The sequence below is a fragment of the Muscardinus avellanarius genome, assembly GCF_963383645.1.
Source record: "Muscardinus avellanarius genome assembly, chromosome: 2".
Lineage (NCBI taxonomy): Eukaryota > Metazoa > Chordata > Mammalia > Rodentia > Gliridae > Muscardinus > Muscardinus avellanarius.
In genome coordinates this window covers 125,878,191-126,107,845 of record NC_137787.1, presented here as the reverse complement: position 1 = coordinate 126,107,845, position 229,655 = coordinate 125,878,191, and the positions used below count along the sequence as shown (strand labels likewise).

The window sequence follows — 229,655 nt, the reverse complement described above, 5'->3', positions numbered from 1 at the left end:
CCAAGTGGCCAAGCTTATCACGCCCTCTAGGGACTCAGAAACCAAAAAATAAATAAGCCAGCCTCACGGCTGAGGGTGTGGCAGCAGCGTCATATTGCCAGTGGCAGCGGCGAGTTCACCACACCTGCTACTGCTCCAGATCAGCGCACTCAACAACCGTAAGTGAAATTGCAGCCCCTAAAGGAGAAATCCCAGCACTGCACCCCCAGGGACTTGTGCAGCTTTGATAATCTCCCTGGGTCTTAGATTTTGCATTCCAACTTAGTGAAGGAGTAATGGTGGCAGAGATACCACACCCTAGTCGCAGCTCCCCATGGGAAAACACCCAGCCCGGCACACCCACGGCCTCGCGCAGCCTCGATTAACTCCTTGGGTCTGAGACTTTGCGATACAACCCAGTATAGGAGTAGTGGTAGCTGAGATTACCACAGACTTGACATTAAGAGCACTTTAAGTGAAGTCATAATGACTCAGAGAAGAACCCAGAGAAGGCACAAACTTCTGAAATTATGGGAAAGAGGAATAACAATGGAGCAATGAATGCCCACAACCCCACAACATCAGAACCTGATAACACAGAAATTCAGAGATCTCCAGAAGATCAAATTGGGAATATAACTATATAAACAACACAGGACCTTCTAAAAGAATTTAGAGAGAGTTGAAAAGAAATAAAGGATGCAATCACTGAAGTAAAGGCATCAATTCAAAGTATAAACAATCGATTAGACGACATGGAGAATAGAATCTCGCTCCTAGAAGATGATCACTCCAAAAACGAAAGCATAATTTATAATTCAGAAAAAATAATCTGACAGCAGGAATTTGACACTGAAGAAATATGGGTCCATTTTAAGAGAGCTAACCTAAGAATAATCGGAATAGAGGAGGGAAAAGAAGGTGAAACCAAAGGGATCAATAATCTCTTCAAAGAAATAATAGAAAATTTTCCAAACATAGAGCAAGAGGTCGATACACAGGTCCAGGAAACTTATAGAATTCCCTTTAGACAGGATCAGAGAAGAGGTTCCCCACGTCACATAACTGTCAAAATGACCAATGTGGAAGCCAAGCAGAGAATCTTAAAGGCAACAAAAACAAAGGGCCAAGTGACATTCAGAGGCAAATCAATTAGAATCACACAAGACTACCCTAACCAAGTCATGAAAGCCAGAAGGCCTTGGAGTAACATATTCCAAACAATGAAAGAAAACAATTTCCAGCCAAAAATTTCCTACCCAACAAAACTATCTATCAAATTAGATGGGGAAATAAGAAGTTTCCATGACAAACAGAAACTGAAGGAATTTATGTCTTCAAATCCAGTGCTAGAGAAAATACACAAGGAGATTAACTACAAAGAAGAAACTGGTAATACACACCAGAACCAGAAAAAACAAAATATTCCATCCAGCAAAGAAAGCAAAGAAAACTAAACAGTATTTCAAACAGAAATAAAATCTTAACATGTTAGGAATTAAAAATTATCTCTCTATAATCACACTGAATGTAAACGGCCTCAACTCCCCAATAAAAAGACATAAAGTGGCAAAATGGATTAAGAACAAGAATCCATCCATCTGCTGCTTACAAGAAACACACCTTACAAGTAAAGATAGGAACAAACTCAAGGTAAAGGGCCAGAGAAAGGTAATCCATGCTAACGGAATTCAAAGGCAAGCAGGAGTAGCAACTATGATATCAGACAAGTTAGACTTTAAACCCAAACTTATCAGGAGACAAAGAAATCTTATTTTACTGGTAAAAGGAATAATCCAGCAAGAGGAAATAACAATAATCAACATCTATGCCTCAAACATAGGTGTAGCCACTTTCATAAAACAAACTCTTTGTGACATGAAGTCACACATAAATCCCAATACAATAATACTGGGAGACTTCAACACACCTCTCACAACATTAGAATGATCTTCTAGACAAAAGGTCAGTAAAGATGCCTCAGAACTAAAGAACACCATTAATCAAATGGACCTGTTGGACACATATAGAATATTTTACCCAACTACAGCAGAGTTTACATTTTTTTCAGCTGCTCATGGAACTTTCTCCAAAATAGATCACATCCTGGGACACAAAATGAGCACTAGAAAATTTAAAAAATGTTACATACTTCCCTGTGTCATTTCAGACCATAATGGAATGAAACTAGAAATCAACTATAAGAAGACCCAGAGAAACAACATAAACATGTGGAGACTGAATACGACACTTCTGAATGAAGAATGGATCATAGAAAAGGTAAGAGGTGAAATCAGGAAATTTCTAGAAACAAATGAAAAATAAAGATAAAACATATCAAAACCTCTGGGGCACTTTAAAGGTAGTATTAAGAGGAAAATTTATAGCACTGAGTGCTCACATAAGAAAAACAGAAAATCTTCAAAGAAATAACCTAACAACATACCTCAAAGCCCTTGAAAAGCAGGAACAATCTAACTCCAATGCCAGTAGGAGACAAGAAATGATTAAAATTAGAGTAGAAATTAATGAAGTAGAGAATAAAAATACAATATACAATACAGAAAACCAACAAAACCAAAAGCTGGTTTGTTGAAAAAATTAACAAGACAGATAAACCACAAGCCAACCTAACTAAAACAAAACAAAACGAAAACAAAAACAAAGAATCAACCCAAATTATGAAGATCAGAGATGAAAAAGGAGACATTACTACAGACAGTGTAGAAATCCAGAAGATTGTCAGAAACTACTTTGAAAAACTATACTCCAACAAAATGGAAAATCTGGAAGAAATTGACAACTTTCTAGATAAATACAACCTTCCTAAACTGAGTCAGGAAGATATAAAACATTTAAACCAACCAATAACAATCAAAGGGATTAAAACAGCAATAAAGAGCTTACCATCCAAGAAAAGCCCAGGACCAGATGGTATTCCAAGTGAATTCTATAAAATCTTTATAGAAGAGCTAATCCTGATACTCCTCATACTATTCATGAAATAGAAAAAAGTGGGACTCTCCCAAATACATTCTATGAAGCCAACATCACACTAATACCCAAACCGAATAAAGACATTTCAAGGAAGGAAAACTACAGGCCTGTATCTCTGATTAACTTGAATGCAAAACTATTAGACAAACTACTAGCAACACACATTCAAAACCACATCAAGAAAATCACACACCATGACCAGGTAGGGTTCATCCCAGGGATGCAAGGCTGGTTCAACATACAAAAATCAATCCATGTAATTCATCATATAAACAGAATCAAAGACAAAAATCACATGATCACTTCAATAGATGCTGAAAAAGCATTTGATAAAATCCAACATCCGTTTATGATAAAAAAAAAAAACCACTGCAGAGAATTGGAATAGAAGGAACATACCTCAACAACAAAAAGGCAATCTACAATAAGCGCACAGCCAACATCATATTAAGAGGGGAAAAACTTCAAGAATTCCACATAAAAGCAGGAACAAGACAAGGATGTCCATTATCACCACTTCTCTTTAATATAGTACTACAGACTCTACCCAGAGCAATAAGGCAAGAAAAGGGAAATCAAAGAAGTACAAATAGGAAAAGAAGAACTCAAACGTTCAGAATTTGCAGATGACATGATACTATCTTTAGAAAACCCAACCACACTCAACCAAAAGCCTTATAGAACTGATCAACAAATTCAGCAAAGTGTCTGGAATCAATCTTAAAAAATAAGCTTTCCTGTACACCAACCATAAATCCACTTAAAAAGAAATTCAGAAAATATTTCCACTCAGGATCTCCCACAAAAAAATAAAATACTTAGGAATAAACTTAACCAAAAAGGTAAAAGATCTCTACAAAGAAAATTATAAAACACTGAAAAAAGAAATCGAAGATCTTAGAAGATGAAAAGATCTTCCATGTTCATGGATTGGCAGAATAAATACCATTAAAATGGCCATCCTTCCAAAAGTGATCTACAGATTCAATGCAATCCCCATTAAACTACCATTTACAACTATCATTCCTCACAGACATAGAAAAATCAGTCCTTAAATTTATTTGGAATAACAAAAAGCTCAGAATAGCCAAAGTAGTTCTCAGCAACAAAAACCATGCAGGAGAAATCACAATACCTGACTTTAAACTATACTACAAAGCCATTGTAATAAAAACAGCATGGTACTGGCAGAAAAACAGATACATAGACCAATGGAGCAGAAAAGAAGACCCAGAAACAAGCTCACACACTTTCAGCCAATTGATTTTTGACAAAGGGGCCAAAAACATACACTGGAAAAAAGACAGCCTCTTCAACAAATGGTGTTGGCAAAACTGGTTAACCATATGCAGAAAATTGGAAATTAATCCCACTTTCTCACCCCGCACAAGAGTCAATTCAAGATGGATCAAAGACTTGGAAATCAAACCAGAGACCTTGAAGCTCCTTGAAGAGGGTATAGGTCCAACACTGCAACACATAGGCACAGATAAACACTTTTTCAACAAGACCCCAAAGGCACAACAAATTAAAAGGCAAATCAACACGTGGGATTGCATGAAACTGAAGAGCTTCATGTTCAGCAAAGGCAACTGTCAAGAGCCTCAATCAAGAGCCAACAGAATGGGAGAAGATTTTTGCCACCTACATCTGTGATAGAGGACTAATATCTAGAATATACAGAGAACTCAAAAAACTCAACATTAAGAAAACAAAGCATCCAATAACAAAATGGGCAAGCGAACTAAATAGACACTTCACGAAAGAAAAAATTCCAATGGCCAATAAATGCATGAAAAAATGCTCAATATCATTGGCAATCAGAGATGCAAATCAAAACTACCCTGAGATTTCACCTAACTCCAACTAGAATGGCAATCACTCAAAACAAACAACAACAGATGCTGGCGAGGATGTGGAGAAGTAGGAACTCTAAAACATTGTTGGTGGGATTGCAAATTAGTGCAACCACTTTGGAAAACAGTATGGAGAATCCTCAGAACAATGGGAACAAATCTACCATTTGATCCAGCAATACCACTTCTGGGTATCTACCCAAAAGAAAGTAAACCAAACTACCAAACTAATGCATGTGTATATATGTTTATAGCTGCACAATTCACCATAGCGAAACTATGGAACCAGCCAAGATGTCCATCAACAGATGAATGGATTACAAAACTGTGGGGTATGTACACAATGGAATTTTATTTAGCCATTTAAAAAAACCTCAATTACATCATTTTCAGGGAAATGGATGGAACTGGAGGACATTATGCTAAGTGAGATTAGTCAGTCACAAAAAATAAGAAATAAGATGCTTTCCCTCATATGTGAAAGCTAAGGAGAAATGGGTCATAGGAGGAACTCTAGATGAAAAAAGGAAATCCTACAGAGGAGCAAACAAGACAACCTAAATGAGGGGATGGGAGGGGGGAAGAAGGAAATTCTCTAAAACACACAATATACTTAAACATATTGAAGTCAACTACTAAGCTAAGCAAGGGAAGGAGGGATGGGGAGGGAATGGGGTGGGAATTGGGTAGGAGTTAAATTGGTAATGTGTACATGTATGTCCATACAAGTTTTTTACCCCAATATGATGTATAAATATAATACACCAATAAAAAACAAAAAAAATGCAGAATTCTGAGTACAGTTTCTACTAAATGTGTATTGTATATGCATTATCTTAAAGTCAAAAAATTGTAACTCAAATTATTATAACTTGGGGATGTATTCTTTTTTTGAATATTGACTTATACTAGAAAAAACCTCCAATGAACAAATGCTTTTCTGTAATTGAGATCTGAGATCCCCTGATAGAAATTATTACCATGTGAGTGCTTAAATACATGCCAGCAATATAGTGAACTCAGTTAATTTCCTAAGCTGTGACATAACAGATACTATCAGTATACTATTCACTTCAATGGGAAAATTAATCTAAAGAATCCTTCAAAATCCCATGCTCACCCCTCCCCATTTCCAGCAGCTGCATTCATCCACTCTGCCTTCTAAACTGCTGAGCCATGGCTCCCTCGGCTCCTTCCCCTCATCCTTAAACATGTGGCTTTAACAACTCTCCCACCTGCCCCATCAGTCTCAGCCTACCGAATGCTGGGATTACAGGTGTGCACCACCATGCCCAGCTTTATAATAAGATTTTTTATCCCATCTGAAACCACGGGCATCTTTTAATACTCTTTCATAGGAAAGCCCTCCTGTTCTAAGATCTGAGAGCCACTCACTCACCTGTTTTCCGGCTGGAAATGATCCCTGCTCTGCTCTCTCTTGCACCCTTTCAGCATGCTTTACACCTTTTGCCATTTTCTATCCTGCACTGCATTTGACTTTTCATTTCAAATGTACAGGGGGAAAATACAATAAATGCTCATTACCCAGGCTCAACAAATGTTAACACTTGTCATATTTCCCTAATCTGTTCCTATACCTTGAATAATGTTTCTGGAAAAATTGGGGGAAGGAGTGGCTTTTATCTGCATGGCAAATTAATTACTGTATTAGAGACCACAGTGTTGGAGGTGCAGCTAAGTGGTAGAGGGCTTGCCTTGAATGTATGAGGCGTTGGGTTCAATCCCCAATATCATGTACATACAATCATAGTACCTATAGATTATTCCCTTTCCTTTCATATAAGTATTTTCTCCTCAACTACTGGAAGCATTGCATATTGAAAATGTTTGGGTATAACTATACATTTTACCAAGTCCCCATATCTGTAATCTTAGCATCTGTAACTGATTAAAGAACACAGTAGGCAGCCATTTAACAAATGCCTGGGAGGACTTCTGGGAAGACGGTGACTGAGAAAAGCAGCATTACGAGTCCTGCTAAAACTCAATCTGTATTGCCACAAAATCAGTGCTTTCATAGCCAGAAAACACTAGCAAGAGAGAAATAAAAAGTGTAAACACAAGGAACAGAGAAAAAAAGACTAGAAAAACCAGAGACCAGAAAAGAAATAAAGCCTGCAATGTGGCGACAGAGCCACGCCGGCTCCATCTTCCCTCACAGCACCAGGCTCCAGAGAGGAAAGGTAAACAAGGAGCTGAAGTGAGCAGCTGCGGATCATTCAGGTCTAATTCAGCAGTTCTTTCGGCGCAAAAAATAGCTAAAACTCCCAGTGGCCAAGCTCATTACGCCTTCCAGGGACTCAGAACGGAGCTCGAAACCAGAAAAGAAATACACCAGCCTCACAGCCGAGGGCGTGGCAGTGGCGTCATATTGCCAGAAGTGATAGTGCGTTCACAGCGCCTTGGTGCACAATAACCATGAGTGAAACTATGGCCCCTAAAGGAGAATCCCTGTACTGGACTCCCAGGGATTTGCACAGCTTTGATAATCTCCTTGGGTCTGAGATTTTGCAATCCAACCCAGTGAAGGAGTAGCGGTGTCAGAGATACCACACCCTAGTCGCAGCTCCCCGTGGAAAAACGCCCAGCCTGGCACCCCCAGTCTTGCGCAGCCTTGATGAACGCCCTGGTTCTGAGACTTTGCGATACAACCCAGTAAAGGAGTAGTGGCGGCTGAGATTACCACAGACTTGAGATACAGAGCACTCTAAGTGAAGTCGTAGTGACCCAGAGAAGGCACAAACTTCTGAAATCATGGGAAAGAGGAACAATAGAGTAATGAATGCCCACAACCCCAGATTATCAGAACCTGATAACACAGAAACTCAGAGATCTACAGAAGATCAAATCAGGAATATAACTGTAGAAATAATACCGGACCTTCAAAAAGAATTTAGAGAGAGTTGAAAAGAAATAAAGGATGCAATCACTGAAGTAAAGGCATCAATTCAAAGTATAAACAATTGATTAGACCACATGGAGAAGAGAATCTCGCTCCTAGAAGATGATCACTCCAAAAACAAATGCATAATTTATAACTTAGAAAAAAAAATCAGAGAGCAGGAATCTGACATTGAAGAAATATGGGCCCATTTTAAGAGAGCTAACCTAAGAATAATCGGAATAGAGGAGGGAAAAGAAGGTGAAACCAAAGGGATCAATAATCTCTTCAAAGAAATAATAGCAGAAAATTTTCCAAACACAGAGCAAGAAGTTGATACACAGGTCCAGGAAACTTATAGAACTCCCTTTAGACAGGATCAGAGAAGAGGTTCCCCACGTCACATAACTGTCAAAATGACCAATGTGGAAGCCAAGTAGAGAATCTTAAAGGCAACAAAAACAAAAGGCCAAGTGACTTTCAGAGGCAAATCAATTAGAATCACACGAGACTACCCTAACCAAGTCATGAAAGCCAGAAGGCCTTGGAGTAACATATTCCAAACTCTGAAAGAAAACAATTTCCAGCCAAAAATTTCCTACCCAGCAAAACTATCTATCAAATTAGATGGGGAAATAAGAAGTTTCCATGACAAGCAGAAACTGAAGGAATTTGTCTTCAAAACCAGTGCTAAATACTCAAAGAGATTAACTACAAAGAAGAAATAGGTAATACACACCAGAACCAGAGAAACAAGATTTTCCATCCAGCAGACAACTAAGATTGGTTATCTTTCGAGATTCATTTTTTATTTTAGTCTTTTACCTATTTCTAAATTGTATTGTTTGCTTTTATTGTTGTTAATTTTTAGGATTTCTATTTGGAATACTAATATACCTTCAGATATAGAATTTGGAAATATTTTATCCCATTCTATCAGTAACTTTTAACTGTTTACATTGTTTTTGGATGTACAATATTTTTTACTTTTTAGGAAGTTTGTTTATTCTTTTGTTGCCTGTGCCTTTGAAATCATATCCAAGAAATCACTGCCAATTTCAGTGTTCTGAAGTTTTATGACCCAGGTTTTCTTCTAAAAGTTTATAGTCTTAAGATTTACATTTAGGTCTTTTATCTATTTTGAGTTATTATTTGTATATGGTGTTAGGTAAGGGTCCAATTTTATTTTTTATGTAATTATTATTTCTCCACAATATTTAGTGAAAAGATTATTATTTCCTTCACCAAATGTTCTTGGAAACCTTGTAAAAAATAACTTGACCATATATGGAAGAATTTATTTCTAGGCTTATTTTACTCCACTGGTTTATATATCTGCCTTTATAGCAGTACTACACTGTTTCAATTATTGTAGCTTTATAAGATTTGAAATCAGAAAATGTACATCTTCTAGCTTTGTTCTTTTTCCAGATTGTTTTGGGTATTTATTTATTTATTTATTTAATTTTTGGTGGTACTGGGGTTCCTGGAAGCCCTTCTACCTCTGGGCTACACTCCCAGACCTATTTTATATTTTTATTTAGAAACAGGGTCTCCTAAGCCAGCATGCGTGGCTGGCTTCGAACCTGCGTGATCCTCCTGTCTCCGCCTCCCAAGTGCGGGGATTACAAGCGTGCGCCACCACGCCCAGCTTGTTTTGGGTATTTAGAGTTCATATTTCATGTTAGGATAGATTTTTTTCTGAAAAATAAATAAATAAATGTATGATAGTTTCACCTTAAAAAAATGATAAATATCCTCTGGTAAGAAAGAAAGCAAAAAGAAATATGGAAATGTTATCTCTAAGTGATCAAAAGCTTGATATCAGACAAATGAACCTGTTATGTGAGATTATTATTGTTAATTTTGGATAAATTGCTATAATATCAGATGTCAACCACTAAGCCAAGCATGGAAAGGAGGGATGGGGAGGGAATTGGGTGGGGATTGGGTAGGGGCTAACTGGGTGATGTGTGCATGTATGTCTACACAAGTTTTTATCCCAGTATGATATGAATATTTTTAAAAAAACAATAAATGTCTGATAAATTAATGAGTAATTTTGTTACCATTTCATCCAAAGACAAAAATTCTTCCAAAATACCCATGTAATAAAAAGACCCTTAAAAGCCCAAACAGACGCAAACATCATTTTGTTGTATGAACTGGTTCAAAAAAGAGACAAATTTATCTCTGTAATTCTTTATTAAAAATACTGCTGTACACATAGAGACTGAAAACAGGATTAAAGATGAATAACACATCGGGATCATGACATTAGAACTTAACATACTGGTGCTTTTTAGGGAAGTTGTTGAAGTCCAAATCACAGAACCAAGGTGAAAAGCAAAATACAAGGATACCCTCAAAAATATTTACATGAAATAAGTACACTAACAAGAATTTAAAATAGGTACAAAAATTGAAATGACCAACGTTACATGATTTCAAGGGTTGTCCTTTCTGTGCTTTTATCTGTCATAACAGGAAGGTATGGGAAGTTTATATCCTTAATTTGACTATTCTCAGATATTAAAATCTTCCTATGGATTAAAGACTAACTTTTAGACAACCTCTTAAGTGGAATTATACTATGGAAAAGAGGGCTCCCCAAAAAACACCTAAGCAGAACTGAGACTTCTTTTTAAAACTATTCCCAATGAAAAATAAATATAAAACAAAGCTAAAAAAGATGAATTACCTGACACGAACTGCTTTCTGGCTGACAATATTTACTCATGAAAACATATCAGCTGTCTACCTTTTCTATTCAGACCGAGTCCTGAGGTTACCAGGGGCTGAAGCAAACACTGTTGGGTTTGTGATGTGACCTTACCTTGCAGAGGGAAGTTTGCTGGTCTATACACAATGAGAGTCGAGCCCTATTTACCCCTGCCATTCCTTAGCTTTCACAAAACATTGGTCCACAAATAAAAATTTTCAAAAGTTCCCAGACCCCAAAACTAAAATAGATGATCCCCTTTCATTTTCAAAGAAAACAATATTGGAAAAAATCTCCAGCCCGCTTATAAATTAAGCATTTCATATTTCTTCTAGAATACAAGTAGTTCTTTTTTTTGTACAAAAGAATTACAATATGATTTGTCAAAAAACATATAAAAAGACAGCTGCTCTTTCTCAAATACATGAGCTAATGATAAAAGACTTTTGTGTGTTAACGTCTCCAAGTTCCTGTTCCTTTTACGTAAAAAAGAACATGGTGGTGGCAAATGTTAATTATCCTTTGAATATTGAACATTATGTTCTTCTAAAATCCATCCAGATCAAATGCAATAATTGATTTTCTTATCAACTCAACAACTGATGCTACCCACCGTGGACTCAAAACACATTTCTTAAAACGTGTAAAATGTGTCTCTGGTCTTCAAAGCTTTTGGGTGAAGAGAGGTGCTTTTTCTTGATGCAAATCTCAAGGCAGAGAAAAATCATTTTAAAGCTTATAAAAAGTGGACAGAGAAATATTAAAAACTTCTCTGAAACATACAAATATGTATAATTATTAAAATTGAAGACAGTAACATCAGTTGCAAGTGCTTGGGGAGTCTGTCCTGACCTTCTGAGTTTCCACATTTTCTTCATAGTTGTGTGGTGAGCACCCAGTGCTAGTAAAACCTTCAGTGCTGGGAAAGGAGATATAGTCTTCATTACTGTTTTTTAATTTTTTTAAGAAAAAAAATTCCTATGTATTTGGCAGTCTTCAGTATCAAAGTGTAGGTATTTCATTAACTAGAAATTCCATGAATACCCAAGTTTGGCGACAACTGCATGTCCAAATAGTAAGAAAGTTGCGAGGAGGAAAATTCCAAACTTTTGAGATGGATTTATTCAGGAAGATCCCACAGAGTGAGTTATTATCAAAAGTACTATTACTTTGGGCTAAGCAGTGACTGCAAAGGCACAGCAGATCGTTATCCCTCCAAACTCAGGCTGTAAAACTTCAGAAAGCTCTTTATGCCAGACCACTGCTGCGTTAAGTTCATCTTCTGAACAGTGTCTCTGTGTCTGTATCCAGTGTAAAGTACCATTATAAAGCTGTGGTTCAAAGAACAGAACTTTATACAAAAAAGCAAACTGGAAATAACCTAAAGTAATATATTCCTGAACTTTAGGCCTTTAACACAATTTCTTCATTTTTTTTCTATTAAAAAATTGCATAAATGTAAATCCGACTAGCAGGCAAATGCCTTTTTTTAAAAAAAGGCTCTGGGTGAATTTGGAGCAAAGAGCTAGACATGCTCCTTCAGTTACTATTCATTTGATCCTTATTCAAAAAAGATTTAAATCACCTAATAGGGGACTTCATATAAAAAAATTCACTGATATTTCTCTTTGTGTGTCCTTAAAACAAATCTCTCAATTTGAACTAACTAGTGGGTCGCATACAGAGATTGCATACAACATTCTCACAAGTATTATGCACAAGGCTGCACTTCTATGCCATTATTTACCTGGTCCATTATGTCATTCAGGGCAACCCATCCCCCAAAGAGCAGATTCTGCAACCCTCAATGGCAAAAATGCTGCTGGGTATTGTTTCCCAAAAATGTCCTTGCAAATAGTTTCCCTTAATAAGTATACAATGTGGCAAAGTTCAAAGATCAGAAAAAAGTCTTTAAAAAATTAAAATTAGTGCATACACAAGTGGAAAACAAAAGCAGGAGCATCATTCACCTGATGGTGCTCCTAGATCTGAAACGAGTTCTTCACAGACAGAGCCTCCAATGGCAGCCAGAGCTCTTGGATAAGCGAAACATTCTTCCTTTCAAGTAACAGTGCACCTGACCCAAGGGCAAGCAGCTTTGCTCATCTCCTGTTTGCTTCCCCCACATGAGAGGAGATGACGGTAACAGTTCAGCTGTAGTGCAATTTGCTGTTGGTTAAGATCTTCAGCCATGTCCTGTGTGTGTTTTTAGCAAATACTACAACTGACTATTTGCAGCTGCAATTAGTTCTTGGAAAGTATTTTCAAAGCAGCGCTTTAAGTCACTGTAAGTCACCACCAGCACGCTCTTCTCATCTCTGGAAATGAGGCTTATTTTTTCTGGCACACCAGCATCTAGCTGAAAAGAAATGGATATGCAAAACATAAAGTTCATATATGTGTAAGATAATCTATTTAAGCACAACATTGCAACCGTGATAACTAAAATATCTTTAAAAGTTATGGTACATTCCCTTTCAGATATCCATAAATATTTTACATCATTAGCCATTAGACACAATTTTCAATTTAGATGTGTTTCAAATATAGCCCAATATGTCTACCTATCCCTTATACAAATGTTTGCATTAGTATATGCCCCTAAGTTGATACACCATATCATAGTTATTCCCCCAATATCTCTTTTTTTGTGTGGGTCTGGGGATGGAACCCAGGGGCATTTGACCTCCAAGCTACATCCCCTACCCTATTTTTTATTCTTTATTTTGAAACAGGGTCTCACTAAGTTGCAGAAGGCCTCACTAAGTAGCTGAGGCTGGGTGTGAACCATGATCTTCTGGTCTCAGCCTCCTGAATGCTGGGATTACAAGCGTGAGCCACCACACCCAGCTTCCCCCAATATCTTTCAATTCTTTGTATCATAAATTACAGTGCAGTGAACATGTTCATCTACTTAATTTTTTTTTCTGTAGGAAGTATTAAGGTTTTTTCCTTAGGAAAAATACTTAAGTACAAATAACATATGATCTTTATTCACTTATCTACAGAGATTTGTTAGTAATATTTTTGTGAGGTCTTTTTTCTGTGTGGTACTGGGGATTAAACTCATAATCCAGGGGCAGTCTATCTTCAGGCTATACCCCTAACCCTATTGCTATTATTTTGAAACAGGGTCTCAACAGGTTGTTGAGTCTCAGTACTTGCTGAGGTTGTCCTTGAGCCTTTGATCCTCCTGTCTCAGTCTCCCAAGGTTTGAAATTACAAGTATGCACTACCACGTCCAGCAAATAACCAGCCCTGCGATGGTTTCCATTTTACTTTTGTTAGTTGTCAAAGCATATTTTCTTTCCTTATCTCATTGAGTCAGTTCACTGAAGGCTCAAACTCCCAAAACATTGTACTAATTTGTCACCATTTCCACCTAAAATAAGTTTATGCAGAGTCTTAGATTTTAATAATCAATGTAGCCAACCTTCCTTTTTAATTTATTATACTCTTCCCAACTCAGAAAATTATTACATTTCAGACAAGTAATTTTATTTATCACCAGCTATTTTTATGATATGAAAGATCTGTCTTGAGATTTTCAATTACTCTAATATTCACTAAATGATCTTCCTTTGAGGTAACTAACTGCCCCTGATTTCCTTCATACTTGGGTCCTGCTGGTCAGTGTTTACACTAGTTGTATATATCATTCCTAATTATTGCTGCTTTGTAAGGACACTATGTTCCAAAACTTGGTAGAATGATATCCTATACATTGCTTTCAAGAAAATGTGTTCCCTTTAGAAGAAATAAGAGGAAAATGAATATGTGAATCGTAACGAGTTAGTTCAATGGCATAAGTAGTTTTTTGTTGTTGACAATGCTCTAAAAATTGAAAAGAAATTTCAAACAAGGCAAAGCAGTACTTAAAACAACACATTTCCCTTACGAGTTTACTGCTCCATGCATTAACAGTTCTAAACCATGTGCTGCTGGTATCAGGAGTTTTCTTCTCTACTATTTATAGTTAAGGGACAGTTTAGGCCAACAGTCTGTTGGTATCTTCTGTTTTAGGTTTGCGGTAGACACATAGAGCCTGTCATATATATTCTTTGCTTTCTTTCTATTCCAACCCTTTAAAACTATAATAGTTTTCTTAGCTTCTAGGATATAAAAAGACAGCAGTGGGAGGAATCTGCCTGCTAGCCATCACTTGCCAGCCTCTTGTTTACACACAAGCCTACACACAGATTAAGACTCACTTCTAAAGATCAGTTCTGAATTATGCACTTCCAAATAATTAATAAAAAATATGTTCTTCCTTTCCTCTGTAAATCTCACCTCTCCCAGCACTTTCAAAAAACATAAAGTCTACTTCTTAAATACATTTATATCATCTCCCTTTAATTCATTCAGCCACCTAACTCACCATGTACAACAGCAGGGCCTACTAATATCATCTGTTTTGTGCATTTACTATTACAATACCTGTAGTTAGCAATAAATGAATTGGTAATACCTAATACCAGTCACGATGACTTAGAATATTTAAAAGCAAGTTTATTTTTCAGTTTTCCATTCACTCTTTTATTTGGTGCCACAAAATTACATGTAAATAAAAATACACTACAAAAGGGATACAGCCATTCTGTGATAGTTTATTACGATAAAAATATGCACAATAAAAAATCCTGAAACTATTCATGTAGGTGTAAAAAATCTTCCCTAGACTAAAAAATGCCGTAAAAATATGACTACTCTATGTTAAGGTCCCGATTTCTTAAATCTCTTGATATTTGCATAAGATGCAACTTACAAACTGTAGGTAGCATATTATGGTCTTAAAAATCCAGATATGAATTACCTTGTTAAGACAAGAAATGATATGACTGAGGTCAATCCAGGGAGCACCCGCTTCTGTCACCTGATGAAAAAGATGATCTCTAAAGAGTTTCAACAGGTAACGATCTCCAGTTTCTGACCAAGTAGGATCCTTTTGAAACCTGGGGGAAATTAATATTTTATCTCAGTAACTCATGCTGTCTGCCATATGGCCACAGGTTTATTTTTCAGACTCAAAACTAGTTTAATTATTTTACACAATAAATAAAAAATTAATGAATTTTGTGTAGTTTTAAAAAAACTCACTGAACATGAAAGTCTATAAATTTGTTTTTCATTCTAAATTCCCAGGAGCAATCATCCATTATACATTATTTTCCCTCCTTATTTCAGTACCTACCATTAGATAAAATAAGTAAAAAAAAAAAAAAAAAAAAAAAAAAAGATTTTAGATATCTTTAGACTGAAGCCATAAGAGAATATTCTTTTATCCCTTCCATCTTATATGTTACAAAGACATGGTCAGATATATTTTCCACCTTACCCAAGAGCGTAAATTAAAAACATGTTCAGAAAAGAACAACAGAAACAGATTCTGGTTTCCTACCATTTCAGCTGAAGGCAAACTCCAAAGAACGAGAGAAACCAGATGAACTGCTCGTTTTCAGTGACCTTAGGAACTTACAGTGGAAATAGATGTTATTCAAATAATCAAAGAAAGCAGTAACTGCAGATTGGTATAATGCTTTTTAAAAGAAGGGGATAGGACACAGATCAGAAACATGAATTCATCAGAAACATGAATTCATCTGGAAGGGTGAGGAAGATTTTCCAGAGGAAGCATTCTCCTTAGTCAGAAAGAGAGGTATTTGTAAAAGACAACATGAAGCAGAAAAGAAACTTACAAAGGCTGTGTTTGGATGGGGTTAGGAAAGGAAAGAGAAAAATGTGAATACAAGGGTGGGAAGGCTACAGAGAAGGCAGAGACAAGGAATGAATGAGAGAAAGATGAGGAGTGGAGGAGGACATCTGAAGCAAAGATGAGAAATAGGTAGGGGCCAAATTGTGTAGTCTTAAGTCACGTTAAAACACTAGGATCTGGGCTGGGGTTATAACTCAGTGGTGGAGCACTTGCCTAGTATACATGAGGCCCAGAGCTACATCGCCAGGATCACAACACAAACAAATAAATGACAACAACAACAAAAAACCTGGGTACTACTTATTCTGAGAGCAAGGGGGGACTAACTAACACAGTCATATTATGTTTTACAAAACAGAATATGGTATTATGGGTTAAGTGGTATGACAGCAGACCTGACAGAAGTGAACCCTAGTGTTACAAGGGGCGTGGGAAAGAGGAAGCCCATAAGAAATAAGCCACATGGGAGAGGCTCAGGAACTGCTGCCATCAGGGATTGCTATAGGTGCAGATATGGACTGAGGCTGAAATCTGCAGCACTGAGGAAAGCTCTAGCAACAGCAAATAAAGCACCCATCTCCCAACCCTACTCCTATCTCTGCCTGGCAGAAATCTGGAGGTTTAGTTTCTAGAAGGGACATATCAGAAAAGCTTCAGCCCCAGGATGCCAGCAAAGCAGTGGCTGAGGAGATGAGGAAAATTCTAATATCTGAATGATGGAAATTTCAGAAAAAGAAAAGGAATTACTAAATAGTGAAGATCATTTTCCAGACCTGTAGAAGAATGTCCAAGATTAAAAGAGGAATCTAAGCTGGTTTTGGTGGTGCATGCCTGTAATCCCAGTACTTGGGAAGCTGAGACAGAGGACTGCAAGTTGAAAGCCAAAGCCAGCCTCTGCAACTTAGTGAGACCTTGTTTCAAAATAGGGTATAGCCTAAAGGTAGAAGGCCTCTGGGTCCCATCTCCAGTACGACCAAAAAAGAAAAGAAAAAGAAAAAAGTAAAATGGTGTATCCATTGATTCATCATTTTGAGTTTAAAACACACGCCATGCACATCATTACTGACAAAGAAAATGATTCTAAAAGCTTTGAAGAAGGAAAAGATTTGGAAAGAAAATGGCTTTGAATTTGTCTGGCAGTTAAGGCCAATTGAACAATGCTTTCAAATTCCTTTTTTTTTTCCCCCCAGTACTAGGGATGAAACCCAGGGGCATTCTACCTCCAAGCTACACCCCCAGTCCTATTTTCAATTCTTTATTTTTATTTTGAAACAGGGCCTCACTAAGTAGCTGAGGCTGTCTGCAACCCACGATTCTCTGTCTCAACCTCCAAATGCTGTGTGCGCCACCACACCTGGCTCACAATGCTTTCAAATTCCAAACAAAACTATTATTACTATTATCTAACATAATTACCCAAGAGAAATAAAAAGTATAGAAACCAGAAAGGAAGAAATGGTTTAACTATTATTATTTGCAGGTGTTAAGACTGTATACTTGAGAAACTCAAGAGAATCTACTGGGAAATTACCCGAACATGGTATCAAGTTACAAAATTACAGAAATCAACTAATTTTCATTAACTGATGAAACAATAACAACCAAAAACAAGAAGTAAGAAGACGAAACAAGAGGGGAGGGGAAACCAGACAATAAACCAATAATCCATGCCTCTAATTTCAGTACTTAGGAAGCTGAGACAGGATCAGGAGGTTTAATGCCAGCCGCAGCAACTTAGCCAGACCTTGTTTCAAAATACAAAATAAAAAGGGATGGGGGTAGAGCTGGAAGGGAGAATCCCCTGGATTGAATCCCCAACATTAACACACACCCCGCCAAACAAAATCCTCCATATGTTATAATTATTTGAAGAACTTTAAAGCTCCTGAATATGATGAAAATACGCACCAACAAACAGAATGGCATATCATGGTCTTGGTTAAGAAAGCTCAACATCTAAAACCACAGAAGCTTCTCTTCCCTATAAAAACACCATCAGATTTACTGATTTTTTTTTAAGCTGGGTAAACTGATTCTAAAACTCATACAAAAAAATTAAAAGGTTTTTAGGAAGGCCGGTGCCAGGGCCAGTGAGGACGGGATCGGAGCCTGCCGTGAGGCAAGGCCAGAGCTGGGGCCTCCGAGACCGTGATTGGAGCTTGCCGAGCGGTTAGGCTGGTGGAGGGGCCGGCGGCCGACATCGGAGCCTTCTGTGAGGCAAGGCTGCTACTGAGGCCTCCGAGGCCGGGATCAGAGCCTGCCAAGGGGTTAGGCCGGTCCTGGGGCCAGCAAGGCTGGGATCGGAACCTGCCGTGAGGCAAGGCCGGTGCTGGGGCCTCTGAGGCCAGGAGAAGAGTCTGCCGAGGGGTTAGGCTGGTGCCAGGGTCAGCGAGACTGGGACGGAGCCTGCCTTGAGGCTAGGCCGGTGCTGGGGCCACCGAGACTGGGATCAGAGCCAGCCGAGGGGTTAGGCCAGTGTGGGGGCCAGCGAGGCCAGAATTGGGGCCTCCCATGAGGCAAGCCGCTGCTTAAGCCAGCAAGGTCTGGATCAGTCCACCGGGTAGCCAGGCCACTACTGGGGCTGTCAAGAGTGGGATCGGTACTTGCAACGCGGCATGCACAAAAAAATATCGCAGAAAATAAAAACCAGATGCTTCCCCTAATCAACAATAACTAGGAGGAAAGGAGCAACAGGAAGAGGTCGAGTTATAGAAATGGCCCTATAGCGAAGCAATTAAGGTGACCAATCAGAGGGTATGGAATATGAGAAGATGGAGCCTCTTTAATATAACATAAACAGGAGGTACATAAACAAATGTATCAAAGTTAATCACCAAACAAGCATGGGATCAAGGGAGAGGGAGGGAATGGGATGGGGGCTGGATGAGGGCTAATTGGATGATGTGTGCTTGTATATCCTCTCAAGTCTTGTATTCCAATGTGATATATGATTACAATGCACCAATAAAAATAAATTAAAAACAAAAACAAAAAAATAAATAAAAGGTTTTAGGAAAACAATATACAATGGAATAAAGAGGAAGCCAGGCGTGGTGGTGCTCACTTGTAATCCCAGCATTCCGGAGGCTGAGACCAGAGGATACGGTTCGCGGACAGCCTCAGCTACATAGTAAGGCCCTTCACAACTCAGTGAGACCCTGTTTCAAAATAAAGAATAAAAAATTGGGCAGGGGTTGTAGCTTGGAGGTCAAATGCCTCTGGGTTCCAGCCCCAGTCCTGAAAAAAAAAAAAAAAAAGAAAAAAAAAAAAGAAAACATTATTAGATATAAAAACTTCTATCATTAAAATGGTGTGAAGGAGGTGTTGCTTCAAACTGGAAAAAGCTAGACTATTTAAAAAATAGCGTTAGGTTTAGTAGGTGGTTGTCTGGGGTGAAAGCTGGACTTATATCATATATCCTATATAATTTCTAAATATACAAAAATTTCCATATGAAAAAAAGAAACCACAAACATTCCAGAAAAAAACCATAAAGCAATTCATTTATAATCTCAGAGTGAAAAATACCTATGACTCCAAACCCAAAAGCATTAAAAAAGTTTGATAAATTTAGATTATGTACATACATGTCTGAATTTTAAAAAATGAAGTTAAAAAAAGACTAGTTTTAAAAAAAAGCGTGAATCTCTCTAGCTCCTACATATCACTATAAAATTTTTACTTTCCACCAGAAAATAAAAATGAGCAAAGGTTAAAACTGCCCCCAAATTCAATTCTTCACCTAAATTCAATTTCTCATCTATCAGGTTGATAAAACTCTAATAAAAGTCTGAAAAGGAATTGTAGAGGAATGTCCACTAACTACATGAAACTTTTCTGCAACCACTCTGAAATTATGACACATCCACCAACCAGCACTGCATAAGCAAAACACTAAGAGCAGCACAAATATCCTGCAGCAGGGATGAGGGAAGAAATGAGAGTCGACCCGCAGATGGATGTCCGGTGGCCATGTGCAGAGGAAACAGCAGTGGCTAAGAGCACAGACCCTGGAGCCACATGGTCTAGCTCTGAACCTGAGTCTTGGCTCTTCTACTAAATATGAGACCTCTGTTAACTCATCAATGCCTCAATTTCTTGTTAAATTGGAGCAACAACAGTATCTCCATCACAAGGTTGTCACAAAGAGTAAATTAAGTCAGATTTGTAAACTACGTAGAATAGGGCTTAACATATCCTAGACATATCTAAACAGAAATGTTTCCAGAATATATTATTATGAGAAAAAGTAATAAGTAATACACAGAACAGTAAGTGTAATTTATAGTTTTTATACACTTAAAAGTGATAGTATTTGAGCAGGTGCATGCTTGTAATTCCAGTACTTAAGAGGCTCTCAGCAAATAAAAAATAAAATAGGGCTGCAGGTAGTTTGGGGATAGAAGGCACCTGGGTTCAATCCCCAGTAACACACACACACATACACACACAGCATAGCAGTGCATGCTTGTCATCCCAGCTACCTGGGAAGCTGAGGCAGAATGATCACAAGTTCAAGGTAAGCCTGGAAACTCAAATTAAAAAGGGCTGGCATAAAATGCCTAGCATGCACAAGGTCTGTGTTTAATCCTCAGTATGGCAAAAAACAAAAAGGGTCTGGGTATGATGATACAATAATATTTGCAACTCTGGAAATATATAGGGCAACTGGGAAGACTGGGGATATCAGGTATGAAAAGAGAGTGTATTTTTTACCACAAACTTCTATTTTTATAAAGTTGTTCATATACAGCCTATTCAAAAAATTTAAATGTAAATAATTTTTCTTAGGGCAACCCTGATTTTTATATTCAGTCACACTATAAATAACATGTGAAAACAAAAAAAAAAAATAAGACATTTTTGAACTTGCAAGTACTTAAAAAAAAAAACCCACCTTTCAACAAAAAACTAAGGGAGGGCATCCTCCGTTAAATCAAAAGAATAAATCAAGAAATAAGGTGTCTGCCACAAAGGGAGAGGCAAGGAGCTCTCAGAGGGCAATTCTGGACCCACAGTGCGCCTATGAACAGGCACAGAGCACAACTAGCCCAGGTGGAAACTGAAGCCGGGAATACTCAGAAAATTGCTGGGGGGAGGGGGTGATGAAGAAACTTGGCAGGTTACCTATATTTGAAAGATGTTTTACAACTCTGGCCAATTTTGTAATGACTTGATGATAAATAATTCTTGTTTGCTTAGTTTTCTCTTTCTTTCTTTGGAGGAAAGGGGTTACTGGAAATAAATTCAGGGGTATTCTACCTCTGAGCTACACCCCAGACCCCCACCCGTTTTTTGTGATACTGGGGGTGGAACTCCAGGGCCCTATTTTTTATTCTTTATTTTGAAACAGGGTCTCATTGAGTTGCAAAGGGCGTAAGTAGCTGAGGCTGTCTGCAAACCACAATCCTCCTATCTCAGCCTCCCCAAAGCTGGGATTACAAGTGTGCACCACCATGCCTGGCTCTTTTGTTGTTTTGAAACAGTCTCGGTAGGTTGCTGTGAGTATGTGTGATCCTCCTATCTCAGCCTCTCAGGTACCACACCTGGCCCTTTGCTTATTTTTCTATGTAGGATAATAATCAACTTCAGGAAGCCATAAACTGAAAAAAATGTACAAAAGAAAAAAAATAAAATTATGCTTCACTAAGTGGTACAGTTATGAATGCTATTTACCTACTCATAACAATGCCAATACTAAATACAGATTTAACTTAAAATGTATGGGGTAAGTGGCACAAGAAGTGTGTGTGTGTGTGTGTGTGTGTGTGTGTGTGTGTGTGTGTGTAGTGGGAAAAGTATGAGTCATTAGCTGATTTAAATATTGAAAAAAACCTCAGAAAATAGCAGTGGTAGCATACATTTTGAAGTGCAGAGATAAATACCAGAAGAAACAGCCTAAAGAGTTTTAAAAATGATTCAACATATAGTGAATCCTCTTTGCTTAAAAAAAAAAATTAGAAAAAATTCTAATTAGGTCTTTTGACTTTGAAAAAAAGGCAAGTGAATTTCATATGTAGAAAAAAAAAATCTCACAAGCAATGATACCTACCTAACACTTACCTCAACTAATGGATGAGACAATCCTACAATGTAACTCCCAGCAGTCACAGATGCTGTGATTCTGCTCTCCCTATCTCTGAAAATTACACAGGGCAAGCAGGGACAATACTGATGATGATGTAACTAATTTTAACGTACAAACAAGCAGAACTAAATGACAGTGTGAAATGGTGATATCTTTCCAATGCTAAAAATATGACAGCTATAAGGATCCAATAACTATAGATTTCTAAAGTTCCTAAATTGATCAAGGCAAACCGATTTGATTGGACTTTCAAAAAGGAGACATATTTTTAATCACAAAATATTCTTTTATGTGCATGCCACAAGAAAGGTTTCTAACACCTTGTATTTTCTGTGTTTAAGTGCATAAAATTTACAAGGACAACCATATGTAGGCTTTGGTTAGAAAATATCATCCAATGGCTAACAAAATCTTAAGTTATCTCACGAGAAAATTTTTTCCTCAAATAAAACCAATAAAAAGAAGGTATACTCATTCTCATTATACAAAATAGTGCCTTTGATTGAAAATATGTTATAAAATATTGTAAATCCTTACTCCGGCCTCTCATTGATTGTTCCCAATTTTGCTAGAAGCCTAAACAGTCTTCCATTTTGAACTTCCTATAAAACATTTTAAAAAGAGAAAGAATATTAATGTTCTAGCTATCTGAATATAAGAAACCATGTTAACAAAAACTAGTATGCTACACTTATATTACCATTAAAAAAATAATCCTAACATCTGCACCTTTTAATTATACTTTTAAATACACCCTGCTCATCATACAATGTGGTACTCAAGAAAGACATACAGCTGACCATTTTTAGTAATTTTTAAAAGTAACTCACATGAGAAATCAAGATTTTTATCACACGACTGTAGCAAAGCAATGAATGAAGAGAAAACATCAGAAATTATATTATTAAAGTCTAGAAAAAAATGCAACCATAGCCATCTACACAGAAGGTGTTGAGTGTGCACGCTCTTTACCTTTGCAAGGTCTTCTTCAATGACATCATTTCTCATCTGAGCAGCATCCAGTTGAGTATAAAATCGAGCACCAATCATGGGCATGATGTCATTAACACTTCTCATTCTATTTTGGTCAGTCAACAAATACCTAACCAGAATAAAGAGGAATCACCTGAATGCCCAAAATGCAATTTAAAAAGCAGCAGAACCTACAAGCATATGGCTATTGCTGTCACCATCATCTAATGCACACAATTGGGAAATATATTTTTCATGCAAGTCAAGTTCATTTTTAAAGTTTATTTATTATTTCTCTTTTCTAGAAAATCTTAAGACCCAATGGAGAAACATGTCTCTTCTCTACACTTTCACTATTGTGGGAAGTGAGATAAAGTAGATGATGGTCCCACTTACCCATTTCATTCTCAAACCCTTCTTTACAATTTAGCTAGATCAAAGATTATTAGAAACTTTTAAGAAGGCTGAAAGACCGAGTGGTTGTGGGGTTGGGAGCTTTTCCTGTTGCTCTTCAGAGATAATTTGTTGTTGTTTTAACAGTGGGGGTCTTGCTATGTTGGTCACTGGTCTTGAACTGATGGGATCCGGTGTTCTTGCTGCCTTAGCCTTCCAAGTACCTAGGACTACATGCTTGTGCCAAAGGTAATTCTGAAACTAAAACTGGGTCTTTAATTTTGTAAGCTGAATGTACTCCCTGCTTTTTAGAATGTCATCTTCCAGCTCTATTTACCAACTGTGAACATGTATTCATTTCTGAGAAATCTTTATGTACTAGTGCATATCAGACAAGACCAGTTCAATTTCTTCTATCATTTTAACTAAGGCAGAAAGTATTAAATATCTCAAGAGCTACCTGTTAGAACCCAATGATTCTCAGTCACCTGTTCCTACTTATTTTCTAGGTAAGCCCTTCTCTGATCTTCATAAAGACCCCACTTTTACTCTTCTGCTCTCATACTAGCTTACTGTCTTCATAGGACCTATCACTATCTGAAACTATCTTTTTTTTTGGTGGTACTGGGGGTGGAACCCAGGCGCTTTCTACCTCCGGGTCATACTCCCAGACCTTTTTTTTTGTTGTTGTTTTTAATTTGAAAACAGGGTCTCACTAAGTTGTTGAGAGCCTAAGTAGCTGAGGCTGGCTTCGAACCTGTGCGATCCTCCTGTCTCAGCCTCCCAAGAGCGGGGATTACAAGCGTGCGCCACCACACCCGGCAATCTGAAACTATCTTACTTGCTTATATGTTTGTCAGCTCTTTCTCCTCATGAGGGTGCAAGATTTCAGAAAATGAAAATTTTTATTATATTGTTTAAAGTATCTTCAACATCTGACATATAGTAGAGTTCTTTTATTGAATAAATAAATGATTATACTCAAGGAAATAACTGGTACCTTACCTATTTATCTGTAATTACTGACATGACTGTATTTGGGTAATCATAGTAAAAGTTATTACAAGCTATGTGATCTTGACAAGTTATTTTACCTCTCTATACCTCAAATTTGTTGTCTCCATAAATGGGGGTACCATGGTGCCTAATTTATAGTTTTGGGGAGGATTAAGTAAATTAACTCTTCTCAAGCAGTTAAAAAAGTGCCTGATACATGGTATATTACTCTGTAAATTTAATTCATGATTATTTTTGAGCTATGACATTTTGTTTATTCATTTTTAATTTAAAATTTTCAAGCATTTTAAAGTAGAAAGAATATAATGAATCCCCATGTATCATCACCCAGTTCCAATAATTATGAACATATAGCCAATCTGTTAGATTTATATCCTCTACTCCCACTTTTTAAAGAGGAACAATCTAGAAATTATAACCTGAAATCATTTGAGATACCCTAGGCTTTATAAACTGAGGCTGGGAATCAATGCTATAATCATTTATGGAATAAATATTTTCATTAAAATATAAATCATCTTATTTGATTATTAGTAGGATCCAGGCAACCATTGGCTTCCAGTGCTCTGTTACAAGTAGGACACCTATGCCAATATAACAATTAACATAGGAGCAGCCCCATCCTCCATCCCCCAGTTCCATACCCCAGGGCTGGTCCAAAAAGAAACTGGATCATCCAGGGCTACACAGAAAGATCAGAAGGGACAGCTGGAAGCTAAAAGAGACTGTTGATTAGGATCAATAAGTTCTAATTGCTTCTAGAACATAATAGGAAAAATTTCAAGTGTCTTCCTAGCATCTCTTCTCTAAAATAACTCATAATTATAATAAAGATCATGGTTGCTCACCCTCTGGAATCACTCAATATTAGATGTATCTGAAACAGGAAGAAGTCCTAGGGTGATAGTAACCTACAGTGGGTTTCTCAAGACAAATTATTTCAAGCCTATACTCGAGGATTCTCTGGAGTTTTACGATATTGCAGCATAAGCACGGGACCCTCTACACACCTGTTTGTTTGTTTTTTTTTAATCTGGAAACAGGGTCTCTTAAGCCAGCAAGGCTGGCTTCGAACCAGCGTGATCCTCCTGTCTCCGCCTCCCAATCCCGGAGATTACAAGTGTGCGCCACCACACCTGCTACACACTTGCTTTTTGATGGATGATTGAGCCAGGGATTACATTCACACATTTTAGAGCAGAATTGGCCAAGATTACTTTTTGAGATGATGGATATGTTCTGTCTGTGTTGTCCAATATATTAGTCAGGAGTTACATGTGGTTGCTGAACTGTTGAGATATATCTAGTATAACCAAAGAACTGAATTTTAAAATTATTTTTAGTTTAAAAGGGCACATGTAGCTAGAGGATAAAAGTATAGCTTTAGAAGGTACCCTCTGACCAAACATTTATAACATCAATAACTAATTTAAACTATTGGCTTAGATTATCTCAAGAAATATATACTTAGTGATAAAGAAGTTATCTGTATTTTGCTTGTATGAATATAAGATAAGCAATATCCAAACTTAAATAAAGGTCTGCCAATCTCAAATGATCATTATATACATTTTATCACATATAAAAACTTACAAGATCAGATTCTTCAGGTCAGAGGAATAGTTGATTGTCACCAATTCCATGGCTTTCTGTAAATTCTCTCGCTGAATTCCTGCCAAAGAGTTGCAAGCCAAAGCCAACACAACTTTTCCTAATGATATCAGATCTGCTTGCTGACAAAGAATAAACAGAACTTTTAATTTTTATTTCATAGGTATGTGTTTAATACATAATACTATCGCCTAAATGGGAAAAAATCATTTTAAATAAACTTCAGAATTTAGGGCAGGACTCTAAAATATTTGTGCTCATCAGAATCACCTGGGAGCTTATTAAAAGAATAATTTCTGAGACCTTCCTTCAGAGATTTGCATTTTGTGAACAGGCCTGACATTTTTAAAGCATCTAGGCAATTCTAATGACATTTTTAAAGTTCTACGGCTAAATTTTAAGAAACATTAAGTAATTCACATGCCAGCTACAGACTTCTGCTTTTAAAAGTTGTTTAAAATTCTTTTATTTAAATAGAGCTGATACTCTTCCCTATTACAACAAATTTGCTTTACTATATCCACTGCAATTTAACATACATACTCATCTCATTTTCCATGAATCCCAGAATGTGGTGTGAATGTGAAAATTGGAAGGAAAGTTATTCCACTAAAAATATAAGTATCAACCTGATTTTAGGTCGTGTTCATGCTTGAGAACATAAAAAATGCTACAAACCTCAATGACAACCCATCTGTCTTTTTCTCCAAACAAGACTATTTTTATTTATACTACAACAAACTGTTGAGTTCCGAAACTACCCCTTTGCTATTTCTATTTTTATTTTTTTTACAGTACTGGGAAATGAACACAGGGGCATTCTACCTTTGAGCTACACCCCCAGCCCTCTATTTTTTTAATTCTTAATTTTGAAACTGGGTCTCACTAAGTTGTGGAAACCCTCACTAAGGAGCTGAGGCTGGCTGTGAACTTGAGATCCTCCTGTCTCAGCCTCCCAAGTACTGGAATTACAAGAGTATGTCACCATACCTGGATCCTTTTCTACTTTTAAAAAAGTACTTTACTATTCTGAGGCTTGCTTTCTAAAAGAATTTTTAAAAGACAGCTGACCAAACTGTGGTGAGCTCCTTATCATTATTAGAACACTATTCTGTTCACCTCCTGTAGCCCTGCTTGGTAGGCAACCATCTACAATCATGAACCTGGGAGAACAGAGTAGCTCCAAGTTAACCTCAAGAAATTTGAAGCAATTACTACCAAAGACTTCTGCAAATCTCAAAACCTGAGATTCTCATTTGAATTACTAGATAGGTGTTCATTTACTGAGTGCTGGTTATTATAAAGAGCTTTCAAATCTAGTTATACTTTAAAATCACCAGAGGAAGTTAACAAGAAAACACAGCCAACCAACCAACACCTACTGGCCACCTTTTTATTCCAGTTTTGGAGTTAACACCCTGGGGTAAAGATCTTTTCAAAGCTTCCACAAGAGATTCTGATATGCAGCCAGGGTTAAGAACCAAGTTAATGGAATGCCTGTTAACTGGCATATTTAAAAAATCAAGTACTTTAAGTCAATCACTAATTAAATTTTAGCACTAGATAATTATCTTTAACATTCCACCTAAATAATAAGGAATAAGAGGAAACCAAACTCCATTACTAAAATAGCATTTTAAGAGTTCAAACTTAAAAATGTATACAAAACCAGTATTTGTGGATCTGACACTCTGAATATAAGATCAGTAAACATGATTAGATAAACTACTTTGAATCCACCAGCAGAAAAGATGCCCAGGACTCCAATGCAAGGAAGAAGCCAGCAGACAGGCTAGGAAGGAGCACTTTTAACTGCCGAGACAGGCCTGCTCTCAAGCAAGGCCTGCTGTGAACACCAAGGATGACTTTCTCCAACACATTTAAGACTAGCTAACTTTCCAAGTTACAATAACAAAACTATAGAAATCTTAGCCAAGAGAAACTGAGAGTGCTGTCAGTGCTAACTATAAATTTCTATAGGTATTTTAAGCCTGTGTACTCAAAGCAATAAAAGTGGTTGTATCAAGTATTTGAGCATCATGTACAAACACACAGCCTCCCAATCTTATAAACAGTACAAATTTTCAGTTTGGTCTCAACCTTGAACTGATGTTGTATAAAGCCTCCCTCCTAGAACATTCCATTATTCTCCACCACAACACAGGAAAGTAAAGGACCAAGACAGCTGAAAAACTAGGTGGGTTTAAAACAAAGTAAGGACATCTACTTTGAGTACATTCTACCACCTCTCTAAAGCTGACTTAAGGTGAAAACATTCACTTTGAGAACTAAAGTATGCTTACATATAACATAATCCAGATTAGAATGTTTTTGTGTGTGTGGGTCTGAGGATGGAACCAAGGGGCATTCAACCTCTGGGCTACACCCCCTGCCCTGATTTTTATTCTTTATTTTGAAACCAGTTCTCACTGAGTTGCAGAGGCCCTCACTAAGTAGCTGAGGCTGTCCACGAACCGCGATCCTCCGGTCTCAGCCTCCCGAATGCCGGGATTACAAGCGTGCGCCACCATGCCTAGCTTCAGATTAGAATTTTTTCAATAAAGTTTTACTTAAGAGAGTTTACACATCATAAAAACTCAATAACTCTTCTTTTCCTATTTCCCAACTAAATTATTTTCTATTTGTTTTGCTTCTTACCTCCATCTGGTTTTTCCCCCCGATTTGTTGAATTCAAGTTTCCCCCCAACTCATTTTTACTTTCTTCCTGATTCTTGATTTCTTTCTCTGATTCTATGGCTCTACCTATCTCTATTTTACTGAAAGTCAGTCTCTATTCACGTGTCTGAAACAGACTATGAAAAATAGACTACAAGAAATAATGCACTCCTTTCTCATGTACCCTTTTCCCTGTAAACTCATACTCCCCCCCTTTTGGGACTAACTTTAATTCTCTCCTATACCTTACTAAATAAACTACATGAACACTCTTCCACATACATATAAAAAAAATGGGGGAGGAGGAGGAGGAAGGGGGAAAGGGAGAAGAAGAAAAGAAGAAAAAAAGAAGGGAGAGAAGAAAATCTGATAAATCTTTTACTGCTGAAAAATAAAGAGAAGTAACAACTGTTTGAAAGTTGAATGAGTTTATGAATGAAGACAGTTCCTGACTTATAAATCAGCTAACTGTCCTAAATTCATACTTAAAAGCTACTTTTTTGGAACTCAGGGACTTTTTTTTATAAGAGTACTATTTTACAAGATAAAGCTAAAATATTGTACAATTGCAACCAAAAAGTAGAAAATACTATTATTGTGACACAAAAATTATCAAGCTAGTCTTATTTTATATTAATATTTTTTGTGGGGGTGCTGCTGGGGACTGAACCCTTGTGCACGCTGGACACATGCTCTACTCCTGAGCTAGGTCCCCAACCCATTTTACTAAATTTAGAAAGGATTCTTTCAAAAAAGAATGAGGGAATAATATTAAAGCATGTGCTTTGTTTTGTTCTTTTTTAATATACAGAGAGAATTCTAGATTTTTATAATAGAAGATGATATAATCTCTAAATAATTTCTAACATCTCTTCTAACACTTAATATTATTTTCATGGATACTATGAAGATTACTAGCAATTTAATAGTCAATAATCTGTCCTTTTCTGAAGCACAAAGATTATATGAAGAAAAATTAATCAGGTAAATTACTTTAGCACTAAGCATATGACAGAAAAAGAAAAGCAATAAAAAATAACAGACCTAGAAAAGAAGAAAAGAGCAAATACCCACAAGCAGAATATAGCTCTGTGTGTGCTGGTGGTGGTGGTAGTGGTGGGTGGTGGTGGAGGGACAGGGATCAGTGGGGCTCTTTCCACTGCCCACTAGATGCTGCTGTCAACCAGAGCAGCCTTCGCCATGGAAGGTAGGCAAGGGGAGGGGAAGGTGGGTAAAGGGCACACAATTTGAGCGCAAGGAGTGCCTGTGGGTTCTGGGACACACTGCCTGTGGTTCAATAGCAAACAGGATTTATGCAAAAATCTGAACAGTAAACACTAACTTAGACTGTATTTATCATTTTGTCATTCTTTCCTTTTTGTTCTAAAATTGTGTCTTATACTAAAGTGAACTAAAAAAATCTTTTAAAATTCTGAATACAAGTTGAAGAAAAGAGCAATGGGAAAGTAAAGTGTTTCTTCATGTGATTAAAAGATTCTGCTTTATACCAAACCTCTTTGTTAGTAAGTGACCAAAAAACCCAAAAACACTTTGTACACACAACAGAACTACAGTTGTCTCAAAATGAAAGCTGTATATCCTAATGTCAAGCCCTGCAATACAAACTGGATGACATAAAATATTCACTTTAAATTGGCACAATCTTACTCACCTGGTACTGAGCCATTAATGCCAATGGATTATTGTTTTGGCTGTTATCAAATGTTAAAACATCAAAAACTCCAACACAATTTACTCGCAACCTTTAAGGACAGGAGAATTTAAAGAAAATAATTAAAATAAGCTTAACAAATGGATATTTACTATTTCCTCTCATATTAGGAAGAACTTCAGGATATTATTTACTCTAATGTCCATCTGAACCTCCAAACATAATCTCCAAAACTCATTATAGAAGTAAGAAGATCAAGGTTTGGGAATACCAAGCAGGGGTGGGAGGTGTGTGTGTTACTGGGGATTGAACGCAAGAACGTTCTATTCCTAAGTTATCTACTTTATTTTGAAACAGGGTCTCGCTAAGTTGCTGAGGCTGGCTTTGTACAATTTTTTACTAATTTCAAGTCTCCTTTTTAATCACTCAAGCTGTTTATTAGTTATTCATGAACAACACTAGTTAGCTTCCTAACCCTAGCTAAAGATGTACCTGGCATTGTCCCAAGTACTTTATGTATTATTAACCCATTCAAATTTCTTAATGAACTTATGAGACAGGTACCTTAAAAATAAGAAAAATTAAGTTAATAATACTACCTGTCTAACAAAGTTGTTGAAACACAGAAAAGTTAATTTATTCAAGATCTGATAGTAATTAACAGAGCCAGGAGATGGACCCAAGGAACCTAGTACCAGATCTTCAGTTCTTTATGTTATACTGCCCCAAATTACCACAACTCCAAACTCAGGTGAAGTAAGGGTCTGTGTTACTTCTCTCTAGCAGTTATTCTCAAAGCATGGGACTCAATCAACAGCAACAGATCACAGAGGAATTTGTTTAAATGCAAACTCTAGCCAAGCATGGTGGTGCACACCTATCATCTCAGTGACTCAGGAGGCTGAGACAGGAAGATTGTGAAATTCAAGGCCAGCCCGGGGAACTTAATAAAACCTTGTTTCAAAAAAAAAAAAAAAAAAAAAAAGCCTGAGGATGTAGCTTATACATATATAGCAAATTAATAGGTCTGACAAAAAAATTAACAAATGAAAAATTCTGGGGTTAGAGCCCAACATTTATGGTTAAGCGCTCCAGGTGGCTCTGATCATTTGTGAACCTTGGTTATACATTCAAAAAGTTGTATTGATTCATACTTCTCTACTCCCAACCTTAACCCTTTATATCTTCCTGACCTACCCTCCCTCCCTTCCTTCCTTCCTTCTTTCCTCCCTTCCTTTCTTTCTGCAGTACCGGGGATGGAATTCAGGGGCATTCTACATCCAAGCTATACCCCCAACCCTATTTTTTATTCTTTATTTTGAAACAGAGTCTCATTGAGTTGCAAAGGGATTCACTAAGCAGTAGCTGAGGCTGGCTGGGAACCCGGATCCTCCTGTCTCAGCCTCCCAAATGCTGGGATTAACAAGCATGCGCCACCACGCCCAGCTCTACCTTCCTGATTCTTATATTTTTGTTTAACAATAATTTCATTAAAAATCCAATGTTACATGTACTCAAAAGTCACAGAAGTTCTTCTGGATGAAATATATAAAAGTAGAATTAAGACAAATTATCATACTGTATTTACTATTAGATGGTCAGTAAGGAAAGCAAAACTAAAATGCTAGTACCTTGTTTTGCCAGTTATCAGAATCTTTGTTGGGTCCATAACTCGACATGCCAAACCTGCTGTATGAATGGTGCGCAATGCAGAACTCAGTTGGACAATGTATGCCCAAATAAGAGATTCTGGCAATAATCCAGCATGCTGTCTGGGTAGTGGTCCATCGTGTTGACCTATAAAGCAAATACATTAAAAAATGACAACTTTAACTTAGGCAACCAACTAAAAACACTGAAATATATTAATCCAAAATTAATAAAGACAATTCATATATTCATGTACAACATGTTAATATATGTGTATGCATGATTTGAGTTTAGTATATTACTAAGAACAGATAAGGCCAAATGTTCTTATAACCAAGATTATACCTTATACATTGTCAGATGGAGATTTCACACCAAAGTGCTCTTTTCTGTGACCACATAATGAACAAACAAAAATTACTTAAAGAATTATCATTAGCAAAAAAAAAAAAAAAATTACAAGTTCTGATTAAAACAGGAACTGCAGAGACTGTTACTTTAAATAAAATGTGTATATTCACAGCCTCTATTACTGTCCAGACTTGTGAGGGCTGTTCATTCTGTGCCTCTAGGGAAATCAAAGTCTCTATCATCACTTATGCTGAATGTTTATTCTCCTTATTCTGCTCAACCTCCTCTGCCACAGACAAGTCAGTCAGACAGAAAGACATCCAATTCACACACCAATGCCAAGAATGAATGTCACTTAAGTATAATCACCTATTGTGAAAAGAAATCACTTTTATCCTAATTGCTTTTGATATCTTCTGGGTCAGTGTTAATACTTAAATCAGAAGTAGAGGCATAAAAAAATCAATACAGATTCTGTAATTATTTCAGGGAATACAATGTTATATTTACATGATTGTAAACAAAACTTTGTGAATCAGATATAAAAGCAATATAGTGCTGGGAATGGTGGCACACGCTTGTAATCCCTGCACTTGGGAGGCAGAGACAGGAGGATCCCGCAGGTTCGAAGCCAGCAGCGCTGGCTTAAGAGACTCTGTTTCCAAATTTAAAAAGTATAAAAATAGGTCTGGGAGTGTAGCCCGGAGGTAGAAGAGCTTCCAAGAACCCGAGTACCACCAAAAAATAAAAAAATAAAATAAAAGCAATAAAGTTAAATAGTTCATTGTGGAGATAAAAACTATAACTTGGGATAAAAGTCTAATAATAAGTAGCACACATAAAATTTGGAAACTATTCTTCCTCCTTGGACTAAAGATATCACACACCAGGATAACGTTTAGATGAAGCAATGAGTGGCTCTAACAATGGCTGCCAGGACAAGCTTGAGTGCAGCTCAGTGGTAGAGTGCACACTTGGCACATCTGGAGGCTTGCGTTCAGCCCCTGCACCACCACAAAACACAACACAAAGGACTGAAATAAAACTACTTAGAAGCCAGTACAAAGGAAAAGAGTATTCATGGAAAACATCCAGTGTTTAGTGCCAGATCCAATTCTAGTTGTTTTACTTACTTCAACTAATTTTAAACCTCTTGTCAATCTCTGCATGAAACCATAGTAGTCTTATTTAGTATATTTTTAATTATGTAATTTTCTTTAGTTTGGCTAACATTATAAATTACAGAGTATAAGAAGAAAATGATAGAATTCTATGTATGAATAGTATGAACTGATTCCTGTGAAAATGTAAATATCAATATATCAAGTAATCACTTAATACCCCAAACAAAATAATTAAGATTAAAAACAAACTGGAAGCCAGCTGTGGTGGTAAATGCCTGTAGGCCCAGTACTTGGGAGGCTGAGAAAAGAGGATCACAGGTATAAGACCAGTCTCAGCAACTTATTAAGACCCTGTTTCAAAAAGGGCTGGAGAAGTAGCTCAGAGGAAGAAAGCTCTCGGGTTCAATCCCCATACCATAAAAACATAAACAAAACAAACACAAAGCAAAAAAACCACCACCACCACCACCACCACCACCACCAACAACAACAACAACAAAACAAAAACCCCCGAAGGACTGGTTCTCAATAGGGAATACTTAGCAATGACTGGAAATACTTTTGTTGTCACAATTGGGTAAGAGGGGCTTGCTACTGGCATTTAGTAGTTGTAGAAGCCACTGTGAGACATTTAGCAGTGTACAGGACAAACTCCACAAAAATAATTATGCAGTCTAAATGTCAATAGTGCTGAGGTTAAAAGCGCAGCTATAAATTAAAGCTAACAGTCATGTCACAGGTGTTATTACTAAAATAAACTTGAATAACAAGTGTTCTTTCTACAGAAAGTTATGTACCACTTCCTCTTCAACAAAATCATGCATGTGTCTACAGATGACATGGCAAAAGGAAAAAAGTGACCACACTATATGACCAGATTTTTAATGTGAAACAGCCATGTAACCACAACTTTCTTCTTTCAACTGTCAGAATGAAAAAAGCAAAGTCACAAGTAAACAGAAGTAATATATTTTTATCTACACCTGGAGTCTTTATTTAAAGGAGTCACAATCTGGAAGATACTGTAATGTAGATTCAAATCTTACCCATCTCCCCATTCATTTCTCTAAATTATATAGTCAAGATTATCTCAAAAAGAAAAAAAAAAAAGTAAAGGATCTGATGCTTCTTTCTTGGCCATAAATTAAGAAAATGAAACTTTTCCCAAATATATAAGTTAACAGGCATCTCAAAATGGATTTACTTTTTTCTCTAAAATCATTTACCTTTTAAATAATATTTGTTAGGATACAACTAAAATATTTTGGCTCTCTGAAAAATTTGAGTTATAAAACAATGAGTTTACTAAATGTGAGGAAAGAACAAAAGGAAGAAGATAAAAGATAAAAATACTACTATATATAATACCCTACTTAAGTCACCTGAAAAATCTATTTCCTAAATAACATGGTATCCTATATTTAAACAAATTTGTTTATTTAGAGACATAATTAATGAAGGATCATAAAGTCACATTGGACTATAAGAGAATGAATACATTATATTTATAGAATAAAACACAAAGGACAATACTTAAAAGATCCAGCTGGGCATGGTGGCGCACGCTTGTAATCCCAGTACTCGAGAGGTTGAGACAGGAGGATCCCAGGTTCGCAGCCAGCCTCAGCAACCTGCGAGGCCCTCTGCAACTTAGTAAGACCCTGGTTCAAAATAAAGAATAAAATAGGGCTGCGGGAGTAACTTGGAGGTAGAATGTCCTTGGGTTCAATCACTAATACCACACACACAAAAAGATCCAATATGACATAAAATGATAAAAATAAAAATACAAAGGATGCCAAAAAGACTGGAAAGAAATGTACCAAACATTTATAATGTTTGTGCTTTGGCTATAGTCATAAAGATAATTTTTCTTTTACTTTATGAATTTCACAAATCATCTTTATTCAGAAAGCATTATACTTTATTTACTTATTTTTTTTGGTGGTACTGGGGGTGGAACCCAGAGGCTTTCTATCTCCTATATTTTATATTTAATTTGGAAACAGGGTCTCATTAAGTTGCTGAGAGCCTCATTAAGTAGCTGGGGCTGGCTTCGAACCTGTGCAATCCTCCTGTCTCAGCCTCCCAAGCACAGGGATTACAAGCGTGCACCACCACGCCTGGCAGCATTATACTTTAAATAAAACATTTTTAAGAGGAAAAATACTTTAATACATTCCCAGTTAACTTCAAACCTCAGATATCTTGATTTTTTTTCACATGCCATCTTAACCTCAGTAAATACACAGAATATCTTATTTCCTACCATATTGCAGATCAACTCCATTTCTTTGAGATATTTCTTAAGACACAATAGGGTCCTTATAACAAATGCTTACAAGGATAAACTTATATGTGTTTTAAGGCAAACTACTCGTCCAGAGAGCAAAAGTATTTATCAAAATACAGCTTGTTTGCATCTTTTCTTACCCCACTTTCTCTTTGTGAAATAGGCATCAGCATTGGGATCATTAAAATGTCTGCTCATCATAGTTTCTCCTCCAGCATGGAAATCATATGCAAACACAAGAGCTTAAAATAAAACACAAACACTCATTACTGATATTTGGCTTCATATAATGAAGCTTATCAGCAATAAGACAATCACAGTACAATCTACTCACAAGGCTCAGCAAATGCTTTAGTGGTGAACACTTCACGCAGGGTTACAATATTTGAGTGTTGAATTTTTTTCCACATATCAACCAACACCATGCACTTTGTGTTAACAAGACGAAAACCTGAAGAATAAAAATGTTCTACAATGAACTAAATGACATCTCCCTGGCATTCCATCAGAAATGTGAAGAAAATGTTGTATTATACATTGCTTATAGGGTACTAATTGAAAAAATGTATTTACTGTCTTTTACATTTATATACTAAATAAATCAATATATTCAGGAAGGCTTGACTATATCGAGGTTTGCTTCAATAATACAATTATAAAAATAAGAATTTATTCATCTTTATTTATATATTTATTTATATCTTCCTTACCATGTATCCTCCGAAGGCAATATGGCAGATCATCTTTGCTATTTACTGCTTTGTAGCAAGATGTAATATATCCAAAATTACTTGATTTCTGTATCCGGTTGGGGGGTGGCAGTGGTTCTAGAGGAAACAGGCTATGGTAGCTGTCAACTTCTGTGGGGACTGCTAGAGTAATTCATAAGAAAACAACTATGAATTACAGACATTCCCAAGTTTCTCACAGCAATAAAGAAAAATACCAAGTCTATTATAAACCATTCATGTATTGTAACAAACTTATAGTGTTAGCATTTATGACACTTCTGTAAAACAAACTCTGGTATCAATATCAATAAAACCAGGCATTATAAAACAGATTAACAATTATGGTTCCTATACTAAAAATGCTTCCTATCTTTTTATATCACAATATACTTTTTTTTTCAAAGAAATCACTGTTAGAAACAATGAGCTGCCACTTAAGATATTAAAACTTTTTTTTTTTTATGGTACTGGGGTTCCTGGAAACCCTTCTACCTCTGGGCTACACTCCCAGACCTATTTTTTTTTATACTTTTTTATGTGGAAACAGGGTCTCTTAAGCCAGCGCCACTGGCTTTGAGCCTGCACGATCCTCCTGTCTCCGCCTCCCAAGCACGGGGATTACAAGCGTGTGCCACCACACCCAGCAGATATTAAATATTTTAATTTTGGTATTGAATAAAAATCAAGATAGTTTCTTTAAACATTTATTTTCTTCAAAATATATTTTGATACATGATTAAGCATTAAGAAATAAAAAACAACATTCAATTGGGAAGTATGTTCATACCTGTACATATGTGTACAGGACTTTGATTCTTCAATCTTATGCTCTTAATCCCTAGATGGCATTTTAGACTGAATCAATGTCACTGTCAGATCAAGGTTAAGTGGCATGTCCTAATAAAATGAAGGTAGTATCAGGGAAGTATATGCACACATGAATGCAGCTGGAGCCTTTACTTTGGTCCATTTGTTCTTTTTCATTTGAATGATCCATGCAGTTTCCACCAAGAAATCAAATGATGGGTAAATTCTGTTCCTAGCTATTTCATAAGAAGCACTTAACACAAGAAGTATTAAAGTGAATTCTAAAAATGTGATCAGCACCTACAATGTACTAGTGAACCCATATTAATGAAATATATGTTCTTATTCTCAAGAAACTTATTATAATAAAAGGCAAAGTACCTTTTAAAAAAGTTCAATTCACCATGGCACTGATCCAGTAGAATAGCTTGCTAGTTTCCAATGTGGGTTTTCTATTCAGATAAAGTGTGCTTCAGTGGAACACAAAGCATTATCTAAGGATATCTCTCAAGTGCCTGCTTTTATGGGATATATTTTACAACTCCGTAAACTAAAGATAACTGATAGCGCTACAAAATGATTCTGGTTTAGACATGAACACTGTCCTGTCCAAAGGAGGTTCCACTGACTTTCCTTGGCATTTCATAGGGACTGCACTGAGCCTCTAGGTCCCTTTAAGTACCATTCTATTTTATGTCCTCTTCAATTTCTTTTTTTCTCCCATTAATAGGGATTGAACCCAGAGGCATTCTACCTCTGAACTATGCCCCCAGCCCTATTTTTATTATTTTTTATTTTGTAATAGGCTCTCCATAGGTTGCAAAAGGACTAAGAAGCTGAGGGGCTGGATGTGGTGGCGCATGCTTGTAATCCCAGAATTCCGGAAGCTGAGACCGGAGGATCATGGTTTCTCCATGGTTACTTACTAAGTAGCCTCAGCTACTTAGTAAGGCCCTCTGCAACTCAGTGAGACCCGGTTTCAAAATAGAGTTAAAAAAAATAGGGCAGGGGGTGTAGCTCAGAGGTCAAATGCCTGGGTTCTATCTCCAGACCCGCAAAAAAAAAAAAAAAAAAAAAAAAAGCAGCAGCAGCAGCAGCAGCAGCAGCTAAGGGGCTGTAAATGTGTGATCCTTGCCTCAGGCTCCCAAGTACTGAGATTACCAGTATGTAACACCATGCCCAATTCAATTTCTCTCATCAATGTTCTATAGGTTTTATTATAGAGCTATTTCACCTCATTTGATTAAATTTATATCTAGTTTTTTGAGCTATTGTGAACATTTAAAAAAATTTATTTCTAGTTTAGATAATTCGCTTTTAGTGTATTTTAAAAGCTACTGATTTTTTTCATGTTGATTTTGTAGCCTGTAACTTTGTTAAACTTGTTTATTAGTTCTAATAGTTTTTTGGTGGTGTCTTTTGTGGTTTTTATATATAAGATCATTCTGTCTGAAAATAGTGATACTTCAACTTCCCTTTTTCTAATTTGGATGTTTTCTATTTCTTTCTCTTGTCTGACTGCTCTGGCTAGAACTTCCAATCTTCTTCCAGGTCTTAGAGAAAAAGCTTCGGCTTTTCCCCATTCAGTAATATTTAGCTGTTGAGTTATTTTATGGCATTTATTGTGTTACGATACATTCCTTCTATGACTAGTTTATGTAATTTTTTTTTTTTTTTTTTTTTTGCAGTATTGGGGATGGAACCCAGGGGCATTCTACCTCTGAGCCACATCCCCAGCCCTAGTTTTTTATTCTTCATTTTGAAACAGGATCTCACTGAGTTGCAAACTGCCTCACTAAGTAGTACCTGAGGCTGTCCTCAAACCGTGATCTTCCGGTCTCAGCCTCCCAAATGCTGGGATTAAAAGTATGTACCACCACACCCAGCTTATAATTTTTATAACAAAGAAATTTTAAGGACAAAATTATTCATTGTTGTTCTGGTTGTTTCCTGTTCAATTTAAGAAATGCACATAATTATCAATAAGGGGGTATGTAAGTAACTGTTAGGCATTAAAATAATTATTGTTAGGAACTTGAGAGGTAAAAGACAAGAAGAAAAATCAACATGGAAGATGATATCTGACAAAGCTCCATTTGACTTTTGGTCTGAAGCCCAATTCCATCTGAGTATTAAAATAACGAATGAAAATGGAAATTTTAGTGTCTTCTTCTCAAAGAACATGTATCATGATAGGCTAGATAAGAGATTGAATATATAATATTCACTGAAGAAAATCTATGGCAGGGTTTCTCAATCTTGAGACTACACATTGGGCTGGATGGTTATTGTGGGGCATTGTCTTGAGCATTATAAGATATTTAGCAGCACTTCTGGCTTCTATCCACTAGATGCCAGTAGCACCCTGCTTCAAGTGGTGATAACCAAAAATGTTTCGGAAATTGCCACACGTCCTTTGAGAGGGTAAAATCATTCCTGGTTGAGAGACCCACTGATCTTTGGGAATCAGATTACTACTTCAAAGTCAAGGAAGTATTAATCTGAGAGAAGTATGAAACATGAAAGAGAAAACAAAAAAAAAAAAGACAGCAAAAATGAAGATTAATGAGTCAAGATGAGATATAAAAGTTAAAAGTCAACACAATAACATTAAAGAAGTAACAAAAAGAATCATTATTAAACCATGTTTGAACACAAATATATTTCTATTGTGTAAATTGGAAACATCTTCTTTCGTTGTTGTGTACCTACGAGTGCCTTTGGGTAGTTTTTTTTTTTTTTTTTTTTTTTTTACTTAGTAGGAAACAATCTTTGTGTCCTATATAGAAAATCTTTCAGTAGAAAATGTTAAATCTATTTATTTATTTATTTTTAGTAAGAATTTAAAGTTTTGTTGAGGGTATTAAGTTTTGTTTTGTGGTACTGGGGATAAAACCCAGGGACATTCTAAGACCTCAAGGAGTTACACCCCCAGCCCTATTTTTTATTCTTTATTTTAAAACAGGGTCTCACTGAGTTGCAAAGGGCCTCACTAAATTGTAGCTGAGGTTGTTTGTGAACCGCAATACTCCTGTCTCAACCTCCCAAAGGTTGGGATTACTAGAATATGCCTTTAATGTGTTTTGAGAAATTGATTCAATTTTATCCTCTACATATAGAAAGACATTGTTTCCAATGCCTCCTTTCCCAATTATATACCACCTCTGCTTCACTAATAAATTGGCCCAATCCTGTGCCATTACTGTATCGTTTTAGCTATTATGGACTCTAAGCAAGCCTCCTACCCTTCAATACAGACATGGATTCTTCATTTAAATATTAACAATAATCCTATTCTTCAATTGCCAGGTAGTTTTGACCCTTTCCTCTTTTTTTTTTTTTTTTTGTGTGTGTGTGTGTGTGGGGGGGTACTGAGAATAGAACCCAGGGGCATTATCTGAAACACACCCCAGCCCTACGTTTTTATTCTTTATTTTTGAAACAGGGTCTCACTAAGTTGCTGAGGCTGGCCGCGAACCGTGATCCTCTGGTCTCAGCCTCCCGAATAATGGGATTACAAGCATGCCACCACTCCTGGCTGACCCTTTCCTCTGAAAAATTTTATCATATTCCAGGACAAGCTGTTATGCCTTAACTGAAATTACAACGGATTTCCGGATCAGTTTAGAAAAACTGAAACCTTCATCACCATGCTACAGCATTTTACTGCTTTTCTTATTAATTCTTCTTAATAAATCTCCCCCATTAAGATCTTATACATCTTCTGTTCCTTATTCCTAGGTACTGGTATTATAAAACCATTTTCTTTTACTTGAAGTTGTTGGGTAATGGTCTGTAGAAATGCAACTGACATATTAATCCTATATGCAGCTATCTTCCAAATCCTGATATTTCAAATAATGTCTATCGTTGAATGATTTGTACACAGCAAGTTTATTCTCTCCTTTCTAATCTTTATGCCTTCGATTCCTTTTTTTTTGGGGGGGTGATACTGGGGATGGGATCTAGGGGCATTCTACCATCGATCTACACCCCTAGCTCTATTTTTTATTATTTATCTTGAAACAGGGTCTCACTGAGTTTCAAAGGGTCTCACTAAGTAGCTGAGACTGGCCACAAACCTCAATCCTCCTGTCTCAACCTCCCAAATGCTGGATTTACAAACGTGAGCTACCATACCCGGCTTTTTATTTTGAAACAGTGTCCACTAAGTTGGAGACAGCCTCACCTAAGTAGCTGAGGCTGGCCGTGAATCTGCAATTCTCCTGTCTCAGCCTCCCAAGTACTAAGATTATAAGCCTGTGCTACCACACCGGCTTCCAATTCCTTCTTTTAATCAACTTTTACCAATTAGGGTCTCAACAGCAATGCTAAATAATTGGGAAATCTTCCACTTGAATACTTTGTTATGACAAGTAAGTTTCTTGCTCATTTATATTTAAAAGATCAATCTTAAAATCTAGTAGCCATACATTTTCCTTCCTTTTAATTCTCTAGCAATCAAGTTAATGCACACTAGACTTGCTGGATCCTTGATTATAATCAAGTGTTTCAAGATTATTTCTGTAGCAAATGTATTCCTACTATATTACTTAAAGAGTTTTGTTAAATTATGTCATACTGAATTTATACAGAGCAAGCTAGGAAAAGAGATTTTAACACTTTTTGAGAGACATGTTAGTAAAAAAAAACTTAGGTTTAAATCTTGACTTGCTCAGTCATATACTTGCTATCAGACCTACAGGCAAGTTACTTGTCAACTTCAATTTTCCTCAGATATAAAATGGAGATGATAATAGCATGCCACAGATGTTAGTGAGGAGCATAGCAAACCCTGTAAGAATTTAACTGACATTCTATAGTCTCAGAAATAATAATTACCTTCTCTCTGCTTAAGAATCTATACTTTTAAGTTGCAGGAGACAATGTTTTAGTGCAGTGAAGAAAATCACCACGAATTCTAAGTCCATTTTTTATAAACTAGAATACTGTAGTATGCGGAATTAACTAAAATAAACTAACCAATCAGGCCTCTTGAAACACTTCTTAAGAGCACATAAAAACATGTAGTACTACATAAAAATTTTATAATAGACTTTAAAAGAAATGATAAATTAATGTGCATTTTACCTGGCATATCTGCTTGATCAATTTGAGCCATTGTTATTAAATGCCTGTTGATCAGCTCCTAAGAAAAGGAAATAAGTATACTGATATCTAAGCAGTTTCTGAAATCTAGACTCCCTAGGATAACTAATTAACGTAATTAAGTACTAACTTTTCTCGTATGTGTACTTTTTAACATTAATACCATGAAATAACATTTCTAAATGCATTATAATATTTAAATTCAAGTCCTAGATAGACCTACCCATAATTAAGGTTGAGTTTAAGTAGCTGTGCTATATTCCAGAGCATATGACTAATTCAAAGGGGGTCTTTTTTTTTGGGGGGGGGGGTCTTTGGTGCACTTGCCAGGCAAGCACTTTGCCACTGAGCTACATCTCAGCCCTAGCAATGACCAATTTATGGACTGAAAATTCAAGATCTACTACTAAACTGGTCAAAATTCATTCTAAAATCATTATACTGGTTCAACTTAGCCGCTATGAAATAACAAAATATCGAACCCAGGGGCATTCTACCTTCAACCCTATATTTTATTCTTTATTTTCAAACAAGGTCTCACTAAGTTCTGGAGGGCCTCACTAAATAGCTGCGGCTGGCTGTAAGCCAGCAATCCTTCTGTCTCAGCCTCCCATGTACTGGGTTTACAAACCTGCACCATCATGCCCAGAAAAACAAAAATATTTCTAAGAATCTGAATGTAAAATGAAATAAAAAATATCAAATAATATTTAGCCGTAAAGCAAAAATATAACAAACAATAAGCTAGCTTTATTTATTTATTTATTTATTTATGCGGGTCTGGGGGTGAAACCCAGGGGCATTGACCTCTGAGCTACACCCCCTGCCCTATTTTTTTTTTTTTAATTCTTTATTTTGAAACCAGGTCTCACTGAGTTGCAGAGGGCCTCATTAAGTACCTGAGACTGTCCGCGAACCGCGGTCCTCTGGTCTCAGCCTCCCGTATGCTGGGATTACAAGCGTGCGCCACCATGCCCGGCTTAAGCTAGCTTATTTTATAAAACCTACTTTTAGAAAAATACTGGGCTCTTTTAAAATGAAGCTCATTTCTGTGCTTCTTAAATATTTATTCTCTTTATCTAGAAGCAAAAGTAGATTAATGGTTAGAAAGTATTTAAATTCTATACATACTAAAAAAAAGTCCTTATAATACAAAAGATGTGAAGTACAGAAAGCCCATTTAAATATCCTAGGCTTTATATCCTAAAACAATTATTTTAAATATTAAATGGATAAATTCTAAATTCTGTCTGCATTTGTACGGTGTATGTGATTAAGTAGTCTAATGAGATAAAGGAAATCTCCTAGCATCAATAGTGTGCAGGTGCACTTGCTGGCTCCAGGAACTAGGAATGCATACCTGCCGGAGCTCATCAGCCATGAAGAAGGAAGGTGCGTTTGCTTTCGGCTGCATATAAGCAACGTGAGGTGCAGTTGGAGGATAAATATGATAGTTTGGAAATACCTAAAACGGTAGGGAGGGGGAAATATAATCACCAGTTTTTCTGAATTGATAAGCTTTATTTTTTTTTACATGACTGACAAATTTTGATACATTTTAAATCTTTAAATAATAGTGAAATCATGATTTACAATTATTTCCCACCTCAGAGGACAGCTATTATCAGAATGTTTTCTAATGAAAAATAAAACATTTCTTCAGATATGGTAACATTTAAGCTCCAACGAGAAGGCAAAAGTAGTTCATTGGAAGAAATATATATCTACATATATAAATAGTTCACAGGCATTCTTTAAAAGCATTTGGAAGAGAGGAAGAAGGCAGGAGTTTAAAGGTATATGGATACAATGAGATGATTAACACTGCCATGATTCCCCTTCAGAAAATCTGTGGACATCCTAACCCAAATATTATCTAGACACCTGTAAAACAATTTAAACTTCCACAGTGCAGAGAGCTCACTTACTCTGGTCAGCAGTTTAAGTGAGCAGGAGGAAGTACCAAGACCTTCACCTTCCAAGAAAACCACAGCAGTCGCTAGCTCTGCTCTCACCTTCTCTGTCCTCCGTTTTCTGGCTGGACTCATTTCATCACTCTACTTTCTTCTTTGTCCTTGTACTTTTTTTTTCTGGTACTGGAGATGGGACTCAGGGGCATTCTACCTCTGAGCTACACCCCCAGTCCTATTTTTATTCTTTATTTTGAAACAGGGTCTCACCGAGTTGCAAAGGGCCTCACCAAGGAGCTGAGGCTGCCCACGAACCACAATCCTCCTGTCTCAGCCTCCCAAGTGCGGGGATTACAAGTGTGCGCCACCACACCTGGCTCTATCCTTGTACTCTTTTTTTTTTTTGGCAGTGCTGAGATTGAACCTAGGGGTTTTCTGCCACTGAGCTATATAATGAACCGCCACCCCTTAATTTTAAGACAGTGTCTCACTAGAATGCTGTCTCAAAATTGCAGTGGCCTCAAACTTGCAGTGCTCTTATCTCAACCTACCAAGTCTCTGGTATTGCAGGTTTGCAACTACCTCATTCAGCACCTTCTTTTTTTTTTGGGGGGGGGGGGTCTGGGGATGGAACCCAGGGGCATTTGACCTCCAAGCTACACCCCCTGCCCTATTTTTTATTCTTTATTTTGAAACAGGGTCTCACTAAGTTGCAGAGGGCCTCACTAAGTAGTAGCTGAGGCTATCTGCCAACCAAGATCCTCAGGTCTCAACCTCCCAAATGCTGGGATTACAAGGGTGCGCCACCACGCCCGGCTAGCACCCTCTTTATCACTTTTCAAATGAAACTTTGTCTCTCTTTAGAAAGTGAAAGCAGCAAATGTTCCATGTCACCCTCATATGATTACCCCACTCTGCATCTCAACTGGAAAGTGATTTTGCACTATCTGTGAGGTTTCCTTTAACCTGGATTCATAGGAAGAATACTACCTCCTTCTTTGTGCTTTGGTTTCCTTTTACCAGCACAATTTTCCTTCGCTACTTCAGGCTGCTAAAAGCATATTTTAAGAGTGGGTTGGAGGGGGGAAACATTATAAAATGCGCCATCCCTTATCTCTGTAAAAATAGCAGATAGTTTTGTGAAAAAAGGATGTCTGTAGAGATTAAACCACAGTTCTTCTTTTTACAAATATTATAAAATACAAAAAAGATAAATAACTGTAAAATACAGTAAGTTTCAAAAGGGTGAAACTGATGAAATCTTTACTTGGAAAGAACAAGGTAAGTATCTACCTCAGTTACCTGAGGTTCTGTTGGACAAACTGTTCTTTAATAAATTTTATAAGATTTCTCATTTTTAAAAAGTTTCAAAACTATTAGCTGTTTTTAAGCATTTCACATGATTTACAATTATTTCTATACATATTTTCACATTTATTTCCTTTTTTGGGGGTAGTACTGGGAGTGGAACTCAGGGGCTTTTCTACCTCTGGGTTATCCTCCCAGACCTATTTTATTCTTTCTTTGGAAACAGGGTCTCACTAAGTTGCTGAGAGACTCACTAAGTAGCTGAGGCTGGCTTCGAACCTGTGCAATCCTCCTGTCTCAGCCTCCCAAGCACTGGGATTACAAGCGTGCACAACCACACCCAGCTCACATTTATTTCTCATATAGTGGTTGGGTGTTACTATTCTCATTGTACAACAGTCTCAGAAGCATGAAGACTTGAGAGTGTCAAACTATGAAAGAACTAGGCCCTTAAAAATTAAAAGAAATCTGTTCTCTTTTCACTTAAGTCATGTTTTAGTAAAACTTAATTTACTGATCAAAATAACTTGCTAAGCCAGGCGTGGTGGCGCACGCTTGTAATCCCCGTGCTTGGGAGGCTGAGACAGGAGGATCACGCAGGTTCGAAGCCAGCCTATTTAGTGAGGCTTTCAGCAACTTAGTGAGACCCTGTTTCAAAAATAAAATATAAAATAGGGCTGGGAGTATAGCCCGGAGGTAGAAAGCCTCTGGGTCCCACCCCCAGTACCACAAAAAAAAATTAAAATAAAATAAAAATAACTTGCTAATTTGATGGGGGGAGAAATATGAGTACTAAAAGACAAATCTACTTTTCAAATAAGCCAATCATCTAGGATTGCTAAATGTCTATGATTTGAACCAATTTCCTCAATGGGTTTTGCCTTTCTTACTCACCAACATTTCAACTACTATTTTCTCTAGAGTAAAAAAAAAAAAAATAGTAATTTTTAAACATAGACAAAATAATGAAGCTAAAAGAGGGTCAGTTCATGAGGCAGGATGATGTTTCCTTCTTTTTCCTCCAATCTCTACCACTCTGGCTTTTCCTGCCCTCCTTTCTATATTTTCCTGGACTTGTTCCTTCTCCCTCTCTCTTGATTTCACTAATTCAATCTGAGAAGAAATGTTCCCTTCTGGCCATGTTTGTCCTCTCTTGATCTTTGTATTTTTGTTTTTCTGAGCCTCCCTCCCTCTGTCCATTTGTTTCACAGTTCTTCTCTCCATCACCAGTCCTTTGGTATCTCTTTCCTTGTCCAAACTCAGGACTCCCTTTGTTCTGAATATTCTCCCTTAGCAATAACCCATACTGCAGGCTTTTATTACTACATATGATTCCACTCTCCACATATATAGCTGTTCAATTACTCTGTCATCTGAGGAAAGTGTGTGTGTGTGTGTGTGTGTGTGTGTGTGTGTGTGTGTGTGTGTGTGTGTTTACTGAGGTTTAAATCCAGGGGCATTCTACATCCCCAGCCCTATTTTATTTTGCTAAATTGCTGAGGCTGGCAACAAACCTGTGACCATCCTGTCCAAGCCTCCCGAGTACTGGGATTACAGTGTGTGCCACCACTCCCAGCTTCAGTTTGCTTTCAATAACTACTGATGCCATCTACTTCCTTCAACTTCTTCCTAGAAAGAAAACTATCTACCTAACAAGTGCCTATACACAAAAGTTAGCAAACATCAACTTTAGTTAGCATGAATATCAGAAAATCCCATATGCGAAACAGCCCAGATGCAAATACTATAATAGAGCATGAATATAAACCAAATTCTGATTAAAACCATATTTGTCTAAAACAAGTTATTAGTAAGGCAAAAACATTAATTTGAGAAGAGTGAATGAGAAAATGAAATACCCTTTTAAATCACAATAAAAAGACCTAAGAGGGAGGTACACTTCCTTATTAGTAAGAAGGAATTTCCCTAAGAGTACCGACATCTCCTACTTGATGTAGACATACCATTCCAGTCAGAGGTGCTGGAGTTGTGTCCGTATAGAAGTAAGTTGTCCCACCAACGGTTTCCTTCTGGATCACCTGACCAGAAGATGGAGTCTGAGAAACAGGATTATTAACAGGTGTAGAGGCACTAGAAGGCACCATGTAACTTGCTGGATTTGGAGTGTGACTTCTTCTTCTGGGAGCAGGAGAAGTATGTGGAGTTATCTTGGGGGAATGAAGAGGAGAAGATCCAGCAGACAATGACATTCCTGAAAAAGATATTAAAAAGTTTCTTAGTGGAGCAGTAATTGGTTTTAAAGAGAAAAAAAATCTGGAAAGTAAGATACAAACATTCATTTGGAAGAAACATCATCTTCAGCAAATCTTAAGTCCAAAATAAATGACATAATTTTATCTTGTTTTTGTTTTAGGGAACACTGATTAAAGCAAATTCAAAGAAGTTTATTTACTCAAATGTAGTCATTTCCAAATAAATTAGCGCTTTATTACAGGAATAGTCTCCTTTATATCAGAGTTTACATCAGAAACTTCAATGGTAAGAATCACCAAAAAGTTAGTAAATTAATTTAATGGAAAAATGCAAGGAAGCAACAGAATGAACTCTTTATAAAATTATGCCTTTTATAAAAATTATTTCATTTTATACTAAGAATCATTTAAAGCTATTAACATAAATGCCACATTTCCCCCAAATATTATGGCATTAAATTTCAAATTATCTGGTAGATCAACTGAATATTTTTTCCCAGAAACAATTTTTTTGAAAATGAAAAAACTTGAAATAAATATATGGTAGCTTAAACACTCCATTTTAAAAATTTAAGCAATGTACTGTTTTGATGCCTTTTGTTCTTAATTCTAACTAGGCATACACTAAAACAACTGAAAATTGCTGCAGATGCATATTTTTTATTTCATTTATTTATTTATTTATTTATTTTATTTATTTTTACGGGTCTGGGGATGGAACCTAGGGGCATTTGACCTCCAAGCTACACCCCCCTGCCCTGATTTTTATTCTTTATTTTGAAACAGGGTCTCACTAAGTTGCGGAGAGCCTAAGTAGCTGAGGCTGTCTGTGAACTGTGATCCTCCGGTCTCAACCTCCCAAATGCTGGGATTACAAGCGTGGGCCACCACGCCTGGCGATGCATACTTTTAAAAATGAGGAAAATTGATATCCAAAGGGTCCACTGAAAGTTTTATTCAATCATAATCAACAAGAACCCATTACTAGCAGAGCGCCCTCTATTATGAATTTATCCTGGAGAAAGGGAAAGAACAAATGTCTTTACCCTTTAGGAGATTCCAAGCCAGCTGAGAAAAGAAGACCAAACCACATGTAAAAGACATTTAAAATGACTCACAAAAACACTATAATAGAAATTAATATACTATAAATTACATGCATAAATGCAGATGAAATAAAATTAATTAAAAGTAGGCAGAGTTTATAAAAAGTTTAATGGAGGTGATCAGTTCTGAGAAGAGAGTGGAAAGAATATCTAGAGCTACAATTACATTTCCTAAAATATCACACTTATCCAGGAACTGCTTTCTGGCTATTTGGGAAATGCCTAAAGAGCTTTACCACAGAAGTTACATACCACATCTCACATAAAGAAGTCAATGCCATGCTTTAAGAAAATATTCAAAAGAACAAAAATAAGCTTAAAATAAACAACACTTATCTGTCCTCCAAATCTGTCCTTTGTACTTTCTAAAGAGCCTCAACATAATTATTTCCTCTGATTTCCTGAGCAACTAAGTAGATAGGTAGGTGAGGTAGGTCAGGTTATAATTAACATGGCACAGACCAGAACTTAGGCATGGGGAAGTTATGCTATTTAACCATGCACATATGCACAAAGTTAATAGCAAAGCCAATACTAAAATCCAAATCTCTGAACTTCCAACCTAGTACTATCTACTGCTCTAATGACATTAAAATAGGCCAGGAATTCGCAAGTATGTGTTCCATATAAGTAAAAACCCCCCCCAAAACTTAAAAAAATTAAACCCCTCAAAAATACATATTTATGAAGTCATTACCATACTGAAATATAACCCTAATTTTTATTTTCAACTGTTTCAAAGCTATTTTTATCAATTTCTGTATTATAGTTAATTGCAGGCTTATCAATACAGCAAAATTGTAAAGATTAGACTGTTTAGTATACATACTAAGTTTTCTACTATAAAATGCATTTACATGATCTCCTAGAGCTAGCCTCTAAGTTATCTAAGACGAAACTGGCAAAGTCTTTTAATACAAGTAAATTTGCTTACTACCTTTACATTACGTAACAGCAACAAGTACGGCTATACTTCTTGAATATTTGTCGTGTGTCAGAAGCTAATCTAAAGTGTTCTACATGTTTCACTCTACTTCATCCTCCCGACCACCCTTTGAGATCTACCATATTCATTTCATAGAGGAAGAAAGTAACTTAAAGGCCAAAATAACTATTTTAAGGGAAACTATAGATTGGTAAACAAGAGTCTCAAGATTTAAACTCAGATCTATTTGATTCCAAGGTCTGTTTGCTCAGTCAAAATGCTCTAAAATTATTCATTCCTAAATCTTTTAAGGAAAAAGAGAAACCCGGTATGGTGGCACAAGCTTGTAATCCCAGTAGTTGGGAGGCTGAGACAAGAGAATTACAGGTTCATGGTCAGCCTCAGCTACTTAAGCCCTCTTCAACTTAGATCCTGTCTCAAAACTAAAGAATAAAAAGTAGGGCTGGGGTATGTGTAGCTTGGAGGTGGAATGCCCCTGGGTTAAATCCCCAGTACTGAAGAAGAGAAAGAAAAGAAAAGAAAAGAAAAGAAAAGAAAAGAAAAGAAAAGAAAAGAGAAAAGAAAAGAGGGAGGGAGAAAAAGAAATGGTATCCATAACTATGTTTAGTAGCTTTAGTGTGCCTACTGAAGCTATTCAGGAGGGGAAGGTGCAGCTTGGGTGGTGGGAAATATTCTGACCCCATATTAGGTACTTAATTCAAACAAGTAGAGTCTCTCTATATTTAAGGCTGAATATTCAGAAATAGTATCACAAGTACTCTATGGTCTAGTAAATAAGGATTTTTGTTTGTGTCAGGGTCTCAAGATGTTGTCCACACTAGTCTCAAACTCCGAGGCTCAAGTAATTTTCCCATCTCATCCTCTGGAGTAGCTGGGATAGTAGGCATGCATCAGCACACCTGGCTTTTTCTAAGGTAAAAATAAATAATAATAATAATAATAATAATAATAATAATAATAATACATGTATGATGTAATTTATACCATACTGCATCAAGATTTCCCTTACATTTTTCTAATTTTGTAAAGTTATTTTAATGCCAGGTGACAGCACTGAAATTGGACTTCACATACCTAAGCTGAGGCTGACTGGAGTTATTTAAATACATTCTGAGTAAAATACGTTCACGGATTAAACATCACTATCCAAAGGATAAAAGGATACTTATATTCTATAGGAAGCTAGAAATGAAATTAACCACTAAAGAATAAGCATACCACATCTTTCCACAAAAGGTATAGACTTTTTTCATCTCCATATTTAACAAATGTGTTAAAGAGCTGAGTAAAATGCCCACATAGTTGCTTGGAGAAAGGCATTTTGCACTTAGCATTATGATGACAATACCATAACAATATCCAGTATTAAGTGCTTACATATGACACTAAATTATAAGTAGGATGAAGTACAAACACACTATAGAAATAAGTAGTTTTAAAAGAGTACTGAATTAAAAATGAACAAATTCTACTTAAATCAACGGTAGATGATTCAAAATTAAGAATTCTTAATAAAAATTTACACTTTCCATTGCCTATTATTCAAAGTTTAGCTACAGAAATATTTTTGCTAAAAGGGTTTCAGAAATCTCTTCACTATAATAAAATTAAAGGTTTTCTGTTAATAATGATATACATCAAATATAAAAGACGTTCTTGCTTTCTCATTAGACATTTCATTTCTCTCTCATATAAATATTCTCTTTCCTTGCACGAAAGGGGAAGAGCTACGTGTGGTGATTACAACACCCTGACATCACCTGACACTCAATTAACAAAGCACAAATCAAATACAGTAACACACAAAAGACTTGCGTTAAAAATATTCTTGAAGAATAAAAATTTGTATTTAAAATATCCTGAGTTAGAAATATTTCACTTTTATATTTTATTTTTGTATGACTTTAGTTATTTACTGCTAGAATGACAGTTTGGTGACATTTAATAACTGCAGTATAATTTAAGTGAATATGTAAACTGAGATATTTAAGTCACACAAATTAACTGCTTTAGGACATTTAAAAATGTTTCTTAAGAGTATTCAAATCAAGCCAGGCCTGGTGGCACAGGCTTGTAATCACAGTACTTGGAAGGCTGAGAAAGGAAATCTCAGGTTCATGGCTAGCCTCAGTGATTTGTGAGGACAGCTGCAATTTAGTGAGACCCTGTTTCAAAATAAAGAAATAGAGTTGGGGGTGTAGCTCGGAAGTAGACTGCCCTTGGGTTCAATCCTTAGTACCATAAAAAGAAAAGTACTCAGATCAATTAAAAGTGAAGAGCAATATAAGAATATCCATTGGAGGTAGTAACCATGTAATTAAAATAAAGAAATAAGATATACAAAATTTCAGTTAATTTATGAGGCAAAAGTATCATTGTTTTTGGATGACCTAATTTTATTTCTAGAAATCCCAAAAGAAAGAACAAATACTTATAAATAATGACAAAATTCATTAAAGTAAATGATTACAAAATATATACAAATCAATACTTCCTGATACAGATATTACTTTTGTAAAATGACAAACTAAACAAAAAACCTCCTTCAACCCACTAATGTTATGAACATATAAAACTCTGATATAAAATATAATACTGCAGATTAAAAAATGTAGCTGAGATTTTTTTTGATTTTTTTGATTTTTTAAATTTTTGGTGGTACTGGGGTTCCTGGAAACCCTTCTACCCTCCGGGCTACACTCCCAGACCTATTTTTATACTTTTTTAAATTTTTTTTTTTTTTTTTTTTTTTTTTTTTTTTTTTGGTGGTACTGGGGTTCCTGGAAGCCCTTCTTCCTCTGGGCTACACTCCCAGACCTATTTTATATTTTTGAAACAGGGTCTCTTACGCCAGCGCGGCTGGCTTCGAACCTGCGCGATCCTCCTGTCTCCGCCTCCCAAGCGCGGGGATTACAAGCGTGCGCCACCACGCCCGGCCTTATACTTTTTTAAATTTGAAAACAGGGTCTCTTAAGCCAGCATGGCTGGCTCCAAACCCGCGTGATCCTCCTGTCTCCGCCTCCCAAGCACGAGGATTACAAGCGTGTGCCACCATACCCGGCTTGTAGCTGAGATTTAAAGAACACAGAATGCAAAATTTAAAGCCAAGAGATTTGAACAAAAAAAATCACAACCCAAGCCAGATACATTCTCTACAAGCTGAGGTTTTAATGCCCACAGGGGCATATGGAATGAAGTTTAAGTCTATAAAATGCAGAAAATTGGCCAGGCGTGGTGGAACATGGAGACAGGAGGATCATAAATTCACAGACAGTCTCAGCTACTTACTGAGGCCCTCTGCAGCTTAGTGAATTCTGCTTCCAAATAAAGAATTTAGAAAAGCCTGAGAGTGTAGCTTGAAGGTGGAATGCCCCTTAGGTTCAATCCCTAGTACCGGAAGAGGAGGAGGAGGAGGAGGAGGAGGAGGAAGAGGAGGAGGAGGAGGAGGAGGAGGAAGAGGAGGAGGAGGAGGAGGAGGAGGAATGCCCCTGGGTTCAATCCCTAGTATCATAGGAGGAGGAGGAAAGGAGGAGGAGGAGGAGGAGGAGGAGGAAGAAGAAGAAAAAAGTAGAGAATGAAACTAAAATCCCTGTGTAGTATGATAATCCTGGCAAAGCTGCACCACCTGTGAATGTAGGACCTGAAAATTTCTACCTATCAGCCACAAAACCAAAAAAACCTAAAGAACGAAGGTTGGAAGGTTGGGCTTGTTTGAGGAAATGAAAAAGCTAATTAATTACTCTGATCATTATACACTGTATCAAATTGTACTATACCTCATAAATATGAACAAATATTGAGCTAAAAATTAAATAAGTGAGAGAAATAGTAATGCATGCCTGTCTCATACAGATATGAAAAATTCTCATTAAACTTCATGTTCTAAGAGTCCCCAAAAGAAATTAACATAGAATTCTACTAGATCTAGCAAAACCCTATACACACCTGGATGAAACAACACTAACCTACTTTGGTGAATATTTTCACAAACCCAGAGCATATAGAAACCCTCCTCAGAAAATACTACTACTTAAAAAAACTCCAAAATAAGAATTGGCATATACAATGTACTTGAGAATTAACACCCTTTGCACAAGACACCTCAGATAACAGAACACTGCAAGACACTAAAAAAAAAAAAAAAAAAAAAAGACATTTAGTAATAAAATGATTAAGACAATGAAAGAAATGACAAACATCTCAAACAAATAACACATTTGTTCTTTTTTTTTTTTTTTTTTGGTGGTACTGGGGATGGAACCCAGAGGCTTTCTACCTCTGGGCTATACTCCCAGACCCTTTTTTTATATTTTATTTGGAAACAGGGTCTCACTAAGTTGCTGAGAGCCTCACTAAGTAGCTGAGGCTGTCTTCGAACCTGCGCGATCCTCCTGTCTCAGCCTCCCAAGTGCAGGGATTACAAGAGTGCGCCACCATGCCCGGTTCACATTTGTTCTTTAAACAGAGCAAGATATGCTTTTTAAGGGTGAAAAAATATGAGCATTAAAACTAAAGGAAAGAAAACCTCAACTGATGAGTTACATGGTGTTTTGATGCAATAAAAAGAAACTGTAAACCAGAAGAAGGAGCTGAGGACATTGTCTAGAAATAAAACTTGAAAAAATGTGAAAGAGTGATTAATCCAGGAGCAAAAGAAAAGCATGCTGGAGGAGAAATATTCGAAGAGAAAACACTGTGATTTTCAAGAATTAGTTCACCATAGAAATCCTCATTAACGAGTCATGAGCAAGGGAGTTCTGAGCAGGAAACAAAAATAACCTCCTCCTGACAAGTTATGTAAACTAGTGACATGCTAAAGACAAATAAAATAATCTTAACAGCTACCAGAAAAGAGACAAATTGTTTTTTAAAAAACATTATAAGAGCTGGGCATGGTGGTGCACGCTTGTAATCCCCGCATTTGGGAGGCAGAGACAGGAGGATTGCACAAGTTAGAAGCCAGCCTCGCTGGCTTAAGAGACCCTGTTTCCAAATAAAAATATAAAAATAGATCTGGGAGTGTAGCCCCAAGGTAGAAGGGTTTCCAGGAACCCCAGTACCACCAAAAATAAAAATAAAAGTAAAAAATAAAACCCCCACAAATTATAAAAGATTGCACCAGCAACAAGCAACAGAAGAGCATAGCTTGCTCTATAAGGAAAGAGGTAATGTTCATCTTGAAGTTTACACACAATCCATAAAAGAGGAGGAAAATACAGACATTTGTGAGGTTTGTCACTCATGTCTATTTGGCAGAAAATAGTCAACATTAATAAGAAAATTTCATCCCCAAAATGCATGAAATAGGAAAACTAGCCTGAGATAAAGTAGCAATATAACTAAAATCCTAGACATCTACAATAATGAAAATGGGCAGAAAGGCTCAAAGTCATTTAAAAAAATCTTGTACTGGGACTGGGGGTGTAGCTTAGAGGTATAGCACTTGCCTAGCATGTGTGAGGCACCCTGGGGTTCAATCCTCAGTACTCCCCCCCCCCAAATAGCCTCAGTATTGAGTATTGATATTTTTACTGCCTATATCTTCTAGTAAAGAATATGCAAATTAAACATGTAGGGTGACTATCACATAAAATAGAAACTAAGTATTCAACATCCAACAGTTACTTAATACCACATACAAAAATTACTTCAAAGTGCATCAAAAACCTAAAAATAAAGATAAAACTCTAAGAAAAAAAGCATATGTATAATCTTTTGTGACCTTCAGTTGAGAAGTGCTTTAAGATACATATGACACCTAAAGTACAAATAACCAAAAGAAAAATATTTAAATTGGGCTTCATTAAAACTTAAAACTTTGTAAAGAGAACTTTTACAAATTAAACTTAATAAAAACCTGAACAAACGATTTGAATAGACATTTCTCTAAAGAAGCCAAATAAATGATGATAAGCAGACGAAAAGAAACGCAGTATCATTAGCATTAAAGACATTAAAACCCAAACCACAATGTTATATACCATTTCATACCCACTAAGATGGCTATGATAAAAAACATGAATGATAGCAAACAGTGAGGAAATGGAGAAACTGGAACTCTTGTACACTGCTGGCAGAAACATAACACAGTACCATTACCTTGGAAATGATTCAGCAGTTCCTTAGACTGTTAAACAGAGTAACCTACCCTACAACCTGGAAATTCCACTACTGAGCCTATTATCCAACAGAAGTGAAAATATGTCTATACAAAAAATCGTACTTGTTCACCATTGTATTATTCACCATTGTCAAAAAGTAGAAGCAACACAAATGTCAATCAACTGAAAATAGGTAAATAAAATATATTGTCCACATATAGTGCAATACTGTTTACTCATAAAAGGAAAGAAAATAATTTATGCTACAATATGGATGGAACCAAAGTAAGTTGAGCACAAAAAAAGCCACATATTAGGGTGGTACTGGGGATTGAACCCAGGAGCATTGTACCACTGGACTTCATCTCCAGCCTTCTTTATTTTTATTTTGAGACAGTATCTTGCTAAGTTGCCACCGGTGTAGAAAGGCATTTTGCACTTGAACTTTCAATTCTCCTGCTTCAGTCTCCCTAATATGCTTTTAGAGGATAAATTTCATATGAGAATCATCTCAACAAAAATAATTAATATTCAAATAATTGCTGGGTAAAAGAGAGTGAAGCTAAAACTCCACTAACTCAATACACACACACACACACACACACACACACACACACACACACACATCCTTTTACATTAATTTGCAATAAAAAGCTAAAATATCTAAGTATAAACTTAATTAGAAATGAGTAGTTGAAGAAAAAAACTCTCCTTATAATTTTTCTCTTCTCAGACGCATAGAGAAAAATTTTTCATTAGGTATTTATTAAAAGAGTAATTTATGAATAAATACTGTCATACATTCTGACATCTTAAAGACAACATAGCAATGCTCATCAGCTAAAATGTTTTTATTTTCATGATAATTGTGAACAATTCAAACAAAAGTCAAACAAAAAGTGAAAGCTGTGACCTCCATAATAGTGAAAACTTCTGTCTACCTCACGTTGTTGTCTATTAAGAACCACTGAATAAATGCCTCATGAATGAATGTTAAGGTTATTTTCCATTCCAGGAAATAATAAAAACAATACTTTCTTTAATTACAGGTCAAAAAAGGGTGTTCTGTTAGAAACAAATGTATCTAAGATCCCAGACTGTAGACTTCCACAATTGAAAAAAATTCCTTTTTTTTTTTCAATTTAGGAACAAGACAAAAATGCCAACTATGACCATTTAAACATAACATCAGCTGGGCGTGGTGGCGCACACTTGTAATCCCAGCATTCAGGAGGCTGAGACCTGGAGGATCTCGGTTTGTGGACAGCCTCAGCTACTTAGTGAGGCCCTCTGCAACTCAGTGAGACCCAGTTTCAAAATAAAGAATAAAAAATAGGGTAGGGGGTGTAGCTTGGAGGTCAAATGCCTCGGGGCCAGCGAGACCAGAATCGGGGCCTCCCATGAGGCAAGGCCGCTGCTTGAACCAGCGAGGTCTGGATCAGTCCACCGGGTAGCCAGGCCACTACTGGGGCCGTCAAGAGTGGGATCAGTACTTGCAACGTGGCATGCACAGAGAAATATCGCAGAAAATAAAAATCAGATGCTTCCCCTAATTGGCAAAAACTAGGAGGAAAGGGCCAAAATGAAGAGGTCAAGCTATAGAAAGGGCCCTATAGTGAAGCAACTAAGGTGACCAATCAGAGGGTATTGAATAGGGGAGGATGGAGCCTCTTTTTGCAGGAGGTACATAAACAAATGTATCAAAGTTAATCACCAAATAAGCATGGGATCTAGGGAGAGGGAGGGAATGGGATGGGGGCTGGATGAGGGCTAATTGGATGATGTGTGCTTGTATATCCTCTCAAGTCTTGTACTCCAATGTGATATATGATTACAATGCACCAATTAAAAAAATAAAATAATTTAAAAAATAAATAAATAAACAAGTTGTAAGAATGGTGGCCTCAGATTTTCAGGCTAATGAACATAGGCTTGATTTGGTAGTCAGTTTGGAGAGTTTCTCGAAAGGGGCTTGATTGCCAATCAAGTATCAATCAAATATCAGAAATCTCCCATTCAATGACAGCCTCTCCCTGAAGTACTAGACACAGAGACAGCACCTAACAAAGGCCAACACAGTGACCACACATTTAAGGGGCAGAATAAGCGTTTTGAGGAATCCTAGTAATGCATTCTGAAATTATCATTAAAGAAATGACTTGATGCAGTAAGAGGAATCGAATTGCTTTATGATCGTCATAATTTGTAATCGGATTGAAAAATCATTTTAATAAAAATTTTGAGCATAAAAAAATAAACAAACATAACATCATACTAAAGGCCCTATCTTCAACAGAATGAATGATTTCAAGGAAAGAAAGAACACTATCACTTGGAGAAAATATAATTGTCCAAATACAAAAATCTACAATATGACAGAAATAATCGTTTTCCAAAGTACAAACATACAAAAGTTAACTACATATTTATAAACTAGAATGATTTATTAGAAAAAATTATTTTTAATGATACCAATTATACCAGCAAATACTATAAGCATCTAAGAATGAATCTAATAAAATACATGTAAGAACTGAACATAAAAAATTCTAAAATGTCATAGAAAAAATTAAGTTACTATATGAAAGACAACTTGGAACAAAGATATGGGAAGACAGAAACCCATATTCATAGACAAGAGGGCAATACTGTAAAGATGAGGATTCCTTTGAAAGTCTCTTAAGAGTCTACACAGTTTCCCCAAGAACACTATGCTGCTAGTTGTATCCATGTACATCCTAAGCTCTTTCTCTTGAAGTACATCACCAACAGCCCTCCTTGCCAACACAAATTCTCTAAACTATAACTTATTCTTATAAAATACCCTTTTACTCAATATATTCTTGATACCCATACTTGAAAATGATTCCCATCATTTTGTTCTTTTTGACCTTTTGCTGCAGATATCACATATAATTCAACTGCTTACTAATATGGAAGAACTGTGCCCTAATTCTCTCCCTATACTCACTGGCACAAATAATTGGCATATCAGCACAAAATAATTTTGTTGGAAAGAAATAGATATAAAGGTGAAATCTTCTTCTTTTCTGATGCCAATAACCAAGATGCTAAAAACATCATTGACTGTGATCATCAAGCTTTTAGAATGTCAGCTGTCATAGCCAGGAGTACTGAGTATACGGAAAAGTCCAGAGCAGAAGACAAGTAACTGGTCAAGCTATGAAGCAGCATAAATGTCAGCCATCTCAATTTGAAGGCAAATGTGAAAACACCCAGCATCCTAAAAGAAAAAGGGGAATTTGAAAGAATCTGGAGTAAAGGAGATTCTGATAGGGAAAGGTCTGGTTATTCTAATGTTACTCTTTCCAGTTCACTGCAGCCTGGATAAACCCAGAGTATGTTAAAACTTTACGAAAATTCCAACACCAAATTAAATTCTTTACAGTAAGTTATCATATCTGACCACAGTAAAAAGAATGGTTTAGAGACTGACAAAATATATCTTACCTTGAACAAACTTCAACTGAGGACAAATACAGGAAGCATTATCTTTTATCTTTTTAATAAGAAGGGCAATATTTAAGGGCTTTAACCAAAAGAACAATTATACTAATGGACTTATATAATCATACTCAAGATAAAAAAGCAAAGTTATTACTACAAATACACCTCCAAAAGTAAATAGCAAACACCACAGATACTGTGTTTACAATCCTAAATTGATAAAACCTGTCAGATTCCCAAGACACTCTATTTAACTACACTGCACCAAGGGCAGCAATCTATTGGAGAAAACTTCCTGCAGTCCATTACTCCATATATTAATATTATTCCATATATTAAAATGTTATGAAATAATATCACAGTTGCAGTCAACATTCCCTTGTGCTGATGAATGCCATAAAAATACAGTTACTCTACAAAGTAACCCTTAAAGCTCCTCCTCCCTAAATTAAGTAACAAAGATCCTTTATGTTAAAAAACCACCTCCATGTTAAAAAATTTGCTAGAGTAAAACTTCAGCTAAAACATTAAATAGAAAAGATTTAGTAATATTAGTCATGGTCATATTTTAGCATCTGGCATACTAAAATTATGGAGGTTAATCAAAGGTTTACTTATTTAAATATTCAAATTATATGAAAATCCCTCTCTTCTTAGTAAATATATTGGACTTTGAAAGCACTCCTAAAGATCATCAAGGCTATGACTTAATGTGTTCATCATAAAAACAGTTGCTTGCAATTTTAATAGCTTAAGAATTATCTGCAACCATTGTCAAAGAATGCTAGTTCTGGAGAGTACCCTAAAGAAATAACACTTAGAAGTATCCAGAAACATATTTGCATTTAAGATAGATGTATATCAGTACAAAGCATGTATATGTACGCTCCTTCTTAAAAGATAACACATAGCTGGGGATATAGAGCCATGGTAGGCCACTTGTCTGGCCTATGCCAAGGCTCAATCCCTAGCACCACAGCAATAAGTAAATAAAAAATAAAAAACAAAGAGAGAGAGAGGGACTTAAACAGTAATACCATAATTCAACTTTCTAAGAGATAAAACTGGCTTGTAAAGACTGACAAAAATTAAGGAAAACACTATCAATCAAATGAAGTTTATTAAAGTAGTAAGAATAGTTTTAAGGAAAAAAAGCTCATAAGTGATGCTGCATGATGCAGAACTCAAATCACCCCCCCTCCACAGTACAGTTATTTGAATCAGATAAAAAATATAGAAAAGTCACTCGAAGACTTAATAACTTTACCTAAAATAAAATGAATTTCTTCTAAGTGTATCTTTTGAGTAACCTTGAATATATATCTAAACAGATTAAAGTTGTTATTATCTTGAAATATTTAAGATTCCTAAATTTAGAAATCCTTAGTCAACATTTTCACTACTTAATAATCATCACTGAAAGACACACCCTTAAACTCATAAAGCTTAAACCTTTAAACCCTTAAAGCTTGAAATGTAGGTCTTTTGAATAGCTAGTGTAGAGCCCCCATAGAAGTAAATTTAACCTACACTTAAATTCCTAATGGTTATGTAAAATAATGCTATTACAGTACAATGAAAAACTGGTTAAATGTAAAAGAATTGTTAAATTTCAAAAACATATCCTAAAATATAAAAGTTAACGGAGGATGGTACGACGAACTTCAACATTTACCTACTAAAGTTTCTGGCACTCTACAATAAGCCTGAAAATTATAGCATCAATCTGAAAGGTCTAGGAACTAAAAAAAGAAGCAAGATACTATGAAGCTGAGTGTAACTGCTATAGACAAGAATGATTTAGAAGATCTTCAAATGTAAAACTCTGAATTAGAATTTAGCTTTGGTCACTTTTCTGTCCTAGGGAACAAACTAATAACAATAATCCTTCAAGATCTTGCCATCCAGTTAAAATTTCAAAAAGGCAGTATTTTATATTGATTAACTGGGAACATTTTGCCATTCCTTTTAAGTCATCAGATGGGGTAGGGAAAAATAAAGTTTAAAAGTGGAAACAAATGGAGGCAAAACTGGGACAAGCATTATACAGACACAGGTATGTTTTAACTATGGATCTAATCTCAGCATAGATTAACTTCATTATTCAATCAAATTCAGCCTTGCAAATAAACCTTAAAACTGAAAGTGTTCTTAAGAGTATAATGCTTAAGAAGGTCATTATAATCATGTCAACTAATAAATTCAAAATTGAACTATACATAAGCTTACCTGTCTAAAGCTCAACTTTTGAAACTGAGACATTTGATGACTATCTATCTACACTTCTAGGCCAAACAATAAAATATACTTAAAAGAACCTATTTAATATCGGCTAGGTAAAATTCCCATAATTGCTATATATTTTAAGTCATACCTTTTAAGAAACTAAGATAAATTACTACACTTATTCCATAGTCTGTTTTCACAAGTCTTTGAAAAGCTAACCCAAAGTATCCCTACATAAAGTATTATGGCCTACAAAACTAAGGTAGGAAAATTTTTTCTTTCTATAGCATTTTTTTCTTTTTTTCTTTCTTTTCTTTTTTTTTCTTTTTGGTGGTACTGGGGATGGAACCCTTCTACCTCTGGGCTACACTCCCAGACCTATTTTATATTTTATTTGGAAATAGGATCTCTTAAGCCAGCGCGGCTGGCTTCGAACCTGCACAATCCTCCTGTCTCCATCTCCGAAGCACGGGAATTACAAGCGTGTGCCACCATGCCCAGCTTTCTGTAACATTTTTAAACCTCTCATGTTGCAGATTAAAATTCATTTAATTAAACATTATAATTACTCTAGTTTCCTCAAAGATTTAATAAAAAAATACTATAAGGTTTTAAGATAAAAATTATTAGTACCTTATTAATACTTGGTAATTATTATCAAAAGCACATTAAAATATTAGTGATAAGCTGATATATAAATTAACACTGATCTAATAAAGTATTTATTAATCAAATTAAGTCCCACTTAATCCTAAAAGTTTCAAGCCACAAATGCATATTACCTTTAAAAATTAAATAACCCAAGTGCCGAAATGTTTTATCAGGGAGAAATGTTTATATCCCCATGTGAAAAAAGGGTAATTTGGATTTAAAAGTAAACTGCAAAAATCCTAAGCTGACCTCTCAGGACATATACATTCTTGCTGGCAACAAACAGCAGTAAAATTTCTGCACTTTAAGGAATTGTTCCATGATGTTTGGTGATAAATTGAAAACAGAGTCAATAGGAATATTGATATTAATTGCCAGAACTGATTCCTTTTACAAACCCTGTTTTCACAACAGCAACCCCTTATGCTTAGGGGAATTAAAAGTTGCTGAACTCAACAATCCCTTTGGTTAAACAAACAGACCCCTCATAGAGCTGTCCAACGCTGCCCAAACTATCCATCCTTTAGTCGAATCAGTCAGTTTCATGAATTGTAGGGTTTATCTTCAAGTCCAGTGCTGACTCAGAGGGTAGCTTGTTCCCTAGAGAAAACAACCAACAAAAATCAGAACAGCTACTGCTCATAAGCTCTTTCAACACCCAAGTGGAAAGAACAAACTTATTGGGTCCAAAAAAATAGTTCAACTTCCTTTCAACTACAGAAGTAGCCAATAAACCAATGGCATCTGCATGCCACAGGAGTTCTTGGTTAAATCTTTTACTCAGTTATAGCAAAAATGTTAAATAGCCAACAAAGTTTATAAGAAAAGCAACCACACAAATCATATGACTTCTTCATGAAAAATAAATATGCAAGGAATATAAGTGGCAAGTATTCCAAAGGCCAAAGATGGTGTTTGTTTTAATTTTTGTTTTGTTTTTTAATTTTCTTTTATCTTTGAAAAGCTGATTTCTAGAGTATGATGAGATAGGAGGAATTCAATGTCTCCACCCAGAAGCAGTTAACATATTTAGAATAGCTTTGTTTAATGTCATACATAATAAACTAGTAGAGCATTACATAATACTTAAATGCAAGGTTCTCATTCAGTAGGTAAGAGAAAATATTCTGAATTGAAAGCTAAAGAGTAATGTTGCTTCAAAATCTAAAAGTGACTTGCCTTTCTTAGCATGTCTAAACCAAAAATAGAAAAAAATATATATATCAGCATGCACAGCCTTTGAGCTTCAAAGTACACCATAACAAGGGAGCCTTTCCATTGCATGAGTTAGTGGTTTGTGTTTACATAATATGCTATTATAAGTAAAAGAGGAGGAAAAAAAACTTAAGAAGGGAACCGCAAAGCTTAAGCTAATTTCAAAACACTAAAATGCTATTTTGTTCTCTCACTAGAGGTTTTTATACATTACTGAAGACTGTCCAGACAGAATCACGGTAACCAATGTATTTTTTTATTTTTAAAAAAGTTATTTAAAAAATAAAAATTTATTAATGCTATTAATTAAAGCCTGAAAGTATACCCTAGTCAAAAAATTCCAAGTTCTAATATTAAAAAATTCTTGCTACACAGCTAATCAGTGCCTTGACACTCAGATATGTGGAGGACTATACAGTAGTGACCACACATTGAAAAGTATACTCATTTGAATATAGGCATCTGAAATTTTATTTCTTCTTAAAAAATGCCTTATTGACTCCTCATTTTCCCAGCCTTTCTCAACTGGGGATACAGGGGAAATATAACCTAAAACAGCTAAGACACTCATTGTAGGCAATGAATGACAGCTGGTACAAACCATCCTTGGGAGAATGACAAAACTCACTCATATAAATTTCTGTACACTGTGGCTCTGAGAAAAGCTGCAAGTCTCCCAGTTTCCTTAACCTATATAATGGTAAGTTCCCGTCTTCTGAAAAACAACCTTCTTTGCCAGGGGTTTAAAAACTTTATTAAGGTAGAACCCAAGGCTTACAGAATGATTCAGGGGTCTCTGCAGGTAACTGATTTGAATTCCTTTTTATCTACTCTTCGATTACTTATTTATTAAATCAATAAAATACAAATGCAGCTCCACAGAAAAGGAAACTGAGAAATATAAAGCTAATTCTTATTTTTCACCCACTAATTCAAGCTATTTATTCACAAATGTCACACAGCCTTGTTATTCTCATGGAATAATTTTATGAGTTAATACAATAAACCTAATGTGGGGAAACACAAACTGTATATGTATTATATCACTTTAGATTTGGAGATTATATATAGATTTCATGAGAGTGCTGCTGCATTAAAAAAAAATGTTTGAAAACTACTGCTTCAAGCTCTAATTAAGTTTTGGTATTGCTGGGTCAGAAGTTCCCAAGGGAAAGAAGTGGTAATTAAGTCTTACAGTTTGGTTGCCTATTCTTGGTGGGCATGTTCCAGCCCATCTTTCTGGTCTTTTCCCCACTAGTCTATTTTCCCCACATTCTCACAACCCCAAAACACGATATGTCAAATTCTTAAGAAGGTAATGGCAAACAAAATTGTTAAAGATTCTTAAGAGAATGTTATCAGGTACTTTAAAAACATAAACTTGGTCTTTATGTCATTTTCCGTTTTTCTGTCCATGTTATAGCCTAGCATTACCTTTTTATTTGCTTAGCAATTTTAATTTTAAAACAAAACACAGGTTTGAATATTTCAGAGATAGTTGCTCTCTATATGATATAAATTACTTCAAAAAATATTAATTTGAAAGATAAACTTTACATAATAAGAAGTGACTAAGAACCTAAGAGTTCTGTAAACAGAGCCATCCACATGAACTAATGATAAATGAACTAAATAATACTAGTTTAAATGGTAATGTAGACTCATCACCATTTTTTGTGTGTGTGTGGTACTGGGGTTCCTGGAAACCCTTCTACCTCCGGGATACACTCCCACGGGCTACACTCCCAGACCTATTTTTTAACATTTTTATGTGGAAACAGAGTCTCTTAAGCCAGCGAGGCTGGCTTCGAACCAGCGCGATCCTTCTGTCTCCGCCTCCCAACCACGGGGATTACAAGCGTGGGCCACCACGCCCGGCTCATCACCATTTTTAAAAGGCTCATAATTAGTCAATATGCACTGGGGTACCACAGTACACTTTGTTTAAAAAAACAAAAAACAGTTCTAGCTTGCAAATGACCTTTTACTACCCTTACTTCTCCAAGAGAACTCTGGTCTTCCCCACAATCAGCATTTGAAGGTTCCAGCAGAAAGAACCCTGCTCCTAGCCTACAGCTCAGTACCATGCCTACGTGGGATTGGTTCCCTCCTCCACATCTGTTCAATCTTTACCTAAATTAGACTAAATTATTCTTTTTAAGTTCATTGGATTAGAATTCTTCTCTATCATACTAAACGGGTTAAAACAAACAGAAAAATATTAACAAACTCCACAGCTTCTCAACTGTGTTTAATTAAGATGTCTAAAGAAATCCTACTCTTCCTTTTAAACCCATCTCAAATATTTTCTTTTCCATGAAACTTCCTTCCCTCTATATCCTTATTCAAACCAGATGAAATTCACCTTCCTTCAAATCTGACATTTTGTGCTTTTATTCTCTAGAAGCAAAGGGGTATATATCAGAATCTCCTCTGGATTTTTTTTTTTTTTAAATACAGATAAAGGTCAATGCTCCAAACCTCAAGTTTCTGATTCAGTAGGTCTTAGATGAGGACAAGTGATTCTGATCTGTAACTGTATGAAAGCTTCCTGAACCATGGCATGCAGCCAGGCAGTGAGCACAATTCTAAGAATTTAAGAAGACAGACCTGGGCCTGGTTCCCCACAGTTCACACTCTGCCATGAAGCTCACTTAAGTGTAGATTTCCACATGGGATCACAATAATGGACAAAATGATTAAATGCCTCCAGAAGCATCTAACTTTAGTAAAGGAAATAAATATACAAAACAGACAAAAATATAAAGTTTTATGAGATACTCAAAACATTATAAAAAGATAGATTAGAAGATATTAATAAGAACTGGAGAAATGGAATTGAGGAATAATCATTTGCTCTCAATCAATGAAAACTAGATGAGATTTTGAGAAACAGGAGAGTTTTCTATGTACATTAAGGCCCAAGAAAAGGCAGAGGGAAAAAAGGATGGCCATCTTCACTTGGGATTTGGGCCACAAGAACTTTTCATAATGTTATATAGAATGACTCATGGTCGATGACTACTTGGCCTCCAATTTAAAATGTTAACAGGTAATGGTCCAAAATTATGGAAAAAGCCAGGCGTGGTGGCGCATGCTTGTAATCCCAGCATTTGGGAGGCTAAGACGGAAGGATCGCGGTTCGTGGACAGCCTCAGCGACTTAGTGAGGGCCTCTGCAACTCAGTGAGACCCGGTTTCAAAATAAAGAATAAAAAATAGGGCAGGGGTTGTAGCTCGGAGGTTGAATGCCCCTGGGTTCCATCCCCAGAACCCCCCCCCCCACACACACACAAAGAATTATGGAAAAATACTCCATTATGGCAAGATATAAGGATTACTGTAAAATGTACACGCAAATCAGTTTTTCATGTAGATGCCCAATGAACCATCATGAATGATTCTGAACCAAGATTATTAGGCACCTTCAGTCCTCTAGCTACAAATGATTTATAAGAACAAAACCTCGTATAAAGGATTCCTTCTCCCAGTCCTCTAGATCATCCAACCAGAGACCCTGACTTAAATACTCCAGCAGTACCAACTACCAGCTTGAAGAAGTTAAAGTGGCCCTCACCCCAATACCCTAACATTCATATTTCTTTTTTTCTTTTCTTTTTTTTTTTTTTTTTTTTGGTGGTACTGGGGTTCCTGGAAGCCCACCTACCTCCGGGCTACACTCCCAGACCTATTTTTACATTTTTTTTTTTGAAACAGGGTCTTCTAAGCCAGTGCGTGTGGCTGGCTTCAAACCGGAGTGATCCTCCTGTCTCTGCCTCCCAAGAGCGGGGATTACAAACAAGCGTGCGCCACCACGCCCAGCCAAACCTTCCTATTTCTAAAAAAAGAAAAAGAGGAGGAGGAAGGAGAGGAGATGCATTTTATGACAGAGTAGGTCCAACATGAAGTAGACTGGAAGGGATAAGGTATATTTACTCAGAAAAGAAAGCCAATTGTATTTAATAGCATGGTAGTGCCATTTATCCTTGGGGGCTCTATTTAAAAACCCCCAGTGGAGCTGGGCGTGGTGGCACATGCTTGTAATCCCCGTGCTTGAGAGGCAGAGACAGGAGGATCGAGCAGGTTAAAAGCCAGCCTTACTGGCTTAAGATACCCTGTTTCCAAATAAAATATAAAATAGATCTGGGAGTGTGGCCCAGAGGTAGAAGGCCCCTGGGTTCCATCCCCAGTACCACCAAAAACAAACAAAAAACCCAAACAAAACAAAACAAAAACAACAACAACAACAACAACAAAAACCCAGTGGATACCAGAAACCAGGAACAGTACCAAACCCTAAAATTAATGCCTTTTCTATCATAGCTAAGTGCTCCTCATGCATTATGGCCATAAACTTTTGCAGTTTAAGGTGTAAGAGCAAAAACAGCATGAATTACTTTTTTCATCTTCAAAACTTCAGACAGAAGATTCTTTCTTAACATAGATTTTAGCAACCTCAATATATGATTATTTTTTCTTTCTTTATTGAGTCAGGTATGGTGGCACATACCTGGCCACCACCCAAGTACTATAATCCCAGTACATGGAGGCTGAGAAAGAAGGATCATAAGTTCAAGGCCAGCCTCAGCAACTTGGTAAACCTTGTTTAAAAAAAAAAAAAAAAAAAAAAAAAAAGGACAGAAAGACAGGGAGGGAGGGGGTTTGGGGGGTGTAGAGCTCAGAGGTCAAATTGAACCCCTGGGTTCAATCCCCAGTACCAAAACACAAAAGTGCAAGCATGCAACAGTGAGACAGTTGGTCTCATAACCAAGATAGCTAAATGAGTGATAACTGGCAGTCAGTATACAACGCGTGAATATGCTGGACAGGGTGTAATTCACATCCTGGTAGGATGGATGGAGAGAGATGAAGGGAGAGTTCATCACACCATCCAGAACAGTGGGCAATTTAAAATGTGTGAGTTATTTCTGAAATCTCCCATTTATTATTTTTAGACTGCAACTGATGACAGGTAACTAAAACTACAGAAAGGGAAACCTCAGGAAAGAGCAAACTGCTGCAAATTTTCAGTAATTTTAATTTGAAAAAGTCTTTACTAAGCTCTAGACATGGTCCTGGTCACAAGAGAGATTATATTCCAATAGGTATAAAGAGGACTCCTCACCCTACTTTAAATAAAAAGGAAATAGAGTAACATTATGTAAAATAATACTATGAAATTTCCTTTACATTAGTTGGAGGCCTTTCTTTAGCTAGGACTTAAAGAGAAGGAGCCAGTCATGCCATAGGAAGAATACATAAAAAATCACAAAAAAACATGAGCCCCAAGGAGCTCGATCTGGTGAAAGCCAGTGTGGCCAGAATTGCGCACACAAGGGACAGGGTGAGAGCTTGAGATTACAGAGGTAGGCAAGACACAGATCACATCGGCCATGGGGCTTGGGTCTTTTCCTAGTGAGAAAGCTATGACTTGATTCATCATGAATGATTCTGAACCAAGATTATTAGGCACCTTCAGTCCTCTAACTACAGATGATTTATAAGAACAAAACCTCATATAAAGGATTCCTTCTCCCAGTCCTCTAGATCATCCAACTAGAGACCCTGACTTAAAATTCAATGAGAAAGGAACTGCAGTGGCCTACCAGTTAGGCTGCTTGAATAGTGCACAAAAGTAGATGTTGTGTAGGACCCCAGTACCCCAACCACCTCGGCATTCGGAACTTTCCGCCCCAGTGCCCCTGTTTGCAGGTACTGGGACTTGCCGTTACTAGGACTTTACTTCCCTGTGTTCCAGGAACTAGCTCCCCATCAACCGTTGTTAGAAGACAAAAGTAACAATTCAGGGACTTTCCACTCACCAGAATAACAGGACCTTGGTTACCACAAACTGTCATTAAAGCTAAAAAATGATATCTCTGGCCAAACCACCCAATCCTGAGACAGGTTAAAAATAAGAACCAATGATAATAAAACACCTAATGGTAACCGCGCCTCTGTAATTAAAGTGTATAAAAACTGCCCACATCTGTTGCTAAGGGTCGATTCCTCAACTTGAGAGGCGACCCCAGCGCTGGACATAATAAAACCTCTTGCAAATTGCATCGACTTCTGCCTGTGAGTGATTACTGGGAGGGTGCGTGCTTCCTGGGGGCCGTCAGGTCCAACAGTTGGTGTAGACTAGAATGAGGCATTTAAAAATGTGGAGAGAAGTAAGGTTTAGCAATGCAGTATGAACACCAAATTGACAGGAATACTAATAAAGACTAGATATGGAAAATGAAGGTTGAGAAAGCAAACAAAACTAAAGTTTCCTGCTCAGGCATCATTCAGACAAAGAGGGATGACTAGTTTACTCAACTTCATAAAAGCTCAAATAAGGGGAAAAAAGGCCTTAACTCAGAATAAAATGTAGAAAAAAATTAGTGACTTCTAAAATGAACTGAGGTACCAAGGGAAGCTAGAATATAGTCTTCTAATGTAAATACGAGATTTTTCATGTGACTTAAGCTGGAAAAGTGAATTAATCATTTTAGGATTATTGCTACCTATACTTTTCTAATATATAGTAATTACAAAATCACATGCACATAGACAACAGTTCAATAATAATATCAAAGCTACCCAAAGATGAAATTTTTTTATTATGTATTTTTTTCCTTTTAAATTTTTTTACTGGTGCATTATATTCAAACATCATATTGGGGTAAAAAACTTGTGTGTACAAACATGTCCACATCACTGATTTAACCCCTACCCAATTCCCACCCCATTCCCTCCCCGTCCCTCCCTCCCTTGCTCGGCTTAGTGATTGACTTCGATATGTTTAAGTACATTGTGTGCTTTAGAGATTTTCCTCTTCCCCCCTCCTTTCAGTTGTCTTGTTTGCTCCTCTATAGGATTTTCTTTTTCAAGAGTTCTTCCTATGACCCATTTCTCCCTAACTCTCATATATTAGGGAAAGCATCTGATCAAACATGAAAAAAATTTAAAGCAAAATTTTTAAATTTATACTTAGGATTCCTTATGATTACTAGAAGTGGAACCCAGGGGCTTTTCTACCTCCAGGCTATACTTCCAGAATTTTGTGTGTGTGTGGTAATGGGGTTCCTGGAAGTCCTTCTACCTCCAGGCTACACTCCCAGACCTATTTTATACTTTTTTATATTTGGAAACAGGGTCTCTTAAGCCAGCGCGGCTGGCTTGGAACCTGCGCCATCCTCCTGTCTCCGCCTCCCAAGTGTGGGGATTACAAGCGTGTGCCACCATGCCCGGCGACCCAGACTATTTTATACTTTATTTGGCAACAGGGTCTCACTAAGTTGCTGAGAGGCTCACTAAGTACCTGAGGCTGGCTTCGAACCTTGTGCGATCCTCCTGTCTCAGCCTCCCAAGTGCTGGGATTACAAGTGTGTGCCACCATGTCTGGCTTAAGGCAATATATTAAAATTGTCTTTTAATTATGAGCATATTAAACAGAAAGTGGTGTGTAGGGGGAACCCCTGCTTTCCCTCATTTTGGCAAGACTATTTATTCTTCACTTCTCCAACCCTCCTAAAGTATTGGTTCTTAACCAGAATTAAGACATCATAATTACCTAAAAGACTTTCTTTCTTCCAGTACAGAACTGGAAGGAAAGAAAGAGGATGGATCTGGGTAAGAAAGTGAACCGGTAAATTTAGGATGGGTTCCTGTTAAGAATTTATTTTTTATTTGTCATCTTGGGTAATACTGGTGTCTTATGTATGCTATGCAAGCACCTTACCACTGAGCTACACCCTCAACCCCTAATATATTTTTTTGAGACAAGGTAATATATTATTTTGAGACAACTTTCAATGCTCCTGCCTCAGCCTTCCAAGTAGCTGGGATTACAGGCATGCACCATCATAAAGACTAAGAATGTACATTTTAAAACACCTTGAGAAATGCTGATTTATATCCTCAGTAAATCACTAAAAGATTAACATTGAGCCAACTTAATTTTTATAAAACTTTAATTATTACTCTTTTCTAATATTAATGGTTCAAGCCAAGAGATAAATCCATTACAGTCAGAAATATTTCAGAACATAAGTGAATTTAAGCAATAGAACTTTGTCTTACCATACACTCATAAGTTTAAATTATTCAAATGGCAAAACAAAAGAATTACTTAACATGTTTGTTTGTTTAGCGGGTCTGGGGATGAAACCCAGGGGCATTCGACCTCCAAGCTACAACCCCTGCCCTATTTTTTATTCTTTATTTTTTTGAAACTGGGTCTCACTGAGTTGCGGAGGGCCTTACTAAGTAGCTGAGGCTGTCTGCGAACCATGATCCTCTGGTCTCAGCCTCCCAAATGCTGGGATTACAAGTGTGCACCACCATGCCCAGCTAACATCATGTTTTAAACAGACCTTTCTTTGCGGGGAGGAGGGAAGTTCGTGCTCCCCATTCATTGATTTTAGTTTAAATATATTACTTTATGATAAATCCATGTCTAAATGTCTACTTAAAAGCTTCTCACGCCGGGTGTGGTGGCACATGCTTGTAATCCCCGCGCTTGGGAGGTGGAGACAGGAGGATCACGCAGGTTCAAAGCCAGCAGTGCTGGTTTAAGAGACCCTGTCTCCAAAAATAAAATAGGTCTAGGAGTGTAGCCCAGAGGTAGAAGGACTTCCAGGAACCCCAGTGCCACCAAAAAAAAAAAAAAAAAAAAAAAGCTTCCTGAAGCAATTTGCCCGTGAAGTAATAATCTTATTTCCTATGAATATAGACAGACACAAAATTATCCTTAGAAATTGTGTGAGAATAGACACCCTCAACAAAACTTAAATTTCTCAAACTTTTTCAACATTTAAAATGCTGAAGATAGTCGGGTGTGGTGGCACATGCTTATAATCCCCACGCTTGGGAGGTGGAGACAGGAGGATCGCGCTGGTTCGGAGCCAGTCTCGCTGGCTTAAGAGACCCTGTTTCCAAAATTAAAAAAAAAAAAAAAAAAAAAATCCTGTTTCCAAAAATAAAAAAGTATAAAATAGGTCTGTGAGTGTAGCCCGGAGGTATAAGGGCTTCCAGGAACCCAAAAAATAAATAAAATAAACTAAAATAAAATGTTGTTATTTATTTTACTGTCATTTAATGTAATAAACCTCACAATTTCTATTAAATTATTTTTCATGAGACAGTGTTTTTATATTGCAACTATTTTCTTTTTTGTAGAAAGAAAGATGGCAAACTCAGAGTTCTCTATTAGGGAAATGAAGCCGATTTCAGAAAGACTGTCAACCTGATGTCTGCCAGTGAAGCAATGAAAGCCTATTTTGGATCTACTTATTTTATGGCATCCTGAGATAGCTCAAAGACTTTCTCGAGGAGCAGATAAAATGTTCAAAGAACAAGATTAACTTGCAACATAAAAATAAATGCATACAAACCACACAACATATTTTTCCTCTAAAAGAAAGTCACAATTACAAAAATAAGAAGAGTGTGATTTCTAAAACATTAGGAAACATTGCACTTGAGTAAATCACAAAAATTTCTCCTCCTCTATTAAGAGATCAAACTTTGATCCTGCAAAAGGATCAAAATGCAAAATCAATTTTAAAATGATGTAAGAAGTAACCAGCAAGAATGACAAAATAGATTATAAATACACAAGAACCAAGTGTAATGGCACATGCCTATTTCATTATACTGCCAGCCCTTTTTATTATGAAACAAGGTCTCACTAAATTTCTGAGGCTGGCGATCCTCCTGTCTCAGCCTCCCAAGCACTGGGATTACAAGCTCCGCCACCGCACCTGGCTTCAAATTTCTAATCTTGAATTACCCAAAATCAAGATTCAATGTAGACTAAACTTCAGAAATCAAAAATCTCTGGTTTTTTGATTCCTGATTAACTCTTGTTATCCTTTAGTATCTATCTTACAACAAGCACTTCTTGGGAAATGAACTCTATAGATAAGGGGGAAAGAGTGACTAGAAATTATATAATGCGACTGCAAAAGGATCATAAGGGGCTCTTTTTCACTCTTTTGAGAAGTAAAAAAGAAGTAGGGTCCTTTTCACTCTTAATTAACTAATATCCGTGATACTTCAAATATAAAACCATGAATTCATTCAAAGTACAAATATTTTCTCTCTCCATTATGCAAAACAATGACAAGTTTCAACAAACTACATAAACCAAACTATGCTTACTTTTTCTTTTCTTTTTTTTTTTTTTTTTTTTTTTTTTTTTTTTTGCGGGTCTGGGAATGGAACCCAGGGGCATTCGACCTCTGAGTTACACCCCCTGCCCTATTTTTTTTTTTTCCTTTATTTTGAAACAGGGTCTCACTAAGTTGTGGAGGGCCTCACTAAGTAGCTGAGACTGTTGGCAAACTGCAATCTTCAGGTCTCAGCCTCCCGAATGCCGGGATTACAAGCGTGCGCCACCATGCCTGGCTCTTAACTTTTTTTAAAAAAGTAAAAAGCTTAACTGGGCGCGGTGGCACACTCCTGTAATCCCAGTACTTGTGAGGCCAAGACAGAAGATTGCAGGTTTGCGGCCAGCCCCAGCAACTTTAGTGAGGCATTTTACAACTTAGTGAGACCTTGTTTCAAAATAAAAATATAATAGGGCTGGAGGTACAATTAAAAGGTAGAACACCCTGGGTTCAATCCCTAGGGAACACACACACACAGAATTTTTTTGTGTGTGTGTGTGGTACTAGAGATGGAACCCAAGGGCAGTCTATCTCTGAGCTATACCTCCAGCCCTATTTTTTAGTAGGTTTTTTTGTGTGTGTTTGTTTGAAACAGGGTCTTACTGAGTTACAAAAGGCCACACTAAGTAGCTGAGGCTGTCCATGAACCACGATCTTCCAGTCTCTGCCTCCTGAATGCTGGAATAACAAGTGTGTGCCATCGCGCCCAGCCACAAAGACCTTTTAATAGATGCCATGTGGATCTGGTCTAAATAAATGTCGCTTGGGTTCCATCTCTTGTTTTTCCCCTCAGTAACTATAGAATTTCAACAACTGATTTATATAATCAAACTTCATTTTAGCTAAGATAGAAGATTATGGACTATAGTGGAAACACTCTGAGCATTCATGATATGATTTTGTTCCTTGCAGTTTCTCCACAAAATATATTTAACCTCATTGACCAAACTCAGACAAATACTTGAGTTCATACCAAAAATTTACCTGAGCTTTATCAACCACATATGCCTCAATAATATTTGATGGAATCAGACTGTACAATTCCTTTCCTTTCCAAGTCTGCACACAGTAGACTTCCTTCTGGCTCGACTTCAGCCTTGCCTCTATCAAAAGCATCATTTCTAGATGAGTAGTCATTAATTCAACAAATATCATTAGAATACTGACCATGTATGAAATATAGAGCCTAAATCTCTCAATATGTGAGTAAATAATTTTTAAAAACCACACAGTTGCCAGGCAGGGCGGCACATGCTTGTAATCCCAATACTTGGGAGGCTGAGACAGGAGGATCACAAGTTTGAAGACCGCCTCAGCAACTTAGTGAGGCTATCAGCAACTTGGTGATACCCCATTTCCAAATAAAAAATAAAATAGGTCTGAGGGTATTGCCCAGAGGTAGAAAAGCCCCTGGGTTCCATCCCCAGTAAAAATAAATAAATAAATAAATAAATACAAAAACACCACTGTTAGGGTTTTTAATTTTATTTTAGGAACTTTACCCACTGGCTTATATGGTAATTATATTGCTTTAGTCCCTATAATATTTTTTGAGGGGGCTGGTACTGGGGATTGAACCCTTCTACCTCCGGGCTATACTCCCAGACCTATTTTATATTTTATTTGGAAACAAGGTCTCTTAAGCCACCAAGGCTGGCTTCGAACCTGCGCAATCCTCCTGTCTCCGCCTCCCAAGCGAGGGGATTACAAGCGTGCACCACCACGCCCGGCTAGTCCCTATAATACTTGAAGAAACAGAACTGTAACCTGTTCATCCCTAAATTTAGCCAACTGACCCGAGGGGACCTTTCCTATCCTATTCAATGGTGGCAATCTTTTCACTAATAACACCTAGATTATTTAAACAAAAATAAAAAAAAATGGGGACAAATGTTAGATACTAAATTAACTTTTTTGGATCAAAAGAAACATTTTCTTTCTTAAGCAACAATGAATATGAGTAAAATAGTATTCTGCAGCCGCGTGTGGTGGCGCACACTTATAATCCCAGCATTCGGGAGGCTGAGACAGGAGGATGGTGGTTCGCGAACAGCCTCAGCTATTTAAGTGAGGTTCTTTGCAACTCAGTGAGACTGTTTCAAAATAAAGAATAAAAAATAGGGCTGGGGGTATAGCTGGGAGGTAGAATGCCCACAGGTTCCATCCCCAGTACTGCAAAAAAGAAAATAAATAAAATAGTATTCTTCATTATGTTATTTCATTTATAAACAAGAAATGTTCCAAGTTTTATAATCAGACAAATGTCTGATTATAAAGATTACATTCATAAAAATACTGAAATTAAATTAAAAATGCAATTTAGTTTTAGATTTCTTTTCAATGAATAAAACCACACATCAAACTAAAAACAAAAACTAGTTTGATTTCAAGAACATGTTGTGAGGACCGGGAATGTGCACAGCAGGTAGAGCACTTGTGCAGCATGGAGGTGGCCCTGGGTTTGCTCCCCAGCACTACAAGAGAAAGTAAAGAAGAAGGCACTGTGACTGACTCAATAAACACTTCACTCATTTCTCTTACACTAAAATCAATTTAGCCAATTTTTTGTAACAGGTATTTCTTTTCTTTTTGTAACAGGTATTTCTTTTCTTGCAACAGTTTTTAAATGTACATATTAAATGTAACATGTAAATAAAAGATAACTGATTACTCAAACCCACATGGTTTAAAATTCAAACTAAAATTCACAGTGCTTATGCTTACTTTCTATTCTTACTTTCCTATTCTAAAAGTTATTAGAAGATGTAATGTAATGATTATATTCTTGTCCCATTAACATTACCAAAGTAGAAGAAATCCCTGTTGCCCAGTTTATTCAATTTGTATTTGTGATCTTGATTGAGCTTCAGTAACCCCTGTAACAACGAATTCAACAATGATTTCAGTTATACAGAACAGAGACACAAACCATAAATGAAGCAAAACTAGCCTCAGTTGAAGGATCATTTAAAGCCCTTGTATCTTATTTACACACAACAATTTAAGCCCTTGATTTAAAGCCCTTTTCTTATTTAAAAAAAAGTGTTAAAAGATGTATTTATACTCTTAGCCCTTGGCAGATTAAGAGGAGAAGGAAGGGTTTTTAAGAAAAAAGAGGCAAAAACTGGTTAATGCCCTAAAGAGTTTGGGCAGCTGTTCTCAAGAGGGTCCAAGACAAGAAGCAACAAGTATCATCATCTGGGAACACATAAGAAGAGCTCCTCCACATCTACTAAATAAAAACTAGGGATGGAACTCAGAAAACAGGACTTTAATAAGCTCTGGGTGATCATGGACTCTCAGATTTGAGAACCACTGTTGTCGAGGTAATATTAAGAGCCTAACAAGCTGGGCATGGGGAAGCACACTTGTAATCCCAGTACTTAGGAGGCTGAGCCAGAAGGATCACCAATTTGAGGTCAGCCTCGGCTACTTAGTGAGACCCTATTTACACACAAACACACAAACACACACACACACACACACACACACACACACACACACACACACACACCAGAATCATTCCTCCTCCTCGCCCCCAAAAAAGCCACTCACTAAGAACTAAAAAATGGTTCAAATAAGCTTCTCTGAGTACAGCCATTACCATTACTTTGTTTCAGGCACTTTAACAGTCTGAGAGAGGCAAGAGAAAAGGCTTACCTTCAAGGAGTTATAATCTAACATCTTAGGGCAGAAGGCCAACAAAAAGGATAAAGAATCTAAGTAAGTATATAACTTTAAAACAAACTGCTTTTAAAACTCCTATCTAAAAAGTATTAATATTTAGTTCAGTACAATAAGGAGGCACGTGTTGTTGAGCATGCATCACCAAAAATATATATTTTGTTTGGAGCAAGACAGCACTGTAAATTTTGGCCATCTTTCTGTATGAAAATTTGTATAAGAAATATTAAAGTTAAGATAATTAAAAGTAGAAGCTTATGATATCCAAAAAATCAACTATGCAGAAAAGACAGCTGTATTTTGACACAAGCTAAGCCAGTTATTGTAGATACTTTGGTAATATTTCAAAAGTAGACACAGGAGGTAAAGATGGATTTTAAAAGATACAAAAGATATAAATGAGACAGTGCCTCAAAATACATATTCATGAGATAGCCAGGTCAAATGTTAAATTAACTTAAAGTAATGGAAGTTCGGAATTCAGAGAAACTTCACAGGAGAAACTTCCAGATTCCATCGATACAGCCTCCCCAAACTGCTGCTCCTCCGTGCTCGCCCGCTCGACGCCTGGAGGGTGCGAAGGCGCCCGGCGCGGCCTAGAGCCAGTGTGGGAAGACGCCGCCCAACCTGAACATCTGCCCTGAACTGTGCACAACCCCAAGAAACTGATTTTGCTATGTTTAGCCCCTACATTTTTCCTCAGGAGTTTATCCCACCGTACTTCACAAAAAGGGAACAACAGAATTATAGCCCATAGTTACTATAGTTTAGAAAGCAGTTGGTGACTAAAAATATATTGATATCCTATTAATCTTTATTATTTTATCAAATGTACATCACATCCCTCCCTTCACAAGATTATAGTTACAAGTTACTTACAGGAATACTGTTCTAAAATTTGATTAATCACATCTAAAATGAGAAGGTATTCATGAAGCAGTAAGAAAACATCTTATATCAGACACATCAGCATGTAAGAAATCCATGACTAAAGAATATAGAACGAAGCATTATCACCATAAACATTCAGTCCAGGTCTGGGTTTTTGCTAGCATTCATGGCTAAGATTTTTACATGCCCATATGTGTTAGAGGTTTGAAAAACTCCTCTCATTTTACCAAGACCACATGCCCTGCTCTAGGGTAAACTGTCCATCTGAAAGAGTGAGTCAAGCCAAGAATGAAGGAATAATTCAGGAAAAAAAGGAGCCACAATCCCATTCATACCTACAGAATTAGAGGACTGTTCCTAACTATACAAGTAACATAGAGCACAGTGACTTTTTCCTTCTTTTTTTTTAAACCATACTATCTCTCCACGAAGTGCTTACAATGCACTACGCATCACCAAGTCAAAAGGCTAGAGAAAAAATTATTCCTGGAGCTCTCTAACTATTTGAATAAAAGAGGGATGGGGAAAGGACTTTTTTTTTTTTTAATTTATCAGTACTGGGGAGTGAACCCAAGGGCATTCTACCTCCAAGCCATACTCCCAGCCCTCTTTTTTATTCTTCATTTTGAAACAGAGTCTCACTAAGTTACGGAGGGCTGCAATCCTCCTGTCTCAGCCTCCCAAGTACTGGGATTACAAGTGTGTGCCACCATGCCGGACTGGAAGGACTGACTTCTAACTCTTCACATTCAGCTTAGAATGACAAATGTTTTGGGGCACCAACATGCTCTTCCTGCCTTCTAGTACACTCAGAACCACTCACTACAAAACAAAGATTCACTAAGATTCTCAAATTGCTTAAAACAAAACTCCCTTCATCTCCACCTACAAAGCACAGGTGGACCAGTTGGTATTTTTTTGTTTACATACAGTATGTCAAAGAAGTCCAATACCATTTAAAACCCTTTTTAAGTCTAGTACAAAACTCATGTTCTTTTTCTCTTATTGCTATTTCTCATCATTATCTTCATTCTGTTTACTGTCCCCTATCATCTAGAAATTCACAAGTCATTCAACAATGGAATCTTAGATTTTAAAGACTTTTAAAATCATCTAATCCTATCTTCTTCTTATAAAAATAAAAAAGGATTAAACACAACCACCAAGTGGTACACAAACACAGCTACTTAGCTGAAGATCTGGTACAATGTTCTAAAGGCCATTGAGTCAGTCCAGAGCTGCAGGAGACTTTGCTGCAGATGTAGTTCACTGAGTCTGAAAACTGCAGTTAAAGGAACCCCTGCCCCCTTCCCACCCAGCCCCTACCTCCTAATCAAGGGACAAGACATCTGAGACAAAGCGATTTAAACAGGAAGCCCACAATGAGAACTCTCAAACCTGAGAGGAAAAATTAACCAGGGATTCCCCAACCAGCAGAATCTTAACTACTGGTAGCTATTTAAGCCTTACCTTACAGGTCTCCAAGCCAGCTGCCAGCAGCCACATCCCCCTCTGCGCCACAAACGTCTTGCCTCAGTTTCCTGAAATTCCCAACTGGGGTGGGAATATAGCCAGCTGGCATTCCCAACCTGGTTATGTTCCTACAGTTCTACTGTTAGCCACCTTCCCCGGGACATCACAGTCTGTATCTGTATGCATGTATACACAGAGTAGCCCCTTCTAGGATGAGCTCGGCATTACAGCACAATGAAAAACTCCTCTTCACAAAAACCTTGAGGCCCTGATCATAATAGTAAAATAATTTTTCAATTTTTATTAATGTGGGAAGAAATCCTCAAATTAGAGAACCCTTGAAAGGTTTGAGTGAGTCTGCTGAATACACCTGAAAAACAAAGTAGTTACAAAAAAATAGAAACATGCAATTTATCAATAATACTTATAGATCTTGTAGATACTTTAACACTGATTAAAAGAATGTTTTAAAACCTCAAAAACACAGTGACTCTCGTTTTGATGCTATTAATTTTTCAACAGGAACATGTTTGTTTCTCATTTGACTATTATTCACCTAAATACCTGTGAACATTTTCAGGTTTTGCAATTTTTTCAAAGATATTTACTGACTCATTAAAATTCACTATATTTAAGAAATAGGCATCAATAAAAAAAAGCTTTCCAAATTAAAATGGAAGTTTTACTAAATGAGTAGCATTTCTTAAGCACCATTTATGCCTAAATTTGTGCCAGATGAGAAATGGCACGGTCCTTTCTTCTTAGGATCTTGTAATTTGTAATATTCATTGAAAATATAGGTTGGTATATAAAAGAATTATAAGAGTTTAATACTAAACTATTTCAATTAATAATAAGGACAAAATAATTCAGAAAAATATGTTCAGGCTGAAATATCTAAATAAATTTGGGGTAGAATTACTTAAGTTTCACACCCAATCCATTTAGTGGTAGACTACTGAAAGTAATTACAAAGAAAATCTGTTTATGGAGTATCTGTTTGACATGTTGATGTTTAAGAACTACATAAATATTTTCTAATTTTTATTTTCAATATTTATACCAATTTAATACAAAACAACTTAAGGTAATACCTTATAGAGTTTTTGTATCTTGTGTGACAATATAAAGCCTAGGTACACAATGAAATTTAAATATGAGCTTAGATATTCTGCAAATTGGCAATTTCCTACTTTCCCAATGGTACACTCCTCAGTGTGATAACACAGCTAGGTAGACATATCTGTGTATTTAATTTTACCCACCCCACACTAGTGTTCCAGTCCTTAACACTTACAAAGTTCACAATTTGGGGGGGTATTGGGGATAGAATCCAGGGGCATTCTACTTCCAAGCTACACCCCCAGCCCTATTTTTTTATTCTTTATTTTAAAACAGGTTCTCACTAAGTTGTAGAGGGCCTAAGTAGCTCAGACTGGCCTTGAATCTGTGATCCTTCTGTCACAGCTTCCCAAGTACTGGGATTACAAGTGTGAGCCACCACGCCCAGCTAAAGTTCACAATTTTTGACCTATACAATTAGTTAGCCTAAACAGTATTTCCCCACTTTGCCCTACTCCCTTCTGTCTTTCAGTTTTACAAGCAGATCAGTTTTATGAAGACATACATAAATAGAACTAAAGAAGAAAATAACTCCCTCAAGTAGAGATTATTCTTATGTATTCAAAAAAAAAGAGAGAGAAACTGGTACTAATGGATGGAAGATAGACAAAACACAAGTTTATTTCAGCATAACACATCATTTTTGTGTTTATTCAAACTGTTAAAATATGTACTGGGTGATCTTGTGGTTTTTTTTATCACATTCAAGATGACCATTTGTCAGGATTAGTATCTCTAAATCGGCACTATTAACCCTAAAGTTTCTACACCTAGACTAATGACCAATGAATACTGGATTATCACCTAAGCCAACGACTATGCAACTGACATGGATTTAACGTCTATTTCCTTACCTATGATATGAAATGCCAGTTAGTGAATCACAGAATTTTATTATTTTTTAGCACAGAAGTTTAAAAACTAAGATCTTCCTATCTGAACCCTTCAACATTATAATAAATAATTTTAACAACTACATTTATCAAATATTTTAATATTTTTGAATAAGAATGATGAATATTGTGGTGAATTCATTTGAACCACCCCGCCATGCCACTCCTGATTGGCATGGGGCTGTGACTGTCTTCTGTATTACTATCTTTTTAATAAACTCCTTTTTAAAAAAAAAATGATGAATATTCATATCCCCTTTTCTCCCCTCCAAACCTTTCCCAAGATAAAAATAAAAATAAAATTATTAGCCACTAGTGCCCATCAATTTGGTACCATCACCTTCTAAAAACATTAATATTTTCTTTAGGTGTTTAAAAAAACTACAAGGGCTCAGGGTATGACTGAGTGGTAGAGAGCTTGCCTATAATGCATGAGGTCCTGGGTTCAATTCCCAGCTCTGCAAAATAAAAGGAAAAAAGGAGGGAAATCTACAATAAAATTGGCAGTAAAGGAACATAATTATTAATAATCCTATTTAACACTGTACTCCTCTTCCCAAATCAATCATATGAGGTTTGCCATAACAACTTATTATAAAACATACTGAATGGTTCCAAAATATGCACTATCTTCATCCAGAAGGAATATCTGAAAATGCTCGTCATGGAGGCTCTTTTTCTCATATATACATCAGTGGTAACATTTTCAAATTCAAGAACTTGTCTCTGCCCCTCCCAAATACCCACATACAATTAGGCAGAACAAGAGATGCTTACTTAGTTCCTGAGTCATGACTGCATGAAACCACCAAAGGATGTATCAGAACAACATCTAGAAATGTCTGCTGCTCCTGCTGCCACCACTCTTAAAATTACCTTCAAACATACTGCAGTTATCGCCAATTTGTTAAAACTGAGTAAATTATGGTACACCAAGATTTAGCTTACTAAATCGACTATCAAGTAAAAGTACTCAAGATGAAAAGAAATCATAATCTTATGATTAAGCTATTTTTGGCACAAAAGATTAAAGCAGAAACTATTATTTTACATGATTTGCACAATCATAATTTCATTTCTAAATATACAGGCAAAATACTTGCTATAAAAGCTAATAGAAAAATACATATTTAGATAATAATGCATTACTTAAAAGTATTCTTACTATAATTCAGTCAGGATTTTAATTTTGCTAAGGATGCTAAACCAGTGGTTCTTAATTTCTGGAAGGCTGTGAATCTCTGAGAAAATAACAAAAGTTGTGACCAGAAAAAAATTCTTATTTACAAATTTAAAAATATCATGCATATAACTAAAGGGGTTCTCAAAGATAATGAAGCCCAAATTAAATACTATGCTTTAAATAAAATATTTTCATAATTACCTACAATATTTAGAAATGCAGGTACTATTCATGTTAAATGTACATAAAACAACCAACTCCATGGATCCCTGATTTCTTAAATTAAAACTGAATAAAACGACTGTTTATATAATTTAATAAAAAACATGTCACATATTTTAACACTTTAAGTGCTTTCTAAATCTAATTAGCTATAAATCCAAATAATTTTGGTACAAAATTTACTTTTTGCATTAAAACATAAAAAACTCTTTTTAAGTGTTCAAAACAAATTTTAAAAAAGAACTTGATTTGTTCAATACCTATTTTGTACTCGGTATTATGCTTTTGTTCCTTTTAATTTGTAGAAACCCCAGATTTTAATAACTAGTTCAACTTTACTCAAATATTTTTACACTTCTGGTCAAAAGACATATTTAGATATGTATTTTTCCATATATAAGCAAAATAACATTACTGTAGTATTTACATAGATGCCAAAGTATTTAAATTTTCTTTTTCTGTTTTGTTATTTATAAAAATACTAATTTTATATACTTTCAAAGGCAATAGTTTTGGGGATAATCACAAAGAAATGATAACCGAATACTGTCAATGGGTTACTCTTATAGTAGACAAGACATATTAAAAACAAATTATCAGTAAAATAGGTAAATAAATTCTATAAACTTAGGCATCCTATAATCTAAAGTGGAAATGTCAAGAAATTTTCCAAGGCCTTACTTGAAAAATATATTTGTAGGTAAGAAATGATGGAAGACACTGAAGGGGCAAAATTGTTTTCTGAAAGGAAGGCAGACTTAAGTTTTTTTCTCTGCTCATCACCAGTGTTAAAGTCATTAATCAAAAGGGGGAAAAATGAAGTAGTAAATGCAAAACCATTTATCATTCTAGTATTTTTGGAAAGTATATTAACTTAGCTAATTGTCATTTGAAATAATAGTAATAAAGAACTGAAGAATAAGCCAGCATGGTGGCACATGCCTGTAATCCCAGTACTTGGGGAGGCTGAGACAGGAGGATCACAGGTTTGAGGACAGTTTCAGCAATGTAGTGAGAATCTTGGCAACCTAACAAGATCCTGCTTCAAAAATATTAATATAAAGGGCCGAGAGTGTAGCTCAGAAGTAAAATGCTCCTGAGTTCAATTTCCAATACTACACACAAAAAATTAAGAATATATTTAATGTGACATATTGATCTATTTCCAATGATTTGAAAGTGTGATTGTTTTTGCCATTAATACAGCACTTTAATCTTAGGGGCATGTAGAAGACCAAATAGATTCTCAGCAAACTTAGTTTTTATATTAATTAGTTCCACACTTACAATGTGATGCCCAATTAGGATCAATTAAAGACTTATATATAAACGAGTTAATACTGAAAAGCTTAAAAGAAAGTGTTAATGGGCTTTTTTGAAAACTAGATGTTCTCAAAATAAAAAATTATCTTTCATACTTTGACTCATTATTACAAAATGCTTTTGGGGAGTGTGAGGGTGTATCTCAGAGATAAGAGTATATGTTTAGCATGTGTGAGGCCCTGGGTTTGATCCTCAGCAAACACACACACACACACACACACACACACACACAGACAAGGTGCACACACACACACACACCTTTTTAAATTTAACGACAAGCTTGAAATAATCTGATCAAATATGTAAACAAAATATTTCTAAAAATAAAGCCCTTAATTAAGAAAGCTACTATTTTCTGATTGGCATATGGATTCATTATTGCAAGTGAAATAGATATGGGAAATTATAACACTACTCAGAAGTCTGGACAATGTCTCAAGAAATTTTAGATGTATAGCTGACATGTAGATTTTGTTCCTGTAAACAATGTGAATATACCTCAATGGGACAAAAATCATGTTATACTACTTACAAATAAAACTTTTAGGGTACCAGGGATATTAAAAAACCTGACACTGTTCTCTATGGAAGAAGAAAAAGGTTATAAATTTAACTGAAACTGAAAAGAACCATGATAGAAAAAAGAGTAAGGGGGAAAGTGGGAGGTGGGAATTAGAAAGGAGAGGTTAGAAATAAAAAATCAAAGTGAGGGGGTACTGATAAAATATTTGGCAATACAAGGTTTGGTATTCATCCTGGGTAACATAAGCTCTGAGTTATCAGGGTTACTGTATATGCTAAAACAGTGCTCTGTTCCATAGTGTTATCTTTATCCTCTCTCCTTTTCTTCGATTTTGATATCATTTTCAATAGCAAGACTTATCTTACCTTTTGGACTAAACCCTGGGAGACAGTGCTAGTTACAAGATGATCTAGATAAATCTTTTGGTTTTGTTTAGTGTGTATATTTCATTTTGTTTCTGTTTTTCAAAATGTCTAAGATCAAGTGATAATTTTCCAATAGAGGTTCTAGAAATATAATCTGTGTGTGCGGCTCAAACATTTTACCAGGTAACAACTTTCAATACTTACTATAAATTCAGTATTTTTTTTGCCTACCTTACTTTCTAAATCAAGGCAAACAGAAGTGGGAATGATCTTAAGACTTTTTGATATTTTTACAATAGAATAAATACTTATTCTGGAGTAGGTACAAAACATACAAGTTTTTAAGTTAGAGAGGTCTTCAAAGAACCATAGGTCTTTCAATGGGTCACAGTGAACTCTTACTCAGAACCCCTGAGTATAAGTGCATTTGCTCCAATTCTTTCTGCTACTAAAACATATCTGGAAAAAAATGATTGAGAAGTAGCTTTCCCTATTGTAATGATTCCTGATGTAGTACACTTCTTTCCTACTACTGTTTATATTATACCAAATTTTAAATTACTACTACAGCATTTATAATCAAACATCTGAAAAAGCAGTAAAATATATTTAGAATGATATGGAATTCTTTTTAGAAATTTTGTACAAAAAAGGGCTTTGAGTCATGTATACACATCAATATTTCCTCTATTGCTGATGCCTTTACAATATTAACTTTTTTAAAAAATAGAGAAATAACAAGGTCCAGACATGTTTTTTAAATAATTTTCTCCTTTACATTTTTAATTTTTGTGCTTTTAAAAATCCTTACACATAATTTCATTCATAATTAAGTTTTGCCTTAAAATTCTCCACTACATATTTTGTCTATGGTACCAAAAAATAGAACATAAAATTCAGAATGTGTTAAAAAATGAACCATTCAACAATGTAATTTCAATTTTGATAAATTAATAATAAGTGGTGTTTACAGATCTGATATCTGGAACTCACTGGAAATAGTTACTCAACTTACCTGGTGCTAATCCAGCAGTAGCAGGGCTTCCCAAGGATGGGTGAGAGAAAACTTGAGAGAAGGCAGACATATTTGACTGGGACAGGTTACTCAGCCTGGAGGTTGATCCTCCTTTAGGAATAAACTCGCTTGCAGTAGGATTTGGTGTCTATTTAAAAATCAAATATAGTAAGTTAACACACTTTAGGTCCCCAAAAGACATTGAACTTACTGGGCATTACTCCACAATGCTTTATTTGCTGAGTAAAAAGCTTTATGCAAAGGATTGACAGGTGTTTTAGGTTCTATATTTTGGTGTGATATATTTAAATTTCTTTTAAAAATTTGATCATCAAATTTGAGGATTTTAATCTGTCATCTGCAGAATTTTAACTTCAAGAACTTGTAAAAAAAAAAAAATAAGTTTGCCTTTATTGTCAAGCATGTATCATTACCAAACTATCTTAACTCATTTTAGAGAACTGGGAGGTTGAGACTACCTCAAAACTGAGCAACAAGTTTCAAACTTAGTATCTTTAAACCACTTCTATCAGGACAAAGGTCAAAACTGCCTTTCTTCCAAAAGTAATCACTTCCTTTTTTCTAAGTACACACATTTCCTCAATATGGTGCCAAGTATTTAAGTAATGGAGGAAAGACAAGAAAAACACTAAAAAAAATAAAATAAAAAAAGCAAACATACAAAAGGAATCAAGAAACCAGCAAAAGCAAATACAAAAGGAGATTCCAGTGCCTGCATAGTTTTAGGTGACCTGTTACATTAAAGCTATTCTTACTACATAAGATTACATAGAAAGAAATTTTAACAGTGATACTATTATATATCTTTTTACTTTTCTTTCTTTCTTTCTTTTTTTATTTGTGTGTGTGTGTGTGTGTGTGTGTGCGTGCGTGCGCGCACGCGCGCACGCGTGTGCGTGTGCTGGGAGTGAAACCCATGGGCATTCTATCTCTGAGCTATACCCAAAGCACTATTTCTTTTTATGTTGAAATAGGATCTCACTAACTTGCAGAGGCTGGTCTTGAACCTGTAATCGCCCTGTCTCATCCTCCCAAGTACTGAGATTACAAAAGTATGCACCACAACACCTGGCAAAGCATCTTTTACATTAGAGTAGTATGGTACTTCTGGCTTTACTGGAACATTATGAGACTGCATATAAAGTCTGGTTTTGTGCATGTTGAGTTTCTACAGAAGACAGAAGATGAATTTATTACTATACAACCTAAGAACAGTTTCCTTATTTGATATGAATGACATTTTAAATTACCAAGTTAAGAGTTCAACATACTAGATTTGGGAGATAATAAGGCAGCAGAGTTGCCTAATTATAAACTCTAAGCAAATGATATTAGCAGTTATGAATCAACTAAATTTTTAGACTGGTAAAATATAGAAGAAATGCTAAATCTAGGCTTAAGTAAAACACATAGAAATATAAAATAAACCTCTTTTGAATGTCATGTCTAATATGTGAAATTCCGAAAAAGAAAAAAAATCAGGCTTAAGCCAAAATATTATTTTCTATTTTTACAATTAATTAGTTAATTAATTTTACGGTACTGGGAATGGAAACCAGGGGCATTCTACCTCCAAGCTACACTTCCAGACCTATTTTTTTATTCTTTATTTTGAAACAGGGTTTCACCAAGTTGTAAAGGCCCTTACTAAGAAGCTGAGGCTGGCCGCAAACTGTGATCCTCCTGTCTCAGCCTCTTAAACGCTGGAAACACAAGCATGTAGCCACCATGGCCAGCTGCCAAAATATATTTTCCAAAAAGAAAATAAGTTTCTAATACATAAATATATTTTCAGAAACCTTTCAAACTCTTAAGTTTTCAAAAACGATATCATATTCTTTAAAGGGATGATCACAATTGATTTCTAGAACAGAAAATAAACCACTAGATTTTACTGATAAAGTGCTTTCCAGTTATAAGGCAACAAATGTCTACTAACACAAGTTAGACAAGTCAGAGCTAATGTAAATCAGTTAACCCTAAAGCTATCTTAGAAGAGTAAAGTTAAGATAAAACTTATCAGATATCTTAGTAAAAAGAGTCCAAAATGCCTATGAAAAATAGTGACTTCAAATTACAAGGTTGCTATTGAGACAACAAAACTGAACAAGAAAAGAAATATAAATATATTAACAGTTTTAGTATATTCCTGAGAAATAAGCATTACCTTGCCACATATATCCTGTAATAATGGTGAATAATAGTCTATCTGATTGAAGAGTGGAGTTTCTCCAACTTAAATCTACTTTAAATTATTTTGAAAGCCTTTTTTTTTTGGGGGGGGGGGTGGCCAGGAATGGACCCCAGGGGCATTCGACCTCTGAGCTACACTCCTTGCCCTATTTTTTAATTTTGAAACAGGGTCTAAGTAGCTGAGGCTGTCCACAAAGCACAATCCTCTGGTCTTAGCCTCTCGAATGCTGGGATTACAAATATGCCACCATGCCTGGCTTTTTTTTTTTGGGGGGGGGAGCCTATTTTTAAGGAACTCTCTGAGAAAAAGGGAAAGTGCACTGAACTTGACATACAAATTATATAAAATTTCATCATAAATTTTAATGGGCCTCAAAGTTTATTATAACAGAAGTTACTAAATATAACTATTAAATTTTAAATATTAAGCCACAACTTCTAGAGATTATACAGCCACAGAAACAAAAAATCTACCCAATAGGGAATTCAAATTAAGAAATAAAAAGTATACCTCCGAGCTACACCCCCAGCCCTATTTTTTATTCTTTATTTTGAAACAGGAGCTCACTTAGTTGAAAACTAAGTAGGCCTCACTAAGTAGCTGAGGCAGTCCAAGAACGGCAATCCTCCTGTCTCAGTCTCCCCCTCCAAAAAAAAAAAAAAAATACATTCTTAAAACTTCACTAACATTCCTAGTTTAAAGTATAAATAAGAGTTTGGTAAGCTATTAAGCTATAAAACTATTATCAAAGCAACATAAGCATATACCTTTAACATGTTAAAAATGATTTTCTTGAAAAATAAGCAAAAACTGGTAACTAAAACCCATTAATACATCAAAATGAAATACCTGCTCAGGAAAAAAAAAAATTCTTTTTAGGTTTGGAGGGAGATTACATATATAATCTTTCTAACTTCAATAACACATGTATGGAATAAATAAGTTGTCAAAGAACAAACTGAAGTTTATGATTCCTGCCCTATGATTTCAATAATTCCTTCCTGGGTTAAGGATGTAGCTCAGTGGTAGAGCACTTGATCAGCATCTGAAAGGTCCTAGGTTGGATCACTGTAAAATAAATAATCCTATACTACCTACATATGTCTCTCTATATTAAATTTTTATTTTTAATGAATTTTTATGTAAACACTAATTCATATTCATAATTTAAAAACCTAATTTGTATTCACAGCTTCAACAGTTTTAAATGCATTTTTAAAATATCAGTGTTTATTTCATTCAAATAACATTCTTTGTGAAAATTTATCAATAAAATTCACTTTAAGTTCCCATACACTTAAATGTGCCCTGCAATTTGGTGGTGGAGGGACACCAAGTGCTTCTTAAATAATGAGGTCTCCAAATTGACACAACCTCCCAACAAATGGATATGACCTGTCTATATCCTCTAGAAACAAAATACTTAAGAGTTCAAATGTATCATTATTATTATATCGTAAATAAGATATTTAAATTCAGACATCCCACATGATCCATCTGATACTTACCTATCCACAAATAACCAATAAAAGTTTTTTATAAAAATAAGTTAATCTTCTAATGACATTTTTAATTCATGATTAACATGATTTTATGCTTTTCTACCATATTGCCTCAGGTAAACTGTTATCTTTAAAGTAAAATTCAGCATTTATTTATTTATTTATTTACTTATTTTTGGTGGTACTGGGGTTCCTGGAAACACTTCTACCTCTGGGCTACAGTCCCAGACCTATTTATACTTTTTATTTGGAAACAGGGTCAGTTAAGCCAGCTCGGCTGGATTCGAACCTGCGTGATTCTCATCCAGCCTCCCAAGCGCAGGGATTATAAGCATGCACCACCACGCCTGGCTATTTATTAATTTATTTTTGTGGTACTGGGGGTGGAACCCAGGGGCTTTTTCTATCTCCAGGCTATCCTCCCAAACCTATTTTATACTTTATTTGGAAACAGGGTCTCACTAAGTTGCTGAGAGCTTCACTAAGTAGCTAAGGCTGGCTTCCAACCTGTTTGATCCTCCACTTTCAGCCTCCCAAGCACTGGGATTACAAGCATGCACCACCACTCCCGGCTCAGAAAATTCAGTATTTAATACTCTGGTAGACTCCACTAAAAACAGAACACTGCAGTAAGAAAACCATAAACTAGGAGACTGATTAGATAAGCACTGCAATAAGCTAAAAAATATAGCCATTAACTATTTTAATTAGGTAGAAAGATGCTTAAAAATAATGAAAACAGAACACTAGATATTGTGTAATACTTCAATGCAAATGGCGGGGGGGAAAGGTCTACAAGAAAAAAAATTGTGTAACTATAATGGGATGAATGACTGATAAATTAATAATATTCTTAAATATCATTTGGGTTTTATCATCACAAAGAAAACTCATGAGACCATTCAAATATCTTCCATAGTATGGCTCCCTATCATGAGCTCAGCTTAATTTACCTCTGAGTAAAACATGACATGACTTGGTTACTTTTTCTTAACAGCTTTATTTAGATATAAACTGACATATAGTAAACCAAACACTTTAAATATACATTTTGTTGACTCTTTAAAAGGCATATAATCATAAACCCATTATTCAAGACAATTTAGTGACTATATATCCATCAGGCTAAGTACTCACAGGTCTCTTATAAAACCTTTTTTCTATCATAACCCCATCTCTCTATACTCCAGTTTCCAGGCAACTACTGATCATCTTCCTGTCACTATCTGCTTTTCCAGAATTTTATATAAACAAATCATACATACATATGTGTATCACTTTTGTGACTAGCTTCTTTCAGTCAGCTTCAAGATCCATGTTGTTGCATCTATCAGATTTCATTTTTTCATGTAGATTGTCATTCAATAATATAGCTCTACAGCACTATTTATCATTTCATCCACTGAACATTTAGATTATTTCCAGTTTGAGGTAATTACAGATAAGGTGCCGTGAACAATCATGTACAAGTTGTTGTGTATATACATACTCATCATTCTTAAGCTCCTAGCAGTAGAGGACCTGGGTATATAGCATGTGTGTACACATAACCTTTCTTTTTGTACGAAACTGATAAACTTTTCCAGAGTAGTTGCACTATTCTAACACATCCTCCAGGTCAAAGTAGGAGACTACAATGCTCTATGCCCTCAGAAACACGTGCTTTGGTTAGTCTTTTCCTTTGTAGATATTTTAATAGGTGTGTAGTGGCATCTCATTTTGGTTTTAATTTGCATCTCCTAAATAACTTACTAATCATTCTTCTTTAATGAGGTTTGTATTTTTTATCATCTTTACTGAGTTCTTCTGTTTTCTAATATAGAATTTTGAGAGTTCTTTATGCATTTTAGGTACAAGTCCATCACATATATGGTTTACATATATTATCTTTCATGCTATGATTTGTCTTTCCATTCTCTTTGTTTTGTTTTGTTTTGGTAGTACTGGGGTTCCTGGAAGCCCCTATACCTCCAGGCTACACACCCAGACCTATTTTATACATTTTTTAAATTTGGAAACAGGGTCTCTTAAAGCGAGTGCGGCTGCTTCAAACCTGCACAGTCCTCCTGTCTCCACCTCCCAAGCGCGGGGATTACAAGCGTGCACCACCACGCCCGGCTCTTTCCATTCTCTTTGAAAGAACTTATAGGTCATGTTTTTGGCAGCCTATCTCAGAGATGCTTATCTACCCAAAGTCACACTCTTTTCTCCTCTACTTTCTGTATGTTTCACTTTTAAGTTTATGCTCCATTTTTAGTTCATTTTTTATGGAGTGTGATGAGTATAAATTATTTTATTTATTAAATGTACACATCCAATTACTCTAGCACCATTTGCTAAAAATATCATTCTCTGCTGAATAGATTTTGCTTCTTTATTGAAATCAATTGAAAGGGCTGTAGTGGTTTCTGTGGTTGCTTGGGGATTCAGGCAAGTAAGGAGCACGTTCAGGACAGCCTGGATAAATGCTCACTGATGGCTTAGTTGGAAGCACTTGTGGTGGTGGCTTCCAGTTTCTTTTGTGCATCTCTCAGACAGATGCACAAAAGAAACTGGAAGTCTGTTCAGACCATGCTCCAGAAAGATGAGGCAAAGAATATACCTTGTGGGACCAGGAAAGTAGTAGTGTGATGACCTATTTTGACAGAACTGATGTGGTGAACTTCCTGGTCCCAAATTTAGTGTATGATATAGTGAAGAACTATACCACCAACTACAAGGCCCTCATCTTAAGCACCACCAGAAGCTGAACCAGTTCTGCAGTGTGACAGTGCTTCAAGAGGTCTACACCAAGCTGTTCAATCAGTTGAATGAAAATTCAGCCTGGCTTTGCAACAGGACCTGCCCTCCACTGCCCCTGGATTTGTCATCCAAGTTGTTCTGGTGACAAAGCCCAATACACATGAGGCCATCTATAGAAACTATGAGTTAATGAACAAGGCTTTTTTTCTTCTTCAGTACTAAGGACTGAATTCAAGTGCATTCTACCTCTGAACTACACCCCCAGCCCTAATATATATATATATATATATATATATATATATATATATATATATATATATATATATATATATATGGATATGGATCTCACTAAGCTGCAGATGGCCTAAGTAGCTGAGGCTGTCTGTGAATCTATCATCCGCCTGTCTCAGCCTCCCAAGTACTGGGATTACAAGTGTGTGCCACCACACCCAGATGGAAAAGGTTTATTGCAGCCCAGAAACATAAGGTAGTAGAGAAAAAAGCTGAGAAAAGCAGAAGAAAGCCCTCACTGGGGCAAAAAAAAAAAAAAAAAAAAAAAAAAAAAAAAGGCAGCAAAAGTTACAGAAATCACCTATGAACAGAAGGCAATGAAGGAAACTTCAGAAACTGAAAATGCTGCATTTCTGGCCTGGGTGAAGGCTAAGGGTGATGTCAAGGGCTACATGCTCTGAAAATAGCTGAAGCAAATAAACTGAAGCGGACCCCAGAATATCTGCAGCAGGATGAAGCAGAAGGGCACTGCTTCCAACAGCAAGATTTACTTTGACAAAGACATCCCTAACATGTTCATGAACTCTGCTGGCAGTCTAGGTATGCAGTTTGAGGGGCAGGCCAACAAGCTGAGCTTCACCCTATAAGCTGAGCTAGTGGAGGTCACCACTCTACTACCCTCAGATTACAATGATAGAAATCTTTATCTTGATAAGATGAAACAGAATGCTCCTCCCTCCGCACTTCCTTCTCTGACTCTTCAGGTGACTGTGATGAAAATGAAATGGACTTAATCCAGTCTCTTCCCAGGGAATGGAGGGCAAGGGTTGACGATTTGGGGTTTTATTCAGGTAAGTAGGTTATATGACTTCTGATAAGATGTACAAAGTTTGACCTCTGACTTGCAGGCACCAATTTTGTCCCTTTGAAGCTGGCTCAATTAGGGATGCCGTCACTAAAAAGCAGGAGATGCTGTTGGCTCCAAGTGATTTGATTTACTGTATGGGAAAATGAAGTCCACCATTCACCAGGCAGACCAGTGAGTAACACTAGCAACTGAACAAACTCACCTGCACGTTTGCCAGTAGAGCTGTGGAAAAGCAGATGCAGAAAACATCAGGCTTCCTGGCACTTTTGTCAGTGCATGTATGGGTTGTTTTAGAAGTGAGCTTCTTTGACCCTTCCTAAGGAAGAACTGGTGCTAGGTTTTGTAAATTTTCTGTACACTACACTCCTTGGTGGGAATTTCTGACTACATTTCCATAGTCAAAGCTTGGTGACCACCACAGAATTCTTTTTGAAACTTTATTTTTAGCCACTGTAGAATGTGCTTGATGGATTATGTAGGCACCCCACCCACCCCCCAAAAAAAGCAAAAACAACTCCTAGGAAGGGATTCAAGGGCTTCTGATTGTGTTCTTGCTTACTGGTACACACTTACTGAACTACTTGCAAGGACCAGGAGAATATCATGCTGTTCATGTTTATCCCTTTGAATATTCTTTTTCAACTCCTACTATACCCCTCTTCCCTACATGAACACCAGAAATGATATTCTCTGACACCAATCAACATCACACTTTTCGTCCCCTGCCCAGGTTTCTGGTTTATCAAATGGGCCTAGAACTCAGTCCAGCTTGCTTCTAATTTAAAACCAGACTTGTCAGGAATTGGAGGAGCATTCAGCCTGCGGAGATAGAAAGTGGTAATTCCCTTTCCTTCAAATTGCCCCTTTCTGTTGTCATTTCTAGCCTAGAGAACTCTCAAACCATGGTTCTAGTCATACTTTGTGTAGGCAGCAAAATGTCCCTGGCCAGAATGGATTTTAATGCACTTAAGACTTCCTGCTTGTAGAAGGTGGCCTGACTCCCAGGGCCAGCTTAGGTGCCCATTATTGAAATACATCTTCCCATTTCAATGCTTGCAATCACTTGTTAGGAGCACCATGACACACCCAGAATCCTGTTCACATACATGCCTGTTTCTTCCACTCTGAGCCTCAGAAAACACCACTCCGCCACAGGTAGACTCAAGAGCAGGGTTTTCTCAGTGTCTGACTAGCATGCTTTCCTCAGGTTCTTCTTGAAAGTCTTTCCAAGACAAACATCATGTGATAGCCTGTCCCTTAACCAAAGAAGAGACTCATGAAGTCCTGCTACAATTGTTCCTACCATATCCTCTTTAAACAGAAAAATACAAGCCAGGTGTGGTGGCACACGCTTATAATCCCAGTACTTGAGAGACTGAGACAGGAGGGTCACAGGTTTGCACCCAGCCTCAGCACCTTGTGAGGCTTTCCACAACTTAGTGAGACCCTGTTTCAAAATAAAGAATAAAATAGGACTGAGGATGTAGCTCAGAGGTACAATGCCCCTGGGTTTAATCCTCAGTACCGCAAAAAAATAAAATAACACAAATGTCATCATAAATCCAATGATAGTGAATATAAGTCTGAGCAGTAAAATCATGAAAGTCAGCTATCTCCTTTATCTGGGATAACTCATCCAACCAGCTATGTGACTCTGTTTTTAAAGCTTATTGGAACATCTGATTTTTAAACATTTGAATTCTAAATATGTGATAACCTGCAGTTTTGTAGGCACTGAAGTTAATGGTTGCTATTTATAAGTGGAACTTCTATCAAAATAAGTGACTTTATAAATTCAGTTTTAATAGGCTTTTCCAAGAAACAATCACCTTGATAGAGTGTTTCTCACTCATTAAACTTTGCAAAAGCAATTAAAAAAATCAATTGTGTGTTAGTGAGTTAATTTCGGACACTCTCTAGGATGTCAAAATCACATTGTCTTGATTTCTATAACTATTCAGTAAGTCAGGTATAAAAGTTTTATATCTTTTTATATTATTGGTTTGGCTTAAAAATTCCTTGCAGACAGGCACAGTGGCACACATATATTTAGCCTCTCAGTACTTGAGAGGCTAAAACAGAAGGATTATGAGTTCAAGGTCAGCCTTAGCAACTTAGCAAGACCCTGTCTCAAAATGAAAAATAAAAAGGATGGGGATGCAGCTCAGTGACAAAGTACTGGTTAAATCCCCAATACATCTATATGCGCACACTCGTGCACACGCGCGCACACACACACACTTTGCATTTTTATATAAATATTAAAATAAGATGGTTAATTTCTATTAAGTATCCCAACAAGGTTTTAGGTGGAACTATAGGGAATCCCAATCAATTTTAGGAGCAATTACAATATTATTGAGTCTTCATTTATTTAGGTCTTTAATTTCTCTTAGGGATGTTTCATAGTTTTATTTATTTATTTTTGTGGTACTGGGGATGGAACCCAAGGGCTTTCTACCTCCGGACTATACTCCCAGACCTATTTTATACTTTATTTGGAAACAGTATCTCACTAAATTGTTGAGAGCCTCACTAAGTAGCTGAGGCTGGCTTCCAACCTGTGTAATCCTCTTGTCTCAGCCTCCCAAGTGCTGGGATTACAAGCGTGCGCCACCATGCCCAGCTTCATAGTTTTAAATATACAAGTCTTTATACCTTTTGTCAGACTAATCCTTAAGGGTTTTATATTTCTTATGGGTACTATGATTTTCTTAAATTTTAATTTATGTTTGTTGATATGTATGTATGTATGTATGTATGTATGTATGTATGTATCAGTTTCCTGTGGCGGCTATAATAAATTATCCCAAACAACAGAAATTTGTTCTTTTATAGGTCTGGAGGCCAAAAGTCCAAAATAGAGATGTTGACAGGGCCACGCTGCCTCCAAAGTGTCTGGAGCAAAATTCAGCTCAAGCTTCTCTCTGGCTTCTAGTGGCTGCCAAATATGTGTTGACATTCCCTGGCTTGTAACCACATCACTCCAACTTCTACTCCATCTGCATTCCACCTTCTCATATGTGCATAATCTCTCTACCTCAGTGTTATAAGGACAATTACTAATGAACCCAGGGCCAACTGGATAGTTTTGGATGGTCTCATCTCAAAATCCTTCACTTAATAACATTTTTGAAGACTCTTTTTCCAAATAAGGTAAAACTCACAGGTTTCAGAAATTAGGGCATAAAAACATCTTTGAGGGGGCACCTTTCAGCATACTACAATGTAGAAATAAAATGGAATTGAGTATCAATGATTTTGTATTACGCTACACATTATATATCATGCTACACAGATGATTGTTATCTCTGAAAAAGGCATTTTTACTTGTTCCTTTCCAATCTGCAAGTCATTTATTTCTTCTTGACTTAATGTACTTACAGGTTCAAAAACATACTAAATGTAAGTGTTGAAAGCAAACACCCTTGCCTTACTTCTGATCTTTGAAAAAAAGTAGTTTCCCACCAATGAGTATGATATTTGCTTTAGCTTTTTTTTAAATAAATGTACATTACCAGATTAGGAATGTTCTCCTGTATTGTTAGTTTGCTTAGAAATTTTTTCAGAAATGGTTGTTGGATTTTGTCAAATGCTTTCTATCTACTAAAGTGATCATATTGATTCTTGTTAGAAAATATATCAATTAATTATATTAATTTTCAAAGGAACAGATTTTGGTTTTATTAATTTTTCTGTATAGTTTTTGTTTCTTACTCTATTTTCTGCTCTGATTTATCTTCTTATGCTTTTCTTTGGGCTTAATTTTCTCCTCTTCTATTCTAGTTCTTAAGAATGAAGATAACATCACATATTTGGGAACCTTCTTTTCTAATATAGGCATCTGGTATTTCTAATATAGGCATCCATGATTACTGATTTCATGGGTCCCATAAATTCAGATGTTTTCTTTTTTTTCTTTCTTTCTTTCTTTTTTTTTTTTTTTTTTTTTTTTTGCGGGACTGGGGATGGAACAGAGGGGCATTCTACCTCCAAGGTACACCTCCAGCCCTATTTTTTATTCTTTATTTTGAAACAGGATCTCATTGAGTTGCAAAGGGCCTAAGTAGCTGAAGCTGGCCGCGAACTGCAATCCTTCTGTCGCAGCCTCCCAAATGCTGGGATTACAAGCATGCAGCACAACATCCGGCTCAGATGTTTTCTTTTTCATTTATCTTATTTGTTCTTCATCTCTCAGGAATCCTTGCCCTTCATTAACTGGTTTTGAAAACTATTCTTATTTATTTTATTTAGTTTTTCAGCTGTTTCTGAGAAATGGTAAATCCAATCCCTGTTCTCTTGGCCAGAAGATGAATATATTGGTAATGTTTTCAAAAGAAACAGAAATTCCTATTTACCAACATATAAAACTCAGTCAATTCTTTTTTATTAGATACTCAATACATGAGCAATCAATTTCCTTTCCCATTAAACTGGTTTCTCTTCTCAAGTTTTGTTCTGCTTTATAATCTTTTCTAAACAAATAAATTATGCTACTGTTCAATTATCCTTTCAATAATGCAGACATATTAAAGTAACAAGTTGATGTGTGTATGCTACATCTTACATATTTCTAAAATGCAACTACTTCTACCCATGTCACTGACAATGCCATAGTCTAGACCACCATCATCTATAACCAGGTTTACTGCAACTGACTGATTTGACTCAGTCTTTCTCAACTTAGTTCATTTTCTGCATTCCATCCAGGATAAAAGAGAAAAAACACAAAAAGAAAAAAATGAGGAAGAGGAAGGAAGGAAAGAAGTTTTGTTTGATGACTTTACTGTTGAAATCTCATTAGACTGACCAAGTTAAGATACCTGAACTGAGACAAACAAACTCAGCAGATAAAATGCTATTAATCTTTAATCTTTACCTTATCTATTTTGTATCAAACTAGACTCCACTCTTTCATCATCACTACTTTCCGTCTTTTGGAGTAACAAAGGAGCACACAGGACTAATGTAAGGTGCGTGTGTGTGTGTGTGTGTCTGTGCAAGTGCACGCATGCATGTGCGTGTCTGTCTTCTGGGAAGAGCAAAGAGCAGTGAACTACTTGGGAAGACAGAAGAGGGGTACAAACGATGAGAGAAGAAAGGTACAGGAAGAATGATTCTTATTTGCCTTGTTAAATGACCTTAAAAGGCATAAAAAAAATGAGGCCTACAGACACAAGGAAAAACCTATTCAAAGCTATTTTTACTAGTCTTCAGTGTTCATAAATAACAGAAGGTAAAGAGGAACAGAGTGGGACAGAAAGGAGAAGTCTAATAGCTAACCAGAACCTCTGGGTTCTCATTCTCACCAAGTTCTTTTTTTTAAATAAGTTGTTATTTCCCCTTATTTTAAGTATATCCAAATATGGTCAATTAAAGTTTTTATTTCTGGGTTAATAAAAAACTGAACTATTTAAAACTACTGAGGTTTTATTTTTAAAGTGATTACCTGTAAATATTATTACTGAAGTTAATCTAGTAATAGGTTATAAATTTTCTGAAGCAAAGTAGGCCCTCTAATTTAAAAGCACCACAATAGAGGTGAGGTAACGATTTTCTAAATCAGAAAGAATTGGTGGCAACAGTGGGAGAAAGTTGATCACATTCTAAGAAATCATATGAGTATTCTTTAAAAAATCCTAAGAGAGAAAAAGTAGTATGTGTATGTTGGAATTTGCAAAAAAAAAAAATCAATTAATAGTAAGCTTCATGATAGAGTAAAATAAAACTTTTATGAGCTTAGAATAAATTATCTAAATATAACAGCTTGAGGATAAATCTATATTTCCAAAGATATTAGCTAGGCGTAGTGTTGCACACCTGTAATCCTAGTACTTGGGAGGCTGAGACAGGAAGATCGCAGGTTCCAGGACAGTTTCAGCAAGTAATGAGATTCTCATCTATCTAGCAAGAACCTATTTCAAACTAAAGATAAAATAAGGCTGGGGTGTAGCTCAGGGTAGAATGCCCCTGGGTACAAATCCTCAGTGCCACCAAAAAACACAAAAAAGAGAGAGATATTTGTTCCCTCACTACTGACAAAGTTTGTCAGAAACTGGTAATAGTATAAACCTTTCTAGTAATCTTCTGATATACCCTTCTTGAGATTGAGAAATAAACATTTGACCTAGCAAATCTGCATGTAGGAATTAAAGCTAAGGATAAAAATGAAACAAATATAATTAAGTTTAGCACAGCATTTTTAATGCATTTCTTTAACAAAATAAGTATCAGTAGAGATCTGGTCATGTGGATTATGGTAAAATCAACAATATGTAAGTATTAAAACTTTTGTGGGTTGATCTATTTTTATCTCACCTTGAGCCAGGCCCATACCACTACTGAGTCAAATAAAATATAATAAAAAAATTAAGGTATGGGATAGCAATGCTAGCTTCTGTTTAGGCAAAATGATCTGTTTATTCCTGAGTTAGAGAAGGCAAGGGGAAAGCATGTATGTAGGCACATGTGAAGCTAAGAGATACTGAAATGTTAACAAAGATGCTATCTCTGCATAGTGAGGTAACTGGATATTTTTGCTTTATACTCTTTGTATTCTTCTGGAGTGTCTGGATTTTTTTCGACAAGTATATATAACTTTTATACAAATATATTAAAAGAATGTTTAAGATTTGTAAATCATAAAATTCCTTACAAGCCCTTCCATTGTGTATCATCACTGAACTAAGTGGTATTATAAGAATTCTCATAAAATATATAACATTTACATTGAGAACAGTTAGAATCCATGCATTTAATAAAAAGAATCTGTATCTAGAGAATATAAACATTTAAAGATCAAAACCAGGTGAACTGCCCATCTGCTGCTTAAAAGAATCTAAAGCTATTTACATGTCAAAGTGCTCCATTAATAATCCTAAACAGCCAGGCATGGTGGCGCACACTTGTAATCCCCGCACTTGGGAGGCAGAGACAGGAGTATCACACAGGTTCGAAGCCAGCCGTGCTGGCTTAAGAGACCCTGGTTCCAAAATATAAAAAAAGTATAAAATATGTCTGAAAGTGTAGCCCGGAAGTAGAAGGGCTTCCAGGAACCCCAGTACCACACACACACACACACACACACACACACACACACACACACACACCTAAATAGTCACAGAGCATACCACCTAGTTCATTCCCAGTATTATTCTCCTAGAAAAAAAAAATTTTTTTAAATATCCATTTAGGTTAGTTAATGAGCAGTCCAGGAAGTGAGATTATCATAGTATCCCAAAGAGGCACAGCTACAAGTATTTCCTCTACCTACACGCATCTTCTATCTAGAGCTACATAATAGTAAAACCTGTTTGTCACATTCTATAGTAAGAAAATACTTAGTTAGAAGCATTTTTCCTAATTCTACCAAATTTAATAATAAATTTTAACATATCATAATCATAAATTTTCAAATTTTTCTACTATATTTTATGACATAAAACTGTATCAAAGAAAATTTTAAGAAAATTAACTACTACATACCAGAACTTATATTAGGCCAAATACTCATCTAGTCAATAATCACTAATCAAGATTCATGTATTCAATTATTTGAATAATTCATAAAAGTCACTGTTGCCAGTGTGAAGAAGATGTAAATTGTACTCTTTCAGTTCACAGGCCACCATCTCATAGGTACAGAATGGACCCCCAACTCAATTCCATATCTCAAAACACCCATTATAAAAATGTGTGTGTGTGTAGCTGGGCATGGTGGCACACGCTTGTAATCCCATCATTTGGGATGTTGAGACAGGAGGATCAGGTTCACAGACAGCCTCACCCTGTTTCAAAGTAAAGAATAAAAAATAGGGCTAGGGGCATAGCTCACAGCTAGAATGCCCCTGGGTCCCAACCCCAGTACACACACAAAAAAAAGTGTGTGTATGTGTTTGTATACAATGTGCCACATATGTATATTATGAATTATATAAATAATTATTGAAATATGATAAGTATGAGTAAACAAATGCCTAGTGCTATCTAGTTAGGTTATAAGACCATACAAATGAATTGAATCCTAAAATGACAAGTTTGCTAAATCAAGAGAGAGAAAATGTACACCAAACAAAGCAAATGTTGAAGATAAATGTTCAAAGAAAAAAAGAACATGAAGAACATGGTATTTCTCCTGGTCCTCACAAGCAGGTCAGTAAATGTGTAGTGTGTAGCACTACGCAAAAACGAAATCAGAAGTACTTTGAATGCATTCTTAAGAAATGACTTTTTTTTATAATAAAAAAAGATGACAAAGATGAGCTGGAGTATCACATAAAAAGATACTGGTTTGAGTAATAAGAAAAAAAAGCAGGAAAGAATCCCAAATCATAGCTCTTAGTGAATGAAGAATACGGCAGAAGAGCTAAGAGCTCAGAGATCAAACAGTAAGCTATTATCAGTAACCAAGTTACATGGTGGGCATACAGTTATGAGTATTTACCGTGTTTGTGAATGAAATACAAATTTAAAGAAAAATATATGATTCTTCATTTTTCAACATGTTGAATTTCAAGCCCCATGCCATACAGACCAAGATGTTCAAAAGAACCTAAAAATACAATGTTTAGAGTCAGTGCATAAGACTAGGAGACAAATGTAAATGAGAAACGGTTGAAGATATGTGAGATTACCAAAGAATAGAGAAGAGAATCAATGATAAAGCTTGGAAGAGACTAATAAAGAAAAGCCCAAGAAAATCAAAAAGTTCAAGAAAGGGAGAATAGTCATCTACAAAAAAATGCCATTAATGTCACAATTAAATCACCTTATCAAAAATGGTTTCAGTAGGATGCTGAAAGTAAAAGGGAAAATACTAGAAAACTAAAGGATAAAAGGAAGGCAAAAAAAAAAAAAGGTAGCCACAATAAGCAGGAACTGTTCCAAAATTGTACTGTACAGTTGCCTAAATGTACTGGCCATTGAAACTTTTCCATAAGTATCATTCTTTGTTCTGGAGGCTCACCAAGTAACAGGAGAGATTAAAAGCAAGGAGACAGCCGGGCGTGGTGGCACACACTTGTAATCCCTGCGCTTGGGAGGCTGAGACAGAAGGATCGCGCAGGTTCCAAGCCAGCCTCAGCTGGCTTAAGAGACTCTGTTTCCAAATAAAATATAAAATAGGTCTGGGAGTGTGGCCCGGAGGTAGAAGGCCCCTGGGTTCCATCCCCAGTACTGCCAAAAAAAAAAAGCAAGAAGGAAAAAATCAATATAGAGGGAGAGTTAAGCTGAGCTTGGTGGCACACACTTGTAATACTAGTACTTGGGAGGTTGAGACAGGAGGGTTGCAGGTTCAAGGACAGCCTCAGAAAGTACTGAGACCCTCATCAACCCAGCAAAACTGTTTCCAAATAAAAATAAAATAGGGCTGGGGGTGTAGCCCAGAGGTAGAATGCCCGTGGGTTCAATCTCCAGTAGAAATGAAGAGGGGGAAGGAGGTACGGAGAGAAAAGGAAAGAAAAGGAAAAAAAGCTAAATGAAAGAATTGACAGAAGAAATAAAGATGGATTGGGAAAGGGGGAAGGAGAGAGAAGAAAAGGGGAAAGAAGAGGGGGAGAAAGAAGGGGAGAGTTAAAATAAGTGCCAGAAGGAATAAAGATGGGTTCCAAAGTATACAGTAAAGGAGACAGAAAGAAAAACAGTAAGAAAGGTATGAATGAAAACAATGCAGATAGGCAGAACGCTCTCACACGAGGAAATTCATTTTAAATAGGCTCAACGTCAATACCCAAAAGTAAAAGAACATCAAGTTGGCTAAATAAGAATATTAAAGGTTTAGAATAGCAGCAATAGAGAAGGGGGCCTAGGGTGGGATAGGGAGCAGACAGTAGCACATTTATAGTACGACTGTTGCAATTTCCATTGTCATTCCATAACTCAGACACCTAAGGAACCTAATCTAAGTAGATAGTTTGAAGCTTCACATTTATAACTCCAATCTATTCCACTGAAAGTCTAAATATTCCAATCTCCAAAGATCTGAAAACTAAAAGCCACCTGAAGCAACAGTAACTGCAGACTAAAGTATAACCAATAAGTTTCCGAAACCTTTTGAATATCTTTTTTTTTTTTTTTTTTTTTTTTTTTGGTGGTACTGGGGTTCCTGGAAGCCCTTCTACCTCCGGGCTACACTCCCAGACCTATTTTTACATTTGTTTTAAATTTGGAAATAGGGTCTCCTAAGCCAGCATGCGCGGCTGGCTTCGAACCTGCGCGATCCTCCTGTCTCTGCCTCCCAAGCGCGGGGATTACAAGCGTGCGCCACCACGCCCGGCTTTTGAATATCTTAAAACCACCAGTATGAAGCAATTAGAATTCACAAGAGAATGTGTGGGCCAAGAGTTTTTAATGTGAACCTTCTTCCTAAACACTTCATATAAGAAATATCATTTAATCAGACCAAAAGGGGGATAAAAATATTATCAAAAGTGATACTGACAAGTAGTTAATGAAGTCAGATGGTCACTCCCATATACCTAACAGGCCAAGAGGTCTCATTTACTTATATCATTTGCTGGGTAAGCTAAAATAACAGCATTGCTTGTAATTTATTATTCATAAGTATACTATTTTAGAAAGTCTGAGACAAAATTAAAAATTTATTTAACATAGCATTACTTTTAGGTAAATCGTAACCAACAATACAATGAGAAATTTAAAAAACCATGCATTTCCCCAATCCTTTCATTCAAGTTGGCTCCTCATTCTTCCTTGTAAAAACACAATGTTATGCCGAGTGTGGTGGTGCGGCTTGTAGCTTGTAATCCCAGTGTTTGGGAGACAGAGACAGGAGGATCGCGCAGGTTCAAAGCCAGCTGTGCTGGTTTAAGAGAACCTGTTTAAAAAAAAAAAAGTATAAAATAGGTCTGGGAGTGTAGCCCAGAGGCAGAAGGGCTTCCAGGATCCCCAGTACCACCAAAAAAAAAAAAAAAAAAAAAAAAAAGCGTGTGCTACTACACTTTAAAAAAAAAAAAAAAAAACATTGTTATCCCTTCAAACATTTTTAAAACTAACTTTTTAATTTTCAAGTCAGCATTAAAATCTAAGTCCCTAAGAGACCAAATGCCACTGTCCTCTTCTAAACATCGAACTGCAGAGTATTACACAAGAGATCAATTTTAGTTTGGATTTAGACTGTTGCCTTTGCCCTCAAGAAAACAAGGAATGTTGGAAGTGGGGCTTGGTTGCTAAGGAGGGTCCCTTAGGGATCATACAAGGTCTATGCTCTGTCTCCAGCCTCCATAATGTTATATTCCCCTCCCCTCATTGAAGACGACTGCTGGCATAGACGGAAGTCTGGAATCTCCAAAACCATGAGCAAAAATATTTTTCATTCCTCTAGATTGTGTGATAAACTGTCTCAGATTATAGCAGTGAAAAAAATTAACCAAAGCCAAGCATGGTGGCACACACTTGTAATCCCAGCATTCGAAGGGCTGAGACCAGAGGCTCATGGTTCGCAGACAGCCACAGCTATTTAGGCCCTCTGCAACTTAGTGAGAACCTGTTTCAAAATAAAGAATTAAAGGGGGTGGGGGCAGGGGGTGTAGCTTGGCGGTCAAATGCCCCTAGGTTCTATATCCCCAGACGCACAGGGAAAAAAAAAAATGACTGAAACAGGAAGATACGATAAAACTAGAAAAATTAATGTTTAATATCTGTTATATGTTTGGAAATGTGAATCCTCATAACAATGCAAGGGTAGATGATAAAGTAGTTCAGGCCCGAGCAATGACATCAGGGATAAATAATCATCTTAGGCAAAAACTGAAGGACAGATCACAGAGAATTTGCACTTACGTTAAATTGTGACTGAGGTGAAACTGCACTTACATGAAATAAAGGTGACCTTCCATTTGGCATCTGGGTTGAGATTGTGAGAATACAAAACAGAGAAGCTTTGTCACCAGTGTTGAGAATTAAGACTTCTACCAGGCACAGAAGGTTGAAAAAATATCAAGAACTCTTGCATTATAGTAAATTTTGAGTCTTTAAAAAATGAAAAAGGCTGTGTGTGGTGATGCACACTTGTAATCCCTGTGCTTGTGAGGCTGAGACAGAAGGATAGCACAGGTTTGAAGCCAGCCTCAGCTACTTAGTGAGGGTCTCAGCAACTTAGCAAGACCCTGTTTCCAAATAAAATACAAAATAGGTCTGGGAGTGTAGCCCGGACGTAGAAGGCCCCTGGGTTCCATTCCCAGTACCACCACCAAAAAAAAAAAAAAAAGGAAAAGAAAAAGGTCTAACATTTATAAAGAAATTACCATCTTATGTTCTAAATCAGTCATGATACTAAAACTAACAAGAAGTGGTAACATATGGTGAATATCAGCCCCCAAAAACCTATGATCCAATTTTTAAAATATAAAAAGTCTTAGAATAAATACAAAATTACACATATGACTCAAAATTAAATTGGCATTTAGAAACAAGCAAAATACACTAAGAGTAAAGATAATAAAGACAAAACTTGTCTTAAATATAATATAGTAGATAAACAGGTAAACAAGTCAACATAAAATAGAATAACTATCAAACAGCAAGTATTAGGGAAACGGTGATATGTAAACATTACATGGTGTGTGTGTGTATCTATATATACAGATGTTTGAACAAGGATTTACTGGAAAGGTAGAAAATATTTTTCAGGCCCAACTTAACAAAGAAGCAAAGATAACAAAGGTTCAGAGAACTGAGAGTATATTTGATATTATATGTTATTTATTACATGCAATATAAAATATGCCATATGAATAAAATGTAGTCTTCGTACACAGACAAGATAGATCCCAAAGGAATTGGACAAAAAAAATATTCAGAAGGTATTTATGTGTAAGGCACAGATTATATTAGTAGTTGTAAAATTCAAGGGAAAAGGAAGATAAAATTTAAATAGGGATTAAAGGCAAATAATTTAGTAGGAAAATTTCAGGATTTAGAGCTAAATAACTCTAGCCAGGCATGGTGGCACAAGCTTGGGAGGCTGAGACAAGAGAACAGCAGGTTCATGGCCAGCATCAGCTACTTTGTGATACCCTGTTTCAAAATAAATAATAAAAAACAGGGCTGTGGGTGTATCTCAAATGTAGATATGCCTCTGTGTTCAACCTCCAATATAAAACAAAATTTAAATAAATCTTGGCTAGAATCTCAGATCTGCCACTTTTTAGCATTAGACCTTTGTAAATACAATTTCCTTATTTGTCAAATGAGAATGTCATTATATTATTATAAAGACTTAATAATATTAACAGCAAATGTATATTATCCAATGAATTGTCTTTCAGTTAATGGGTAAACCTCAGCAGTTCCCCTCTCATAACAAATGGTAAAAGTAGGAAATATATGGAAAGAAGTCAAAGATGTTTAGCTTCAGTAGATGCTAATTCTATTAAATGAAGGAGGAATTTAGAACATAAAAGAAGCAGGAGAGCCAGGCATAAATAATCCCTATACTTGGAGGCTGAGACAGGAGGATGGCAGGTTCAAGGACAGCCTTGGCAAGTAGTGAGACTCACATCAACACAGTGAGACCATTTTCTAAATAAATAAAATCAGGCTGGGGTGTAGCTCAAATCCTCAACAACAACAACAACAAAAAAGGCAGTAGATATGGAGAATAGAAAAATAAACTCAATTTTTCAATAGGAAGGTTTGCTCTGATAGTGGGATAAAGCTCTATTATCACAAAACATCAGAAAGCATGAAAAATGTGCATCTTGAACTCAGCAGACAATTCTAACAAAATCTCAGGGGCCAACAGCATACAAGAAGCAGAAATGAAACAAAGAGTGAAATGTGCAAAGAGAGAGTTTGAGAAATAAAAAAGGTGGCCAGCAGTATTAAGTAATGGATAAAACTGTTGCATGTGGTAATGAAGACCTCCTGCGAATTTTAACAGCAGTTTCAGTAAAATTTGATGGCATTAAACTACAGACATTTAAGAAAAAAACGAGTGGTGAACCAAGCATGGTGGCTCACTCTTGTAATCCCAGTACTTGGGAGACTGAGACAGGAGGATCACAGGTTTGAAGACAGCCTCAGCTAATTATACTCTCTGCAAGTTATTGAGACTTTGTTTCAAAATAAAAAAAGGCAGGGGACTAGGGGTGTAGCTCAGAGGTAGAATGCCTCTGGGTTTCCATTCCCAGTACTGCAAAATAAATAAATAAATAAATAAATCGATTAAGAAAAGAAATAAATGAGTGGTAAAGAAATTGAGAGAAGTCAGGTGTGGTGGTGCACACTTGTAATCCCCACGCTTGGGAGGTGGAGACAGGAGGATTGCGCAGGTTCGAAGCCAGCCTCGCTGGCTTAAGAGAACCTATTTCCAAATTTTAAAAAATTTATAAAAATAGGTCTGGGAGTGTAGCCCGGAGGTAGAAGGGTTTCCAGGAACCCCAGTACCACCAAAAAAAGAGGAAGGAAGGAAGGAAAATTGAGAGAAGGGCTGGAGGGTGTAGCTTAGTGGTGCTTGCTTAGGAGTGCTTGCCTAACATGTGTACGGCCCTTGGTTTCATCCCCAGCATAGGTAGGGTTGGGGGTGAAGGTGATTAGAAGCTACTCTGTGGGTTTTTGCATACATAGAAATAGACTAGATGGTTTTTTCAGCATTTCATATAGCCATATGATGAATAAAGTTACCCTCGACAAAGCTACAAAATATTGAGGAAAATCTTTCTCTAGCTACTCCAAACATAATATATTCTTAAAGGAAAACATAAACCACTTTTTTTTTTTTTTTCCAGTAATGGGGATGGAACCCAGGGGCATTCTACCTCTGAGCAACACCCCAAGCCCTATTTTGTAGTCTTTTTTTTTTTTTTTTTTTGATACAAGGTCTCACTGAGTTGCAAAGGGCCTCACTAAGTTGCTGAGGCTGTTCACGAACCATGATCCTCCAGTCTCTGCCTCCCACCACACCCAGCCATAAACCACCATTTGATAAATGTTATTTTGTTGGGCTATTTCATATCATAAGATTCTTGAAAGAAAAAAAGTTACAAGATTACTAGCAAAGTTGTGCTTGTCGGTGCACACTTGTAATCCCAACATTAGAGAGGCTGAGACAGGAAGATCATTGTTAGCCACTAGCCTCAGCTACTTAGTGAGGTCCTTTGCAACTCAGTGAGACTCTGTTTCAAAATAAAGAATAAGCCAGGAGTGGTGGCTCACGCTTTTAATCCCAGCATTCCAGAGGCTGAGACCAGAGGAACACGGTTCGCGGACAGCCTCAGCTACTTAGTGAGGCCCTCTGCAGCTCAGTAAGACCTTGTTTCAAATAAAGAATAAAAAATAGTGCAGGGGGTGTAGCTTGGAGGTCAAATCCCTCTGGGTTCCATCCCCAAACCCACACCAAAAAAAAAAAGAATAAACCAGGCATGGTAGCACACGCTTGTAATCCCTGTGCTTGGGAGGCGGAGACAGGAGGATCGCTCAGGTTCAAAGCCAGCCAGCCTCAGCTACTTAGTGAGGCTCTCAAGCAACTTAGTGAGACCCTGTTTCCAAATAAAATAGAAATTAGGTCTGGGAATGTAGCCCAGAGGTAGAAGAGTTTCCAGGAACCCCAGTACCACCAAAAAAAAAAAAAAAAGAAAGAAAGAAAGAAAGAAAGAAAGAAAGAAAGAAAGAAAGAAAGAAGAAAGAAAAAAAACAAAATAAAGAAAAAAAATAGGGCTGGAGGTACAGCTCAAAGGTAGAATGCTCCTGGGTTCCACCCCTAGTACTGCAAACATTAGTACAATTAGGAACCATAGGCCTCTTTTCCTAGCCATACCAGAGATTTCAGCTCCTCTGCTAACAAGGCACTCGTGATGCTTACGATGTGGATTTCTGTGACCTTTTAGAATAGATGGTCTCCATGTTTAGATATTAGCAATCGTATATGTGGACATCCACATTTAAAAATGGCAGAGGGAAACAACAATGAAGAAGTAATTCACTTGAACAACTTTCACTGCCACCGGAGACAAGACTGGATCAACCTCAGAGATGGACCCATCACTATATCTGACTCCTCTGATGAGGAAGGGATTCCAGTGCTGGTCACCCCAGCTCCTCAGCAGAATGAAGAAGACCTGGACGATGATGTAATCCTGACAGAGGATGATTCTGAGGATGCCTATGGTGAATTTCTGGATCTTGGGCCTCCTGGAGTCTCTGAATTCACTAAGCCAAGTGGCCCCATTGAAATCATATTCAAGAAATCACTGCCAATTTCAATGTTGTGAGGTTTTATGACCCAGATTTTCTTCTAAAAGTTTATAGTCTTAAGATTTATATTTAGGTCTTTTATCTATTTTGAGTTAATACTTGTATATGGGATTAGGTAAGGGTCCAATTTTATTCTTTTCCATGTAATTATTATTTTTCAACAATATTTAGTTAAAAGATTATTATTTCTACCACCAAATGTTCGTGGAAACCTTGTCAAAAATAACTTGACAATATAGGGAAGAATTTAGCTCTAGGCTTTTATTTAACTCCAAAGGTTTATATATCTGCCTTTAGAACAGTACTACACTGTTTCAATTATTGTAGCTTTATATGGTTTGAAATCAGAAAATATATATCTTCTAGCTTTGTTCTTTTTCAAGATCGTTTTGGTTATCTAGAACCCATATTCCATATTAAGATAGATTTTTTTTCTGAAAAATAAATATATAAATATATGATAGTTTCACCTAAAAAAATAGAAAAAAAAATATTCTCTGGTAAGAAAGAAAGCAAAAAGAAATATTGAAATGTTATCTTTAAGTCATCAAAAGCTTAGTATCAGACAAATGAAACTGTTCTGTGAGATTATCATTGTTAATTTTGGATAAATTGCTATAATACTAGATGTCAAGCACTATGCCAAGCATGGGAAGGAGGGATGGGGAGAGAATGGGGTGGGGATCGGGTGGGGGCTGACTGGGTGATGTGTGCATGTATGTCTACAAAAGTTTGTATCCCACTATGATGTATGAATAAAGTGCACCAATAAAAAAAAAATAAAAAAATTAAAAAAAAAAAAAAAGAAATCTACAGCCGGGCGTGGTGGCGCACACTTGTAATCCCCGCTTGTAATCCCAGCGCTTGGGAGGCTGAGACAGGAAGATCGCGCTGGTTCAGAGCCAGCCTCGCTGGTTTAAGAAACCCTGCTTCCACATTAAAAAAAGTAAAAAATAGGTCTGGGTGTGTAGCCCGTGGGAGTGTAGCCCGAAGGTAGAAGGGCTTCCAGGAACCCCAGTACCACCAAAAAAAAAAAAAAGAAAAGAAAAGAAAAGAAATCTACAAATGAAGAGAATGCAATTTGAATGGTTATGATTATATTGCATCACTGAGTTCAAAAACTCAGAATTTTTTTGTTCATTTTGTTGCTGTTGTTTTTGGTTGGTTGGTTTTGTTTTCAGAAGTAGAAAAAAAGGCCAAGGTGTTAAGAAAAGATTAGGAAAACAGCGTAAAGAAATGTTTAAAGTTTCAGAAAGTAGAGTATTTAAAGGTCACTGAGAAAAGTATGAATCACAAGGAAAAAAGAACTGGCATTTCAAATGCTGCAGGTAGGCCTAAGTTACAGCTCAGGTATGGAAAACCACAGAGGCATTCTCATCCTCAAAGTAAGTTGTTCTGCCTAAGGGATAAGGTGTCACATACCTATAATCACAGTACTTAGGAGGCTGAGATTAAGAGGATTGCAGGTTCAAAGCCAGCATCAGCAACTTAGTGAAGCCCTCAGCAACTTAGCAAGACCTTGTTTCAAAATTTAAAAAACTAAAATAAAATGGAACTGGGGTATGTGGCTCATAAGTAGAATGTCCCTGGGTTCATTATAAAAAAGAAAAAAAAAGCTGGGCGTGGTGGCGCATCCTTGTAATCCCTGGGCTTGGGAGGCGGAGACAGAAGGATCACGCAGGTTTGGAGCTAGTTGCGCTGGCTTAAGAGACCCTGTTTCCATATATATATATATGGTCTGGGAGTATAGCCCGGAGGAAGAAGGGCTTCCAGGAACCACAGTACCACCAAAAAAATTAAAAAAAAAAAAAAGCTGCCAGGCATGGTGGTGCACCCTTGTAATCTCCGTGCTTGGGAGGCTGAGACAGGAAGATCATGCAGGTTCAAAGCCAGCCTCAGCGATGGCTTAAGAGACCCTGTTTCCAAATAAAATATAAAATAGGTCTGGGAGTGTAGCCTGGAGGTAGAAGGCCCCTGGGTTCCATTCCCAGTACCACCAAAAAAAAAAAAGGCTGCCCTACTGAAGTTGGGCAAAGGTTGCCCTAAGCAACTATATCAATTATTACAGAAAATTAGAGCTATATCATTGAGAAATTAAGAGATTTTTGACCCTGATGAATATCAGTTCAAATATCTGCTGCTCTAAAATTGTTCAATACTACTCAGCTTCTCTGAAGATGTTTTTTCACTTAATCATATTTACGCCATTCAGAAAGACCAAAAGATAATATATATGTAAAAAGTTTAACATAGTGCCTGGCAAAACCTAATAATCTAAGAAATCATGAAAATAAAATATAAATATTTCTGTCCTTACAAATAAGAAGCCCTAGCTTTAAAAGAAACAAATAAAAGAGAAAAGACCAACTTATCTGGCTATGCAATCTTTTAAATTTTTATATGTCAAACAAAAATATAAAGCTAGGCCAGGCGTGATGGCCCACACTTTTAATCCCCACACTTGGGAGGCAGAGACAGGAGGATCGCGCAGGTTCGAAGCCAGCCTTGCTGGCTTAGGTGACCCCGTTTCCAAATAAAAATATAAAACATAGGTGTCTGGGAGTGTAGCCCAGAGATAGAAGGGATTCCAGGAACCCAAGTACTACCAAATACATACATATACATACATTATATATATATATAGCTGGGCATGGTGTCGCATGCTTATAATCCCAGTACTTGAGAAGCTAAGACAAGACAGGAGGATCACAGGTCCAAGGCTAGCCTCAGCTACTTAGTAAGGCCTTCTGCAACTTAGTGAAACCTTGTTTTGAAATAAAGAATAAAAAATACAGCTGGGGGTGAGCCCAAAGGTAGAATGCCCCTGGTTTTAATCCCCAGTACCACAAAAAAAAATATATGTGTGTGTGTGTGTGTGTGTGTATATGTATATGTATATGTATTATACTTTATTATATGTTATTATATATTTTAAGTAATATTTTAAAAGATATGATCATGATTGATTCGTTTAAATTATTTTTCTTCTATGACAGATTAAAAACTCTAATAGAAAAAAATATATAGTCAACATACTCGATACTCTAAATAAACTACTCTAGGCCCCCAGTTTAAAAATCCACAAAGATGGCAATGAAAGCTAGATGAATTTTATTCAATACTTCAACATCTGACTCACAATGTGAGAAGGCATTTTATAGCTTATAAAGCTTTAAATGTGGGGTATATTGCCAGGCGTGGTGGCGCACGCTTATAATCCCAGCATTCAGGAGGCTGAGACTGGAGGATCATGGTTCGCAGACAGCCTCAGCTACTTAGTGAAGCCCTCGGCAACTCAGTGAGACCCAGTTTCAAAATAAAGAATAAAAAATAGGGCAGGGGGTATAGCTTGGAGGTCAAATGCCCCTGGGTTCCATCCCCAGACCCGTAAATAAATAAATAAATAAATAAATAAATAAATAAATAAATAAATAAATAAATAAATAAATGTGGGGTATTATGTCCTTAAATAAAACTATTTGAAGCATAAAATAGTGGTAGTATCTAAAGTCTCTGTTAGGTTTAGATGACACCAATTCAATCTTTCACAAAGATTAATGTAAATCTTTTACTAGCTATTTTGGTTAAAACGAAAACATAACTCCAGTACATATTCTTATACTAACCTAATGACTTTTCAATCTATACTACAGAGAAGTATTCCAGACGGCTAGGATGGGGCAGGCTCTGAACCCTCTGAGGAGACCACACAGCTGTACTTCTATATTGATCAGTGTTTCACCCCCACAACCTACAAGGAGTTTCAGTTCAACTTGTATCTGTGCTTACATAATTGTGGCCCACTTTATTTTCAGAATTTCTTTCTAAAACTTTCTAATAAACCATATCAAATCTTTCTCTTACTGATCTCAAAGACAAGAAAAATTAACTTAAAACTGTATTGCTATTCATAATTAACATAGCCAAAATATCCCATGAATTTTTTAAAATTTTAGTACATATGATTACATGAAATTCCTGGGTTTTCCCTCTCTTCTTATCTTTAGAAAAACATCTCCAAATTTCAGCTGGGGAAAACACATTTTGCATTATTTTTTGAATAACTTATTTATTCCTATACCCATGGAAATATAGATTTTGCTACTATGTTAATATTAAATAGAATAAAATATTATGAACCTTTCAATAAATTTAAAATACAAATAAAACCAAGTTATTAACTTTGTTATATCTTCCCTGTGTTTGCTATGTACATGTGGGAGTCTAGGGTTTGGCTAGGAATGTATTTTGAATACTAATTCAAACAATGTTTGGGAGGAAAAAGATGCTACCTCTAGCTAAGTAAAAATGTTGATTAATTATCCATATTGTTTAATATGGATATTATTTATTAATATAGATATTTATTAATATGAATATTAAACATGTTTAATATGTTTGTCAGTTTTTTTAAAGAAAAGTAATTATAATCCAAATTTAATTATAACAATTATTTTATGAGTACTTCAAAGTTTCATATATGAACTATTCCTTGAGTTATAAAAACTCACTTTTCTGCAACTCAGTGAGATCCGGTTTCAAAATAAAGAATATAAAAAATAGGGCAGGGGGTGTAGCTCGAAGGTCAAATGCCCCTGGGTTCCATCCCCAGACCCGCAAAAAATAAAAAAAAATAATAAATAAAAAATAAAAACTCACTTTTATTATTTTGTATTCATCAGTGCAGTCAAAGACTGAAATGTGTATGTAACAACCCTATAACAACATACTACTTAAGTCAGTTGAAAAATTTGTTTACATACAATTTTTATTTCCTACTAAAAATGTACAGATAGCAAACATGGAGCTTCTTACTATTCAGATTCCAAACAAATGAAACTTTCTATAATAAATTTCAGAATAAATTTTAATATAGTATCCTAAGTAACTCTGCACATTAAAAATAATTAACTTGGCCTGGGGGTATACCTCAATTGGTAGAGCATATGGTTTGATTCCCAGCAACACAGAGGGAAAAAACTGAAATAACATATTAACAAAATAGAAAAAGAGAAAAATGCCAGGCGTGGTGGCGCACGCTTGTAATCCCCGCGCTTGGGAGGCGGAGACAGGAGGATCGCGCTGGTTTGGAGCCAGCCACGCTGGCTTAAGAGACCCTGTTTCCAAATATAAAAAAGTATAAAATAGGTCTGGGAGTGTAGCCCAGAGGTAGAAGGGCTTCCAGGAACCCCAGTACCACCAAAAAAAAAAAAAAAAGAAAGAAAAAGAGAAAAATAAATTTAATAAAAGAACTGGGAAATATTACAGGCAGGGAAAGCTCAAAAGGCAACCAAATAAAAATAATTTAATTTATGGGCCACTAAACTTACTTTCATCTAAAAAATTTAAAAATCTCCTAAGTATATCAGCTAAATCAAACAATCCTTTCATACCCACCATCATCCCACACAGACACAGAAAGCAGCCAAGTATTCACTTTCAAAAATGTCTAATAAAAATTATTTTTACCTGTAAATTGTTTTCTGTGACTCTGTTCCACCAAACCATATTGATGGGTACTCCTGATTTACACCTGTCAGCAAGGCAGCCAATAGGGTTCTTTGCTTTCCGTGCCTTTGATCCCATCGGAACTAGCCTCTCCTCCAGCATCCCCAGGCGATACTTCCTTGGCTAGGAAAAAGAAGGAAAGAAACCAGGCCACTCCTAACATCTCCCACACTAATCTAATCTAACATATAGAAAGATATCAGACATGGTGGGAAAGAAAACAAGGAAAATTTCTAAGACACTCTCGACCTAATGTCCTTGTCACCACCCACCATCTCCCACCCCAACCCCACACTTCTAAAATAACCGATAGTACTAACAGTTTGAATGATATTATAAGGCAACAGATGTTGAGAAATATAATTTTATAAGACTAACAGAAATTACTTATCAGCAAAGTAAATGTTTTGTAAATTTTTCCCCCCACTGGAACTTACCTATTCTCACTGTAAATATGAAGAAATAGCTTCAAAAGCATAAAATACAGATTAAAATATTCTCCAAACTGTGTCTTTTTCACAAAGTCATCCTGCTACCTTATTTTCTACAAAGAACTACCCCAGTTAAATAAAGTGACTATTTTCTAAGTAATGGCTTTTTTAAAAATTATTTTAATTCTCTGCACAACAGGCCAGAGTATAAGAACAGTCACTCTATCTTAAACGGGTATTAAACCAATTAACTAAAAAAAAAAAAAAATCAGGCTAAAAAAATAACAAAAAACAATAACACAAATGTCACTGGCTTTTTAAATTTCTGAATTTGAATGGCCTGCTACTGAATGAATTATTTGCCCCATGAAATTATAAACTGGCTAACACTATACAATAGTAAACCACATCAATAGTAGTTATCAGGGCTTTTATACACTCAAATTATGTGATGATAGTTTCCATCTTCTCTTAATTATAAAAAATTGGCATTAAATTGCATCTTAAAAAACATATACATATAGGCCAGGCGTGGTGGTGCAGGCTTGTAATCCCCGTGCTTGGGAGGTGGAGACAGGAGGATCGCGCAGGCTCAAAGCCAGCTGTGCTGGCTTAAGAGACCCTGTTTCCAAATTTTAAAAAAGTATAAAAATAGGTCTGGGAGTGTAACCCTCAGGTAGAAGGTCTTCCAGGAACCCCAGTACCACCAAAAGAAAAAAATACACACACACACACACACACACACACACACACACACACACACACACAGATACATATGTACTAACAGTTTAATTCATACATATATTTGATACATATGTATACATATATATTTCTTCCCCTTCGGAGAATACACTGATACAAGATTGAAATGATAGTTAATACTAAGATAAGAAAATTACACTTACTTATTGTTGTTATGAGGTATAATAAGACTACTGAATAGTTAAAATTTTTCAAAAAAAAAGATAATGTGGTCAGGGAAATTTTTTTAAATCTAGTAAAAAGAACCATATTTTAACTGAAATAATTTTAAAGTAAGTTATTTCTAGTAACACAACTCCTTGGGGAAAGTGTATGGTTAAATTCATACATTTTTATATTCAAAGAAATAACTATCAGGTTTTGATATTAATAAGAGTAACAACCTTAATTAAGCATTTGTTTGTATTTTAGAAAATTCCTGGGCCAAAGATTATCCTAATCCTACCAACAGAAGTTCAAGAAACCAAAGAAAAGTCACAACCAAAACCTATACTAGTCTACTGCCTTTCCTCTTAAGTAAAGCTCTCCAAACATGTTATCATTATAAACATAATTTTCCCCAATAAATAGCAAGAGATTAAATTCTAAAACAAAAGTAAAACTTCCTATGCAATAGTATGCAATACTTTGATGCGGGGGCCTGTACACTGTAGGATGTTTAGTGGTATCCCTGTCTTCTCAGCTAAATAACAATAGCTAAAGACAAGTATCCCACTGTGACAACCAAAAAAGGCTCCAGATATTGACACATTTTCTCTGCAGGCGGGAACAAAACTACCCCTTATGAGTCATTGTCCAAGCAATTACAATGCAAAAAAGAGCCATGGCCTGATTGTAAAAAGATCTAGTCAGCTAAAAACAACTACTGGTGATGAGCTGAATGAAGCAGAAGCTAAATTAGAGGGAAGTCAAATAAATATTCAGGAAATAAGAGAAGCAAGCAAAATCTTATGGGAAAGTTTATTTACGAAAAATTTCTGGATATTTCTGCAAAGTAAAGCAACAACCCCTCTTCCCTTCCAAAGTTCTTACTCAGACTGACCTTGAAAAGGCAATGATAGAAACAGAAGGGGCATTCGCTTAAAGATCCTCTACTTTGGTTAGCATGGCCATTCCCACCAGGCTGGTTATTATAAAGTGGAAGCATTTAAAAATGCCATGTCCTATTGATAACCTGCTTTTCTGCTCCACCGCATATTAAGTGGATGTTGTATACCACAATTCCCAATCCCTGCTTCCTGTAGGAAAATATTCAGCAGAGCCCATAACTTTGTTTACTTCCTCTCTAATAAATACAATATCTACTTTAATCTCTAGTCACTATAAAAAATGATTGTTTTTTTGTCTCTCTTCACAAAATTTAAATGAACCAGTAACATAGCAGTTAAAATAGTTTTAGGATTTCTTTTTTAAAACACCTTTAGTCTTGATTAAGTTTTTGAGAATAAGAAAAAGTTTGAGAATTTATTCTAGAGATGTCTCTCAAGATTATAATGAACATATGAATTTTCTAGGGATCTTGTTAAAATAAAGATTCTGAGGCTGGAAATGTAGGTCATACTTGCTCTGAGATGCACCCCCCCACCCCCCACCCCCCCGCCCAATACTGAGCCTCCAGAAAAAGATTTTTCTTCAATGGGCCTAGAGTGAGGCCTGAGACACTACATTTCTGAAAAGTACCCAACAGTGCAAGAAGCGCTGGTATGAGTAGTAAAGATGTTCTCAAGGATGCCAGAGAACAGATCTCAATAAGCAGCAGCTAGTGATATAGACAGAAAAGGGGCACTTCAAACATGAAGAGGGGTAGGGTTTTAAAAGTTTAACACTGCACTCCTTATAACTTTTTTTTTTTTTTTTTTGGTAGTACTGAGGGTGTAATCCAGGGGCTTTTCTACTCCTGGGCTATACTCCCAGACCTATTTTATATTTTATTTGGAAACACGCTCTCACTAAGTTGCTGAGAACCTAAGTAGTTGAGGCTGGTTTTAAACCTATGTGATCCTCCTGTCTTAGCCTCCCAAGTGCTGGGATTACAAGCGTGCGCCACCACGCCTGGCTCTCCTTATAACTTCTGGACCCTTTGAAGTCTGAACTAAACAGACAGAGTCTTTGGGACCATTACTCGTGGCTCCCAAAGCCCTGGTTGTTCATAGACCTTATTTTGTATTATACAGGTCAATTTCAATGGTTGAGGACTGAAGAAAATCACTCATTCCTAACAAACGAGGTAAGCCTAGCTCACTACATCAAAGAACAGAAAAGCTAATGTTAGGACTGTTTGAGTTTTGAAGAATAAATGTACACACAACTTTTTTCATTCATTCATTCATTCATTCATTCATTCAACATTTTGGTATAAGCACTCTGCTTTTCCTAGAAATACAAGTCATTAATAACTATTCTTTTCCCAAAAAAAGTTAAGAATCTAAAGAACAACCTATAAACAACCATGCTTATATAGAAAATGAAATTAGTAACAAACTCAAAGCAACTTAGTAACTGCAAAATAGCACCATCTCCAAAGTGCTTCATATTATCAGCCAAACATTACCGCCTATCAAACTCTAATCATTACGACTAGAAAAATCAAAATACTATACCAGGATAATTCCCTGAATTGTGAGTACCCCTTTGAACATCAAAAACAAATGCCACTTTAACTATTCGTTCTCTGAAACAATGAATGATTTAAATGACAGTTTAAGGGCCAGCCGTGGTGGCACACACTTGTGATCCCAGTATTTGGAAGGCTGAGGCAAGATGATCACAGAGGTTTAGTGATCTTCCAGGCACAGCAGTTTAGTGAGGCTCTCAGCAACTTAGTGAGATCCTGTTCCAAATAAAATATAAGCCGGGCGTGGTGGCGCACGCTTGTAATCCCCGCACTCGGAAGGCTGAGACAGGAGGATCGCACAGGTTCAAAGCCAGCCTCAGCTACTTAGGCTCTCAGCAACTTAGTGAGACCCTGTTTCCAAATAAAATATAAAATAGGACTGGGAGTATAGCCCAGAGGTAGAAAGCCTCTGGGTTCCAACCCCAGTACCACAAAACAAAAAAAATAAATAAAATATAAAATACATCTTTAATTATAGCTAAGAAGTAGAAGACCCCCGAGTTCCATCCCCAGTACCACAAAAAAGACAATTTAAAATTATTTCTACTTTATTATTCAGAACATCTTCACACATTTGAAAAAAGCAATGCATATATATTAAATATATCTTCCTTCACAGGCTACTTAATGAATATACAAGTTCATTATCTTCTCTGTCTTTACAACTCAACAACTACTTCCTGAGAGTATGAAGCCCACTGACTAGAAATCTCTGGCCTATATTTACTATATGCTTATTTCCAAATAAGCCCGCATTTTTTTCACAAATTACTCTTACTCCAAATACTCTTAACTAAATTTCCTGCTATTTTAGCATCTCTGTAATTATGAGAATTCGATACAAGACTAGAGTTCCACTAATGATCAGTGGTTAATCTAAATTCACTGGTAGAAAAAACAGACCCCAAACTGGTTGGAATCATTTGGAATTTTTTTCCTTTTTTTTTTTTTTTTTTTTTTTTTTTGGTGGTACTGGGGTTCCTGGAAGCCCTTCTACCTCCGGGCTACACTCCCAGACCTACTTTTATTTTTGGAAACAGGGTCTCTTAAGCCAGCGCGGCTGGCTTCGAAACTGCACGATCCTCCTGTCTCCACCTCCCAAGCGCAGGGATTACAAGCGTGTACCCGGCTAAAATCATTTGAATTTTTAAATCAAAAAATTAACTTCTAAATATCCATTAACACAGAGATCTACTTATACATAAATTACTAGCAGGAGTACTAACACATTTGATTTTTAAAGGCTCCCACAATACTTAATTTATACTAATAAATCCAAATTTATAAACCATTATAGCTTAGGCTCTATGAATTTTATCCATGGATATAAAGCTTACAAATAAAAATAAACTAAAGCAGGCTGAGCAAAGTGGCATTTGCCTGTAGTCCCATCTACCTGGGAGAGTGAGGCAGGGAGAACACAAGTCTAAAGCCAACATGGTACAATTCAGTGGGTCCCTGTCTCAAAAATAAAAAAATAAAAAGGACTAGGGATGTAGTAAAATGGTAGAGCACCCCTGGGTTCAATCTCCAGTACTATAAAAATGAATAAGCAAGCCGGGAGTGGTGGCTCATGCTTGTAATCCTAGCATTTTGGGAGGCTGACAGGAGGAACCTGGTTCGTGGACAGCTTCAGCTACTACTTAGTGAGGCCCTTTGCAACTCAGTGAGACACTGTTTCAAAATATAAAATAAAAAATAGGGCTGAGGGTGTAGCTTGAAGACAGAATGTCCCTGGGTTCCATCCCCGTACGGCAATAAATAAATAAATAAACAAATAAATAATAAACAAGCAAGCAAACAAGCAAAACAATTTTAAATAAAAATTAAAAATTACAGCCAGGCGTGGTGGTGCACACTTGTAATCCCCGAGCTTGGGAGGCAGAAACAGGAGGATCGTGCATGTTCGAAGCCAGCCACACTGGCTTAAGAGACCCTGTTTCCAAATAAAATTATATGAATAGGTCTGGGAGTATAGCACGGAGGGAGAAGAGTTTCCAGGAACCCCAGTACCACCAAAACAAAAAAAATGTATGGTGGTACTGGGGTTCCTGGAAACTGGTCTGTATAAAAATTAATGTTTTATTTTGTTTCTCCACTCACTGTCATTAACTGTGCTCTTTCCATGAAAACATATCAAGTTTTTTGTGTTTTTGTTGTTTAAATACAGACAATAATAGGTAGGTGTAGGAAGGTTACAGAAAAAGACCATCACTGTTAAAAGACTCAGGGCAAATTACTGTAAATGAAAAGACTTTTTAATTCATACAGCCAATACAAAAGTCATCTGCAGATAGAATAAAAGAAAAAGGTATATAAAAACTCATCTAAATTGTATGAAATATAGCAGAGATTATTCATCTACACAAACACATGTACACATTTTCTAAGTTCTGTTATAAGTCAGAAAGTTAGGAGACTAATCATCTATGTACATTTAAAAACACATATAAGAATACTCCATTCTTAAAACCTTATATTACAAAGATCTTTTATGTCACATACACATACACACACAGAGGTTAGAATATTCTTGCTAAACAAAACCAGAATAAATTTTTAGTCAAATTGCAATTTCTTACACCCTCTTGCCTAAGAATGGAAACAGAATACAAGATACAGCAAAATAAAGTACCATGCTAAAACTGTTAAAATACTTAGGGGAAATTAGTCATTTTTTTTAAGTCAGGACAGTCAATTCAACAATAAACTATCACCTGTAATGAGCCCTACATTTTTTTACTTTAGTTTTTTTACTAAAGTAATCATTATGCTAAAATACCTACTGGCTTATTAGCAAAAGATTTTCTTTGACTTAATATATGTGTATACTTGGAAGTTCAATCTTGAAATGAGGCAGAATATCTTCAAAAATGCTCTTTATTATAATTAATTTAAACTAAGATAGTAGTTAATGAAAGTTATAGTTAATTAAACTAAGATAGCAGTTAATGAAAGTGATCCTGTATACATTCAAATCATATAAACATGTTCTTAAGGTGGATGTGGTGACGCACACTTGAAATCCCAGTACTTGGGAGGCTGAAACAGGAGGATTGCAGGTTCAAGGCCAGCCTCAGCTACTTAGTGAGGCCCTCCACAACTTAGTAAAACCTTGTTTAAAAAATAAAGAATAAGAAAATACGGCTCGGGGTGTAGCTCGGAGGTAGAATGCCCCTTGGTTGAACCGGGTATGATGGTGCATATTTGTTATCCCAGTACTTGGGAGACTAAGACAGGAGGACCATAGGTTCCCAGCCAGCATCAGCTACTTAGTGAGGCCCTCCACAACTTAGTGAGACCCTGTTTGAAAATAAAGAATAAAAAATCTGGCTATAACTTGGAGGTAGAATGCCTGTGGGTTCCATCCCCAGTATCATACACACACACACACACACACACACACACACACACACACACATCCTAAATGTCAGGTTCATAAGCAATAGAAGACTGGAATTACTATTTGATAAGCACAAGGCACTATTCTAAGCACTTAACATCCATTAATACATTTAATATGGAAAATACTGTGAGAATGTGCCTATTGTATCAACTCTATCTCAACTTTACCAATAAGAGAAGTAAACTCAGAAAAGGTTAAAAGTAGTTGCCTATTTTCTCACAACTAATATAAGGTTAGGTCTTCAATTCAATGAACTCTACTGCAGCTGGATGCACTGGCACATGGCTGTGATCTTGGTGATTTGGGAGGCTGAGGGCAGGAGGATAGTCCAGCCTGGATAGTTGGAATCCAGCCTGGGCAATTTAGCATGACCCCATCTCAAAATAAAAAATAAAAAGGAATGAGGTTGTAGTTCAATGGTAGAACACCCCTAGGTTCAATCTTCAATACTGCACACACAAAAAACTAGTCACCGTTTTATAAATATTCCAACTAAACTGAAATGAATCAATCTTCTTGAATCTAATCAGCAGGAATGGAATAAATGATAAAAACAGCTATAGCCTTCATTCAAAGAAATAAGAAATAAAATTAAGTGTTCTCTATCCCAGTTTTCAAAATGTGAAAACAAAATTGGGGAATAAAATAGAGTTAAGAAAAACAACATGATTTTGGTTAAATGTAGTTTAAAATTCGGCTAGCATATTTGTGAATAAGAATTCTATACTCATCTTTATTAATTCATTCCCCATGCCTCCTTCTTAGAAAAACAAAAATGGATCACCAATAAGTCCAAACTTTCAAAACCAGCTCTACATTTTTTAAATGCAACCAGAGTAAACCGTAAAGAAGCCAATCAGCTAATTTCAGAATAAATTATTCCTCTTTAAAGTTTGCAAATGCAGCTGGCCGTGGTGGCGCACGCTTGTAATCCCCGCGCTTGGGAGGCTGAGACAGGAGGATCGCACAGGTTCGAAGCCAGCCTCAGCTACTTAGTGAGGCTCAGCAATTTAGTGAGACCCTGTTTCCAAATAAAATATTAAAAAGGTCTGGGAGTATAGCCCGGACGTGGAAAGCCTCTGGGTTCCACCCCCAGTACCATCAATTAAAAAAAAATAAAATAAAATAAAAAAATAAAGTTGCAAATGCACCAGTTTTACCAAAATCTCCTAAGCTATAAAACTAAATGACTATAGCCAATGGCATTGCATATTATGTATAAAAATCAAAAAATTCAATTTACACGCTTAAATATGGTGGCAAGTTAACTGCCATACCACCATTAAAAAATAAAAAAAACTTCCAAAACAAAATCTTACTCGTGCTTCCTGTAGATCAATCGATAGAATAAATTTCCTTTGTAATAACAAATTAGGAGAAATCATTCTTTTTAAAAATTTTTATTGGTGCATTGTAGTCATACATCTTAATGGGGTACAAGATGGTAGAGGCATACATGCATATATCTCTTATTTAGCCCTTCCCCAATTTCCACCCCATTTCTTCCCCGCTCCCTCCTCATGTTTGGCTTACTGATTGACTCTGATATGTTTATGAATGTACATCGTGTACATTAGGAAATCTCCCTCCCCCCGCCCCCTCAAATAGGCCGCCTTATTTCTTCATCTATGGTTTCTCCTCCTTTGTCTAGAGTTCCTCCTATGACCCTTTTGCTCCCTAGCTTCCACTTATTAAGGAGAGCATCTGGCTTTTTTACTTTTTGTGACTGACTGTTCTCACTTAGCATAATGATCTCCATAGCCATCCTTTCCCCCACAAATGATGCAATTCTGTCCTTTATGGCTGAGTAAAATTCCATTATATACATATCCCATAATTTTGTGATCCATTCATCTCTTGATGAACAATCATTCTTAATTCAACAAAACAAATGGTCACTGTACACAAAGTACCAATTAAAAAGAAAGTCCAAAGGCCGGGAGTAGTGGCACATGCTTGTAATCGCAGTACTTGAGAGGCTGAGACAGGAGCATCCCAGATTCACAGCCAGCACCAGATACTTACTGAGGTATTCTCCAACTTAGCAAGACTCTGTTTTAAAATAAGGAATAAAAAATAGGTCTGGAAATATAGGTAGAAGGGAGAATACCCCTGGGTTCAATCCCCAGTATTGAAAAAAAAAAAGTAAGTACAGAATGTACATGGTTGTGCCCCTCACTTGTTACAACAAAATACATTCTTTCCGAGGCACATCTCAATCTCATCGCAATCCTGCTAAGTCATTATGTGCTCTTTCAAATTTGAGTCTTTTTCTGTAGGAACTACCATATTGTTAAACAAGTTTCAATCAAATACCACTTGCATATTTTTAAAAAAGAATAAACTCGGTCTAGAGATAACAGAAAGATTATTTAAATCTTTCTATTAAAATCAGAGAGAACACAGCCAATTGTTAAGGAAAGTTGATTACTACAGATCATTAGCAATAAAAACAACAGTGTAATCAAATTAATTATATAAAAACAGTAGCAGCTCTTTCTGTTCAAAATTACTAACTCATCTAGTTGGGAATTAGCATGTTCTTTTAGTAAAAATTAGCATACTATTTTGTTTTTTTAACATACATAATACAAAATAATCAGAGTTGGCAAGACAGCATATATTACATCTGAAATTTGGGGAAACAGTGAGAAATATGACAAAAGTTTAGTTCTTCAACATACAAAGAGCTCTTATAATGAATATTTTTTAAAGTCCATTAGAAAAATAAACTAAGAATATGAAGCACCAATAGCCAATAAACATAAAAGGGAAGTTCAACAGCATCAGTAATCAATCTTAAGGCTTACAAAATTAGAATGATATTAAAGATTGTTACATCCCAGTTTTATCAAACTAAAATAACCAGTATCTAGAATTAGGAATATATAAATTTGTGCTGCATTTTTCTTTTTCTTCTTCTTCTTCTTCTTTTTTTTTTTTTTTTTTGGTGGTACTGAAGCTTTCTACCTCCTGGCTATACTCCCAGACCTATTTTATACTTTATTTGGAGACAGGGTCTAACTAAGTTGCTGAGAGCCTCACTAAGTAGCTGAGGCTGGCTTCGAACCTGTGCGGTCCGGTCCTCCTGTCTCAGCCTCCTAAACTCTGGGATTACAAGCGTGCACCACCACGCCTGGCCATGTGCTGAATTTTTCTATCAATTATCAAAATTATGTATTATGGTCCAAATAATTAGTTGATGGAAATTTACACTGAGATAATCATGTAAATGAAGATGAAACAAGTTAATAAATGTTTTATCTTCACTTCTCCATATAGCCAGTGGCCTTTCTTTACCAACTCTTTCACATTATAAAAGTCTCAGTCAGCTTATTCTTCTCATTTAGTTCTATGTAATAGAGAAATGTTCCCCTTACTCTGAAATGTTATCTATATTGTTTTAGGTAAACTACTTGATTTCTCAAATCTTCCATTTCCCAAAATGAAAAAAATAAAAACCCGCACAAAGAATTTTGGGAGTAATTAAATAGTATAATAAACTGTAAAACATTTAATTTATAAAAGAACTCAGTATCCTGAAACGTTCAGAAAATCAACATCAATATAAATAAATATCAAGCTCTTATTTGACTGCCACAACACGACACAACTTCTGATGGATTTTCACATTTGGAGAACATGTTTGAGAGACTAACAGGAAGTTTTGTGGCAAGAAAAACAAAATCTTTAGGAGAAAAAAGGACTGAATACCTCAAGATGAATAGTCCTAGAGCAGAGGACAGAGCCACTTTTCCAGTGGACAATTTCAATACAGTCTAATCCAGACTGAGTAGCAAGAGATGCTTGTTTACTTAGTAATATTTAATTTCAAAGGTGTAGCTGACACCACCTATTACTTACTACCAATAACAACTACCCGTTATTTGGCATTTCTGTGCCAGGCAACATATCCTAATTAGTTCCCAAAACAATTCTACATAGTAGATACTAAATATTATTTTTCTCATTTTGCAAATGAAGAAACAAAAAGGTGTACTAAGGGCACAAAAATAATCAGTGAAGAAATGAGGATTCCATTACAATTGCCTCTCATCCAACTCTAAACTCTAAAATGATGCCCATTATTCAGAACTACTGGCTCAGTATAATTTCAAATGTTTGTTCTTTGAGAGAAATAGGAGGCTCTGAACAAACTATAAACAGGTAGTACATATGGTGCTCCCCCACCTAGGAGTTTCCATAAGGGGCAGATATATTTAAATCTCTAAGCCTAAAACCAACCTAGGATAGTACAGATTCCCAGAACTTGGCAAATGGAATGAGGCAAGGTTTAGTGACTTCAGCAAAGGAAGAGTAGTTTGAGGAAATCAATTTAAAATGCCAAACAATTTTCCATAGAAACATGGCCATAAAATAATTCATGTGTAAAAGATTTTAAGCCCAATGTAGTGGTATATAATTATAATCCCAGTAATTTGGAAGGCTGAAACAGGAGGATCTCAAGTTCATGGACAGCCTCAGCAACTTACTGAGTCCTCATTTCAAAATAAAGAATGAAAAATAGGGCTGGTGGTATAGCTCAGAGGTAGAATGCCCCTGCGTTCAACCCCCAGTACGGAAAAAAAAAAAGGATCTTATATACAATAAACGACATAGCTGACTAAAAATCTAAATACCAAGTAAAACTGTATATTATTTCCTTTAGAACACATATAAACTTAAAAACAGCTGGACATGGTGGTGCACACTTGGAAGCTGAGAAAGGAGGATAACAGCTTTGCCACAACAAGCCTCATCTACTTAGTGAAGCCCTTTACAACTTAGACCCTGTTTCAAAACTGAGAATAAGCCAGGCGTGGTGGTGCATGCTTGTAATCCCAGCATTTGGGAGGCTGAGACCGGAGGATCCCGGTTCACAGACAGCCTCAGCTACTTAGTGAGGCCCTCTGCAACTCAGTGAGACCCTGTTTCAAAATAAAGAATAAAAAATTGGGCAGGGGGTATAGCTCAGAGGTCAAATACCTCTGGGTTCCATTCCCAGACCCGCAAAACAAAAAACAACAAAAAAAAAAAACTGAGAATAAAAAATAGGGCTGGGGATATAGCTCTGAGGTAGAATACCCCTTGGTTCATCCCCAGTACTGGGAAAAAACAAACAAACAAACAAACAAAAACTTACAAACAGGGGTTTTATAGATTGTTTGACTGGAACTTTCTTTAAAATGTCAGCTATTGCCAGGCGTGGTGGTGCACGCTTGTAATCCCAGCATTCGGGAGGCTGAGACCTGGAGGATCGCGGTTCGTGGACAGCCTCAGCCACTTAGTGAGGCCATCTGCAACTCAGTGAAACAGGGTTTCAAAATAAATGATAAAAAATAGGGCAGGGGGTGTAGCTCGGAGGTCAAATGCCCCTGGGTTCCAACCCCAGACCCGCAAAAAATAAAAATAAAATAATAATAAAATAAAATGTCAGCTATTTTTCAGTTTCTTTTCTATCTTCTCCCTATTTTTATTTTTTTAAATAATTGGTTTGATTGCCAAAAAACCTAACAATCAGCAGGACCTAGAAAAGATTTAATTCCCAATTGTCTGTAATGTAATCTTATTAATTTCTGCATGTTTACCTTTCTAAAAAACTCTAGTAAATTGACTCTAGTCTCATTGTTATTCCACAATTTGTTGCCTAGAGATAAGTTATCTTTCAAAATTTTTACAACAAAAATGTTACAAGAAGGCCAGACGTGGTGGCGCACGCTTGTAATCCCCACGCTTGGGAGGTGGAGACAGGAGGATCGCACTGGTTCCAAGCCAGCCCCCTGGCTTAAGAAACTCTGTTTCTAAAAATAAAAAAAAATTTAAAATAGGTCTGGGAGTGTAGCCTGGAGGTCGAAGGGCTTCCAGGAACCCCAGTACCACAAAAAAAAGAAAAGAAAAAGTTACAAGAAAAACTTTAAATGTCAAATTAGTCATACTTTTAAGAAAATACTCATAATCAGTAAATTTTGAAACAGAGATGACAGAGAGGAGTGGATGTTCTTAAGATAGACAACAAGCAGGGCGTGGTGGTACACACTGGAAATCCCAACATTTGGGAGGCTAATACAGGAGAATCATGGTTGACAGACAGCCTCAGCTACTTAGTGAGGTTCTTTGCAGCTCAGTAAAACCCTGTTTCAAAATAAAGATTAAAAAAAAATAGGGCGGGGGCTGTCACTCGGAGGGTTCTATTCCCAGTACCACACACACACACACACACAAAAAAAAATACAACAGTACAAAGAGGGGCCCAAACAGGGTTCAAACAAGAAAGAAAGCAGAAGTGCCACTCAAACATTTTTCTCTCAAGCAGAATAATCCAGAACTAGACCTCCCCACCATCCACATCTCCTCACAAACAGACCATTAGCCCCCTTTTCATCCTACTTCCCTCTTACTTAAGAGCTTTAGAGTCAAGAAGAAACATGATATTTCAAAAATCTTTGCCTCCTAACTCCAGAGAATTTTAAATTATTAAAGTTTTAAACAAATGACAAAAGTGAAAATCTGTTATCCCACTATTGGAAACTTAATGCAAATGTGCAGGTAAAGTTGCATACTGACCAAAACAACACACTAAAGTAACTCAAACAAAGAAATGTAAATTACAGGTACCAAAGCTTTTTGTTTGGGGGAAGGGTGAAGTAGAGGACTGAGTAAAATAATAATTAGTTGAATAAAAACCGAAGATAAAGGTTATTAGATTAGAAAGATATCAAAAGGGAAGCAAAGATTGCTAGATACAAACTGTGAAGACTTCTCATTTTGCCTGTGACTTGTACTCATCAAAAGCAGTGGGCCTGCATCACCTCACTGATAAATATCTGCATTTAAACATCTACCTTTGTTAAAAAGATACTTTGTTAACAAAGGATTTCTTACCCAATATTTTCCAGCCTGTCTAGATCACAGAAGCACTGTCTTTCATATCCATGCTCGACTGTGCCATCCAATACTAAGATTTCTTCAAGTATTATCCTCTAGTGTATTCTCATCCTCATTGTATCTCCCCCTCCCTCTCTCAAGTCAAAATATCTCTCCTCCATAAATATTCATGAATCTGAAGTATTCTCTGTTACTTTGTAATCAATAGATTATTTTTAAATGTAACTATAAATATAAATAAAAACTAGGTGGCCCAGGCTTGTAATCCTCACACTTGGGAGGCTGAGACAGGAGGATCGCACAAGTTCAAAGCCAGCCTCAGCTACTTAGTGAGGCTCTCAGCAACTTTGTGAGACCCTGTTTCCAAATAAAATATAAAATGAGTCTGGGAATGTAGCCTGGAGGTAAAGGTCCCTGGGTTCCATCCCCAGTACCACAAACAAACAAACAAACAAACAAAACTAGGGCTGGGGTTATAGCTCGGAATATAATACCCAAGTTCAATCTCCAGTACCCCCCCAAAAAAATAAAATAAATTTCACTACTGAATAAGTTTTAGTGTAAATATTCTCTAGTGGGTTCATGTTTTTACCTCTCCAGTTACATTTGAGGGAAACAGGGTTAAATATCAGTCTTATCTTTAATTTTCTGTATTACATATAGTAAAGCTCCCTACAGAAAAGATATTTAAATGATTTTTTTTTTTCTTGGCAATAATGGGGATGGAACACAGGGGCATTCTACATCCGAATTACAACCCCTAGCCCTAGTTTTTATTTTTTATTTTGAAAAAGGGTCTCACTGAGTTGCAAAAGGCCTCACTAAGTAGTAGCTGAGGCTGTCTGCAAACCACGATCCTCCTGTCTCAGCCTCCCAAACGCTGGTATTACAAGTGTGCACCACTACACCTGGCATTAAATGATTTTATCCCAATAAGCCACATACTTCATAGTCAAAAATCAACATACCGAGCTCAGGGTTTGACCCAACTGGGTTTCTTAGAAAATGGTTCATTTTGCAAGCCATGAAATGGTGGCAAGAATGGTCTAACTACCTCTTCTCTGACATCATTAAATCATGCTGTAATCATCTAAATAATCATGCTAGCCTATTCAACCTGAAATTATAATTAGTCACATAATTTTGATTTACTTCCTCTAAAATTACATCATTAAACAAACGTGAATCACTACTACAAAAAAAAAACAGGCAGTCTTCACAAGACTGCAATTCACAATGTGCAAGGTATACTAGTTCTTCTGCCAAGAGTATTTCTAATACTAAGAGACTTTAAACTTTCTCAAGTCAATCACTTACAATTTAAAAACATATGCCAACATTTATCCACACAGATACCGCACAGTATAGCCCATCACTGGAAAATCTTGATGTATCCCTGGACTGTATATAGTTTAAATAAAAATTGAAAGAACATTGAATTTCTCGGTAGAGATTAATATGTAGGTGCTTTCAATTTAGACAGACATTGGGTTTTAGAAATAAAAACACAACTATTTAAAACAGGCTTAGCTGGGCGTGGTGGCGCACGCTTGTAATCCCTGTGCTTGGGATGCAGAGACAGGAGGATTGCACAGGTTCAAAGCCAGCCACGTTGGCTTAAGAGACCCTGTTTCCAAATAAAAAGTACAAAATAGGTCTGGGAGTGTAACCTGGAGGTAGAAGGGTTTCCAGGAAAAAACAAAAAACAGGCTTGTATTTCACAGATGTGAAGATTATAGCCTAGAAGGCTGGCCCAAGGTCACAAAGTTAAGAAGAGATCTAGACCTCAAAAATCACAGCAGAATCTTCACCTCACTACATTACTCTACTTCCTCTAAAATATATCCTAATATCTCTTCAAATATTGAGATTACAATTGTAGTAATGTTTCCTTTTATTATTTCCCTCTAAATTTAAAAAAAAATAGGGTCTGTATCTTCCCTTTCCCAATCCAAAATAATTTTACTACTTTCTCAAAAATACATGTCAACAGCTCTAAATTGTTGTTTTTAACTTTAAGATATATGCAGCCAACTTTTCATATTAAGAATACCTTTAAGTATTCATTTACAATTATAGTTTTACTTTCTACTCATACATCAGAAATGCTAATTATTTCAGTTAGCTATTATTTTTTAATATGAGAAAAGCCATCAGGGGAAACCCAATGACAAGGTTTACTAACTCCTAAAGAGTTCCAGATTGATTCCACTTAATTCCCAAAGTATACCTGTTTTCCAGTTTATTTTCTTCCAAACTGACAGGCTTTGTCTAGGGTCCTTTCACTACTGCCAACGGGTCCCTGGCACCCAACTCTATTTGAATACTAATACATGCATTTACAAACTTTTCTAACTTGAGAGAAAACTATGTAAAACAAGAACAAATTTATTCTTGATGACAGTCACTAAAAGACAACTATAAAATCAAATCCATATATTTTATTATATCAATACCAGCTACTTAAAATACCTTTCCTTTCCCCACCCCGAGGCACTAGGGATTGAACCCAGGGGTATTCTACCTCTAAGCTATACCCCTAGTCCTATTTTTTTATTCTTTATTTAAAACAGGGTCTCACTAAGTTGCAGAGGGCTTTACTAAATAGCTGAGAACCTTCAATCCTCCTCTCTCAGCCTCCCAAATACCGGGATTACAAACATGTACCGCCACACCCAGCTCTTAAAAACTCTAATTACCTTCTTATTCTCATGCATGTCTCAAGAAGAAAATATTAGGCACATATATTGTTAATATGATTATACTTGAACACTAAAATCTGTTTTTCCTTAAAAACATCTAGTCTTCCTGAACTATCTAAACTTTACATATATAATATATACAACTCAGGGAGATTGGAGACAAACATGTTGTGAAACCATCACCACCAGTCTTTCTGAACTTTATTTTATACCACCCTCTAACCAGATCCTTCCCAAAGCATCTGAAGTTCATGTCACTTTTTCTAAAATACTTTTATATTCCATCTTTCTCCCATGACTTAGGAAACAGAATACTATAACTCTGTAGTAATTGCTGCCAAGATTTACAAGGCTGTTCCTAACCAAAAGACCAAGACCACTTTCTTAATGTGAGAATTAACATGACTTTCACTAAGACTCAAAGGCATCAAACTATTCATTTCAACTTATCACAGTATCAGTCCTTATAAAATATTATAAAAATATACACATGGTTTATTAACCTCAATTCCTAGTAATGATGACCAGTTTATATTATAGGAAAATCTTTGAAATTTAGACAAAGCAGTAAAAAAAGGCAATTAAAACATGAATAACATGCCTATATCAGGTCACATTTACAGTCAACTCTAATTTACATACTAGCTCAAAGACAGAGTATATTAAGATAAAGAAAAATGTACAAAAATAAGTAGTAGGACTTTATGTCTTCTTATAAAATCTCTCTATTCCTTGCATAGAGATTGAATAAAATTTCATATATAAGAGAAAAAGGTAAACAAAAGGCAAGAAAAACATTTCAGTTCATAAGAAGCTCTGCCTCCACACAAGAAAATACTGACACTATGGAGATAACAATCCCAGCCATCACCAGTAAATGCCATTTAGTAACACTCAAGTTGTTTCAATTTAACGTACCTTTCTTCTCTGAGAGATGTTGAGGGCACCAAAGTCATTAAACAAGGATGAAGCAGGTGAAGTTAGAGCATCTGGAAGGCAAGTTATATAAGTTTCCATACAGACAACTCTGGTAAACCACAAACCTAATAAGTGTTAACTTGACAATGCCTACACTATAAACTATATACGAAAATAGTTAAACTCAGTGCCTCACACGTAGTGGACATTCAAATATTTTCTAAGTGAATGAAACAAAACTTGATGAATAATTCACTCAGCCCATATTCACTATATACTTATTCAGAATCTCTAAGGATTGAGCTATATCTGTTTGTTTAAAAATAAAAATCAAATAGAGGGGGAAAAAACTATTAATCATGTTATTGAAACTGTGTGTATAAAGGAAGTAAGTCCATCTCTAGTAAATAAAAGTTTATGTCTTTGAGACCAAATCCTGAGAAGGAAAAAGGGGATGCGGGAGGCGTCGATCACACTTGGGTTTAAAAACACTGGCAAGACCTTAAAACCATTTACTCTGCCAGCTGTGGTGCTGCAAGCCTGCAATCCTAGTACTTAGAAGGCTGAGAGGCAAGATCTAAGGTTCAAAGCCAGCACAGGTAACTCAGCAAGACTGTTTCAGTAAGAAGGAGTGGACTAGGAGTATAATTCAGAAGTAGATCACCCCTGTGTTCAAACCCCAGTACCACAACAAATGGGGGAAAAAATGTACTCTATAAACTATTTCATTCTTCAAGTTTAACAACACATATTTGATATTCTTACTAAATAGAAAATAAATTCTTGTTTTTTGTTTTGGTGGTGGTGGTGGTGGTTTTTCGGTACTGGGGATGGATATTCTACCTTCAAACTACACCCCCACCCCTATTTTTTATTCTTTATTTTGAAACAGGGTCTCACTGAGTTGTAAAGAGCCTCACTAAGTAGTAGCTGAGGCTGTCCTGAAACTGCAATCCTACTCAGTCTCCCAAATGCTGGGACTATAAGCATTTGCCACCACTTCTGACTTCTAAATTACTGTTTTTAAAGATGAAAATATTAAATGCTTCAAAAACTAAACATAAAATCCAAAGTTTTTTATAGGTTCAATATTCCATTCCTCTGCAACCAGAAATTACAATAAAATTATACTTCTTATTTCTCACTGTACAAATCAGAAGAGTATCTGAAATAGCATGACATATGATGTAATATTTTATTTTCACTTCTGTATTTTTTAATCTCATTAGATTATCTATGACACAGCGAAGCATGGTAACACAAGCCTCTAATCTCAGTACTTGGGACACTGAGACAGGAGGATTAGAGGTTCAAGACCAGCTTCAGCAACTTAGCAAGAACCCATCAAAAACTGAAAAAAATAGGGTTAGAGGTGTAGCTCAGAAATAGTACACCCCTGATTCAATCCCCAGTACCAATTTGAGAAAAACAAATCTTGTGAAATCCTAAATACTAAATATCTTCACTTAAAAGATATTTAAATAGCTTCATAATGTTATGTGTGTGTGTCTGCTTAATTTCTGCCTCCTATCTAAATTTTTATAGTCTAACCATTCCTTAGAATTGAAATTAACTTTATATTAAATAATAATGTTAAGAAAGAAAACTAATAGAAAAAAATATTTATATTATATTTAATACACATAAAAATTGGTAGTTTTATTTATATGTTATTCATCCTCTATGTTTACTTTGATATCATTTAAAAATCAACACCTAAACTATGAGAATATGAAAATACATAATGCTAAAATTTAGTTTCTAATGCTTTTGTTCACTGTTAAAATGTTACTTTGTTTTCTATAGTATAAGGCTAAAATTTTGAAACAGTGATAAAAACTCAACACAAAAACATAAAATGTCTATCACAGGAAATACTAAACATGCAAGTTTTTATTTTCATCATTAATAATTACTAACATCTTACTCGTAATACTCATCTGTTACAGTTTTAGAAAATATCAGTGAACATTTTTTAAAAATTGAACACAGAAAAGTCTGGAAATTTGTTATTGTTAAAAATGTACATCACTTTTAAATAATTCCACTTCTAACATATATCCAAAAGAAATGATTTAGAGTACTGAAACAGAGTTTACTAAAGTACAGTTGTTTAAAAAAAATAGTAGTTAAGGGCCGAGCATGGTGGACCACACTGTAATCCCAGCATATGGGAGGCTAAGACAGGAGGATCAAGGTTTGAGGACAGCCTCATCTACTTAGTAAGGCCCTTTGCAACTCAGTGAGACCCTGTTTCAAAATAAAGAACAAAAAATAGTGCTGAAGGTGGAGCTCAGAGGTAGAATGCCCCTGGGTTCCATCCCCAGTACCGCAAAAAAAAAAAAAAAGTTGTTAAATAAATTATGAAATTTAAAAATAGTGTTGGGTGTGGTGGTGCACGCTTGTAATCCCAGCATTTGGGAGGCTGAGACAAGAGAATCGCAGTTCGAGGACAGCCTCAGCTACTTAGTGAGGCCCTCTGCAACTCAGTGAGACCCTGTTTCAAAATAAAGAATAAAAAATAGGGCAGGGGCTTTGGCTTGGAGGTAGAATGCCCCTGGGTTCCATCCCCAGACCCACAAAAAAAAAAAGAAAATTAAAAATAGAATTTTTGGTGATCAAGATATACTCATTATTAAGTATGTTTCGTGTTATCTTTACTATTTTATCTATAAATATATAGGAAAAATAGAGAAATATAAATCTTATTAAGTTATCCCTGAGGGGCAAAATAGATGATTTTTATTTTCTACTTAATACCTATTTATAAACTGCAAAATTTCTACAATGTGTATAATTGCTTTTAGAATCAGAAATACACACACACACACACACACACACACACACACACACACGCAAAGGAGACCAAGTCTTACCATGGCCTGCATATGGCTTGGCACTGTCATTCAGAAGGCTTGGGGAACTGCTACTATTAGTCATTCTCTGAAAAAGAAAAAAAAACAAAAAACAACAACAACAACGTGTGTGTGTGTGTGTGTGTGTGTGTGTGTGTGTGTAAATATGTAAGTATAGAAAGTCACTGAGAAACACAAAATTAAAACTGACCCTTCTTTGCTTCTCTCCTTTAATACATCTTTCACATCAGTGACAGTTTAAACTAATTTTCCTGTAAATATTGCTGTTTGAATTAAAACTTTCTATACAAAGCTTCCAAAGACTCAGTGCAACACATCAAATGAAAGCTAAACTCTCTAACCAGGTATTTAAAGGCAAAGTTGCAGTCTTTTTACATTTTTATTTGGAAACAGGGTCACCTAAACCGGCGCGCGCGGCTGGCTTCGAACCTGCAGGATCCTCTCTGCCTCCCAAGGGCGGGGATTACAAGCGTGCGCCACCACGCCCAGCACTGCAGTCTTATTTAAATTATACTTCCATTAACTTTTCGGCCTAGCCAAGACACGTTAACTATTAAGCTTCCTTATCCATAAAATATAAATTCCACTTTCCATCTGAGAGGATGTAAAGTACCTTTATGAAGTCAATAATACTGTGATGTTCTGTTTGTATTATCCTCCACATGCCTTAGAGGACTCCTGAGAGCTTACAAGCGGGCTGTTCTGTTTCTAACATACCCTCTCCGTTCTTCACTCACTGTTGGCTCTCTGCCCCCCATCCTAGAAGGCCCTCATGCCTACAAATAAATCCTTGTCTTCCTACAACTTCTAACTGAATACCTCCAGCTGTTTTAATTCTGTATCCCTAACTTAAGTCACTCAACAGTTTCTGCAGAATTAAAAAGGAGAGGGGAGAATTTTAGTGTATTATTTGAAATAGTGGCTCACAGCAATTGAAAAAAATTTAACTATACATTTAATTGCTCATTAAAAATTAAACCATTGGCTGAGCGTGGTGATGCACGCTTGTAATCCCAGAATTCAGGAGGCTGAGACAGGAGGATCGTGGTTCGCAGACAGCCTCAGCTACTTAATGAGGCCCTCTGTAACTTAGTGAGACCCTGTTTCAAAATAAAGAATAAAAAATAGGGCAGGGGGTGTAGCTCGGAGGTCAAATGCCCGTGGGTTCCATCCCCACACCCGCAAAACAAAACAAAACAAAAATTCATGTATATATCCCTGAACACATTTACTTAAGCACTTATAATCCAAATGACCTTAGAGTGTATACCTACATGAAACCTTAGCTTTTACACAAAAAATAAGTTAAAATCATTCAGAAAAGCACTAGCTTCCTAAGACCTCTTAAAATCAGTCCAACTTGAAATGATGACTTATCACTTTTGTTTTTAAATATCGCACTGCACACGTGGAGGCCATCCAGTAAGGCATTACAGAAACGAGAAAGGACAACACAAACTATTAGGGCAGTTTTCCAATTAACAACTCTAGAATAATTTCCAATTCTACAAAATCCTGCTTTATAAATAAATAAAAATAATGTAAACAAAAATGTCCTCAGCTTTGCATGCAGTCATTTAACAAAAAGAAGTTAGCTACAAAATGGGTTAAAAACAATTCAAGAGCCCTGTGTGGTGGCACACACCTGTAATCCCAGTGCTTGGGAGGATGAGACAGGAGGATCGTGCAGGTTTGAACCCAGCATGAGCTAGTTAGTGAGGCTCTCAGCAACTTAGTGAGACCCTGTTTCCAAATAAAATATAAAATAGATCTAGGAGTGTAGCCCAGAAGTAGAAAGCCCCTGGGTTCCATCCCTAGTACCACAAAGGGAAAAAAAATTCAAATACATTTTAATATAAAAGTCAACGACATACAGTGGCTTTTAATTTTAAACTCTAAATAAAGCTATCAATATTCTTCCACATGCAAAGAATATTGCTATAAGGAAACCCAGGAAACTGGTACTAGTAAGGGTGGTCTTCCCTATGAAGATTAATGGGAGACCCTTCATAACTTTTAACTTTTATATTGTATGTATGTATTATTTATGTCAAAAAGTTTTTAAAAACTACTACCATCACTACCAAGTGTAATTATCATACATACAACACAAAGACAAGAAACTAGTCTACTCTATACATATTCACCGACATCCCCCTTCCCAGGCTCTTAACCCTGAAAGTTCTCACTGATGCCAGTCCTACAGGGGATGCTTGCCTCTACCCCACCTATCTCATCATCTCTTAAAATCTTGCCTCCCATTTGAACAATTCAGGAATAAAAGAACCATGTGGATATTTCTGCCCTGGAATAAGCTTCACTGTTTGGTGCAATATAAATTCACACCAAGAACACCTGCATCAAGCCAGGCATGGTGGCGCATGCTTGTAATCCCCACGCCTGGGAGGCAGAGACAGGAGGATCACGCAGGTTTGAAGCCAGCCATGCGCGCTGGCTTAGGAGACCCTGTTTCCAAATGAAAATGTAAAATTAGGTCTGGGAGTGTAGCCTGGAGGTAGAAGGACTTCCAGGAACCCCAGTACCACCAAAAATAAATAAATAAAAAGAATACCTGCATCAAGGGAAACTTTGTTTCCATGGGGCTTCCAAATCCATTGACTCCAATAAAGCTGGTACTGAAAAAGGAATCTGTGAGACCTGTATCAGTTAAAGCACCTCCATCCATTCCAGGAACTGAAAGAGAAAGAAATCCAAGCATTTAAAATTACTTAAGAGAACAAAACATTAATTTTTGCTTATATGTTCCTAAATAAGTTTAAAAGTCTTAATTCTCTACTATATTTACTTTTACTTGACAGTTCCTAACACAAGATCAATTAAGATCTGTTCAGCTCTAAGAAGCTATTATTAAACAATGCTCACATTAACTACTTTGTTCCCACAAAAATAGTGACCTCATTTAATCACTTAAAAGCCACTTTATAACATGAAGAAACCACATTTGGCTGTCTAGTTTCCTCATCAAGTTTTTTGCTTTAACTTGGCAAAAGGACAACAGATCACTACAATTTCCCCTGAAATCATTCATGATAAACAGAGGTAGTTTGTCAAGACTGTTTCTCATTAACACATCTTTTGAAATAGACCAGCAGACTCACACTAACGCAGAATTCAAGGAGAGTCTGCAAAGGCAGCAATGAGATGAAGTTCAGGTTAAAATGACATGTTCTGTTGATTTCAGAGCAGAGAGAAGGAACCTGGAGCGAAGGGCAATCCACTGCATAACAGAGTGCTGGAGATAGGTGTCTGAATGCTGCTTCCTGGGCACTTGACATGCAGCTACTTTCTAAGCTACTTTCTTGGTTATGTACCAAGCTTTACACTTTATCAGTAAGCTAATCCACAAGTGGAGTTGCCCTTCTCCAGTCACTGAGAACCCATGGACCCCCAAATAAAATACAAACTAAAAATGTTTAATAGGCAGACATAGGATCTCCTTGGAAAGCAATCTGAGGTGATTTTTCTTTTATTCCTCAAAATGTCCAAAATTAAAATGTTACTTTATAGCTGGGCGTGCTTGTATCCCAGTACTTGGGAGGCTGAGACAGGAGGATCCCAGGTTCATGGCCAGCCTCAGCTACTTAGTAAAAAATAAACAAACAAACAAGCAAGCAAGCAGGCTGTTATGTTTTGCGGTACTGGGGATTAAACCAGGGGCACACAACCTTCAAGCTACCCCCAGGTGTAGAGAAACAGGGTCTCACTAAGTTGCAGAGGGCCTCATTAAATAGCTGAGGCTGACAGAGAACCTGGGATCCTCCTGTCTCAGCCTCCCAAGTACTGGGATCACAAACGTGTGCTACCACGCCTGACTGAAATAATCTTTTTTTAATGGCTAATAACTGATTACAACTTGAGATATGACTAAAGAAAATAACCAGAAGTACCTAAGATTTATATATGAAGATGTTCATCAAGTTGATTTATACACAAATATTAAAAGTATTATTTTTAAGAAAAGAAGTCATGTATTGTGGCATGTACCTGTAATCCCAGTATTTGGGAAGCCAAGAAAGATCTGGTTTAAGACCAGCCTCAGCAACTTAGCAAAACACTGTTTCAAAATAAAACCAAAGTGTAGCTCAGAGATAGAAGAACCCTGGATTCAATCCCCAGTACCAAAAAGGAAAGAAAGAGAAATGAGGTGAAATGCCCAATGAGACGAATGTAATCCACTGAAGTCAGACTACTATAAAATAATTTAAAATCACTCTAACTAATGTACTGAACTTGCTTAAAATACTCCAGGAAAATGAAACAGAACTGGGAGAATTAGACAAAAACAACCGGCACAGCACCAATGGTTGAAGTCAGGTGCCCGAGGATAACTATACTATTCTCTCTACTTTCATCAAAGTTTAAATTTTTCCATAATAAAAGGTTATAGAAAATTAGGACAATAAATGCTGGTCGTGGTTTGTGCACCCTTGTAATCCCTGCACATGAGAGGCTGAGACAGGAGGATCGCACAGGTTTGAAGTTAGCCTTGGCTATTTAGTGAGGCTCTCAGCAACTTAGTGAGACCCTGTTTCCAAATAAAGTATAAAATAGGTCTGGGAATACAGAGCGGAGGTAGAAAGCCCCTGGGTTCTACCCCCAGTACCACACACACACACACACACACACACACACACACACACACAAGAAAATTAGGACAATAAAGATTAAATAATTCTAACTGCTAAATTATTGTGATAAAATCTTTCATCTTTGTCTCCAGTTCCTGGCACACAGCTTCTAAAACTCTTATAACATCCTAAGTGATGTTAGGTACCTTTTGTCTTATTTAGTTTCTGACCCTGGTTCCTGATATAGGGCTCCTAAATTCCTTGGAATTTCCTGGTTAATAGGAGCACCTTTTATGCTAATGAAGTGACTCTTAGTGAGGGTCTCCTAGAAGATGGCCTGGTCACCACAATGACCAAGCCACTATTATAGGCTCAGAACTTTCAGCCCATCCCCCATCTCTCTTCCAGGAAGGATCCAGTGGCTAAAGAGTGGGTTGGCAAACAACCATGAGCCAGAAAGATGGCACAGCACAACCCTATAGGGACAGAAGCCCCTGAGCTTAGGATCCTTCCACACCTCATCTTCCCTTCATTTTCACTGGATCCTTATAATAAACCAGTAAACATATACGTTTTCCTGAGTTCTATCGTAGCACTGAGGAGGAGTGGTGGGAACCCCAATTTACAGCCAAATCTGAAAGAAATATAACCTAGGGGACTATTACTTCCAATTTGTGTCTGAAGTGTATGGCAAGAGAAGCAGAGAGGGCCATTTGGCATGTGGGACTGAGCCCTTAACCTGTGGGGCTTATATTAACTCCAGATAATTACTGTCAAAGTCAAACTGTAAGACACCCAGATGATGCCAGAGAGGTAGAGAACATCTGGTGTAAGAAGTTTTGTGTTAAAATATAGCAGAACATAGAACCATGGCCAGGCATGGTGGTGCACACTTGTAATCCCAGTACTTGTGAGGCTGAGACAGGAGGATCATAGGTTCGTGACCAGCCTCAGCAAATTAATGAGGCCCTTTTATAATTTAGTGAGACCCTGTTTAAAAATAAAACCGGGCTGAGAGTGTATTCGAAGGTAGAATCACCCTGGGTTCAATCCTCAGTACCACAAAAATAAAATAATAAAATAAAATAAAATAGAGAGAACTAGTACTTTTCCTCTTTAGTGTAGTAACAATTTACAATGCAAAGAGAAGAGGAGCAAATTTTATTTATAGTATAAAATGACTGTACATACACAAAGAAATTAAGATTGAAAAAGTATGTCAAGATGTTAAAGATCGTGTGCTATATGATGGAAGAGCTTAATCTTTACTCACTTTTCTATAGTATAGTTATTTTCCTAATGATAATAATAACCAAGAAATCCTAAAGGGAGAAGTTTCTTCATTGCACCAAAACATCTGCTCTATAACTTTTCCCAATCAAACAGGATTTAATTATATTTAACACAATTCCAGAGTAAAAATTTTTAATGCAGCATCTTTTTTTTTCCCATAGTAAAGACTCAACCCAAGGGGGAACATTCTACCTCCAAGTTACAGTCCCAGCCCTTTTTGTTTAGAAAGATGGTCTCGCTGGGCATGGTGGCGCATGCTTGTAATCCCCGTGCTTGGGAGGCAGAGACAGGAGGATTTCACAGGATTAAAGCCAGCCTTGCTGGTTTAAGAGACCCTATTTCCAAATAAAAAATATAAAATAGGTCTGGGAGTGTAGCCCAAGGTAGAAGGGTTCCATCCCCAGTACCACCAAGAAAAAAGAAGAAAAAGAAAAGAAAAAGAAAGGGAAAAAGAAAAAGAAAAAGAAAGATGGTCTCCCTAGGTTGGTGAGAGTCATACTAATAAGTTGTTGAGGCTGGTCTCAAGCTTCCAATCTTCCTGTCTCAGCCTTCCAAGTACTAGGATTACAGGTATATGCTACCACTTATCTTGAAAGCAAGATTCACTAGATCTTCATATGCTCATAAGCATAGATATGAGTAGAACTAATGAAATCTAAACTGATACTGGAAGACAATAAACCATATTATAGCCAGGCATGGTGGTGCACGCTTGTAATCCCAACATTTGGGAGGCTGAGACTGGAGGATCGCAGTTCGCAGACAGCCTCAGCTACTTAATGAGGCCCTTTGCAACTTAGTGAGACCCTGTTTCAAAATAAAGAATAAAAAATATGCCGGGCATGGTGGCGCACGCTTGTAATCCCCACACTTGGGAGGCAGAGACAGGAGGATTGCACTGGTTCAAAGCCAGCCATGCTGGCTTAAGAGACCCTGTTTTTTTGGGGGGAAAAAAAGGTCTGGGAGTGTAGCCTGGAGGTAGAAGGGTTTCCAGGAACCCTAGCACCACCAAAAAAAAAAAAAAAAGAATAAAAAATAGGGCAGGGGGTGTAGCTCGGAGGTCAAATGACCCTAGGTTCCATCTCCAGACCCGAAAAAAAAAATTCTTATAAACTTCCAGTCTAGTTTTTATCAAGAAATAAAAATTGGACGGACCAAGATGGTGGAGACAGCAGCGGCAGCCAGTATTCAGGAGAGCTAGAAAAATCCAATCCCACCCACCTTAAACTGTTGGGAGAAATCTACTCCAAAAAAGACCGCTCCTGCCCCACATGCTCAGGAATTCTGGACAACATACTATGTATGAAAAATGCTCTGGAGGAGGGCCAAGATGGCGGCAGCGGCAACAGCCAGTATCAGGAAGAGGCAGGTAGATTCATTCTAGTCTACCCTGAACTTTTGAGGAAATCTCCCCCAAAAGGAGACTACACCTGCTCCACATGCTCAGGAACTCTGGACAACATACTATGTAAGAAAAATGTTCGAGGTGCAGATGGTGCCCCGCATAATCAAGTCGGCTGGAGGCATGCGGAATCCCAGAAGGCAAGGGTGCTCCTGGCCGCTGCGCTCCTCTGCGCAGTCCTGGGGCTGGGTACACTCAGAGCAGCAGAACCCACTCTCCATGGTGAAGCTGTGGGCCTCCGCTCTTGGCAGGGAGATAAAACACATTGCTACTAAGTACTTGGCCCCCAACTCCTGCAAAAGACACATACTGTTTTCTTTTATTAAAAAATATTGAAGAGGGAGGAAGATGGTGGCAGCTGCAGTTGCAGCTGCAGCAGCAACCACAGCTGCAGCAGTGATGGTTAGCAACAGCCGAATAGGATATGCATCCCCCTGAGAAACCCTGGACAAAAGATTTTGATTTTATAGTTGATTGGGACAACACACAGAAACATTTCCAGTCATCACATCCCATCTGAAATATAGGAGAGAAAGTGGAAAATGGCAGAATTAGAGGCAAGACTGCAGCGCAGCACCTGCCACTGCAAAAGAAAGTGATTTTTGGAGGGATGTCCCAGAAGAGATCAGAAAGCAGACTGCTCCTGCCACACATGCACAGGAATACTTAACAACAATATACTAGGAGACCAAGAAGGCAGCAGTGGTGGCGGAAGCCAGTATTCAGGAGAGACAGACAGATCCAACCAAATCCACCTTGAACTTTTGAAGAAATCTCTCCAAAAGTAGACTGTTCCTGTCCCTCATGCTCAGGATCTCTGAACAACACACTAAGTAAGAAAAAGTTTCACGGAGACGAACCAAAATGGTGGTAGCAGCAGCGGCCAGTATTCAGGAGAGGCAGACGGATCCAATCCAATCCACCTTGAATTTTTTAAAATATCTCCCCAAAAGTAGACTGCTCTTGCCGCACAGGTGCAGGAATTCTAGACAACACACTATGTAAGAAAAATGTCCAGGGCAAGTTGGAGGGAGCCCCGCCCATATTGCTGGGCTGATTTGCTGTGTCAGGTGTCCTAGGAAACACCTCAGCTCATGGCCGCTGCACTCCTCTGCACTGTGCCTCTGAGGGTTAGGGTGTTTTTGGAGCAGAGGATTTTGCTCCCATGGTGAGGCTGTGAGCCTCAGCTTTCAGTGGAGAGATAAACTCCATTTCTACTAGAGAATTGGGCTCTCAGCTTCTGCAAATGACAAATGCTGTATTCTTCTACTAAAATATATGGGGAAGGAAAAATGGGAACCTCTGTAAACATCATGCCCACAGTGACAGGAACCAGAGTCTGCCACTCAGCGAGGCCGGGTCTGGAGTTGGCGGGGCAAGGCCAGGTCTGGAGCCAGCGGGCCAGGCCCGGAGCCAGTGAGCCAGGCCGGAGCCTCCCACAGGGAGAGGCCAGGTAAGGAGCCAGCAGGCTGGGCCCAGAGCCTGCCATGGGGCGAGGGCAGTCAAAAGCCAGTGGGCTGGGCTTGGAGCCTGTTGCTTGGGAGGCCTAGAACTGGGGCCTGCTTCAGCAAAAGGCCAGCGGGTTTCATCAACTGTGTGGCCAGAAAGCAATAGAAGCTGCTGCTGCCTCACCTAATCTCTTAGCAGATTTCCAGATCCAAGTGACCTCTATTAAAAAAAAAAAAAAATTGGTTGTGAGTGGATCATCCTGTCAGGTTTTCAGTAAGTGGGAGTAGGTGTGGAGAAATAGAAGCTCTAATACATTGTTGGTGGGATTGCAAGTTGATGCAACCACTTTGAAGAACAGTGTAGAAGATCTCAGAAGAAGGAAAATGAACTTACCATATGATCCAGCAATACCACCTCTGGGTATCTACCAAAAAGAATGAAAACCAAAGTACCAAACTAATGCATGAACAACCATGTTCATAGATGAACAGTTCATTGCCAAACTGTAGAACCAGCCAAGATGTCCTTCAACAGATGAGTGAATTTCAAAACTATGGGATATGTACACAATGGAATTTTGCCCAGCCATAAGGGAACACAAAATTATGGTATCTACAGTGAAATGTCACACAAAAAAATAAATCAGATGCTTTTCTTAATTTCCAAGAAATTAGGGAAAAATGGGTAACAGGAGGGACTCTAAATGAAGAAGGGACCCTATAGAGGAACAATGAAGGTGACATATCTGAGGGGATAAGAGGGAGGATAAGGAAAACTCTTTAAAGCACATGATGTACTGATGTACTTAAACATATCAAAGTCAATCAGAAAGCCAAACATGGGTAGGAGGGAGGGGGAGGGAAGGGGTTAGAGGTTGGGTAGGGGTTGATTGGGTGATGTGTGCATGTATATCTCCCCAAGTTTTTTTCCACTGAGATGTATGACAATGCACCAATAAAAATGTATTAAAATTAAAGAAATAAAAATTGTTGTAATATATAATTAAATTTCTGGTAATGATTTTCACTGTACTAAAACCCATTTATATTCCTTCCAGATATACAATTTTGATAGAAGAAACCTTATGCTTTCTAATAAAAATACCTGACTGCACTTTAAAAAGGAAAATGTGGGGAGATAACATGGCCAGAAATTAAGTTTTTTAAATAATTTTGTTATTGGTACATTGTAATTGTATATGAGAGTCCGATTCATATTTCTCCTGGAAAAACCAAAGGCACCCAAGTCCAACCCATCAAAACTGCAATATGAACTGCACACAGCAAAGCTATGAGTATGGGGTACTCTGAAGCCTTAGGAACCAAACCCCTTTCTTCCAGTGTGTGCAGTAAAAGTAGGAACCAAAAGAATTATTCTCAAACCACAAGATTTCATGTTATCTGTTTTGTTGGGCTGTAGACTTAATTTGGACCTATTGTCCCTTTCTTCTTTCCTATATTTCCCTTTTAGAATAGAAATGTCTATTCTTTTCCTGGCCATTCATACTATTTTGGAATTACTTGGCAATATGCTCAAGAAGAGTAATTTGTATAAAACATGCCTGAGTCTCAACCTATATCTGATTTATACAAGAGCCTGGACTTTCAAGTTGGTGATGGAATTTAACTAAAGACTTTTGGAGTTAGATGGAATAAATGTGTTTTACATATAAGGAGGACATAAATTTGGGGTGCTAGGGGCAGAATGGTATGATCTGAATGTGCCTCCATAATTCATATTTTGAAATAATGTAATAGGACGACCTGAGAGTAGTGGTGCACACTTTTAATCCCAGTAGTTGGGAGGCCTAGACAGGAGGACAGCAAGTTTGAAGTCAGCCTCAGCTATTTAGTGAGACCCTGTTTCCAAATAAAGTATAAAAAAGGTCTAGGAGTATACCCTAGACCTTTTTTATACTTTATGGAGGTAGAAAATCCCCTGGGTTCCACCCCACTACCACACACACACACAAAAAAAGTGATTAAGCCATAAGAGCAGAGCCTCTATGAATGGGATTAGTGCCTGTATAAAAGAAGGTGAGGATGCATCAACAAGGCATCACCTGTAGCAAAGAGCACTTGCTGGTACCAAACTTGCCCATACCTTGATCTTGGACTTCCCAGGTTACAAAACTGTGAGAAATAAATTTCTGTTCTTAATTATTCAATCTTGGGTATTTTGTTATAGCTACTGAAACATTATGGAATAATTAATTAATAATTAATAATATGTTATTGTAGTAGGACAATGTTATTATAATTGTAGAATAATTAATAAATGGAACATGCTGATATGAATCTCAGAATAAATAACTGTGCCAAAATTGATACTCTTTTTATTTTATGGTTAAGCAAACTATGATTCAAAGATTATAACTTACCCACAATCACAAGCTAGTACAACTGGGATATAAAAACAATGTTATCACTATACTAAATAGCCTTTCCTTTTTTTAAAAAAAGGAGCATAAATCAAGATTTTCAAACCTTCAGAAAGAATTTACAATACTTGAAGTACTGATAAATGTACACATAATCTAATTAAAAAAAAACTTTATAGCTAGTCAGGTGTGGTGGTGCACGCTTGTAATCTCAGCATTTGGGAGGTTGAGACTGGAGGATCACGGTTCATGGACAGCCTCAGCTACTTAGTGAGGCCCTTTGCGACTTAGTGAGACCATGTTTCAAAATAAAGAATAAAAAATAGGGCAGGGGGTGTAGCTCGGAGATCGAATGCCCCTGGGTTCCATCCCCAGACCCGAAAAAAAAAATCTTCATAATTTAGCTGAGTAAAATATATTTCAGATTTGTCCCCTATTAATGTATTTAATTTCCCCAATACATCACACTAGATTGATGTTACCTGAAGAGTCATCTGAGATCCAATAATTTGGAAAATACTGAAGGAGGGTGAAAAATCTATTTCTTTACTATAAAACTTCCTAGGGTATTTATATAAATGTAAATTATAACAATTAAAATATAGGAAATATTGCTTCCCAAATTTACTTGACTAGGGAAGGGTTAGGATTTAAATGTGTCAACCAAGCTGGGCATGGTGGTGCATGTTTGTAATCCCTGAGACAGGAGAATTGAACAGGTTCAAAGCCAGCCTCAGCTACTTAGTGAGGCCTTCCACAACTTAGTGAGACCCTGTTTCAAAAATAAAGAAAAAGGCCGGGCATGGTGGCGCACACTTGTAATCCCCGCACTTAGGAGGCTGAGACAGGAGGATCACACGGGTTCGAAGCCAACCTCAGCTACTCAGTGAGGCTTCCAGCAACTTAGTGAGACCCTGTTTCCAAATAATATATAAAAAAAAAAGGTCTGGGAGTATAGCCCAGAGGTAGAAAGCCTCTGGGTTCCACCCCCAGTACCACCAAAGAAAAATAAAGAAAGAAAGAATAAAAAATAGGGCTGGGGGTGTAGCTCGGAAGTAGAATATCCCTGGGTTCTATCCCCAGTACCACAAAAAAGTCTCAACCAAATTTCATGCATGGGAAACTTGCTCCCCAAAGTGAATGTCAATGGTATTTGGTGGTGAAGCTCTGGAGGTTATTAGGATTAGATGAGTTCGTAAGGAGTGAAGCATAATGGCATTAATGGCTTCATAAGAATAAGAGAAGGGCTGGAATAAAGGAGCTTGGTGGTAGATGAGGCTGGGGTTTGATTTCCAGGACAGAAGAAGAAAAAAGAAGACAGGAGAAAGAAGAGGGGAAGATAACTGAGCTAGAAAATTTGTTCTGTGAGCCAGGCATGGTGGCACATGCTTGTAATCCCAGAATTTGGTTGGCTGAGATAGGAAGATCGCAGTTCACGGACAGCCTCAACTACTAGTGAGGCCCTTTGCAACTCAGTGAGACCTTGTTTCAAAATTAAGAATAAAAAATAGGGCTGAGGATGTAGCTTGAGTTAGAATGCCCCTGGGTTCCATCTCCAGTATCACACAAAAATAAAGTTGCTCTGTTTCACTTTGTGATGCTCTTGGACTTCCTACTTCTGAGCTAGATAAACCTCTATTATTTATAAATGACCTGGTCTCAGATATTTTACCATGTAAACAGAAAATAGACTAAGGCTAAGCCAGGTGTGGTGACAGTTTGCAGACAGCCTCAGTTACTTAGTGAGGCCCTTTGCAACTCAGTGAGACCCTGTTTCAAAATAAAAAATAAAAAATAAAAAATAGGGCTAGGGTGGAGCTCGGAGTAGAATGCCCCTGGGTTTCATCCCTGGTACCACACACACACACACAAAAAGAGGGAACTGATTTGGTAACTTATAATGAATACATTTAGTGGTCTGTAAGTTATTTCAATAAACTATTTAAATCAGGAGGAAAAAAAAAAGAGTATTCAGTAAGTGGACTTAAGACAACTGGGTATCCATCTAGGGAAAAAAAAAAACTGAATTCCTTACATCAGTTATTTCCAACAGACTAAAGAACATGGTATAAAATATCTCCTGCTACAAAAAGACTTTCACCCAAAAAAAGGCCTTTACAATAATTGTAACATTATTCAACTCTCTCCCCTAGTCAAAATTACATACTCATTATTTTAAGGGGGGCTGAGAGGCTGGAGATTGAGCCGAGGGCCTTGCACATTTGAAACACACAAACAACCACTAAGCCACAACCCCCAGCCCTTAACTCTATTCTTAAAGTGTCTGATGCTGCCGGGTGTGGTGGCACATGCTTGTAATCCCAGCATTTGGGAGGCTCAGACAGGAAGATCTGAGTTCACGGACAGCCTCAGCTACTACTTAGTGAGGCCCTTTGCAACTCAGTGAGACCCTGTTTCAAAATAAAGAATAAAAAATAGGGCTGGGGTCAGAGGTAGAATGCCCCTGATCCATCTCCGGTACCACCAAAAAAAAAAAAAAAAAAAAAAAAAAAAAGTGTCCAATGCTTTACAATATGGAGAAAATTCAATTCCTATACCTACACCTGGCTCCATATTCAAGATCCATATATGATAGAAAAAAAGAAATATCTCAAGTTAGATTGTAACACCTACATTTGTCACTTATTAGCTTTATGACCTTGAGCAAATACTCTTGTAAATATTATTTCTTCATCAAAAAAGGAAGCAATACCATCTTACAGAATTGTGGAGGGGAAACTGAAATAATCCATGAAAACTGCTTTGAATCCTATCTTATAATCATAAATTACATTTTTCTTCTCTCTTCTCCAAAATGTATTCAATTACTTCAAACTGTTAAAACCACTACCTCTTAATACAGCTTATATCATTTATTTGAAAAAGGGTAGGATACTTCTCAAATTCTAACATGTTTCTAAAACTAAGCACTTAAATTATCTGTGATTACACTGTATTTATCCATAATTACACATAGTGTATGATTCCAGGTATTCTCTATCAGCATATTTGTGTAAGCATTTAGTTTTGGTTAAACTATTGTTTGTTTGTTTTGGTATTGGAAATTGAACTCCGGGACATTCTAACTCTGAGCTATTTCCCCAGTCTACTTTATTTTTTATTTTGAAATAAGGCCTAAATTGCTGAGTCTGGCCTGGAACTGACAATCCCTCTGTCTCAGTCTCCCAAGTACTGGGATAACAGGGGAGCACCACTACACTCAGCTGGTTAAACTCTTTTGAGTGCAAGTGTTTTAAAGTTGTTAAAAGATAAAATAGACTCTTATATCCAACCTTTATAAAACACCCCATGAGCCAGGCATGGTGGCATGCACTTATAATCCCAGCATTCAGGAGGCGGAGACTAGAGGATCACAGTTCATGGACAGTCTCAGCTACTTAACAAGGCCCTTAACAACTCAGTTGAGTCCCTGTTTCAAAAGTAAAAAGACAACAAAAAAAACCCATGAAATAGTATTTTATTGCCTGTATTCTTCCAATGCTAAAGCTGACACTTAGGAAGTGTCAGGTAACAGTACAACAGGTGCAGGACCAAGAAGGGCTCAGCTGCCTCAGCCAACACTCCCACCTTTCTTTCCCTATTAAACTGTGGATATCAGAGGCTTTGAGCAAACACAGCTGATTGTGAGGTCAGCTTCAGCTGGCTGCCAATTGCTGACCTTTAACAGTATGTTTAATCTAAGTTCCAGTTTCTTCCAATGTAAAACAGAATGATAATTATCTAATTTTCAGGGTTGTTGTGAGAATAACTGAGTATTTTGACATACCTGGATGATACAGAGTGACCAGTAAGTGGTCACTTTTATGATTACCATTTGAATCCATGGATTATTTATAAAATTAATCCACTCTTTCTGATAAAACACCAATATGCTCTTAGTATAAAATATGCTATACTAGGATGAGGGGGCACAGTAGCCCATGACTGTTAATCCCAGACACTAGGGAGGCTGAAATAAGAGGATCCCAAGTTTGAGACCAGCCTGAGCAACTTAGGGGAGACACTGTCTCAAAGTAAAAGGTCAATATAGAGAACCCTGGGGGTTCAATCCCCATTGCTATTTACCAAATTTTTAAAAAAAAAATGTTAGGGAAGAACTTTTCTCATAATTTTTTCTTTTACTATAAATGATGAAAAGATAGGCTAGTTCATTTTATCTGTTATAAAACCCACAGAAGTTGTCTAGAAGACTTAAAACCAAAGCAGGTGGCTGGATAAGACACTATTCTGTTTGAAATGCTGGACTTTCCTAAAAGCCAATAAGCTAAAGAAAAAGTCCAAGAGAAAGTATCTATGGAGAATCATTAAGAACATATTTTAAAATCTCCACCTAACTTTGAAGTATCTTATTGAACATTATGATAAACAGAGAAAAATGAGGCCCTAGGAGTACCAAGCACCAATAATGAGTCAAATAATATTAGATATTTTATGTGTAGTATCTCATTTTTCTTAACCACTGAACTGTTTGGAATTGAACTGTGCCCCCCCCTAAAAAAATTTCCTATGTTGAAGTCTGAACACCCTACACCTCAGAATGTGACTTTATTTGTATACACCTCACTGCTGATGCAGTAAGTTAAAATGAGGTGATTTTGCAGACCCTAATCTAGAATGACTGGTGACTTTGTTAAAAAGGAAAACTAAAGCAGTTACCAGAGCCTGAGAAAGATGTGGGGAAGAGGTCAGGGATGGAGAATGATTAATGGCACAGGGTATAGCTGAATAGGAAGAATACCTTCTAATGTTCTACAGCAAATATAACAACTATGGTTGACAGTAATTAAACTTTTTTTTTTCCCAGTACTGGAAATGAACCCAGGAGTATTCTACCTTTGAGCTACACCCCTAGCCTCATTTTTTATTCTTTATTTTGAAACAGGGTCCCACTGAGTTGCAAAAGGCCTCACTAAGTAGCTGAGCTGTCCTCGAACCACAATCCTCCTGTCTCAGCTTCCCAAATACTGGGATTACAAGTGTGCACCACCACACCCAGCTCATGATTAAATTATCTTGAAATACCTGCCTAGTAGAGGATTTTTAATATTACCAACACAAAGGAACAATGAATGTCTGAAATGATAAATATGCTGATTACCCTGATTGGATCATTACACAAATAAACACTTAATGAAATGTTACACTGTATTCCAGAAATATGTATAATTACAATGTATCAGTTAAAAATAAAAGTATATGAGATGGGAGTATATCTCATTTGACAGAGAGCTTGTGCATGCATAAAGCCCAGGATGTAATCCACCAGAAAAAAAGAGGGGGGAGGGGACTTCAGCATAGACATACACAGTAAAATGAAAGCAGAGATTGGGATAATTTTTCTACAAGTAAGTTAAGGATGTCAAAGATTGCCAGCAAATGACCAGAAGTTAGATAAAATTCTCTTTTACATCGATTGGACTCTCTCTCCCAGCTCCTAGAAAACAATCCAACCAACACCTTAACTCAGACTTCTGGCTTCCAAAATACAAATAATACATTTGTCCTTAAACCCCCCACAGATACAACTTAAGTCTTATCATAAAAATAAAAAATTAAATGGAAATTATTAAATCAAAAACATAAGCTAAGAAGAACATCTCAACTAAACATTAAGCTCAGAAGTTATCAAGTTGTCAAAACAAAGAGATACCAGATTGTGAAAGGGGTGCACCTGTAACTCCAGCAAGAGGCTTATGCAGGAGGATCACACAAGCTGGAGACCAGTCTAAGCAACTTAGGGAAAATCTGTCTCAAAATAAAAATAAAGCTGGGCGTGGTGGCACACACTTGTAATCCCAGAATTTGGGAGGCTGAGACAGGAGGATCAGGGTTCAAAGACAGCCAAGGCTGCTACTTAGTGAGGCCCTTTGCAACTCAGTGAGACCCTGTTTCAAAATAAAGAATAAAAATAGGGCCGGGGGTATAGCTCGGAGGTAGAATGCCCCTGGGTTCCATCCCCAGTACCAAAATAAATAAATAAATAAATAAATAAATAAACAAACAAATAAATAATATAAAAAATAAAAAGGGTGAGGTATAGCTCAGTCAGTAGCAGAATCCTCCTGAGTTCAATCCCCCATAACAGAGAGGGGAAAGGGGAGGGGAAAGTATGACAACACCTAAATTTAGCCTATTTTTTGGCCATATCAGAGAACTAGTGAATAAAACCATGTACAAAATTCTGTGTTTTAGGCTGGGCGTTGTGGTGCAAGCTTGTAATTCCAGTACTTGGGAGGCTAGGACAGGAGGATTGAAGGTTCAAGAACAGCCTCAGCTACTTACTAAGGCCCTCCACAACTTAGTGAAACCCTGTTTCAAAATAAAGAATAAAAAATGGGGCTGAGTAGAATGCCCCTGGGTTCAATCCCCAGTTCTAGGAAGAAAACAAAAAATCTGTCTTTTCTTATGTACTTCAATATCCTTCTTTTGTATCAAGTATGCTTTACCCATCTTTCAAGTAATACCTACCATGAAGCCTTCCAAAATATTCCTCAACAATATTTATAATATATTCTATACCTACAGCACATTAAACCACTCCATAATTTATAATTTCAAACTCCTTTACTAGATTATGTGTTTATAAATGGCCAAGATAATGCTATAATGCTTGATACGTTTTTGTATTTCCCCAGTACCTACAAGATACCTAGTACAGGTATCAACAAATGTTTGGTAATTAAATCAGTACCCAGAGCAAACTTATTCTGTTTAAAGACTGGATCATCTACATAAGACCTCCAGAGAAAAAAAATCAGATGTTTTAAAAACCATAGCCTACGTGACAAACTGAGCCTTACAGAAATTGCCATACCTTTTCACCAATATAGCCACAGCAATGCCTATTATCAAGTCTTGGGGGGGGGGGGTCTCAAAACAGCTAAGACTCTGCTGTTCCACTGAAAACAATACACTGTTTTGGCCTAAATATTTTAAAAATATCCATCATTATAATGGTGCCAGGGAGCCTCACATTGGGGCGGCAAAACTGTAATGGTGCCCCATGTGGACGTCAAACTGTAACAATGTAAGATGGAACCATGGGTTCTTATTCTTAGCTACTTTTAGAAAAGAATACCCAAAACTGCTCTGCTGTAAGCTTAAGCAATTTTATTGTTACAAAGGTAGAAAGAAGGCATAGAAGGGCACTACAATGAGGGATGTAGTGGAGTGCCTTAAAAATAAGACAATGGAGTTTTTGAACACTGAACGTGTGTGTGTGTGTGTGTGGTACTGGGGTTTCTGGAAACCTTTCCACTTCCTGGCTACACTCCCAGACCTATTTTATACTTTTTTTAAATTTGGAAACAGGGTCTCCTAAGCCAGCGCGTGTGGCTTCGAACCTGCACAATCCTCCTGTCTTTGCCTCCCAAGCACTGGGATTACAAGCATGCGCAACCATGCCCAGCTCCGAACAGTTTTTATAAAGATTTATTATTTTCTTTCTTTTTGTGTGTGTGTGGTACTGCGGGTGGAACCCAGAGGCTTTCTACCTCCGGGCTATATACCCCAGACCTATTTTATATTTTATTTGGAAACAGGGTCTCACTAAGTTGCTGAGAACCTCACTAAGTAGCTGAGGCTGGCTTCGAACCTGCACGATCCTCCTGTCTGAGCCTCCCAAGCACAGGGATTACAAGCGTGCGCCACCACACCCGGCTTAAAGATTTATTATTTTCTATCTTGACTAACCAATAGTCTTCCTAACTTAAGTGTGGGCCTACCCAGTGACTCAGGGCAAGCCTTTTGATATGAATATGAGGACTCACTTATCTTACATCCTGTCTAGTGCATTTGCTCCTGACCTGATGCAGATGTAGGCCCACCCGTTTCCTGTGCAAGCCTAGGTCTTTGTTAAGACCCAAAATGTATTACTTGATTAGCAATGTCAGGGGCCAGAGTATCTGCCTTCTTTGAGAAAGACATGTACCATTCTCCTGCATCACTGGGGAATTTTAGCCTAACTGCTAGAATTTATTTGTGTAAACTTGTCTTTAAAATATGAAGGCCCTGGGCTACAACTCTTGTGTTCTTGCTAATCACTTTTAGTGCTCTAAACTCTTCAGGGTAACAGCTGCCTCCTCCTCCCTGCCTGAGTGTCTGTGCTGCACCAAAGTTATTTTCCGATACATTTTACAAAGCCATTTCCCAATACCAGCACGTTCCCTATCAATCATGACTTGGTCTTTTCAATCAGAAAGGAACTGCAGTGCTTGAGCAAGACTGGTGAAACAGTTGACTTAAAGAGTTCTGCAAGAGAGAAGGCCTTCCAAGATGAACTTTCTACAATGTTGACAATGAACAGCTAAACAAACTGAGCTCCTAGGTGAGGCTATTTAGTACTCTTAAATGAGTATTTACTGGGGAAAAAAATGTTTTCTAATAAAAAAGTTTTAGTTTGGACTCTATACCAAGATTATTCCTTTTTCCTAAAAAATTAAAAGTTTCCAATTAAAGAAATAAATATTTTCAAAGTTTCCCAATTGTTCTTGTTTTCTGAGCAAAAGAGGTTTCAAATTTAATAATTAAGATAAAATTTTTATTTCTAAAAACCAGTTTATTTATCATGCAAAGTATCAGTTTAAGATCACCCAAACCATGGTTTACAAAGAACTGGGAAAACTAATGCTGAATTGTGGAAAACTATCCAGAAAACTGCATGCATTTTCAATTCCTTTGCTAAATCCTATAGTAAGCCAACCTCTAGAAGGTAGGGTATTGTACCAGTATTGGGAATGGCTTAAGATTTTAGAAAGCTCTGATTTTTTTTTTTTTTTTTTTTTTTTTTTGTGGAACTGGGGTTCCTGGAAACCCTTCTATCTGGGCTATGCTCCCAGACCTATTTTTTTATACTTTTTTTTTTTTTTTTTAATTTGGAAACAGGGTCTCTTAAACCAGTGCAGCTGGCTTCGAACCTGCATGATCCTCCTGTCTCAGCCTCCCAAGCATGGGGATTACAAGCGTGTGCCACCATGCCCGGCAAGAAAGCTCTGATTATTAATAGATATAATTTCAGAAATAATTGTGTCAAAATGGCAGACCTGGAGAAAGGCTTGGCTTTGGTCAGGAAGCAAACAGCTACTGAAACTTAGATTGACTTAGCTAAAAGTAATTAGCAAGTTAATAGGAGAGGGGAACTAGGCCTTTCTCGGTCTAAAGACAGATCTACATGATTAGGTAAGCTAGCTAGGATGGGAGGAGGGGTGACCTTCGTGATAGGAGACACCTTGCCATGCCTTGCTGGGGGAGGAACCTTACAGGGAGGTCATGGGTATAAAAAAAGTCCAGCCCACATGTGTCCCTTTGGTGTATTCGCTCCAATCTCCAATCGCCCCCCATGGGACTTTAACTGTCTTCTGTATTTCTATCTTTTTAATAAACTTCTTTAAATCTTCAGCAAGAGTCTGAGCTAACGTGTTTTTAACCTTAGCTCAGGACAAGAACCCACTGTTTTTCTGTTTTTGGTTGTTTTGGGTTTTGTTGTGGTTTGAGGGAAACTGTGTCCAGGACCCTAACATGGGTCCCCGGGAACAATTTCCCCACAACCATAACATCTCCCACTGCAACATATTTAACCGTAACAGGTATAACTGGATTTTTGTGTGTTTTTGGTTTTTTGGTGTGTTGGTATGTTTTTTGGTGTGGTTGGTGTTTTGGTATTGATTTTTTTTTTTTTACTTAATTTAAAAGAAAAAACAAAAAAGTCCAAAAATATAGAAATGAATGTCTCCCAAAATGCTAACACAGAAATAACTAATACTGCCAGGGGTGGTGGTACACGCTTATAATCTCAGTACATGGGAGGCTGACACAGGAGGATCACAGGTTTACGCCATCCTTAGCTTCTTAGTGAAGCCCTCAAACAACTTAGTGAGACCCTTTTACAAAATAAAGAATAAAAAGAATAGGGACAGGGGTTAGGCTCAGAGGTAGAATGTCCCTGAGTTCAATTGCCAGTTCCACAAAAATAAATAACTAATATATGATAACAACGATCACGGTTAGATACAGAGTGGACATATATTTTATTTACTTGGGTGGTGGCCGGGGCCTGTAGAGTACAGCCGAGGAAGTGGGTTCCTGGGAGTGTGGCCTTGGAAACTCTCCTGTCTCTGGCCCCACTACCTTGCTTGCTGTCTTGCTTCTGGCGACCACTATGTGAGAGTGAAGCCTTGCTCTCTCCTTCTCCCCACTATGCTGAAATCCAAGGTCACCCAGCTCACACAGACTAAAACCCAAAATCCCCCACAGAAACCATGAACAAATTAGGTCTTTCTCCCTCCAAAGTGACAAGGACAGGTCTCTAGGTTATAGTGGTGTCGACTGAGACACCAACTCAGCATGCATGCCTCTAGGTCTTCTTACGCATCTCTTTAAATAGCACTACTATCTACATTCTTGATAACTTCTCCCACCAGCCCCCACTTAAACAACTTTATCAATATAGAAAGCTCTAGCATGTTCTACCTACCTATGGTTTTCTATCATACAGAAAGTCCCTGTTTCAACTTTTCACTACCTCCTATCAGCTACAATGAAAAACTTTGTACATATATCTTGTGTTTCTGCAGAATGAGTCCAAACACAAAATATGTGTCAAAAGATGTGGGCATTTTAAATTTTAATAAATACTGACTTTTTTTTTTTTTTTTTTTTTTTTGCTACTACGGATTGAATCCAAGGGCATGTTACCTCAGAGCTACACCTGCAGCCCTTTTTTATTTTTTGTTTTGAAACAGGGTCTGCCTAAGTTGCCAAAGGTCTCCTCACTGAGTGCTGAGGCTAACCTCAAGTCTCTGATCCTCTTGTCTAAGCCTCTCAAGTACTGGGATTACAGGTATAGGTCACCATGCCCAAGTAAATACTAACTTCTAAAAAGTCATACCAGCATATACTTGTATGAAGGATGTATTAGGCTGGGGTATAGCTCAGTGGTCAAACACATCAGCATGCATGAAACCCTGGGCTCAATCTTCCCTATCAAAAAAAAAAAAAAAATTAGGACCCAGGCATAGTGGCGCATGCTTGTAATCCCAGCATTTGGAAGGCTGAGACTGGAGGATCGCAGTTTGCGGATGGCCTCAGCTACTTAGTGAGGTTCTTTGCAACTCAGTGAAATCCTATTTCAAAATAAAGAATAAAGGGGGGGAGAGGGCACCAAATATAGTGTAAATGTATACTATTTATGTTCAATAAAAAAATTGTTAAAAAAAATGGATGCCTAAAAAAGTAAATAAATAAATAAATAAATAATAAAGAATAAAAAATAGGGCAGGGGGTGTAGCTCAGAGGTCAAATGCCTCTTGATTCCATCCCCAGACCTGCAAAAAAAAAAAAAAAAAAAAAAATTAGAATGTTTTGTCCCACACCAAGTATTAACTATATTTTCAACTTAAAAGCTTAAAGATATGTTTGTTTTAACCTGTTTGTATTCCTGTGTGTGTGTGTGTGTGTGTGTGTGTAAAAGAGAGACAAACATACATACATACATACATACATACATACATACATCATACTGGGGATTGAACCCAAAGGCATTCTACCTCTAAACTATACCCTTAGCCCTATTGTATTTTTTTATTTTTTGAAACAGGGTCTCACTAAATTGGGAAAGGCCTCACTAAATTGCTGAGGCTGGCCAAGAACCTGTGATCTCCCTGTCCCAGCTTCCCAAATACTGGGATTACAGGCATGAAATTATAGGCATGTGCCACCTACCAGGCCCAGAGTATTCACTTGTTAATGAACTTACATAACTCTTATGCCTTCTGTGGTTTGGATGTTGAATGTTCCCCCACCAAAGTCCATGTGTTAATGGCCTGATCTCCCCTGTGGCATGAACCCTGAGGAGGTAGGGCTCACTGCGAAGTCTTAGGTCACTGGGGGTATGCCCTCAAAGAGGTCTGAGACACTGGTTATCTTCTGCCTCTTTCTCTTTTGTTTTGCTTTACCAGGTGTTCCCATCATGATGTACCAACTCACCACAGGCCAGGAACAATCAATTACGGACTAGAACCTCCAAAATACAAAATACAAAACAAAATAAACCATTTTCTTTTTTTTTTTTTTTTTTTTTTTTTTGGTGGTACTAGGGGTGGAACCCAGAGGCTTTCTACCTCCGGGCTACACTCCCAGACCTATTTTATATTTTATTTGGAAACAGGGTCTCACTAAGTAGCCGAGGCTGGCTTCGAACCTGTATGATCCTCCTGTCTCAGCCTCCCAAGTGCAGGGATTACAAGCGTGCGCCACCACGCCCGGCTAACCATTTTTCTTTATAAGCTGATTACCTCCTATTTCATTACAGTAACAAAAAGCTAACATAATGCCAGTTGGCCATTTTATGTCTTTCATAAACTGCCAAAGATTTATGAACCATAATCAGCTTTTTAAATTAGCTAATCTGAATAACCTAGCAAAAACTAGATGTACTTCTTGGATAATTCTAGTAGGATATACTGTAATAGAGCAAGTAAGGTTTACATTCTATTCTCAATAATATAAATGCATGTGCGTGCACACACACACACAGGCTTGAAGTAAAACAATTTTCACTTTGCATTTTCACTCTGGCTCCTCCCCATCTGTGAACTCAACCTCAGTTTTCTCATTTGCAAAGAAAGGGTGAGAATGCCCAAGTCTCTGATCTCCAGGTGATATGATAAAGTCTTTGTGGAAGTACCAAACACAAAAACATAAAGTTTACATCTTCTTTCTGGAATTCCATCCCCTTCTTCTAATTTTCATTTCAGAATTTTGAGTGAGTTCTTCAGCACCCAGTGTCTAGTGCATACTACTTCAACACAGGGAGCTCACAAGAGATTCTCATTTAGTAAATGAATAAATGCTGTGTTCTCTTGCTTTTTGTGTAGAACATTTATAGAATACAACCGGAATCTTCTCCAGTCTCGAAGTCCTTAGTTCCTTTATTCATTTCTTACAAAGGAACTTTCAAGTTCAATACCTGCCCAGTTTCCTTCCTTTGATCTATTTTTCCAGCATATCTAAATTCATCTTTTATGTGGGAGTCTTAGAAGATCTCTCAAAGTAAGTCGTATCTTAGTTCAGCCAAAAAGATTTAGCCATAGGATATTCAGAATTTCACACATGATTTAACAGGGTGGATTAAATAACCTCAGAACTCCATTCATTTTTCATGGCTTAGCGATTTTGGCTGTGAGATCCAGGAACTCAGGTCATAGGAGTAAGAAGTGGAGAGAGGGAGAAAAAAAGCTTTGCTCTCATATCAAGAAGGTCGGAATCAAGAGAGCTCTCAAGTTTTTATAGAAGCCACATTCCTTCATGATCTAATTCAGACCAAGCCTTTTAACACTGTTATAAACATTGTTATGGCTTGAAATTTCCATTTTTATTCCCAATGTCCAATGTCCCAAGAACTACAAATTCAAATCTAGTTAATCAAAATCTTCATGTTAGCCGGGAGAGGTGGTGCACACTTGTAATCCCAGCATTCAGGAGGCTGAGACCAGAGGATCGCAGTTCGTGGACAGCCTCAGCTACATAGTGAGGCCCTCCGTGACTTAGTGAAACCCTGCTTCAAAATAAAGAATAAAAAAAAAAAACTCCATGTTAATGTCTAATATATATCTCACATGTAATTTTAGTGGTACTGGGTATGAAACCCTGAGGCATTCTGCCTCCAAGCTACACCCCCAGCCTCATTTTTTATTCTTTATTTTGAGGCAGGATCTCACTAAGTGGCAGAGGGCTAAGTAGCTGAGGCTGTCTGCAAACCATGATCCTCCTGTCTCAGCCTCCCAAATACTGGGATTACAAGCGTACACCAGTACGCCCAGCTACTATAAAATTATTAAGAGTTATGTTTACAAATACAGTGCCTTACCCACTAAATACAGTGTGCCTTACCCACAAAGGAAGTATCTTTAATCTACTTTGTTCACTAATATATCCTAATATCTAGAGTGCTCAATAAATATTACTGAATTAATTAATAAAGCCAGTCATGGTAGTACATCCTGTAACCCCACTATCTGGGGCAGAAAGATCACCAGTTCAAGGTCAACCTAGGAAACTTAGCAGGACTCTGCCTCAAAATAAAAATAATAAGTATTTTTTTAAAAATTGGGAATGTATTTCAATGATAGAGTGCCCCGGGTTCAATCGCCAGTATTACAAATAATAAAATTATCTAATTAAGTTTTACCTATTAGTCCAAAACACTAAGCAGAATATTTGCCACAATTTTTTTCAAAGACCCTAACTATATATATTGTTTTTATAATATATATGAGGACTTTACTGACATTTTTGTTTAAAAGCTTTCATAAGGCCGGGCGTGGTAGCGCACACTTGTAATCCCCGCGCTTGGGAGGCAGAGACAGGAGGATCGCGCAGGTTCGAAGCCAGCCGCGCACGCTGGCTTAGGAGACCCTGTTTCCAAATAAAAATGTAAAAATAGGTCTGGGAGTGTAGCCCGGAGGTAGAAGGGCTTCCAGGAACCCCAGTACCACAAAAAAAAAAAAAAAAAAAAAAAAAAAAAAAAACGCTTTGATAAGTCAGGGCTCTCTCCTCCCTCGCAGCGGGGACAGGAGGCGGAGCCCTGGAAGTGGAGATATCACTAGATTCCAGGTACCACAAGCCATACTTGAGATCGCGAGAGAATCAGCGTTCCCAAGCTTAATCCCACCCCCCAAAAGACGGGCTTGAAAGCAGGATCATTTCCAGCCCCCCACGTGGGCGACTCAGTGGGCCTATCCGGACTACCCACAACTCTCCAGGCAGAGCCTGGATGGCTCACTGGTCCCTTCCCCTACCCGCTGAACTTGCCCCGAACTCCAAGGTGCCGAGTTCTTTCAGATTAAAGCCAATTTTCGTTACCCTGGTGGGTGCTTTGCCTCCTTCGCGTTTCCCCAAGCCCCAACACCCCCCAGTTCAACCTTTCAAAAGCTACCTTACCTATTTTCCAAAGCTTTGAGAACTACAAAGAAGATTCCCTACCCTATATTTGCCAAGGAGACTCGTCCGCAGAAATAGCAAATTATTGCTAATAATACAGTTAATGAGCCATATAAAATCATTCGGGTTTTTTTTTTTTTTTTTTTTTTTTTTGCTGTTCTGGGGATTGAGCCCAGGGGCATTCTACCTCCAAGTACACCCCCAACCCTATTTTTTATTCTTTCTTTTAAAAACAGGGTCTCACTGAGTTGCAAAGGGCCTAAGTAGCTAAGGCTGTCTGCGAACCAGAAGCCTCCTGTCTCAGCCTCTCAAATGCTGGGATTACAAGCATGTGCCACAATGCCCGGCCACTCAGGGAATTTGAAAGGCCCTAGGCTATAAATGTGGTTCAGTGATAGAGCACCTGCTTGGCATACACAAGGGGTTCAATCCCCAGTACTAAAAATAAAATGTAAAAGGTTCCACACTCGTTTTTTGGATTGCTTTGTTTTTGCCCTTCACCTCTGATCTTAATTCAAAAAAGTATACAATCAGATTCAGAAACAGCAATATTAAAACAGAATAGATTTATGAACAGATGAGCAAAATGAGAAAATCAAGCCAAATGATAATATACTTTCCAGCTATATCTAGCTCTATCATGTTCTACTTGAAATTTCTGAAAGTATCTTAAAAGATAAAGAATATAGATTAACAAAAGACTCATTAAATAACCACTAATAGTAATATTATTTTGTGGTACTAGGTGTGTCAGTATTGAAAAAATATCCCCAGTATAAATTCTCAATAAAATATAAGAGGCAATCAGAGTCTGGGTGCTGCCCAGACACTCAGGCAGGGAGAGGCAGCAGTGTTGACACCCCTTTCTGCCCTTTGCCTTAATGATTAACCCATAACAAGAATGTAAAGGCAATTTGAGTCTTTAGCCCTAGAAACATAGAGAAATTTAGGAGCATTGTAGAGGTAATTAAAGCCTATAGCTCTACAAATATATAAAAACAATTTAAAGCCCCAAGGTCCCAGTGGCTCAGCCTGGCCATAAAGGTAGCAAGGGCCTCATGCCCTGCTTTTAGAAATTACATACACCAAGCCAGGTATGGTGGCACACACTTGTAATCCCAGCATTTGGGAGGCTGAGACTGGAGGGTTGAAGTTCTTAGACAACCTCAGCCACTTAGGCCCTTTGCAACTCAGTGAGACTATGTTTCAAGATAAAGAATAAAAAATAGTGCTGGGAGTGTAGCTCGGAGATAGAATGTCCTTGGGTTTCATCCCTAGTACCACCAAAAATAATAATAATAATAATTAAAGAAATTACACACTGACTAGTGCCTCTGTTTCCCTCCTATTCCTTGTGATTCAGCCTTGGTATGGAAAACTAATATCGGTGTTACTTCAAAGCCCCATAGTTGATGAGAAACCAATATAGCCCAATACAATAGAGGTAGAAACAAGGTAGACTGCTGACCCCTGCACTGCCCAGAGACAAAGAGGCACCACCTGGCTAAGAAATAAGTTACTAGCCTGTTGCCCTGGTAACACTGATAAGAACATACCAATTAAAAAAAAAAATCTCCAAGAAGACCTGGGGCCTAAGGGGGGAAGAGTTACATTTTCCAGCAGCATGATGCTTTTCTTGCCTTCTCTATTTCCTACTTTGTAATAAAGATTTGTTTGAAGCTGCAACCAAACTGCCTGTTAGTTTTTGTTTTTTGTTTTTATGATACTTGGGATAGAACACTAGGACATTCTACCTCGGAGCTACATCCCCAACCCTATTTTTATTTTTATTTTTTATTTATTTATTTTGCAGGTCTGGGTCTGTAACCCAGAGGCATCTGACCTCCAAGCTATACCCCTGACCAATTTTTTATTCTTTATTTTGAAACAGGGTCTCAGTGAGTTGCAGAGGGCCTAAGTAGCTGAGGCTGTCCAGGAACCGCAATTCTCCAGTCTCAGCCTCCCAAATGCTGGGATTACAAGAGTGTGCCACCACGCCCAGCTCAGTTTTGAATTTCTAATTCAATAAATTTTATTTGAATTGAGAAAAAGAGCCCACAACACTGTTAAAACCTTAACAGTAGGCCCTGGGTTCCATCCCCTTTACAGTGCAAATGAATCAATGAACAAATAAGCAGACTAAACTAGAATAAAAACTAGACACAAAATAGATAAAAGAATTAATATACAAATGTCAATAATGCTCCTTAAAATGCTGTCTGTCACAAGTTTGGGGAAAGGGATTTACTGGGGATTGAACCTGGAGGCAGTCTACCTCTACATTCTCAAAACAGAGCTACATTCCCAGCCCTATTTAAGTTGCAGGGCCTAAATTGCTAAATCTGGCCAAGAACCTGCAATCCTCCTATCTCAGCCTCCTAAGTACTGGAATTAAAGGCGTGGGTCACCATGCTCAGCACTTCAGAAAGGTTTGAGGGATGGGTGTATGGCACTGGAAATTGAACCCAGAGTTCTAACTCCAAGCTAAACCCCCAGTCCAATTTTATTTATTGGAAAACAGACTCTAAGTTACAGGGGAGGGCCTCGCTAAGTTGTTGAGGAGTTTGATCCTCCTGTCTCAGCCTCCTAAATACTGGGATTATAAACATGGCCCACCACACCCAGCATTCTTCACAAAGTTTGTTTGTTTGTTTGCTTGTTTGCTTTTGGTGCTACTGGGGATGAAACAGGGGGCGGGGGGGGGGGCATTCTATTTCCAAGCTACACCCCCAGCCAGCCCTATTTTTTATTCTTTATTTTGAAGCAGGGTCTCACTGAGTTGCAAAGTGCCTCACTAAGTAGCTGGACTGTCCTCAATAACCACAATCCTCCAGTCTATGCCTCCCAAATGCTGGGATTACAAATGTGTGCTACCACACCAAGCTTTTCACAAAGTTTTGGTTTTTTTTTTTTGTGGTACTACGGGTGGGATCCAGGGGCTTGTCTACCTCCAGGCTATACTCCCAGACCTACATTTTATTTGGAAACAGCATCTCACTAAGTTGCTTAGAACCTAAGTATCTGAGGCTGGCTTTGAACCTGTGCAATTGTCCTGTCTCAGCCTCCCAAGTGATAGGATTACAAGAATGTACCACCACACCTGGCTTTTCACAAAGTTTTTAAAATACTATTTCTAGGTAATGTAAGTGTTAGTAGTTTTACACACAAAAACAAAAATGCCTAAAGAAAAACATGTTTAAAAAAAATACTGCTAGCCAGGCATGGTGGCGCACGCTTGTAATCCCAGCATTTGAGAGGCTGAGACTGGAGGATTGTGGTTCACGGATAGCCTCAGCTACTTAGTTAGGCCCTCTAAAACTTAGTGAGACCCTGTTTCAAAATAAAGAATAAAAAATAGGGCAGGGGGTGTAGCTCGGAGGTCAAACGCCTCTGGGTTCCATCCCCAGACCCACACACACACACACACACACACACACACACAAAAAAAAAAAATACTGCTCTTGAAGATGTAGATCAGTGGTAGCATACTTGCCTCGCATAAACAGGCCCTGCCTTAGCACCTAAAGGAAAAAAGTGAAAAAATTATCCAAAATGAAGATAGATATAAATTTTACAAGTTAAAACACAAGTCAGGTAAGCCAGGCAAGATGGTGTGTGCTTATAATTCCAGTACTTAGGAGGCTGAGACAGGAGGATTGCAGGTTCGAGGACATCTTCAGCTGCTTTAGTGAGGCCCTTTGCAACTTAGTGAGACCTTGTTTCAAAATAAAGAATAAAAAATAGGGCTTGGGGTGTAGCTTGGACGTAGAATGCCCCTGGGTTGTAGCCTCAATGCCTCAATAAATAAATAAATAAATGAAAACTTAAAACAGAAACAAAACAGGGCTGGGTGTCTACATGGTGTTAGAATGCCCCTGGGTTCAAACAAAGAAGGAAGGAAGGGTGAGGGAGGGAAAGAGAGAAACAAACTAATTTTAAAAATAATTTTTGACACACATAACTAAATCGTAAAGGAGTTATGCTGAATTTTAAAAAAGGTTAATTTTGAAGCATTACATACTATATAATTCCATTTAGAACATTCTTGAAGTGACAAAGTGATTGAAATGAAGAACAAATTAGTGGTTGTCAAGGGTTAGGAAGGAAAACAAGTTATGAAAAGGCAAAGAGTAGGTAAGGAGATCTGTTCTGTCTTGACTATGCTAGTGGGAACACAAACATAGATATCATCAAAATCTACAGAAGACATACATAAATACACACAAAGCCAGGCGTGATGGTGCACACTTGTAACCCCAGTACCTGGGAGGCTGAGACAGGAGGATAACGTAGATTCAAAGCCAGCCTCAGCTATTTAGTGGGGCTCTCAGCAACTTAGTGAGCCCCTGTTTACAAACAAAATATAAAATAAGACTGGCATGATGGTGCACACTTGTAATCCGAGCATTTGGGAGGCTGAGACAGGAGGATCACAGTTTGCAGACAGCCTCAGCTACTTACTTAGTGAGGCCCTTTGCAACTCAATGAGACCTGTTTCGAAATAAAGAATAAAAAATAGGGCTGAGCCGGGCATGGTGGTGCACGCTTGTAATCCCAACATTAGGGAGGCTGAGACAGAAGGATCATGGTTCGTGGACAGCCTCACCTACTTAGTGAGGGCATTTACAACTTAGTGAGACCTTGTCTCAAAATAAAGAATAAAAAACTAGGGTTGGGGGTGTAGCTCAGAGGTTGAATACCCCTGGGTTCCATCCCCAGACCCAAAAAAACAAAAAAATTTGGGCTGGGGGTGTACCTCGGAAATAGAATGCCCCTGGGTTCAATTCCCAGTACCACAAAACAATTTAAAAATGTGTGTGTGCATGTGTCTGGGAGTGTAACCCAGAGGCAGAAGACCCCTGGGAACCATCCCCAGTACCATTAAATAAATAAATACATAAATACATAGCACATGAAAAAATAAAAATACACATACCTGGCTGTGTGTATTTCTGTATTCTCTACTCTGTGGACTTTGATGAGATCTGTGTTTGAGTCCCCACTAACATAGTCAGGACAGAACACTGCCCTTACACACCCACATAAGTGTTAATAAGACTAGGGAAATGTGAATAAGATAGGTGGGCTGTAGCAATCAATGCTGGTGTGATACTATACTGCAGTTATTAGAGCCCAGCTCCAATCTCCATTTTTGAGATGAGAAAATCTGAGGTTTAAAAGTTAAAATTTTGCCCAAGGCCACAAAGCTAGTAAGTAAAGGAATGAAGATTCCACCTGAGATACATCTTATTCCAAAGCCTTCACTAGTGAAACATAAAAAAAAAAAACTGCATTTTGATAAAATATACCTATTTTCAAATAAAGCAAGGCATATAAAATATATATGTGTGTGTATATTTTTTTTTTTCCCCTTTGTGGTACTGGGGACAGAACCCAGGGGCATTCTACCTCCGAGCTACACCTCCAGCCCTATTTTTTTTTTTTTACTATTTATTTATTTATTTATGTATTATGGTATTGGGGTAGGAACCCAGGGGCCTTCTACCTCCAGGCTACACTCCCAGACCTATTTTTTATATTTTATTTGGAAACAGGGTCTCACTAAGCTGCTGAGAGCCTCACTAATTAGCTGAGGCTGGCTTCGAACCTGTGAGATCCTCCTGTCTCAGCCTCCCAAGTACTGGGATAAGTGTGCACCACCACACCCAGCTCTTAGTCTTTTTATTTTTAAACACAGTCTCACTAAATTGTGAAGGGCATCACTAAGTAGCTGAAGCTATCCTTGAACCAAAATCCTCCATCACAGCCTCCTGAATGCTGGAATTAAAAGTGTGCACCACCATACCCAGCCATAAAATACATATATTGACATATTTTACCTGCTAAAACCTGAGCACCTTAGCCGGGCGTGGTGGCACACACTTGTAATCTCCACACTTGGGAGGCATGGACAGGAGGATCACGCAGGTTCGAAGCCAGCCTTGCTGGCTTAAGAGATCCTGTTTCCAAATAAAAATATAAAATAGGTCTGAGAGTGTGGCCCGGAGGTAGAAGGGTTTCCAGGAACCCCAGTACCACAAAAAATAAAACCTGAGCACCTTACTTCAATAATTCCCAAAAAAAAACAGGAACAAGACAAGGATATCCATTATCATCACTTCTCTTCAATATAGTACTTAAGACTCTAGCCAGAGCAATAAGGCAAGAAAAGGAAATCAAAGGAGTACAAATAGGAAAAGAAGAACTCAAACTTTCACTATTTGCAGATGACATGATACTATATTTAGTAAATCCAACCACACTCAACCAAAAGGTTTATAGAACTAATCAACAAATTCAGCAAAGTATCTGGATACAAAATCAATCTTAAAAAATCAGAAGCTTTTCTGCACACCAACCAAAATCCACTAAAAAAATTCAGAAAACACTTTCACTCAGGATCTCCTACAAAAAAAAAATAAAATAAAATACTTAGCAATAAACTTAACCAAGGAGGTAAAAGATCTCTACAAAGAAAATTATTAAACACTGAAAAAAGAAATTGAAGAAGATCTTAGAAGATGGAAAGATCTTCCATGTTCATGGATTGGCAGAATAAATACCATTAAAATGGCCATCCTTCCAAAAGTGATCTACAGATTCAATGCAATGCCCATTAAACTACCATTTACAACTATCATTCCTCACAGACATAGAAAAATCAGTCCTTAAATTTATTTGGAGGACTTCCAGGAAGATGGCGACCGAGAAAAGCGGGGCTTAAGAGCCCCGCTAACAAACAATCTCCATTACCACAAAATCAGCGCCTTTCATAGCCAGAAAACACCATCACCAGAGAAACAAAAAAACCACCAGGCTCCAGAGAGAAAGCGGACTGAGAACAGAGCTCAGAGCCACAGAGGAGATACACCGGCCTCACGCCCGAGGACGCGGCAGCAGCGCCATACTGCCAGCGGCAGCAGCGAATTCATCGGACGGCTACAGCAAGCCAAGGTGAGCCGCTGCGGAACAGCCAGGCGGGATCTTTCGGCGCAGAGAGTATCTAAAGTTCCCAGTGGCTGAGCTCAGCACACACTGCAGGGACTCAAAGTGGAACTCAAAACCAGAGAAGAAAAAATACTCCAGCCTCACGGCGGAGGGCATGACAGCGGTGCCATATTGCCACCGGCGGCAGCAGCAGTGAATTCACCGAGTCCAGTACAGCTACATCTGCGTACTCAAGAACAGTGAGTCAAATTGCGGGCCACAGAGGAGAAATCCCAGTACTGTACTCCCTGGGACTTGACCCAGTGGGGTAGTGGAGGTGGCAGAGATATCACATAGGAGAACGTGCAACCTGGCACCCCCCATAGTTTAAAGCAGCCTCTATCGACTCCCTGGGTCGGAGACTCTGTGATACAACCCAGTAAAGGAGTAGTGGGGTCTGAGATACTACTGACTCGAGATCCAGAGCACCTTAAGTGAAGTCATAGTGACCCAAGGGAAGAACCCAGAGAAGGCACAAACTTCCGAAATCATGGGAAAGAGGAATAACACTGGAGCAATGAATGCCCACAACCCCACAACATCAGAACCCGATAAAACAGAAAATCAGAGATTTCTAGAAGATCAAATCAGGAAAATAACTGTAGAAATAATAGAGGTGCTTCGAAAAGAACTCAGAGAGAGCCAAAAAGAGATAAAGGATGCAATTAATGAAGTAAAGGCCTCAATTCAGAGCACAAACAACCGATTAGACCACATGGAGAATAGAATCTCGCTTCTTGAAGATGATCATTCTAAAAATGAACGCATAGTTTCTAATTTAGAAAAAAAAAACCGACAGCAGGAATCTGATATTGAAGAAATATGGGCCCATTTTAAGAGAGCTAACCTCAGAATAAGTGGAATAGAGGAGGGAAAAGAAAATGATACCAAAGGGATCAACAATCTCTTCAAGGAAGTAATAGCAGAAAATTTTCCAAACATAGAGCAAGAGGTTGATACACAGGTCCAGGAAACTTATAGAACTCCCTTTAGACAGGATCGAAGAAGAGGATCCCCACGCCACATAATTGTCAAAATGACCAATGTGGAAAGCAAGCAGAGAATCTTAAAGGCAACAAAAACAAAGGGCCAAGTGACATTCAGAGGCAAACCAATTAGAATCACTCCAGACTTCCCAAACCAAGTCATGAAGAGCCAGAAGGGCTTGGAGTAACATATTCCAAACTCTGAAAGAAAACAACTTCCAGCCAAAAATTTCCTACCCAGCAAAACTTTCTATCAAATTAGATGGAGAAATAAGAAGCTTCCATGACAAACAGAAACTGAAGGAATTTATGTCTTCAAAACCAGCACTAGAGAAAATACTCAAAGAGATTAACTACAAAGAAGAAATAGGTAACACACACCAGAACCAGAGAAACAAGAGGTTCCATCCAACACACAACTAAGATTGGTTATCTGTGGAGATTCATTATTTATGTTAGTCTTTTACATATCTCTAAATTGTATTGTTTGCCTTTATTGTTGTTATTTTTTAGGATTTCTAGTTGGAATATTAATATACCTTCAGATATAGCATTTGGAAATATTTTATCCAATTCTATTTGTAACTTTAAACTCTGTTTACATTGTCTTTGGATATACAATATTTTTTTATTTTTTAGGGAGTTTGTATATTCTTCTGTTGCCTGTGCCATTGAAATCATATCCAAGAAATCACTGCCAATTTAAATGTTGGGAGGTTTTATGACCCAGATTTTCTTCTAAAAGTTTATAGTCTTAAGATTTATATTTAGGTCTTTTATCTATTTTGAGTTAATACTTGTATATGGGATTAGGTAAGGGTCCAATTTTATTCATTTCCATGTAATTATTATTTTTCAACAATATTTAGTTAAAAGATTATTATTTCCACCACCAAATGTTCGTGGAAACCTTGTCAAAAATAACTTGACAATATAGGGAAGAATTTAGCTCTAGGCTTTTATTTAACTCCAATGGTTTATATATCTGTCTTTAGAACAGTACTACACTGTTTCAATTATTGTAGCTTTATATGGTTTGAAATCAGAAAATATACATCTTCTAGCTTTGTTCTTTTCCAAGATCGTTTTGGGTATCTAGAATCCATATTCCATATTAGGATAGATTTCTTTCTGAAAAATATAGAAATATATGATAGTTTCACCTAAAAAAAATAGAAAAAAAATATCCTCTGGTAAGAAAGAAAGCAAAAAGAAATATTGAAATGTTATCTTTAAGTCATCAAAAGCTTTGTATCAGACAAATGAAACTGTTATGTGAGATTATCATTTTTAATTTTGGATAAATTGCTATAATACTAGATGTCAACCACTAAGCCAAGCATGGGAAGGAGGGATGAGGAGAGAATGGGGTGGGGATCGGGTGGGGGCAGACTGGGTGATGTGTCCATGTATGTCTACAAAAGTTTGTATCCCATTATGATGTATGAATACAGTGCACCAATAAAATAAAATTAAAAAAAAAGAATTGCAATTAACAGTTGTAAAAAAAAATGAGAGATAGATAATTACCCTTAAGCATTCATTGCAATAATAATTATTGCCGCCAAGGTCCAGTAAAGGATGCTAAAATTAGTGAGTAAAAATTTGATGAGAACATCCACAAACATCAAATCCAATCACTATGCTGAGCTTGGGAAGGGGTGGGGGATGGGAAACTGGGGGAGGGCTCAGTGTGCACATATGCCTCTATCACCCTGAACTTCAACAAGATGTATGATTAAAATGCACCAATAAAAAATTTGATGAGAAATTAAAAAAAAAATTTTTATTTGGAATAACAAAAAGCCCAGAATAGCCAAAGTAGTTCTCAGCAACAAAAACCATGCAGGAAAAATCACAATACCTGACTTTAAACTATACTACAAAGCCATTGTAATAAAAACAGCATGGTACTGGCAGAAAAAGAGATACATAGACCAACAGAGCAGAATAGAAGACCCAGAAACAAGCTCACACACTTTCAGCCAATGGATTTTTGACAAAGGGGCCAAAAACATACACTGGAAAAAAGATAGCCTCTTCAACAAATGGTGTTGGCAAAACTGGTTAACCATACGCAGAAAACTGGACATTAATCCCACTTTCTCACCCTGCACAAGAGTCAATTCAAGATGGATCAAAGACTTGGAAATCAAACCAGAGACCTTGAAGCTCCTTGAAGAGGGCATAGGTCCAACACTGCAACACACAGGCACAGATAAACACTTTCTCAACAAGACCCCAAAGGCACAACAAATTAAGAGACAAATCAATATGTGAGATTGCATGAAACTGAAGAGCTTCTGTTCAGCAAAGGAAACTGTCAAGAACCTTAATCGAGAGCCAACAGAATGGGAGAAGATTTGTGCCACCTCACCTGTGATGGAGGACTAATATCTAGAATATACAGAGAACTCAAGAAACTCAACACTAAAAAAACAATCATCCAATAAAAAAAAAGGGCAAGCGAACTAAATAGACACTTCACGAAAGAAGAAATTCAAATGGCCAATAAATGCATGCAAAAATGTTCAACATCACTGGCAATCAGAGAGGTGCAAATCAAAACTCCCCTGAGATTTCACCTAACTCCAACTAGAATGGCAATCATTCAAAACACAAGCAACAACAAATGATGGCGAGGATGTGGAGAAGTGGGAACTCTAAAACACTGTTTGTGAGATCGCAAATTAGTGCAACCACTTTGGACAACAGTATGAAGAATCCTCAGAAGAATGGGAACAAATCTACCATTCGATCCAGCAATTTAACTTCTGGGTTATCTACCCAAAAGAAAGTAAACCAAACTACCAAACTAATGCATGTGTATCTATGTTCATAGCTGCACAATTCACCATAGCCAAACTATATCACCAGCCAGATGTCCATCAACAGATAAATGGATTACAAAACTGTGGGCTATGTACACAATGGAATTTTACTCAGCCATAAAAAAAAAACAATTATATCATTTTCAGGGAAATGGATAGAGCTGGAGAAAACATTATGCTAAGCGAGATTAGTCAGTCGCAAAAAATAAGAAAATCGGATGCTTTCCCTAATATGTGAAAGCTAAGGAGAAATGTGTCATAGGAGGAACTCTAGATGAAAAAGGAAATCCTATAGAGGAGCAAACAAGACAACCTAAATGAGAGGATGGGAGGAAGGAAGAAGAAAATTCTCTAAAGCACACAATGTACTTAAACATATTGAAGTCAACCACTAAGCCAAGCATGGGATAAGAAGGGAACGGGGTGGGAACTGGGTAGGGACTAAATGGGCAATGTGTACATGTATGTCCATACAAGTTTTTTACCCCATTATGATGTATGAATATAATGCACCAATAAAAAAATTTTTTTAAAGACGCCAGAAAAAAAAAAAAACTGAGCACCTTGAAGATTTTCATCTTATGAAAATTTAGCAAATTGAAAATATTAGAATTCTGTCAAAATATCAAAAGTTCTAGCTGTGCAGGGTGGCACATGCCTGTAATCCCAGCTATTCAGTAGGCTAAGGCTGGAGAATACTGAATTCAAGCCCAGCCTCAGCAACACATGTCAAAACAAAACAAAAAATAATTTAGTTGAACAAAAATCACATTTCAGCTTTAGAGAAAAAAAGGTACAAAAGAATTATGAAATGTTGCCAGGCGTGGTGGCCCAAGCTTGTAATCCCAGCATTCAGGAGGCTGAGACTGGAGGATCGCAGTTCTTGGACAGCCTCAGCTACTAAGTGAGGCACTCGGCAACTTAGTGAGACCCTGTTTCAAAATAAAGAGTAAATAATAGGGCAGGGAGTATAGCTCAGAGGCGAATGCCCCTGGGTTCCACCTCCAAACCTGCAAAAAAAAAAAAAAGAAAGAAATATGAAATATCAAAAACTTTTTTTTTTTTTTTTGCAGTACTGGAGATTGAACCCAGGAGCACTCTACCTTCGAGCTACACTCCCAGTCCTATTTTTTTTATTTTGAAACAGGTCTCACTAAGTTGCAGAGGGCCTAAGTAGCTGAGGCTGCCTGAGAACAAGCCTTAATTTTTTTAAGTGAACTATTATCCCATATACTAACCAGTCTTAAATGCCTGGCCATGTTTACTATCACATAGAATAGCTGAAGAAAGAAAATAAAATGTAAGCAGCAGCTGGACATGGTAGCACACACTTGTAATTCCAGCATTTGGGAGGCTGACACAGGAGGATCCAGGTTGATGGCCAGCCTCAGGTACTTAGTAATGCCCTTTGCAACTCAATAAGACCGTTTCAAAGTAAAGAATAAATGTAGCCAGGCATGGTGGTGCATGCTTGTAATCCCAGCATTTAGGTGGACTGAGACCTGAGGATCGCAGTTCACAGACAGCCTCAGCTACTTACTGAGGCCCTCTGCAACATAGTGAGACCCTGTTTCAAAATAAAGAATAAAAAAAATAGGGCAGGGGGTGTAGCTCGGAGGTCAAATGCCCCTGGGTTCCATCCCCAGACCCCCCAAAAAAGAATAAAAAAGTAGGACTGTGGTGTAGCTCAGAGGTAGAATGCCCCTAGGTTCCATCCTCAGTACTGCAAAAAAAAAAAAAAAAGTAAGCAACAAATAAAAGTAACTCTCCATGACAATACGGAGAGTTACACTGTAGCACAATCCTCATTCCAAAAGAAGTAATATTTGCCCTTTAAGAAAAACCATTTCTCAGCAGGGTGTGGTGGTTCACGCTTGTAATCCCAGCATTTGGGAGACTGAGACAGGAGGACTTCGGTTCAAAGACAGCCTCAGCTACTTAGTGAGGCTCTGTTTCAAAATAAAGAATAAAAGATAGGGCTGGGATGTAGCTTGAGGGTAGAATGCCCCTGGGTTTCATCCTCGGTACTGCAAAAAAGAAAAAAGAAAACATTTCTCTTTTTATTTTTTATTTTTGTTTCTGTTCTTGTTTTTGTTTAGTTGTTGTCAACTAACTCAGTTAAAACACACATAGAAACTAAAAAGAAAAAAAATTGTACCGTAAGTTTTAGCCACCAAAACAGTTGCAATTACAGGATAGATCATGCTAAGTTTGTAAGAGAATGTGAAGCAACTGAACTCTTAAACACTTCTAAAGTGGAAATGTGCTACCATCATTTGAGAATGTTGTTTGACATCATTTACTAATGCTAAACTATACTGTGCACATGTATACCTATTATGACCCAGAAATTCTACTCATAGGTAATCCAACAGAAATATATATGTAGACTTGCTCACAAAAATACATGTAGAAGAATTCCTAATAGACAAAAATTGTAAAAAACCGAATGTCCACCAAGAGTAAAATGAGAAAATAAACTACAGTATATTTATAGTGTAATACTATTCAGAAATAACAGGAATGTATCCCAGAAGCATTTGTTAAAAGAACACTATTAAAGAGCATATACTATATTATTTTATCGCTATAAAGTACAAAAAGTACAAAATTAATCTGTAATGTTAGAAAGCAGAATAGTGGTCACCTTTGGGAAAGGGTAGTAACTGGGAGGAAGCAAGAGCAGGACTTTTAGGGATACTGATGATATTGTATTTCTTGATCCAAATGTCAGTTATGGTACATGTTCTCTTGTGAAAATTCTAAGAACTTATGACACTTTGCACTAGGTGTGTGTTATGATTTTAATGAGACTCCTTGAAGTCATGTGTTGAAAACTTAATCAACAGTAGGACAGGTAGGGTCTAGTAAGAAGTGACTTGGTCAAAAAGGCTGGTCTCTCATTAATGGATTAATGTCCACTTCACGAGAGTAGGCTGGTGATTTCAAGAATAGGCTTGTTACAACAGCCTATTCAGCACTGCTTGCTCTCTTACCCTTCCAGGCTCTCCCTTTGAAAGACACAGCCCAAAGGCCCTCTCCAAATGCTGGTGCCTGGACTTCCCAGCCACCAAATGAGTGAGAAATAAATTTCTTTATAAGTTAACAAGTCTGTGGTATTCTGCTACAGTAACAGAAAACATACTAAGAAAACTGGCATTGAGAAGTAGGACTGTTACTCTAACAAATACCAGAAAATGTGGGATGACTTTGGAACTTGGTAATAGATAGAGGCTGGGGCAGTTCTGAAGCGAAGGTGGAAAAAGCAGTTTCGATGAGGGTTAAGAAGAAAATAGCTACAGGGAAGGTCTGGGTGTTGTAGAGATTATTTAAGTGGTCATGACCAGAAAGGTCATAGAAATACAGATAGTGAAAGGCAATTCTGATGAGATCTCATATGGAAATGAGGAACAAGATACTGAAAACTAGATAAGGTTAACCTGCTATAAAAATCACAAAGAATTTGGAAGAATTGTGTCCAAGCCTGAGGGCTTTTCAAAAGGTAAAGCTCAAGAACAATGAAGGAGCTATCTAGCATAAGAAACATCTGAACAAAATATTGAAGGAGCTGTATATGTATGTATATGCGTAGTGTATATGTATATACATACATACTTACGTACTAGGGATTGAATTCAGGGGCATTCTACCTGAGCTACACCCCCAGGCCTTTTTTTATTTTTTGTTTCAAAACAGAATCTTACTATATTGCTGAGAGTCTCACTAGGTTGCTAAAGCTGGCCTCCAACCTGTGATCTGCCTGTCTCAGCCCCCAAGTACTGGAATTACAAGTGTGTGTCACCATGCCCAGCACATAACTACACTTTTAACTGTGCACATTAAAATACATGAATGGGAAGGGAAAGGCACCAAGGACTGTGTGAATGTATACCATTTTTAATATGATCCAGATAAAAATAAAAAAAATAAACATGGAGTTAAAACAAAAAAATATATGAAGACAGACATGACTTAAAGACATAATTTATAATCAAAAGAGAAGGGAAAAAATTGGAAAAGTCATAGGCTGACCATGGAGAAAATGACTTCTTTAGGATTACAGGCCAAGAATGTGACCAAGACAGCCTTTTTAAAATTAATACAGATAGAGGGGGTCATGAAGACAAGAAAATAATCCCTAAAGCTTTTCAGATCTTTCAAACCACCTCTTCTGTCACAGGCCCATAATTCTAAGGAGGCAGAATGGCTCTGAGGACCTGGCCAGGGCCCACTCCTAGTAGCTATTGCTCAAAAGACCCCAGTGAAGCTCAGGTCATCACTCCAGAAGACACTGGCTGTAAACCTTAGCGGTATCCATTTGGTATTGCATATGCATGAAAACAGAAAACAAATCCCAGTACTTGAGTGGCTAAAGTAAAAAGATTGAGGCCAGCCCTAGCAACTTACAAAGACCCTGTTTCAAAATTTAAAAAAAAAGAAGATGGAGGTGGGGACAGCTGGCAGTGGCTGAAAAGGACATGAATTTCTCTTAGAAACCCTGGACAACAGATTTTGGTTTAATATTTGATTGGAACAACATACAGAGACATTTCCAGTCATGACTCCCTATCTAAAATATAAGAGAAAGAATGAAAATGGAGGAATTAGAGGCAAGATGGCAGTGTGGCGCCCAACACCACAAGAAAAGTGATTTTTGGAGGAACATCCCAGAAGAGATCGGAAAGTAAGACTGTTCCTGCCGCACATGCTCAGGAATTCTTAACAACAAACTCTGTAAGAAAAATGTTCAGGGCATGCTGGAGGAAGCCCAGTATGGCCAGGCCAGGTATGCCCAGCCACACATCCTGGGAACCTCGGCAATCTTGGCCACCACACTCCTCCACACCGTGCTGGGGACCATGGTGCGCTTGGAGCAGCAGATCCTGCTCTCTGTGGTGAAGCTGTGGGCCTCCACTCTTGGTGGGGAGATAAAATCCATTGCTTTGCTGCTAAGTACTTGGGCTCCCAACTTCTACAAAAGGCATGTACTGTTTTCTTTTATTAAAAAATATTAAAGAAGAGAGACCAAGATGGTGGTAGTGGCGGCAGCAGCCAGTATTCAGGAGAGGCTGACAGATCCAATCCAATACACCTTGAATTTTTGAAGAAATCTCCCCAAAAGTAGACTGCCCTTGCCACACATACTCAGGAATTCTGGACAACATACTATGTAAGAAAAATGTTCGGGGTGCGTCTGAGGGAGCCCTGGATGGCCGGGCCGGGCTCACTGCACATCCCAGAAGGCCTCAACGCTCATGGCTGCTACACTGGGAGCAGTGGTGCGCTTGGAGAAGCAGATCCCGCTCTCTGTAGTGAAGCTGTGAGTCTCCACTTTCAGTGGAAGCTACTAGGTATTAGGTATATGGGCTCCCAGCTTCTGCAAAAGACACATACTGTTTTCTCCTACTAAAAAAAAAATATATATATATATATATTTAAATATATATATATATTTATAAAAGAATAAATGGGAACCTCTGTAGATGCCCTGTTCACAGTGATGGGGACTGGAGCCTGCTGTACAGCGAGGCCGGGATCAGGGCCAGTGAGGCCGAAAACGTAGCCTGCCGAGCAGAAAGGCCGGTGCCAGGCCTGCTGAGCAGCAAGGCTGGTACCAGGGCCTGCCAAGTGGCAAGGCTGGTGCTGGGACCTCCAAGGCTGGTGGCCAGGCCTGCTGCATAACAAAGAGCCAGTGAATCCCTGCGATCATGCGGTCAGGAAGTACTTGAAGCTGCCACTGCCTCACCCCATCTCACAGCAGATTTCCAGATCCCAGTGACCTTTATTAAAAAAATTGGGTGTGAGTGAATCATCTCATCAAAGTCACTCACCTTCTAGTGGTCAGGATTTCAGCAAATGGGAATCAGTATGGAAAATAAAAGGACTTCCAAGGAAGAGATAAACTGTAATTGGTTGGATGTGGAGAAGTAGAAACATTATTGGTGGGATTGCAAATTAATGCAACCACTTCGAAAAACAGTATAGAAGATCCTCAGAATGAAAATGAACTTACCATAAGATCCAGCAATACCACTTATGGGTATCTACCCAAAAGAATGGGGAAAAAAAGTACCAAACCAATGCACAAGTATCTGCAATTAAGGTGACCTATCTGAGGGGATGGAAGCGGGAAAGATGGAAACTCTTTAAAGCACATGATATACTTAAACATATCAAATTCAATTACTAAAGCAAGCATGGGAAGGAGGGAGGGGGAGAAAACGGGATGGGGATTGGAAAGGGCTAATTGGGTGATGTGTACGTGTATATCTCCACAAGTTTTTTATTCCATTAAGATGTATGACTACAATGCACCAATAAAAATATTAAAAAATTTAAAAATAATAATAAAAAGTATGTCCCTGACAGCCTAACAGAAACTTGTCAAAAAAAAATTATTCTCCTTTAAGACTTGATGTTGTTTTCCCTGTTGGGCTGTGGACATAGTTACGACCAGCTTCTTGTCTATTTCTTTTAGAATGAGAATGACTATCCTATGCCTATTCCACCACTGTTATTTGAGAAGCACGTGTAATTTGTTAATTCCACAGGCCTAGGACTGGAGAGGAGTGTTTCTTAGAATCAATCATGTCTTGAGTTTCACCTCTATCTGATTAAATAAAACTCTGGTCTTAAGGTTTTTGAGCTGATGCTGGAATAAGTGAAGACTTTTGGGACAAATCAAGAATGGGCTTGTTACCGCCGGGCGTGGTGGCGCACGCTTATAATCCCCACACTTGGGAGGCTGAGACAGGAGGATCGCACAGGTTCAAAGCCATCCACGCTGGCTTAGGAGACCCTGTTTCCAAACAAAAATATAAAAAATAGGTCTGGGAGTGTAGCCCGGAGGTAGAAGGGCTTCCAGGGACCCCAATACCACCCAAAAAAAAAAAAAAAGAATGGGCTTTTTATAAAAGCAAGTATGGGCACCATCTTACTCTCTTAAGCTGTTTTGCTCCCTCTGCCCAGGAATGACACAGCATGAAGACCCTTACCATATGCTGGCATCTTAATATTCGACTTTCCAGCCTCTAAAACAGTATGAAATAAACTTCCTTATAAATTACCCAGTTAGCCGGGCGCACGCTTGTAATCTCCGCGCTTGGGAGGCGGAGCCAGGACGATCGCACAGGTTCGAAGCCAGCCGCGCGCGCTGGCTTAGGAGACCCTGTTTCCAAAATGAAAATGTAAAAATAGGTCTGGGAGTGTAGCCCGGAGGTAGAAGGGCTTCCAGGAACCCCAGTACCACCAAAAAATAAATAAATAAATAAATAAATAAGTAAATAAATAAATAAATAAATACATAAATAAATAAATAAATAAATAAATAAATAAATTACCCACTTAGCTGAGTGCAGTGACACAAACCTATAATCCCAGTACTGGAGAGGCTGAGACAGGAGGATCACAAGTTTGAAGACAACCTCAGTAAGTAGTGAGAGTGTCATCAACTCAGCAAAACCCTGTCTCAAAATAAAAATAAAATAGGGCTGGGGGTGTACCTTGGAGGTAGAATGACCCTGGGTTAAATTCCCAGGGATAAATAAATAAATAAATAACCCAGTCTATGGTATTCTATTACAGCAACACAAAAGGACTAAGATAGTATTTTATAGAAGTATTTCAACAAAAAACTTAAGCACACACATATGTTCATAAAATATACCATAGAGGCCAAACAAACTATTTCTACAGACATATCCAGCTTATTAGAGCAGACTTGTTTATGACAGCTCAGCTGAAGAAATACCATAGACATTTAAAAAGCCAAGAAAAAAATAAAAAGCAAAATTGTCTTGGTGGTACTACAAGATCAGATCAACAATAGAATTTGATCTCCTAATAACAACACTTCTTAGAATGTGGTCAAGTTAAGCCGGGTGTGGTGGCGCACACTTGTAATCCCAGCATTCAGGAGTCTGAGACCGGAGGATCATGGTTCGGGGACAGCCTCACCTACTTAGTGAGGCCCTCTGCAACTCAGTGAGACCGTGTTTCAAAATAAAAGAATAAAAAATAGGGCAGGGGACATAGCTCAGAGGTCGAATGCCCCTGGGTTCCATCCCCAGACCCTCAAAAAAAAAAAAAAAAAAAAAAAGAATGTGGTCAACTTTCATTATCTCACACATTTAGTAGATGATGCTCATCTCGAAAGACACAGTATGAGAATACCATAAAAAGTAGCAATTACACTAAAAACTTAAGTGTGAAAACTCAAAATGACCACTAATTTTACTTGCCGCTCACTGATATGAAACAACTTTATCTTATCCAAGAGTCACAACATTGGTATTACTGAGATACCAAGAAGCCTCCCATGGAAAAGAGGTGCATCAGCCAGTCAGGTTAAAGTGAAAGTCACTGAATCTAACATATGCTATTTAATCAGAAAACTGCAAAGTGACTATTAATTCTAAAATGCTTTTAGCATCAACTGGCCTGTCCTCTTAAGACCCTAGATCTCAATGACTTTTCTAAAATATGGAAAGGTACCACTTATTACTGTTTCCTTCACCTAATGTACTTACCTTCAGCTCCCATACTCACCTGTTTATAACCCTATCCTAACTTTCCTATCCCAACTCTATGCTTTTTTTGCATAATAAGAAAACCTAAAAAATCATCAATTAAATAGAGTATCAGTTTCTGTTTTGTTCTTTGTAATTTTGTTTTTGTGTATGTAGTAATAGGGATGGAACCCAGGGGCATTCTACCTCTCAGCTATACCCTCAGCCTGACTTTTTATTCCTTATTTTTAAACAAGGTCTCACCAAATTGCAAAGAGCCTAAATAGCTGAGGCTGCCAGCAAACCACAATCCTCCTGTTTTAGTCTCCCAATTACTGGGACTACAAGCATGTATCACCACACCCAGCTTGGTTTTTTGGTGTGTGTGTGTGTGTGTTTTTAATGTTGTACTAGAGGCTGAACTCAGGGGCCTTCTACCTCTGAGCTGAGGCTGGCCTTGAACCTACAATCCTGTTTCCGCTTCCAAGTACATGGGCCAACACACTTGGCTCTTTGTGTGTGTGTGTGTGGCGGGGGGGGGGGGTTGTTTACTGGAGATGGAACACAGTAGCATCCTACCTCCAAGAGACATCCCCAATTCTATTTTCTTTTTCTTTCTTTTTTTTTTTTTTTTTTTTTGTGGTACTGGGGATTGAACCCAGAGGCATTCTACCTAGCCCTATTTTTATTCGTGTGTGTGTGTGTGTGTGTGTGTGTGTGTGTGTGTTTTTCCAGGAATCGAAACCAGGGACATTCTACCTCTGAGCTACATCCCTAACCCAATTTTTTTGTTTGTTTGTTTGTTTGTTTGTTTGCGGGTCTGGGGATGAAACCCAGGGGCATTCAACCTCAGAGCTACACCCCCTACCCAATTTTTTATTCTTTATTTTGAAACAGGGTCTGAGTTGCAATGCGGCCTCACTAAGTAGCTGAGGCTGTCCACGAACCACGATCCTCAGGTCTCAACCTCCCAAATGCTGGGATTACAAGTGTGCAACACCACGCCCGACTTTATTTTTTATTTTCGAAACTGGGTCTCACTAAGTTCCAGAGGGCCTCACTAAGTGGCTGAGGCAGGTTACAAACCTGTATCCTCCTGTCTCAGCCTTCTCAGCCTTCCAAGTACTGGGATTACAAGCATGCACCACCATGCAAGGCTTATTCTTTATTTTGAAACAGGGTCTCACTACATTGCAGAGGGCCTCACTAAGTAGCTGGAGCTGGCCTCTCAGCCTCCAAAGTGCAGCAATTACAAGCATGTGCCACCACGCCCAGCAATACAAACATTTTTTTAAGAAAGCCTCTTTATGTGAGTAGATCCTGTCCAGTTTTAATGCTTACTCATCAAACATTATTCTTAATCTGAACCACAACTCAGGGGAGAAATTTACTTTGAAAATGCAAAGTTGCTGCTCAAAAGTGCTAAAATTCCATCAACAGTAACTTTTTATAAGGCATCTTAAGTTACAAATTAATTTTCTTGGCATATCAACTTCACCAACTATATCTGCATTAGTCAAGCCCATTATACCAAAAGAAACACAATCATTAGAAAATATGTCTCAAGTCAGGTGTGGTGGTGCAATCTTATGATCCCAGCATTTGGGAGGTTGAGACAGACAGGATGATGGCAGGTCTCTGCCAGCCTCAGCTACTTAGTGAGGCCCTCAGCAATTTAAGTGATACCCTGTTTCAAAATAAAAGGTAAAAAGCTGGGGTTAGGGGTGTAGCTTGGAGGTAGAATGCCTCTGGGTTCAATACCAAGTACTCTTTAAAAAAATTCTCAGCCAGGAGTGATGGTGCACAGTAACAATCTCAGTATTATGGAGGTGGAGACAGGAGAATCACGGGTTCCAGCCACCTTCAGCAACTTAGTGAAGCCCTGTTTCAAAATAAAATAGGGCTGGGGGTGTAGCTCAGGGGTAGAATGTCCCTGGGTTCAATCCCCAGTATCACATACACACACAGAAAAAACAAGTCTCTGGGAAGATACTTATTAAATAATCCTCATAAAGTAAATAAATGCTAAAATGTATCTAGCTCCTTTAAAATGGTTTGTGTTTTGTTTTAAGATAGGTAATCCCAGTTGGAAGGCTAAAACAGGAGGTTCAAGATCAGCCCCAACTTCAGCAACTTAATGAAACCATCAGCAACTTGCCCTGTTTCAAAATAAATAAAAAGCTGAGGCTGGTGGAGCAGGCTTGTAATCCTAGTACTTGGGAGGCTGAGACATAAAGATGGGGTTCAAGCCGCCGAGCCTCAGTTACTTAGTGAGACCCTCTGAAGCTTAGTGAGACCCTTTTTCAAAATAAAGAATAAAAAATCAGGCTGGGGCGGGGCGGGGGGGGGGGGTCCTTGGAGGTAGAATGCCCCTGGGTTCAATTCCCAGCACCACAAACAGAAATAAATAAATAAATAAATAAATAAATAAGTAAATAAATAGGACTCGGGGTGTAGGTTAGAGGTAGATGAATGCCCCGGGGTTCAATCCCCAGTACAAATAAGTAAATAAATAGTAAGGTTTTTTTTTAAGGGAAAAAAGACAAAAATGTTCCAATGTCCAAGTTAAACTGCCTATGAAATTATCTCAAGATCTAAAAGCTATTTAGAACCCAAGAAAAAGACTTTCATTTAGTTAAAAAGGCTGAATATACTAAGAAATTAAAAAAGAACTCTGGCATTTATTCTTTCTAGGGCAACATTCCATAAAATACAGATTACATTTACACTTATAAGAGCGAACTACACTAACTAAAAAGTTGCAAGATAGTAAGAACCGAAAGGCAAAAAACTATAAACATCCCTAAGATATCCTTACCCAAGTGCTTAGATCGCACGCAAGAAAGGCTTTCAAGGCACAAGGCTAAAGGTGTGCTTGTTACAAAGTTGTGGAAGACGGGATCCCTACAGACACCCAGTTAACTGACTCTCGCTTTCAGGGAAACTGTATTAAAATGCAAGTCTTGTGAAATTCCTCAACTCTCGATTGAACCAGCGTGCATCACAAAAGCTGCGGTCCCTCCTCGTCCTTAGAAAGCATTGCCTGCCTGGAAAGACCCTTCTCCCCGCAAGGCTTCTACAAACTTTGACTCCTCCAGCACACCCCGAACCCGCGCCCCATCCACCGCCCGCCCCCTACCCACACGCACACCCACGGGGGAACTTCAATCCTCGGCAGACGTCTACCCCTCCACGCGGGCAACCAAACCCACGTGCTCGCAAACCCGGCCCCTTTCCACACCCCCCGGAAACGACACCCCCTTTTTCACACTCCGCACGCCACAGCCCATCCCCCTCCCCGGCCCCCACCCACACCACCCCAGTCCACCCACCCACGTCCCCGGGACCCGGCCTCCCCGCGCTCGGGGGCTGGCCGCCGGCAGTGGGCAGGGAGGGCCGCAGGAGGAGGGAGGAGGCCCGGGCCTAGGCCGCGCCCGCAGCGCCCGCCGGCCTCCCGCGCCGCCGCCGCACTCACTTGCCAGCCGCGCCGCGTCCAGTCCCCCGCCGCCGCCGCCGCCGCCGCCGCCGCCGCCGGCCCCCGGGACCGCCAGGTCCGGCTTCTTGGGCCCCGGGGGCGGCCCCGCTCCCCCGCCCGGGACGGCCCCGGGCGGAAAGGCGGCCCCGGGCGCGCCGGCCAGGGCCAGCGGGACGCTGTTGCTATGGAGGCCGAGGCCCGGGGCCGCGCCGGCGGCCGGGTCCTCATGCAGGAACTGACACTCCTCCCCGTAGAAGCACGTCTTGTCCTTGGCGTAGTAGCGGCAGTACTTGAGCTTCACGCCCGCCGCCGCCCCGCCGGGGACACCCCCGAGCCCCGGCGGGGCCACCGCCGCCACTGCCGCCGCCAGCGAGGAGGAGGACGGGGAGGCGGCGGCCGAGGGGGGCGGGAGGCCGCCGCCACTGTTCATGGCCACGCCGCGGCCTCGTCTTGCGCCGCCGCCGCCGCCACCATAGGCCGGGAGGAGGGCGCCGCGGCCGGGCCGAGCAGCCGGCGGGCGGGTCTGTCCCGCTGCGGGAGCCGAGCCGCCCGCGGAGGGGGAGGGGAGGAAGGCGCGGGCGGGGGAGAGTTGGGATTCTCCCTCACTCACTCGCTCCTTCTCTTTTCTTAAAGGGGCCGCGCGGGACGGCGGGGTGGGCGCGCGGCCCGGACGGGGACTTCGAGGACGCGGGCTGGGGAAGGAGGAGCGGCGGCGGCGGCGAGCGGGCGGAGAGGGCGAAGGGGCCGGCTTATTTTTAAATTCTGCCTCCACTCGCTCTTTCGCGCTCTGGTGCCTCCGAGTTGTTTATTCCATTTTCCTCTTCCTGAGACGGCCGCGCGAGTGCGCGTGCGCGGCGCGGCGCGGCGCGGGGGCTTGTGGGTAGCGGGCGCCCGGCCCGGCCCGGCAGCCGCGGGCGGCGGCGGTTGGACGCGCGGAGTCGGGCGCTCCCGGCTCACTCGGGCGCCCCAGCTCTCACGAGGCCGGATACTCGTCGTCTTTTCTTTTCTGGTATATATTTTGCCGGCATAGCCAGATGTCGTCTTGTAGTTGAAAAGGCCGACAGGACAGACCGCAGCCTGCCGTTTGGAGGGGCTGCGCGGGGACTGTGCCCCTGCGCGCCGCGGAGCATGGCCGCGGCCCTTCGCCTCTGACTCTGCTCTCTTTTCACCTCCCCTCGAAGGGGGCGAGAACCACAGGACTTAGCTTCCGGACTCTGTCAGGAAAACTGAGCCAAAAAAAAAAAAAAAAGTTGATTTCGACAAACCCCCTGCTCAGTGCAGCACCTGTTTTCTCTATATGGCTGAAGGCCATCAGAACTTTATGAAGAATAAGATGCCACCTGAGACCACACCGCCTAGGCAGCAGGGGAAGGTTTCATTGATAAATGTACTAGGTTGCTTTTCCCCAACTACTCTAGTCTACATTCTGGAATTCTGGATTCGAAATTCGTGGGTTGTGTGTGTGTGTGTGTGTGTGTGTGTGTGTGTGTGTGTGTTACCGGGGATGGAACCCAGGGCATTCTACAAGCTTCAACTCCAGCCCTATTTTTTTTTTTTTTAACGACCTCACTAAGTTGCTGAGGCTGGCCACGAACTTGAGATTCTCCTGTCTCAGCCTCCCAAGTACTGGGATTACAAGCATGCACCACCATGCCCTGCCGAAGTTCTTGTTTGTTTGGTTTTTTTTCCTCTCGTACTGGGGATGAAACCCATGGGCATTCTACCTCCGAGCTAAATCCCCTGCCCCATTTTTTTATTCTTCATTTTGAAACAAGGTCTCATTGAGTTGCACAAGGCTGCACTAAGTAGCTGAGGCTGTCCGCTGATCCTCCTGTCTCAGCCTCCCGAATGCTGGGATTACAAGCGTGCGCCACCACGCCCCGCCGAAATTCATTTTTAAAAGAATTTTTTTATAAAGGAGAGGGTGAAAGAATTTTAAAGAATGGCAATGGAGGGGAAAATTATTTTAAAGTTTTTTTCTGCAAAAAGTTTTCACAAAAAGCAGGTAAGTCACCGTTGTGGGGGATGGGTTGGCAATATTTAAGAAATTGTGGTAAACAGCAAAAGTAACCACACAGCAAAAGGGAGAAAGATGGATGCTGTAGATCACAAACTGGTAAACCTGGTGGTGTTCCATGGCTAAATTCCAAAATAATATAAGATTCTATTACGTCTTCTTGTTTAAAAGCATTTTCACTTAATTCAGTTACTCTGCAGATATTACAACTACCAGGAGCTGTATTAGTTGCTGGGAAAACGAAAGTGAGTCAGATGCAGTCTTGCCTGTTTTCCGATAGCTTGTTTATTCTCTGATTGGGGAAACATAAAACACACACAGAATTATAAGCCAGTGTCTTAAGTGCTAATCATATCCCTTTGAGTATTAAAGCATATTTTAAATGTTAGACTTCCTGGAGAAAGTTGAAACCTAAGTAAGTAGTGGGGATTGAAAACATCACAGAATTGAGATCCTGGTTTGAAACCCAGTGCCTATACTCCATACCTGTGTTACTCTAGATAAGTAGCTTCTCTTGGCTTTATCTGTATAATTGATCCAAGAAAAGTGCTTCATAATGTATAAGCAAATAATACATATGATACATCATAACCTTACTAAGAATTCAGTAGGTTTTAGCTACTGTTATTTAATGTTATTTATAACTGTTACCAGTATTCGTGTATAGGGGAAGAGCATTTGGGATGAACCCAAGGGCATTCCATTGAGCTACTCCCCCAGGCATTTTTTATTTTAAGACAGGGTCTTGAGCTAGACAGGATGGCACACACTTGTAATCCCAGTACTTGGGAGGCTGAGACAGGAGGATTGAAAGTTCCAGGACAGCCTCAGCAAATAGCAAGACTGTCATCAACCTAGTGAGACACTGCTTAAAAATAAAAATAAAATAGGGACAGGGGTGTAGCTCAGAGGTAGATTGCCCCTGAGTTTCATCCCCAGTGCCACACAAAAAAAGACAGTCTTGCTAAGTAACTGTGTGCTGGCCTCAAACTTGGGATCCTCCTGTCTCAGCCTCCCAAGTGCTGAGATTTCAGACATGCACCACAGGCAGAAAGAAAATTCTAGATAGAGCAACAGTTTGTGCAAAAGGCCATGAAGTGAAAAAGAGCTTACTTAGATTGTTAGGACAAGGATTGCTAAGACTCAGTAGAGTCCACAGAAGCCCTTAGAAGGTCAAGATAAAGAACTTTTTCTGGAGGTAAATCAAAAGTTCTTATAAAGTTTTAAAAGTCAAAAATTAATATTCAAGAGCCGGGCGTGGTGGCGCACGCTTGTAATCAATCCCAGCATTTGGGAGGCTGAGACCTGGAGGACCGCAGTTCGCGGACAGCCTCAACTACTTAGTGAGGCCCTCTGCAACTCAGTGAGACCCGGTTTCAAAATAAAGAATAAAAAATAGGGCGGGGGGTGTAACTCAGGTCAAATGCCCCTGGGTTCTATCCCCAGACCCGCAAAAAAAAAAAAAAATAAGTTAATATTCAGCCAGATGTGGTGGCACACGCTTGTAATCCCAGTACTTGGGAGGCTCAGACAGAAGGATTGTGCAGGTTCAAAGCCAGCCTCAGCTACTTAATGAGGCTCTCAGCAACTTAGTGAGATGCTGTTTCCAAGTAAAATATAAAAATAGGTCTAGCTGGGCATGGTGGCTTATGCTTGTAATCCCAGCATTTGGGAGGCTGAGACCAGAGGATCGTGGTTCTTGGACAGCCTCAGGCCCTCTGCAACTCAGTGAGACCCTGTTTCAAAATAAAGAATAAAAAATAGGTCTGGAAGTATAGCCCAGGGGTAGAAAGCCCCTGGGTTCCATCCCCAGTACCACAAACAATAATAATGATGATATTCAAATTTCCCTTTAGAAAGAATTTTTGTGGTTGGTTTTTGTTTTTGTTTTGCGGAGCCTGGAACCCAGAGGCATTCGACCTACGAGCCACACCCCCTGCCCAATTTTTTTTATTATTCTTTATTTTGAAACAGGGTCTCACTGAGTTGCAGAGGGCCTCACTAAGTAGCTGAGGCTGTCCACAAACCAAGATCCTCCTATCTCAGCCTCCCAAATGCTGGGATTACAAGCTTACACCACCACGCCCGGCTTAAAAAGAAATGTTTTGACCCTCATAAGAACCCTGTATGGCAAGAAAAAAAGATGAGCTATCACCATCTTTTACCTGAACAGAGTAAAGCTTAGAGTTGCACAAAGGTACCAGTTTATACCTCAAAAAGCCAGAGCAAACTCAAAACTGCTAATTATAAAACCAGTGCTCTTTGTATTAATACATGTTGCCTTTGTTAAAGAAGCATATATGTCTTCTGATGTCTACATAAGGAATGTGGTATTTATGGTAAGACAACAGATACTCAATGACTTCACACTCATTTAAGCATATTCAAACCTTAATTGAAAATCTGCTATGTATGTAGTATGTACCAAGCAGTTTTATGCTAGGCTCTGACATACAAAATGTGTAAATTATGGTCTCAAAAATTACTGCAGATTTGTGAGGGGAAATGACAAATATAAAGTTATCCCTAAGCCGGGCGTGGTGGCGCATGCTTGTAATCCCAGCATTCAGGCCGCTGAGACCTGATGATCGTGGTTCACAGACAGCCTCAGCTACTTAGTGAGGTCCTCTGCAACTCAGTGAGACCTGGTTTCAAAATAAAAAATAAAAAACAGGGCAGGGGGTATAGCTCAGAGGTCAAATGCCCCTGGGTTCCATCCCTAGACCCGCAAAAAAAAAAAAAAAAAAAAAAAAAGGTTATCCCTCAGTACTACATTTGACAATGTTTCCTGTTCTTGTGCAAGTTAGAGAAAAGTAGGCTAAGATATTACAATTGGGTAGTTTCAGTTCTCTTTGATTAGTCACAATTAAGATGTTGATAAAGCCAGGCACCTTGTCACACACCTATAATCCAAGTACCTAGGAGACTGAGATAGGAGGAGGATCAAAGATGGAAGCTAGCCTCAGCAACTTAGCAAGACTCTCCGCAAACTAAAGAGACCCTGTTTCCAAACAAAAAATAAAATAGGGTTGGGGTATATCTTGGAGATAGGATTCCCACAGTAACACACACACACACACACACACACACACACACACACACACCTGATAAAACTGACTTTGGAAAAGAGAGTGAGTGTGTGTGTGTGTGTGTGTGTTTGTTTTTGCTGGGGATTTAACCCAGGGGCATTCTGCCCCGAACTATACTCCAAGCCTATTTTAGTCTTTATTTGAAACAGTCTCACAGTTGGCAGAGGACCTCACAGGTTGTTGAGGCTGGCCTTGAATCTGCAATCCTGTCTCAGTCTCCCAAGTACTGGGATTACAAACATGCAACACCACACCCAGCTTTTGAAGGTCCTTGAACAATATCCACAGGATATTGACAAATTGGTACCTGTCAAAATAGCCTTTATTCCCCTCCTTTGACTCTGCCCTTAGCTTACCTTTTGGATAGAAAGTAATTTTCCTGCCTAGATGAAGAAATGTATATCATACTTAGCAGACTGCAGTATGTTGCATAACCATTTGGGAGTGATAATACAGTGACAGGACAGGTAATTCCATCAACTGGAAAATGTATAGTGCTAACAATTCAACTAACTATGGATAAGTGTTGTTTTGGATCTGAATTAAACTGAGGAAATTGGGCAGACAGGTGTTTTGATACATTGCTGATGATGCATCCTTTTCTCCCAAAAACAAATGGGCTGTAATTTTTGAAACACTGTTAAAATGGACATTGTATGTGAACTATTACTATTCTACTTGGTGAATAAATCCTAAGAAAACAACTATAATAAGTTTTCAATTCAATTGCAGTATTGCTTTATGAAATCCAAAAAAGAAAAAGTTGCAACTAACCTAAGTTATAAAAACTAGGTGAAAGCCAGGCATAGTAGCACACGCTTGTAAATTCCAGTACCTGGCAGTCTGAGATAGGAGGATTGCAGCCAGTCTCAGCTACTTAGGCCCTAAACAACTCAGTGAACCCTATTTAAAAATAGAGAATAAAAAATAAGGCTGAGTGTGTAGCTCAGAGGTAGAATGCCCCTAGGTTCAATCCCCAGTTCTGCAAAAATAAATAAATACAAACTAGGAGAATGGTGAATTAAATAGTGGACTATCCACTTAAAATTGTGTGCCATTATGAAAAATAATAGCCATAAGTTAGGTACACTAGCACATGCCTGTAATCCCAGTGTTTGGGAAAATGAAATAGGAAGATTGCAGGTTCAAGGCACATGTAATAACTTAGCAAGATCCTATTTCAAAAGAAAAAACAGCCGGACGTGATGGCGCACGCTTGTAATCCCAACATTCCGGAGGCTGAGACCAGAGGATCACGGTTTGTGGACAGCCTCAGCTGCTTAGTGAGGCCCTCTGCAACTCAGTAAGACCCGGTTTCAAAATAAGAATAAAAATTAGGGCAAGGGGTGTAGCTTGGAGTTCAAATGCCCCTGGGTTCCATCCCCAGACCCGCAAAAAAAAAAAATCTGGGCCTGGGGCTGTAGCTCAGAGGTAGAGTGCTCTTACAATTCAATTTTCAGTACCACAAAAAAAAAAAAAAATTTTTTTAAATGATAGCCATAAAAACTCAGTATTGCCAGGCACAGGGGCATGTAATCCCAGCTACTTGGGAGGCTAAGGCAGGAGGATCCTGAGCAACTTTGCTAGACCCTGTCCCAAAATAAGTAAATGAAAAGGGCTGGAGATGTAGCTCAGTGGTAGAGCAGTCCTGAGTTCAACCCCTACTGTGTGTGTGTGTGTGTGTATGTGTGTGTGTGTGTGTGTGTGTGACATACAATTTACAACAATATGACACATATGTGGAATTATATATACTGTATTTTTGTAATTTGGTTTTAAAAAAATTAATAGAAATAAAGATTAACTCCTCCAAAACATTAATAGTTGTAGTATGGTAAGAAGGTGACAGCAAATTTTTCCTATTTCACTACTTTGTTTTATGAATATATATTACTTCTATAATAGAAAAAATAAGCATTAAATTTTGTGTAATTTAATCTCAACTTTTTTTTTTTTTTCGCAGTACTGGAGATTGAATCCAGAGGCATTCTACCTCTGAGCTACACTCCAGCCCTATTTTTTATTATTCTTTATTTTGAAACAGGGTTTCACTGAGTTGCAAAGGGCTTCACTAAGTAGCTAAGGCTGTCTTGCGAATCTGAGGCCCTCCTGTCTCAGCCTTACAAATACTGGGATTACAAGTGTGCACCACCACGCCCAGCTTAGTCTTATCTTTTTAATTTTGAGAAGTGAATACAGTGTTCATTAAGTTATTCTTTGTACTTCTGTCAAGTACATTAATTTTGTGAATTCAAGCATGTTGACCATTTTTTCAAATTGTCACTAGTCTAGTGTTTCCAAAGTATTTCTCATGGAAGACTGGTTGAGCAGAATATTAATTTGTATCATGCAAAAAAAGCTTTCTAGCACTGGGAAATTTTGAGAAACTCTGAATTAAACCACTTTCCTTACCATAGGTCATTAACAGCACTTAATGTCCTGACAGTTAACTTGAAAGGAGGATATAATATGCAGCATTCACCTAAGTATTTGATCATGGAACACTTTTTTCTCTAATCATTTTGTAAGTTAGTGTTTCTAAAACATAGTTTAAGAAACTGTCCTTGTCGCCTGCCTTCTCATTTTCCCCATATATCATAAAATCTGTCCACATTTTCAGTCCCCCTATCCCAGCACTATACCTTGCTTTCTAATTCATGCATCTATAAAAAGAAAACTGATCTAAGCCTAAACCTTTCTCTCCTGCTCTGAGCTTCATTCCCTGACATTTTCTTGTCTATCCAGTATCTTCCCTCTTCTGACTCTCCTGTAATATAAATATGTCAGAGTTGTCTTTTTAAGACATCCATTGTCTCTTAGGTGAACTTTTGGAAACTGAAATCTAAGAAACTGAGACACTGTGTATAGGACAACTAAAAGATAAAGTTACTTTTAAGGACAGCTTGGCAACATCTATAAAATTTTCAAATATCCATACTGTGACCCATCAGTGCCACTTGTAGTAGCTACTCTAGAAAAACACTTTGAGGGGTGAATGCCAAAGATGAACCCAAAGCCATAAACATGCAAAGCAGACTCTTAACACTGATCTGCATTCCAAGACCCAGGAAAAAACATGAGCTCAAGAAGGGAGGCATAACTATGTTATTGGAGGAACTGTTAAAGATAAAATTGGGAGCCGGATATGGTGGTACATGCCTGTAATCCCAGTATTTGGGAGGCTAAGCTTAGTGAGGCCCTGTTTCCAAATAAAATAGGGCTGGAGGTCTAGCTCAGAGATAGAATCCCCCTGGGTTCAATCCCTAGCACCTCAAAAAAGTAATAATTTTACCAGAGCTACCACAGACCCAGCTGGCAACTCTGTGACACTGTTTTCAGCCATTTGGATTTCTTGTCTGAGGTATCAGCCATGTTCACAGCTCTCTTTGCTCCTGGCTCCCTTGTGATTTTCCTCCTATCCCTTTTACCCCCATGGTAGTATTTCTTCTGCCCACAATGTTCAATGCTCTCTTATGTGGAAGACCTTTCAGAAATATCCATGAAATACAATGTAAATAATTTATTGTCACCTAGTACAAAGCATGGACATTCCTTGAGCTTTGAGTTTGTGTTATGAACAAAGAAATACAATGGCCAGGTGTGGTAGGTAGTGCATGCTTATAATCCCAGCATTTGGGAGGCTGAGACAGGAGGATCACTGTTTGTGGACAGTCTCAGCTACTTAATGAGGCCCTTTGCAACTTAATGAGACCCTGTTTCAAAAGAAAGAATAAAAATAGGGCTGGGGGTGCAGCTCAGAGGTAGAATGCCCCTGGGTTCCATCCCCAGGACTGCAAGGGGAAAAAAATACAGTGGACTTTGGAATTAAAGTAACTAGAGTCAAACCCGGGTTTTATTGCATTACGTTTGTGTGGCTTTCAAACAGTTCCTTAACCTCACTTGAGTTTTTTTATTTTTAAAATAAAAATATTTACCTGAAAGGATTGTCTTGAGGACTGAATGAAAGAATGAGATTCTCATGGAAAAATAATTTCTTAGCCACTAAGTGAATAAAGTTTTCATTTGCAAAAGTATATTAACCACCTTTCTGTGTAGTAGGGATTTTGCTTCTGATGACTTTATTACCTTTAATATTACCTCTAACATTCTCTCCTGCATCCCTCTCCTTACATGACCATGACTTTGGCAATTGCTGTCATGATGCCTCAAATTTGGTAGGATTATACGGTTTACAAAAGCAACCAGGCAGCCAGGCATGGTGGCACATGCTTGTAATCCCAGTACTTGAAAGGCTGAGACAGGAGGATAGCAGGTTCACAGACAGCCTCAACTACTTATTGAGGCCTTCTGCAACTTAGTGAGACCCTATAAAGAATTAAAAAAAAAAAATAGGAGCCAGGCATGGTGGCACACACTTGTAATCCCAGCATTTAGGAGGCTGAACCAGAATTGTGGTTCTCAGGCAGCTTTGGCTTCTTAGGCCCTTTGCAACCCGGTGAAACCCTATTTCAAAATAAAGAATAAAAAATAGGGCTGAGGGTGTAGCTCAGAGTAGAATAGCCCTGGGTTTAATCCCTAGTTCTGAAAAAAAAAAAAAAAGCAACCAGGCATGTTTTTTATCCTAAAGCAAATATAGTGATTATTTATAATTTTAGACAGAATCTTCAATAGCATGAAAACTACTTAAGAGTTGACTGTAGACTTTTAGTAATGCTTACTAAAAACCCTGTTAGCCGGGCATGGTGGCACATGTTTGTAACCCCAGTACTTGGGAGGCTGAGACAGGAGGATCACAGGTTCACTGACAGCCTCAGCTACTTAGGCCCTCTGCAATTTAGTGAGACCTTGTTTCAAAATAAAGAATAAAAAAATAGGGCTGGGGTGTAGTTCAGAGGTAGAATGCCCCTGGGTTCCACCCCCAGTACCACACACACAAAAAGAAATAGAATCTGCTGTATATATACATATATGTGTATATGTGTGTGTATACATACATACATATAGATACATATACATACACATACATACATACATATATATGTATATAGTGATAAGTAAAATAAAAAATTAATGCGAGTAAAATAAAAAATAAGTGAGTACGGCAGAGTGTGAAAAACACGAGAGAGGTCCGGTACACATGGCATGTAAAGTTTTAATGGCACGGCTCTCCGGGGATCAGGGCGAGGCACCGTGGGGCCCACGCGCCTGTCCGAAGCTTGAGGACGCGGGCTCTCCTTTTCAAGGTATGCATCTCACGAGATGGGGGTTTACTCGCGGGAACACCCAATTCTTGGGGGGTTTCAGCCCCTCCCTTGCCCTGCAGAGGTCATGTGACACAAAGTCACAGGAGTGCAGGACCCAACTTATCATATAGTATACATATGGGTGTATGTACACACATTTTATGTGTAAAAGAGTACTGGGGATTGAACCCAGGGGCCTTCTTCTGAGCTATACACCCAGCCCTATTTTTTATTCTTTATTTTGAAACAGTTTCGCTGAGTTGTAGAGGGTCTCATTAAGTAGCTGAGGCTGGCCACGAACTTGGATCCTCCTGTCTCAGTCTCCCAAGTACTGGGATTTTAAGCATGTGCTACCATGCCTGCCTCCCTCACCTCTTTTTATTTTTTGTTTTTTAACAGGGCTCACAGGTTGCTGAGAATCTCACTGTGTTGCTGAGGCTGTTCTTAATCCTATGATCCTCCTGTCTCCACCTCCCAAGAACTGGGATTACAGGCATGTGCCACCATGCGCAGCTCCATTTTTGTTGGTGGTAGTGTTTAATGATCAGGTCAGTTTGAGGCTGGCCTCAAATCCCTGGGCTCAAGTCATCCTCCTTCCTCAACCTCCCAAGTAGCTGGAAATTTCAGGCATGCACCATCACACCTAGCTTCTATAATTTTATACAAGATTATTAGCAACTGCTTTATCTTATTTTGACAAATTTTTGGTGAAGTAGAACCAAAACTTTATTCATGGTGAATATAATTAACTGCTATATTAATAATTTTAAGTGTATCTGATTTTCTACTGGAAGAGATCACTGTCTTTCATCATTGTTATCATTCTTATATGTTTGTATATCGATTTTTGAGTCTTTGGAGTAGTAAAGGCAATTTATAAGCTTTCTTTAAAAATGCTCAAAGGACTTGAAGTTTCCCACTACTCTGGAGGCTGAGGCAGAAGGATTTCAAGTTGAGGCCAGCCTGGGCAACTTAGCAAAACTCTGTCTCAAAATAAATAAAAAGGGCTGAGAATATAGTTCACTGGTAGATCACCCCATGTTCAATCCCCAGTGATAAAAGAGTAAAAAAAAAAAACAACAACAAAAAAAAACTCCCACTCCTGTTATCCTGTTATATTCCTGTGCGATACATTAGAAGCAATATGATATGAATTTTTCTTTGGAAATAATCCTGACAATCAAGTATACCCCTGTTATCATATAACTACCACCAGACTTACAAAAGTACCTTTATTTTACAGGAATTTACTATTCGCTACTTGTTAGTATCCTCATTTCAGAAAATAAGTTTAGTACTTCTCCGTGTAATATGCCCATTATCATAATTTTTAAATTTGATGGTTCTATGTCAATACTTTTTGTGTGTGGTACTGGGGTTCCTGGAAGCTCTTCTACGTCCAGGCTACACTCCCAGACTTACTATATTTTTATCTGGATACAGGGTCTCTTAACCAGCGCAGCTATCTTCGAACCTGCGTGATCTTCCTGTCTCCGCCTCCAAAGTGCAGGGATTACAAGCATGCATCGCCACGCCCGGCAATACTTTACTTTTTTTCTCAGTACTGGGGATTGAGCCCAGGGGCATTCTATCTCCAAGCTATACCCCCAGCCCTATTTTTTATTCTTTTTTTTTTCTTCTTTTTTTGCAATATTGGGGATGGGACCCAGGGCATTCTACCTTTGAGCTACACCCTCAGCCCTATTTTTTTTTTTTGTTGTTGTTGTTCTTTATTTTGAAACAGGGTCTCACTGAGTTCCAAAAGGCCTCACCTAGTACCTGATCCTGTCTGAGAACCAGGATCCTCCTGTCTCAGCCTCCCAAATGTTGGATTACCAACATGTGCCACCACGCCTAGCTTTATTTTTTTTTTATTCTTTTTTTTTTTTGAAACAGGGTCTCTACAAGTTGCAGAGGGCCTCACTAAGTAGCTGAGGCTGGCCACAAACCTGTGATTCTCCTATCTTGGCTTCCCAAATACCGAGATTACAAGCCTGCACCACCACACCCAGCTAATACTTTACAATTTCAAAGAGGTATTTCAGTTCAGATTTTCTAACATATACTTTGAAAAGCTTAAATCAGGAAAATTTTTGTGGTACTGGGGTTCCTGGAAGCCCTTCTACCTCCGGGCTACACTCCCAGACCTAATTTTACATTTTTATTTGGAAACAGGGTCTCCTAAGCCAGCGCGTGGCTGGCTTCGAACCTGCGCGATCCTCCTGTCTCTGCCTACCAAGCGTGGGGATTACAAGCATGCGCCACCACACCCGGCTGCACATTTTATTTTTTATTTTTTATTTTTTAATTTTATTTATTTATTTATTTATTTATTTATTTATTTATTTATTTATTTATTTTGGTGGTACTGGGGGTGGGACCAGAGGCTTTCTACCTCTGGGCTATACTCCCAGACCTATTTTATTTTTATTTTGAAACAGGGTCTCACTAAATTGCTGAAAGCCTCACTAAGTAGCTGAGGCTGGCTTCGAACCTGCACAATCCTCCTGTCTCAGCCTCCCTAGTGCTGGGATTACAAGTGTGTGCCACCACGTCCAGCTTTTATTTTTTATTTTAAAACAAAGGCTCACTGAATTGCAGAGGACCTCACTAACATGCTGAAGATGGCCATGAACCTGTGATTTTCCTGTCTCAGCCTCCTGAGTACTGGGATTACAAGTGTTTGCCACCAGACTAGAATTTTTCATTTTTAAATGCAAACAAAAAGGAAACAAAAGTAAGAACATTCATATCAAGTATAGGAAAAAGCCAAAGCATTAAATGTAAAAAAACAGGAATATTATGTAAAAATAAAAGGTATAGGCCACAAAACCATGATCATCTTAATAAATATCTATGCACTGCTGGGAATGGTGGCATACATTTAGGAGGTGGAGATGGGAGGATCGCAAGTTCGCAGCCAGCCTCAGCTACTTAGGCCCTCCACAAGTTAGGGTCTCCCTAAATTTCAGAGCCTGACCTCAAACCTGCAATCCTACTGCGTCAGCCTCCCAAGTATTGGAATTGCAGTTGTGTGCCACCATGCCCAGCTAAAAATATCCTCTAAAAATGAAGATGAATTAAAGATATTTTTCAGACAAAATCAGGGGATTTGTTACTCATGGATTCATGCTAAAGGATTTTAAATGGAAGGAATGAAGAACAGTAGAGACAATAAAATATTTGTATAAAACCAAATGAATATTGATAATATAGAACATTACCTTGTAGAGTTTCAAATAGTTGTAGAATTAAAACACAAAAACATTAACACATGAATTATTAGAGATGTAAGTGAAGGACATTAAGTTCCTTGAATTTTAAAGAAGTAATGAAAGTAATTCCTCTTAGACTAAATCAAAAGTGCATATTATCATCTCTAGGGTTATTAAAATGATAGTAACATAAAACAGTAAGCTAAAAGAATATATAATAACCTAGTAGAAGAGGAAAGGGATAGTAAAATTTTTAATCGAAAAATCATGAAAGTAAATCAGAACATTGTTAAACATGCATAACAAATAGAAAACAAGTAGTATGTTAATCTAAATACTAAGATGTTTAAACCATCAAGTTCTAATTAAAGGAAAAAGACTTTCAAGTTGGATTTAAAAAAGAATATGAGCCAGGCATGGTGACGCACACTTGTACTCCTAGCATTTGGGAGGCTGAGATAGGAGGATCCAGATTCACAGACAGCCTCACTTCCTTAGTGAAGCCCTCTGCAGCTCAGTGAGACCCTGTTTCAAAATAAAGAATAAATAGGGCTGGGATTGTAGCTCGGAAGTAAAATGCTCCAAGGTTCAATCCCCCTGTCACACACATATAAAAGAATATGAAGCTGGGTGTTGTGGTACACACTGATAATCCCAGTATTTGAAAGGCTGAGACAGAAAGATCACAGGTTCAAGGCCAGCCTTCCTTAAAAATTTGGCAAGGAACTTAGCTACTTGGTGAGACCTTGTTTCAAAATAAAGAATAAAAAGTAGGTCTAGTTTGGAGGTAGAATATCCCTGAGTTTAATCCCCAGTACCACAAAAATAAACAAGGAAAAGAAAAGAGAAAGAAAGAAAAGAAAGAAAGCGAGTTGTATTCTGTATATAAAGGTTCAGAGAAGGGCAATCACTATCAGAGGTACAGGGCGGCGGCATATTGTAGGAGTTAGATCTTACATAGTTATGGCAGCTGATAGGGAAGTCTATGCTTTGTCACGTCAGCCTGACCAGCAGTTGGAAGGAATTCTGGATATAAAGAAGAACAGGCAAACAGAAGCCTAAAAGGGCAACTGGAATTCATGAAGTCCAACCTGAGCCCACATCTGTTCCTCGCCTACAGCAGAGATCAGTTGGGCATGTACTTGGCCCATGAATTACAAAAGCTGAATAAAGTTGCTAAGGGGCTTCGGGCCCTAATGTCTTCCCATACCATTCATTATTAGTTCAGTGTAGATCAGTGCCAACCTGTGCAGGCTGCCAGGGCACCGCATGCCCTGCCCTGGCTGCTACCTCACTTCTGCCTTTGAAATTGCATACAAAAGACTCTTGTCTTCAGCCCTAATGAAGAACCATACAGGGAAAGAGATTCTGGTAAATGGGTCCCAGTTGAGCTATTTTTCACATGGTACAAAGATACCACAGTCTATGATTTGGCATTGATACACTTTCTTAAAATAGTCTTAACTTACAAAGACAATAGCAAAGTCATGTTTCCAGTAAGATAATCAGCTTCTTTCATAAACAACTCCTTCCTAACAGGAAGATGCAAAGTCTCTCCATGTTTGGGTGATATTCACTTATAGGTGAATCACACCCCCCTAATGATATCTGTTATTTAAGCCCTATAAGATTTACGAATAGTACAAATTATATCAGATGGGGGTGGCAAAGGAGAGGGAAAAGATGTTTAGTATACACAAATATATCCCAATCAAAAGAGGAAATAACTATTCCCACCCTGGTTTCTGCACCCTGGTCACATGATCAAAGCTGTTGCTCTTACTTCCCTTTCCACTACACATTCCCCATTTTCTTTGCCCTTAGCTGTTGATTCCTTGTCTGGCAAGGTGACCCAAATCTTTATTCCTGAAGGGTGTGCGCTGCTATCAGTCTTGTAGTATTAGTTTTTCCTCTGACTTAATCTCTGCTCTTTGGAGTACCGTGAGATGTCCCGGGGATCTCCTGAATTCCATACATACTCCTTACCTGATTATGTAGTAGCAATCCAGTTTCTTCCTGGTAGTCAGGAACAGACACTCCAGGTGTTGCAGTTTCCTCCTTTGACTAATTTCCTCTTTGAGTTACTGTCACAGGAAGCCAAATGTGGCTGTCTCAGCTGCTGATTCAGTAGATCAATTAGCATGTACCCTTTTACTAGTAGAAACATATATCAGAGAACTAATTCCAGATTATTCACAAATAATACAGACAACCCATCCACACGGTTCCATTCCACTTCCAGTTATCTATGATGCATAACAAACCACCCACAAACTTGCTAGTTGAAAATAGTAATTTGTTTCTGCTTGCACATCATTTACCCCTGCTTACAAATCCTTGATTTCAGTAGTAGTTGGCAGGAATGGCTCATCTTTCTGCCTCATGCAGTGCCAGATAGCAGTTTATCTGGAAGCTGGTTGCCCACATTCAAAGGTGGTGTCTGTCGCACATGACTGGCAGGTTGGTGCTTCTGTCCTGTGGGAGATTACCTGGGACTGTGGTCAAGGCCTCAGGTCTGCTCCACCTTGCCTTCAACATGGGCCACTGAGGCTTCCCCAGTTATGGTGGCAGTTTCAACGTGTGAGGAAAATCAGGTGGAAAGTTTATGGCCTTTCTAAGAGCCAGAAAAGTTACCCTCCATTACTCTCATTATACCCCTTCTTTTATATACTTATATATACATATATATTATATTTTTTTGGTACTGGGGATGGAACCCAGGGTCATTCTACCTCAGAGCTACACCCTCAGCCCTATTTTTTATTCTCTGTGTGTGTGTGTGTGTGTGTGTGTGTGGTATTGGGGGTGGAACCCAGGGGCTTTTCTACCTCCAGGCTATACTCCCAGATCTATTTTATATGTTATTTTGGAAACAGGGTCTCACTAAGTTGCTGAGAGCCTCACTAAGTAGCTGGGGCTGGCTTTGATACTGTGCAATTCTCCTGTCTCAGCCTCCCAAACACTGGGATTACAAGTGTGTGCCACCATGCCTAGCTCCATTACTCCCCTTCTGAAGCAGGCATCTACCCACCCAGAGCCAAGGCAATCAAACTCTACCTATTGAAGAAGAGATGGTGTAGGGGTGCTGGAAAGCGGGCTGGAAGAAGCGCTCCCCCCCCCCCCCCGTATTAGAAGTTAACTAGAGAAGTCTTCTTCCATATTAGGATTAGAAATAAGGTATTAAAATATAGAGTTAAGATATAGAAGTAAGGTAGGATTAGAAATAGAATGGAGATCCATAAGCCCAGCTGCCTAGGTTGCAGGATTCAAGGAGGAGGGTAGGGGACCCACAAGGTCAAAGCCTCTAATCTCCAGCTTGCCAGTCAAGGTCTTTGTAAATGGGACCCCATCCCCATATCTCTGAGCTAGATCAGCAAACAAGGCCAGGCTAATCTGCTCTCCAGGCAGATTATTCAGTGCAGAGATAAGCCTGGCCCAGCCAAGATGGGTGGGAAAGGCAGAGCAGGCTCTGATGTGTGTGGATGCATGTTTTAAAATTATTGGTTGTACTTGTTTGTCCTTGTATCTGACTGGTTGTATTCTAAGGTTGGCGGGCTCTGATGTGTGTAATCACTCCCTCGTGTGTAACCACTCCCTCGTGTGTAACCACTCCCTCCTAGGGTTATAAAATTCAGAGCGTGGAGTGGGGAGGGGTCGCACCTCGACCATTTAGTGTCGAAACTCGACCCCTGGCTAGCTGGGACAGAGCTGCAGCACAATAAACCTCGCTTGCATTTTACATCTCTTGTGAGTCCTTCGATGTTTGGGTTGGTGGGAGATTCTTGGACCCTTCAATGGTTTCTAGAAGACCATGTGGGATGGGAGCTATTGTTAAAAATAAAGAATTTGTTTGGTGTATTCATTTCGAGTCACCCCCTCATGCCATTTTGGCATGGGCTGTATTTCTATCCTCTGTATTTCTATCTTTTCCTCTTTTTCTGTGTTTTTCTGTTTTTTTGTTTCTTTGGGGAGTTTTCGGGAAATTATTCCCAGGGGTCTAACAAAGATCCCTGGGGACAGTTTCTCAATCAGTAACATAATTTGGCGCCCAACCTCTTGGGGCAACATGGGGCACCTGGCTCAGTAATTTTCACAGGGCTTTTTGTCCAGTGGGCCAGTGGGGAAGAGTAGCAGTTTTAGCTCCAGCTGGTGAGCTCTTGAGCTGTAAAACAACTATAGAGCAGCCTTTGCATCACTGCAGCTCTGAAAGTGACTTCCAGGGCATCTCGCTGGTGGTCCTAGTACCACTGCACCCCAAAAGGGTTAAAGCTTTCTGACAGACAGAACCTGACAGACATCTATTGAGGCCCTTTGGATCGTCATAGACGCACGTGGCACAGACCCATCTGATTCCCCCATGCCAACTACATGCATGAATGTTACCCTAAAGCTGAGGCCCCCTAACTTCGCCCCTGTACAGCTCGAAGCCGTTTATGAATGATTCAGTGTCCTTATTCCTTTGCTGAGGGGTACATTCATGCAATAGAAATAGGGGAAAATTAATGAAATGTTTGTAAAATTGTATATGTCAGAATGTATTTTCTGTATCTACCTTTGGCCTGACAGGTGTCAGGAAGTCACTAGACAAAGGGGGGAATGTATCAGTATTGGGAATGGCCTAGGAAGATTTGGGAAAGCTATGATTATTAATATATTTCAAAAATTGGGTGAGGGGCAAATCTGTGTAAGGACTTGGTTTCCTTAAAAGCAGGCAGCTATTCCAATGTAAATTAACCTAGCTCAAAGTAATTAACCAGTCAATAGGAGAGGAGAACTAGGCCTTTCTCTATCTAAAGACAGATCTTAAGAGAGGAGAACTAGGCTTTTATCTAAAGACAGATCTACATGATGATCTAGGGAGGATGGAGCAGGGTTTGACCTTGCCCTTCATGAAAGAAGACACCTTGCCACAACTTGCTGGGGGAGGTACCTTTCAGGGTTAAGGGGAGGTACCTTACAGGGACGTTCACTAAGTCAGAGTCACGCAAACAAGATGGAGGTCATGGGTATAAAAGGCCGAGTCCATGTGTAATCCCTTTGGTGTATTCATTTTGAGTCACTCCCTCATGCCATTATTGACATGGGGCTGTATTTCTATTTTCTGTATTTCTATCTTTCTAATAAACTTCTTTAAATCTTCAGCAAAAAATAAAATAAAATAAAAAAAGAATTTGCAAGTAAGGAGGTAGTAAAATATGTATAATACAAGCATTAACACCAAGAAATTATTCTCAATAAACTCACCAGTAAGATTTAATAGTTCCAAATCTGTATGAATACAATGTATAGAAACATATGTAGGTACAAAATATGTAGGGTACAATGTCAAAACTAAAAGTAGAAAATGGACAAGTCCACATCAAAAAATAAACCCACAATTAAAATAGAAAATTTTAAACACGTCTCTCAAAAACTAATACACTAAATGGACAAAATTGGTAAGAATATACAAGGAAAAACATGATTACAAATCTGTTAATCACTATACTTGCAATTGCAGAATACACATTCTTTTTTGTTTTTTGAAGATTTAAAGAAGTTTATTAGAAAGATATACAGAAAATAGAAATACAGCTCCATACCAGACTGGCATGGAGGGGTGACTCAAAATGAATACACCAGAATATACATTCTTTTAAAGTATATACAGAACTGTGTGTGTGTGTGTGTGTGTTACCAGGAATGGAACCAAGGGCATTCTACCTCTGAGCTACACATTTTATTTTGAAATGGGGTCTCACTAAGTTGCAAAGGGTCTCACTGAATTGCTGAGGGTGGCTGTGAACCTGTGATCTTCTTGTATCAGCTGCCCAAATACTGGGATTACAAGTGTGTTCCAGCCGGGCATGGTGGCACATGCATGTAACCCCGGCACTTGGGAGGCTCAGACAGGAGGATCACACAGGTTCAAAGCCAGCCTCAAGACCAGGCATGGTGATGCACACTTGTAACCGCTGCGCTTGGGAGGCAGAAACAACCTCCCTGGTTTAAGATACCCTGTTTCCAAATAAAAGTATAAAATAGGTCTGGGAGTATAGCCCAAAGGTAGAAGGGTTTCCAGAAACCCCAGTACCATCAAATAAATAAATAAATAAATAAATAAATAAATAAATAAATAAATATAAAACTAATGTGTGTGTGTGGGGGGGGGGAAAGCCAGCCTCAACTACTTAGTGAGGCTCTCAGCATCTTAGTGAGACCCTGTTTCCAAATAAAATATAAAATAGGTCTGGGAGTGTACCCCAGAGGTAGAAAATCCTCTGGGTTCCACTCCCAGTACCACAAAAAAACAAAAAACAAAACAACAACAAAAAAACATACCAGTGTGTTCCACCACACTTGGCTTATAGAACTTTTTAAAAATTGGCCATTAGCTAAAATGAACCATCAAGCAAATTGCACTAAATTTCAAAATAGTGAAATCTGTCGAAAGTATCTAATCTCAGTGGAATTAAACTAGAAATCAATAAATAATTAAAACTGTTTATAGAAACATACTATAAAATAACCCACAAGGCAAAGAAGAAATAAATTAGTAAATGTTTTGAAACAAAGAATAAAAAATTATATGTTATTGTAAGATAACAGCTATCGACATACTTTGAGAGGAAAATATATAGTATTAAATGCATAGATCAGAAAAGAGTGACAGACATAGTGGCGCACACTTGCAATCCCGGCATTTGGGAGGCTGAGACAGGAGGATTGCACTTCACGGACAGCCTCACCTACTACTTAGTGAGGCCATTTGCAATTCAGGGAAACCCTATTTCAAAATAAAGAATAAAAAATATGGTTGGAGCCGGGCATGGTGGCGCACGCTTATAATCCCGGCACTTGGGAGGCTGAGACAGGAGGATTGCAAAGGTTCGAAGCCAGCCTCAGCTACTGAGAGAGGCTCTCAGCAACTTAGTAAGACCCTGTTTCCAAATAAAATATATATAAAAAATAGGTCTGGGAGCATAGCCCAGAGGTAGAAAGCCTCTGGATTCCATCCCCAGTACCACAAAAAAAAAAAATTATATATATATATATACTAAGCAGGGCATAGTCACACATGTCTGTAATCCCAGGACTTTTGAGAGCTGAGACAGGAGGATTGCAGGTTTGAGGATACTCTCAGCAACTTAGGCCCTCAGCAATATAGCAAGACCCTAATTTTTGTTTTGTTTTGTTTTTAAAAAAAAAAACTAAGAAGAGAGCCAGGAATGGTGGCACACGCTTGTAATCACAGCATTCGGGAGGCTGAAATAGGAGGATCACGGTTCGTGGACAGCCTCAGCTACTTAGGGAGGTCCTTTGCAACTCAGTGACAACCGGTTTCAAAATAAAGAATAAAGAAGCTGGGCGTGGTGGCTCACCCTTGTAATCCCCTGCGCTTGGGAGGCTGAGACAGGAGGATCGCATGGGTTCGAAGCCAGCCTCAGCTACTTAGTGAAGCTCTCAGCAACTTAGTGAGACCCTGTTTCCAAATAAAATATTTAAAAAAAGGTCTGGGAGTATAGCCCGGAGATAGAAATCCTCTGGATTTCACCCCCAGTATCACCAAAATAAATAAATAAATAAATAAATAAAGCTGGGCATGGTGGCGCACGCTTGTAATCCTAGCATTCCCGAGGCTGAGGATCGCTGTTTGTGAACAGCCTCAGCTACTTAGTGAGGCCCTCTACAACTCAGTGAGACCTGGTTTCAAAATAAAGAATAAAAAAATAGGGCAAGAGGTGTAGCTTGGAGGTCGAATGCCCCTGGGTTCCATCTCCAGACCCTCAAAAAAAAAAAAAAAAAAAGAATAAAAAATAGGGCTTGGGGTGTAGTTCAGAGGTAGACTGCTCCTGGGTTCCATCCCCAGTACCTAAAAAAAAAAAAACAAAAAACCCCCCAAAAAACAGCTAAAAGAAGTAGAATTATTAAGCAACTATGTAAAAAAGGTACAGGGAAATGACATCAAAGAAAATAGAAATAAAAATAGAAACACATAATGGGATAGTCAATAATCAATTCTTTGAAAAGACTAATAAAATTAGTAAATCCTCTGGAGAGACACAAGAAAAAGAGAAGGCACACCGGTATTAGATAAAAAAGAGAAAATCTTACAGTAGATGTCAAAAGATAAGCTATAAACAGACACAACTTTATGGCAATAAATTTGAAATTGTAGATTAAATGGAAAAATTCTTTTATATTTGTTTTTAAATCAATATTGACATGAGATAAAGAAAAGTGGAATGGTCCTTTGTCCTCCAAAAATGTTAAGTGCAAAATTTCCCACAGTGAAAACTGCATTAGAGAATATTATCAAACACTTAGAGAAGAATTAACATCCATCTTATACAAACCCTTCCAGGGAATTAAAAAGAGGGAGCCCTTCTCAAATCTTCTTAGAACAGCAGATTCATAATACCAAAATCTATCAAAGCTACCACAAGGAAGAGATATACAAAAATCCCAAGTGAGGACTTTCGGGAAGATGGCGACAGAGCAAAATGGGGCTTACGAGCCCCGCTAACAACCAATCTCTATTACCACAAAATCAGCACCTTTCATAGCCAGAAAACACCATCAGCAGAGAAACAAAAAATGTAATTTTAAGGGACAGAGAAAAAGAGGGCTGGAAAAACGAGACACCAGAAACCAGACTGCAGTGCTTCAGCCGGAGCTGCAGCGTGAAGCGGCGGGCGCCATTTTGCCTTGCAGCACCAGGCTCCAGAAAGGAAGGTAACTCATAACAGAGCTCAGAAACCAGAGAGGAGATACGCTGGCCTCACGCCCGAGAACGCGGCAGCAGCGCCTTACTGCTGGCGGCAGCAGCGAGTTCACCGGACAGCACCAGACCAACACACTCAACAACCCACCAAACTCCAGAGAGGAGCGGCAGACAGTGAGCCAAGGTGAGCCGCTGCAGAACAGCCGGGCGGGATTCAGCAGATATCTCGGTGCAGGGAGCAGCTAAAGCTCCTAGGGGCTGGGCTCAGCGCACCCTGCAGGGACTCACAGCCGAGGATGCAGCAGGAGCGCTTTACTGCCGGCGGCAGCGGCAAGTTCACTGGAAGGCCTCGGCTACAGACCAACGCACTCAACAGCCCACCAGGCTCCAGAGAGAAGCAGCGGACAGCGAGCCGAGGGACTCAGAGCAGAGCTCAAAACAAGAAAAGAAATATGCCAGCCTCACGGCCGAGGGAGTGACAGCAGTGCCATATTGCCACCAGCGGCAGCAGCAGCAGCGAATCCACCGAGTCCACTACAGCTCCATCTGCGTACTCAACAAGAATGAGTCAAATTGCGGGCCCCAGAGGAGAAATCCCAGTACTGACTCCCAGGGACTTGACCCAGTGGGGGAGTGGCGGTGGCAGAGATATCACACCACAGGAGAAGGCGCAACCTGGCACCCCCCATGGTCTAAAGCAGCCTCTATTGGCTCCCTGGGTCTGAGACTCTGCGATACAACCCAGTACAGGAGTAGTGGGGACTGAGATACCACAGACTCGAGATCCAGAGCACCTTAAGTGAAGTCACAGTGACCCAAGGGAAGAACCCAGAGAAGGCACAAACTTCTGAAATCATGGGAAAGAGGAATAACAATGGAGCAATGAATGCCCACAACCCCACAACATCAGAACCCGATAAAACAGAAATTCAGAGATTTCTAGAAGATCAAATCAGGAAAATAACTGTAGAAATAATAGAGGTGTTTCGAAAAGAATTCAGAGAGAGCCAAAGAGAGATAAAGGATGCAATTAATGAAGTAAAGGCCTCAATTCAAAGTACAAACAACCGATTAGACCACATGGAGAATAGAATCTCGCTCCTAGAAGATGATCATTCAAAAAATGAATGCATAGTTTCTAATTTAGAAAAAAAATCTGACAGCAGGAATCTGATATTGAAGAAATATGGGCCCATTTTAAGAGAGCTAACCTAAGAATAATTGGAATAGAGGAGAGAAAAGAAGGTGAAACCAAAGGTATCAACAATCTCTTCAAGGAAGTAATAGCAGAAAATTTTCCAAACATAGAGCAAGAGGTCGATACACAGGTCCAGGAAACTTATAGAACCCCCGTTAGAGAGGATCAGAGAAGAGGATCCCTACGCCACATAATTGTCAAAATGACCAATGTGGAAGCCAAGCAGAGAATCTTAAAGGCAACAAAAACAAAGGGCCAAGTGACATTCAGAGGCAAACCAATTAGAATCACTCCAGACTTCCCAAACCAAGTCATGAGAGCCAGAAGGGCTTGGAGTAACATATTCCAAACTCTGAAAGAAAACAACTTCCAGCCAAAAATTTCCTACCCAGCAAAACTTTCTATCAAATTAGATGGGGAAATAAGAAGCTTCCACGATAAACAGAAACTGAAAGAATTTATGTCTTCAAAACCAGCGCTAGAGAAAATACTCAGAGAGATTAACTACAAAGAAGAAATAGGTAACACACACCAGAACCAGAGAAATAAGATTTTTCATCCAACAGACAACTAAGGTTGGTTATCTGTGGAGATTCATTATTTATGTTAGTCTTTTACCTAGCTCTACATTGTATTGTTTGCTTTTATTGTTGCTAATTTTTAGGATTTCTAGTTGGAATATTAATATACCTTCAGACATAGCATTTGGAAATATTTTATTCCATTCTATCAGTAACTTAACTCTGTTTACATTGTCTTTGGATATACAATATTTTTTTATTTTAAGGGAGTTTGTATACTCTTCTGTTGCCTATGCCATTGAAATCATATCCAAGAAATCACTGCCAATTTCAGTGTTGTAAGGTTTTATGACCCAGATTTTCTCCTAAAAGTTTATAGTCTTAAGATTTATATTTAGGTCTTTTATCTATTTTGAGTTAATATTTGTAAATATGTTAGGTAAGGGTCCAATTTTATTATTTTTCATGTAATTATTATTTTTTAACAATATTTAGTTAAAAGATTATTATTTCCACCACCAAATGTTCGTGGAAACCTTGTCAAAAATAACTTGACAATATATGGAAGAATTTATCTCTAAGCTTTTATTTAACTCCAATAGTTTATATATCTGCCTTTAGAACAGTACTACACTGTTTCAATTATTGTAGCTTTATATGGTTTGAAATCAGAAAATATACATCTTCTAGCTTTGTTCTTCTTCGAGATTGTTTTGGGTATCTAGAGTTCATATTCCATATCAGGATAGATCTTTTCTGAAAAATAAATAAATAAATGTATGATAGTTTCACCTAAAAAAAAAAGAAAAAAATATTCTCTGGTAAGAAAGAAAGCAAAAAGAAATATTGAACTGTTATCTTTTAGTCATCAAAAGCTTGGTATCAGACAAATGAAACTGTTATGTGAGATTATCGTTAATATTGGATAAATTGCTATAATACTAGATGTCAACCACTAAGCCAAGCATGGGAAGGAGGGATGGGGAGGGAATTGGATGGGGATCGGGTAGGGGCTAACTGGGCGATGTGTGCATGTATGTCTACAAAAGTATTTTCTTTATATCATATGATGTATGAATACATTGCACCAATAAAAAAGAAAAAAGAAAAAAAATCCCAAGTGAATCTAACACTATATAATAAGGATAATAAAAGATTGGTGTATTCTAGGAATATAAGGATGGTTTAAACCTGATGTGGTGGTGCATACTTGTAATCCCAGTACTTGGGAGGCTGAGACAGGACAATTGCAGGTTCAAGGACAGCCTCAGCCACTTAGTGAATCCCTCCACAACTTAGTGAGAACCTGTTTCAAAATAAAAAATAAAATAGGGTGGGGTGGCGTGTAACTCAGAGGTAGACTTTGCCTGGGTTCAATCCTCAGTACCATAGGAAAAAAAAAAAAGGATGGTTTAACATCTGAAAAGCAATATAATCTGCCACATTAACAGAATCAAAGAGAAAATCATCTCAATAGTTGCAGAAAAAGTTTGAGAAATTTAATACTTGTGATTTTTAAAAGCAAAGTAGAAATTGAATCATATTTAACCTAATAAATGGCTTCTTTCTTTGTCTCTCTTTTCACAGACACACAAACACACAGACACACACACACCCCTACTAAAAATAGCATATTTAATTTTGAAAATTTTCCTCTGAAATCAGGACATCATATCATCATTATTACCACTTCAACAATTCTAATGAAGCACTTGCAAAGACTCTACATACAAAACTCTACCACAGAGCCAGGCATGGTGGCGCACGCTTGTAATCCCCACGCTTGGGAGGCTGAGACAGGAGGATCGCACAGGTTCGAAGCCAGCCTCAGCTACTTAGTGAGGCTCTCAGCAACTTAGTGAGACCCTATTTCCAAATAAAATATTAAAAGGTCTGGGAGTATAGCCCGGAGGTAGAAAGCCTCTGGGATCCATCCCCAGGACCACCACCAAAAAAAAAAAAAAAAACTCTACCACAGAACTTTATGACCAGTATGAAAAACATGAATGCTTATTTAGAAGGCCTAAATAGATATAGTAGGTTCATACATTAGAAATATTATAAAGAGTCAATTCTCCTGAAATTGATATATAGATGTTCTTCAGCTTACAACAGCGTGACATTCTGCAAACCCATCATAGCCTGGCAACACAGTCTACAAGGAATATCAATTGCTTACCCTTACAGTTTTGTGGCTGACTAGAACTGCGGCTCCCTGTTGCTGCTCAGCATGCATTATCATCCCACGTATTGCTACCCCAGGAAAAAAACAAAAACTCAATATTTGAAGTACAATGTCTACTGAATGCACATCACTTTCACACCATGATAAAAATTGTAAGTCAGACCATGGTGTGAGGAGGACCATCTGTATAGATTTTTTTTTTTTTTTTTTTTTTTTGGTGGTACTGGAGTTCCTGGAAACCCTTCTACCTCCAGGCTACGTTTCCAGACCTATTTTTATATTTTTTATTTGAAAACAGGGTCTCTTAATCCAGTGCGGCTGGCTTCCAACCTGCGCGATCCTCTTGTCTTTGCCTCCCAAGCGCGGGGATTACAAGTGTGCGCCATCACGCTCGGCTGTATAGATTTGATAAAATTAAAATCAAAATCCCCGTAGCATTTACATGTATATGCATTGCAAAGCAGTGAAGAATATAAGATCTTTTCAATACATGTTAGTTCAGTTGAATATATATAGTGGATGCAGGTAAGAAACCTGACCCAACTTCACATCATATATAGAAATCAACTTCAGGTAGAATACAGGCTTAAATTTGAAATTAATAAAGCTGCTAAGTGTGGTGGTATATGCCTGTAATCACAGTACTTAGGAGGCTGAGACAGGAGAATCACAGGTTTGAGAACTGCCTCAGCAATGTAGCAAGACTCTCAGCAACCTATGAGACCCTGTTTCAAAATAAAAAATAAAAAGGGCTGGGAGTATAGCTCAGAGGTAGAATGCCCCTGGATTCAACCCCCAGGACCACAAAATAATGATAATATGCATAAAGTCTTTTCTACTCAGCTGTTTATTGCTGTGACCAAAATACCAAACCAGAACAACTTACATGAGAAAATGTTTATTTGGGCTCAGTTTCAGAGGTTCAGTCCATGATCAGCTCCAAAGCAGAAACATCATGGCAGCGAGGCATAGTGGAAGAAAGCTGCTCAGGACAGTTGGGGAGCAGAGAGGGCTAGAAGAGGGGATCAGGCACAGGTACAGTCCCCAAGGTCGTGCCCCCCCAGTGACCTACCTCCTGTAGTTACCCCTTGGTAAGTCTGTTCAAGTTATTTAATAGATTAGCAAATTGAAATTATTTCGCCTCTAAACATTTCCACATTACTAACACATGCACTTTTCTCGGGGACATTCTATAAATAAACCATAACAAAGCCTTTTTAAAATAACATGGCAGGCCAGGCATGCTTGTGATCCCAGCGTTTGGGAGGCTGAGACAGGAGGATCACAGGTTCTCAAACAGCTTCAACTACTTAGTGAGGCCCTCTACAACTTAGTGAGACTCTGCTTCAAAATATTAGAAGCCAGGTGTGATGGCACACACTTATAATCCCAGCATTTGGGAGGCTGAGACAGAAGGATCACGGTTTGAAGACAGTCTCGGCTGCTTAGTGAGGCTCTTTGCAACTCAGTGAGACCCTGTTTCAAAATAAAGAATAAAAAATAGGGCTGGGGGTGCAGCTCAGAGGAAGAATCCTTCTAGGTTCTATTCCCAGTACCTCAAAAAAAAAAAAAAAAAAAAAAAAGCCTAGAGGTGTGGTGTAGCCCAGAGGTAGAATGCCTCTGGGTTCAATCCCCAGCACAAGAAAACAAAATATAAAAATAAAAAATAAAAGATAAAATAAAAATTAAAAATGAATAAATAACAAAATAACATATCAAGAGCTGGATGTAATGGCACACACTTGTAATCCCAGCATTTGGGAGGCTGAGAAAGGAGGATCGCAGTTTGTCCACAGCCTCAGCTACTACTTAGTGAGGCCCTTTGCAACTCATTGAAACTCTGCTTCAAAATAAAGAATAAAAAATAGGGCTGGGGTGTAGCTCAGAGATAGAATGCCCCTGGGTTCCATTCTTAGTACCGGAAAAAAGAAAAAGGAAAAGGAAAAGAAAAAAAAAAAGAAAGAAAAGAAAAGTTAGAAAGAGACCTGAAGAGACATTTCTTAAAAGATGATATGGCCGGGCGTGATGGCGCATGCTTGTAATCCCCGCGCTTGGGAGGCAGAGACAGGAGGATCGCGCAGGTTCGAAGCCAGCCGCGCTGGCTTACGAGACCCTGTTTCCAAAAAATAAAATAGGTCTGGGAGTGTAGCCCGGAGATAGACAGGCTTCCAGGAACCCCAGTACCACCAAAAAAAAAAAAAAAAAAAAAAAAAAAAAAAAAAAAAAAAGATGATATGCAGCTGGGCATGGTGATGCATGCTTGTAATCCCCACACTTGGGAGGCAGAGACAGGTGGGTTGCGCAGGTTTGAAGCCAGCTGTGCTGGTTTAAGAGACCCTGTTTCCAAAAGTAAAAAAGTATAAAATAGGTCTGGGAGTATAGCCCGGAGGTAGAAGGGCTTCCAGGAACCCCAGTACCACCAAAGAAAAAAAAAAGATGATATGCAAATAGCCAAAAAACATATAAAAAGGTTTCAACATCATTAGAAATCAGAGGAATTAAAATAAAAAAATAAGCCGAGTGTGGTGGCACATGCTTGTAATCCCTGCGCTTGGGAGGCTGAGACAGGAGGATCATGCAGGTTTGAAGCCAGCCTCAGCTGGCTTAAGAGACCCTGTCTCCAAATAAAATATAAACTAGGTCTGGGAGTGTAGCCCAGAGGTAGAGGGCCCCTGGGTTCCATCCCCAGTACCACCACTAATAATAATAATAATAATAATAATAATAATAATAATAATAATAAATTTTAAAAATAATCCTATGGTACAGTAACCAAAATGATTAAAATTGTTAAAAGGGACAATACCAAGTGCGAAGGATGTAGAATAAATGGAACATTTATATACTGCCATTAGGTATTTAAGCCTATACAGTTTTATTGGGAAACAGTTTTAGTGCTATTTAAATTAAACATTCCAGCCTGGCGTGGTGCCACGCGCTTGTAATCCCAGCATTCAGAAGGCTGAAACCGGGGGATTGCGGTTCACAGACAGCCTCAGCTACTTAATGAGGCCCTCCATAACTTAGTGAGACCCTGTTTCAAAATAAAGAATAAAAAATAAAATAGGGCAGGGGTGTAGCTTGGAGTTCGAATGCCCCTGGGTTCCATCCCCAGACGGCAATTAACTAATTATTTAAACATATTCCCACATAGCAATTTAACTTCATACATTTCTTTGTACCAAATGTGCATCAAACAATATGTACAACATTGTTTCTAGAAACATAGTTCATCATAGGTCAATATAGAAAAAATTGCTAGTGCTTTTTTTGAACCATAAAAAGGATAAAACATAGCCAGTCATGGTGACACATGCTTGTAATCCTGGTACTTGGATGGCTGACACTGGAGGAACGCGGGTTCAAGAACAGCTTCAGCAAGTAGTGAGATGCTCATCCACCTAGCAAGATCCCGTTTAAAAATGGAGTGGCTCAGAGGTAGAATGAATGCCCTGGCACTTGGTTCAATCCCCAGTACCATCAAAACCAAAACCAAACCAAAACAACAACAACAACAACAAAACTGATCAGGGATTCCAAAGAAGGATTGAAAATGGGCTAATCAGGGCCCACAACTATGGACCAAACAAAAGAGTGGCAAGGCTATATAAGCTAGCCTCCCAAAGCAGAGCAGCAGCAGGAAGAGAGGAGGAATGGTGTTACTAGCAGTAACATAAATAGCAATACTTGCATTTCCAGAGCAACCGGTGTTGGTACCACTAATGAATAGCAATTTATAAAAATCAAAGTTTGTACAAACAAAACAAAATAGGTGGACACCGAAGCATGCGCCTATAGTCCCATCTACTTGGGAGGCTGCGGCAGGAGGATTGCTGGAGCCCAGTAGTTAAAGGTTAGCCTGGGCATAATATAGTGAGATCCCTCTCCCCAAAAAACAAAACCACAACCAGGCATGGTGCACGCTTGTAATCCCAGCATTTGGGAGGCTGAGACAGGAGGATTGAGGATCGCAGACAGCCTCGGTTACTACTTAGTGAGGCCCTTTGCAATTCAGTGAGCCCCTGTTTCAAAATAAAGAATAAAAAATAGGGCTGGGGTTGTAACTTGGAGGTAGAATGTCCCTGAGTTCCATGTCCAGTACCACACACACACACACACACACACACACACACAAAGCAAGCTGGGCACTGGTGGTACACACTTGTAATCCTGTGTCTGGAAGGCAGAGACAGGAGTATGGCAGGTTCAAGGCCAGCCTCAGCAACTCAGTAAGACCCTATTTCCAAAGTAAATAAATAAAAAATCAAGAGCAAAAATGGTCCTTCTGTGAATGAATTCAGTTCAGAAGACACAGGAATTAGGATACAGCGTTTACTATGAAACAGAGAGGGCAAGGCAGCAGGGCTCCCATGCAGGAAGGCTCTGGGAAAGGTCGCTGTGCCGTGCACTCTCGGCCTTGGCTGCGCTGTGGCCCAGGAAGCAGCCAAACCGCTGTTGCTGCTGCTCTTGACGCTCCCGCTTGGCAGCCTTTATTTTTTTTATTTGGAAACAGGGTCTCGCTAAATTGTTGAGACTGTCCTCGAACCTGTGATCCTCCTGTTTTAGCCTTTCAAGTACTGGATTACAGGCACGCACCACTGTTCCTGTCAGTATTGCTATTTTCGTTACTGTTGTTGGTACACCTCTGCAGACTTGATACTGCCCCCTCCTCTTTTTTTGCTTGTAGCCTCTGCTATGCAGGCCTTGCTCCTTGCTGCAGCCTAAGCCACCACCCCCCCCTTCTCCTGCTTATAGCTACTGCTCTGCAGGTGAGAGGTTTGCTTATATAGCATAGCAACTCCACTCATTGGATCTTAGATCTGGGCCCTGATTGGTCCTTAGGTCTGGGCCCTGATTGGACATTAGATCTGGGCCCTAGTTGGTGCTTTTCCATGATCTCCCTTTAACCTTTGATCAGCATTGACCTAGAGAAGTCAGTGAGGACTGCTTCCCCCAGCTCTTACCCCATTTTGCCACCCTTTTTCACTTCTTTGTAGGCCCATACTAAAATCAAACAAAAATAAAGCAAACAAAGGTTTTGTTCCTAAAACACTAGCCACTGGTGTCCCCAGAACAGTTCCTCAAATCCTCCCTTTGAGATTTCCCCAGACTAACACACAGGAGGGGCGTGTGGTGAGTAAAATAACTGTTCTGTACACATGGATGGAATGAACAAAGGTGGAAATGGAACAAGACAGGATTTATCAGCATCCCCTGTGTTGGAAGGTCAAAGCCTATGCACTTAACACTGCTCTCTTTGGAGGTTTAATATTCTGATTACAAGTATATTTCTCAAGCCGGGCATGTTGGTGCATGCTGTAATCTCAGTATTTGAGATGCTGAGACAGGATTGCAGCTTCAAGGCCAGCCTCAGCTTAGTAATGCCCTCTGCAACATAGGGAGACACTGTTTCAAGATAAAAAATAAAATAGGACTGGGGGTGTAGCTCAGAGGTAGAATGCCCCTGGGTTAATAAAACACACACACACACACATTTTTCAACCATGGGCCTTGTCACATGCTTGTAATCCCAGTATTTAGGAGGCTGGGACAGGAGGATTGCAGGTTCATAGATGGCCTCAGCAACTTAGTGAAACACTGTTTCAAAGCAAAAAAAATAAAATAAAATAAAATAAAATTCTGCTAGCGATGGAGCCATTCCCCCATGTTCAATTCCACACACACACACACACACACACACACACACACACACACACACACACACACAAAGTATACTTTTCAGTCCTGGATGTGGCACATGCCTATAATCCTTGTACTTGGGAGGCTGAGACAGGAGGATCACAGGTTCAAGGTCAGCCTCAGCAATTTAGCAAGTTCTCTGCAACTTAATGAGACCCTGTTTCAAAATAAATAAATAAAGCCAGGCATGATGGTGCGTGCCTGTAATCCCAACACTTGGGAGAATCACAGGTTTGAGGACAGCCTCAGCAAGTAGTGATAGTGAGATCAACCTAGTAAGATCCTGTTTCCAAATGAGGAATAAATCAGGCTGGGGCTGTAGCTAAAAAGTAGAATGCCCCTGGGTTCAATCCCCAGTACCACACATACACAAAAAAGTATATTTCCCATTATACTAATGCAATTTGGAAAATATACAGGGCCCTGCAAAGGGCCCGGGAGGGCCCTCAGCAACGGGCTTGCATGGTCATATGTATTTGTAAATTTTTCAAAAGTAATATATTTTAACTGCAAATGGTTAAAACTATTTTTCCATCAGATTTCCCCTCATATTGGGTGGTTTGGGTATGTATTTTGTTTGGATTTAGTGGGTTATGTTTATGGGCTTCAGAGTCACCTCTGTGTATAGTTAAGTCATTGACAGTCACCCGCATCCTAGGAATGGCTTCTACAAGATCCTGTCTCCCTTGCTTCCAGTTCACCTTGACACAAAGATCCAGGACCAGAAGTTGCACTGTAATGTGTGCTCACAGTGTTTGGGGTAGTGGAGCAGAAACAAGATTTGAAATATATGAAGCTAGAACCTAGTCTGCAGAATCTCCTTCCAAACATGAAATGTGAAATTGTGAGCTGTGAGCTGTGAGCTGTAAGCTTGGGTTGCCATCAACACGTGTTGAGAAACGCAATGCACACACGTGTAAACATACCATTCTGGTGTTTAAAGGGTGGAAATGGATAAGATAGGCTTTATCAGCATCCCCTGTGTTGGAAGGTCAAAGCCTATGCTGGCATTGCAAACAGCGGGCATGTTTGTGTGAAGTCCTGCTTCACGTATCCATGATCGAATGGCATCCTAGAATATATATCTCACTTCTTGTCCTGATGGTCTCATGGTCCCAGAAAAGACGGCATACAAACTGACACGCAGGCAGTGACATGGCCCTGAAATTGTAGCACTAATATAGAGAAGAAATTTGATCCACTTTTCACAAATTTGACAGCAGTTCAAAAACTTTACATGGAAAGCCAGTCACAGGAGACATTTAATATTTTATCTAATCTAATTTTGCTGTATTAAGGATTAAGAACCCAGGTGAACACTTGTAATCATATTACTTGGGAGGTTGAGACAGGAGGATTGCAGCTTTGCTGCCAGTGTCAGATACTTAGTGAGGACCTCTGCAACTTAGTAAGATCCTGTTTCAATATAAAGAATAAAAAATAGGGCTAGAGGTGTAGCTTGGAGGTAGAAGTCCCCTAGGTTCAATTCCCAGTACCACCAAAAAAAAAAAAAAAAAAAAAGAAACAGAACCCAGAATCTGACACATGCTAGACAAGGGTTCTACCACTCATATACTCAGATACATCCCCAGCTGTACTGATTTTGTTTTAAAATAGAGTCTTGCTGAGTTGCCCAGGCTGACCTCAAACTTATAAGACCCTCCTGCCTCAGCCTCCCAAGTACAGTCATGTTCCACCACACCTGGCAAAACTTAAAGCCACTATTAATAAAAAACTAAAGTTTGAGTATGCTTTACTAAGAGATTGAATTATCTATTTTATCCATAGAATATGATTTTCCAAAAGTATTGTATAAAAAGAGGTGATTTAAAATTATGAATCCAGGCTGGGCATGGTGGCGCACACTTGTAATCCCTGTGCTTAGGAAGTGGAGACAAGAGGATCGCGCAGGTTCGAAGCCAGGCGCGCTGGCTTAAGAGACCCTGTTTTCAAATAAAAATATAAAAAATAGGTCTGGGAGTGTAGTCTGGAGGTAGAAGTGCTTCCAGGAACCCTAGCACCACCAATAAAATAAAATAAAATAAAATTATGAATCCAGAAAACATGAAAAAGTCATGTCATGCATTAATTAATTCATCAATTTAAATAATTTTAAAATAAACTGGGCATGGATTACATACCTGTAATCCAAATACTTGGGAGGCTGAGACAGGAGAATCACAGGTCCAAGTCCAGCAACCAGTAACTTAGACCCTGTTTCAAAATAAAATTTTTTTATTTGTTTCCAAATAAAAATATAAAAAATAGGTCTGGGAGAGTAGCCCGGAGGTAGAAGGGCTTCCAGAAACCCCAGTACCACACACACACACACACACACACACACACACAAAAATATATATATATATATACACACACATATATAATAATTTTAAAGGAAAAATAAGATTATTTGTATCAATTTTGTGGAATTAATACAAATAATGTCCATAGGTTCAGTCCCCAGTAACACACACACACACACACACACACACACACACACACACACACACACACAATAAACTGCTTGACATAGCATAGCATGTGCAAGGTCTTGGGTTCCATAAAGAGAGAGATCAAGCAAGAGCGAGCCAGCAAAAAGGAAGCCACAGTCCTTTTGTAGCCTAAAGACACCCTGCCACTTTTGCCTCGTTCTTTGTGTTAGGTGTAAGTCTTAGGTCCAGCCTACACTTTGCAGGTGGTATTACACAAGGGCTCGGATGCCTGAGGTAGAGATCCTTGGGACTATTCATTATGAGCCATTTTACCTAGAATCAAGCTAATGATCCCTCAAATAATTGGAACCCATTCAAGCAGAAAAGGTTCTCCAGTTGACATGATCCTCCTCCTCCTCCTCCTCCTCCTCCTCCTCCTCCTTCTCCTCCTCCTCCTTCTCCTCCTCCTCTTCCTCCTTCTTTTTGTGGTACTGGGGGTATTCTACTCTGAGCTATACCCTCAGCCCTACTTCTTTTTTCTAAAACAGTATCTCAGCTGAGCGTGGTGGTACATGCTTGTAATCCCAGCATTTAGGAGGCTGAGACAGTAGGATCGTGGTTCGTGGAAAGACTCAGCTACTTAGCAAGGCCCTTTGCAACTCAGTGAGACTCTGTTTCAAAATAAAGAATAAAAAAATAGGGCTGGGGGTATAGCTCGGAGGTAGTATGCCCCTGGGCTCCATCCCCAGTACTGAAAAAAAGAATAGGGTCTCACTAAATTGCTGGGGGCCTAAGATGCTGAGGCTGCCTTGAACCTACAATCCTCCTGTCTTAGCCTCCCAAGTACTGGAATTACAGGTGTGTATCAAGTATGTAACCATTGTGTGTGTGTGTGTGTGTGTGTGTGTGTGTGTGTGTGTGTTACTGGAAATTGAATCCTGGGGCATTATACAGCCGAGCTACACTCCCAGCCCTATTTGTGTGTGAGTGTGTGTGTGTGTGTGTGTGTGTGTTACTGGGGATGGAACCCAGGGACTTTCTACCTCCAGACTACACTCCCATCACACTGGCAACATGATTCTTTTTTGTTGTCCGAAAATGAGGAGATGTAATCAGATGTAAGTCCTAATTCAAATATAAATCCTAATTGAGGACTGAGATTACTTTTTGTTGGAATGCTGATATTTTCAGGATTACATTCATGATTCATGGGGGAAGAAAACAAAATACATGAAATCTGGTCCAACATCTAAAATCCTAACAGTATCAGTAAAATACTTGGAAACTTCCATTTTAAAATTCTACAACCACAGGGAAGGATGTAGCTCAGCAAATGAGAGCTTGACTGCTGTGGCACACGCTTGTAATCCCAGTACTCGTCTGAGACAGGAAGATCATAGGTTTGAGGTCAGCCTTAGAAACTTAGTGAGACCCTGTTTCAAAGGAATAAAATAGGACTAGGGTATAACTTGGAGGTAGAATGCCCCTGAGTTCAATCTCCAGTACCATACACGTACAAAAAAAACTTTATGGAGGTGGGTGTGGTGGTGCACACTTATAACCCCAATGTTTTGGAGGCCAAGGTGGGAGGATGGCAGGTTTGAGGACAGCCTCAGCAAATAGTGAAACTCTCATTAATCTAGAGATAACCTATTTCCAAATAAGAATAAAATCTCCAGTGCCATAAAATAAATATTTCTACTGGTTTTCCATGTCATGAAAATATCACCCAGATTCCACTTCTAATTAAAACTCCCGTGTAAAATGAATCCTCTTTCTTTCTTTCCTTCTTTTCTTTTTTTTTTTCTTTCTTTTTTGGTGGTACTGGGGGTGGAACCCAGAGGCTTTCTACCTCTGGGCTATACTCCCAGACTTTTTTTATATTTTATTTGGAAACAGGGTCTCACTAAGTTGCTGAGAGCCTCACTAAGCAGCTGAGGCTGGCTTCTAACCCGTGCGATCCTCCTGTCTCAGCCTCCCAAGCGCGGGGATTACAAGTGTGCGCCACCACGCCCAGCTTCGTTTTTTTTTATTACAATACTTTCTTTCCCTTTCTTTCTTTCTTTCTTTCTTTCTTTCTTTCTTTCTTTCTTTTTTTTTTTTTTTTTTTTTAACTGCAGTACTGGGGATTTAACCCAGGGGCATTCTGCCTTTGAGCTACACCCCCAGCCCTATTTTTTTATTCTTTACTTTGAAACAAGGTCTCATTAAATTGTGGAGGGCTCACTAAGTAGCTGAGGCTGGCTGCAAACCTGTGATCCTCCTGTCTCAGCCTCCCAAGTACTGGGATTACAAGCATGTGCCATCAAGCCTGGCTCCCTTTCCCTTCTTCAATTTACTTCCTCTCTTATTGTTCCCAGCAAGAATTTTCCATCGCATCCAGACTCATCCAGTGCTCTCTCCTCAGGGCCACCCATAGCAATCAGCCTGACTGCCAATTCAGAGATCCTTCATCTCACTCTGAGTCACATTCTCCTATTTATTTATTTATTTATTTATTTATTTATTTATTTATTTATTTGTGGTACTGGGGGTTCATCTCACTCTGAATCACATTCTCCCCATCCTTCATTTATTTATTTATTTATTTATTTATTTATTTATTTATTTATTTATTTATTTTTGGTGGTACTGGGGGTGGAACCCAGAGACTTTCTACCTCCAGGCTATACTCCCAGACCTATTTTATATTTTATTAGGAAACAGGGTCTCACTAAGTTGCTGAGACCCTCACTAAGTAGCTGAGGCTGGCTTCGAACCTGTGCGATCCTCCTGTCTCAGCCTCCCAAACACTGGGATTACAGGCGTGCGCCACCACGTCCGGCTTCTCATCCTTCCTTTAAAAGTCTGCCGAAGCTCACCTTCCAGACTAATTCCAGCAGGTATTTTTCCTTCCTTCCTTCTTTCCTTTCTTCCACCCACCCACCCTCTTTCTTTCTTTCTTTTTTTCTTTCCTTCCTTCCTTCCTTCCTTCCTTCCTTCCTTCCTTCTTTCTTTCTTTCTTTCTTTCTTTCTTTCTTTCTTTCTTTCTTTCTTTCTTTCTTTCTTTCTTTCTTTCTTTCTCCTGGTCTGGGGATGGAACCCAGGGTCATTTGACCTCCGAGCTACACCCCCAACCCTATTTTTTATTCTTTATTTTGAAACAGGGTCTCACTAAATGATGGAGGGCCTCACAAATAGCTGAGGCTGTCCAAGAACTGATCCTCCAGTCTCAGCCTCCCGAATGCTGGGAGATTAGAAGCGTGTCCACAAGTTGGGAGCAGAGCCGTTGGTGGCAAGGATGTCTTCATCCTTTGAGGGGAGACAGCCTGATGGCGTAGAGCTTCATGATAAGGTTGGGTGGAGAGGTGAGCGGGATGAAAGTGGAATATTATGTAAAATATTAGTTTAAAAAGAATGGTGGTAGCCAGGTGTGGTGATGCACGCCTGTAATCACAGTACTTGGGAAATTGAGACAGGAGGATCACAGGCTCAAGGCCAGCCACAGTAACTTGGGGACTCTCAACAATTTAGCAAGACCTTGTTACAAAATAAAAAATTTTAAAAAGGGCTGGAGGTACAGCTTGAAGTTAGAAAATCCTGGGTTCATTCTCAGTTCATTAAAATAAATAAATTAAAGCCGCATGTGGTGGCACACACTTTTAATCCCAGTATTTGGGAGGCTGAGACAGGAGGATCTTTGGTTCTCAGCCAGCCTCAGCTTAGTAAGGTCCTGCTTTAAAAAGGGGGGGGGGGCTAGAGGTGTAGTTTGGAGGTAGAATGCTCCTGGATTTAATCTCTAGTACAAATAAATAAATAAATGTTAATTGATGGATAGTGGTGGGCAAGAGAAATACACGATGTATCGTGTGTGTGTGTGTGTGTGTGTGTGTGTGTGTGTGTGTGTGTGTGTGTTACTAGGGATGGAATTCAGGGACTTTCTACTTCTGAGCTACATTTCCAGCCCTATTTTATTTTATTTTTATCCTACCTTATTCTATGGTACTGGGGGTTGAACTCAGAGGCATTCTACCTCCAAGCTACACTCTTAGTCCAATTTTTTTTCTTTTCTTTTCTTTCTTTCTTTCTTTTTCTTTTTCTTTTCTTTTTTTTTTTTTTTTGTGGTACTGGGGTTCCTGGAAACCCTTCTACCTCCGGGCCACACTCCCAGACCTATTTTTATATTTTTATTTGGAAACAGGGTCTCTTAAGCCAGCAAGGCTGGCTTCGAACCTGAGCAATCCTCCTGTCTCAGCCTCCCAAGAGTGAGGATTATAAGCGTGCAACACCACGCCCGGCTTAGCCCTATTTTTTATTGTTATTTTGAAGCAGGGTCTCATTAGGTTAATGAGAGTCTCACTACTTGCTGAGGCTGTCCTTGAACCTGAGATCCTCCTGTCTCAACCTCCCAAGTACTTAAATCACAAGCATGTGCCACCACACCCCAGCTTGCTTATTTATTTAGTGGTACTGGGGATGGGACCCAGGGGCATCCTACCTCCGAGCTACACCCCCAGCCCTGTTTTTAATTCTTTATTTTGAAATGGGATCTCACTGAGTTTCAAAGGGCCTCACTAAGCAGCTGAGGCTGGCTTCAGACCTGCGCTACCCTCCTGTCTCAGCCTCCCAAGTATTGGGATTACAAGCGTGCAGCACCACACCTGGCATTTATTTATTTATTTATTTGTTTGTTTATTTATTTATTTATTTTGGTTGTACTGGGGTTTCTGGAAACTCTTCTACCTCTGGGCTACACTCCTAGACCTATTTTTATAGTTTTATTTGGAAACAGCGTGGGCCACCATGCCCAGCCATTTCTTTTTAAAATTTTGAAACAGGGTTTCACTCAGTTGCAGAAGGCCTCACTAAGTTGCTGAGACTGGCCTTAAACCTGTGACCCTCCTATCTCAGCCTTCCAAGTACTGAGATTACAAGTGTTTGCCACCATGCCCAGAGGATATATCCAACTTTAACTTATAAAAAACATGGTTTGAAGAAGTGACTGGCCAAATAAAGACTGGCCTGTGTGACTCATCCTGCAAGGTGGCCCCAGGTTCCACCTCTTGTGGCCAGATCAGTAACCCAGAATCCTAAACACACAGTCACAGCTAGCCTGTGTTCTGTGTAGCTGGAGAAACAACTTGCAACTCAGGGAAGGTTTTTCCGTGCGGGGTTGGGGGTGGTAGACCCCAGACCCTTGGGCAAGCTATGCAAGTGGTCCACCTCTGGGCTACTTAGAAGACAAGAAATGTTTTTGCACAGGTGTTGTACTAAATATTGTAATCATTTGAGACTTCTGCATCCAGGTGTGATGGCATACTCTTATAATCCCAGTACTTGGGAGGCAGATACAGGAGGATTGCAAGTTCACGGACAGCCTCAGCTACCTAGTGAGGACCTCTGTAACTTAGTGAGATCCTATCTCAAAAATAAAGAATAAAAAATAGGTCTAGGAGTGTAGCTCAGAGGTAGAATGCCTCTGGGATTAAATCCCCAGTACTGAAGAAAAAGAAAAAAGAAAAAGAAAACTTCTGCTAGAGTTTCTGTGTTCTATTGCTGATTTGAAGTGTTTTATATGTTTTAAGAGAGTCTGACATATTAGGTGTATGTTTTTAAGTGAAAAGCTTAGATGTCCTTAATTAAGTTTGTAATCACTGTTTAAGCATTTAAGGAAATCTGATTAATAAATCGAGAAATTGTTTCTTGTTGTGCATGTAAATGTTACTTAAGTGCTGGAGAAGTTTGATTAGACTTTTATTAAGTGTTCACAGTGCTGATGCGGGATACATTTACTAGAGTGTGACTGCACTTTGAAATGTGTAAGAGAATTTGGTGAATGTGTTAAATGGTTAGGAGTACTTAATAAAATTCCAATAATTTATTTGGGTTTGGGAGGCTAAGACAGGAGGATTGCATATTCGAGGCCAGTCTCAGCAAGGGAGACTCTCAGCAATTTGGTGAGAACCTGATTCAAAATAAATAATAATGATAATAACAATAATAATGATAATAACAATAATAATGATAATAACAATAATAATGATAATAACAATAATAATGATAATAAGAGCTGGGGTCTTATTTAGAGGTAGAATCCCCTGGATTCAGTCCTCAGTACCTTCCAAAATTCAATAGTACAAGTTTTTAACATGGTTATTAATCAAAGTACAAGTAAAATGGGCATTTTAAATTTTAAAACAAACTATAATACAGAGATATGGGAAGCCAGGCGTGGTGGCGCACGCTTGCAATCCCAGCATTCGGGAGGCTGAGACCGGAGGATCGCGGTTCACGGACGGCCCCAGCTACTTAGTGAGGCCCTCTGCAACTCAGTGAGACCCTGTTTCAAAATAAAGAATAAAAACTAGGGCTGGGAGGTAGAAAACTGTAGCTCGGAGGTAGAATGCCCCTGGGTTCCATCTCCAGACCCTAAAAAAAAAAAAAAAAAAGAAAAGAAAAAGGTGTAGGAATGTAGATTGGAGGTAGAATGTCCCTGGCTAAAATCCCCAGAACCAAAAGAAGAGAACAAGCTGCCCAAGATGATTATATATTTTAAAAAACATAGTTAGATTCCTGTTTACACACATATACGCATAGAGAAAACTAAACTTGATGGATCAATCTCAAAGAGTAACTAGCCACTAAAAGTGGATAGAGGTAGAGTGGGTGTGTTCTTTTCAACTTTTGTGGCCTGGAAGGAGCTAGGACAACATCAGCACTACAGATCTCAGCTTCTATGAACGGGGAGACAGAAACAGCTTTCCAGAGAGCTGCAGGAGATGGTGTTTCCTTGGGGTAAAGCCAGGTTGGCAAGAAATGAGAACGCACTTTTTTTGGGGGGGGGTACTGGGGTACTCTGAGCTACACCTCCTGCCCTATTTTTTATTCTTTATTTTGAAATAGGGTCTCATTGAGTTGCAAGGGTCTCACTAAGTAGCTGAGGCTGTCTATGAACCGCGACCCTCCTGTCTCAGCCTCCCGAATGCTGGGATTACAGGTGTGTGCCACCACGCCTGGCTCTTTTGATTCAACCCCTTGTACGCTTCCAAGAACCACGGCATTATTCCACCTTCCAAATGTCAGGCTGTGCCTCTCTCCCTCCACCACGTTTCCATCTATAAAATGTATTCTTTCCAGAACTATGTTTCCCTGCCAATCTCCGGGGCACATCTAGTTTGCATAATAGTGATCTTGGTCTCCTTTCTCTCCATCCTTCTCACAGAAAAGTCCTGCCTTGTGCCCAAGACTACAAAAAGCAGAAGCAGCAGCCCCAGCAGCAGCCCCAGCAGCAGCAGCTTTATGATTTTGTATCCTGAACAGCACTCCACCCAGGCTGATGCTTTAAAACTTGTAATCATCCGTTTCCTTTAAAACTCACAGCAGTGAAGCCAACTAGACGGCAGTGCGTTCAGGCTTAGCCATCAGAAGGTACACCGCCTCCGCTCTCCCATGACCAGCCCCGCATCGCCTTATCTTCTATCTCATACTTCCTTCCTCTTGTTCTGTTTCTGACCAAGTAGACACTAGATTTTTTTTTTTTTTTTAGACAGGCTCTTGGAAACTTCATTGAAGGAAACACTTCAATGGACATGATGTACCTACACAAAATTATCATCAGTGCCAATCCCACTGCCATGCATGGGGAAGGCGAGGGTGTGGGGTGGAGGCTCACAAGTGCTGTGTGCATGTGTGTCTCTACCGCTCTGAACTTCGTCATGATGCATGATTACAATGTACCAGAGAGAGAGAGAAACAGAGAGAGACAGGAGAGAGTATGACCCCAGGCTAACCTCGAATTCCTGGGCTCAAGCAATTTTCCTGCCTCAGCCTCCTGAGAAGCTAGACTGTGTCCAGTTAACAGTTAATGTTTAAACATTTTTTTAATTAATTTATTTTTTAAATTGGTGCATTGTAGTCATATATCAATCACATTGGAGTACAAGACTTGAGAGGATATACAAGCACACATCATCCAATTAGCCCTCCTCCAGCCCCCGTCCCATTCCCTCCCCCTCCCTCCATCCCACACTTCTTTGGTGATTTACTTTGATACATTTCTTTATGTACCTCCTGCATTTTAAAGAGGCTCCGTCCTCCAGTATTACATACCCTCTGATTGGTCACATTAGTTGCTTCACTATAGGGCCCTTTCTATAGCTCAACCTCTTCCTGTTGCCCTTTTCCTCCTAGTTATTACTGATTAAGAGAAGCGTCTGATTTATATTTTCTGCGATATTTCTCTGTGCATGCTGCGTTGCAAGTACCAATCCCACTCTTGATGGTCCCAGTAGTGGCCTGGCTACTCAGTGGACTGATCCAGACCTTGCTGGCTCACGCAGCGGCCTTGCCTCATGGGAGGACCCAGTTCTGGTCTCGCTGGCCCCTGAACCGGTCAAACCCCTAAGCTGGCTTTGGTCCCGACCTTGGAGGCCGCAGGAGTGAACTTGCCTCACACCAGGCTCCGATGCTGGCCATTGGCCCCTGCACCGGTCTAACCCCTTGGCAGGATTCCAATCCCGGCCTCGGAGGCCCCAACACTGGTAATGCCTCACGGCAGGCTCCGATGCCGGCCTCACTGGCCCCAGCACCGGCCTAACCCCTCGGCAGGCTCCGATCCCGGCCTCAGAGGCCCCAGTACCGGCCTTGCCTCAAGGCAGGCTCCGATGCCGGCCTCGCTGGCCCCAGCAGCGGCCTAACCCCTCGGCAGGCTCCGATCCCGGCCTCGGAGGCCCCAGCACTGGTCATGCCTCAAGGCAGGCTCCGATGCCGGCCTCGCTGGCCCCAGCACCGGCCTAACCCCTCGGCAGGCTCTTATCCTGGCCTCGGAGGCCCCAGTACCGGTCATGCCTCACGGCAGGCTCCGATGCCGGCCCGCTGGCCCCAGCACCGGCCTAACCCCTCGGCATGCTCCGATCCCGGCCTCGGAGGCCCCAGCACTGGTCATGCCTCAAGGCAGGCTCCGCTGCCGGCCTCGTTGGCCCCAGCACCGGCCTAACCCCTCGGCAAGCTCTTATCCTGGCCTCGGAGGCCCCAGTACCGGCCTTGCCTCACGGCAGGCTCCGATGCCGGCCTTGCTGGCCCCAGCACCGGCCTAACCCCTCGGCAGGCTCTTATCCTGGCCTCGAGGCCCCAGTACCGGCCTTGCCTCAAGGCAGGCTCCGATGCCGGCCTCGCTGGCCCCAGCACCGGCCTAACCCCTCAGCAGGCTCTTATCCTGGCCTCGGAGGCCCCAGTACCGGCCTTGCCTCACGGCAGGCTCCGATGCCAGCCTCGCTGGCCCCAGCAGCGGCCTAACCCCTCGGCAGGCTCCGATCCCGGCCTCAGAGGCCCCAGTACCGGCCTTGCCTCAAGGCAGGCTCCGATGCCGGCCTCGCTGGCCCCAGCAGCGGCCTAACCCCTCGGCAGGCTCCGATCCCGGCCTCGGAGGCCCCAGCACCGGTCATGCCTCAAGGCAGGCTCCGATGCCGGCCTCGCTGGCCCCAGCACCGGCCTAACCCCTCGGCAGGCTCTTATCCTGGCCTCGGAGGCCCCAGTACCGGCCTTGCCTCACGGCAGGCTCCGATGCCGGCCTCGCTGGCCCCAGCACCGGCCTAACCCCTCAGCAGGCTCTTATCCTGGCCTCGGAGGCCCCAGTACCGGCCTTGCCTCACGGCAGGCTCCGATGCCGGCCTCACTGGCCCCAGCACCGGCCTAACCCCTCGGCAGGCTCTTATCCTGGCCTAGAGGCCCCAGTACCGGCCTTGCCTCAAGGCAGGCTCCGATGCCGGCCTCGCTGGCCCCAGCACCGGCCTAACCCCTCAGCAGGCTCCGGTCCCGTCCTCGGGGGCCCCAATACTGGCCTTGCCTCACGGCAGGCTCCGATGCCGGCCTCGCTGACCCCAGCACCGGCCTAACCCCTCAGCAAGTTCCGGACCCGACCTCGGAGGCCCTAGCACAAGCCTTGCATCATGGCAGGCTCCAATGCCGGCCTCGCTGGCCCCAGCATCGGTCTAACCCCTCTGCATGTTCCAATCCTGGCCACGGAG

The 229,655-nt window shown here is 38.5% G+C and overlaps 1 protein-coding gene across 6 annotated transcripts; it reads right to left on the bottom strand.

The window, feature by feature from the left end:
• Positions 1–11,779: 11,779 nt before the first annotated feature.
• Positions 11,780–185,816, bottom strand: PAN3 (poly(A) specific ribonuclease subunit PAN3; the record flags this gene model as incomplete). 6 transcript variants are annotated; one of them, XM_080689997.1, is made up of 20 exons in its annotated part: positions 11,780–11,787; positions 12,686–12,815; positions 15,270–15,408; positions 22,795–22,859; positions 23,230–23,359; positions 26,233–26,372; positions 30,599–30,689; positions 32,230–32,395; positions 36,157–36,258; positions 36,351–36,467; positions 36,727–36,888; positions 42,646–42,703; positions 44,024–44,128; positions 47,846–48,093; positions 86,658–86,805; positions 115,897–116,058; positions 133,654–133,724; positions 136,530–136,596; positions 139,102–139,223; positions 185,387–185,816. In XM_080689997.1, 20 exons carry the CDS (start codon positions 185,814–185,816, stop codon positions 11,780–11,782), a joined length of 2,661 nt encoding a protein of 886 aa, XP_080546123.1. The 6 variants fall into 6 exon arrangements, with proteins under 6 accessions (XP_080546123.1, XP_080546122.1, XP_080546124.1 ...); XM_080689996.1 differs by lacking the exon at positions 11,780–11,787 and having other exon boundaries at positions 12,675–12,815; XM_080689998.1 differs by lacking the exons at positions 11,780–11,787; positions 115,897–116,058 and having other exon boundaries at positions 12,675–12,815.
• Positions 185,817–229,655: the final 43,839 nt, after the last annotated feature.